Source organism: Thalia democratica, chromosome 4, assembly GCF_965202585.1.
Source record: "Thalia democratica chromosome 4, ktThaDemo2.hap1.1, whole genome shotgun sequence".
NCBI classification, from domain to species: Eukaryota; Metazoa; Chordata; class Thaliacea; order Salpida; family Salpidae; genus Thalia; species Thalia democratica.
The window spans coordinates 54,967,637-55,255,994 of NC_139168.1; the positions used below are offsets into that span (position 1 = coordinate 54,967,637).

The 288,358-nt window shown below is 26.7% G+C and overlaps 6 protein-coding genes across 15 annotated transcripts; 4 read left to right on the forward strand and 2 right to left on the reverse strand.

Annotated features, from left to right (window-relative positions):
- Nucleotides 1-41,605: 41,605 nt before the first annotated feature.
- LOC145834148 (myelin expression factor 2-like) lies at nt 41,606-42,626 on the forward strand. The gene is made up of 2 exons (XM_082941505.1): nt 41,606-41,919; nt 42,200-42,626. Exons 1-2 carry the CDS (start codon nt 41,625-41,627, stop codon nt 42,268-42,270), a joined length of 366 nt encoding a protein of 121 aa, XP_082797631.1. The 5' UTR covers nt 41,606-41,624; the 3' UTR covers nt 42,271-42,626.
- Nucleotides 42,627-46,504: 3,878 nt separating this feature from the next.
- Nucleotides 46,505-69,835, forward strand: LOC145834147 (myelin expression factor 2-like). The gene is made up of 10 exons (XM_082941504.1): nt 46,505-46,574; nt 47,734-47,827; nt 52,222-52,476; nt 53,788-53,941; nt 54,067-54,219; nt 58,140-58,265; nt 64,020-64,082; nt 64,619-64,829; nt 66,498-66,724; nt 69,581-69,835. The coding sequence occupies exons 2-10, from the start codon at nt 47,783-47,785 to the stop codon at nt 69,745-69,747; spliced, it is 1,401 nt and encodes a 466-aa protein (XP_082797630.1). The 5' UTR covers nt 46,505-46,574; nt 47,734-47,782; the 3' UTR covers nt 69,748-69,835.
- Nucleotides 69,836-84,156: 14,321 nt separating this feature from the next.
- Nucleotides 84,157-89,745, forward strand: LOC145833449 (testis-specific serine/threonine-protein kinase 3-like). Its single transcript, XM_082940626.1, has 8 exons — nt 84,157-84,237; nt 85,014-85,178; nt 85,868-86,031; nt 86,164-86,324; nt 87,151-87,329; nt 87,429-87,535; nt 88,046-88,210; nt 89,412-89,745. Exons 1-8 carry the CDS (start codon nt 84,157-84,159, stop codon nt 89,743-89,745), a joined length of 1,356 nt encoding a protein of 451 aa, XP_082796752.1.
- Nucleotides 89,746-98,987: 9,242 nt separating this feature from the next.
- On the forward strand, nt 98,988-188,881 carry LOC145835169 (uncharacterized). 9 transcript variants are annotated; one of them, XM_082942724.1, is made up of 22 exons: nt 98,988-99,021; nt 99,963-100,019; nt 107,363-107,532; nt 121,510-121,672; nt 128,277-128,408; nt 128,710-128,859; nt 133,243-133,362; nt 137,992-138,130; nt 140,724-141,008; nt 141,233-142,303; nt 142,495-142,525; nt 142,756-142,867; nt 143,105-143,168; nt 150,572-150,673; nt 165,437-165,568; nt 168,560-168,612; nt 168,667-168,727; nt 177,547-177,696; nt 178,662-178,764; nt 183,476-183,634; nt 187,725-187,844; nt 188,044-188,880. In XM_082942724.1, exons 2-21 carry the CDS (start codon nt 100,014-100,016, stop codon nt 187,834-187,836), a joined length of 3,315 nt encoding a protein of 1,104 aa, XP_082798850.1. In that variant the 5' UTR covers nt 98,988-99,021; nt 99,963-100,013; the 3' UTR covers nt 187,837-187,844; nt 188,044-188,880. The 9 variants fall into 9 exon arrangements, with proteins under 9 accessions (XP_082798850.1, XP_082798849.1, XP_082798853.1 ...); XM_082942723.1 differs by lacking the exon at nt 98,988-99,021 and adding an exon at nt 99,648-99,727; XM_082942727.1 differs by lacking the exon at nt 98,988-99,021 and having other exon boundaries at nt 99,908-100,019; nt 141,233-142,024; nt 142,091-142,303; nt 188,044-188,881.
- Nucleotides 188,882-212,364: 23,483 nt separating this feature from the next.
- On the reverse strand, nt 212,365-218,198 carry LOC145834195 (uncharacterized). 2 transcript variants are annotated; one of them, XM_082941571.1, is made up of 2 exons: nt 216,809-218,198; nt 212,365-213,226 (listed from the first exon to the last, which is right to left on the reverse strand). In XM_082941571.1, exons 1-2 carry the CDS (start codon nt 217,006-217,008, stop codon nt 213,193-213,195), a joined length of 234 nt encoding a protein of 77 aa, XP_082797697.1. In that variant the 5' UTR covers nt 217,009-218,198; the 3' UTR covers nt 212,365-213,192. The 2 variants fall into 2 exon arrangements, with proteins under 2 accessions (XP_082797697.1, XP_082797696.1); XM_082941570.1 differs by lacking the exon at nt 212,365-213,226 and adding an exon at nt 214,076-214,699.
- Nucleotides 218,199-221,403: 3,205 nt separating this feature from the next.
- On the reverse strand, nt 221,404-253,849 carry LOC145834040 (4-hydroxy-2-oxoglutarate aldolase, mitochondrial-like). Its single transcript, XM_082941365.1, has 6 exons — nt 253,602-253,849; nt 240,540-240,665; nt 234,623-234,750; nt 233,534-233,668; nt 232,199-232,429; nt 221,404-222,095 (listed from the first exon to the last, which is right to left on the reverse strand). The coding sequence occupies exons 1-6, from the start codon at nt 253,804-253,806 to the stop codon at nt 221,946-221,948; spliced, it is 975 nt and encodes a 324-aa protein (XP_082797491.1). The 5' UTR covers nt 253,807-253,849; the 3' UTR covers nt 221,404-221,945.
- Between the last annotated feature and the right edge of the window lie 34,509 nt (nt 253,850-288,358).

Here is a 288,358-nt window from a genome sequence, read left to right on the forward strand (position 1 = left end):
AAAAAAGATGTACTTTCAAAAATCTGGAAGAAATTTTGAATACCTGGAGAAAATTTGCAAAAAACATTTGGCCACCCTGCTTTATGAGAGCATCACTAAGAGTAAAAGACATAAATACGTTACAAATAGAAACCTAACGTATAGTAATAACTTAAATGAATTAAAGTTACTAGCAGAGCTTTTTAATACAATAGTTTAAAGAGGATATTTTAATGGAAGAAAATTTATAAACTAACATGAAAACTTTTTTATCTAATCTTTTAAACACTGTGAATATGTTTCAAGTTATTTTTACTAGAATTAAGGTACTTATAAAAAATAAATTTAAAAAAAGCAACAGTTTATTAGCATGTTTTAAACGTAGAGTAGTGTGCACTGCTAATAAAAATTTTTAGTTAATTTAGAAAACTCCAATTCGTAAACTATTTGCTTGTCTATGTAAGCTAATGCCTTGGCCGTATCCGGTTATAAAATACTCTTAAATTACGTTAAAATATTTAGTTTTTGAGCATTTGAGAGTTGAAATTGCATTTTATAAACTATTCATTTTCGTGATCTAACCCTAAACTTATTTAGTTTTGGAACATTAGTTAGACAGCAAGTTCTTAGTAAACGAATCCTAGGTTTGGCTCATATTGAAACTCATCTTTTAGTTAAAATTAAATAAATTTGCAATGGTCGATATAAAAATAATTATAAAAAGTTATACCTTTTATTACTGTTTACTGACAATTTTAGTGACGTCAGCTATGTCCGATTGCCGTGCAACGTATAATACAAGGGTTTGCAGTGTAACGACTAATTAAACATGCCCTAGTATCTTTTAAAAAAAAGTACAGTCTTAAACTGAAAAGTTGATTTAATAAGAAATAATTAAGTAGAAGTAAAAACTAATTGTTTATTTAAGCACTATTGGTAAATTTTTATTGTTTAAAAAAGATGATTTTGGCTTAAAATTATTGCCGGTCCCAGATAAATGCTTAGCGAACCGAAATTAGCCTTATGGTCGCAGTTTGCCGATGGTGTTTTAGCATATTGTCCACTACCCAGTGAGCTGAATAGGTGATCAAGCGGAAATTTTTTTGATGTCAAAATAAGTGTTGTTCAATATTAAGTAAAACTAAATTTTAAGCAAAAATACAGTGATTCCTCGCTTATCCGGCTGGTTGGGCAATCCAAAGGTCGGATAAGCCTTTGGCCGGGTAAGAACAAAGTATTTTTTTCAAATCTACCTCGTTAATATTATGCTATACATATTGTAAAACGAACACTTAAATGTATATTTATTTAATTTGTTTTATCTTTCTTCAACAAGCCAAAAAATTAAAATTAACAAAACTTTGAAATTAATTTAATGAAAAAAAATTAAATCGTAAACACTTAAATTAAAACTTTATCGAAACTTTTTTTGAAAAATAAAGAATGAAGGTTTGTTCTACATAACTTTCTTGTTTCTTAGCATAAAACTCATGAAATTGGTTAAGTTGTGAAACACTTTCTGGTTTTTTCGTTTCATCTGGCCGATTATGTACTAATGCTAAGGTATGTTTAACAACATTCTTAAATACAACCCGGTTTCGTTCAATTAAAAATTTGGTGTTTAGTGGGCTGGCAAGTGGCCATTGACTATTTTCGCGACTAAACAGTTAAAGCAAGATTTTTATTTAATTGTTTAGAGCGGGGTTTCGTCTTTTAAAAACTGGGTTTATTTCTGTTCTGCTTAAAGTATACTAAAAGTTATGTAAGCTTAAATGTAGCCAAAGTTTGCTTTTTTTAAGTTTAAAAAAGCCTCAAAATATGCTTAAATTTTTGTCAAAATTAAGGTCTACATCTACTGTTAAAAAACACCTTAATAGCTTTTAAACAAATACTTTTTTTTAAGTTTTTTTCATTTCTTTGGTTTAGTGTTAATTGAAAAATTCAAAATTCACTGAAAATTTCAATGTAAAAGTATATTATTTCTCATTTAAAAAATCTTCTATTCTCGTCGAAAATTCATTGATAATTTTCTGGCAATTTAGGGTATTCTTTAGGGCTAATTTTCTCAATTCGCCACCGTACAACCAACATAACTTTTTTTTTATTATTTAGTAAAAATGACAAGGATTTTATATACAAATTTACAGACAAATCTATCACGTGGAATATAACTATTTTTTTTAGGTTTTTACAAGCGATATTTCTCTTAAAAAATTTGATGACATCCCTGGTTTTTCACTATGACAAAAAAGACCATTTTGTATGTTCTAGAAGGTTCTTAATGTGTATAGATTCACTTACTTTTGTTTACAGACCGTTTAAGCTCCAAGAATGATGAGAACAGTTAGTATTGGACAAAACATGGTAGCTTAGAGCATATGTTTTAGTTATTGAAATAGTTTTTTTTTACTATTTTAGCAAATTTAAGGTATTGTAGTACTGAAGTTATTATAGTAACTATTGTAGTATCCTGTTGATCTTTCTCTTGAACAAACAAAACAAATATGTGAAGAGAAATGGCACTTGCTTGAACATCGAAAACCAAATGACTACAAGGTTAGACAGGGAGTAACTAAGGAGCCAATTACAAATGAAGAGCACTTGACTTTACATCCGCTTCACAGTTACCTCAGAGTTTTCGGATGGATCTATAAAATATGTTATCATGCTGTGGCTGGACATTTTAATTGGTCAGAATCGAAGTTTGAAGGAATATATAAAAGTCAAGGTGTAAATAATTTAATTGAGTCAAAAAGAAAAATTCTGAAATGTGTAGAAGAAGAAATTAATGTTGCTCGTGAAAAACCGGATCCCACAGGCCATGGTGGAACTTCTACAACAGGTAACGTAGTCAAAACTTTGCTAAAGACCAATAATAGGACTCTGCTGACGAAGCATATTTCTGATGTTAGTTTAAAAGAAAACATTGACAAAACTATTTTGTATGTTTCCATTATTTTATGCCTCATAAATTTTAACATGAAGATTAATGTAGAGAAATACTCAGTTTTATATCAAAAAACAATGATGCTGGTCATGTTGGTTAAATGGATTCACTTTACACCAACTGCGCATACTGTTCTTGCACATAGTGCTGGACTAATTGACCAAAACAGCGGTAGAAGTTTGCTAAATTACACCGAAAGTGGATTGGAAGCTAATAACAAGTTTCTAAGACAGTAAAGAATGAACTTTTCAAGGAAAACTTCTCAGTATGAAATTTTAACAGATTTTTTAAATCGATTATGGGACAAGAGTGACTACGATGTTAACAACACTTTAGACAGACTGAATTGCACTTATTGTAAAGAAGTTAGACATACTGCGCGAAGTTGTTTCAGCTAGATGAAAAAATTTCATCATATTTCAGAATGGGAAACGTTGTTACATATGCTTTGTGCTACTGAATAGAGTGTTTTATTTATTTTAGAAACTTAATTTCAAAGAAGTTTTAAGAACTGACTGATTGACTTATATTTTCTAGTAAATTTAAAGTACATTTTTTTAATCACAAGCTAAATTATTTTGTTTTTTGCACTGTTTTGCAACGAATAAATGTTTTTATTGTTCAAAATGTTTACGGTTTTTTTCTTTTGATAAACTAGTACAAATGTAACGTTAATAATAATACAAACTTTGATATACACAGAACAGCCTTAAATTAAAAATAAACTGTATTTAGAGTATAGTTTCACCCGGCTTGATATTAAAAATTATATCATGTTTAAACTAAAATGGGAGTAAATGTGACTCTCTTGAGGTAGCCAACTATAGTTTTTTTTTTTTTAAGTTTCTTTCTTAAAAGTTTTTTTAGAAATAAATTTTTAACTATATTTTAAATAAAAACAAACATTATTTATATTGTAACACTAAGTGTAACTTTAAATTGTATTATACTGCTTTTTATGACAGTTTTATGTCAAGGGCCGCTTGAACCCCGTTTTCAGCCCACTGTGCCACAGTTTAATATTCTTTTATTTCTATAGCGCTAAAAATATGAACTATGACGTCAATTTTTTTTAATTATCAAGTTACTATAAACTTCTTGCTTCGTTATTTAAAGTTGTATATGCATTTATTGTGAGTAGTGATGTACCGGACTCACTGTCCGGATCCGGCCGGATATTGCCATTGTTGTCTGATATCCGGATCCGGCCGGATCTTGATATAAAAAAAAAATCCGGTTCCGGCCGGATTCTAATTTGAAAAAAAAAGTCCGGGTCCGGCCGATTCGGATCTAGTTAGTAAAAAAGAGCATACAGAAAAGTATTTTTGTAAAAAACAAACCCTTTGTAAATTAAAAAGAGTTATTTTCCTCAGAAAATACGTTCGAAAATTAAACACCTACCGTGATTGGCTCATTTTGTACATGTGACTAATTTACATTTGTTTATTCAGAAATGCAACTCTTTACCTATGTTGTAAAATTAAAAACTTTACTACCATATTGTCAATCTTCTGGATAGCTGTTCTACTGATTATTAGGTTAAAATAATTTTAGACTCAGGCTAGTTTATACTCACTCTAGCTAGTTTTTTTTTTTTGACTTAAACAGTGGCAACCCTGCTAGTTTGAAAGTTTTTGGGAATTTTTCAAAATCTAAGGCTGCCTCAGGCTAGTTTAGTTTATTATAAAAACTCTGAATAGTTTTAAGATTTTTTGAAAAACTCAGGCTAGTTTTCTTTTAGATCTTGAATGACTTTGAGATGATCCAGTTTTCAATATTTTGTGATTTTCTAGTTATTTTTTTTCTAGAACTTGATTTTAGATTAGTAAGGCTATAGGGGAGTCCACCTTGATTTTTACAAGTTGGTCTTAATAGATTTTAATCTTAGCTACTAGATACTTTTTACAGCTTAAGAAAATTCTAAGTAGTTTTCGAGATACAAGAGATCAAAGCCGGCCAGCTAATAGCTTCCTTATAGAAGGTGCAAACTAAAAATGCGAAAAAAAACCATTTCATTAAAAATCTATCTCCTCCTACAGTTTTTAAGCAATCTTACTCAAATTTTCACAGTTTTCTCTTTACTAAATTTTAAATCATTTGAGTGTTGGATATTTTTTTATTTTGAGAAAAAGTCCTTTTTTTTCAAAAAAAAGTTTTTTTTTTTAATTTTTGACCTTAAATTTGTAAACTTCTATTGTTTGAAAGTACTAAAGATACTAAAGAGTACAACAAAACAAGTAAATTAGAAATTGTAAATTATGATATTTAGAAAGTGTTGAGTCTTAAACATGAAAATTGTATGTACTTGAATTACTAAATAAACTGAAAACTTTAACTTAGGTATTAAACATAAAACTAGTAGATTTAATCAGCTTGGAGTGAATAAATAAACTAAATGACTTACATATTACCATGAACACAGAAATTTGAATTAAATTTATAACTTGATAAACTACTACATTGTATATTGAACGAAAAAAAGAAGTGCTTAAATATTTGGTCCAAGGACCTGGTGTACGAAAAAACCTTTCGGTTATGAAAAATGTGTATCATTCAACTTGACAACATAAACGAAACTTGATCAACTTTAGTGCTTCCTTCATGACTTATACTTTATTATTTTTATTAAAAAAAAATTTAATAATGATGTACTAAGATCAAAGATTCACAAAAAAACTTCTTTGATTTTTTAAGTCGTTTTGAATTTTCCAGAGAGACGTTTTAAAAATTAAATTAAAACTTGATTAAAACGGATTATTCTGCTAGCCAGAATTAAGCAATCTTGGATTAGCGCTTTTTATTATGAGCCTTTATTTTAATTCTCAACATAAATAGTGGCATAAAATTAAATTTAGTTAAAATTAAATCAAAAAAAAAAAAAAGGTTATAATTGGTTTCGAACCAGCGACCTTCTGATTACTATCGACGATAAATACTGATCAATAATCGTAAGATAATTCTTATAGTTTGTTATAGTTATACTTTATTTACATTCCAAATAAATATCTTAAGCTAAAATATAAAGCTAAATAAAATGATAACGCTTATAAAGTAAAATTAAACTTCCTCTGAAGTACGCATTACGAACCCTTACAATAAAAGATATTTAATTACTATTACCAACAATTAATACTGACTTTAATTTCTTGATCTAAGATCTTTTTATTTTAGTTAATTTTTTTGTTACTAATATTTAACATGATACAAGCTTTTTTCTGGTTTGAATGTAAAATTATTATAGAAACTTTTTAACACAAAAATAATAAGAAAAAATAAAAAAACATCAAGTTTTAAAGTTAATAAATAGTTAGCCAAATAAGATTATTTATCGACCATAAATACTGATCAACAATCGTAAGATGATATTTATTATATCCAAAATAAATATATTAAAATAAATTTAAGAGTGTTAAAAGTTATTATTTATTACTAAGGTTAAGTTCTGTATTTATAACAAATTTCTTGTTTAACATTTAGTTTGTATACTTTTATTACTGTAAAAGACTTTTATCAGATAAAAAATGTTATCAGAGTTTGAATAGTTAGATTATCTTTAAACTATACTTTTTAACGTCTATATTCGATGTTTACTATTTATTTCTTTTCTTAGTCGATGTTTATGAACCGCTTTACTTAATGGAACTTTATTTATCAATATCAGAGACGAATTTTGATCAAATTGAAACACATTTGCGGTAATTAAACGTAATTATAGTTTAAAATTAATTAGATCGTTAAGCGACTAGTTGATAACTATTATTTATGAAAAAAAATTTAGAAAGGCTAGATTCAATCGCACTTTATAATACAATGGGTTTGGTTTGAAAAATTATTACGAAAAATTTACTATTTACAAACTATTTTTTCCCTATTTTAGAACTTAAATAATCCTTAATTTCATTTTGTTTAAATCTTATATGCATTAGTTTAGATAATTTTAACTTAAAAGTGTCAGTAACATGTACAATTTAAAAACTCATAATTATTAAAAACTGTTTTTTAGAGAAGAAATTTAGTCATAAATGACCTACTTGAAGTGACACTTGCAAAAGTTTATAATAAATATGCTTGAAAATGACGAAATGGTATTTAAAAAACTTTTTAAGCTATTTTATTTCTCGTTCAAATATTTCAAAACTAAACTACTTAAATAAATGTTGCTTAATATTTTCTATACTTTTAGTTTGACAATAAATAATTGATATAAATGTTTATTACTCTTCTCTTACGAGTTTAGGTTATAGACCTATTTACATCAGATAAATATCTAATATATAAAAAGGACGAATCTAACTCCATGTGAAATTTATTTTTCTTAATTAATTTTATCTGTTTTAAAACTTCCTTTTAATTTTTGATTAGAAAATAAGTTTTTATGTTTAGGTCTGTATGTCAAAAATTTATTTGACTATTATAAGTATCGTGATAAGTATTTTTTTGGTATAAATAGTTTATAAATTAAAATATTTACAAAACAACAAACAAAAATCAACTAATATCAATTTTTTTATTTATAACTTATAGTTTTGTCGGAGTGCTGTTTTACAACTAGATGAAGGTGTTGATCTTCTTAGCATGAAGTTAAAAGTAAACAACTCACAACTTAGTATAAAGAAATTAAGAATTGAGTTGGGCAAACAAGTTGCTTTTGAATATAGTAAGTTAAAATCAAAGTTTAACTTACATTAAATACTTATTGTATGTTCTTTAGTTTTACTTTTAAAACATTGCAGATAAGTCAGAAGAGTATTGTTCTTTTTGTGGGTTCAAAGATTACTACACAAACTGGGTGCAATGTGAAGTTTGTCTACGTTGGTATCATTTTTCAAGTTGTTGCTCGCACAAAGAAGAACATCTATCATTTAGATGCAAGTTGTGTAACTTTAATTAGGTTTTTATTTCTACCTTAGCAGAGATAGAAAACGTTTTTATCCATAATTATCCCTTAAAAATTTAATAAAATCTTTAAACTTTATTTTATTAAAATTTTAAAACACTGTTAACTTATTTTATTAACTTTTACTAAACTTTCAAATTTGACGTCCTGTTTTATTTTTCTTCGTTCTAATTTTTTTTATGTGAAAAAAAGTTCTAAAATAAACTTTCGATCAAACCAGAAAACTGCTTGTATAAGTAGTAGTAGTAAAAAAGATAAAAAATGTATATTTTAAATCAAGGAATAAATAAATAAATGTATTAATTTATACATTAAATCAAGGAACGTAAGTCAATATAAGTCGTTGGTAAAAGTAATTATTAAGCATTTATTTAAAGCAGGGGTCGGCAATCTGCGGCCCGCGGGCCAACTCCGGCCCTCGAAGTGTAAATCTGCGGCCCGCGAGCATATTTTTTATTTAAATGGATTGCGGCCTGCGAAAGAAAAAGCTGCGGCCTGCGAGCACGTAAATATGGCCCGCTGAGCAAAAATATTTTAAATTAATTTTTTTTGGTAATTTAGTTTGATTTGATCGATTTCGTTTTAAGTTCCTGTATAACAATTTGAAACAATTAGGAGACTTTACAGTTTTTGCTTAAAAATATTAAAAAGACAGATTAGCATTAGATCAGTGTTTTTTTTTTTAACTTCATAATAATTTTTGTTTTGAAACTGTAACTTTAGATCTTAAAAAGAATGTAAAAAGTAATTGGACTCAGTTTTTTTTTACAATACCAATTTAGTAAAAACATTTAATGCAAATGTTTTCCATTGTGTACAAAAGTAATGTACACTAATTAATTAAAATTTCATTTGTTTACTGTTTAGGTATTTTGTTTAACATTTAATTTATATCTAAGTTTCCTCTATAGATACTTTATTTTTATATGTTTTGTTTGAGTGTACACAAAAACATTTAAAATAATACAAAACAAAGAATTTTGACAAATTTTTATTGTTTTAGAAGTTTATGTGCACTTTAAGTAAATTCTTTGCACATCCATATGCATAGATGCTCATTTTAAACAATTTTCTCATTTATTAATCAAATTAGATTAAGTTAATTAGTGTAAGCACAATTTTCTAGTTTTCAAAAATAATGTCTAAGTGTGTACAGACATATTTAAAATAATATATATGATTTAATTAAAAATGGTTGTTGTTCTGCATTAATTTTCATTTTTCAAGTAAATATTTTTGGAAAATTAATTAGTTTCTATGCGATGATTACTAATATAAACAGATGCTCCTTTTTGCAACTACTTATATAATAGAAACTAGAACTAGGGATGGTAAATTTGTTTATTCTTTTTATTGCTATTCAAAATAGTTCAAACTTAATCAAATAAACAATTTACAATCGCCACACAGTTGCAAAATAAAATTATGATGTATGTTATGTTCAATTCACATTTTTGGTTTTAATTATAATATATGTAAAATTTTAACAGGTATGCCACTCGATTTTTCAAATTTTTTTTCCAGGTTTTCCAAATTTCTTCCAGGTTTTTAAAAGTACACATTTTTGGGTTTAGTTTTAGGTTAATTTCTATATAAGAAACTGTATTAAATAGTATAAAAACATTGAAAAGATACTGCGAAGTTACTTTAATTGTGTTTTTAATAAAAAAATGTTTTGATGATGACAAAAAAAACTTATTTATATGATAGATATTTTTTGTCAAATCGAAATTTTACTACTGATAATGTTAAAATTATTAAAAATTCCAGGGTTTTCCAGATTTTATGATCAAATTTCCAGGTTTTTTCATGTTTTTTTCAAAATTTCTCAAATTCCAGGTTTTTCCAGGTTATTTTTGCCTAAATTGTCGAATTCCAGGTTTTTCCATGTTTCCAGGTAAAGTGGCAACCCTGTTTTAAGTCTTGTAGGTGCTATAATTTAAAATATATTTATATTGTTGTAAACATGTAAGTGTGCCAATCAGTGTTGCCAAAAAACTCTGAGTTATGAAAAATTTTGAATTTGACAATTTAAGCTAAAAAATATGGAAAACTCTGAAAATTAAGAATTTTTAAGAACCTGGAATTTTTAATAATTTTTACATGTAGAGTAATCAAACTTCGATTTTACACAAAAAATCTATCATATAGTTATTTCTTTATCTTTTTACCATTTTTTAAAACACTTTTAAAGTAGCTTAATAGTATCTTTTTAATGTTGCTATACTATTTTAGACAGTTTTATCTTGTACTTGATCTATTTTAAAATTAGACCCAAAAATTTTTATTTTATAAAACCTGGAAAAAATAAGAAAACCTGAAAAATAGTGGGTTAAAAGTAACACAAATATTTTTTGCTTGACATATACTATGATTATACAACAGAGGAAAAAAAGTGCCTGCAAAATAAATAAAAATGGTGGTTTTAAGTATAATGAACAACTATTTTAATTTTCTTATTTTTAATATCCCTTGTAGGTAAACACATTTTTATAATTTCGCAGTATAACGTTCTTATTTTGTTTGTAGAACCTTAGACAGAAATCATCATAGTCATTATGTTAGTGCACAGTACCTAACTAAACTGTCATCTTTTTACAACTTAGTTTATTTAACATGTATTTTATACCTAAGTTTCTCTTACAGATGTTTTATCTCTATATGTTATATTTGAGTGTACACAAAAACATTTAAAATAACATAATAGTAAGTAATCAGGTTTATTTGATTTTGTTTTTGACACATTTTGATTTATATAAAAATTTATATGCACTTTAAATTAAATCCTATACACACCAATGTGCAGAAGTGCTACTTTAAAAAAAATTTTAAATAATACTTAATATAAAAAAACACCTCTAATAAGTAATCTAAGGTAAACTATATTTGTTGTAGAAGTGGTATCATCTTAAAAAATCGATTAAAGTCTTATTTTTATTTATGCAGCTTTACAATCTTCAGACATTTCTTAAATACCAATTTTTGTTGTCATTGATGAAATAAACAAAATACTTCTACTACCGCCAACAGAAAGTATTTAAAATAGTTTTCAATTCTAAACGGTGTCTCCTTTTTAGTATTTACTTTTGCCACTTTATAACTCGCCTTAATATATTTTTCTGATCTGTCTGTAGTTACTTAAGATAATACTGAAGTTACTGCATGCTTTGTTAAAACGAATTACGCGCATTATTTTATGTTTCCAGCAATAACTCCTAACCAAGTTTTTTCATTCTTATTCGTCTTTTATTTCCCATACTTTGTTATTTAAATGCATTATTTTTTTATTGCAGATAAAGCAATTGATAGCTGCTACAATAAAAAAAACTCTACTTCATCAATTGCTTAATAAATTTTTATACTTTTCAAAAATGTTTTTAAGAAACTTAACTGTCCATTCAAGCTGACTTATAATAATATATTTAAGTAGTATATATTTATTTCACTGCTAATACATTTTGTATTTTTTATTTAAAACAGGGTTTTCAAACAAACAGGCTAGTTTGAAAATTTGAAAAACTTTCACTAGGTTAAACCTGTTTTTGACGTTTTTGAAAACTCAGGTGTGTATATGAAATTTTTATTTCAAATACTTTGAATAAATCTTGTAGTTCTCAGAACAGTTTTTGTGACTGTTGTGTGATTTAAAAATTGATATTTTAACTAGTCTTTTTACATATTACGTACCTTTTTATGATGATGATATTTTATTTAGGTATTTAAGTTTTCGTTTTTTAAAGCAAGTTTTCAGCTTTTTAAACTTTTAATAAACTTAGACTGGTTTGATGTAACTCAGAGATTTTTCTTTCAAAGTTGCAACTATGTTAAAGACTAATTAATTACTAATTAGGAACTTTATAAAAGTATTCAAGCATTACTTTTGATAGAAATTTGGTTTTAGATTTTTAGAATACAAACAGGTATTAATTTCTTATATTTAACTAGTTACTCAATTTTAAAAGAGTAAAATATATCTAAATAGCAAAAACTATTTTCAACAGTTTATTTTATTTTTTTAATAAGAAAAACTGGTAGATAGTATAAAAAAATTATAAAAGTGGCTTGTACATGTTTTTCAAGCTCGGTTTTTATAGAGAGTTAGGTTGTAAGATAAGTAAAAATAATATTAAGGTATACTATTTAACAGTTTAAGATAATACAAAGTTTATGAAGCTTTATGTTTATTACTCTGGGTAAATTTTATTCCAATAAATATTTATAATTTAAATAAGCATTTTATGTGTAGCTAAAAGTCATTTTAACTAATATATTACATTAAAGCTTTTATTAGTGTGAATAAAACTAAAAACAAAAGTTTGTCTAAAAGTCACTAAATCTAAAACTGCATCCCGCAAAGATTTTGAAAATTTAAAATTTGGCCCGCGGGCACCATTTGCCTGCCGACTCCTGATTTAAAGGGTTCATAATGCGTACTTAAAATTAAGTTTGATTTATTAAACTTAATTTAGCTTAACGGTTCTGTGTAGCATTAAAGGAAACAAAATATTTATTTTGAATCCATGTTAATTAATAAGAAATAAACTAAACATGAGTAAAAAGTATTTTCAGCAACTTATACTAATAATCGAAAATTTCTATAATAATTTTACATTCAAACCAGAAATAAGCTTGTATCATGTTAAATATTAGTAACAAAAAGATTAACTAAAATAAAAAAGATCTCTGACCAAGAAATTTAAGTCAGTATTAGTTGTTGGTAATAATAATTAATTGTCTTTTATTGTAAGGGTTCGTAATGCGTACTTCAGAGGAAGTTTAATTTTACTTTATAAGCGTTATCATTTTATTTAGCTTTATATTTTAGCTTAAGATATTTATTTGTAATGTAAATAAAGTATAACTATTAGAAATCATAAATATTATCTTATGATTGTTGATCAGTATTTATCGTCAGTATTTATCGTCTATCTCAGGGGTTCCCAACCAGGGGTGCGAGGCAGCATTCCAGGGGGTGCGAGATGGCTTTTATTTTTTGTATGACAAATAAGGAGATTTTCACTGTCTGATAAAGTTTATAAAGCTAAAAAGTACATTTTGTTAAAAAAAAATTGGCGATAATTTCTGAATAAATTAATTTTATTAGTTTCTAAAATTTAAGCGAATTTCTAAACTAAATTATGCTAACTAATATCATTTAATAGCTGTTAGTTTAGAATTAACATTTCAGTAAAGCTTTCTTAGAGTTTTACACCTGTGAATTTTACTCATCTATTCTTTAAATATTTTATTTTCTTAACTGGCCATTAATTGTTTAAAAAAGCTAATGAGCTAGCATCTATTTCAATTGAAATACTTTGATAAAAATTAGTATCTTCAGCAGATTTTTCATTAGCTGTTAAGAACAGGTTCTTTTAAGTCTATTACATTTATAATGTAATCTTTTATAAAGCTTAGTTGTGCAGAAAGTGGTGCTTAAAGATTTAACATCAATAAATTGAAAGTTCACAGCAACTACTATATTTTATACCATTTAAGAAAACTTATTTTAAGCTTTAGTGAAACCAATTTTTATAGATCAGCAAAAGTATTCAATACATCAACTTTGTTTCTATTTATACCTTTTTTGAACTTAAGCCGTTTACCTTTTTCAATCTACTTTTTTCTATTTATGTTGTAAGCATACAAACTTTTTTGTATTTGCTTTTATACATATCTTTTGACAATTTAAGACTAGTTATCTTTTAAATTTTTAAAATCTTAACTCAAACCTTTATTATTTTAAAACCTCCTAGCTGCTAATAGTTTTGAAAATAAAACATTACATAAGCTTAACTTAGAACAGCTGATTTTTATATTTCAAGAAGTACATATATTCATAACAAAATATAAAAAAAGTTTAGTTTTAAGTTTAAGCCTAATATTTTATACTTTTCTAGTGATTTTTCCTCACTTCTAATGTTTTTTCAAAATCTTAAAAGACTAAATAACGAAGTCATAAGCTGAAGCATTGTTTTAGTATAAATTTTATGAAAAAAAATGTCTTAGTAATTGACTTTTCATTTTTTTACAATACAGTTTATTTAATTAGTACTCAATCATGTCAAAGATTAGGATGTGGAATGAAAGTTATGGTTAGTTTGGTTTTACTTGCACTGAAACAGTTGAAGGCCTGCAAAAATCGCAATGCATGTTACTTAACATTGTATTTTGGAACTCAAATTTGAAGCCATCTAAGTTACAAGAACATTTTAACAAACGACATGGTGGAGCAGATATTTCAGGTCATGATTTTGAGTCATTGAAATCTAAAAGGATCCGCTATGAATCACGAGGGACACTTCCCAAGTTCTGTTTTTTATCTGCTGGCAAACCTCTTTTATTGGCTTCTTACCATGTGGCGTATAACGTAGCTAAATCCAAAAAGCCTCATACAATTGCTGATGAATTGATAGTGTGTTACAAATGACAGAAGATGTTTTGGGAAAATAAGCTTCAAAAAAGCTTAAGTTAGTGCCGCTATCTAATAGTATTATTCAAAGTCGAATTAAAGATTTAAGTTCGGATGTTTTGGATCAAGTCATTGCTGAAATCAAAGCTAGTTCTTTAAAATTTTTCTACAGTTGGACCAATCAACCGATGTTGAAAATTGCAGTCAATTGATTGTACTAGTGAGATATGTGCATGATGGTTCGATAAAAGAAGATTTCTTATTTTGTGAAGATCTGAAGAGAACCACAAAAGCAAAAGACATCTTTCAATGTGTCAAGAATTTCTTCGCGAAATATGACTTAGACATGCAAGTTATTGGTTCTGTATGTACTGACGATGCCCCTGCTATGTTGGGAAATAAATCTTTTTTTTTTTTGCTTGTTTAAAAAGGATATTCCGCATTTGCAGGGTACTGACTGTTTTCTTCATCGAAATGCCTTGGCATCAAAAACATTGCCCTCGAAGTCTAAAAATGTCCTTGATCTTTGTGTGAAGACAATCAAGTGGATTAGAGGTCGTGCTCTTAATCACCGTCTTTTTAAGTCCTTGTATCAAGATAATGGTAGTGAACATTCAGTTTTACTTTTCTATACGGAGGTCCGCTGGCTATCACGTGGAAGAGCTTTAACTCGCTTTTTTGAATTGAGGAAAGAAGTAAAAGCTTTTCTTAAGGAACGTGACTATGACCATTTTAAAGAAATGGAGTCAAAAGAATTTATTCAAATACTAGCTTACTTAAGTGACATTTTTAGTCGCTTGAATGACATGAGTGTTTCCATGCAAGGGAGAAATGTAAATATTTTAAAATGTCGTGAAATAATAAATGCTTTTTAAAGAAAGTTAAATCTCCGGTTCTGGTATCGACGAGTTGAAAAAGACTATTTATCAAACTTTCCATTACTCGAGGAAGTGACTAATGAAAATGAGTGTTTTGTTCCAAGTGTGCGTGAAGAAATTATGAACCATTTGGAAATACTATCCAAGTCTTTATCAAGCATATAGTTTTAGGGGTGCGAGATCAAATTAAGAGATTTTAGGGGTGCGGGGCATCAAAAAGGTTGGGAACCACTGGTCTATCTGAACCTTTTTTTTTTTGATTTAATTTTAACTAAATTTAATTTTATGCAACTATTTTATGTTAAGAATTAAAATAAATGCTCATAATAAAAAGCGCTAATCCAAGATTGCTTAATTCTAGCTAGCAGAATAATCCGTTCTAAACAAGTTTTAGTTTAATTTTTAAAACGTCTCTCTGGAAAATTCAAAACGACTTAAAAGATTAAAGAAGTTTTTTCGTGAATGTTTGATCTTTGTATATCATTATAAAAAAAAATTTATAAAAATAATGAAGTATAACTCATGAAGGAAGCACTAAAGTTGATCAAGTTTCGTTTATGTTGTCAAGTTGAATGATATACATAACATGGAAGTTCAAAATATTTTTTTTTAATTTAATGAAATTTAAATTAAATACAAAATAATATAATATATATAATTTCAGAAAAAAAAAATTAACGATATAGTCTTCAGTTTATTAATACCTCAATCTTTCAGATAAAAAACTTGAAAACAGGCAAAGTGACAAATGTATAAATATTGAAAAAAATATGTCAGGTAGCTAAGATGAAACAAAAAAAAACAAGTATTTAGTCAATTACAGGATAGGACCCCCTTGCTGCTCAAATAAAAAACTTGTATAATTATAAAACAAATTGAAAAAAATATTCTACAAAATTGCAATTAAACTTTTGGGTAAACTAAAAGTTCCCAAAAAAACTAAACTATCAAGTGTACTAAGCTACTGTTTTTAAAATAACTCTTTTTGTAAACAACTTCATAGTATTAACATACATGCTTTACAGTCAAAGTTAATTATGTTGCTAAGTATTAAGCTTTTTTTGAATATAGTTTTTTTTTTTTTTAAAGGTAGAAAAACATCCTTTAAAAAAAAATATTCAATAAAAGCTTAATGTTCTATGTTAAAAAGTTCTATATTTACAGCTTTTGATTAAAATTATATTAATAATAAATGTCAAAGTTGATCCCCTTATGTCTCAACGTTTGTAAAAAAATAACCTTTACCTTGCTAAGCCCTTAACTCTTGATGTTTTTCGTAACTTTTTAGGTTTCCATTGTATTGTGGTTGTAACAGGGGCGTGTCAAGACTTTTTTCAAAGAGGGTTCACAATTTTTTTGTTCTTAATTTCCCGCTTAAATACGCATTTCTTAGGTATGCACTACCAGTTAAGTACGCAATATTTAGCCGAAAAACTCTGTGTTTAAATTTTTTTTTTTGGTTAAAAAAAAAACATATAAGAAGTAATTTTAAAAAAATTTATGTATTTTTATTTATTATACTGTAAAAAAATTTATGTATTTTTATTTATTATACTGTATTAAATTTAGATGAATTAAAACTAAAAGAGCCGGAAAAATTATATTATTTATTTATTATACTGTAAAAAAATTTATGTATTTTTATTTATTATACTGTATTAAATTTAGATGAATTAAAACTAAAAGAGCCGGAAAAATTATATTTATAATAAAAACATTTTTTCAAGTAATTTAATCTATAAAAAATTAAATTTCACTAAAAAAATGAGTAATTACCTAGGATGATGTCACACCAATATCAAGCTGAAATTATATTAAATTCAATTTTGTTTTTAACCATAATTTAGGCTTAAAAAATATATTTTTTAAATACATAAATAAGACTTATTTATCATAAATCAATAAAACTTATATATTTAACTTCTTTTATTTTTAAAATAAAGCAAATTATATAATAACTTATATACATTCCTATACTGTAAAATAAAATCAATTTACTATTTTAGTTTTTAACAAATGAATTTAATTCTAAATATGTATTTAGATAGCTTGTTTAAAACGAAGAATAATTTTAGAATAATCAATATTGATTTTAAGCCTAAAATTATGGTTCAAAAAAATATTAAACACAATATAATTTCAGCTTTATATTGGTGCGACATTATCCTAGGTAATTACCAAATAATGTTTAGACTTTTACAACAAAATTAAAATATCTCTAAATTATAAATAAATGTTTGCCTGATGGTGCAGTAATTCTAATAATGATTTTGTAATCTCTCGGAGTTAAAAATTTCAATAAATCAAGAACCAACTTTGTGGCCAACAGAAATACAAAAATAAAACAACTTAAATAAAAAAATATCAAAATACCATTAAATGATAAAAGAATAAATAGCCAGGTGGTCTAAAGATAATATGAAAACTCTCCTAACTGAACTTTTCAAGGTTTAAATTCCGTTGGTTGACACATAAGCAAAAAATATAAATTTTAAAGTAGAAAAGCTTCACACCCAACTTGGTAAAATAAAACTTTAGTGATTATATTGGACATTTTTTAAGTAAAATTGTACTTACTAGTTCAAAAACAATACTGTATCAAAAGTTATTTATAGTAAGTAACAAGTTGTAGTGGGAATTAAGAGCATCTTAGTAAAAAGTTTCCTAAAAAAATAATGCTACTTTAAAAATTTACCAATTATGACGTCACCATTAAAATTTTATTTAAAATTTATTTCAGCTGGGCAAAAAGGAGCATTTTTTGTTAAGGAAACTTTTTTATCTTTCAGTGTTATAAATTCAACATTCATTGTTCAAAGTTTATCAAATAACCAAAACAAAGTCAATAAACAACGTTTTTAGTGATATTCTAAGAATCTTTTTTCCTTTTTTATGGGGTTCACAGGAAACCAGTCAAAACACGCCCCTGGGTTGTAACTTTTTGATTTGTTGTAAATAGTTTTCTAAATAAATCCAAAAAAAATTCAACGGTCATACAGTTACAAACACACAATCAACAATATTTTGTTTTCGTTTGAAACTCTTTAACTAACAACATAACTAAAACTTCAAACAAAAACCTAATCGAACAAATAAATGCCGAGTCCCAAGAATTAATTACCGACAGAAAATACAAAAACAAAAAATACCCAAGTTCTCAACCTCGGACGCCTTTATAACAGTAGAATCACAAGAAACAATTCCCATTTAATGTTGAGTGCAGACTATTAAACCCAGACAAAAACGAACTTGGAAGGATAAGCAAAAACAGTTTAGAAAGAGCTGTGACGAAAATAAGATACGCGTCAAGATTGGTCCAGTGGAAAAACTCATTTAAAGTAGTCTATTGGTTCAATAACGTCCAAAATAAATCAAAAAAATGCTTTATAAATTTCGATATTGTGAATTTCTACCCCAGCATCACTGAAAATCATTTGACTGACGCTATAAACTTTGCAAAAAAATACACTACAATAGAAGACAGGGACATTAAATTAATTAAGCACACATGCAAAACAATTTTGAGTTTTAACAAAAAAACCTGGATCAAAAAAGACAACAACAACCTATTCGAGGTTCCCATGGGCTCAGTATTCGGCTCCGAGTTATGCGATTTAATCGGACTATATGCATTAAGCAAGCTTGAATCGCTTTACGATATTAAAGAGATCGGCTTGTATAGAGACGACGGTCTTGCAATTATCCAAGAACAACCTCGATTTAGAAAACAAAAAGAAAAAAAAAAGAAAAATATTCAGAGACATTGGTTTTAAAATAACGATAGATACCGGTGCAACTTTATGCAATTTTTTAGACATAACATTAGACCTTTCAAACAACTTACTTAGACCGTACAAAAAAGAAAACACAGAAATTAGATACATTAATAGAAGCTCTAATCATCCTAAAATCATGAAAAAGAACTTACCGACAATAATAGAAAATAAACTGATTAAATTATCTAAAAACAGAAATATTTTTGACTAAAATGCAAACACATACCAAAACACTTTAGACAAATCAAATTTTAAACATAAACTGACTTATAAGGAAGATTTTAACAAACAGAAAAAGAAAAGAAAAATAATTTATTTCAACCCACCATTTTGCGAATTAGCAAAAACAAACATAGGAAAAATGTTTTTTGAATTAATCAGCAAGCATTTCAATCAAAACGACAGTCTAAACAAGTTAATAAACAAAAACAACTGTAAGTTAGCGTATAGTTGTATGAGCAACATAAAAATGTTAGTCCAAGGACACAACAAAAAAACTTTAAATAATGTAGAAAAACTGAAAATACTGACAAAGAAGAGCCACTATGTAATTGTAGAAACAACAGCTTATGCCCGCTAAAAAAAAATAACTAACCAAGAACGTTATCTATAAAGCTACGGTTACGACAAAAAAAGAAATAAAGCAATATATAGGGAGCACAGGAGGAACTTTCAAAACAAGGTGGTATAGCCATAATAGTGATATGAAAGTTTACAAGAAGAACGGAACCGAACTGTCTAAATATATTTGGAAACTCAAACGCAACAGTACTAACTACAACATCAAATGGGAAATTTTACACCACATCGGGCACATAAGGAAACCGCAGAGAATCTGCAGGACCTGCACCAATTAAATAATGGAAATAGCGAACGCTGACGGGGGAACTTCTTTAAATAAAAGGAACGAATTAGTTTGTTCTAGTGTACATTTTAAAAAGGTTTATTTTAAAACTTAAGAGTTTTTTGATAAGCAAATAACTATTTTAATTTGTACAAGCAAATATTTTAACCAATTTATAGTTACGTCACAATACGGTAGTCAAACTTTTTAAACGAGTAAATTTAACATAATGCTTTAGTTGAAAAGTTGTTTTCTTTGTTAGTTATCTACAAATTTCGAAAGACTACTAAATGTTAGTATAGATGTTTTTATTTATTTTTTTTCTTTATCTAATTGTTTAAGTTTAAAGATTATATAATTATTAAGTAACTTACATTTATCTAAATCTAACCTAACAACATAATCTTCATATACTAGTAACTTTAAGCTATAAGTTTTAATTAGATTTTATTCAGTTTTTTTGTTATAATTTTTTTTTTCTTTTGTTTCAAGTTTAGCATAATGTCATCCTACATGTTATTATATAGATTTTTACAGATTTTAAACAATTGAAGATCTCGCTTTCAAACGAGTGAAACATTGTTTTGTTTAATAAAATTTATCATTGATCAATCTCCTTTTATTTAATTAAGTTGAGAACTTTAATTGCCACCTATAAAGTATAAAGTACGCAATTTTGAAAGTTAGTATTTTTAATGCTTTTTTATGCTCAGTGAGCCATAAAAAACAGGTCCGTATTTGCAGAAATAGTACACCTATTTGGCAAGACACCCCTACTAGCTAGCTGGAATTAAATTGAACTAATTTAATAGTGCATTTAAAATTTTTGAATAACATCGCTTCTAACAATATGACTTAACTAATGTATACTTTGAACTAAGTTAATGTTATAATTTAGTTTTTACAGTTTAAAGTTGGAATTTTTAAGTTATTTAAGTAGGACTAAAAATGTTTTGAACTTATAAACGAAAATGAATTTAATTAAATAAAATGACATGCAAAACTAATTATCAAGCGCTTAAGTTTTAAAGTGAGTTTTTTTCTAAATGTGCACAATTAGCAAACAGTTCGTATCTTTTGTTTTAGTTGTTTCTTTTACTGGCTCTGGCTATCTCTAGTTTTTTAGGCTGCATATGCTGTGGATTTTTCTTACCTTCCCGATGTGGTGGATGATACTCCATTTGATGTTATACTTAATATTGTTGTTTTTTTAAAACCAGATGTATTTGGCTAGTTCGGTGTTGTTTTCTTTGTAGGAGTTAAAACTGTGGTTATGATTGTACCATTTGCTTTTATAAAGTATTAGCAGTGCTCCCAATGTATTCTTTTGTTTCCTTCTTTGATGATACGGTGGCTTTGTAATTAACATTTTTTATAAGGCATTTGTTGTTCAAAGGTCAGGAGTTTTTAGATCGGCAATTACAAGTAGAGGTGTTTTTGATTATGATTTTTTCATTATTGGAAATAATAATTATCATTTTCATTATAGCTTTTTTTTATTAGGACTTTGATATTATTCATACAGCTGTAGGAAATTTTGCAATTATTTTTGTTTAAAATTTTGTTGAGTACTTCATTGTTTTTAAAATGTTTTTCGATGAGTTGGAAGAATACTTTCCCTAAGTTTGTTTTAACGGATTGGTAGAAGGGTGGGTTGAAGTAGATGATTTTTCGTGGTCGGTTTCTTTTCTTTTTAGTTTAAGGGTTTTTATTTTCAGAGTATTTTAGTGTGTGTTTAAAATTTGAATCATTTAGAGCATTTTGGTATGTGTGTACACTTTTGGAGAGTTTGTTAATCCTTTTTTCAATCATTTCTGGGAGGTTTTTCTTAATAATTATTGGGTAGTTTGATTTTTTGTTGATATATTTAAGATCTGAGTTTTCCTTACGGTATGGTTTATATTCGTCGTCAGTGAGGTTTAGAGTTGTATCTAGAAAGTTGCATGCGGTTGCGCCGGTACCAATACTTATTTTGAATCCGATTTCCTTAAATAACTCGATTGTCTTCTTTTTGGTATTTTCTAAAGTTTGGTTACTTTTTCGCTCGATGATGGCTAGGACGTCGTCTCTATATAAACCGATTTTATTATTTTTATAGAGGGATTTAAGGTGGTTTAGGGCGTAAAGGCCTATAAGGTCACAGATTTCTGCACCAAAAAATGATCCCATTGGTACATCAAATAATGTGTTGCTGTCTTTTTTGATCCATGTTTTGTTATTAAATGTTAGAATTGTCTTACATGTGTGTTTGATTAAACTTATACCTTTATCTTCTATATTAGTGTATGCTCTTGCAAAGCTTATGGCTTTCATCAAGTGCTCTTCTTTTATACTGAGGTAAAAGCTAAAAATGTCAAAGTTAACGAAGCATTTAGTATTTTAATTTTTTATGTTATTGAACTATGATATAACATCGTGAGAATTCTTCCATTGTATTAGAGAAAATTTGTATCTTATGTCATTTACTAAAATAGTTTTACTAATTCTACCGAGTTCGTTTTTTCCGGGGTTGAGGAATCTACATTCGATGTTAAAAGAAAAGTTTTTCTTGTGATCTTTTATAGTAATGAAATGCTTCTGCTGCTAAAAGCTTAGGAATTTAGTTTTATATTTCTCTCACATATAATTTTTTCAGATTCTAGATTTGTTTTGTTGATTAAGTCTTCATTAGAAATTTTGTATGTTTTAGTTAAGTTGTCGGTTATTAGGTTGTTATAAAGTATTGGGCTTGTCTTGTATAAATTTCTTGTTATACTAATATTCAGTTTAAGAAGTGTTAACGGTGTTTATGTTTTTATTAAAAATAAAAGTTATATTTCATACTTACTAAAAAAATTCTACTTTGTATTTTTATCACAATATTTACTGAGACACTATTAAAACGTCATTAATATATTTTTAAATAAACTTCAGAATATACAGCTGTTTTTAAGTGTTATTTTTATATGATATTCATTTGCCTACAACTTTTATGTTGCAGCTGCTTAAAATACCTTGTTTTGATTACCTTGTGAAGTATTTTTTTACTTAATTTAATGCTTTAAAACGATGTTTAATTTTTCTAAACTTAAACGTTTTAAAAGTGTATTTGTAGATTAATTTGCTTTAAGTTGGTATTTCGTCACTTCTGTACTAAAAAACTCTATTTAAGACATAAAAAAGCGTAACAGTGTAAAAAGTTTTTACTTATTCAAAATTTGTAGTTAACGAGAATGAAATAAGTATAGCACCTTAAACACCGAAAAATCTTAATTGATTGATTTTAGAAATGACCTTTTATTTAAACGCAAAACTTAAACACCATTAAAATGTTTTGATGGTTTTAGTTGCTAAATAAATAATAGTATTAAACTGAGGAAAAATAGTGATAACATGTTTAGAATAAATACTTATAAAAATTCTAGTGGTATAACAAATACTTGTAAAACTTACGTGACATAATTTTCTAGGTACAAAAATTACATGAGAAGTAAAATATAAAAGGTCTTAAGTCAGTGATTCCTAACCTTTTTGATGCCCCCGCACCCCTAAATATTTTAATTTGTTCTCGCACTCCTTGTAAAACATGCAATCATTTTTAAAATAATATTTTTAAATAGAACGATGAAGTCTTGTATATCATTTTTTTTACACAGTGTACTATATTAACAAAAATTAAATATATGAAAACTAAAATACTTTAAGGTAGAAAATATCAAAACTCATTCTCCCCTCTGCAATGATAAACGCTCTATGAAGGTCAAACAAATGAGCTTTGAGCTCATAACTTGTTATTTTACCTGCCCTGTCTTTAAACAAATTATATAAAAATATACCTTTTAGATCAAACGATATATAAAAAAATCTATTTTTAAACAAAAAAACATTTCTTTTTTAACTAACGTAATCAATATAAGAAACTAATCCTATATTTTTAATGAAAAAACCCCTAATGACACGTCGTTCGGCAAACGCTCACAACTCACAAGGTATTTAACAAAAATAAAATTATTTATGCAATATTATTTTGAAAATATTAAGATTTCAATTTTAAATCCACTTTAAATTTAAAGGATATTTTGTTCCCGTTTATTGCACAAGACTTTCTCAAAACGTGGTACTTTGTTGCTGAAAGCATTTCGTATGTCTGCCTGTACATTCAAGCGAATTCTAGATTTTGTTTTGATTAATAAAAGAGTACTAAATCCAGATTCGCACAAGTAAGTAGTTACGAATGGAATGAGCATACTTGATCCTTTTTCAGAAAGTCTTGGAAAAATATTCATTGCACAACACAAATACATATAGTTTTGCTTTCAAACTGCATTTTAAGGAAACAGTTCGTGAACAATTCAATAAGAATATGTTTTGTAACAGTTTATTGAAGGATTAAAAAACACTCAAAAAAAAAATTGGTCCAAGGACCTAGTGTAAGAATAAACTTTTCAGTTATCAAATCATACACTATTTGGATGCAGTTTAACTTCTTGTCCAGAAAATTTTAACAATTCATTATCCGGCATATAATCCAAATTCAAAGAATATGGATTTATTATCCATTCTTCAGACGTTTCCAGTTCTCCTGCTCTAAAATATCCGTCAAATGACTTGGGTAGTACTTCCAAATAATACATAATTTCTTCACGCACACTTGTAATTAAAGACTTATCTTGATCAGTCACTTCTTCGAGTGATGGAAAATTTTATGTATAGCCTCTTTTAACTCGTCGACACATGAAATGTAACTTTTCTTTGAAAGCTTTAACACGTCACAACATTTTAATATGTTTATAATTTTCCCTTGCATAGAAACACTCAGGTTATTCATACGGCTGAAAATGTCACTCAAATAAGCTAGTATTTAAAAAAATTCTTTTGACTCCATTTCTTTGTCATAGTCACGTTCCTTAAGAAAAGCTTTGACTTCTTTTCGCAATTCTTAAAAGCGGGTTTAAACTCTTCAACGGATAGCCAGCGGACCTCCGTATAGAAAAGTAAAACTAAATGTTCACATCCATAGTTTTGACACAACGACTTAAAAAGGCGATGATTACCAGCACAACCTCTAATCCACTTGATGGCCTTCACAGAATTATCAAGGAAATTTTTCAATTTCGGGGGCTGTTTTTTGGTTGTTTTTGATGCTAAAGCATGTCGACGAAGAAAACATTGAGTACCATACAAGTGTGAAATGTTCTGTTTATCAAAGCAAAAAAAAAATATATTTTTTCCAACAGAGCAGGGGCAACGTCAGTAAACACAGAACCAATAACTTGGATGTCTAGGTCATGTTTCGCAAAAAAAAAAATTTATACAATGGAAGATGTCTTTTGCTTTGGTGAATCTCTTCAGATCTTCACAAAATAAGAAATCTTCCATTATGGTACCATCATGCACATATCTCACTAATGCGATCAGTTAGCTGCAATTTTCTACATCGGTTGTTTAGTCCAACTGGAGAGAGAATTTCAAGGGACTAGCTTTGATATCAGTGATAACTTGGTCCAAAATATCCGAACTCAAATCACTAATAGTATTATTTGATAACAGCACTAGTTCAAGCTTTTATGAAGCTTATTGCCCTAGAACAACTTTTTTAATTTGTAATAAACATAGCTTGATAACCTCTTTAGCAATTCTATGAGGCTTCTTGGATTTGGCTACGTTATACGCATTGGTATAAAGCCATTAAAAGTGGTTTGTCAGCAGATACAAAACCCAACTTTGGAAGTGTTCTTCGTGATTTAAAGCAGACTCTTTTTGCATTCAATGACTCAACATCATCATCATGACCTGAAACAGATCCATTATGTCGTTTGTTAAGTAGGTGTATACATGTTTTCATAAAATTAAAATAATTTACTACAAATTTTTATAGGTATTTACTTATATAAGTATTTACTATTTTTCGTTTTTAAAGAATACTTAGAATGAGTAATTTAGTTTAAATTTTCTAAATTATTAAAATATAATAATATTAATAAAAATAAAGCTTTTCAAGCAGTTCTTTTCGTTGAAAAGTTAAAAAAATTTTTTAAATGTAATTTTGTATAAGTGTAAAACGTTAAATCAGGGTTTTAAAAAGTGGGCGATATCGCCCCTTGGGGCGATTTTAGTAAGTCAGGGAGCAATAATTAGTAAAGGAGGGGGGGGAAGTAATTTTAAAATTTTGGGCAGTAATAAAATTTTTACTTTTTAGCTTGCTATTTTACGAATTTTAGCTTGGTATTGAATATTTGACCCTGAGGTAAAACTTAAACAAAAAAAAGTCCATTTTGTTTACGCAAAATATAGAAAAAAAAAAAAGTGTTTAGGACCACTAATTTCAAGTAAAATACATGAGTTTTTATATCTTTTCTCATTTAACAACTACATAGGTTCATAGATAAATGTAATCCCTCTCACCATTGTATAACCTGAGTCAGGGTTGCCACTCGGTCAGGAAAAGTCAGGAAAAATTTAAAAAAATGACAAAAGTCAGGAAAAGTCAGGAAATTTGATAAAATTAAAAAAAAGTCAGTTTAAATTTACAAAATTTATATCTTTTCTCATTTAACAACTACATAGGTTCATAGATAAATGTAATCCCTCTCACCATTGTATAACCTGAGTCAGGGTTGCCACTCGGTCAGGAAAAGTCAGGAAATCAGGAAAAGTCAGGAAAAATTTAACAAAATGACAAAAGTCAGGAAAAAAAGGGGGGTTTTGAAAAAAAGTCAGGAAAAGTCAGGAAATTTGATAAAATTAAAAAAAAGTCAGTTTAAATTTACAAAATTCCTTGTTTTCCAAAGCCTTCAAATGGTAAAAATTAATTAAAAGTCCTTTAAAGTCAGAAAAAAATTACAAAATTTTCCTAGAAATTTACAAAAATATTTATTTTTATTTCCAATGCCTTCACCTGGTATAAATTAGTAAAATATCCTTTATAAAACTGCAAAAATTTTCTATTAACTTATTGAACAAGTACCCTACTTGAACAAGCAGATTTTGTATGCTTTTTAGTATTGATGATCTGTAGCAAGGACATTTCCATAGTGAAACAGTGATATATACACAAAAGTTTATCAAGCATAATTTTAGAATCAAAGTGTTTTTTGTTTAAATAATTGAGTTCTTTATAACTAAGCAGTTAGTTAGTATTTTATGTAACAAGTTAATGTGTATACTTTACCTCTTTATAATTTTTTCAAAGTTATTTAAATTTATAAATTAAGTTATAAGAGAGGTATATGCCAAGATTAAATTTACTTATGTGTATTTTTTGTAGAGTAACTTAAGTTTTTAAAGTAAATAAGAGTATATTTATTTGTTACAAATTTTATACTAAATGATAAGAGGAAATATTTTATACAACAGATATATAGTTTATAGCAAAAGGTGTTTACATGATTTTATCTGCCAATTAATTGCTAATAACAAATTTTTTTTTTCATTTAAACGGTTTATTGAGCAATGCTTTCAAAATTTAACTAATTTCCTTGTCAAAACAAAATAAATACTCACAAAAATTAATTAATCAAACAAAATACGAGTAAACTAAAGAAGCAATCAATATAAAACTAATCAGACTAATCATAAAAACTAAAATAGATAATTAGAACAAAAATGGACTATTTAAAAATGTTAAGAGTAATTCTAGATCCTTTATCAGGACCTAGTTGGTGGTTAAGTTTAGGTTTGATTTTTTTAATCATAATGGCCTTTACTGCAAGTAAAACATTTCTATTTTTAGAAAATTTAATTACCTTAAAGCAATTAAAAATATCATTATGATTCTGACTGATTCTACATTGTTCTATATGTGAAAAAACTGCACAATTTGTAGGTTTTGTATGTTCTCTAATTCTGACGAACAGTTGTCGCTCCGTTTCTCCAATATATTGGGTATCCAGGTCACCTGGACATTGAAACTTATAAACGATGCAATTTCTGTAGAGTTTGTTGATCTTTTCTTTCAATGAAAAATAGTTTTCAACTTTAGATGTTCTGAAAGCTACTTTGATATTAATTCCAATTGTTTCCAAATTTTTTGTTATATTTCTGCTCAATTTTTCTGAAACCTTTTTTATATAAGGAACTGTTAAATACTGTTGTTTAGGAATTTGTGGCTTATCTTCTAATTTTTGAAGTTTTTCTATTTCATTGTTTATGAAATTAATCGGATAACCGTTTCTCAAAAGAAGATTCTTTATTCTATCTTTTTCTAGGTTCTGTAGTTCTTCTGACACTAATCTTTTGTTTCTGATGAACAATTGTCTAATCAAGTTTTTCTTCCTTGATTGCGGGGTACAAGAGTGAAAATTTAATAGAACATCTGTGTTTGATGGTTTCTTGTAAATTGAGGTAGTAAATCTGTTCTCTTCCAGCTTAACACTTATGTCAAAAAAAGGAAGTTTATTTGATGTACTTGTTTCCATTGTGAAAACAAGATCTTGATGTAGAGTACTTAATTTTTGATTGAATTCATTTGCCATTTCTTCATTTGAGAAGATAATAAAAATGTCGTCCACATATCTCGTGTACATTTTAGGTTGAATTTCATTAAGAAGACCTGTTTCTAATTTGCTAACAAATCAATTGGCCAAAAGGGGGACCAATGGCGATTCTATAGATAGTCCATCTATTTGTTTGAATACTGGATTATTAAAACAGAAGATGCTCTGTGAGCAAGTTTTCAGTATGTTCTTGAATACCTTTTTTGTTATTTTTGATTTTGTGAATACTGAAAAATTTTCTTTTGAGTATACATCGTTTGCTACCATGTTTATCGTTTCCTCTAATGGAACACATGTGTATAGACTTTTTATGTCAAAGTAAAATCAACTTTTCTAAATCAGTAAATTCTAAATCAGTATTTTCTAAATCAGTTTTCTAAATCAGTTTCACTTATATAAATTGTTCACTTAGCTTAATAAAATACTACCCAAAATATATAGTTTACTTTTTTATATCTTTTTTTTACAGTTACTTAAGTATATTATTTTTTAATTGATATTTAATTTAAGGATTTAATATTAAATAGTTTGGGTAGTATTTTATTAAACTAAGTGAACACTTATATAAGTAAATCTGATTTAGAAAAGTCAGGAAAATTTTGGTTAAAAGTCAGGAAAAGTCAGGAAATTTTTCTCAGCTTGATGAGTGGCAACCATGCCTGACTATATGCTATTTGGGATCATAAATGGTTTATAAAAATCGATGTAATCTATTCAGGGTTGCCACAAGGTCAGGAAAAGTCAGTAAGAACCAAAAAAAATGACAAAAATCAGGAAAAAAGGGGGTTTTAGAAAAAAAGTCAGAAAATTTGATTAAAGAAAAAAATCAGATTTTGTCATTTTAAATTTACAAAATTCCTCATTTTCCATAGCCTTCAAATGGTAAATTTTTTTTTTTAAGCTAGAAAACATCAGAAAATACTCACTCTCCCCTCTGCAACAATAAAAGTTTTCTGAAGGTCAAGCAAGTGAGTAATTATAAATTAATATAAATTAATTAAAAATTTTAGTCTGACTTTAAAAGATTTATAATTTAATTTACTTATTTTTTAAGTAAGCTTATTTTATTTATTAAGTAAAATTAATTATAAACCTTTTAAAGTCAGACTAAAATTGCAAAGTTTTCCTAGAAATTATCAAAGTTACATAATTTCCAATGCCTTCATTGGTATAAATTTATGAAAAATTCTTTATAAAGCTGCAAAATTTTTCTACAAGCATATTGAGCAACTACCCTACTTGAAAAAGTAGTTTTTGCAAGCTTTTTAGTATTAATAATCTATAGCAAGGACACTTTCTTAGTGAAACTGATACATACAAAAAATTTATCTAGCATGATTTTAGACTCAAAGTGTTTTTTGTTTAAGTAAATAATTGAGGCAGCAAAATTGGAGGTAAAAATAAATGAGTGTAAATAGAAAAGAAATGCAGCCCACAATTTGTGGTTAGGTTTAGAGAAAATATTCTCTTCGACAAGTGTAGAGGCAGCAGATGAAAACAATTTAAATAAAATGAGGCAAATGGTTTCAACTGCCCAAAAAATGAAGCTTGATGCAGACCAGATGAAGGAAACCATATCTTTGTTAGATGAAGAGGTTGAAGTGCTAATAAAGCAACTGAGAAAATAAATTTTAGTACCTATAATTGAAATAAAAACAGTACTTGATTAAGTTCTTTATTCTTCTAAGGTTTTAATTGTAAAAGTTAGTTATTGTTTTAAGGTTGTGTACTTTATACTTTAAAGATGACAATAAAAGTTCTCAACTTAAATACAAGGAGAATGATCAATTATAAATTTTAAATTATTTTAACAATACAATGTTTCACTCGCTTGAAACTAGTCAAACAAGATCTTCAGTTGAATAAAATTTTATTCAAGTAGTAATTGTTTTAAGGTTTTAGTTGTGAAAGTTTCTTATTAGTTTAAGGTTTTAATTATAATAGTTCCTAATATGTTGTATTGTTTATTTAGATACATTTATGTTAAGAAATACTAAAAAATTATGTCTTTTTGCAGATAAGCTGTGTTTGTAAGGTAATAGTACCAGTATTTTTCTGATAGACCTCTTTATTGCAAATACATCAATCATAAACAGATGGTTCAAGTGATATGATGGAAGTTTGATGATTGAATTCAGCAAAAAAACTGTTGTTTCAACCTGTATATAAATTAGATTAAAAGCTTTATATAATTTCAAGTGTTAGATTATGTATTCAGGGTTTGTGCGCGTCAGGCTAAATCAGGCTAAGTCAGGCTAAATCAGTTTTTTTAAAAAGTTGAAAAACGTCAGGCTAAATCAGTATTTTTATTTAAAAATTCGAGAATCTCAGTTTTTCTCAGTTCAAACTCTTGAACATTTTTGATAAAAAAAATTGAGAAATCTTTTCAAGATCAAATTGAGATGTGAATTTAATTGTAAATAAAGATTTAGTTATTAAAGACAAAATCAGTCAGTTTTTGTAAAAATAAAATCTTAAACCTTTTGTTGAATCTCTAATTTTTTTAAAAGAATCTTCATTATCTTGTTTTTTTTATTCAATCACCTTTTTCACAATTTAGTATTATTTTATTGAGTTGTAACTAAGCTATGAGTTGCTTTTTGCAGATTTTTAAAGCTCAAAATATTTTTGAGATAAAGCTGGTTGAAGTTGGAGACTACAATAGTACTAATCAAGACCTCCCAATACCTAAAATGACTTCTAAAGGGGATTTTCCTTACTTTTAAAAATGTCAGGCTATATTGGTCTCAGTCAGGCCAAATGAAAAAAAATTCGCGCCCGAACCCTGTGTATTTTAGAAGAAGTTTAAATTAAGAGTTTGATTAAAGAAGTCAGGAAATTTTCTCAGCTTGATCTGTGGCAACCCTGTCTATTATAAACTATCACCTCATGATACTTTCAATTGTTTTTTGAAAAGTCACTAAGTTTGACTAAAAAATAAAAGTATGTTAAAATCAGTTTTTCAATAGAATAAAACAGTTGTTGTAATTAATTAAGATATAATTTGTAAGTTATGTTTCAAATTTAATATTTAGTTTTTGAGGTTGCACTACTAAATAAAAAAGTAAATTTTAAATATCGTGTACTATCATATTTATTATTTAATGAATTTATTCTTTCAAGAATTCATTTTACAAATTAAGTTTTGATCAAAGACCTCAACAGAGTACTTGCTCCTCCAGTAGTTGAGATCTTTCTATTTGTTTTCTTAAAACCAAAACATACAATATTTACTATTTATTTAAATATGTGAGTACAATAGTAGTTGTCTGGTAACAGAAACAGGATTGAAATGTAACACAGTCATGATACTCAAGATAACTCAGCTAGTTTTAATAAATTTAATCAGGCCAACACAGGCAAGATAGAATTTATTACTTGATCACTCAGGCAAGTTTTTTTGCCTCAAAAAGTGGCAAAACTATCAAACTCAAAGATAATAGTTAAACCGCTAGTATTATCTTTTCCATTTATGGTGTTATAGCAAATAAATTATTTAATTTTACATATGGAATATCAGTTAGGACTCTTATTTATGAATTCATATTTAAGTGAATAATATACAGTTTTTTTTTCTACAACTAAAAAGTTAGTTAGTTTTAGAAATTAGTCCTGATTTATAATAGTAATGCTTATATATGAGAAAGTAATAAACAAGTTTTGCAAATATTTATTTTTGTATTAACATAAAAACATTCCTGTTTTATTATATTAATTTTTTGTATCTATATATATATATATATAAATGAAATTAATGTTTAGATTTCATAAACTTCAGCTATTTGTTGTACATTATTTGACTGATTAAGAACCAGATATAGAAAAACTTGCAAGCAGTCATGAAGCTCATCCTTCACATTAGATTAGAGTTAAAATCAATATTTGTTATGGTTGTTATTACTGTAATTCTAAATGAATATTATTTTGTGCTCAGTGAACCATTGAACCTACAAAAAAAAAAAAAAAAACTGGTGTACATAACAAGGAAAAAAATTCACGTAAAAACTGGTGTATATTTAAAGGAAAAAAGTTCACATTTGACAAGACACCCCAAAAGGACTACTTTTTCTATTGGCTACAGCACCACTCATACTAACCTAATATAAAAAGTACAATAACAGTTCGAAAACTAGATACTTCAAGATAAAAGATGATGTGTAGTATAGAATAATTATATAATTAAGAAAAAAGCTTTTTATTTTGCTGACCCAGCAAATTTTAAGGGAAAAACCCTAGCGTTTTAAAAATCATTCTCATATAATCTTTGAGCATTGTATATAAATTGCCACATTATGGTCCATATATTTGGTGCTCATTTTCATAATTGCCCACTTTAAATTAACTGTTCAATAATTGCCACTAACCCCAGAATGAATATCTTGTGTAAATTAGTTCTTGCTGCCATATTACTTATGGTCCCTCTATTTACTTAAAAGGTTAGCCTAATGTATTTTGTGTCCTAATGATGGATTTGAAAACTTTGGAATCAAATCTAAGATCAAAACCCAGTGCTTGGCATATATACATAAAAAAAATTCAAAAAGGGGCAATATTTACTGCATTTAGGAAACCCTGCTTTTTTCTTCAATAATTTATGTGATGTTATTTGATAAAAAAATTATATTTACTAATTATGCATTTATTTTATTAATAAACACTAAAAAAAGTTATTTTTTAACAAATATGTATTTATAAGTTTAAAAATATTTTTACATTAAATTAAGGGGGGGTAATCACTTTTTCACAGTTTAATCTTATCTAATTAAGTTTTAACTAAGCTACAAGATGATTTTTACAGATTTAAAATATTAAAACCAATTTTTCAGATATAGCAGATCAAAGTTGCCAGCAAAAATAGGTTCCCTGTGGAGAACCTATTGCTGTCTCTTACTTTGACCGGCTATATCTCAAACATTAAATATACTTGAAATTTTAATAGTTACTATCAGGGAAGTAGCTAGCTCAAAAAAGTTACAAATCTGCAAAAATCAAAACATCTCAAATGGCGCATGATAATGTCCTAGCAGAACAAAGTAATTTAAACTACCTCTAATGTTATTGAATTTGATATGAAAATATGCAGTTATGTTATTACTTCAAAAATTGAATGATGAAGCATGGGTGATAATTGTATGCAAGGCAATTTATTTTGCTCCACACCCCCTATGACTCTTTATGTGTTGCCACTTGTGTAAACCCATAAAACTTTCATTGAAAATAAGTATAAGAAAATCACAATTTAACTTAAAACATTTGTATTGTTTTTAAAATCAAACATTTAACAGAGTCAATCAAAACAACATTAAAATATGCAAATTTTTGTAGCATAAAATTGTATGATTTTGATTTTCAAAATAAAAGCTACTGCTTCCATTAGAGTCAATTTCGCAATGCAGCTTTATGAAAAATTAAATAACGCACTAAATGTATACAATTTAGATGCATTTAATTTTTATGACACTAAAAATGCTAAAGATAGGGTTTCCACTTTACCTGGAAATCTGGAAAAACCTGGAATTTGACAATTTAGGCTAAAAAAACCTGGAAAATCCTGGAACTTTTAATAACTTTAACATTTTCAGTTGTAAAATTTCGATTTGACACAAAAAATCTATTATATAATTAAGATTTTTTGTCATCATCAAAACATTTTTTTATTAAAAAACACATTTAAAGTAACTTAACAGTATCTTTTCAATGCTTTTTTCTATTTAACACATTTTTTTTAATAGAAATTAAGTTAAAACTAAAAATAGACCCAAAAATGTGTATTTTTAAAACCCTGGAAGAAATTTGGAAAACCTGGAAAAAAATTTGAAAAAATGAGTGGCAACCCTGTAAAGAGTACTGAGGCAACAATAGGATCCTTATGGGAGACGCAAACTAAAACAGTAAATAACTAGAAATCACCAAAAATCTATCTCCTACGTTTTTTGAGATAACTACCTCAAACTTTCAGGAAATGTTCCTTGCAATATTTAGAAAATTCTGTAGAAACAAAATTTAAAAAAATTTAAAAATAAAAATTTTATGGCAAAAAAACTAAAAAAAAATGTTTTTTTGTTTATTTTTTTAATGTAATTTTTGTTTTTCAATTAAAAAAAAATTCTTTTGAACAGAATTTTCTAAATATATCAAGGAACCTTACCTAAAAGTTTGAGGTAGTTATCTCAAAAAACGTAGGAGATGATAAATTTTTAGTGAAATAATCTATTTTTGCTGTTTTAGTGTGCTCCTCCCATTAGGAACCTATTGTTGCCTCTGACATTGACCGCCTATATCTCAAAAATTATTGTGAATTTAAAGTCTGTAAAAAGCATTTTGTAGCTTAGTAAAAACTAATACAAAATAAGATAAAATTTCAAAAAAAAGCTGTTAACCCCCCATGCCCTTAAATAGTGTCTATTCAATGGTGCTATAATAACTTTTAAGACAGTATTTTTACCTTAAGTTTAATTTTATACTAGAAATGGACTAAAAAACGTTGTTTATAAAACATGGAAAGAATTTACAAATAACATTTGATTACTCTAAAATACACAAACACTCGGATATTATGATTTTTCTCTAAACTCAGGCTGACTCTGGAATTTTTTTATTTTTTCAAACTGCAGATAGTTTTTTAAGACTTTTAGAAATCTCAGGATACATTTTTCTAGATTTTGAATGAGATTTAGCTTATTTAATTTCAATATTTTGTTAATTTATAGCCAATTTTGTTCAAAGCCATCACTTTTATTAATTTTATGAAATTTATTTTTATTAAAAAAAAGATTAAGATTCCACCTAAAAATTAAAAAACTTGAGATGACTCAGGACAATTTAAGGTCACTTTAGATAGTTTTTTTGTCACTCGGGATAGTTTTTTTGACCCAAACAGTGACAACTCTGTCAGGGTTACAACACACTCATGATATTTAAAGTTGCTTTTTTAAATTTAGGCTCATTCAGAATAATTTTGTTTTTTATAAAAAAGTAGGATGGTTTTAAGATCTTTTTAAATTTCATGATAGTTTTTTTGTAGAATTTGAACAAGATTTAGTTGTATTATTATTTTGATATTTTATAACTAATTTTTTGAAGTACTATATTTTTATAAATGTTTAAAATCAAAACAAAAACTATTTTTAAGGTTTAAAAAAACTTTTGATGACTCAGGACAGTTTATAGTCACTCAGGAAAATTTTTCAACTTAAAGAATGCCATCTGAGTGGTCATTTTACCTGGAAATACTTTAAAACAACTTAAGGGTATAGGGGGGTCCACCTTAATTTTTACAAGTTGATCTTATTTTATAGAGTTTTATCTGAGCTATCAGACACAGGGTTCGTGCGCGTCAGGCTAAGTCAGGCTAAATCAGTTTTTTTGAAAAAAGTTGAAAAACGTCAGTTTAAATCAGTTTTTTATTTAAAAAATTGAGAACCTCAGTTTTTCTCAGTTCAAATGCTAGAAAATTTTAGATTAAAAAAATGAGAAATCTTTTGAAGATCAAATTGAAATGTGAATTAATTTCGAAATAGAGATTTAGTTATTAAAGACAAAATCAATCAGTATTTGTAAAAATAAATGCTTAAGACCTTTTGTTGAATCTCTAAAAGTTTTTTAAGAATCTTCATTATTTTGTTTTGAGTAGATTTTTTACGTCATATTTATGAAAATTCATAAAACAAATACAGTTTAAACATTACAGTTTAGTTCAACAACTTAGCTGTTTGTTTGAATTTGTTTACATCAGCTATGTTTTTCAGAGCTTAGTTGGTTGAACTGTTTTATTTTCTAATTTAAAGGCTTTATTCCAAATACTTTTAAGATTAAAACTCTTAGCAGTTTTTTTCATATACTTAACTGTTTGTTTAAAGTTATTAGAGATATTCACAACACTAAAACTTAGCTATAAGATATAAGTACTAAGTTTTGTGGAAGTACAAATTTTAGGTACAATTAATTTTTCTTTACAAGAACAAAACATTAAAGGTATTTTTCTAATTTAAGTGTAAGCTTTTTATTCTGATACGACGTCAACAATCACTGTATTTACTTAGATTTTACGATTTATATTTATGTATCAATTTTAAGTATTAGTCAAAATACTATAATAAACAGTTTTTATTCATTTTAATACTTGTGTAAGCGTATCATTTTTAATTTTAATAAAACATGACAATGCACATTGTTTTATTATAAATCTTATGGTTATAATGTTTTTACTTAGTGCTTAATTAAATTGAACAATTGTGTTTAGTAATATACATTAAATTTTTCCACTAGTAATAGATTAGATAAAACACTTATTTTAAAACTTATCACTGAATTTGTTATGTTAAGAGCATAGGGGGGTCAATCACCTTTTTCACAATTTAGTCTTGTTTTATTGAGTTGTAACTAAGCTATGAGTTGCTTTTTGCATATTTTTAATGCTCAAAGTATTTTTGAGATAAAGCTGGTTGAAGTCGGAGACTACAATAGTATTAATCAAGACCCCCCAATACCTAAAATGACTTCTAAAGGGTATTTTCCTAACTTTGAAAAAATGTCAGAATAATTGGTCCCAGTCAGGCTAAATGAAAAAAATTTCGCGCACAAACCCTTCAGACATTTTTAACTGCTTGAAAAAATTTAAAGTATTTTTTGAGATATGAGCGATCAAAGTCGGAGACATCAATAGGTTCCTAATGGAAGGAGCAAAAAAAGACCATTTCACTAAAAATCTATCTCCTTCATTTTTTCAGCAATCTTGTTCAAATTTTCACAGAAAGTGTATTATAAAATTTTAAAAAGATTGAATGCAGGAATTTTTTTAATTTTGAAAAATAAAAATTTTATTTAAAATTAACCACTTAATTTTTTTTATCTTAAAGTTTTATTTTCTAATATTTTCAAAATTCCAACATTCAAAGTCTTCTAAATTACAAAAGGAACGTTTCCTAAAAGTTTGAGGTCTATAGCTCAAAAAATGAAGGAGAAGATAGATTTTTAGTGATTTTTTAGATTTCCAAGAAAACTGACCTCGAAGAATTTGCGGTCCATACGTTTGTATTGGAAACTTTTTATAAAAATTACAATATCTCAAAAGTTTAATAAGATTTTTTAATTCTATATAAACTAGCTTGTAGCTTGTACTTTAAACTTTCATATAAGATACAATGTTATTTTTAGTAAAAAAAAATGTCAGACCCCCCTATGCCCTTAAATTTAAAAGTTTAGACAGTAAAACTCTAGAAGTTGATACTTTTCAGAAGTACCATAGCTTTGAATAATTTAAAGTAATAAAAAATAAAAGTAATAACTGGTATATGCAATAAAAATAGGTAATATGCAGTGTTTGTAAAAAAACTACTATGAAACTCATTTTAAGTAGTATTACAGTATCAAGGTGACTATCTTTCATGGAAAAATTTTGAATGTACTTAAAATTTAACAAGAAAACTTGTAAGAAGTTTATAAAAAATCAATGGTCACCCTGCATTATCTTTTCAATGGGGTGAAACATTCAGGCTACTCAAGATGGTTTTAACTTTTCTGAAAATTCAAGACAATCTGGGCTAGTTAAAACTTTTTTTTTTCTAATTGAGGCTGACTCATTCTGTTTTGGATATTTTTCCTAAATCTTAGACTAAACTTCTATGACTTTACACAGAGTTCACAACTCCCTAGATTTTTGAAATTTTCTAAAAAATCCTGAAGAATTCCTGATGTAAAACTGAAAAATTCGTCAAATTCCTAGATTTCAATATGTTTTACTTTTTTTTTTCTTAAGGCTGGAAACTTTTGTGATAATGTTATTGATATTGTTTTTGTATATAAATTTTGTTTATATTTTATATAGCTTTAAAATAGTAGTGTAAACAAAATTATATTACTATATAACCGTATAAAGTGAACTATATTAGATGTAAAGTAAAACTTAATTAAATTTAACATGATATAACACGGTATTTTTACTTATATTAGTTAGTTTTCATTTGAATATATTTTAAGGAAATAAAAAAAAAGGTAAATGATTTGATATGTAATAAATAGTAACTTTTAACTCTGTAAACAGCTCCTTATCTTTGAATACTGTTTTTTTAGAAGTTAAAGTATGCTTTAAAGTAAAAAGTAAGTTATTATTTAATTTTTATTTGTTTAAAGTTTAAGATAAGTCTTTTTTAATTTAACTAAATAATTCTATTTTATTTTAAATACTTTAATTATAATAAAATTTTGTTGTATAGTAAATTTTAATTAGTTTAAATTTGTAAGAGTGAAGTTAGATAACAGTTATTATTATTTCTCAGTCTATAGTTAGTTCAGTTTAAGATAGATAACGCTTATAATTTAGTATGTTTACCAATCTTTAGTTTTTGTTTTTGTTTAAAGTTAAAATGTGTAACTGTGCAGGTTTGATAAAAATAAAGTATAGTAAGTGAAAAATAAGTATGACTAAATATAGTATGACATTAAGACTTTTGCCAATTTTTTGTAAGAAAAAAGTCTAGTGTATTTTCTTAGACATTTTTTTTTATTCTTAAAGACATCAGTATTTAATCGATGTTAAATTTTATAATTGCTCTGAGCCAACTGGCATCGGATTTGTCAACAGAATTTAAAAATGTGGTTTGAAGCTCTAAATGCGCTACTAGACCATTGGCGTTCAGACCACCATTTCAAACAAAAAACTATATACTTTTACAATAAGTTACACAAGACACACATTTTTAAAAACACTAAATATATTTGAGCAATTCTATTCAGTAGAGTACAATGCTAACAAATAATAAGATTTTACACACTTATATAATAACCAAGTAATCAAGTAATCATAAATTAATCAAGAGATTAATAAAAGACAAAAGCAATTAGTAAAAGTTAAAACAAATAAGTCCATTTTTGTTATAATTTATCTACAGTAAAACTAAACATAAATAAAATGAAAACAATTCTTATAAAATGTTATGAAAATAAGGAAACAGTATAGTCAAAAACTTTTTGCTTACATAAAACAGGTTTCCTTAACAAAATACAAATGGCTTCTAATTTAATCAAATCAAAAACATTACTACAAATTTTAATGATTTTAAATCTATCTATATTATAATTGTTTGCACAAGTTGGATTATTAACTAAATGTTCTGAAATAGATGAACGTTTAGATGCGTTTAAAACCTTAACCGGTATATCATCTTTCTCATCTGACAGGCAAAAATTCTCTACACATTTTGGTATGTATTCTTTTATTCTCTCCTTAAAGGATTCCTTTACGTTTGTAGACAAAATTAAAGAAATGGAAGCTGGTAATAAGTTTATTGCGTCTTTTGATGTTAAAAGTCTTTTTACTAACGTACAGTTGGAAGAGGTTATTGAAATTTTTGTTAATACATTGTTTAAGTTAAGTAAACCTAAAATTAGCAGAATGAATTTTAAAAAACTTTTAAAACTTGCAATTTCTGGTGTCAAGTTGAGTTTTAATTCCTTAATTTATTAACAACAAGGCGGGATACTCATGGGATCCCTCTTGGGACCAACATTAGCAAATATTTTCATGGGTTATATTGAATTAAAAGTTGTTCCTATATTCAAAAATAATTTATTATATCTAAGGTATGTGGATGATTGTTTTGTTTTACTTAGAATCGAGAAAACTATGGATAAATTCTTAATATTTTGAATAATGCTCATGATTCTACAAACTTCAAAATAGAAAAAGAAAACAATTATGAACTTGCATTTTTAGACGTACAAGTTAAACAAAAATAAAATAGATTTTTAACTTCAGTGTACAGAAAGCAAACTTTTACAGGATGTTATTTAAATTTTCAATCAAACTGCAGCTTAAAGAGAAAAGTAAGTTTAATAAGAACTTTGTGTCATCGGGCACACAAAATTTGTTCCCCAGAGTTGCTACTAAGTGAAATCAAACAAATCAAAACAATATTAAACAAAAACGGTTACCCACAAGAGTTAATTAACAAAACAATTCATTTACATGTGGAAAATTTGGATAGAATAAAGACAATAGGACCGGAAAAATGTGTAGTTACTTTAAAATTCCATTTATTAATAAAAGCTCAGAGATGTTAGAAAATAAAATTGGACAATTAGTAAGAAATACTTATTATGCAGCAAACCCTAGAATTGTTTTTACCTCTAAGCCACTGATAACACTAGGTGGTAAGGATCCAGTATCAAAATTAAATAAAAGTATGGTAATCTACCAGTACAGTTGCTGTTGTACAGCAAGTTATATTGGTTTAACACAGGGTTGCCACTCTACCTGGAAACCTGGAAAAACCTGGAATTTGACAATTTAGGCAAAAATAACCTGAAAAAACCTGGAATTTGAGAAATTAAAAAAAAAACCTGGATTTTGAATAAAAAACCTGGAAAAACCTTTTCAGTAGTAACATTTTCAGTAGTAAAATTTCAGTTTTACACAAAAAATCTATCATATTAATTTGATTTTTTTGTCATCAAAATTTTTTTCTATCAAAAAACACATTTAAAGTAACTTTCTGTATCTTTTCAATGTTTTTATACTATTTAACACAGTTTCCTACATTAAACTTAAGTTAAAACTAAAAAAAGACCCAAAAATGTGTACTTTTAATAAACCTGGAAGAGATTTGGAAAACCTGGAAAAATTTTTGAAAAAACTAGTGGCAACCCTGATTAACAACTAGACATCTAAGGATGAGAATAAAAGAATACATACCAAAATGTGTATAAAATTTTTGCCTGTCAGATGAGAAAGATGATATACCGGTTAAGGTTTTAAACGCGTCTAAACGTTCATCTATTTCAGAACATTTAGTTAATAATCCAACTTGTGCAAACAATTATAATATAGATAGATTTAAAATCATTAAAATTTTTAGTAATGTTTTTGATTTGATTAAATTAGAAGCCATTTGTATTTTGTTAAGGAAACCTGTTTTATGTAAGCAAAAAGTTTTTGACTATACTGTTTCCTTATTTTCATAACATTTTATAAGATTTGTTTTCATTTAATTTATGTTTAGTTTTACTGTAGATAAATTATAACAAAAATGGACTTATTTGGTTTAAACGTTTACTAATTGCTTTTGTCTTTTATTAATCTCTTGATTACTTTTTGATTACTTGATTACTTGGTTATTATATAAATGTGTAAAATCTTATTATTTGTTAGCATTGTACTCTACTGAATAGAATTGCTCGAAATATATTTAGTGTTTTTAAAAATGTGTGTCTTGTGTAACTTAATGTAATTTACTGGTCACTTATGTTCCAATATATACTTTTAGTTACGGGTTCAACATTATTAAAACTTAATCAAAATTATTTTAGTACCAAAAATTACTGTGATAATAAACTTTTAATTCAGTGTAACTACGAATGAGTTAGTTAATGTTTTTGATGGTTCTTATTAATTATAACAGAGACAGTTATTTTAAGTTAAGTGATGGATACTAATGTTGAACATAAAATAGAAACTGTCACTATAACATCAGACAAAAGTATGTTACGTGAAAGGTCAATCACTCCTTCTGAAGAAGCTTCTAGTCCTTCTGGGAAAAAAGTGGAAAGACAAAAATTTAAGCGAGAAAGGCCAACTCCATACAGCAGAAACATTAGCGTAACTGATGGAAGTTATAACAAAAAAGGTATCAGTGCTCGAAGAAACAACAGAGTATTGGTAACCAACATACCATATGAAGTTAAATGGCAAGATTTAAAGGATTTGTTTAGAAGCAAAGGTTTGTTATATATAAAAACGACTTAGTCTTCATAAAAATCATATTGTGTTTGTGTTAATATTTTATTTAAAGTTTGATTATTGAGAATTTGACTTAAGTTGTTTTTTAGTTGTGTTGATAATGCTGTTATTGTTTATTTGGAATTTATTTAAATTTAGTTATGTTGTAAATAGTTTAATAGTTGACCTTGTTTTAGTAAATTATAGCCCAGTTTGTATTAACTAATTTTTTAATACTTCATCTGAAATGTCTTTTTATCATTTGTTGAATTGGTTTTCAGTTGGTGAAGTTACATATGTGGAAATGTTTCTAGATGATCAAGGTCGTTCTAGGGTTAGTAAAGTTATTTAACTTAAATGTAGTTTCAATAATGTGAATTTATAGATCAATAGTCATGAGCAGGGACGTTATTTTCAATATTTTTTTGGCCTAATGTAAGTCTTATGGAAGCAGAGCCATTATAAATGAAGCATTCTTAAGTCTAGCGTTTATAAATCTTACATTTTTTTCACGTAGTTTAACAAGGCCTAGATGTGTACAAACCAATAACTTATAACAGCTAGATTAACACAAACACAAGTTATAGTTACTATGGTCATGAGTAGTTTACAAAACCTTTCTAAACATTTTAATTGTTCTAACCCCCAAAAAAAGCTATTGATGTACTTATGATATTAATTTAACTTAGTATATACTTATGTCTTATATTCGAGTCTTATAAGATTAGTTTCATATCTTTAAGTAGTAATTCAGATTCATAACTGTTTTGAAAGTTTACTTACCATGAAAAAAAATCAAATAAATTAAATACAATAGTGAGTTGTCAGCCGACTATTTAGGCAGATATTTTAAGTGAACATATTATATTGTTACAAATTTATTAGTCATAATAGTTTGTGTTATGGTCTTTTCAGTTACTAATCTATAAAAAAGTAATTAAAATCATAAATGTGTGAAATATATTATAACAGTTCTATTAAAACAATCAATTTTGGCATGTGACAAATAATATTGTAAGCTTTATAAAACTTGTATTTAAAACTTTGTTTTCGTGATCATTACCTTATGTGAAACAAATTGTGAAAAATAAAATTAAGTAGAAATTTGGTTTTTTGTTTTAATTCAAATTTTGCAGGGAAGTTTTTCAATAGTGTACAGTAACAACTTAAAGAATTTAAGGGCATAGGGGGGGTAAACACCCTTTTTTGGTTTTTGATCTTATTTTATATAATTTTTACTAAGCTACAAGATGCTCTTTACAGATTTTAAAAAATCAAAATATTTTTTGAGATAAAGCCGGTCAAAGTCGGAGGCAACAATAGGATTCTTATGGGAGGCGCAAACTAAAACGGCAAATAACTAGAAATCAATAAAAATCTATCTCCTCCTACGTTTTTTGAGATAACTACCTCAAATTTTCAGGAAATGTTCCTTGACATATTTTCCTACAGATAATGTTCCTACAGAATCTTCTAAATATATCAAGAAACATTTCCTGAAAATTTGAGGTAGTTATCTCAAAAAACGTAGGTTGAGATAGATTTTTAGTGATTTCTAGTTACTTGCCGTTTTAGTTTGCGCCTCCCATAAGGATCCTATTGTTGCCTCCGACTTTGACCGGATATATCTCAAAAATTATTTTTAAAATCTGTAAAAAGCATCTAGTAGCTTAGTAAAAATTATACAAGATAAGATCAAAAACCAAAAAAGGGAGTTTGCCCCCCTATGCCCTTAAAAACTGTTGTAAGGAAGTCATATTAGTTTTGTAAAATTTTGACATTCCTAAAGTAGTTATAAACTTATTTGTGTAGATCTTCTCGTATACATTGCTCAATTTATAAATTTTTGTCTAGTTTTAAATTTTAACTAAAAGCTATAAATATTTATCGTTAATCAAATAAATAATATTATTTGTCTTGACTTGAAATAGTTTATTTTAAAACAAAAGCTTTCTTCAAAATGCATTAAGTTGTTGAAATGTTGTATGATCATTCATATAAATGTTTATTATTGTACTACAGCTTAAGCTTATTATATTTTGATAGACTGTTATATATAAACAATAATTTAGTAAAAAAGTAAGAAGTTACGACTGATAAGTAACTTTGATTTTTATGTACTAAGTATTTATCATTGTTGTTTTGATTAGATTTTAGGTTTTTGTCAAAATTATATTGTTATCAGGGTTGCCACTTGGAACCTGGAAACCTGGAAAAACCTTGAAAAACCTGGAATTTGACAATTTAGGCATAAAAAACCTGGAATTTTGAACAAAAATCACTAAAAACCTGGAATTTCAACAATTTTCACATGTTCAGTAGTAAAATTTTGATTTGACTTAAAAAATCTATCATATAAATAAAAAAATGTTGTCATCATCTAAAGTTTTTTCTATAAAAAAACATATTTAAAGTAGTTTCACAGTATATTTTCAATGTTTTTATACTATTTAACACAATTTCTTACCTCAAACTTAACTTCAAACTAATAATAGACCCAAAAATGTGTACTTTTAAAAACCTGGAAGAAATTAGGAAAATCTAGAAATTTTTATAAAAAAATGAGTGGCAACCCTGTGTTTTAAAGAATTTTTATATAATAAGAAAAATAGGACACATAATCAAATAAACTGTATATATATTTTGAGCCATATAGTCAGTAAAAAGTAAATTAACATAAGGTAAATTTTTAAAACTTATATAGTAACAAAGTGATCGAAAAACTAATACAACACTAAAGCAAAAATCAACAATTTAAACTAGTTAAACTTACTTACTAATAATTAACCTACAGTAAAAGAACACATTAAACAATTATTATAACATGATTTAGAAGCATTTAAAAATTTAACTTTAACATTATTTTTATCCTCTAAATTACAAAAATCCACTCTGCTTTTTAGGACATACTCTTATATTTTATATTAGTTATCTTGTCATTAACCTGGTATAGCTCGCTTTTCAAAAGATAAACAGTTAATTGGTAAATTACCATTCTTTTCTTAAAGTTGGATACTGGATCTTTACTACCTGGGTTATTTGTGGTTTTGACGTGAAGATAATCCTTAAGTTGGCTGCATTATAAGTTGTTCTGATTAATTGTTTTACTATCTTCTGTAAATTTTTAGAACTTAAATTATAAAAAGGAGTTTTAAAGTCCCTACACATTTCTCAAGTTTTAAATGTCTTTTCTTTATCAAATTTTTTAAAATGTAACAGGGTTGCCACTTTACCTGGAAACCTGGAAAAACCTGGAATTTGATAATTTAGGCTTAAACAACCTGGAAAAACCTGGAGTTTGAGAAATTTTGAAAAAAACCTGAAATTTTTAATAACTTTAACATTTTCAGTTGTAAAATTTTGATTTGACACAAAAAATCTATCATATAATTGAGACTTTTTGTCATCATCAAAATTTTTTTTTAATAAAAAAAACTTTTAAAGTAACTTTACAGTATCTTTTCAATGCTTTTATTCTATTTAACACAGTTTCTTTAACAGAAATTAACTTAAAACTAAAAATAGACCCAAAAATGTGTACTTTTAAAAACCTGGAAGAAATTTGGAAAACCTGAAAAAAAAATTGAAAAAATGAGTGGCACTGATGTAAATTTGTTGTTTTGTTAACCAACTCTTGTGGATAACCATTTTTCTTAGTAGCAACTTAATTTGAGTTTTTCCACTTATAAAAATTCCTGGAAATAAATTATATGTGCACAGTGACACAAAATTTTTATCAAATTCACTTCTTCTTATAGATATCTTAAACTATAGATAGATTAGAAAGTTAAATAAAAGCCTGTTAAGGTTTTATTTCTGTACACAGTTGTTTAAAATCTAATTCTGTACATCTTAAAAAAGCAAGTTCATTTCCTTTCCATGGTGAAATTGATTGATAATGAGCATTATTTGAAACATTAAAAAACTCATCAAAAATTTTATCGCTTTTGACTAACACAGAACAATCATCAACATACTTCAAGTAAATTAATTAATGTTTAAAAGTAGGAATAACTTTTGATTCAATATAACCCACAAATAAAGATTTTAGCAAGTGTTGGCCCCAAGGGAGTACCAAGGCAATGCTATTTCGTTTAGAATAGATAAGAGTTTTTAAACATATTTAAATAAATGCCACAAGTTGAAAGCTTCAGTAATTAAAAAAAATGTTTTCTTTTTATTGTAGGCTTATCTGTTTTATAAAATGTATCAATACAAATTCCAATAAACTCTTCCAGAGGTACATTAGTTAAAAGATTCATGACTGCAATAAAAGTTATATTTGATTGGTTAATTATCTGTAAGTAAATATAATTCATCTTATTTGTTGCTAATTACTCTTTTGATACTTTGATTACATTCTTACTGTATAAGTTGAAATATTTAATCTCACGTTAGCTATATATTCTACTGATGAAAATAGTTTGAAATATATCTAGCTTATTGAATTGTGTGTTTTCTTTTTCTTGTTATATAGTTATTAGTCAGTAATCCTTGATTAAATCTAAAGGAATTTCTGAAAATTTAATTTTAACTTTATAATGTTTTAACTATTTCTTGGCATGTATTCCCTGTTTGGTGCTCTTTTGATGAACAATTGCGACTCTCTGCTGGAATTTTATTGATTTGTTTTCAACCCAATGTTCAGGGTTACGGGTAAGTTGTTTTCAATTTTACAGGCTATCTAGTTTTCAGTCTAGATAGTGATTATTTATTTGTGTTTGTTTGAATATTTAAGACTTGAATATTATAAGTAAAAGCTAGTTGTTTTTATAAAGTTTGATAAAATTGCAGTTTAACCTGAATAGTTTTTATTGTTGTCATGTATGCAATATTGTCACTCATTAAGGTTAGTTTGAACTTTTTTGAGTGGTGAAAAATACTCTGACTGGTATTTTTATAAATTTAAATGAGATTGAGGTGCTTCAGTTAGTAAACTTTGTATTTTTTTAACCCATCTTCCATTTGATTTTTGTTGTTTTATAGTGTTCATTCATAACACTAGTTTAAAAGTATAATTTTTGTTTATATCAAAACAGATTAGTCTAAAGATTTTACAATAAACTATATTATATGTAAAGAATTTTTTATAATACTTATCAGGCTCCATATGTACATATATAAGTAATCATATCATTTCAACTGTAGCCTTATATTCACCACAACATTACTTTAAATACATATAAACTTTTCTTTACTCTTTGAGTTTTTAGTTTTCTTTTCATTTGGTATAAGTAATGAGACAAAATTAGTTTTAAATTTCATAGACATTTATATAAAAGTTAAAATTTAATTTTTCATCCTTAAACATTTGAGTATTTTTAAAATATAAAATGACATAAACTTTTAGTTTGATAAGTTTAAAGAAAAAGATGGTATATTACTATAGTAATGTCGTAATGAACATATGTATTTTAAGTTTTATCTAACTTTACTTTTGTTATAAGTTAGATTTTACCATTATAAATAATTCATAAATATATATTATCCCAAGTTTCTATAGCTTTAATTACATTAACCTATTGATTAATTTATTAATTCAGTAATTAATGTTTGTATTTTAACTTCTTTTCATACGTTGCAACGTTCAATACACAATATTAAAGGTTAATAAGGCTATTTAGACTTTCGCCAATGTTTTCTGCGATTATATAATATAGAGTCTAGTTTGTATGCTATATTTTTAGACTGTATAATGTATATTGTATATAGTAACAATAAATTTAATTATTGTACAAAGTTCGACGATAAAAAAACGACATAAAAGTAAAGATAAATAAATAAAAAGCAATTATTTAAAGCCTATGTTTTTTAGAGTTGTTGAGTTCAGAGATCAACATAACTCCGAAGAGGCTGTCAATACTATGGACAAGTATGATATAAAAGGGAGAAAACTTGTAGTCAAACGCGTAAGTTTATAAAAATATTTGTTTTTTGTTTTCATTATTTAGATATTGTATTTAAATACATATAATTTTAATTTAAAAGCTGTAAGTTTGTATTAATTAATACAATATTTTATGTGACTAAATTTAGAAGGTTTTAAAAATAATGAGTGTTATATTAGTGTAGTCGCAGTATTTATAAAGTAGATCACATAATTCTTCTTAAAAATTGTTATACAGATTTCTAAATTTTTAATTAATGTTTAAAGTAACTCCAAAATAAGGTTTGTTAGTTAGTTTTGAAGCACTATGTTGTGTTATCTCTAAAATTCTTCTAGAACTATTATAAAAAATAAAATATTTAAGTCCATAGGGAATCAAAGTTTTTATATAAAAAAGTTGATACAGGCTTTTTCACTAAAGCTTAAAAAAAAAACTTAAGTAATTTTAAATAAAACTTATTAAAAAATAGTTTCAATGCAAACTTATAGATTGCAATTTTTTCATTATCAATTTTATTGGAAATTGAAAGATCTACTAATGTTAAATTTTAGAAGAAAATCCTTAAGTAGTTTATATAGATTTTTATTGTTTGAATTTTTTAATTGTTATGAGTTATGAGGTATATTATATCTCGTAATTCTAATGTAAAATTATAGTTTCTTAAAAATAGTGTAAAATCCATAGTAGACACTATATTTGTTTGTTTGTAACTGAATACATAGTTATCTTGAAAGATTTAAAAAAGAATTAAAATGCACATTACAAAATACGACAAAACGACAACAATAATACTACTAAAACACGCTATTTATAAAGTTTTAAACTGTAAGCTCTCTTTGTCTGCAAATTTTTGGCTCGAGAGTTCTAATAAACAAAGATTCTAGAACTGACAGATGGTTGGTGTTTCTAGCTCGGGATAGAATTTCGAACCTACTATCCAGGTAGTTCTCGGCACAAATAGGGTTGTTGAGGAGGTGCTGATGAATAGATGACTGTTCACCTTATTAGCGCCGCGGCGGCAATTTTTCGTCCTTTCGGCCCTTTTTTTTTCCAAATTTAGGCTTCACGCCGTCATTGAAAATAAACCTTTTTAGCTTTTTCTTGACATGCTGCTCTCACCAGACGTGGAAACGTTGAGATGTTCGACCTACGTAGTCATTTCCGCAATGACATTTTATTATGTATACAGTAAACCAGTACCAAAGCCAAATTAAGTTGACTGTTTTGTATACCTACTTAAATGTCATTGCGGAAATGACTACGTAGGTCTAACATCTCAACGTTTCCACGTCAGGCGAGGGCAGCATGTCACGAAAAAGCTAAGAAGGTTTATTTTTAATAACGACGTGAAGCCTAAAGGTGAACAGTCATCTATTCATCAGCACCTCCTCAACAACCCTATTATTTGTGCCGAGAACTACCTGGATAGTAGGTTCGAAATTCTATCCCGAGCTAGAAACACCTACCATCTCTCAGTTCTAGAACCTTCGTTTATTAGAACTCGCGAGTCAAAAGTTTGCAAACAAAGAGATTTTACAAGTTAAAACTTTATATTACAGGGTTGCCACACACTCAGGGAACTCAGGCAATCTCAGGGAATTTTCATACTGTAGAAAATCTCAGGGAATCTCAGGGAAACTCAGGGAATTTTGGCATTTTTCTTTTAACTCAGGGAAACTCAGGGAAGTTTTGATTTTTTCTCTATATTTCAGGGAAGTTTTTGAAAATCTCAGGGAAATTTTTTCTAGATCTAGAGTGAGGTTTGTTAATCCAGTTTCAATATTTTGTTCAAAAGTAGTAATTTTTATTATTTAAGTGGTTATTTTGAATTTTTTTAGCCTTGCGGCTAGTTCTTCAATATTCTTAGTATTAACATTGTAGTTTTTTAAGTTTTAAATTTATATTTACTTAAGTAAAATCAAACAGTTTAGAGAAATGAAAGTTATTGTTAACTATTCATTGAAAAGTTCTAATAAACTTCTAAAATTCTTCTTGCTATAATAAAAAAAATTAAAACAAGAATAACTGTTGGTTTGAACTTTTTAAGAAGGGCTGCTGTTTTAAATCCGGCATGTCTAATTGGAATGGGTAAAGACCGTTGTGTCAGAAACTTTACAAGGTTGGTCCAACAACTTGTCAGCATGAAGATACTAAAAGCAAAAGAGGGTGATGACAGCATTAATCAATACATTGATTTGTTAAGTTCTTCTAACACTCAAATACTTTTTGAAAATTTTCTTGAAAAAAGTCACAGTTTAGACACCTTTTATTTTGACACACTCGATATCCCAAGAAAGTATAAAGATTTAACAAGAGTCCTTGAGGCTGTTTTTGTGCTTCACAATGGCCAGGCAAGTGTTGAACGGGGCTTTAGCTTAAATAAGGAAGTAATATCAACTAATATGGGAGAGATGACAATAAGGTCCCGAAGAATGATCAAAGATCATCTATATGCAAACAGTCTAGAACCAAGCACAGTTGAACTAAGTTCTGAATTGTTAAAATTTGTAAAATCTTCTAGGGCCCAATATTTGGCATATCTTGAGCAACAGCGCTTTGCTAAAAATGTTCCAAATAAAGGTGATGCTTTGAGCAAGTTAGGAGAACAAAAAAGTAAACTTACAAAGCAACTCAAATGTTTGAATGAAGACTATGACAAATATACTGCAGATGCCAACAAACAGTCTGATTTAGAAGCAATGAAAGAATTATTAGCAAGAGGAATAGCTGCTAAGGACAACGCAAATAAACCTGAAAATAAAATTAAAACTATTGATTTAGAAATTGCATACTTAAAAAAACAGTATTAAGATTTTTTTATTAGGTAATGTGAACTTGTTTTAAAATCAAAATTATGTTTTCAGTTATTTAAAATAGATTGTGTATGAACATCTAAAAGACATAAAAAAAAATTTAAATTTAGATTATTTTGTATCAGTTGTTAGGTATTAAGTTGTACTTTGATATGAGATATTTCTTCAGCTATTTCTTTCTTTTTGCAGGTTTTTTTACAATAATGTTAAGCTTTTAAGTTTTATTTACTGCATTCAGAACAGTTGCTAGGAAAGACATACAAGTCATAATGAAGTTATTATGTATGCATTGAAGTGAGTTCTTCATGTGAAATTATTATTATAATATAATTAAATTTTGTCAATTAAAATGTCAAACAAATTAAACTTTATTCTTTTATGTAGAAAGTTAACTAACAAGTTTACACAAAGTTGTGCAAAAATTTAGTTTTTAATTTTTAATTGGTTTAAACCTTTTAAGATTGAGTTTTTGAAAACAGTTTTTTTCATAAATTTAATGCAGAAGCATACACATACAACCTTCCTTTTATTATTAAAGAAGAAAAATGAGAATGAGGTTTTAATAATTTGTGTTAGAAGAGAAATTTTTTTTTTTAAGATTTGAAAAATACTCAGGGAAACTCAGGGAAATTTAAGGTTACTCAAAGAAATTTTTGGTCACTCAGGGAAGATTTTTTGGCTTAAAGAGTGGCAACCCTGTAAATAGCATGTTTTAGTAGTATTATTGTTGTCGTTTTGTCGTATTTTGTAATTTGCTTTTTATTTAATTTAGTTTCAGGTAAAAAAAATCCTACTATCTTAAATTTTTTGTTTTAGCAATTTTGTCTTACAAATTACTTCAAATTAGCTTGGTACAACTCGATTCTAATTTAAACTTTTTAAACAGACTTTTATACTTTATGACGTAACTATTTTTAGCTAGACTTTTCAAATTCATTGTATATAACTAAAATTACACTATAATATCAAAAGTTTTTAGCAATGTTATTCTGAGGATGCGCTTAACAAAATTAATTAATAAATATTTTTTTGAAAATGAGTGACTTACGTTTAAATTTTTTAGTAAACTTAATAAAATTGTAAGATAATGCGTCATAATAGGTAATTAAAATTATATGTACTATGCGATTCTATTATAAAGTTGTTTAACAAAAATTAAAGTATAAAGCTTAAGTACTAAAAATTGAAAGCGTTAATAGCAATTTTAATAAGAGGAAATATACTAGTTAGCGTGATCTATAGGAAACCAATAAAACTCTCAAACTTTGATGTCTTGTATCTCAAAAGTTGTTTTGATTTTTAACAAACGGTAATAAGTAGTTGGTAGCTAGTTATTTGTATAAAAATTAGACTAAAACTAATGAATTTACCCTTTAAACCCTTTATTGTATCATTAATAAAAATAACAAAAAATGGTTTTTGGTTAATATACTATAATACTCCGTTTTTTGAACTGTACTAAATTTTTATATAGCTTTTGTATATTATTTAGTTTTTAAAGAATTATATTTACAAATAGTTAAGAAGTTTTAGTTGTTTTTCAAATAGTATTAGTTGAGTTTACAAAACTCTTAAATTAACTTCTTTTATTCAAAACATTAGGATTTCAACGGTGACTTGATTCACCGCCAGATCAGCAAAGAGAAAATCCCTATAAAGTCTACAAAGACCAAGCAAATTGTTAATGCTTCAAGTGTCGGTATAAACAATATTAGAAATTCTAATTTAAATCCTCCACAAATTTCTTCTATGATGAATGGAATGGCTGGTGGTGATCAAATAAGTTTACAGAAAATATTAATGGGAAATACTGACGCTCACAACAATCCAATAGGAAACACTGTATTTGTTGCTAATGTTTGTTTAGTTTTCTTCTGTTTTTTCTAATGTATTAGTTAATGTTAACTACTATACTATATTACTGGTCAAAATGAGCATAAAGTATAACCTCAAATCAGAACAGACAATGACGCTGAGTTGTCAGCGATATAGTTGCATCATTTTTTTTTGACTGTACTTAAAAACGCTTCAGTACTTATCAGGGTTGCCAAAAATCTTAAAGTTTGACAATATAGGCAAAAAAAAAGGAAAATCCTGGAATTTGAGATATTTTGAAAAAAAACTGTATAAACCTGGAATATTAAACAAAAATCCCTAAGTTTTTTGAAAAATCCCTAAAATCCTCAAAAAATCTGCAATTTTAAACAACTTTTTTATGTACAGTTATGTAATTCTGATTTGATGCAAAAAATCTGTCATTACTAAATTTTCTTTTGTACCTTTTAGAATTTTATTCATTTTATAACATAATCAAATACAGTATCTTTTCAACATTTTTATACTATTTAGGACATATTTTACTTAGCCTTACTTTGAATGAAAATGGACCTAAAAACAAACTAACACTTTCAAAATCTAAAAGAAATTTAGAAAACCTGGAAAAAAACTTTTGCAACCCTGACTAATGTACTTAATCAGGTTGGTTTGGCTAATACAGCAGTTGATCGTGACTACGCTGTTGATGAGTTCTAATGATCATAAAATCAGGTTGCGCAACGTACTGATGTTGATTTAATTTTGGTGCAGTTTAGTGCTTATTTTGATCTAGGTTATTACTTCAACAAAAAATTTTCAACATCAGACTGTTGCTTTTTTATTTTAATATTTAGCTTATGCGATCTTTAGTTCTTTGTACAAAAGTATTTATTAAAGCAACACTAAGTTTAACAATTTTTTAGATGCACTTTATTTATACTTTATCCTAGCCTTGAAATATTATACCCTTTTAAGAACTTAAATTTTTTAAAGCATGTAAGGAGCAGTAAGTTCAAAAGTATAAAAACTTTAATTTAGTACCGATCTGTAAATTTTAGGGTTTAATTTTTGTAATATCATAAATAATAAATATTTCTAAAGTGTTTATCCTATTAAAAAATTATTTATTGTTTTTTTCTAGATCTGTTAGCAAAACTATTTATTAAATAATGTCAATTACAGCAACATATTAATTAATTTAAATAAACTCTGCTGTTAAAAGATATGTAAGTTATGATGAAGTTTAATTTTAAGTAAGGACTAATAATAATGAAAAAGTATAAGGATAATTTTATTATAAAATCTCTAAAAAAATTTTGTGTAAATATAATTCTGTTTTGTATTTTGCACTAGCTGGATTACAGTGTAACAAAATCAAAACTCAAAGAAGTATTTCAACTTGCTGGCAATGTTATTAATCTCGAAGTATTAAATAACAAAGATGGTAAACCCAGAGGAATGTGCACAGTAACTTATGAACAACCGAAGCAAGCCGCTCAAGCTATCTGTTAGCTTATATTTTCATAAATACCTATAAAAAAACAAAAAAAACTTTTGGTTATTCATACAAGTTCAATTTTTAACGTAGTATTAACAAAAATATGTACATTTAAAATGTTTATTTTTTGATAGCAATGCTAAATGGTCAGTCATTGTATGGGCGACCCTTGGTTGTGAAGATGGACAAGGACAACAACGCTAGAGAAAACTCTACTTTTAAGTTACCAGCTGGACTTTCCGGTATTGGTCCATCGTTAGATACTACTCCAGGACAATCAGATTTCAGTTAGTTAAAATATCATTTTCTTGGTATTATTTTCAGTACTCAATTAAACTATCCAGTTTATTTTTAATGATTAAAAGTTAAAAAAAAAAATTGATTTAAATTAAACTTAAACAAAATCTCTACAAATTTTATACCTGCTTACATAAAAGAGATAACTTGGGTTTTAAATAAATTTCGATCAAAAATACTAAAACTTTCACTACTGTTTAAAGTATTTCCATAAAATACATACTGTGTTTTATAAATGTTAACAATCCTACACTGGCTAAGTTCTTAATTTTTTTACATAGATACATTGAGGTAGTCGATATACTTTAGCTTTTATATGAAAGCTTTAAATACAAACTACAAGCCAGTTTTTATAGAATTCAAAAATATCATTTAACTTTTGAGATATTTTATTTTTTTGTAAAAAGTTTCCGATACAAAGGTATGGACCGCAAATTTTTGGGGGTCAATTTTCTCGGAAATTTAAAAAATCACCGAAAATCTATCTTTTATTTTTCAAGCAATCTTCTTCAAATTTTCAGGAAATGTTCCTTATATTAAAAGAAAAAAACATTACTTATGAATTTTAATGATTAAAAAAAAAAAAAATTATGTAAAAAAAAAGTCTTTTTACTTCAAAAGAAAATTTTTACAAAAATTTTTTAAAGTCCGAAGTAACATTTTTTGTTATTGTTTAAAGATTAGACTGTAAAAGTTTGAAGAAGATTGCTTAAAAAATGTAGGAGGAGATAGACTTTAAATAAAATAGTCTTTTGCTGTTTTAGTTTTCCCTTCCCATAGGGAGCCTATTATGCGGCCCGACTTTGACTGGTCATATCTCAAAAAATAATTCGAATATTTTCAAACGATAAAAAGCATCTTGAAGCCTAGAAACAACTCTATAAAATAAGATCAACTTGTAAAAACAGGGTTGCCACTTTACCTGGAAAAACCTAGAATTTTGAACAAAAATCACTAAAAACCTGGAAAATCAACAATTTTCACATGTTCAGTAGTAAAATTTTGATTTGACTTAAAAAATCTATCATATAAATAAAAAAATGTTGTCATCATCTAAAATTTTTTCTATTAAAAAACATATTTAAAGTAGCATCAAAGTATGTTTTCAATATTTTTATACTATTTAACACAATTTCTCACCTCAAACTTAACTTTAAACTAAAAATAGACCCAAAAATGTGTACTTTTAAAAACCTGGAAGAAATTTGAAAAACCTGGAAATTTTTTTGAAAAAACGAGTGGCAACCCTGATTGATGCTAAACAACCTTTAATTTAATAACTATCAAATTATAGTCTACAAACAATACAATTAAACCATGGTATACAGTGGGGTATTGATACCTAATGGATTTAAAAAGATAAAAACTTTTACAGAGTTAAAAGTTATATGGAGTAGTAGATACATATTATTAAGCACACAGTTCTAATAATAAATTAATAATGTAATAATGTTCAAAATAAAACCAGGGAGTAAACAATAAAAATTTTTATGAAAGCATAGTTGTTGTTGTTGTTGTTGTTGTTGTTAACACAGTTATATTATGATGACAAAGAATAAAATGGCTTTTTGTGAAAAATATTAGATAAGCGAAAAATAGAATGAGGGTAAGATTTCAGATGTTAAATTTAAAAAATAAGATAAAAAATTAAATATATTTAGTCGAGAGATAATCAAAGAGAGTATAAACTACTAATAATCCAACTCAAAAAAAATTATACTATTTCTCCAATAATTATGATTTACAACTGGAAATGGGTATATATTAAGGCATGCACAATTTATCTTATATCTTAATGAAATATATTTAACCAATAAACAGACTTGAAAGAGAGAAAAAATAAAAATAAAATAGTTTTAACATTTTAAGACTGAGAATGGGAATAATATTATAATACATGTACAAATAATAAAATATCTTAATAAAAATTATACCTATGTGAGATATAAACTATAAATATTCATTTAAATAATGTGGGCATTGGGTTATCAGTTCGTTTCTCTTGTTTAAGGTTTTTCTTTTGTCTGCTAGGGCTATATGGAGTCTTTCTAGGTTACATAAAGTGCACATGTTAGTATGGTTTGTGTTAGATTTTACTGATTCTACTATTTTCCATTCAATTGAGTATTTTGTATGGTTACTGTATAGATCCCATAGGTGATTTACAAGTTGGGTACAATTTTTGGGTTTGCTTTTAAAAGGTTTGGGGAAAGAGGCTTTGTGTTCATTATATCTAGACTTTAATGTTCTTTTGGTTGAACCAATATAAATTTTGTGGTCATTTACGAATGTGGAAACTTTAGCTTGATATATGACATTACTTAGGCAACACTTGTTATCCACGGGGCAGTTTGTTTTTAATCTACAATTACAAAGTTTTTCGTTTTTATTGAGTTTTTTGTTGTGTGAATTTATAAGGGCCATGACATTTGGTGTGCAGCAGTATGATATTTTTATACAATTTCTGTTGATTATTTTGTGATAGATGCTGTCTTTCTTAAAATGTTTATCTACTAAATCCAGGTAAAGTTTGCCAATTTTAGTCTGTACAGATTTACAAAAGGGGGGATTGTAATAAATACAATTTCTTTTTCTAGTTTTGTTAATGTTTGTACTATTAAATTGTTTGTAGGTTAAAATATATTTAAAATTACTTTTGTTTAATGCATTTTGGTATAAGCCTTTGATGTTATTAAAAACTTCTTCATTTTTAGATAGTTTGCATAATCTTTTTTCAATCATTTTTGGTATATTGTTACGTATATTTTTAGGATGGTTGGAATTGTTGTTGATGTAGCTAGTTTTGGAATTAGGTTTACGGTAGGGACTGTAGGTGTTTAGGGATAGGTCCAGGGAGACGTCAAGAAATTCTGTGCTAGTGTTGCCAATATCAATTGTAATTTCAAAGTCTATTGAATACATTTTTTTTTATAAGGGACTTTTAATTTTTTTCAAGGGTGGTTCCATAGGTTACAACAACAATGCTTTCATAAAAATTTTTAATGTTTACTCCCTGGTTTTACTTTGAATATTATTACATTATTAATTTATTATTAGAACTGTGTGCTTAATAATATGTATCTACTACTCCATATAACTTTTAACTCTGTAAAAGTTTTTATCTTTTTAAATCCATTAGATATCAATACCCCACTGTATACCATGGTTTAATTGTATTGTTTGTAGACTATAGTTTGATAGTTTTTAAATTAAAGGTCGTTTAGCATCAAAATAATTTTAAAATTATTATTTTTTTTTTTTTGTATAAAAACTTAATTCAAACCAATTTTTAATTATTTATCTTTTTTAATATTATTGTTTTACTACAGATTTACAATGTGAAACTGAGTAATTGTTTATTCTCAAAAATAATAAATTATTAATTATTAATCTCCTATTAGTGGATAGATTACTGTGTCCTATTTATTTGTTCTAAACTCTATAGTTAGGTTTCAAATTGTCTTATACTTAACTTTATCACTAGCCTTTGTATTGCTATAATGCATAGGTTATTTACAACAACAATTTGCAAAGTACTCAGTTCATTAAAAGCTAAAGTCATTTATCTAATTAAGTAATGACACAACTCTTGTAGTTTTCATGATGCAGACTATAGTAGTACATACTGTGTTGTTAGTTATAGGTAGAGAAACAACTTAGTTTTCTATAAATTAAGTACTTAGCTGATTGTTGTTGTTTTATTTTAACAATTTTTTTTTGTTCGGTACTTTATTAGAAAGTTTTTTAATTTATGTCAACGTTTAATTAAAATATTACTGATTTACTCGCTTTACAACAATACAACTTTTTTTTAGCTTTTAATGTAATAATAATTATCATATAGTAAATATGGTAATTAGAAAGCTTTGATAAGTTTTTGATTCAATTGAAATAAAAAAAAGTTGTACAGGCAAGATTAATAAGACGATAACTTTAGATTTAAACAACGTCGGAATAAACAGCTCAATGCCATTGAACCAAAACTTTAGTCAGCCTCAATCAAACCTTGCTGTTTTCAACAATAATCCATTTATTGGTGAGTTTATTTGTATATATTGATTTATTAGCACCAAAAATACCTATTTTAAAAATATACAAAACTTAAGTATAATATAAATCATATATTTAAGTTCTAGAGAAAAAAAACATGAAACTAACGTTTGAAAAAAACTACTATTAGTTTAAATGATTTATTCTTAAGACTTTTTAAATGATGTTTTTTAAGTCATAGTTGAACATACTTAATTTTTTTTTTGGTTTGTTTATTTTGAACTTTTTTTTCTTGTAATTGTATATGGCTAAAGATCAAAACAATTCTAGTTTCATATTTACCAATTAAATTATTTATATAGTCATGAGATACAAGACCAGAGTAAATATTTGGTTTTTTTAAGCGTAGAACATCACCCCAAGGGGTTAAAAAGTAATAATTAGTAAAGGGACGAGATGTTATTAAGGAAGATTATAAATTATTTTTAAGTTTGCAATTGTGAAAATAAGTTTAAGAAACCCTTGTTTATACAGATTTATAAGCATTATGACTTTGTATTCGGTTAAAAAAGTATTTTTAAACAATCTATGAACAAGACACCCAATTCAATAAACCAAATATATTATTCTCGTCAGTTGGTACATAGTAATAATAAAAAAATTTGAACTTATATAGTAATAGTAGTAATCGTAAGAAACGAATCTTAATAACATAAAAAGTTAATTACACAAAACTAATCCAAGTGCTAAGTATGATTAAAGTTAATTGAATACAAACATATATTTACCAAAAAAAGGGTTTAGTAAATAAAGCAACACTTTAATCAAATTCCTATTGCCTACCAAGGTATTGTTTCTATTTAAAATGTAAATACTATCCTCTTTATTTAAGTCAAAAATTTTATAACAACTTTTAATTATTTTATAACTATCAAAACTAGAATTTTCTGCACGATTTTGATTATTCGCTAAATGTTCAGCAATTGCAGTGTAATGTTATCTGCGTTTTAACCTTTTTGAGAGAACGTGTTTTGTTTAAAAGCGTAAGCTTCGCTCGAGCTAGGCTGATTTGTAGTTGTCGTTCTAGATTTAACAGCCATGAACTTCTAGTCACTTAACTCGTTACTAGCGTAACGATGTTGTATGTTTTAAGCTAGGCTGTAAAGCCATGGTATTTTGATTAGGTGTGATTTGTTTAGCTAAATATTTATTGTATTTGTTATTATTATGTGTTAGTTTATAGTTACTTTATGCTTAAGCTTATTCATTGTAAAATGCACTTTTTACTCACAGACTCGGTTTCAGTTAAATGATATTATAAGTTAAATAAAAACTTAACAAACCTATTAGGTTAAATAACGAAATCAGTTTAAGGACTATCTCAGGACAGTGCATTATATATACAAGCGCTATAGTCATTTATAACCTGGCCCTTACCAATATATAACAAGCACATACTCTAGTTAGTTTCAGCAGATTAATTTACCGCATTCCTAATTTTAAGAGATTTCTTTTTCAAAAAGTTTGTTTGTAGAAATTTTTTAAACAATTAGAATGTACTACTTTTTTTTCTGCTAAACCCAGAGTATTTTTTTCTCAAGTCCTTAGTTGACATTTAAAAGCAGACACCAGATATCTAAGTTTGGTAAAAGTATTATTCTACACAAATTTAATTGCTATTGTGACAATAGCTAAATCGGTATAACAACAAAGCAGCTTTAAAAAGGGTCAAGGCACATATATCTGCTTGTGTTGATAAGTGTCTGATGTCTTATGAGGAAGAAAAAAAATCTGTTGAAATTATGAATGCGGTAAGAGAATCTGCCATTGCTGGAAATTTATTGAATAACCAAAGTTGTGCGGAAAACTTTTGTTTGTAAAGATACTTAAACATTTTTGTAGCATTTTTGGCCTAATTGAAATGGATACTATGTTTTTTTTAAATAAAAAATCTACCTTTTGTAGGCAATAGAAAGTTCATTATAGTGATGCCTTATTAACTTAATGCTTTTTTATGTTTATATGTTTGTGCTTAATCAACTATAATCATAATTAGTGTTTTGATTAGTTTTGTGTAATTGACTTTGTTTGTTAATAAAATTTTTAAATTATAATTATTACTATTACTACTATATTCCTTCAAATTTGTCCTTTTTTTATTGTTATGTATACACTAACGAGAATAGCTTGAAATATATTTGGTTTATTGCATTGAGAGTCTCTTTTATATGGGTAGGAGTCAAATATGCACGAAGGGACACTTATGCACAAGTACAGTTTTGCACGGGTTGAATTTTTAAAATTAATTTTTATTTATTTATTATATTTTTTATTAATTAATTTTTTTTTATACTATCACTGTTACCCCTAACCCTTACCCTCGGTCAATGACTTTTTTTCTTTTTTTTGATAGTTTGTTTTTGTTAATTTATTATTCTTGTTTTATTTTAATAACTATTTTTATTAGTTATTTTTTTGTCATTATTTTTACTATCACTGTTACCCCTAACCCTCTCGGTCGGTAACTTATTTTTTTTTTTTATAATGTTTATTTAATGTATTTTATAATATTTTTTTTACTATTGTGCAAAAATGACCCTTCGTGCATATTTGACCCGATACCCGATATATACTGTTTAAAAATTAATTGCGCTTCAATTGTCTGCATTATCAAAAAAATAGTTTTAGCTAGTTAAGTTTGTAAAAGCCCTGTACTTTTATTGATGGAGTAATTAAAAAAAAATCAAAATATGTGTGTTAATTAATTAAAAACAAAATTAATAAATTAATCAATTATTTAAACTATTGAAGTCTCAAAAAGATAGTTTTTTTTTACAAACTTGAATAGTTTGACTCTAATAAAATTTGACTTTTTATTTGAGTATAACGTCTTAAAATTTATTAGTTTTTACAAAGGTTTTCATTGTTTAAAACTTCTCTTTTTCACAAGTTTTTTTGATTGTTGAATATTAAACCATAAACGATCGTAAATTAGTGATCAGGGTTGCCACAAGGTCAGGAAAAGTCAGGAAAAATTAAAGAAAATTACAAAAGTCAGGAAATTTGACAAAATTAAAAAAAATTCAGATTTTGTTTGTTTAAATTTACAAAATTCCTTATTTTCTAAAGTCTTCAAATGGTAAAAAAAAATTAAAAATCCTTTAAAGTGAGAAAAAAATTGCAAAATTTTCCTACAAATTTACAAAATTTTTAATTTCAAATGCCTTCATCTGGTATAAATTTATAAAATGTCCTTTATAAAACTGCAACATTTTTCTATTAACATTTTGAACAAGTACCCTACTTGAACAAGCAGTTTTTGTAAGCTTTTTAGCATTGATGATCTGTAGCAAGGACACTTCCATAGTGAAACTGTGATATATACACTAAAGTTTGTATAGCATAATTTTAGAATATTTTTTGTTTAAGTATATAATTGTGTTCTTTAATATTTAAACAGTTAGTTTAGTATTTTATTAAGTTGATGTGTATCCTTTGGGAACGGGTCTAAATTGCACGAGGTTACTAAATTTCACGAGAACAAAATTGCACGAGTGCACAAAATAGCACGAAGCCAAATTTATACGAGGGTGTCGCTATTGGGGTCTTCTACTTATACACAGGGTTGCCACTTTACCTGGAAACCTGGAAAAACTTTGAAAAACCTGGAGTTCGACAATTTAGGCGAAAATAACCTGGAAAAATCTGGAATTTGAGAAATTTTGATCAAAAACCTGGAAAAACCTGGAATTTTTAATAATTTTAACATTTAACATTTTCAGTACTAAAATTTCAATCTGACTCAAAAAATCTATCATATAAATAAGATTATTTTGTCATCATCAAAATTTTTTTTTATTAAAAAACACATTTAAAGTAACTTTAAAGCATCTTTTAAATATTTTTGTACTATTTAACACAGTTTCTTTTATAGAAATTAACATAAACCTAAAAATAGACCCAAAAATGTTTACTTTTAAAAACCTGGAAGAAATTTGGAAAACCTGGAAAAGATTTGGAAAAAACGAGTGGCAACCCTGTATACAGTGTTATGGGCCTGGTTTATAACGCAACGTGCGCTTTTATTTGTATAATAGATGTCCCCAAGATAACGCTTAAATTATAGTTGTTAATAAGACTAATATGACTTACTTACTATTTACTAAAGGTTTAATAAATCAGTTACTTATACTAATTTAAACGTAGTTCGAGTCTGTGATAATGATTATATTTACAATGAAATTGCGAAACGAAAAGATGATAAAATATTGCACAACATAAAACTAATGAATCGAGTTATTAATTCTTTTAAAAGACTAAAATACATGAATCTAAGAAGCTGAAACTAGTTGTTTGTTTAAACTCATAAAGTGTTCTAAAAGCGAATTAAACTCGATAAACAAGATTGAAACCATTAACAACGAAATGCAGCGAAAAGCCGCCATGACTTAAGTTGCTGCTACGCAGCAACAACTAAAAGCCCATTTTACGCGCTTTTTTTTCGATTTATACGCCGCTTGAGAGAAAAGAAGAGACAATTACCGCGTAAGCGGCACAAGGGAACAAAATTGCGCGAAGACGATTTTGCACCAAGGGTCAATTTTGCACGAGTTACATGTTTGTACGAGAGTAAAAAAACAAAAAAAAAAATAAAAAAAAGTTACTGACCGAGGCTAAGGGTTAGGGATAACAGTGGTAGTAAAAAAAAATAACCTAAAAAATTAAAAAAAATAGTATATTTTTTATGCTACCGAACGAGGGTAAGGGTTAGGGGTAACAGTGATAGTAAAAAAAAACTAAATTAAAAAAATTATATTACCCGTACAAAATTGTCCGCTCGTTCAAAAGTGACCCTTCGTGCAAAATTATCTTTGTGCAATTTTATCCCTTCGTGCAAAAGTATTTTCGTGCAATTTAGTAAACTCCTGCAATTTTTTACGCTCGCGCAATTTAGACAGCTACCCGTATCCTTTACCTCATTATAACTTTTTCAAAGTTGTTTAAATTTGTAAAATAAGTTATAAGGTATATGTCATGATGAAGTTTACTTATTTGTATTTTTTGTAGAATATCTTATATTTTCTAAATATTTTTTTTTTGTTACAAATTTTATACTAAATGATAAGTGGAAATATTTTCTACAGCAGATATATAGTTTACTTTTTTATGTATTTTAATTTTTATTTATTTATTAGTCATATTTTAATAGTAAAACTTCGTTATTGTTTTAAGGTTTTAGTTGTAAAAGTTTGTTATTAATTTAAGGTTTTGATTGTAAAAGTTCCTTATATGTCGTTTCGTTTATTTAGATACATTTATGTTAGGAAATGCTAAAAAATTGTATATTTTTTTTAGACAAGTTGTGTTTATAAGTTATAAAATACAAGTATTTTGCTGATAGAACTGTATATTGCAAATACATCAATCATATACAGATTGCACAAGTGATGTAATGGAAGTTGATGATTGAATTCAGCAAAAAAAAACTGTTGTTTTAACCTGTATTAAAATTAGATTGAAAGCTTCATATAGTTTTAAGTGTTATATTATATATTTTAGAATAAGTTTAAATTAAAAGTTTAATATAGAAAAGTCAGGAAAATTTTAGTTGAAAGTCAGGGAAAAGTCAGGAAATTTTTCTCAGCTTGATCTGTGGCAATCCTGAGTGATAGTTTTTTATCTTTTAAACTTTAATAATTAACTTTACTTTATGATTTAAATTTCGAGTATTTTAAGAAAAATTTAAATTCAAGCAATAAATCATATAACCTGTATAAAATTATAAGTTTGTGTTTTAAAGCTGCAGGACTCTCTTCATTTCCCTCAAACTCAATTGATCAAAATCCATCAAATCAGAGTTTTGGTTTGTTTTACAAAACTACAAATATTTTATACCAGGGTTTTCCAAAATAAGCGATTTCGTATATCAGGGTAATAAATAGTAAGGGGTGAAAAAGTAAATGAGTATTTGATTAGTAAAGGCTAAGTATCGAACATAGTAGGCTAATATTTGTTAAATTCCTGCAAAGTCGTTGATTATAAAAATGTGTTTGGAAAACCCTGTTTTAAACAAAATATTAGTAAATCTTTGTACTGGTTAAGAAAAAATTAACGAGTAAATTTTTACAAATTTATCTGATTCACATTTTATACTTTACACAATGTATAACCAACACAAATTTAATGTCGTGTTAAAATAAAAAACTAAACAGATACAAGTTTTGGTTTATTAGATGAATTTGATAATATATGTTTTCACACTTAAGGGATTTTTGCTTTTATTCATTCAGTTTATTAATACTTATTTTAAACCACTTAAAAAGTAAATTTTCAAACATGTACACAAAAGTGATGAAACATCAAAAATACACTTTTATAAATTTTTCTAAATGCTAATAGATCAACATAGCAATAGAGCTTCAAACATTGGAAATTTTTCTGCTTTTGCTGAATTTCAACGTCAACTGGCATCTATGTCTCAACAACCAGCACAGTTTCCGGGTAATAACGACCTAAATTTCAATACACATCTTTTACTAGAGAAACAAGCAAAATTACTCGCACAAGCGCAAGCTAGGGCAAAAGCTGACCTCATAACGTCTAAAGGAAGGTTAGTATGTAATCAACTTAAGTTTGTACACAATAATTTTCAATTTTGAACCAAATTAATAATTTGATTAACATAACTTTTAAATTTTAAAAAGCTTCAAAATTTTAAATTTAAACTTCTATTAAACCAAGTTAACGATAATATAACAAGGTTAATATACGCGTCAGGCTAAATCAGTCAGTTAGCAATGTCGGAGAAAATGATATATTCGTTAATTCAAATGCTCGAAAGTTTGTGAATTTATAAAATAAAATTGAAAACTTTTTTTGTGAGCGAATTGTAATTGCTTTCTAAATTAAAAAATGGTTTTTGTAGTAAAAAGTAATTTTATGAAATTTATAGTAATATTCTTAAAATGTAAGGGTTTATCAATACAAATGCTTCTAAATTTTAGAGATAGTAAAATAAGTTTGATAATCAAATTTTTCAACCAAAATAAAAAAAAATATTAAAAAGAAATTATCAGACGTCAAGTAGAAGCTTACTAAAATTTTTTTGTTTATACTTTTCAATGTTAAAAATCTTAAAACTTAAAAAGTTGCTGTACTTAAAGCTTATAAAAAAATTAGAGATTGAGTGAGCTAGTACTTTTGAAAAAAAAAAAGTTTTTAGCGTTTACGTGACAGGTTAGTTCGACAACGCAAATTCTTATGATATTTTTAATGGACCATACCTAATAAAATATTTCATAATTTGAATACAAAAAATCTCGAAAAATATTTTCTTTTATCTGGCTACGCTGAAACAACTAAACTAATAAGCTATATAATTTCTTTTGATTATAAGCCTATCTTGGCACTGGCAAATAAGGGTTAAGAAAAAAGTCAGTTTAAAATTGAAAAATTTCACGTACGAACTCTGTATAACCAAAATTACAACAAGGCAAAATATTTGTAAAAAAAGCAAACATCATAATATATTAGTCTAAAATATTTAATCTAGTATTTTTTTATATCTCGAAGTTAAAATTTAGCTAAAAAAGTTGAATTTTGTAAAAAGTCTATAAAATAAAGGAAAACCTGTATTTTTAACAATTTTTATATGATAGGTGGTAAAATTTTGATCTGACACGATGAATCTATCATATAGATAAAAATATTTTGTCATCATTGAATTTTTTTTGTAAAAAAACAAATTAAGTAGCTTCACAGTATCTTTTCAACGTTGTTATACTACTTAACACAGTTTTTAACCTTTGACTTAACTTTAAACTAAAAATAGACCCAAAAGCGTATACTTTCAAAAACCTAGAAGAAATTTCTTAAAAACCAGTAGCAGCCCAGCCCTGTCTTTCAGCCAAGCTTTGCCAAATAAACTTATGAAAAAATAAAGAGTATATTTGTTTTCGTTTAACAAAATAGAGACATCTTAATGTTTATTTTAAGTTTGCTTTCAAAGTTTTGCGCTACAAATCTAAATACACTCAAGAATATAATTGAATAAACATCTTTATAATAAATCCCATAAAAAAGTGCAATAATGTTATTTTATCAATGAATAGAATTTAGTTTATAAGCATAAATAGTCTTATTTGGTAGACAATCTTTCTTCAGTTCATATATAAGAAAGTTAAAAAAGTTTGTACATTCAATGATTTGGATTACTTTTTTTTATTAAATAACAAAATTAACTGAAATGTAAATTGATTTTTGAAATTTAAATGAACAGGGACATTGGTTCACTTAACAGCTACCATAACAAAGAAGTTTCAACAACGGATAATTATCTGCTTCGAAACCGCACCAAAGCTAACTCTTTTAATAATGTGTCTTCAAACAACATTAACCTTGGAGGCGGAGGTAATTTTAATGGAAAAAAAGGAGTTACAGTATTTGTGAGGAATATCGCATACAGTATAAATTGGAACCAACTTCGCGAAAGATTTCACAAACTAGGTTTAACATTTTTCTTGTTAATAAATTAAAGTTTTAAGGTTTTTTGGTTGAATATATTTTATGGTACATGCAAAAAATCTTCTTTCAACGGGATAATATTATATATACTTGTCATCAATAACTTAAAAAAAAGTTATTGTTTGTTAAACTTAACCTATAAACTCAAGTTGGTTTGTACTTACCAAACGTTTTTGCTTAAAGGAGAAAACCTTTTTATAGGAATAATTATGCTTGTTTACCAAGTCCAATTCAAATTGTTATGAATTATTTAATCAATTGAAGTCTATGTTTGCTTAAAGTATATGCTTAAGCATTTATAAATTTGTCTTTTTAAATATTAAACCTTAGAATAATTGTATAGAAAAATGTTATTTATCAAAAGTTAAATGTTATGAAAATATTTATTTTACGTTTACCGACATCAAAGTTCAGCAGACTTATGTATGTTATAGAGCAGGTTTATTAAAAAAAGTTTTTAGTTGGCTGCCATTATTTAAAAAAATTATAATAAAAAATAAAAGCATTTCTTTAAAAGCAAAATAGATAATAATAAAAAAATCTAGTTTAAATTAGGTATTTGTACACCAAAAGCAAATATTTTTAAACATCAAAATTTTCATTTGACACATTGAGAGATTATTTGCAAAGAATAGAGAATAAAAAAAAATTACTTATAATGTCTGTAGCAGTTACCTGACCATTCAAGTTCAGACAACTCAAATTCTGTTGGTTTTACCCAGGGGCAATATCTAATTAAGTATTTAAGAATTAAAAAAAATAACCAAAATGTCCTACTACTAAGCTAGGTCGTTGCAACTATTAAGCTATATCGTTTTATATGTTTTTAGACCTAATTGGGTTACGACCAACAAAGGTTAAGCAGGGTTGCCACTCGGTCAGGAAAAGTCAGGAAATCAGGAAAAGTCAGGAAAAATTTAAAAAAATGAAAAAAGTCAGGAAAAATGGGGGGGTTTTGAAAAAAAGTCAGGAAAAGTCGGGAAATTTGATAAAATTAAAAAAAAAAGTCAGATTTGTCAGTTTAAATTTACAAAATTTATTGTTTTCCAAAGCCTTCAAATGGTAAAATAATTAAAAGTCCTTTAAAGTCAGAAAAAAATTCCAAAATTTTCCTAGAAATTAACAAAAATATTAAGTTTTATTTCCAATGCCTTCATCTCGTATAAATTAGTAAAATATCCTTCACAAAACTGCAAAAATTTTCTATTAACATATTGAACAAGTACCCTACTTGAACAAGCAGATTTTGTAAGCTTTTAGTATTGATGATCTGTAGCAAAGGACACTTCCATAGTGAAACTGTAATATATACACAAAAGTTTATCTAGCATAATTTTAGAACCAAATTGTTTTTTGTTTAAGTAAATAATTGAGTTCTTTATAACTAAGAAGTTAGTTTAGTACTTTATGTAACAAGTTAATGTCTATACTTTACCTCTTTATAACTTTTCAAAGTTGTTTAAATTTATAAAATAATTTATAAGAGAGGTTTATGCCAAGATTAAATTTACTTATTATTTGTATTTTTTGTAGAGTAACTTGAGTTTTTAAAGTAAATAAGAGTATATTTATTTGTTACAAATTTTATACTAAATGATAAGAGGAAATATTTTATAAATAAAAGTAAAAATAAATGAGTGCCAAAATAAATGAAGCCCACAAGTTGTGGCTTGATTTAGAGAAAAGATTCTCTTCAACAAGTGTAGGGGCAGCAGATGAGAGCGATTTAAATAAAATGAGGAAAATGATTTTAACTGCCAAGAAAATGAAGCGGAATGCAGTTCAGATGAAGGAAACCATATCTTCATTAGATGAAGAGGTTGAAGTGCTAATAAAAAAAACGGAGAAAATAAATTTTAGTACATACATTTAAAAAAACAGTATTTGATTAAGTTCTTTATTGTTTTAATGTTTTAACTGTAAAAGTTCGTTATTGTTTTAAGGTTTGAGTTGTGAAAGCTCTTTATTGATTTAAGGTTTTAATTATATAAGTTCCTTATATGTCGTTTCGTTTATGTAGATACATTTATTCTAGGAAATTCTAAAAAAATGTGTTCTTTATTGTTTTAAGGTTTCAACTGTAATTTTTTTTTATTGTTTTAAGATTTTAGTTGTGAAAGTTTGTTATTAATTCAAGGTTTAAGTTGTAAAAGTTCCTTATATGTCGTTTGTTTATCTAGATACATTTATGCAAGGAAAAGCTAAAAAATGTGTCTTTTTTCAGACATGCTGTGTTTATAAGGTAATAATACAAGTATTTTGCTGATAGAGCTGTTTAAGACAAACATCAATCATACACAGATGGTTTAAGTGATGTACTGGAAGTTTAACTATAGAATTCAGCAAAAAACTGTTGTTTTTATTCTGTATTAAAATTAGATTGAATGCTTTATATAGTTTTAAGTGTTAGATTATGTATTTCAGAATAAGTTTTATTTAAGAGTATGATTTAGAAAAGTCAGGACAATTTTAGTAAAAAGTCAGGAAACGTCAGGAAATTTTTCTCAGCTTGATCAGTGGCAACCATGGTTAAGAAAAATGTCGGTTTAAATCAGAGCATGTCAGTATAAAACTACAAAATTTTGCGTACAAACGCTGATTATGCTGTTTTTTATTATTATTAATAACTTATGCTTATTATTTATTTTATCAAATTTTTTAGCAATAATAGAAGTTTATTCTTCATAACTACAATTATTTTATTTATTTGCAGCAAGCTGTAGACTAGTTTTTAGGAAAATTAACCCATTACATAAAAGTCTTCCGAACCCTTTGTAAATAAGTTAACTATATTGTTTTGTAAGTATATCAATTTTTTAATATCTTATTTTTATTAAGTTGGAGGTGTGATGTACGCAGACATTAAAGTTGACGAAAGCGGAAAATCTAAAGGTTTTGGATACGTTAGGTTCGAAGAGAAATGGCAAGCAATGCAGGCGATATCCATGTTTAACAATGTGGAGTGGGAGGGAAGAAGACTTCGTGTCGAACTTAAACCAGAATAATTTTTTAATATATAAATACATTTATGTAAACTAACTTAACCAAAAATAGTAATTCTAAAAGTTTTCTTTCCAATAAAGTTTAAACTTATTTGTTTATTTGTTATTCAGTTTGTTTTAACTTCTGATTTTGTCGTAATAATTAATTGTATTTAAAGTTTTGTTATGAGTTTCCAATTATTATTAGGCTAGTAATTTAAAATAAGCTAATAATTTTATGGTCGAGTGAAAAGGTCTATAATATAATTTAAGGATACTTTTACTCGAAGTCTACTAAATTAAAGAATAAGTAGACCTTTTTAAACTTATTTTTAGTGATTGGGTAGCAGGGGCGTAGCGTGGGGAGGGACGCTGGCGCATGCGTGCCACCCAAAAAAAAAAAAGTAAAAAAAAAATACAATATCTTTATTGTTTATTTCTTCTGCTTATTTTGCCTTTTTTCAACTATTTTATAGTATTCAAAAAGTAAAACAAAATTTCGAATACCAATTAGTGACAAGTTAAGGAAATTACCCAGTATACTGATTCGGTGCGTAATTGCAAATGTGCACCGATGTTGATAAAAACTCCATAACGAAAAGTTTTATAACTTCATTAACTTCATAAGAATTTAGTTTCAAACAGTACGCAACTAGTTAGTGCACCGTAGTAGTATAACCTTATGACATATTTTTTTACAAGGACAAATGCTAATATTTTGTTAACAAACCATAAAGCTAAACCTGTTTTATAGTGATAATGATTCAAGAATAATCAAATTGTAGTAAAAATAGCAATAAACAACTGCTAATAAAATTAAAACAAATTGATAATCAGAATAAAAACATTAACAACATAATTAAATAGAAAAATAACAAAAAGCAGAAAAAAATAAATTAAAACAAATAATAAACAAACAGTTCATACTGTGATTACAGTTTTAATCTCACTATACAAAAAGTATTGTTAACTTATCTACACTTAAAATTTTTATTAAAAGCAGTTTTTTTTTTTATTAAAAACAAATCAAACTTTGTTATTCTATCAGCTATAAAGTTTAAAAATTAATCAATTTTTGTAGCAGTTATTATAAAACTTTAGTCATATCATGAATAAATTCATAGCAACTTGTAAAACATAATTTTTACAATCAATTTTTAGTATAAAATACAGAACTGATTAGTTTTAAATTTTTTTTGGTTTTTTATTAAATTTTAAATGGTATTTAAAAAAAAAATTCTCTACCAACTGTTTGTAGTATTTAAAAATGCTATTCCCTAAAGATCTTAGAAAAACTGATTTTAAGATAAGTGAAAAGTTATGTTTCTTGTGAATTTTTGAAAGCATTGAAAAAGTTAACCTTAAAAAATTCATCTTTTAAGCATTTTGTTTTGTGTCAGAAACATTTGATAAAATTTTTCCACACACTCAGGATTTTATGAAGTTTTGGAAAACTTTAGTATGACTGAGTAAAAATCAGGATAACACAGAATGTTTTAAGTATTTTTAAGCTCAGGCTGACTAAGGATATATTTGTTTTTTTTTTAACTCAGTGTAGATTTATTGGTTTTTAAAGCTTTGTTATAAAGCCTAGTTTCTATTAGTGAAATGCAATAAAAAAAATCTTAAAACAAAATTTAAAATGCTTATGATGACATTTTAAAACTAACTCAGGACAGTTATTTTTACTCAAAGAGTGGCAAGGTGGTCCTGATATCTTCAAAGTTAATTGTTTTTTTTTTGTAAAATATGTTTATAATACTAAAGAATAAATGAGCATTTGTTTTTTAATGAATAAAAGAACACTCAAATTTTTTTTTTCATTCCAATATATTTCGTCAAATTCTCTTCAGGGAAACAACAATTGAAACAATAAAATAAAACACAACACGTATATATACGAAATGATATTTTTTACAAACTAATTAACTGGTCAATTAAGTAAACATAAATGTAATCAACAAAGCTTTAAAAATCAACCCAAAATGGTCTTAACTAAATAAGGCTAGGGTGTAATCAAATTCTTTCTTTTTGCATAAATTTGGTTTGTTTAAATGTATTAAAATGGCTTCAAGTCTAATTAATTCCAATGTATTACAAATTATTAGTATTATAAAATTTGTAGTAGTGTCTTTATACTGTAAGCACAAGGGGTTGTTGACGGTTAAGGAAAGGTTGTTGAGCAATATTCTACTCTAAATTGATTCTGTGTGCGTTTGCTTACGATAGTTTATAAAATAATAAATGCTAAAAATGATTTTAATATATATTTTACTACACAAACTAATATCAGAGTTGCTACACACTCAGGCTAACTTGAACTTTTAAATGTTTGGTTAAAACAGATTTAATTCACAGAAATCAATTCAAAAACGAATCGATATATTTCAAAATATTAGTAAGTTTAAGAGTTTGAACTTTTTGAATTTTTTTTTGCATAGTTTATCATTTTACTTAACCTCAAACTAAAGTATTGTTGCTTGATAGTTTTTGTTAAGATTTTGGCTTAGACTAATTATTTGTTGGCTGTTTTTTTGCCTTAAAATGTGGCAACTCTATAGAAAACATCATTAGTACTAAACAATTAAACGGTTATAACAAATCTATACGATGTAAAGCGAATACAGAAATATTTACAAAGGATATATTAATTAGCAGTAATATTGTTCAGTAATAATACTTCAGAATTCTAAAAATTGTTAACGAACTCAAAATATAATTTTTTAAGCTCCGCGATTTTTAAAAGTTAATATCTGTTATGCAAAAATTAAAAAAAAAAACAAATTATATAGTAATTTTCCTTTATTGTACCAAACCAACATATGTTTCTGTGTGTTAACGGATTAATACACTTCAACTGGGTTCTGTAAAAAAATAAATACTGTAATGAAAGAATAGAAGCTGAAGTAGGTCTATACATGTTTTCATTAAAATAAAAGTAGTTTTAGAGGTTAATAATAGGTAAAATACTTAATGTTAGATTATATACTGTTATAAAACTATATAATATTTGATTATTATATATGTATTTTGTTATTACATTATATTCCAGTGAACTTGTTTCACTAGGATCTTTTGTTAACAAACATTTAAATTTATATTTGAATAGTTATCTATTATATATAAATCACAGAAAGTTATTCCTTTCTAGAAAATACACTTATTTATTTCCAAAGTAATTGTAAACTTAAATTCGAGAATATTTTTACAAATAAACTTCTACGCTATTTTCACTTTTTTATACAAATTCAGATTGTGATACTTATGTTATTAAAATGTATGTAACTTGGTTTTAAATTTTAGTTTGTTCTATTGCTTCTGAAATAGATATAGTATATAGAAACCTAAGTGGTCCTTAAACAATTTTGTATCTTATAAAACATTAGAATGTCAACGACATAAATTTTTGAAAGTTTAATAGTACTTACTTTGCAAAGCACTTTGGTAGGGCTTTTTATAGTAATAAAGAACTAACGTATATTAATATTTGATACAAAATTTCGTCAACTATGCTAAACTGTTCTAGATCAATGATTCCAAAACATTTTCCATAAGGATCCCTCCAAGAAGCACAAAAAGCTATCTCTCTCCGACAAGACTTCTCAGATAACTACCCTTAAATAAACCTTTTTAGCTCTAAAGCATCCAATCCAGATAATCAAGTGTAAGTTTTAAACTATGGCCTCATAGCCCCCCCCCCCCCCATGTGGCCCCGTTGCTGCTTATGACCCGCTAAACTTCTGTAATGCTCCTTAAGGGGGCCATATGACCCACTTTGGGAAACCCAGTTCTTCATTCATAATAATTTTCTAAGGTACTCTGTGGTTTATTATTTGTGGCGTCATAAGTTGAAGTACAAAAATGTATTTCTAATGCTCTTACTTATTAGGTGTTGATTTTTTTTTGTAGAAACTGCACTAATTTCTCTGAAGTTTTCTAAAACAATCAATTAGTATACAAATATCATTATATATTTTTTAATACATAAATGTATTAGCTTTGTTTTATATTAAAACTATAGAAGATTATTAGGTTTAACTACAGTTAGGAAAGAAAGAAAATTGTTAATTTTTAGCTTTCTTCAATTTCTTCTAAATGTTAAATATTTTTATAGTAGCCACTAAACAAAAAGAAGATGCTTAAAAGTAATTTGGTCTAAGGGGTGCCAAAATAATCTCTCAGTAATCGAGTTCAACACCACACTTAAATCAAAATTACAAACAGCTAAAACTAATAAATAACTTATAAGTTTAAACTTAAAACTTAAAAGAAACAGAACTCTATAATAAATGAGACAACTAAACATAACAATTTTTAATATTTTTATTAAAAAAAAAAGATATGTATGATAGTAAAACATATTAAAAACTTACTAAAAAATAATGAATATACTTGCAAGGTTACATGACAATAATACATATATTGCTAAGTTATATTTGAATAATTCATGTTAACATTAAGTTTACGTTTGTTACATTTAATTGTCTTACAAAATATCATTACTATCTTGTGTTGAATTGTTCATTTAGCACGCATAAAATTTCAGAATTTAATTTTAAAATTCGTTTTCTTAAACCAATATAATGAATATTTTACCCTTATAAGTTTCTGATATGTACTATGTAATTAACACTTTATTTGTGGCGCTTTCATCTTTTACAATTTTTTTACCAAAATTAATTTTTGTTTAACTGAATAGTCAGTTGTAAAACACGTTTTTTTATGTGATCATATCGGTATTAATTTGTTTGTATCCCAATGCTTACTTTGCTCGCTAATGTTCACTACTCGATCGAATGGTGTTTTAAAATTGTTAAATCGTTCTAAATTTAGATAAGTCTATTCTAGATCACTACAGGAATTTCATATTAGTAGTTTCGTTTATTAAGCACGATACATAAACCAAAGTCCGAAAATATGATCCAAGGACCTTAAAGAATTTTTGGTCATCAAGCTATTCACCATTTAATATATAAATATAGAATAGTTTTAACTGTTGTATATATTGTATTTGATTTCGCTTTTTTGAATGATATAAACTAAGATAGGTAACATTTTTGTTTTATTACTGGATTATACATTTAAATTTTGAGGTTCTTGAAGGCGATATCGCCCACTTTGGGAAATCCTAGTTTAGACCAAAGTTTTATTTGTCCAGAAATTATCTTTATTTGTTTAAATATTTTACCAAGTTATAGATTTTAGAGCTTTTGACTTCAAGAATTTTGAGTGCATCAAACAGGTCTTCTTCTGCACTTTTAAAATTTAAATTCATTAATTACGATTAAGTACTGTTTTAAGTAAATTTTGTTTAATAGTTGCTGGTTTTAGTGGTATCCAAAAAAAAAATTTAGATCTAGAACAGGGGTCGGCAGGCAGTGGGTGGTCGCGGGCCAAATTTCAAATTTCCAAAGTCTTGGCGGGCCGCAGTTTTAGTTTTAGTGACATTTAAATAATCTTTTGGTTTTAATTTTAGTCACACTAGAAAAAAGTTTTACTTTTATTCACCTTATCATTTTAAATGACTTTTAGCTATACATAGAATGCCTAATTAAATTAATATTTATTAGAATAAAATTTACATTGACTAATATACTTAAGTATTAATAAACTTTGCACCTTCATAGGCACTTAATAAGTTAATACTTTTGTAATTTTACTTACAACCTAACTCTCTATAAAAACCAAACTTGAAAGATAATTTATGGGTTACTTTTATACATTTGTTATGTTATCAAACTCTTTTTTAATATTTCTAAGAATATTTACTTCAAAAAAAGTTTTTGCGCGTTAAATAGTTTACATTCATTAAAAAAATTAGTAATTAGTTAACTTATTAAAATTAATACCTGATTGTATTCCAGAAAACTAGAACAAATTCTTTAACATAAATAATTCTCGAATACTTCAATAAAGTGTTTTATTAGTATTTAGTCTTGTACATGGTTGCCACTTAAAAATCAAAAATGTCTGAGTTGTATCAAATAAGCCTAAGTTTATTAAAAGTTTAAAAAGTTAATAAATAGTTGTTAATCAAGCTTAAATACCTAGTAAAAATATCATCATTATCAAAAAGTACACAAAGTTTGAGAAAACAAAAAAAAATTACAAATCAGTCAAAAAAACTATTCTGAGAATTAAAAGATTTCTTTAAAGTGTTTGAAATAATAAAAGTTTCACACATACCTGAGTTTTAAAGCTTTTAAAGTAGCCTGTTTGTGAATCAACCCAGTTAAAATAACATAAAGAAATAACGAAGGCTATTAACATTAAATAAATTACATGCCAAAAATAATATAAGTCAGCTGGAATGGATAATTAAGTTTCTTAAACAAATTTAACAAAAGTATAAAACATTATTGAGTCATTACCGAAGTAGCAAAACTTATTTTTTTATTAAGCATTATAGCAATTCTTTATGTGCAATAAAAATGTTGCATTTGAAAATAAAAAATGTTAAATATAAGTAAAGCTACAAAAGTAAAAAAACGTTAGTTAGGAGTTATTGCAAGAAACGATAAAAAAACAAATCACCAAAGTCAGTTCCAACAAAGCACATGATTATCTTCAGTAACTACAGAATGATCAGAAAAAAATTGTCAAGTCAAGTTATAAAGTAGCAAAATCTATTACTTAAAATGAGATTCCATTTTAATTGAAAACTTTTTTAAAGAATCTATGTTAGTGGTAATGAAACACTTTTGTTTATTTATTCAATGACAACAAGTAGTCGTGTTCAGAAAATGCATTAAGGTTATAAATTTGCATGAATCAAATTAGTACTTTAATCAATCTGTTAACATAAGAGCACTGATAGAAAAACTATTGCTCATCTGAGAATTTTTATTAGATATATTTTTAATAACTTTGACATTTTAGTAGAGTTTCTTGGTTTAGTTCCAACGCGAAGCACAGCCACCGGTGAAAATTTACAAGTAGAGGTGCAATGCACCAGTACAAAGTTTTTGGAAGTGCAATTCCTTCTTTTATTTTTAGTATAAAGCTTAAATGAGGTTTAAAAAAATGTCTTAAAAGATATATCAATAGAAAAAAATACTATTAAGCTACTTTAATATATTTTTTAATAAACAAATGTTTATTTGCTAAATTTTTTGTGTCAAATCGAAATTTATTACTTTATATGTAAAAATTGTTTAAAATTCCAGGTTTTTTCAAAAATTCTCAAATTCAAGTTTTTTCCAGAATTTTTAATCATAAATTTTCAAGTTCAAAGCTTTTCAGGAATTCAAGTTTTTTGGCACACTTATTGTTCACACTTAAATGTACACAATAATATAAATAATATTTTGAATTATATCAGCTACAAGAATTAAAATTTAACATATTTTATAACTCAAACTAAAACTGTGAAATCCACAGTGTGGATTGAGCAAAACATACATCATAAGTTTAATATGCCACTCTTTCAAGCAAAAAATCCAGCCTAAGTCAACAAAAACATTCCTGATATTTTTGTATACAAAAAGCAATTCTAGCCAAAAACTTATAAAATGACTTAGTCGACCTGAGATTTAAAGTCTTCAAATATAGATAATCTGAGTGTGTAGCAATGTTTAGTTGTTCATTTGCTTGAATTTGAACTATTTTGAATAACAACATACAAACTTAATAAACTTATCATCCCTAAATCTAGTTTATATTAAATAGATAGCTCGAAAAAACAGCAATTGTGTGTATTGATATGCAAAAGATAAAAAAAAAATTAGTTTGACAAAAACAATGTTTGAAAAATTAAAGTGTATACCTAACAAAAACTATATTAATTTATGTCATATATGTTGTTTTAAATGTGTCTGTACAAATTTAGATATTACATATAGAAAAAACAATGTTAGAAAATTATGCATAAACTAAACTTAAACTAACTAAAGTATTAGATAAAAAGTGGTTTAAAATATGAGCATCTTTTAAAGTTGGTGTGTATATAAATTAATTTAAATGCAAAGAAAACTTCTAAAAAATTAAAATGCGTCAAAACAAAATTTAAATAAACCTTATTACTATGTTATTTTAAATGCCTTTACACTAAAATATATCATTTACAAACAAAAAATATATAAAAGAAACTTAGGTATAAAAAATATTCAAAAAGAATATCTAAGCTATAAACAAATGACTCTTAAGTTAATTACTGTGCATTACTTTTGTACAAAATGGAAAACATTTACATTTAGTTTATTTAATAAACAGGTATTATTTAACTAACTTATTAAATTTAAGCACTCTTTACACTCTTTTTTCAGAAAACTATTTGCTGTTGTAAAAAAAAAGTTATTATGAAACTGAAAAAAAATATCCTGTTAGAATGCTAATCTGTCTTTTTAAAATTTTTAAACTAAAGCAGTAATTTCTTCTTATTATTTTAAAATGTTATACAGAGATTTCAAACCAAACTGATCAAATTCAATCGAATTACCGAAAAAATTTAATTTAAAATATATTTTTGCTCAGCGGGCCACATTTACATGCTCGCGGGCCACAAAATTTTCTTTCGCGGGCCGCATTTCATTCGAAATAATAACAGTCTCGCGGGCCGCAGATTTATCCTTCGCGGGCCGCAATTGGCCCGCGGGCCGCAGTTTGCCGACCCCTGATCTAGAATCGTAAATCTATTTATTGATAAAAAAGGTAAAAACTTCTACATCAGATCATATAAATATCCCTGAAAATCTTAAAGCTAGTAAATAAAAAATTCTCCAAAACTTTTTTCTTCAAAAAATCCTTAACGAAAGCGTAAATGTAATTTATTATAAATAGCTTTATACATTTATTCTTTTAAAGATTGTAGTTTTTTCTTTTTATAATGCATAAAACGTTGTGTATTTTTGTAAGCTCTAAATTTAAAGTTATACTTTCTTATGTTTTTGCTCCTATTAGTAAATTTATCATTGTATATAAATAACTTTTCATAGTTTATTTTGTCTTCTTCAAAATTGTAAAACATTACGTATTTGAACATTTTAAATGCCTAAAAAAGTTTAAATGTAAGGTTGTATATAAGTCAAAACAAATTATATAGCAGTTTGTAATAAAGTGTTATTTGTGATAAAGTATCTATTGAAACACAATAACCTAATTATTAGTTTAAAAAGTATCTATATGTTAGCTTACAGTTATTACTACCAACTGCATCATGAAGTTAATCGGTTTAATTTTGTCATGCTTAGATTTTTTTAGATAACTTAATTCTTTTCAATATTTTAAGCCTTTATACATAATTTTAATATAATCTTATATAATATTGAAATTGTATCTTATAATATTTTTGAAGTTTAAAGTTTATACTAAAGTATATGTCATAACAATGATAGTTATTAGTTTTTTATCCGTACTTGGTACTTACATACACACACTTATATCTCCTACTTAGGTCTCGCTCAATTTAAACTCACGATCATTTTCCACCTAAATTAATTGTCACTTTTGCAAAGATCTCTGCTTTTGCACATAAACACTACACCTACTTTCAATAAACAATATTGAAGCACGCATTTTAAAAAATAATCGCGAATTTTTTCGGTTCATTTTCCATCGATGGCGTTTTAAAAATTTAAAAATCGAAAAATTTGTTAGTCTAAAAATAAATCGTTGTGAAACTTTGAGTTTCTAATCAAACGCTATTTTTCACCGCTGGAAAATTAAACTAAGATGCTATTGAAACTTTACGGTTAATTAACTTTTAGAACGCAAAGTTAAGACCACCAAAAAGTAATTTGTTCTTATTTAATTATAGCAGCCAACTAGTTTAAGAAGCTTTCTGAACAAAGCTTAGTACGAAATCGAGTCATAAGAAATTAAAGGAGTATGTTTTAAAGTAAAATTTAATTAAAATTTTATGTTGAGCTCTTACTGATACTAAAAAATTGCCTTAATTTGTTAAACTTAATTTCAATTTGTTTTTTAACAACAATTTTTTGTTCAAACTTTGAACTATAATATCTACAGTTGTACCATAATAACCTTAGTAATTGCTGTTAAGAAACTTATTACCTTGTTTTTTGTTGTTATACTTTTCAGTGTACTTATAAAAACACATTTTTAATATGGTCATTCGAGCTATTAAAAATCTTATTTAGTATTTAAACGCTAAACAAACAACTTTGTTTTTAACTTTCCTATAATATTAAAGTTTTTAAAAATTAGTACAAAGTTCAATATATATATTTTTACGAAAACTAGTTTAAACTTTTAAAATGCATGTAATTGCTCGTTTGTCAACTAACTCGTGTTAAATGTGAAATGTTTTTAATACGCTAAATTTTATATAAAAAATAATTCGTTTAAACTGAAGCTATAAATGTTTTTAAGTTTCTTATAAACATACTTGAAAGTACTTGAAAATACTTAAAAAATGTCTTCTCTATATTTTTACTTGTAATTAAATTAATTCAAATAGTTGGTTACACCTTTTTTGAACTTTCGCACGAAAATGGCTCGAAAATCGAAAGCTATCAATAAGTGGGCGAAGGAGACACAGGGATCTGATGTACCATCAGCATGGTTACCGAGGGGAGAACAGATGTGGAGACCAAGCATGTACGAAGAGCGTGTACGGGAAACAACGGAGTACTATCAGCTAAAAATTTCTAAAAACTCTTTCAGTTTTTTTTTATTGTTCAAAATTTTTAACTAATTCCGCACGTCATCTACGGATTTTAAAGCATTCTAAAAGTAAAGTAATATTTTTTACAAATAACAAGATATAATTCGACGACAGCCCACGATCATTTTTCATTTATGCTTCTATATTAGAAGTTTTTTAGTGTTTTTTACAAAATTAAAACTAATTAAAGACAATAATTTCTTAAAGATAAGTGTAAACTCCAAAATGGCGGGTTTAAGTCGAGAGAATGTAACAGTTAGCACTGTTCTTTGCTTTCTTTTCACTCAAAGTTAAAAACGCTTAAATTCAGTAAAGCGCTAGTTTTTTGATGAGTTAGTTTTTGGCTTGGTAGTGAGCGCATTGATTGTATAAGTGTTGTGTTCGCATCGTACTTTTTAAGTACGATGTCAACTGTTTATTTGTATAGTTGCTCTATTTTGTTATTGTGTTAATCGCAGTTTTTATTCATCGTAATACAGCTTTGTATTTCTAAAATCGATTTCTTTATAAACAATTAGTTAACATTCTAACATTATAACTCTTCAATTAGGCTAAGCTTAAATAATAGTCTAAGTTTAACTCACATTTCATTAGGTCGACTTAGCTAAATAACTTAGCTAAGTCATTTCTAAACATTTAAATAACATCACCGATAGTGTTACATCGCACGGAGTCAGATAATAACCAGCTTCGCGTAGTATAAGTAACAATATAAATAAATCGGGATTGTTAAATTTTTATCTAGGTTGATTAAAATTGAACTTAACTTAGTTTTATTCTTTTCAAATAAAGTTTTATTTAAGTTTTACTAACTTAAAAGGTGCAGAACTGTCACCAGTGCAAAAGTGACGACTACTTCAAAAGTAACGACTAGTGCTAAATAGACGTCTGGTTCAAAAGTGACGTCAGGCAAAAGTTGATAATCGTACAAAAGTGACGTATTGTTTAAAAATAAGCCCGTACAACAATAACGCCGTCTAAAAGTGACAATTAACTTGGGTGTAACTGATTCGGTTTGCATTTGATCGGGTCGGTATTTGTTCGAGTTGTATTTGATCGGGTGGGAATTGATTCGGCTGGGAATTTTGGATACCACTCTTTGCAATCAATAGTGATGTAATGTGTAAATCTAAATGCTTTATTCAGATTAAGCACCAGAATTTTTTATTTATTTAGTTATCCAGGTGCAGTGCATAAAATTAAAAGTTATCGTTAAAACGCATCTAAAAAATTAACAATAGGAATTGTGCTGTTAGCTGCAATTACTATTTGGAAAGGGAAACTACCGTTAAGTGAACGTTGTTAACAATGTTATGGTTTCCGTTAAAAATCGCAGTTATAACTAACCTAATCGTGTCAAAATGCACTATATAAAAGCACTATAAAAAATATGTAAAAAGCTTTTTACTAAGATAGCAATTAAGATTAACAAAATGTGTCAAAATGCAATAAAATAAAGCTGTTAGAATCGATAGGGTAGCGCTATCAAGCATGGCGCGAAATCCACCTTAAAAAAGATTTTTTTTTTAATCTAGTTTTTAATAAAATATTAAGTATAACAATTTTTTTTCATGAAAAATTAAACTGTCTTAATATTTGTATGAAGAATACGAGACTTGTTTAAACTTTCTAACCCTTTTATTAAAACCACGTAAATAATTCAAACAATTATACCAAGGATTTTTGGAAGTTTGAATTATTGAGATTAAAAATATGAAAACTAGTTGTTAACTAAAAATAATATATTTAAATTTTTATATGTTGAAAAATTAAAGTTTAACACTTTTTTTAAAACTAAAAAAATTTAGCTAGTGACTCGTTTGTATAACTTTTAAGAATGATGGCATTAAAAAATAACTTTAGTATCAATTTTTTAAACTTTTTATACATTTTCAAACATTATAAGTTTTGATATATAAAAAAAAAATAACAGAGATCTCTACTTCAAGAGGAAGAAAAAAAAAAATTTCTTATTTCAAAATTTTAGTCATTCAACAAAGTTTCGTTCATACCATACATTTAGCCTTAAGATAATAACTTGATTTTGTTTTATTTTAAAATAAAGGTCTTTTTTTTTAGTTTTTAAATTTTGTTTACATAGTAAAGTTTTCCATGACTTTTAAACATATCTTTCCACATCTTAATGTAAGTATTGATGAGCTCATTGAGCGGAACTTTGTTTAGTCATTCACATTTTTAAAGAACAACTTATACATTTTCAAACATTTTAAACAAAATAAAATCGTATGTTTTTTTATTAAGACATTATTAGAAATTATTTTCTCATTCAGCAAAATCCATAGTTTTGAAAGATTATTTCAATTAAAAAAAAATCAGCAACCTTTTAAAAGTATCGGGCCAACTTTTCAAGAAAAAGTTTCTTTCGGGTCGCATCATAAAAAAAAAAGAAAGTCTTTCGCGGGTAGCAGTTTCTAAAATACTTGTAGTTATCAATAAATAACTTTATTTTAAACCAAACTGTAACAAAATATTCAATGTAAGCATGGCTGCTTGTTATGTCTGAGAAAATTAAAGAACAGTTTTACTGTAACGAAACACTATTTAAAGCCGAGCGCGACTAGAAAGGGGCGTTATTGTTGGTATTTTTAAGCAAGTGCACTTTGCACTTGTGCGCGTGTTTTTCGATGTTTTGAAGGAAGCGTATTTTTTATATTTTGTATTTGCAGGCATTTTTAGAGTCTCGTTAAGAAAGAAGCACTTTTTCAGAATCTTCAAAGCAAGTTATTTAGATAGCTTTCTGTTTGTTTAAGTTACTAAAACGACCTAGCTTTCGGTGTCGGTTTTAATTTTTGGTTTTAAGTACCAAAACATCACTTGTTCAGGTGCTGAAGAACTACTGTAGTCCAACCAATGCGGCCGTAAGACGTTTGATACGCTTAAAGTGGCTGTTTGAACTTGTTTCAGTAGAGTTAACAAAAAAAAAAAATCAATTTTAATACATTAAGTTAAAAAGTTTTCTTGTTCAAATAATCTTATAACTCTGACCTTTTAAAAGTGACCTGCACAAGCGTGAGTTTTCTTTTTTTATCGCTACATGTGTTAAGTTGAAAATAAATTTTGAATAATGATAATTGCTCATTGTTTTTTATTAACAGGTGTAACTTAGATAAGTAAAAATCGCATTCTAACATTGTTCCGTAGTTTAATTTTTATAAAGATTACTAAAAATTAAGTTCAAATAATAACTATATAGTTTAACTACTAAAATAGATTTTGCTCTTAGTAAACTATAAGTTCTAATAGTAAAATACCTAAGCCTTTGCCAGCCGCTTGTCTCTCTGAGATGGTGTTATTAGACTAACCAAATTTGATAGCAGGGGATTGTAGCAATATTAACGCACTGGTGATTCTTAATAATTAAATTAAGAGCTGAAGTGTAAGTTTCTAAGTTTATTTTAACAAAAAAAATCATTTTATTATTTTAGAAAATTATGTTTTTAGCTGAAAAGTACGTCGTGGGCTGCAGTTTGTCGAACTCTGAATTAATATCTCAGTAGTTTATAAATTAACTAATTATTAAAAAAAATATTTAAAATAATGTCTTGACTTTAAATAAACAGATGATGTCATAATTAAATTGCTTAATAATTTTTTTAAACAACTTATCAACAAAATTTTACAAATATAGTAATTTTGTTTGCCTGGAGTCGTTTGAAAAAACTTTTTTTTTTCGAATTTCCATGTTCAAGTTATTTTAATACTTTTAAACTTATGTTAAACCTTTTGGCCGTTGTGTCATCAGAAAAAATCTAAGTCTGTGTATATAAATTTGTACTTAAACCAATAGAATGGCAGATGTTTGGGAAAGACTCTTAAAGGAAAGAGGCTATAAAATTCAGCACACTCTCGGAGAAGGAGCTTATTCAAAGGTTGTTTTTAGAGATTTTAGTACTTAATCTAAAGAGAATTCAATGCTTTATAACATTCAACATTACCTACAAGATTTAAAATGTTTCAATTTTTTTAGCTTAAAAACTTATTTGCTTATTGTTTGATCACACTAATTCGGCCATCAGACCACAAGCCTTCGGTATACTGAGACCGGTTTCGTCGGTTTCGGAAGGACGAAACCGTTCTCAGTCTACCGAATGCTTGTGGCTGATCATTGAATTGGTATAATCAAACCTTTATGTTAACTTGAGCTTGTCTCACAGCATATGAAAGTTCAGGCTCAGGCTCTGTAGACTTTCGCCGATGCTTGTTTTGCTCTTTCACTTATTAGTATAAATTCGAATTAAAGTATACTTACTTTTTTAAAAGACAAAACTTTAGCTTATGGAAAGAAAGTATTCATTGTTTCTTAAGTGATAAAACTCTTAAACTAGTATTACTTTTTTATAATTTAAAACCAAACTAATTTAAACTAAGAAACAAAAGAAAAAAACTCAGTAAGTTAAAATTTAATAATTAAGAGTGTTAAGTCAAGGTTATAAACTTAATTTAATTATAAAAAGTTTGAGTAAATGTAAAATTTCTAGACAATTTTTTAGCAACGATGATTTTATGATACACCTGTCAAATATAAAAAAAATTATAAATCGTAATTATTAGGAAAATTATAACCAATCAAACTAACATAAATTTTAATGAAAAACAATGTTTATACCGGAAGTATATATAAATTATTTTAATTAACACTTTTTAGGTAAAATCAGCTTATTCATCTCGCCTCGGTCGTGAAGTAGCTATAAAGTGTATAAATACGCAGCTTGCTCCGACAGACTTTGTTGAAAAATTCCTTCCAAGAGAATTAAAAACCTTGCCTGTACTACGTCATGACAACATTGTGAGGGTTTATGAAATACTAGAAGTGAGTTTTTTGTTAATTCGTTAAGAGTTATACAATGAATATAGTTCTAAGAAAAAAGTAAAATTAAACATCTGATCAATTCAGTTATTAAGTTTATTTCAAACTATTTAAGTGTATAACTTTAATTAAGGTTTTGCTATAAGTTATGTTTTATCGCTGTTAGCTACTATACTAGACTTGTATAAATATCAAAACAAGTTACTTGTATACTTTTAGTTTTTATACTAATTTTTATGATGTTGTACTTAAAGTGAAACAAGTTTTGAATAATTTAAATAAATGTTTATATAAATACTTTATTTAATTGATCTTATATTTAAAGATTTTTATAATAGTATATTCATAACTCTTACTTAGGAAAAAACCATAAGCTGATACTTTTATTTGTTCACACTTTATTGTATAGTTAAGCGTTACTTTCTTTAAACTTTGATAGTTTAAGTATAAATTCAGTTTGCTGACTTCCAGAAAAAATATAATTAGATTAAACTTAACTTATGCAGCAAAAAAAAATTGCACTTAGACTGTTTTTATTTTTGAAAGTAATAGTTTTGTAGGTAAATAATTGCATTTACTAAATATTATTAAAGCTTATAGTTTTCAGAGAAAATTATTTTTTTAAGTTTAATATTCAAAAAAACTTTTCAACAAACTTAATTTTTGTACAGTACAAACCAACGGACACACAGGCGAGTGATGGCTATGTCTACATTGTAATGGAAGCCGCAAGAAATGGTGATATGCTTAGGTACATTCAGCGAAAAGGTGCTCTTCCAGAGCCAGAAATTAGACATTACTTTAATCAGCTTGTTCAAGCCGTAAATTACTGTCATAACCAAAATATTTGCCATAGGTTTGCTTTTATAATACAATTTTGAAATTAGTTTGTTGATCTGCGTTAAAGAGAATCCATTGTTTTAAGTTGTTTATTTAAGAAGCGGTAAAACTACTATCTTTATTTTTATTTTACTAAATTTGTAAACAGAGACCTCAAGTGCGAGAACCTGCTTTTAGATAAGGACTTTAAACTGTTGTTGACTGATTTTGGTTTTAGCAAGTCCATGACATACGACCAAAACAATCGTATTTCTCTTAGTAATACATTTTGCGGGAGTGCAGCTTATGCAGCTCCAGAGATAATACAAGGTTTTTTGATTTAAACTACAAACAAAGTTATTTTAAAACAGAGAGTCAAAAAATTTTTTTTTAAAGAAACAGGCTTTTAAAAGTTCTAGTTATCATATTTTAAATTTTTTTTGCTGTAATTTGGTATACATAAATCTAATTGTAAACAAATGAACCGAAAATATTTTTTAGCTTACTACTTTTTAAGATTGTGTTTTATTAAGTTTATACAATATTCTATTCATCAAAAAAAATTATTTACATATAAATTTATACTTTTTACACATATACATACTTATATGTTAAAAAAGTAAATTATTTTAATTATACTTAAAAAACTAGTGTGAAAGTTTATTGAAAAAAATTAAACAAACGATTGGTTAATACAACCAACATCATAGTTATCAAAAGTGTTAAACATTCTTAATTATTATTTTTATTTAGTTAAACTTTTTTTTTAAATGACTTTAAATGAAAACTTCTTAACTAATATTTTGAGAGCCATAAATAACTTACAATAAAATCAAAATCAAATAACTATTTAGATTTCAAGTTTTTCAATGTTTACGACAATTTTGAAAATACTCAAATTAATACTTTCTTAAGTACTACTGCTCAACTTATAAAAAATCCGCATAACTGTGTAATTAAGTTTACCGTAGAAAAACGTTATAACTTTTCTATAAATAGAACAATTTTAAAATATGTTATTATTATATTCCAACGGACTTGTTTTATTCGGATCTTTAGTTATCAAAAGTTATTAAGAATTGATAGTTTTTAAAAACATTTTTTTTTAATAAACAATTTTTGCGAAGTAAATTGTTTTAATAAAATGTAAAATCAGGTCAATCATACGATCCTCGTATGCACGATATGTGGAGTGTAGGCGTTATTTTATACATTATGGCTTGCGGACACATGCCATTTGATGACTCAAATGTCAAAAAAATGCTTAGAGTTCAACTAAGAAATCATTTGAAATTCCCTCCGAGGGTAACTCATTTGCTTTCAGAAGATCTTAAAGTATGCAATATTCAATTTTATAACTGTATATCATACAGTTTTCATTATTATATTAAATTAATCATTTTAAGTTTTTAAATTCTGATTTTTACATTTCAGCATCTAATAAGGTCATTAATTGAACCGAATGTTTCACAAAGAGCAACGATGGAACAAGTTTTAAGGCATCCGTTTCTAATAGGTGATAAATCTAGTACATCTTCTAGGTGAGTTTGAAACTTGAATATTAAGTGCTAATATATTTGTTTTTCAGTTTATTCTCAACAAAACAAAATTTCACTCCTATATTGGGATATAGGAGATAATCAGTTATTATAAATAAATCTGAAAAAAGTATTTGAGCAAAACAAATATAACAACTGATGATCTCCTATATCCAAATATAACATTGTTTTGTTGATAATAAACTGTAAAAATTAAAAAAAAAATCTCCTTAAAGCTAGTTAAGTCGAGAACTTTGTTTTGTTTGATTTAGAACAAATTACTATATTATATTAAGTGTTAAGCAATATATACTTCGTAAAATTAAAAAAAAAACACATAAACTAAATACTTACCATAGTTTACAACTACGTGCTTACTAAAACTTTGTATCAAACATTCCAACTTTATTTTCATTTAATTTGTGATAGAACTTATTGACAAAACTATCGTATGAAGTTAAACTAAATACCTACATATCTATACTGTTAAAATAACTTTTGTTACCCTTGTAGACCTGCATCTTCTTCATCTGTTGCTAAGCAGATTGTGGAATTTTTTACGGGTGGAGGACAACAAGGAGCAAGTAATGGTCCTGCTGGACAGGAAAAAAGAAGGAAAACTGTTCAAAACAATATAGAAGATCTGCAGCAACAGGCTGGAAGTAGTGGTAATAACAGGTCAGATTTGTAAAAAAAAGAAAGTTATCGTTTTTAAATTATTGCATTGACCATAATGAAAAAAAAAAAATACAAAATAAATATTCCGAAGCATTTAAAAAAAATACCCTACGGTCTAAGCAAGTTAAAAAACTACCTAGTCAGTTTAAAGTTTATTGAACACAAAATTATAATCCTACTAAACAAATATACGCAAAAAGTAAAAACATGAGCTCTCATAAATATGGTCAATGCACCTGGTTTGGAGAAAAAGTTTTGGTCATAAAGCTACACACGAGCTACAACAGCTCATTTAAACTTATTTAAGCTATATTGAGTATTTAAAATAAAAATCTTAATCTAAAAAAAAAAGAAAACAATTAAGAAATGAAATACGAAATTCAATAATAACCTTTCAGAAAAATGTTTCCAATGAATTAGTCGAAAAGTATAAGCTAAGAAAAACTAACTTAATACAATTTCTAAAAAATAAAATCCAAAGTTATTGTATAATCTATATCTATGCTACAACTATGACTGGTTTAATGTTATTTAAATCCAACCAACATAATAGGTAATGACTAGTCTAAAGTAAAAACAATTATAAGTGTTGTTCTAAAGCATACAAAAGTTTATTTCTTATTTATTAGTTTATAGTAAAACTTCCTTCCGTCTAACTTTATTAGTCAAATTATTATAAGCTGTCCTTTTCTAATCTAAAAAATACAGACTATCTGTATACCATTCACCCTGATAAATAGTTACCTTAACAAAAGCAAACTTTTTCTAAGGCAGATAAAAAACGCAAAATTTTGCGCTTTGCAAAACTACATTTGCTTTTTAAATACTTTTTAGTTTTTTATTACGTTGAGCTGTTCATATTTTATGAGCTGTGAAACGCTGTATGTCAATAAAGTATTTGCGTACAAAAAAGTTGTTATAACTTCAGTTAAAAGTCTGTGGTTGCGACTGACGAGTTTCATATATACATATATATACTGGTCTCAGTCTAAATAGAGCTTGTGATATGATCAAAACTTTTGGATATTTATAACTTGCCTTACGGCACATGAAAGTTCTGGCTTTGACTATGACTAATTTTGCCAACGTTTTTTTTGATTGTTTTAACTCTATTATACTGATTAAATAAGTGTTAACTACTCTTGATATATCTGCCTTTATTTATTTTATTTACAAACTGAAAGTTATTAAAATTAAACAGAAATCATCGTCGTAATCGTCCGGAAGTTAATCAGCAACAACAAGCTAATGAGTTTAGACCGCATTCAAGCCGGGGACAATCACGCAACCAACCTCGAAATTCTATGAGGTCTCCTAGCGACACAAATCAGTTTAAAGGAAGAAAGATAGTTGAAAAAATTAACGACTGTTCAGTAACTACCGAAAGCCGGTATAAACTTAGACCGCGGTATAGAAACCATGATCAGAACAGTAATCCTGGTAAGCTGTGTAAGCGTCGCGACGATGTAAACAATTGTGAAATAGCTCAATGCCACCAATTTGTAAAAAAGATAAAACAGGATAATGATGAATAGTTTCATAGATTATAAATCTTATCACCTCTCTTTTGTAACATAGCTAATACCAGAATAAAAATATCTAGGATGAACGAAGTTAGATAATACTTATATTTTTAAAGTCTACTGTTTAAACTTAATCATATTTGAAAAAAAAAAAAAATTAAAGTTTTGAAAAAATATTGAAAAATAGTTTGGTACAAGCGCGGAAAAAGTTTATTTTAATTTTCATGTATATTTTAAGTTGAACCATTTTTGCTAGGCCTGTTAACTATTGTTTGTGAAGTGTAAATAAAACTTTGTTATTTTTGGTCCTATAACACACTTATTATCTTACATCTAGCAAAGATTTCATTTTGAAAATAGAAATATTGAAAAAAATAATCATACATAACCGTTTAAAACTAGGATATAATTTTTAACGTAAACATTTTTATTAGTGATCTACCGGATCCACAAACTTAAGATCAGGCCGGACCAAGATCTTTGATATCATATTTTTACCCGGCAAGGTCAAAATCCGCATATTTTTTATCCGGGTACTTGATTTAAATTTATAAAACACAATTAACGAAAAAAATTTAAATCAAATCAAACGAATAATTTCGATAGTAATCAATCATAAAATTGTCAGTGTTATGCGTCAAAAAAAAAAACTTATTTAAACATAATATAACGAAATGTCGGCTATTGTTCCGAATTTTGAGCAGGATTTAAAAGATTCAGTTAAAGTTTTAGTCACTAATAGGCCCACTATAAATCGAAACTGGCTTTGCGTATCGTGCTTAGTACGCATAGCCGACTTCTTAATTTCCATTAGCCGATCAAAAAACAGTTTTGTACAGATTACACAACAATAGAACCATTTATAAACAAACAAAGTGATGCAAAGTCTATTAGCTAAAATAAACAAAATATACAAATTAAAATAGATAAAAATAAAATAGAGTTCATTTTGATTCTTATTTCTTTGTCTGTTTCAGTTTCTTAAAGTTTTGTTTTTCTCTTTCTTTCAGTCTTTTGAACATAGAATACCGCCATTTGTTGCGGTCAATAGCAAATGCTCCTCCAACTCATCAATTCTGAAATTTAAGCTATATAGATTGTGCTTGCAGCATTATTAAAAATGAGTTTTGACTAATCTTATAGTAAAAAGTCTCATAGTGAAAAATGACTAAAATTTAGTAAGCTTGCCAATTTGGTTGATTTTAATGCAAGGGTCGGATCTGATCATGACTGTTAAGTTCCCTGTCTAGTTTTTTTTGTTTTGAGGAAAATCAATTCAAACGGTCAATACCTTTCAAGACTTTTGACATAAACAAAATCTCTAAGTGACCTATTCATTTTTAAAACCAAATCAGCATAAATTTCTTGAAGACATCCCCGTTCTATAATTTGGCACAAGCTCAAAACTAAACTAAGCGCACTGTATTTAAAAAGTTCTCTGGATCCAGTAAGCTCAAAAAAAAAATTCTGACATTTAAAGCGTCTGGTACGATCCGAACACTATGTAAAATACTTAAGATTTTGTAATTGTTGTAATCGAGCAAATAAAAATACAAAGTGAGATAAGTTGTTTTACTATTGACTCGGCTATATTGAAAATAAATTTTGAAAAAATAAATGGGGTTTACTGGACTACATGAAACTTTTAAAATAAAGTTAATGTAAAATACGTTCATTGTCGACTACTACACATATTGTTCGAATTGAACCAGACGTTTTGAAAACGAAAAAAAGTTTTTAATTTGTTTGAGTTTACTGGACCCAATGAAACTTTATAAATAAAAATTAGAGTATTATACAGTGATTGTCAAACATCAATTTTTGATTAACTTTGGATCGTACTAGACGTTCAGAAAACAAAATAGGTTTAAATTTGTTTGAGTTTTTCTGGACCCAATGATACCTTTAAATTGAAACTTGAGGTACAACACGTTGATTGTAAACTATGAAAATTTACACTTACCTTTGAACCATACGAAACGCTTTGAAAATATTTTTTTTTTACAAGAATACTTTTAAGACTTTTTTTGTTTTGAATTTAAAAAAATTTCTTAAGTAAATTTTGATATTAAAATGTATTGCTTTAGATTATAACTATATATTTTGTCTGTTTAAAATAAATTAAAAACATTTTAAGAAACTTAAATTTTTTAGATTTTGTTTGTGTATTTCAATGGGTTTAAAAAACATTTATTTTTATTTGAAGGAATTTTAGCAATTAAGTCATTGAGAGCTTTGATTCTTTCAAAAGGTAAAGTTTTTGTACTTATAATTTTATCTTTGTTCTTCTGTATAACTAAATTGGTTGGAAATAAAACTTAAAAAGACACAATCTACTTTTCATGTGTTTTTACAATACAACTTTTGATAGAAGTAAAACAATTGTATCTCTTTTAAACCTAGATTTTTAAAAATAAAATAAGTTAAACAATGTTACTATAAATTTTTAATAAAAAAAAAACTTCATTTATTTTTTAATAAAATCGCAATAGCTTAGCATTTTTGTCTGATAAAAGTGACACCTTTAGCAAGAAACCAAAAAAAAAAAAAATTTCAAAAACAAATAACTATAAGTCTAATTAACTTATTAAAAAGACTAAACGATTTGTTGTATTTTTTTTGAAGAAGTTTTAGTAGGTGTACATAAGTAGTAATATGTCGGAGTCTTAGGGGGTGCGGAGTAAAATAAACTGCATTCTTATATAGCGATCTCTCATACTTAAAAATTTCATTAGGTTTTGAAGTTTTGACATACCCACTTACTGCAATATAAGATAAAACAACATTCGAGGTAATTTAACTCGCTCTGTACCAACTATGGCGTCATCAAACGTCGTAACTGATGACTTTTTTTGCGCTTCGTAAATTTTTTGAGCTTGCTACATTCTCTAGTCTGCTGTGAAACATATATATTCTAAATTTCGTGCACAAACAAAGTTTATTGTCTCGAAAAGTGTTATTAGACTTTATAGCGATGCATAAATTTCAATGTAGCAATGCATGATAAGGATAACATTAAGAAATTCTCAGCTTTGATGCAGTATGTCTTTTCATCCTCAGGCAACATCATCTGCTTTTAAGCCCTAGTGTGAATCCAAAAAGTATCTGTAATTTTTTTTTGGATTTTTTGTAAAGAAAAATCATACAAGCAAAGACTAGTTTGAAGAAAACATCAATGCGTGTAAGCATGCTTTATAAACATTAAGCGACAGGCTTATGTTGTTCATAATTTTGGTCAAAGTAGTACGCGATCCTTAAAAGCCTACGTTATGTTAGAAATATCTTTTTAGATTAAAGCAAGGATATGCATTCACGAGTTTTAGTCAAAAGCTAGCGTTTTTATTCAAGCTGATGCTGGCAGAGGCAACATTAAATCAGTTTATAAAGAAATTAGGAAAGCAGCTTAACCAAAAAAAAAACATTACCTTTGTAATCTTAAACTGGATAAGTCTTATACAGTAGAAAAAAAACAGTTATGTAGATGGGTTAGCACTTTTCTCTTACTTGTTCTACTTAGAATATTGTTCCTGACTATGCGCTTAATACCATTTTCTGCCAACCATAAATGACCTGTATGTCGAAGAAGACATGTGTGATGCGAAGATCAAAACGTTGTATAAAACAAGATTTCTAAGTCGGATTGCAACAACTACAGGGAAACTTACTTTATTTAAACTACTAATAAATCTTTTAAATTGTAACTATTCATCGTCAGAAGGTGGCCAAAAGAGTTTATCCTGAGTAACATTGTAGGTTTAGGTCAAAAAATACTACCACTTACACGTTTTTTTAATTTATATGCGACAGTATGAAACTTACAAAAGAAATGTAATGATTAAAACATAGTTTTAATATAGATTTTATTGTCCTTACTAAAGCTTTTCATTTAGTAAGTAGGAAAAAATTGTGTGTTATATTTATGTAGATTGTTTGTCTTCGAAGTGTCTTGAATATTGTTAAGTCTTTCTACACAAACACAAAGACAACCATCTAATATGATAGTAGTTGTTCTGACTCAATTGAAATCAAAAGTGGAGTAAAGCAAGGCTACGTATAACTTTTTTCAAAATCTTCTTTTCAATGCTGTTGAGGCGCGCTTTTGGATTATAAAATTATGAACTAAGCTCCATACAAAAGTATTAATAGTTAACAAAGATAAATATGAGTATTGATTTATCAGATCTACAGCCTTAAAATATAGTTTTCACTAGTAAAACAATTTTCCATGCTTCTAATTCCTCTAGGTAGTTTTTAGAGTCATTGCAATCTTGCAGTACGTATTTATTTAATTCTTATTGGGGGTATACGTACTCGCAAATATTATCAGAAAATATTAATGGTCTTAAAGATATTTTTTCAAAATTGCTAATTTTCGTTTTGTATCCTTTTTTTATTACACTGACATATGTTTCTGTGTGTTAACGGATTAACACAATTAATGTTCATATCGGTAGGAGTTTTTATGGGTACTATTTTATGGGCACTATTTTATGGGTAGAATTGCTGCAATGTAATCTTCCCATAATTTAATGTGATGTCATTAAAATTATGGGTAGTATTAGGATGTTGCTGCAATTAAGTTACTGCAAATAAATGAAAAATAAAACAGTGTCTAGGCCTTATATAAATATTATAGATGGTTTTTTTAGTTAAGATTTTATAAACAAAAAAATAAAAAACAACTTAAATACAAATAAACTAATTGTTTAATTTATATGTACATTTATTTAAATTATATTATGTAAGCTAACAAAAGTAGTAGCAAGACTTATTAAAAGATTAAGGATTTAATAAAGAAAAATAAACAAAAACTTGTATACACTTAAACCAATTGTTTGATTTATATATATTTTTTTAAATTTATATTTAGTAAACTTAAAGAAGTAGTGGCTTGGCCTTATGTGTATTATTTTATGGGCACTATTTTACGTGTAGAATTGCTTTAATCAATTCTGCCCATAATTTGATGTGATTTTATTTAAATTATTGGTAGTATTGAGATGTTTCTGCAATTAAATGAAAAATAAAACAGTGTCTAGGTCTTATATAAATATTATAAATAGTTTATGTAGTTAAAATTTTATAAGGAAAAAAAATACAACTTAAGCTTATTGTTTTGTTTATATGTAAATTTATTTAAATTATACTTTGTAAGCTAATAAAAGTAAAGGCTAGACTTGTTAAAAGATTATGGACAAATTTCTTATTTAAGATTTAATAAAGCAAAAAAAAAAAAAAAACTTGTATACACTTAAACCAATTGTATGATTTGTAAGTTTTTTTTTTTTGTAATTTATATTTTGTACACTAACAAAAGTAATGGCTTGGCATACTATAAATATTTAGGATAGTTTTTGTATTTAAAATTTTATAAACAAAATTAAAAAGTTAAACTTGAACACACATAAACCAATTGTTTGATTTATAATTTTATATATGTAATTTATATTTAGTAAACTTATAGAAGTAGTGGATTGGCTTTGTGTGTAACACTTTATGGGCACTATTTCATAATTTTAACAAAATTTTTATTTATTAAAATTTAACTAAATATAATTTAAATAAATTTAAATATAAACAAAACAATAAGTTTAAGTTGTTTTTTTTTTTTTTGTTTATAAAATCTTAACTACAATAACTATCCATAATATTTATATAAGACCTAGACACTGTTTTATTTTTTATTTAATTGCAGAAACATCTCAATACTACCCATAATTTAAATGAAATCACATCAAATTATGGGCAGAATTGGTTGAAGTAATTCTACACGTAAAATAGTACACATAATGCCAAGCCACTACTTCTATAAGTTTACTAAAAATAAATAAAAAAAAAAACATATAAATCAAACAATTGGCTTAAATGTATACAAGTTTTTGTTTATTTTTCTTTATTAAACCTTAAATAAAAAAATTATCCATAATATTTTAATAAGTCTAGCCACTACTTTTGTTAGCTTACAAAGTACAATTTAAATAAATGTACATACAAATCAATCAATTAGTTTATTTGTATTTAAGTTGTTTTTAATTTTTTTGTTTATAAAATCTTAACTACAAAAACTAGCCATAATATTTATATGAGGCCTAGACACTGTTTTATTTTTCATTTAATTGCAGCAACTTAATTGCAGCAACATCCTAATACTACCCATAATTTTAATGACATCACATCAAATTATGGGCAGATTTCATTGCAGCAATTCTAACCAAAAAATAGTGCCCATAAAAAAGTACCCATAAAAAGACCGACCCCTGTTCATATTACGTGTGTGACGTAATTGTGAGTACTATGTAAAGTAATTATTAAATATATTTTTTCAATGATTAGCAACCAGTAAATAATTTGAATTAGTTCTTCCTTCCAATTCATATAAGCAGTTTGTTTTATGATTTGTTATTTTTTAGTTTATTTTAGTTCATTTTATTTAATTTAGACAAAATAATTACAAATATTATATATTTTTATAACAGAAGGATTTATTATTAAGTATTTTATCTAATATTAACCATTAACCTCTAAAAATCTATAGCAATTATTTTTATTTTAATGAACATTTTACACCTACTTTAGCTTCTATTCTTTTCTGACAGTATTTTTTTTTTACAGAGCTCAGTTGAAGTGTGTTAATCCGTTAACACACAGAAACATATGTCACTGTAATAAAAGAAGGATACTTTAAAATTTGTTATTATTATAAATTCCAGTGAACTTGTTCACTAGGATCGTTTGTTAAAAACACTTAAATTTATAATTTGAATAGTTTTCGTTTTGTTAATGCCAGTTGTTAAATATAGAAGATTATCATCTGTTTATTTTTTATTTATGGTTGGATAAAAAAAAAAGAATTTGTTTCCGTGATTTTCATCAGTATATATCTTTCGTTTTATAACAGTTCTTCAGAGTTGTTAATTAAAGTTTTCTTAGATAGTTTAGTATAATTTTAGTAACTTGTTTTAACAATTTTTCCGTTATTATCAGAGCTCTTTGTGTAAATATTTACATTTTTATATTTTTGAAGTTTTTTAACAATTTTGAAGATTTTATTAAAACTATTTTTGAATTTATTCATACGTTTAACATCATGTTTCAAAAAATATAACAATACACATTTAATTTTTTTGGTAATACAAAAAAAAAATTAAATTTATTTTGTTATATTTTTAAAATAAGTTGTGCACCGTAAAAAAGTTGTTTACATCATGTTTTAAACAATAAAACTTGCTTTTGACGATTTGTGTGTATAAATACTAAATTTTTGCTATTTTACTTTTGTCTCGCCTTTAGTAATTAAGAACGGTTATTTTACTGTTTAAATTACAATTATTTTGATTGATGGTATCGTTTTCATATTTGATCATGTAAAAGTCTATTCATTTCCCTGCTCTCATGTGCTTTAAAATAATTTTTACCTTTTTCGGACTTTTTTTGCTTTCGATTACATGACTATTCAAATCCTTAAAAATATGTTTAATGGCCACATCTCAAAAAGTGATATATAATTGAAAAAAATAAAACTCTCATGTTTTTCTATTAGAAAGATTATTTAAAAACTTAAAAAAAATTATTTACCATAACTCAAAGATAATAAAACTTTAACCGTCAGAATTTGAATATTTGTGCACCCTTTACTTTTCATTAGGTGTAGGTATTAATTGAGTACTATAATATAAAAGTTCTATGATGTAAATGTTTAAAAATAAATCTGAGTTGTTTAACTATTTAAATACTGTTTTTAGCTGCTATTCCATTTAATTTAGTTTTCTTTTTTATTAGATATGTTTTACAGGCCGTTTTACAATTAATACTTTTTACTTAAGGGTAAATTTTCTTTTATATACATGTATAATCTTCTACCTTCTTTTTAATTTAGTAGCAAACTAACTTATTTTTTGAAAAAAAAAATTAAATTTTAAAATAGCTTTCCACAGAAAGTATTTTTAATTGTATAAAAAATATTTAAAACAATATTTTTTGTCGTTCGTTTTCTATTTAATCACTTTTAGCTGCTTATAGAGTTTTCCTTTTTGTTGTATAAATACCTACAAGTACCTCAGAGTCAATACCTTTACTGTTATTAAATGGCGAATAGTATATCTTTGTCATGCATTTCTTAAAAATATATTTTTGTAATAAAAATATTCCTTTAGCTGTTTGACTTTTGAGGAAATAGTATTTTTTACTTTCAGATCTGTCGTGCCAAAAATAGTATTGAAAGCCCGTAACAGCCGAAATAAAAAAAATCCAAAATCTAAATTTCAGGCAGCTTGTACTTAACAATTTACATGTTTAACAAGTTCTGTATGCATGTAATAAAGTGTTTTTTGTAGAATAAAAAAAAACTTGATATATAAACAGAAATTAATGTTGTCTGAAAACATCAGATTCTATATTAATTTACTTTTTGTAGCGAACATTTAAAATACATATAATAGTTTAGTAGTATATAGATTAATGCAATTGAAATCAAATTAAAATTTTTTTAAACAGAGTCGTGATAATTATGAAAATTTTGAATGAATATTTTCTAACTAGCAATTTTAATCTTGCACTTTATACACCATGCTAGACGCGTGACGATCTAAGCGTAAAACAACACATAATTTACAATCGTTATACTTTAGAATATTATTACATGACTGATATATTTGTATAAGAAATATCTGGTTTATTTTATATTAGATGTAATTTGATTGTATTTATTAGCCAGACAAAAAACCTAGTTATAAGTCTTATTTAAGTAAATTAAGTAAAAATTGATGTTAAGTTTTTTAGTTTTATAAAAGTTTATACTAATACTATGTTTTAATTGACAATTTCGGTTTAGATTTGTGGGTTCAAGCAAAAATCGATTTTGGACTTACCACTTCATTATACATTCTTTAAAAAAATTATTAACACCACCAATAAAATTCGGTGTTAGAAAAATGGTAAGTCAATAATATGTTATTGCTAAAATTCACAATTTTAAACTTAATGTCTAATAGAACTGAATACTTGTTTTTTCAAAATATAGAATATAATGTTTTGCTAAAAGAGTTTGTCGATACATAAAGTTTATAGATTACATTAAAGATCTTTTGTCACTGACATGTTGTTTGTGCAACGACTTTTAAGAACTACAGAAGCGATGTAGTATATGAAACAAAAAACGCGCAAAAAAAAAAACAACAATATTTGTCTAATGGTTTATTGAAACGAGAGAAGTTTTTGAAGCTAATGTCTAGATAAAGTTTAGTTAATTGTGAGAACATAAAATTGAAGTTGCGTGTTTGTGTTTTCAAGGTGAACTCTTTAAAAATGATGCTATATTATATTTTATGTCAACTTTTTTATTTTCTCAAAAAAATGTTTTTATGATTTCTTATGTTTTTGAGATAGAATTATAAGTCTGATAACTAGCAGCTGCATTTTTTAAGTTTTCTTTTTTTTGTATTAGCAGTTAGTTAAGACCTATCTTTAAACACAAAGGTTATGAAATAAATCTATTACATACACAAAATTTTGAACAATAAAAAAAAATAATTTTTATATACTAACAAAACTTTTTAAATACTTAAATGCAACAATTATTTATCATAATTTAAATTATTGATAGTATGTGCTAAATTACTTTTTAATAATGTTTTTAATGTTAAAAAAATACAATAAGTTTTTAGTTATCTAATGAAGAAAAGTAATCTAAATTGAAAACTAAAAACATAGTTTACTGTACATAAAATATTTTTAAAACTAATTTTCAAGGAAAGAAACCAATAAGTTTAAAGTATTTTTCTATTTTTAAAAGTTTATCAAAGCTTTTATTTCAATTAAATATATTTAAAATTTCATCATGTGCATTATTACTACAATCTTAAGTTTGGAAAAAGTTAAAAAAATGTACTTTTTAGTAATTCAATTCTCTTTAATACAGATGTTTTTTATAAAAGTTGTAATTAGCTTTAATCACTGATTCAAAAAAAACATTTTTTTACTTTGTTTGAATTAAAAAGTTAGTCAGACTAATTTTTATTTTAAATTAAGTCTATATATAACAAATTACCAATTAATGCTTTTTTTGTTTTCAGAAGAAAAGTAATTATACTTTTTGTAGAATTTTTGCATTATCAACATTTCAAAGTTAATGCTTAAACTATATAAGCTTATGTAACTTTTTTTACTAAAAAAAAACAATTAGGTTTTTAGTATCTATGAGCCATTTTAAAGTAAAAAGTACGAATTTTTAGGTAAACAAAATCTAATTGAAACAAGAGCAAGAAAGACTTATTTGATTAACAATGACTGTGAGTTTATTTATAGATTTAAATTTATATGTGCGTTCAAACTTATTTTAGTATGTCTAGTAAATAAAAAAATTGTTATTGAACAGAAGTTTGACTTATACATCAAACACCTTAATTGCAAAATGTAAGATAATATTTTGTTTCTTTAATTTTTAAATTTAACTAAATGTTTATGGCAAAAGTTAAAAGGTATTTGCAATTAAGAAATAACCATTTTATACTTAAAAAGTAATTTAGGCTTGAAATAAAAATTCAAAACTTAATATCTAAATTTATACTTATTTAAAAGTTTATTAACTAAACCCCTTTATACTTTATTTTAAACTGATAAAAGTTTATTTCAAACTCATTTTATAAAAAAAGTAATTCAAAAAAAAAAGCAAGTTAATTTATTTTAAATTCAAACTTGGAATGAAAAATTACGCAAACTACTTTTTTATTTTTTGTGTTACTAACAAAAGTATAAAACTATTTGAACTAGTTTCAAAAATGAAATAAGCTTATTTAACTATAAATTTGAAAAATAAACAATAGATAGCTTTAAATATTTTATTGGAATGTTAAAGGATTAAAAATAATTAGAACTTGAAAACGTTATTTTAGTTTATTTACTGTTATATATTGTAAATTGGAATCAGTAAAAGATTTTGTAGAAAAAAAATAACAGTACTTAATAATACAAAAGCATAAGTTGTTTATAGAAAAAACTGAGCTAAAGAGGACAACTTCAAAACTTGAACGGTACAGAATAAATTTAAAATACAGATATTTAAGAGTAAAAAACAAACATTAATAGGATATAGCCGATTAAAAATTACGCCTGTTTATATAATCTTTGCTTAAAACTATACATTTTTCAAAGTAATATCAGACCTATTTTTTACTTTATGTTTCTAATACATGAACAAAAAGTTTGTTTCTGTTTTCAAAAAGTTAATAATTAAAAACAGACTAGAGGTATGTTTTTTGAACGTTTTCGAGGTCAACAATTTATAATAAAATAAGTGACTCGAAGCATGTTAAAGCTTGTTAGAATCATAACTAAACGACTATTTTTTTAATATTAGTGTTTTAATAACACTATAAGTTTTTAAAAGTAATGTAGATACTGTAAGCTGGTGTTAAAAACAGTACGGGTCACTTAGAAGAACAGTAGATATCACACATTATAAAAAAATTTGCAAAATGAAAACATGTTTTTCTAAAACTCTGCTTAAATAAGACGAAGAATTCAAAAGGGAACGTTAAAAACTTTTACAGATGCACTGAACGGTTACCAAGGAGTTTCATTTGAAAAAAATTATAAAAAAAATTATACATGTTTTAATCCGTTTAGAAATATCAATATACTAGAGTACCTCAATGCTTTGTATTGTCTGTTTTTTTACTGTTTACATTACGCTCAAGTTTTCATGGCTAATTATGTTCCCTCAATTGTGGAAAGTGGCTCATTACTTCCTGATGGAACCAAAGAAGCAGGAACACGCTCTTCTTCAACTGGTACATGTTCTTCTTCTACTTAATTCATAATCCGTTCACCGGTATTAATTCACGATCACCATTATCATTCAGGCATAGAATTAAAAACTTCATTTTTCTCCGTATAAGTCTCCTTAAGCCAAATATTTAAAATAATAACTGATCGTGCAGTACTACATATATTATTATTCCCTTCCTGTCCAAATTTTGTCGACGAGCACACCTCTGATTCTGCAGTAGACGTTTGCTACCAATATAAAGTAGCCGTAGTTCTCAAACTCTCTGGTTTTTCGTTTCTGCACTCTTTAAAAATTTTGTTTGAGCGTCTTTTCTTTAAGCTTCAATGCTTTCCTCCTCAAGGGTCGAACTTCTGGTTTAATAAATTTATTTAACTTAATTAGAATTGCAAAACTATCCTTAGTTGACCCCTTATATATGATTTCAGCTGGCGGCAAATAACCATTTCTATCAGAAGTAATTCACAACTGAATAATCGTACTTAAAGCCTTATCATTCTTTAGACTTTTTCTGATGCAATAACATTCGATCTAACAACATTTTAGCCTGTTTGACAGCAACTTCTGAACTTTCGTTTGTCTGATAGTAGAAGAAACTTATCTCGAAGGCACTTTATTGACCAACGCAAACCTTCATGAGAGTCTCCGCTTGAGGTTAAGAAAATACTTGCCCATCCTAATAGTCTGAGCCCACTACTACGAAAATATTTACAGCAAACTAGAAAAAATCTATAAACATATTTTCAAAATAGCTTGTAGGTGGATCAGATACTTTAAGGACTAATAATGATTAATAAAATTTGTTGCAGTTACATTGTTGAAACTTGGCCCGAATTAAATCAATTTTTTAAGTAATACTAAGTCAGAAGACAACCTGCTGGGCGGCACGATTATGCAATGGTTGTCACTTAATTTGCGGAATACGAATTGTTGAATACACGAGAAGGTTAATTTACAAAAATCACTAACCTGTCCTTGTTGAGCACAACTCCGTTATTTAAGTATAAGGTATGACCATTTATGAAAAGCGCTGAAAAAGATTCGTTATAATACAAGGTTCGACCTTTTTGCACCTGAACGCTATTGAAAAAAAATTGTAACTAATTATTTCTTTAAAAATTTCTTCCGAAGTAATTGCCATTGCATGGGATACTTTTGTACTCATGAAGCAATTATAAAGGATTGCAGATAACTATTGGACAAATTTAATTCATTGACCAAGGTTTTATAACGTGATGTAGCGTCTGTGGTTTACTAGTTGACGATACAAAACATTATTTTAGAACTTGACAGACAAAGTGATAAAGTTAGTTAGTTGTTTATCACTTTGTCTTAATAAAACTTCATGGTAACTTTTCCATGCATCAGATGTAATCTTTAACATTGCCTTTAAAACTCTCCATAATAATTTAAAATGAGTTTTAGAATTGCACGTATCCTTTTTGTTTAAGATGTAAGAGATCTTCCAGGTGACCCGTCTTGTTGCCTGGTTTATCATATATTGACATTAGCTAAGAGGTTCGCCAAATGAGAAATGTTCCAAGACATCTAATTCTTCATCTCTTTAATCTCTTTTTACCAATTAACTAGAACATGTGCTGTTTTATGGTAAGCATTAGTCTCCAAATATATTTTAAGAGGAGGGCCACTAATTCGCTTGAGTGGTTTATGTGGGCAAACATTAAACGTTAAGCTGCGTACTTTTTTGAAATTCATTTTGTATCATCAAACGATATCTTGCTTGGTCGATCTGACACTTCAGTTCTTGGCGGGCAATTAAAAGTTACATTATAATCATGTTGGTTGGGTTTGAACTCATTATAATTATGAAATTCTGATGTTATAATTGAGATCAGATGGAATAAAAACCATTATTGATTATCAAGGAGCTACCATAGTATCATACAACAAAAAAAACTTACTCACTGAATCATTGACATAAACATTATAATCTGATTTTATCTTTCATTTAAAAATTGCGCTGTAAGTAACTTTCAGAGCTGCAATGATGTTAATGAGAACTTTGTTGGCGGTCCTTATTGTGGTTGTTGAAGGTATCAATTCCATTTTACGAAAATCAGCCACTTGAAAATCCTTTTATCTCCAGAGATTTGACTGCGCGCTAGTATCAGCTAAAGCAATTACCTATAAAGGCTAGTTTGTTGCATTTTTGGTCGATGAACGAGGATGATTAATGGTCGCCTTGACTCTACGCAAGTTGTATTTAGTGAATATAATGATTTTTATCTAACATTTTCGTTGATTATAAGTAAAGTTATACTTTTGTCTTCTACCATAAAAATCAGAAATATCAACTTGTGTCTGAACGGCATTAAACTTTTTGTTAAACTTCGCGAACAAGAAAGATAAAAGTTTTAAGACTAATTTTATTTTGATAACCTTACTTGTTGACAGAATATTACATATCAATATAGTTATTGCAATGGACATGATGGGAATTATCCTCTATATTGATGCATTTATTTTTCTGATGTTGAAAGTAGCAGACTGATAGAGTGCGCAAATTCTCATTTGCATGCAATAATTTCTCTTCTTATGTCATCTTCTTCCACGCCTGCAACCAATATGTCTTTTATTGCTTTCTTTGTGTAGCTCATTCTCCTTATAATATTTACATTTACTTATTGTGTAAAAATGTATGTTTCTGATTCACTTTGTACTCGAGGAGCAAACGTTCTAAAAAATCACGGTGCAAGCCCAAAGCTCTGACTTTACAGTAATAAAAACTTCTGACCGATTTTACCAATCAGCTAGGTAGATTTCAGATTTTGTCATTAATCATGGATCACTAGCTAGGATAATAGCACTTAGCTTCTCCTGCTCATATTTAAATCTCTAAATTCCTGCATTTTCATTATTTTTATTTGACTTTAACTAAAACATTTCCTACTTTCTGATAAACAATAGTAACGTCTCTTGACTGATCCTATGGTCAAAACTTTATCGAATTAACAGTGGTTATTTTGTGACAAGTGAAAGACTAAATGAGTTGGATGGTCGATTATGCACACAGTTGTAAACAAGAAGAGTGCTACTTATAATATCGCTTGGTTAATGCAGTATTAGTAATTAATTACAAATCTGAATCGGACATTCAATGATAACCATGTTTTTCAGTTATTTGAGACTTTTCATGAAGGATAAAACAAATTTATTAAAACAAACTAAAACGAACTGAAATAAGTAAATCCTCAGATACTAAGATGTAACTTTATGTAATAATGGTTTAGCTTTATTATCTTAGGGTTCAAATATGGCAACAGTTTTTAAATCGTTTTTCTTTTATCTTAGTTAGATTAATAAGTATTTTTTTAATTGTTTTTATGACTTACCACACAGTAGAGTTTATACTAGTATAAAATTTTTTTTAGCATTTAAAAAATTTCTAAATTTAAAATATTTCATCATTTGAAAGTAACTACTTCATACAGAGCGTATTATTAGTATTATAACTAAATTTTAAAAAGCAATAATTAAATTTAATCAAAACTTAAAAATATATTCGAATGTTTTATATAAACACTTAATATATTTTCTCAGTATTTCATCAGAAACGTACTGCAAACTAACAAAACTTAAAACTAAAATAATTATACAGCTAATTAGTCGTTAATGACAATAACACAAGTAAAAAAAGGAAATCAAAACAAGCAAGATTGTTAAATTATGTAAAATACCAGAAAAAAGGTCAATCATTTAAACAAATAAAAACACTTTATTATCAAATTCTTTTTATTTACATAGGTCTGGTTGATAAAAAAAGCCTCTAATCTTATGAGGTCAATTAAATTACTGCAATACTTAATTGTAGTCCTAGAGGGCCTGTGGTAGGAACTGCCTTCAATTGGGGGATGTCCCCTTTTTTGTGCTAAACGTTTTGAGCGTTTAGCTCTTAACGCTTTTACTGAATTTACCTTACTCATTAGGTTTAACTTAGTAATTAATAAGTATGTAATATAGTTAAAATAAATAATTTCTTTAATGAAGTGAGTTTATTGAATATGTGATATTAATATGACAACTAAAAAGTTGAATGACAAAGTAGGCAGTTTATCAGTAGAATAAAACTGCGAATACAAACACAACAAGTAAACACCAAATTCTACAAATAAAAATGTTCTTAATAACGTTCTTGAAATTTCTGAATGTTACAATCTTATACACAAAAATAGGTCTTACTAGTAACTGAGAGTCTTAAACTGTTATGTGCTTCTTGCACAATGTTATGGCTGAACTAAGCACATTATAAAACAATAATGCAATAAACACCAAGATTTTATAAAATGAAAATAATAAAAAAAATCTTATAATCAATTAGAGTGCCTCTCGCACGGTCTTATGGCTTAACTGAGCGTAATAACAAACATAATACAAAATAAACATAAATAAAGAACAATAGAATAGAGCTGCGCATAGTACGCGAGCTAAAGGCTAGTGGGCAATTTCTTAAAGTTATCAAGAAATAAGTACACAATCACGGCTGACTATAGTGCCAACTGGCGGAAAAGTTTAAAACAACGAAATCGAGAATCGACTTCGTTACATAATAACTCTTAATCTAGATAGCTTACAGTTATTAGCACAATCAGTTTTGTTAATTAAATAACCTGCTATTGAATATATTTTCACAGCATTGGTAACTGCTTTTGTCTTACTGTTCGTCTTTTTTTTCTTAAAATTTATTACATATTTAGGTATGCGCTTCTAAACTCTTGTGTTAAGATGTCCGGATGTCTGCCCAATAGTTGCTTTTTTTACAGAAGCAATTAAAATTGTATACGATAACGCTTTTATCCAATTAGGAAGTTGGGTCCTTGAGCTTCAATTTTAGAACTGGAATTGAAACAAATACAAGTCTGAGTTATATTTAATTGTAAGTTGGTTGTGTTAGATCTTTTACTTTCTTTCCAAACAAGTGTGACATGTTACCCATATACAGTAACTTAAGAACTGCAATAAACTTCTCTAGATATACAAATTAAGTTTATTACGATTTTCATCATGCGACTTCATGTGAATTATCTTAATAAATTCTAATGGATAGCCACTTTTCACCAAAATCTCTTTAGTTTTTTCTGTATTAGAATAGAGAAACTCGGGAGAACAAATCATACAAGCACGATGGTATAAGGTTTTAATCAAGTCTACTTTTTGTTTTTTAAAATTATTAACCATTGCAGTAACTTAATTGACCTGGTAATATTAATGGCTGTTTTAGTTTATTTGTGAACCAGAATTATGTAAACAAAAAAAATCGATTATAAAATGTTTTTATTTGTTTAATTATTTGAATTTTTTATTAGTTTGTATTAAACTAAGTTTAATAGTTGCTTTTGAGGTAAGTACTTATGTTTTTTACTTGTGTTGTTCTGATTATTGGCTAATTACTTTATTTTTTTTAGTGAAAAACCGTGTTTTAATTTTTTTTATCTAGTCTGTAGTTTGCTTCTGATGAAACGAAGTGAATATATAATAAAACGTTTATTAAAAAACATGGAGTATTTCTTTATATCTTGATTAAGTTACAATAGGCATAGGTTGTATTATTAAAAATTAAAGCTATGTATTGCTGACAGTGCTTGGCTGGGGATTTTGAAAATAATTAAAAATAAAATTATTAATTAATGGTTATCAGCAATAAAGATCAAACAGTTTTAATTGAAAATTTGGGAAGAAGGTGATTAAGAAGTTTTTAGAAAAAAATATCTTAAATTATGATATGACTTTCAACAACAAAACGAAATAAAAGAACAGCATAACGCTTAACTTTAGTTTTTTTTCTAAGTTTTGACTACTATTTATCAATTAACAAAATAATAATTCTAGGAAGAAAATGTTCATCCAATTTTTTTTGAGCTAGATTCTCCACCTAAAGAGGGATTCATAAGAGTTAAGAAACCATCACTTTTGGTGTTTCCTGCGGGTTGCCAAGGAGATTCATCTTTACTATGCATTGATTCGTATAACGCTTTGATTGATGGTGGAAGCTTAGAAAAGTAAGTTTATTAATAGGAAGAGTGAACGATTTTACAGAAGTATAATTAAACTAAAATAGTAGTTTGTAGTTAATTTTAAATAACTTTTAAAAGATTCTTGTTGTAAAAAATGAATAAAGTTATTTTTTGTTATACTACTTTTGATTTATTCTTTTCTTCAGTAAACTGAAAACAATTTCAAACATGTTTTTTTTCTTTAAAATCATTTTAAGTTTATGGAAGCAAAGAGTAACTAAATGCAGTTTAAGTTTTTACTGTACTAAAAACTTTGATGTTTGTTTTTAGTAAGAATCGTTTAATATTGTAGTTTATTTCTAAATAGAACAACAGAGGTATCTATATATAATAGATTAATTTATAATAAAAAAAAACAACTAATTTTCGAATTGTTTACTTAGTTTCAATGCTTTGTGCATATCCTCAGAACAAAATAAAGAACAAAGTAAATTTTTTAAAGAATCACACAAAAAAACACATCGTGACGTTTCAACTAAAATTGAATAATTTTAGTTAGCCTATTTTAAAAACAACCTATGTACATGTCAACTTATTTTTGCGTTGTTTGTTCTTGTTTTTGGATTTATTTTGTTGTTATTTTTTTGTTATCATTTAGTGGTTTTTGTTCTTTTAAAGTACATGTTTTGATTATGGAGGCAGGGTTGCTGTCTTTCTTTTCTTTTATTTAATGAGAGGGAATAGATTAATTCATATACATATAATGAGACAAGTTATTAAGATTTTATACAACGGATTACCTAAACAATACAATGTTTCACTTTAAGTTCTCTAGAGATCGTCAGTTGTTTACTAAATCTAAAAAAAAGTATCTAAACAAATAAACTTATATATTCTAAATTAAAAATGAAAAAAAAAATTAAGATTGAAACGAAAAGTTAGAAATTGTCATTAATGTGGGTAAAAAAAATACTTAAACTGGTTTGTATCTAATCTCTAGTTTTTATAAAATGAAGCTAATATAAACTGAAAATAAACTAAAATATAGCATATACGAACTTTATATACTTTATGCTAAACATAAAAATATACAAAAGTAAGAATTTAAAAGTAGGCTAAAAAACTTACGTGTTATAATTTAATATTTAAAATATCTATGTATCTATAATTTCAAATATAGAGGTAATATAGGTAATGAGCTTAAATTTGAAATAGACTATTAAAATGGCTCCTTACGTCTTTTGATGGTAAATAATAACGCACAATCAGGATTATAAACTGAACTTATTTATTTTTTAAACTATATGAAGTAATTCTTAAACTTAAACTAGACTCTAAAAATAAAAAATCAGTTTAAGTGTATCGAACTTTAGTTGTACTTAAATTAGCTATTGAAATATTTAATTGTTACCACTGTTAAAATTATTAAATTGAACTTATATGAATATTTGTTGCAAGGACGAATTAAAGTTAAATTTCTTTGTCTATTTACAACTTTTGCTTAATGCATTGAAAAGTTAAAAATCGGAAAATTGGAACTTAGGTATTATCATTAATTTACATACCGTCTAAGTTAATACATTTTAGTGTTAAAAGTAAATGTTTTGATTATAATTAAGCGTTGATTTAACTCTATAGATTTCTAGTGTACTGCTTTATTGTAGAAATTTATTATATATCCAATGTTTAAAGACAAAAGCATATTTTTACTACAAAAATAATTTTTAGAGGTATAGTTATAACTATTTACCCTTACAAATGTATTAGGATACAAATTAACAATGTTAATTTAAGTAACGAAGCAATGTTTTATAAAAAAGGGACATTCTAAAAATAATCTATATATCTTTTACATGTTGTGTCTCTTTTTAGCTCTGGCTATCTCTATTTTCTCAAAATTAAAGATACTGAAAATATTATGCATACTTTTAATCTCCCAATTTAGTAAAGAATGCTCCATTTGATGTCGTAGTTAATGTTATTAGTTTCCAAATACCAAGTTTATTTGATAATATAATGCTGTTTTCCATAAAAATTTCCATAATGCTTTTAGATGGTAATATCATCTACTTTTTAAAAATACATCCATTATACCATGTATAACTGTTTTATTTATTTAGATGATATCGAAGTTTTGTAAATAAATTTTTGTATAAAACATTTAATATTTAAGGAGATAAATTCTTAGAACGGCAGGATGAAAGATTAGCGGTTTTTTTCTTCAGTTCTATTGTTTTTGTTTTAAGTTATTGTAACGTTTTTTGTATGATGACTTTGATATTATTCATACAGCTACATGGCAGTTAACAAATAATTATGCTTGTAATTTTTTTTTAGTTCTTGTTTTGCTTGCAGTGTTTAATAATATTTTCAAAAAATGCTTTAAATATACTAGTTTTCACGGATTGGCAGAAGGGGGAATTGAAGTGTATATAAGTTTTCTTAGTTGGCTTATTTATATTTTTGCTTGGACTTTCTTATTTTCTGTGCATATTAGCGTGTTCTTAAAGTTAGCATTGTTTAAAGCCTTTCGGTAGGTGGCTATGGAGTTATTAAATACTCTTTCGCTTTTCAAAAGTTTATTAATTCTACTTTCGATTACTCTTGGGAGGTTTCTTTTAAAAATTTTCCAGCAGATTGATTTGTTGTTTATGCATCTAACTTCGGAGGTTTCTTTACGATATGGTTTATATTCATTGCTAGTCAAGTTTAATGTTGTAGCCAGAAAATTCCATATATTTAGTGTTTGCATCTATTTTTGCAAATATTTTTAATTCTGTTTTTATTAAATAACTCAAATGTTTTCTTTGATGTGCTTTCCAAAATTTAATTGCTTTTTTGCTCTATATTGGCAAGACTGTCATCTCCGTATGAGCAGATCTTGTTGGCGTTATAAATAGATTTAAGACGGTTTAGGGCTTACAGCCTTTTAAGGTAGCAAAGTTCAACGCTGAAGAATGACACCAAAGATTTATCAAAAAGTGTGTTTTCATCGTTTTTAACTAACTTTTACTGTTACAAGTTGAAATGGTTACGCAAGTATGATCAATTAACTTTGATTTTAAAAGACTTACCCACTAATCTTATTAATTAAGCGACAAAATGTTTTCAAATAAATTGTGACTCAATAAGTTTATAATTTACTGTTTCGATACAAGTTGAGAACTTTGATTGTTACTTATAAAACAAACTATAAGTATAATAAGTTCAATAACTTGCCACTTGAGTACGCAGTATGGACATAGCAAAAAAAAGCGTACTAAACCGGGAGTTCGTACTTAAAAAAAATGTTTTATTTATTTACCTACAATAAACCTAATAAAAACATGTAAAAAGCCTCTTTACCTTTAGTTTATAGACAACTTTTACAAAACAATCCAAGAAAACAAAAAAATCACCATAAAAACATAACATTTTTTTGTTGAAGTTATTAGAAGTCTTAAGTGATTGTATCATTTATATTTAAATCATAAAAATTTTTAGTGTAATTTGTATTTCCTTGTACCGAAAAATTTTAGTTAGTGAAACATTTATTATGTTTTTATTATTTGTGTTTTTACCAAAAAGCTAGTTTAGGTAGTACCATTTTACTCCTGCTTATGATTTAGCAGCTTTTTTGCATTTTAACTTGTTGTCTTGGTAGAAAACCAAAAAGAGTCAAAACTTAATGTAATCAAAGTTTACATGCTATCAATATTCTTGTTGCAAAATGCAAAAAGCTGTTGTTAAAAACAACTATGTAAGTCTATAATCGACCTAAAAAAACGTTCAAAATAATTTGAAAACAACTTACAAAAGTGTCCAGTAGACCTAAACAACAAGCTAAACTAACACGCATGTTTTCAAGAGTATCTAGTTTTAAATAAGTTTCATTGCCTTGTTCTTTATTTTTGTTGAATATCTTAACTTATAAAGCATATCTTTTATTTACAAATGTTTCGTTTATGTTTCAAAATGGGGTATGCAATGTCAATTGCACTGTTGGTTATTAAGTTAAATAGATAAACAATAATATTTTTGTGTTATATATTAGATTTACTTTATATGATGAAATCATAAAATTTTTCTGATTTCTTTAGTTTTTGTTTTATTTGTAATTAATACTAGAAAAACTTTTTACAAAGTATAATGTTTTTATATTTCTACTTTCAGCTGGTTTCAAAGTATAAAAAAAATAATTTTGAACTCAGAATTTTTTTCTAACTTATGCGCACTAAAGAAATGCGTTCTCAAGCAACAGGTTACTGTAAAACTTATAAATAAAGTTTAAAATACAATTAAGTTGATTTATTCAAGAACTTGGCTTAAGTTTTTAAGTACTTCATATAGTCTTTACAAAGTAAAGCATTTTTTTTAGTAAAGCCTAATTTTGCTTAATACACAAATAATAACCATTTTTCAGTATGCTTTTAGTCTTAGATTTAACTTACTTAAGCTTTATATTTCAAATATTATAATTTTTAATAATTTAAACATTACATTTTAATTTAGTCCTTAAATTTTAGTTTATTTTTAAATTCTTGTGTTTATATTTTCTATATTTATGTATACTATAGAGTCTATACAACTTATATGTACTATATTTAAATATATTTTCACTTTCTAAAAATTAAAGATTAGATCAAAACAAACTTAAGTAAAATTTAGTTTGTTTTTACCCACATAATTAAGGTTTCTAGCATTATGTTTTATTTTTGTTTATTTTATATTTACAATACCTTCCATTTGTTTGTTTAAATACTATTCTATATACTATATCATTCAATATTATTAACTAACGATATCTTGAGAACCTAGAGTTAAACATTTTTTGTTTAATGATCTGTTGAATAAAATCTTGGTGAAAATATTTTGATTAACTAATAATTTTGTGAAAATTTAAAAAATATATAAAAATATCTGACTGCGTCCTGATTCAATTTTGCACTAATTATAGCTTATTATAGTAATATAATTATACTATGAAGCTTTTTAATGTTTTGATTAAAAACACTTTTAGCTAAAAAGTTAATTTCTGGCATTAACCTTTTGCTTTGAGAGCCATATTTTGCCGACCCCTGGTTTAGTATTGTTTACTTAATCGTGAAAATAAATTTAAAACATATGAATTAAAAATGCTGATAAAGCTATAATTTTAGAATAACCTAAATTGTTAAGTTTGATTTATTAAGAAAGTTTCTTGACAAAACGGTTAATAGAAAAAAATACACTATCAAACTACACCGAAGATTTTTATTACACCTGATACTTCATATGAAAACAGAAAAAAAAAACTTTGCTTTTGCTGCCTGTTTAATTTATTTATTGTTTTATTGACTGTTTTATTTATTTTATGCTAAGCTTATTTTTGCAAATGAGAAACAATACAAATACATTAGTACAGTAATAACATTGGAAGTCGTAACTTTAACCCATTTTACCCAAAAATAAAAAGTCTAAGCACTTTTCCCTAACCCACCATACCCTTTACAAATAATAATAAATACTTTTGACTAATTATTTATGCTAGATATCTAAACATTAATTAAACTCAAAATAAGCTGAAATAACATTAGATAAACAAACTTGAGAAGAACTACTGCAACCAGCAAAGAACATTATATATGTACTTGTTTAATTATGTGTTTTACATAATTGATATTTATCTATTAATTTTTTTTTTAATTCTCTAAAAAATTATATTGTAGTTATTTTAGAGAATATATAGGTAATTTAACTTTCATTTATGTTAGTTTAACTTATCATAATAACTTTTTAATTAATAAGCTTTTAAGATTTCAAATGATGTGTAGGTCGGTGATCGAATGGTTTTTCTTAACACCAGTCCATTAACAATAAATGTGAGCGTTCACATTTTCTATTATTCTTCTAACAATAATTTCTTTTCTTTCAATTTATTACTATTTATATCTTGTACAAAAACATCGGTGAAAGTCTACAGAACCTAAGTCTGAACTTTCGTACGCCGTGAGACAAGCTCAAGTTAACATAAGGTTTGATCATACCAATTCGATCATCAGACCACATCCGACCTATCGAAGGCTTGTGGTCTGATGATTGAATTGGTATGATCATACCTTCTTATATTCATCCCTCAATAAAATTTTACTTAATAAAACAAAAATACTCGTCAACTTAGTGTGTTGTTATTTATTAAAATAGTGTAAAAAAAGAAACAGTATCTATTAAGGTTTTTTAATAGTATTTAGTATAATAAAATTTTTAAACATAAAACAAGTCTTTTTCAACAACACAAATATATTTCAACAATTTTCTTCAGTGTGATTACAATTGTAACAAGGTAAAACAAATTTTAAACTTATATAGCCTTTTTAATTATATGAGAAATTATCAATCAATTAGTAAAAAAAAACCCTAAACTATAACAAAAAATTAAAAACAACAAGGAAAACATAATTAACTGTAACATTTAAAACAAAACAAAACAAAATTAGTCTAATTTAAACAAGGATAATGAGTAATCAAACTCTCTTTGTTTGCATAATTCTGGCTTGTCTAAGTGAATATAAATAGCTTCTATCTTAATTAAATCAAAAATGTTCGTGCAACTTCTTAAAACTTTGAACTTTGTCTCACTGTAATTATTACCACATTTAGGATTTTTTACTAAGTGCTCTGAAATTGATGATCTTTTTGTTGCGTTTAAGGTTGCAATACTCATTTTCTTCGGTTGATTTTTGATATGGTCTTTCACGCACTTAGGTACGTGCTCTTTTATTCTTGTTTCTAAATGCCTAGATGTTTGTCCTATATAGCTGTTTGCGCAACAGCATTTATACGTGTATACCACGCAACTTTTGTGTTTGTAGGATATTAGATCTTTACCTCTAGGATTTAGGATAGCAGCAGATGTAAAAATTACTCTTGGTTTAGAAGCATGGTAAACTTTTTCTGTCATATTCTTGATATCTCTTTCAACTTGTTTTGATTTTTCACCCACATAGGGCAAAATTAATAGAACAGGACATTTCTCTGGTCCATAAGGTTTTGTGTACTTTAGTCTTTTCAATTCAGTTTTGAATACCTTATCAATCAACGGATTAGGGTATCCGTTCTTTATTAGTAATTCTTTTATAACCTTAAGTTCATTCTGAAATACTTCTGGCGAACATATTTTATTTGCTCTATGAAATAGGGTTTTAATCAAACCAATTTTTCTTCTTTTACTGCAATATGATTGAAAATTAAGGTATTGACCAGTAAATGGTTTTCTGAAAATAGACGTTATGAAATTATTATCCTTTCTTTTGATTAAAACATCTAAAAATGATATTTGATCATTTTCTTCATTTTCTTTTGTAAATTTAATAGCACTATGCAAAGAGTTCAACCTCTCAAACAATAAATTACTAACTTTTACACTATCACTGATAACAAAACAATCATCCACGTATCTCATGTACTTACAATTTGAATCGAATTCTGGTAGAACTTTGTATTCAAGATAGCCCATAAATATGTTTGCCAATGTAGGTCCTAATGGGGAACCCATGGCAATACCATCAATTTGTCGGTATAATATATTATTAAAACTGAATTCAACTTCTTCTGTTGCGAGTCTCATTAGTCGAACAAAATTACTTCTTTTCAGAGTCGGATTTTCAAGGTTATATAACATTTCTGCACAAATATCTATCACTTCATTTAAAGGTACACTTGTAAAAAGACTTTTTACATCAAAAGAACAAAGAAACGTGTCTTTAGCTCCCTGGAGTTTTAAGTCATCTACAAACTTGAAAGAGTCTTTTACAATATATCTAGAAAAATACTTCAACACAGGATCCAAAAGACTATTTAAGTATCTTGCCAATTCATGTTGTGGAGATCTTATCATAGAAAGTATAGGCCTCAGAGGTATATCCACTTTGTGTAGTTTTGGTAAACCATATAAACGAGGTCTTATGGAACCTACCGGTCTAATTAAATTATAATGTTCTTGAGAAAGTTCATTTTTATCCACCAAATCTTTTAATATTTGAATAATTTTCTTTTCCAACTTAACTATAGTTAGCTTATCTCCTACAGGACCTATTTTCAAAAACTTCTTCTCATCATTAATTATGTTCAACATTTTAGAATTATAGTCCTCTTTATTAAGAATTACGATTCCTGAACCTTTGTCAGGTTTGGTAATGACAATATGTTCATTACTTTTAATCTTAGTCAGGCTACTTATGATTTCTTTTGAATTAATTACAGAACTATGTTCTGGCTTAAGTTTGCAAAAGTTGTGTGCAACTGAGACTAAGTTTGCTTTCAAAGCAACTTCATCCTGTTTTGAACTTGGCTGGAGTTTTAAAAGTTGATTTAAATATTTCTCAAATCCTAAATAAGTAGCAACTTGATCAACCTTTTTTGCTGGGAGTGAAAAATTCATTCCATAGCTTAACGCAGTCAAGTCTTTTTCATCAAATTTTTGAGAAGATAAGTTTTTGACACTTTGCTTGGTGAAGTTTCCAAATTTAAGTTCTACCAGTCTGTTTAGGTTCTTTTTGTTTTTTGCCAAATACTTCTCTTGCTGCTTTTTAGTAATATTTTCAGAATAACTAATAAGTTCATTAAAATGTTCTTCTTTTAACTTTATTTTTAAACTATTTTTAATACTAACTGCAGAGTCTTTTAAGTTAATTAACCTCTCTTCAATCTTTTTGATTTCCAACTTTAGAAAAATCTTTTCAACTTTGTAGCTGTATTTTAATCTACTTTTGTAGATTCTAGCAATAATCCACTTAGGACAAACCAATTTATTCAAACATTCCTTTAGAAAATTATTTAACAGTTCATTTCTTTTCACTTTACATTCTGTTGATATAAGCTTATTACCCAGCTTAACAGTTGTCAGACAATAACTACTTTTTAAAATTTTAAACATATGTCTGCTAATTTTAATTTTTATACATAAAACAAGTCTTTTTCAACAACACATGAATGTTTCAAACATGAATGTTTGAATAAATTGGTTTGTCCTAAGTGGATTATTGCTAGAATCTACAAAAGTAGATTAAAATACAGCTACAAAGTTGAAAAGATTTTTCTAAAGTTGGAAATCAAAAAGATTGAAGAGAGGTTAATTAACTTAAAAGACTCTGCAGTTAGTATTAAAAATAGTTTAAAAATAAAGTTAAAAGAAGAACATTTTAATGAATTTATTAGTTATTCTGAAAAGAATGTTTGAATAAATTGGTTTGTCCTAAGTGGATTATTGCTAGAATCTACAAAAGTAGATTAAAATACAGCTACAAAGTTGAAAAGATTTTTCTAAAGTTGGAAATCAAAAAGATTGAAGAGAGGTTAATTAACTTAAAAGACTCTGCAGTTAGTATTAAAAATAGTTTAAAAATAAAGTTAAAAGAAGAACATTTTAATGAATTTATTAGTTATTCTGAAAAAAAGCAGCAAGAGAAGTATTTGGCAAAAAACAAAAAGAACCTAAACAGACTGGTAGAACTTAAATTTGGAAACTTCACCAAGCAAAGTGTCAAAAACTTATCTTCTCAAAAATTTGATGAAAAAGACTTGACTGCGTTAAGCTATGGAATGAATTTTTCACTCCCAGCAAAAAAGGTTGATCAAGTTGCTACTTATTTAGGATTTGAGAAATATTTAAATCAACTTTTAAAACTCCAGCCAAGTTCAAAACAGGATGAAGTTGCTTTGAAAGCAAACTTAGTCTCAGTTGCACACAACTTTTGCAAACTTAAGCCAGAACATAGTTCTGTAATTAATTCAAAAGAAATCATAAGTAGCCTGACTAAGATTAAAAGTAATGAACATATTGTCATTACCAAACCTGACAAAGGTTCAGGAATCGTAATTCTTAATAAAGAGGACTATAATTCTAAAATGTTGAACATAATTAATGATGAGAAGAAGTTTTTGAAAATAGGTCCTGTAGGAGATAAGCTAACTATAGTTAAGTTGGAAAAGAAAATTATTCAAATATTAAAAGATTTGGTGGATAAAAATGAACTTTCTCAAGAACATTATAATTTAATTAGACCGGTAGGTTCCATAAGACCTCGTTTATATGGTTTACCAAAACTACACAAAGTGGATATACCTCTGAGGCCTATACTTTCTATGATAAGATCTCCACAACATGAATTGGCAAGATACTTAAATAGTCTTTTGGATCCTGTGTTGAAGTATTTTTCTAGATATATTGTAAAAGACTCTTTCAAGTTTGTAGATGACTTAAAACTCCAGGGAGCTAAAGACACGTTTCTTTGTTCTTTTGATGTAAAAAGTCTTTTTACAAGTGTACCTTTAAATGAAGTGATAGATATTTGTGCAGAAATGTTATATAACCTTGAAAATCCGACTCTGAAAAGAAGTAATTTTGTTCGACTAATGAGACTCGCAACAGAAGAAGTTGAATTCAGTTTTAATAATATATTATACCGACAAATTGATGGTATTGCCATGGGTTCCCCATTAGGACCTACATTGGCAAACATATTTATGGGCTATCTTGAATACAAAGTTCTACCAGAATTCGATTCAAATTGTAAGTACATGAGATACGTGGATGATTGTTTTGTTATCAGTGATAGTGTAAAAGTTAGTAATTTATTGTTTGAGAGGTTGAACTCTTTGCATAGTGCTATTAAATTTACAAAAGAAAATGAAGAAAATGATCAAATATCATTTTTAGATGTTTTAATCAAAAGAAAGGATAATAATTTCATAACGTCTATTTTCAGAAAACCATTTACTGGTCAATACCTTAATTTTCAATCATATTGCAGTAAAAGAAGAAAAATTGGTTTGATTAAAACCCTATTTCATAGAGCAAATAAAATATGTTCGCCAGAAGTATTTCAGAATGAACTTAAGGTTATAAAAGAATTACTAATAAAGAACGGATACCCTAATCCGTTGATTGATAAGGTATTCAAAACTGAATTGAAAAGACTAAAGTACACAAAACCTTATGGACCAGAGAAATGTCCTGTTCTATTAATTTTGCCCTATGTGGGTGAAAAATCAAAACAAGTTGAAAGAGATATCAAGAATATGACAGAAAAAGTTTACCATGCTTCTAAACCAAGAGTAATTTTTACATCTGCTGCTATCCTAAATCCTAGAGGTAAAGATCTAATATCCTACAAACACAAAAGTTGCGTGGTATACACGTATAAATGCTGTTGCGCAAACAGCTATATAGGACAAACATCTAGGCATTTAGAAACAAGAATAAAAGAGCACGTACCTAAGTGCGTGAAAGACCATATCAAAAATCAACCGAAGAAAATGAGTATTGCAACCTTAAACGCAACAAAAAGATCATCAATTTCAGAGCACTTAGTAAAAAATCCTAAATGTGGTAATAATTACAGTGAGACAAAGTTCAAAGTTTTAAGAAGTTGCACGAACATTTTTGATTTAATTAAGATAGAAGCTATTTATATTCACTTAGACAAGCCAGAATTATGCAAACAAAGAGAGTTTGATTACTCATTATCCTTGTTTAAATTAGACTAATTTTGTTTTGTTTTGTTTTAAATGTTACAGTTAATTATGTTTTCCTTGTTGTTTTTAATTTTTTGTTATAGTTTAGGGTTTTTTTTTTACTAATTGATTGATAATTTCTCATATAATTAAAAAGGCTATATAAGTTTAAAATTTGTTTTACCTTGTTACAATTGTAATCACACTGAAGAAAATTGTTGAAATATATTTGTGTTGTTGAAAAAGACTTGTTTTATGTATAAAAATTAAAATTAGCAGACATATGTTTAAAATTTTAAAAAATTTTTAAAGACATCAGTATATTGTTAAAAAATTAGAAGCTATAACATTAATATACGGTAACTAGTTAATGGTGTGAAGAATGAATATTTTAGTAATGACAATGAGATAAATATAATATAACTGAATTTATCAGAAAATTATTAAAACATTTATTTTAGTTGAATATAGCTACAACCAATTTATTTTTCAAAAAAAAACTTGAATAAAAACTCATAAAAAAGCCATCAGAAAACACGCAAAATGTACTGATTAAACAAAATAAACTCTTAATAATATGTACCTTATAAATAAAAGAGTACTGTAGACAGGGGATAAAATTAAACAAATAAACAATATAAGCCAAAAACAGTAGTTAACTTTTACTTTTAGAAAATTTAATATGTAATCTATTATAATATTAATGAGTACAACTTATCGAATAAAATAAAAAAATATTTCAAGAAGTTTTTTAGTTTACTACTTGTAAAAGGCAAATAAAAATGGTATAAAATTCTTAACTATCAGTTTTAATTTAGCAATACATTTTTGAATTTAAATCTTTTATGAGTAAATCAGAAGAATATACATTGTGTTTGATAACGCATACTTTAACTTTCCAAAATTTGTATACTTTAAATTCAAAAAACTAGAATGGTTGCCTTATAAGCAGAAGAAAATATTTTAAATTACCCAAAATCTGTCTACATTTAATTCTGTTCTACATTGTCTAAAGCAGTTGTCGGCACGCTACTTCAAATCCGTGAACCCTAAATCACAAAATTAAAATTTTGTGCACCCCAATTTGCATTCTTTAGCGCCGCTAGTGTTTAAGTATATGTAAACACTTTTAATCATATTTTTTTACTAATAATTCGGTAACACCCAGTTAATTTTTACACGCTAACTTTAAATTTATCAGTTTACCCTATCCATTTCATTAAACTTTTAATATCGAAGATCTAATTTTTACAACAATATTTTACTTGTATGACCCAGGTCTAAAATACTAACTAGATTCATTTAATACATTGCCACTACCCCAATTAACAATCAGTAGTCTTGGTACTTTTTATTGAATGATAAATTTAAATATTTAGTTAAGTTAACTTAATATTTTTTATTAAGCAATTACTATCTGTGTTTAAGAAAGTATTGCCACGAACAAATAACGAAATAAAAAAAAAACAACAAAAAGTAACGAAAAAATGACATGAAAAATTACCACAGCTAAATCCGTCTGTTGATCTAAAACTGTGTTGATCTGGAACTGTCTGAGTGGGTCTTGTTGCTAGCACGATACTGATCAAGTCTAAAACGGCTAAGGGTTGAAGAATTTTTACATAATGTAACAGAATAGAACTAGGAGAGTACAAAAATAGCTGTTTTATTAACAGCAAAATGGTCAGCTGGGTTTCAAGGTTGAATATGTCTTAAATGTAGAAAGATTAAAAAAAAAAATTTTAATTAGTTTCTGCGCGAAAAAAAAAATCATGTACCCCAAAATAAGTTTCATGCACCCCAAAAGTCTCGTGAACCCTAAAATAAATCCATGTATACTAGTGTGTACCAGTGTACACCGTGCCGGCCACTAGTCTAAAGTATAGCTATAAGTAAAAATGAGTGCTTCTATTATAAATCTTAAGTATATAAATGTTAAGTTTCAGTGAACATTCATTGTAGTAATTTAGTGTAGTTAAAGTAGAAAATTACTAAATTTCTTGAATTATAGTTTTATGTAAATAGTGCAGGTAAAATTTTAATTAATTGTTAAACGTAAAATTGCCTTTTTTTCATTATTTTTGTGAAAGAACAAAAAAATCTGCGATTTAAAACCTTTTACTAATCATAGACTTTGTAAATAGTTTTATGTCTGACTTAAATAAGTATTGCTAAAATCAATTTTGTTAAGAACTATCATATAACTTTCTTCAATTAATAATTTTTGAGTAGGAAGTCCAAGTGGCCGTTAAATCATCATTTAGGGCTCTTTCATGAATAACTAAGGTTTTTTTAAATAAATAAAAACATGTAAAAAAAATTGCTTCATATGTTACTTATATTAGTCTGTTCTTTTTTGTTTTTGGGATTTCTTATAAGGCATTAGTAGAAAAACTAATACATTGTAAAAATTCTTTATTTTTAAATACTTGTTCTAATGTTTTAAAAACTTTGTAATTAAACAACAAACAACAATAATCAGTTTTTAATATATTTTTGTCTACTTCGATGCAAAAGCTATAAATTTAATAACTTTAAATATTTTGATAGACCAACGTTTTGGAGATTGATACGTCATCATTTGTCTCTAGATTGTGTAATATCAACGACAGCAACATCTGGATCTTTAGTTGGAATCAACAAGTTTTTGGAAAGGAAACTTCAAGAAAGAGATCTTAAGTTACCTGTCGATTGCAATAGCGAAAAATATAAAGTAATTGTTTATATTTCTAACATTTTTTTTGTACGAGTAGCTATTAAAGTCTGTTTGAGCTTAGTTTATTTGTTACTTAAGATTTAACAATAATAAGAAGTTCAGATACCAAATTCAGTACTTCCCTCAGTTTCATTGCTTTATAGCAGATCTTCAGGTACAGTAATAAAACGACGTTCTAAAGCACTTTATATATATATATGTATATATATATAAAGCCATTTATATAGCTTGGAAAAGTACAAAATCGAAAAAATTAAAAAATATTTATCATTAAATAAACAAAAAAGAAAGGCAGCAACCCTACCTCCACAATCAAAACATGTACTTTAAAAGAAAAAAAAAACACTAAATGATAACAAAAAAATAACAACAAAATAATTCCAAAAACAAAAACAAACAACGCAAAAATAAGTTGACTTGTACATAGGTTGTTTTTAAAATAGGCTAACTAAAATTATTCAGTTTTAGTTGAAACGTCACGATGTGTTTTTTTGTGTGATTCTTTAAAAATTTACTTTGTTCTTTATTTCGTTCTGAGGATATGCACAAAGCATTGAAACTAAGTAAACGATTCTAAAATTAGTTGTTTTTTTATATTATAAATTATGATAATAATATATATAGAATAAAAAATAAGCTGATCAACTTAACAAATTAAATCTTTCACACGGAGCCCACTTTAACGGTTTTTTTAATAAAAAGGTTTATTTCAAGATGTAAAAGTTGAAGAACTCGAGTTACGTGCCTATGCACTCATCAACTTTAAAACAAGTTCAAAATGAAGCGCAAAACAAAACACACAAATGAAAGTTAAAAAAATTAAGCATAAATAGATTATGAAGTAACTTTGAAAATGAATTTTTGCCAGTTTATTGACGATTTGTAAATTAATTTTTGCACAAGCCGTTTCGCATGATTTTTTATAGTTTCAAAATTACGTCATAATCTATTTATGCTTAATTTTTAAAGTTTCATTTGTGTGTTTTGTTTTGTGCTTCATTTTGAACTTGTTTTGAAGTTGATGAGTGCATAGGCACGAAACTCCAATTCTTCCAGTTTTACATCTTGAAATAAACCTTTGTATATATGTATTTATAAAAAACATAACACTAAAAGTGTCCTATTCCTTGCATGCCAAACATGAAAAAACTTATAACGGTACACAATCGAAAGATGTTAGACCCGCAGGACAAAGAGAGTCGAATGTGTGACTGCAAAAGCAAGAATGCCCGGTAAATAGAAGCTGCTTAATGGAAAGTATTAAATATAAAGCGACAGTCATAACTGAAAACCAGACCATGTTTTATGTTAGCTCTACTGGACTATCGTTCAAAAATCGCTACAAAAAGCACAAGTACAGCTTCAAAAACGAAAAATATAAAAATACGACAATTTTAATTTTGTATAATTTTATTGCTGTACTTACAAGTTTGCTTTTCATTGAATATAACTTGGCTGAAGACGCGTATTAAACGCAGAAACAGCTGTCCCAAGCAAAAGTTTATTTTGTGTATTTTAGTTCTATTTATATATATATATATATATAAAATGTAACGTTAAAATGCGTTAAATCCTGCAGATCCTGATAAGCTAAGCTTATCGGAATATATACCACAGATGTTCTTGTGTTAAAAACTTTATTTCAACTAACGGCGTTTTACTGTTCTCAAATAAATTTAAGAACAGATCTACGGAGTCTATAAAATATTAACACACATTAGAAAAAAAGCAGAAAAGTATGTACAATTATGTATATTGTTTATGTAGGTAGCAACTATAAATGAACTTAATGGTTTAAAAACAAAGTTTGATACAAAAAGAGCAGTAATTGCAGCAGAAGATAAAGACCTACTTCTGAATAAGCGGCAAGATTTATCGAATATTTGTCCCCACAACCGACTATTCTACTTTAAATAACTCTGTCTACTTATGTACTAATTTATTTCACAACACTCACATTACAATCACAAACACTTGCAAGTTTAATACTTTATGTTTTTAAGCTGTATAAATTATTGACCAATTTGTTAAATTTATTATGACGTAATATTTCTGCACAACTCAATTTAATTTTCATTTTAAAAACTTGCCTATTCTTAGAGCTTTATGAGGTTAGTGCCTACTTTTATTTAAATTTGTATTTTTTGTAGACAACTTTATATTTTTATGTTTTTATCCCAAACTTTGTTTTTAAACCATAAAGTTCGTTTATAGTTACTACCTACATAAAAAATATACATAACTATACATACTTTTTCTGCTTTTTTTCTAATGTGTGTTAATATTTTATAGACTCCGTAGATCTGTTCTTAAATTTATTTGGGAGCAGTGAAACGCCGTTAGTTAAAATTAAGTTTTAAACACAAAAACATCTGTGATATATATATATATAAAGCAACAGTAACATCAAATAAAACAACAAATCAGTGTATAAGTTCCACAGGAAATACTTTTAAACAAAGATACAGAAACCTCAAATCATCATTCAACAATATTAACAAAAGACACACAACAGAACTAGCGAACTACATATGTAATTTAAAAGATAACAATACAGACTACAAAATAAATTAGAAATATTAAATAAATGGGGAACAAATGTACATATATATATTAAAGGTTTTATAAAAAGTTCTAATCGATAATGCTCGACAAATTAAATTGAAGCTAAATATTTATCTAATTATATAAAAATTTTAAAATCGAAATTTCTGTTCACTATTATAATAACCTGTAACTTACTGACGATCACATGAAATTTTACATTTCAATGTGTGAAACAGCTGTTTAAGTTATAGTTTTTATATAAATAGATAAATAAATAAACATATATATATATACAAAGTTTATTAGAAAATTACGAATTTAAAAATACTAGTACATATGTTTCATAAAATAACATGTACTAGTACTTTCTAAATCGTATTTTTCTAAAAAACTATATAAAAGCCCTTCAAGTGAGCTCTATAGAAGGTGTTCAAGTTTGAATAATAACCTTATTATATATATATATATAGATATAAAATAAAAATACACAAAGTAAACTTTTGCTTGGGACAGCTGTTTCTGCGTTTAATACGCGTCTTCAGCCAAGTTTTATTCAATGAAAAGCAAACTTGTAAGTACAGCTATATAATTATACAAAATTAGGTATTACGTAATAATAGATAGTTGATTTTAGACAAAATTATTAACATAGTTTTTAGATAAATTGTTTACGATAATGTATGCAGCCAGTTTGTAATTCGTTTCTTTTGTTTAGAGATTCCGATTTATTAACTTTTAAATTTCGATTTTTCCGCATTACACAATTTACATTCGTTTTTTAAACTATACGTGTTTTTCGTTCTTGTTAATATTTCCCACTGAATTTTAAAATTAACTTCGTTATTTTTTAGTTTCCAAATGTACTGCAATAAAGTTGTCGTATTTTCATGTTTTTCGTGTTTGAAGCTGTACTTGTGCTTTGTGTAGCGATTCTTGAACGATAGTCTAGTCGAGCCAACATAAAACTTGGTCTGGTTTTCAGTTATGACTGTAGCTTTATATATATTATTTTCCATTAAGCAACTTCCATTTACCGGGCATTCTTGTTTTTTGCAGTCACACATTCGCCTCTCTTTGTCCTGCGTGTCTAACATCTTTCGATTGTGTGCCATTATAAGTTGTTTCATGTTTGGCATGCAGGAGTAGGACACTTTTAGTGTCTTCCTGTTAAAAACTTTACAATATGGATGGTTTTCAATAAAGTTATTGTCCACAATCTCTAGGAAGCGCTTCCCAACCCGTGTTGCCACACTTTTGCAGAATTGAGCGTTTAAATGTAGAATATTTCTTCTCCTTCTTTTCTTGTTCTTACCCTTCTCGCTTTTGTGGCTATAGGCTAACTCGTGATCGTACCCACTTTCTCTTATAGTTTCCTGGTATTGTTGGGTTGTTTCCTTAAAAATGCTTTGACTGCTAGAAATCTTCTGGAGGCGGTTGTTCACTGCCACCGGTATGTGTTTTAACACATGCTCTGGATGGTTTGACTTGCTTTTCACATAAACCGTATGCGCATTTGGTTTTCTATACGGCTTATGACTTTCATTTTGAAGATCTAAAGTAACATCTAAGAAGTCTGTTACAAACAGATTGGCTTCGATGGTAACATCAAAACCAACGTTTTTAAAGACTTTTCTTAGATGTTTGACTTTTCTCTCCATATCTGGTCCCGATAGAATGTCCACCACTACTAAACCATAGTCACGGTATATACCAAAGTTACTATCATTAAAAATCTTTTCCTTCTTCAACATATCTAAAATATATAGGCCAACCAGTTCGCAAATTTCTGCTCCATGAAAGCTTCCCATTGGTACATCAAAGCTGTTCTTGTTATGCTTTTTCGACCATGGTTCACCCTCGTGGAACAGTACTGATTTACAGCAATGTCTGATTAGCTCTTTTTCATTTTCCGTTATTTTAGTTAGGCCTGCAGCAAATTTGAAGGAGTTTTCCAAAATTGTTGCTGAGACTGCTGGATAAAAGCTCACTATATCAAATTTGATAAATCTTGAAGTTGATTTATTGCTTAAGTTATTGAACCAGTTCAATACCTCATAAGTATTTTTCCATTGTGTTAAATTATTTTTTGTTCTTATAAAATTGTTGATTTTATCTAAACTTGTTTTTGCAGGTTTGCCAATAAAAGTTTTTGCCGGATTAATTATTCTAAAACTTAGTTTAGTTGGGAAGTTTGGTTTATGATCTTTTAAAGTAATGTAACATTGTTGTTGAGAAAGTTTGGGAATTTTACATTTTATTTTGTTTTTGAGACTTTTTTCCGATTTTTTGTATGTAGATGTGATGTTTTCTGTAATTAGTTTCTTATACTTATCCGAACTAATTTTGTATAGGCTGTGAGATTTATCTGCAAAAACAAAAACTTTTTTGGTGGACCTTATTTCCTTTAAGTCTTTGTTAAGTTTGCGGGTAAAAGAGTTTTGGTATTTTCGGAATTTTAAATTATTTATTAACTCGTAAAGGTCGTTTTCAAAGTTTGTTAAAAGTTTATCCTCGGCAGCTCGTTTTTTTGTTAAAAATAAGCTGTCATAATCTGAAACTTTAGCTTCTGTGTTTTCATCCCTTAAATGGAATGCTTTCCATCTCATTTTATTTATCAGTTTATCTACTTTTTTGTACATTTCAATTTTGAACTCTTTATTACTACTACTTATTGGTATGCTCTTTAATGAATAATTGAAGTTTATAGGTCTTAAGTCGTGTATACTTTTAATCATCTTTAAAACTTTAGAGACTCAGCTTAATTAAACAAGCGAGAAACATCTTACTTGTTTTTTGAAGTCTGGTGATGGTGAGAGAGGCTCTCAACTTTTCGTAGGTGCCAAATATAAAATAAAAATACATATATCATATATAGATATGTGTATATATATGAAGTGCTTTAGACCGTCGTTTTATTATTGTACCTGAAGATCTGCTATCAAGCAGTGAAACTGTAAAAGTACTAAATAAACGTCTGGTATCTGAACGTCTTATTATTATAATCGCTCATGTTTGTGTTTGAGCATTTTATTATTATCCAGCTAAAGACTTTTATAGTCTATTATTTTACTTAAGATTTAGTAGATTTTGTGTTAGATAAATAACTATGTTATTTTTTATATTTTTAGAGGCAACGTCTATACTATATGCTAACAAAGAACAGCAATTTATACTCTTTAATATTTAGAAGAATATTTTAATTGCTTTACATATAGTAGACAGTAATATTTTTCTATTTTTTTTCTTTAAGTTTTAATTATAAAAACTTTTGTTTTGTGAATTTTAAAAAGTCATTACATTAACCGCTATATAGTTTTATTAAAATAATTTTTATTCAAATTTTTTTTTGTTATTTTAAACATTAGATTTTTGGAGTATAAAGCGTTTGTTTGTTTTTATAGCTTGTTTGCATTATAAAGATTGAAATCCTATGTATATTTTTATATACATATTTTAAGTATTTTAATTGTTTTTGATCAGAACATTGGTCAACAGACTTATAATATTTAATCAAAGAGTCTTCTTAGGACACCGTTATTAAAAAAAATAATATAGAAAATGCTTATAGAAATTAATATTTAATAAAATAATCATTAAATAAAAATTTTGAAAAGATCAAAATTGTAAGTATTTGTTATGTAAAAGCTTACCTTCGCTAGTTTTGCACCAGTTTTATTTTTCAAGCTAAGATCATGTTGCGGGCCTGATTTGGTTAGTAAGACGTAGTTTTCCAAATTTAGGTTGAAATCATTTCATGTTATGTTATTAGTTAAACGTTTAGATCAGGGTTTCCCAAAGAGGGCCAAGTGGCCCCCTTTAGGGGCATGAGGTCTTAATTTGAAACTTACACTAGATATTCGGGAGTTAATGATAAAACCAAATAAAAAAGGTCTAAGGTTTTTTTCAAGGGTAGTTTTTTGAGTAATCTTGTTGGAGATGGACATAGCTTTTTTTGAAAAAAGTTAGGGAAATCCTGGTTTAGATATTAAAGTTTTGACAAAATTCTTATTCATATTGAAGAAAACTTGACATTTATATTTATATTATAAAACAGAAACTTCTTCAACATTTGATATCCCCAGATTTAGGAGCTTACTTTACTAATTATCAACTAAGTATTGCAAGTGAAAATACAAAAAAAGATGAAGATTTATGCGCAATCAAGGAAAACATTAGATTAACTGAGGTATGTTTTTTATACAGTTAATCAGATTAATTATAATAGTTCGGTAATATTAATATGTCATACATTTTTCCATAAAATAAGTTTTAAATTTAGGATTTTAAAAGTTATGAAGTACTTTATTTTTTTCAAATATCTTAAAACAAAATAACATTTTTTACTGAGCTAAACTGTTTTCTTTACTTAAAAAATAATTACTAGGATTTTTCCTAATGTAGTTGTATTTTTACTGTTAATCGGTAAAATGTTGTTTTATAAAAACAGCTAGTAAAAGAATTATTAAAGTAGAGTTTAATAATAACAGGAGCTGAATTTAAAAGTCCGTTCTTTAGCGTTTTTAGATCCTATAACCCTTTTTATGAAGTTTGATGTGGGTAAACTGGTTATGTACCCTTTACTGCCAGTAAAATTAGAAACTCGAAATAGTTTAAGTAAACTGAAAACCAACAAAGAAGTTTGTTTTTGTTGTTGTTGTTATTGTAACAGAATGTATTTCTATTTATTTTATTTCGAAACGATAAAAAAAGCTTTAAATGTTGATTGTATTATGCTATCGTCAAAAACTTAATATATAACATATAAATTATGTTGTAGCTTTATCAATTACAATAAATTCATGATAACAAAAAAAAGCTGGGGTTCTTGATTATATGTAATTTTTATTACATTTTTTAAGTTTTCTTGAACTTCAAATTTCCGCCTACATTAGACTTTCTTAAAATCGTCTAAGTTGTGCACAGTGTGTTTTGTAATAATTGCCACATTTAAAAAAAGTTTACCGCTAAAAACTACAAAGTACAATTTTATCGGTTTTATATTATGTTTTCAGAAAACCAAATGAAGCCAAAACGAAAATTTCTTCAGATCAACTAAAATTTTGCACAGGGTATTTTTGTGGTATTTGCTAAATGGAAAAAAAAAGCTGAAAACTCAAGGGTTGCCGTATATTATTATAGTTTATTGAGCGACAAAAAAAGACGATCAAAATATTTGGTCCTAGGACCTGGTGCACAAAGAACCTTTCGATTATCGAGTCGCACACAACGAGTACCTTTTAACGTCTTGTCCAGGACTATTTATAAGCACCCTAATTTATTTAGTTAAATAACAAACAAAATTCTTATACAGTCGTTTCGTAGATGAAAGAAATATCACATGTATTCCTCAGTAAAGCTAAAGTTTATTAAACATGTTTTACAGAAATTTAGTATTCAAATTATTTTAGTATTTTAGTAATTTTGAAGGTTTTTGTGCAGTAAGCAATATTTGAACAATACGCTGGTTTTAATTTCTTTACTGGTTTAAGAATTTAAAAAAGTTTTAGTGATTGCTAAAAAAACTTTTTGTAAAGCATGGAAAGGAAAGATTGTATTAGAAAAATGTTTTAAACTGCTCATGTGCGCAGCTTAATTTTACTTTGGTTTAATATTTATTTAGGTTTAATTTTTCTAAAATGAGAATTTTTTGTAAAGAATGCATATAATTTGTATTTCAATTTTCTTGTTTAGTGTTTTGTTCTTTAGTTGTTTGATTTATTAATTTCGATTTTTTCTCAGTTGCAAAGTTCTCAGTTGCAGTAAGTTTCTCAGTTGCAGCCAAATTTAGTCTTAAATTTAGATTTTGTTCTGTTTACTATTTCCCGTTTATTTTTATAGTCTGTGTTGTTATCTTTTTAGTTAGTCTTATGTTGGCTCAATAGGACTGTCATTCAAAGACTTCTACACAAAATATAATTTCAGTTTTAAACATTAAAAACATAGTTGTGATTTATTGATGAGTCCTAATAAGGACAAAACCGGTATCAGTCTACCGAAGATTTTTGGTCTGATGATTGAATTGGTATGATAAAACCTTATGTTAAACTTGAGCTTGTCACACGGCATACAAAAGTTCAGGCTTAGGCTCTGTAGTATTCACCGATGTTTTCAATAAAATTTATACAGTTTAGATACTGAAAACTCAAACTCTTACAATTCAAAACGTGACAATAAAAATTGCAAAAAGTGACACAAAAATTAGTGATTATTTAGAAAGTATTGACAAATATTTCTGAACAACTTTGACATAAAAAATAAGTTGTCATATCAGTTTATACTTGTATAAAAAAAATTAGTAATAAAACTTTGAGGATATCTAATACAATTTTCAACCTTTTTAGCGTTGACTTGATTTACGCATGTACATAAAATTTTATGCGCGTGAACTTTTATGATAGTTTTTGTTGCTTACTTAAAAGATTAAGGATTGAATTGCAACTATTTAACACAAGAGTTTTTACAAAATACAACTTTTTAATGTTAAGTATAAAAACAACTTTTTGATCGCCTTTCTTTTATCGCTCAATAAATAATATACTAAACCTGATTTACAATACCTGCCATTTAGTTGTTATAACACTTTTTTTAAGATGTGTATAACAATTGAAGATCTTATACAGTTTTCTGTCGGAAAAAAACATTTTATTACTTTTTAAAATAGGCAAAATAACGATGTGCAAACTAAATATTCTGTTTACAACCAGATTTCGGTGACAAAAAAATTGCGACCTTTTCAACTAGAATAAAATAGTGAATTGCACATAACAATGTTGCTTATCTATAAAGTTACTTATAAACTTATTTTCATGCATGAAAATATAAACAAAAAACTTAAATACTACATATTTGAAAATTCAAGCTTATTAGTGTATAATTAAATAAAATGAGTTATAATTTTAAAACGAATTGAATTTAATTAATATAATGAGTCAAAAAAAAAACTAACTAAATTATAAGCTTTAAAAAAGTAGTTTAAGATATTAATACCTAGAAACTTATCTAAATGGAATTAAAAACTATCTAAAACTGAATAGTTATAGATAAGCATCATTCTTATATGCAGGTCACTATTTTATTTTACTTGAAAAGGTAGCAAATTTTTTCTCACCGAAACCTGGTTGTAAATAAAATATTAAATTTGCATATCTTTATTTAAATAAGCTCTTTACGTTTAAGTAAATTTAACAATCTTTATTAGTTAAGACAAATAACTGTCAAAATAGGCAAAATAAAATATATAACGTTATATTAAAATTAACATTAAATACTTTATATTGACTACGACTACTCATTAATTTATACTTTAAGGTTAAAAGGATTATATAAACTTTTATATAGATCTTTAAAGAATTTTTCTTAAGTTCTATATCTCGTACGTCCTAACGCTAAAGCATGTATCTTTTAGTCTGAGCATAAAGAAAGGACAGAATAAATATTCCGAAATCAAATAAGCATGTTGTATTTTAAAATTTAAATAAATTTAAACATACATCGCTAAAAAAATGAAAAACATGATGATGGTTTACTATAAAAACTAAATTTTATTTATAATTATTAACTAAACATAATTTCACTCCTTAAAACTTTTAAATTTATTTTTAAATTAAAATTTGTTCGTTTAGCTAATAAAAAAAACTAAAGCTTTCAAAACTTTAATGGCTTTTGTTTGCTATAAAAAACTTCAAGTAGTTGGAAAATATTTATCGGATTTTAAATTGTGGGAGTTTGACTTATCGAAGTTTGAACTGTCCGAACTCGAATCATTGAAATTTAGATTGTCAGAACTTAAATTGTCGGAATTGAATCGTCCGAGTTTAAACTATCAGAATTTGAACTTTTAGAATTTGAGTTGTCGTAATTTGAGTTGTCCGAATTTGAATTGTCCGAATTTGAGTTGTCGTATTTAAGTCGTCGGAACTTGAATTGTCGTAATTTGATATCTCGGAATTCGAGTTGACCGAATTTGAATAGTCATGTAACCGGCCCGATAATTTTTTCAAAATTTAAGTAGACTCCCAACCTAAAAAGCTTTAAATCCGGCCCGCCAGCGAATAAATCTAGCCCGCAATTTCGAAACTTACACTATGATTTCGAAAATAAAAATGAAAGGCCAAAAAATTTAATGTCTAAAGTATAATTTACAGGACATTGATTTTACACTATATATATACTACAAATGTCATATAGAACTAGTATATTTCAAAATGAAGTGGATAATTGGTTAGTTTTCGTAAATTAAATGAAATTGAATTCTTCCGGCCCGCCAACAACTAAATTTTTCCACATCTAGCCTGCTAACTGAAAACGTTACCCACCCCTAACTTATACTATTGTTAATTAATATCTAACTCTATATATTTTTTTATGATACTCTAAAGATTGCTTTTTATTTAATATAACACCTTGCTGAAATAGGTATTTAGCGCTGATACAGCAGTCTAAAACAAAAAACTATTTTGTTATACTAAATTAATAATTGGCACCTACGTAAAAAGGAGAGCCTCTTGTACCATCCACGCACTTCAAAAAACAAGTATATATATGTATAGTTTTATAGGTTATACAAATACTCAAACACGCTTAAATATTATACTGTTTCAAAATTCTTTACTTTAAAACAGACAACAGTTAATGAATCTAAAGAAATTAATAAATAAACAATAAATGATAAATTTTTTATGTTTGTTAGCTAAAATCAACTTTATTAGAAATAAAAAGTCACAATTTATTATAGACTGCATTGGTGTTTTATTTTAGTTATTAAGGAGTGATCTATATATTTAAGCTAATTATGTAATAGTATGCAAAAAGTTTTTACTTTTAAAGAATATACAAAACTTAACAAATTAGTCAGAATCTAGTTTTAAAAATGTTAGTTTTGTAGTTAATATAGCATTTTTAAACCTAATTTTATTGTTTTATAAATTTTTCAAAAAATTTTAAATACAATATAAAAAAAAATTACTATTTATGTCATTTTTAATTCAATATATTAAACTAACTTTGTTAAATTTATATAGGTAAAACCAGAAAAACAAACAAATAAAGCCAATAGATCAGTAGGCTGCCTTCTTGTTTGGTTTCCTGCTAACCCTAAGGAAAATATAGTTAGAATTTTGTTTCCAGGTAATTCTTCACAAGTTAGTTCATTTTATACTCACTTAATCTGTTTTTCCCAATATATGGCTATTAGTTTTATAGCATTACAATTGAAAGCCTTGATTCAAAATTATATATGGCAACGGTACAGAATAGCTACTTTATTAGAACTTAATATATTACTTAGTATTACCTTTATTGGTTCCCCAGAATCGACAAACTGCAGTCAACGGGCCGATTTAGGCTACCAAAGCAAAAATATGAAGCCCGCGATGTACTTTTCAACTGAAAGTATAAGTTTTTTTAAATAAAAAAGCTTTAACTCTTAAAGAAATTTTATTCGATAGTTTACTACGACCACTAAATTAAATTAACTATAGTATTACTTTTATTGTTTGTTTTAAACTAATATTTGTGATGAGTTTAATTTTTAAAGTAAAAGTAGTTTTATATGACCTTTAAATTCTTTATTTTGCATAATTAAACTGAATTTTTTGTTATTTTGAAAATTTCTATGTGTTTACTTTTATCAAAAACAATTTTCAGAGTATCAAAAACACTATTGTTTAAAAAATAAAAATGATTTAACAATTTTTTAGTAATTGAGATAAACAGAGTTAATATTCATTAAAGTTTATTGCAAACAAAATACAAAATAGAAGTACTTTTCGGACACGCTCTTCAGTATTTATCGTGTCAAAACAAGCTGAAATAATGATTTACTGATAAAAACTAATAAAACTAAGTATTTAAGAAAACAAATTAAATTTAACACAATAGTAATAATTAACAAATTAAGGCAATCGTTTAATCAGAAATAATATAAATGTAACACAACTTTACTAATCAACTAATTTAAGTTCAACGAATTAAACAAAATGGTCGAATAAACAAATTTCTTTTGTTTACAGAGATCTGGCTTTAAGCTTAAAATGTATATAGCTTCTAAAGTTTTTAGGTGAAATTCATTACGAGCAACTGATATTATTTTGAAGTTATCCACTTTATAGTTTTCGACACACTTAGGATTAGTAATCAGGTGTTGGCCAATCGCTGAACTACTATTTAGTTTTTTCAAATCATCAAATTTCTTTTCCTCGTTACATGACTTTATCTTGTTTAAAAGGTTTTTTGGTATGTGTTGGTTAATTCTTGCAATCAAATTGTTACTCGTTCTACCCACGTAAGTTTTTTTACATAAACATACAAATTTATAAATTACATTGCTGGTGTTTAGGGTGGGTAATTTATCTTTGTTTTTAATCTGAAACAGTTTATTGGTTGAGTATACTATTCGTAAATTAACAGATCTATAGCCATTTTCTACTATTTTCTTCAAATTATTATGCAAAACTGTATTGTGATTGTATGGCAACTTAAGGTATACCGGACACTTTTTTGGACCAAATTTTATTGACTCAAACCTTGTCTTTGTTTTTTGTATTGTGTTCTTTATTATGTCTAGAGGGTAACCTAAAGTCGCAAAGATTCTTTCCACATTTGATAATTCTGTTTCTAAATATTTTTCAGAACAAATTTTCATTGCTCTATATGTAAGGCAACTGATTAGATTTAGTTTTTGTCTCATTGGACTGTATGAGTTATAAGGGACATAGTCTCCACTGAAGGTACTTTTTCTAAAAATGTTCGTATAGAACATTTGATTCTCCCTATTGACCATAACATCTAAGAATGCTAAATTGTTTTCAGTTGCTGTTTCCATAGTAAATTCGAGGTTTGCATGCATGCTATTCAGTTTTAATAGAAATTCATCTCTGTCTTTATCGTCTGTAAAGATGGCAAACGTGTCATCTACATAACGTTTGTAATAAATGGGAGAGATATCTTTTATGAGTTGTTGTTCATGGAAACCAACAAAAATGTTTGAGAGAATAGGACCAAGTGGCGACCCCATTGATATACCGTCAATTTGCTTATACATATGATTATTAAAGCTAAATTCTACTCCACAACATGCTAATATTAATAATTCTTTGAAGACTTCTGGTTTTAGGTATTTTGGAGCTAATCTGTATTTAAATAGTTCATTCACAACTAAATTAATGCACTCCTTAATCGGTAAGCTGGTAAAAAGAGACTTGATATCGAAGGAACACAAACTAATGTTTTCCTGACTGATTTTTAACTGTCTAATATCATCAGCAAAACTGAATGAGTCTTTAATACAATAGATCGAGTATACTGATTCTAATGGTTTCAACATTTCCACACACCATTTAGCAATCTTATGTTGCGGTGAATTAATCATTGAAAGGACTGGTCTCAGAGGTACTTTTGCTTTGTGTGTTTTTGGCAACCCATACAGTCTGGGTCTGCATGACCCGGATGGGCGTATAGCGTCATAAACGCTTGCAGTGATTTTATTATTATATTTCAAAGATAGTAATCTTCGTTGAGTTGCACTTTCTATTTTTTGGGTATTATCACAATTATTCGCTGGACCCAATTTTACAAATTTATTGGTGTCCAGTAGGATATCATTCATAGTAGTTCAGCGATTGGCCAACACCTGATTACTAATCCTAAGTGTGTCGAAAACTATAAAGTGGATAACTTCAAAATAATATCAGTTGCTCGTAATGAATTTAACCTAAAAACTTTAGAAGCTATATACATTTTAAGCTTAAAGCCAGATCTCTGTAAACAAAAGAAATTTGTTTATTCGACCATTTTGTTTAATTCGTTGAACTTAAATTAGTTGATTAGTAAAGTTGTGTTACATTTATATTATTTCTGATTAAACGATTGCCTTAATTTGTTAATTATTACTATTGTGTTAAATTTAATTTGTTTTTTTAAATACTTAGTTTTATTAGTTTTTATCAGTAAATCATTATTTCAGCTTGTTTTGACACGATAAATACTGAAGAGCGTGTCCGAAAAGTACTTCTATTTTGTATTTTGTTTGCAATAAACTTTAATGTATAAAAATTGTGATTTTTATAATGGAAAAACCATTATTTCAAGAGTTAATATTGTTGAAACGGAAAATAATATTTGAAATTATTACTTATAACTACAATATTTTTAACAGGGTTATACAGCTTTGATTAATTTTCTAAAAACTTAAACTAAAAAACGATATCTGTTTTTAGCTATAAAAACTTTAATTAGACTACATAAAGTGTACAATAGTTTGTTTAAAGAAAAAAAGCGCTCAAAATCTTTGGTCCTAGAACCTGGTTCACAAAAAACCTTTTAGTTATTCAGTAGCAAACCAGGGATACCTTCTAAAGTCTTGTTACGGAGAATACTAATATCTTATCTATTTATAAAGTATTTAGGCCTTTTAACCCAAAAGTTTAAATACGTATTTTGAATGTGTTTAGTTTTGTGATTGAAATGTATTAAAAAAGTTAAGACTGGTCTTAAAAATTAATTTAGTCTTCGAACTATCGAACCTATGCAGGTATGTTTAGAAAACTGTCAAAAAAGTCTTAATTTATGATAATGATTGAGAAGCTCTTGTAAGAATTTGTGTTAAATATTTAAAGGAAAAATTTTATTTGACTATTAAGATGATTTTCAAAAAACATAAAACTTTATAAACAGTAAAAGAAACCTGATAATGAGAATTAAAAAAAAAGCATATAAATCCACCTAAGAAAAAATAGCTGAAAACAACTATCTTAAGGCCAATACTTATTTAGTTTCTATTAAGATCAAGTAGAATAAAAACAATATTTAGTTTTTCGATACATTGTAATTTAATTTGTTACGGTAATTAAAAATTCTAGATAAAACAACGCAAAACTAAAGTGGCTTATAACAATAAAATAATGTGGTGGTCTTAAACTTATTTAAACACTTTTTTTTAGTTTAACTATTTTTATTTTTTTATGGAGTATATTTATTTAAAAAATTAAATACTTAGAAAAACAATAGAAAATATATTAGTTAAAAATGTTTAGCTAAAAGTTTTAACTAAACATGTTAACTTAAAATAAACTTCTTCTGAATATTTTGTGTAAGAAAACTGTAAAAGCATATCTTATCAATAAACAGAAAATCTTACCTGTGTTTAAAAATAAATACTATTTTAGGTAAGAAATTTAAAGATCGTTAAATTATTCATAAAGTACGTTAAGTTTTTCAACAAGTAAAATTTAAACTTAAATTTAAATGCTGTTATATTATCTGTTCTATATAAAAATATTTTGAATTAAAGTTGTTTTAAATTATTCATTAAGTACGTTAAGTTTTTTAACAAGTAAATCATTAACAATAAACTTAAATCAAAACTTCGTTATATTTTCTATTCTTTAAAAAGTAGAGAAAATAAAAGCTCTAATTATGGCTGCTAATGTAATTGTATTCTCTGAAAAATATGTTCAACTAAAGTTTATAAAAAGTTGAAAATAACAAGACCAAATTGTGACAAAGTTTTTGTAATTAACAAATTCTATTTTTGTTTCAAATTTATCTTAATTTGTAATTGGTTAAAAATATACTTTTATAATTTATAGGAGTTAAATGTTTTACATATACTTTAAAGCTTAAAGAAAAAATATATCTTACTACGTTAAAAAATATTCATTTGATAAGTGTTTAAAACAGATTATTAATTAAAAATTATTTCTAATTACAACAAAAGTGTATTTTATGAATTCACAAATCACAGCTTTCCTTTAAAAGTTATAACTTTGCAGGAAAATGTTCTGAAAACTTTGAGTGAATTAGAGAATGTTGAATTTATTCGACACTCAGAAATAACACAAGAAAAGCTTGAGCAAAAAGAAAAAAAGAACAAGGTAAAAATTGATGATTTGAATAAAAAACCAAAGAAAAGTACGTTTATTTTAAATTTTTTGTGCTCAAATTAAACTAAACTAAGTTATAATTTTATTTTTTATTTTTGTGACTAGTTTAAGTACTTAAGTATAATTGGTTTGACTCAAACAATAGTTCTCTGGACTTTGTCTGCATAACTATTTCTAATGAGGACAAAATTAGGTCGCAGAATGTTGCATGGATTGTTGTTAATGGTAGGCAGTTAAGTTTAGTGCTAATTATTGTATTTTATTTTGTATATAATGTCAGGATTGTGGTACACTTAATTTATTGGTACTACTGGTCATAATTAAATCTTACCTTATTTTATTACTATCTAATAAATACTAGATTCTTTTTGAGACTATTTTATATAAATTAGACAAGACAGTTAGGCTGATGTATTTATTCTACAAAACAACCACACAACAATATTACAAAATCTCTACTTCAGAAATAACTGTTCAAAACATAGATTTAATCGTTTGCTAACAGAAGGTCCTAGTGAAACAAGTTCACTGGAATAAAAATAAAAACAAATTATACAGTAATCTTCCTTCATTGTACCAACATATGTTTCTGTGTGTTAACGAATCAACACACTTCAACTTAACTTTCTCTTCATTAAAAACCCAGTTGAAGTGTGTTGATTCGTTAAAACACAGAAACATATGTTGGTACAATAAAGGAAGGTTACTGTATAATTTGTTTTTACTTAGAAGTATAAACTACTTTAAAGTTTTTTTATAAATAACTTGGCAAAAGTGCTAACTTAATAATAAACCAAGCTTGGTGTAGTAAACTATAAAAGAAGTAAAAAACTGGAAAATATTAAAATCTATTTCAAAAGACTTAAAACAATCAACTAAAAATTAAACAAAAACTTTTAGTGAGCAATAAACTATAAAAGGCTTAATAAATTATTAAAAATGTTAATTTAGCTCAAATATCTAAGTAATTAAACACAAGCTTGAATATTATTAAAATACTTACAATTATTCACTAAAATGTTCAAATAGGCTATTTCAGTAGTTCAAATTTCAGTAGTTCCTTCCCTCAGCTACACAAAAACACACTCTGCAAACATCAAAATTTATTTGTTAAGTTTTAATAAAATGTTCATCAGTTTCTCATTGGCTCGTTTGGGTGCTTTAAGAGTTCGCTTCCATACATGGTCAATCTTGTATAGCTGCAAACAACCGCAGCAAGCTCTAAATATTTTTTTTTGATATTCCGAGTTTAAACGATGAATAATGCAAGTAACTGCTGCAATTAATTACAAGTATACTATAAGCAGCTTAGAATTAGTTTTATATAGATTGATGTTTTTTGACGAAAATGTTTTGTAAAACGAGTCAAATTTAGGAGTGTAATTATTAAATTTAATTATTATACTCTTATGAATGCAATTTTGCATATTTTATATTACGGGATAAAATTTAGACCTACATATTTTACATAAAAGTATTTTTAACGAAGGTTACAATTTAACATTTACAGATATACTTTTGTTTTGATTTATTTTTGTAAATTTGTAATGCTTATATCATTATGTATAAATATTTCATTACTAGTACACTTTAAAAAATAATTTGAATTAATAATTTATTAAGTTTAGACTTTTGATAGTTTATTTAACTTTGGTATAATTTAGTTGCTGTTTGATAATTTTTTTATTTACCCTTTATATTTGTACACCAAATCCTTAGACTAAACTTTCGTAGCGCTTTTTTTATAGTTCAATAGACAATATATAAATGCAGCAAAAAATAAGCCTGTCTTTTTAAATATTGTATATAGTTTGAAACATTTTTAAACAAAAATAATAAGTTAAATATATTTTTGAGTTATAATCTATAATATTTTTAAATTACATCTGTTATCATTGTATAAAACATTCTTATTCATGATTGACTTTAGTTATTAGTATCTAAATACTGTTTGTAATTTATTAAATTTATCGTTATAATTGTCTAGTCAAATAATCTTCATATCTTTATTACAGGGTTTTATTGCTTGATAATACTGCAAAGTTGAAACACTGTAGTTGAAATAAACTCTTTGAGTATTTTATTTTGATTATAACTATCAAGTATAAAAAAAAGAAGTGGGTAAAAATAAAACTTAATGTTACTCATTGAATAAAAAACTTAAAAGTTTAATTATAGTATTCTGTTAATTATCGTCCTAATTTTAACTTAATAATAACAAACTAAACAGTATTCTTTCTTTATTAAACTTATATTAATTCAAAGTTATTTAGCTTACGAAAGATTTAAAACTAAGAATATATATATTAAATTAAAAATCTTAAACAGCATTTACCTTTTAAATGTTTTCTAAACGTACTAAGTTACGGTTCAGTGTTCACTTTTTTTTTTAAATTAAACCTTTTGATTTTATCGTTAATGTAATTTTAAGGTTGTTATTTTTAATGCAAACTAAATAAGTTTAAGTACTATACTGTTTTTAAAGGAAAAGTTTTGTTGATTATAAATTAAGTATTAGAACATGCATTAAATAACTTTTCCTTTAAAAAGTTTAGTTTAACTACATGAAAAGTATATTAAAGTTTAAATGACTTAAAAGTAAAATTTTATTGAAAATACAGCTGCACAAACAAAGCCTCAAGCATCATCAGTTAGAAAAACAGCAGTAGTTAATGTAAATAAGAACAATACAATTTCTTCAATAAGATCAAGTAGACAAGATAAAAGGCATGTAGCGGGCTCAACTGTTATTAATTCTGGTTTAGCAACTACAAGAACCAAGAATCCTACGGCTAAAGAAAGTACTAAATCATCTTTAGAAAAAAACACTAAAATATTTGGTGGAGCTAATAAAACCAAGCCTACTTTTTTTGCAGCTAGGAGACCAAATAGTGCAATTGTTACAAGTTTGTAACTTTTTAAGTCAAAAGTGCTTTTTTGTAGTGTTTAAAACTACGGCTAAACTTAAAACTAATGATCTTATCTGATATCGCATACATATTTTTTTATAAATAATTTTTAGTAGAGATGTAATTAATTTGTTATTTGAATTTGTTAAAAAAATAAACTCAAAAAATGTTGGTACATTTTATTGAGGAATTAATTTTTACTTTAAGGTAATTTTTTTCAGAAAAACCAACTAAAAACCCAACTTTGACCAATCGTCCATCGTCAGCAAGAACTTCAGCAACAAAAACCATTAAAAAAAATCAATTAAGGTCTTTAGGAGCAACAAGGTCACTTAGTGACAGTAAAACTTCGGTAAAAAAAAGTATTCAGCCATCAAATTTAATTTTTAAAAATAAGATGTCAAGCAATAAGAAACTAAATTTAGCAGCTTCAAAAACTACCTCTACGGTATCGATCCACAATAATAAAAAAAGTCAAAAGGAAAAAACAACTACTACTAAAACAGTCGAAGTAAAATTTAATAAAGGGAATGAAGATAAAAAAGCTGATATTAAATCCAAAGTAAATGTATTAGATAATAAAGAAAAAACAGAAACTAAAAGTACCGAACACAATGAAAAAACTAGTAATACTTTTATTAGAACGTCCTCTGAATTAGAGAAAACTAAGAGAGGTAGTTTTGACGAAACTAGAGTTAAGTCCATGAACATAAATGTCAAAAATTATCAAGACTGTATAGAAAAAATTGGTAAAGAGGAAACTAAAAAATTGAAAAAATTTGAAGAAAATCATAAAAACGAAGTTGAAAAAAAAAAATCAAATATTTCAGAAAGTAATCAGTCCGCAGTTGAAAGGCAGATAAATTCAAAAGATTCAAATCTTCAAACAAACGATGTTTTTCAAAGTGATTCAGACTGTCTCAAAAAAAAAGAAAAAGAAAATGAAGTTTCTCTTAACCCATTTTCTGAACCCTTTGTACCTTCTCAAGTAGAATCGAAAGAGGAGAAAATTAGTTCAGTTACTGAAAGTTCAGAAAATGTTAAAGTTCAAACACATGAGCAACTAACTTTTAAAACAGGTACAAGTAGTGACAAATATTTTAAAAAGCATATAACACAACAGCAATCACTAAGAGACAGTATTAATGACAATTCAGAAAATATAGTGCAAACGGAAAATCATAAAAATGTACCTGATGTTACAAGTGCCGCTGAAAGTTGTTCACAAGTATTAGAAGATGGAAACCAACAAAAAACTCTTGACGAAATCAGTCTGTGCAAACTTGTTGCAGGTATACTATAAAAAAACATTTCTTTTGGTTTAGAACTATTTACATTAATTAAAGACTAAGCACTTTGTAAAATTTTAGTATATATTCAATTGGAGTTTATAAAGTCTTTAATTAAAGCGGTCAATATAAGAACTTAAAGAAGAGTAAACTCTAAGTTTGACCATAGTAACTCGGCGTTTTATATTTTACAGATCAACCTGAAGATAGTTTATCAAAAAAAAAGTATGTTGTATTATATGTACTAATATAAACTAGCACTGATTATTTTATTTTATTATCTTTTAATTACTCATCATTAAAAATCATTTAAAAAAAAAGTCTGCTGAGATATGTAAAAACAGTTTGATGAATTTGTATAGTGATGTAAATAATTAAAACTGAAATAACAGCTCCATTAAAAAAAATTATTATGATTATATTGTAAATTTTTAAGTTGATGGTATATTATTAAGAACTCATGCAGTGTCATTTAGTGTTACATCTTGCCCAGAACAAAAAATAAAAACTGATTTGAAAAACTTACAAAATCAAACACAATCCAATCAGCAGTTACATCAACAAAGTGTAAGTTATAAAACAGAGTTGTATTTTTAAACTTCACAGTTGAATTTGAAAAACTAAGAAAAAAATACAAAAAAGTTAAACAGTTTGATTTTGAATATAAAACTTTTGTTATATTATATTTGTAATATTAAATAAAAAATACAAATTTTTAGAATGCTTAAAAACTAGCTTAAAAAGAAGCGAAAAACATAGAGTGACTATAATTTTAAACACATAAATACTATTATTTTTTTACAGGAAGTATTTGATCGGGAAAAAGTAGATTTCCAAAATGTTGAAGACTTTGTTTTTGGAACACAAAGTATGTTTCACTTTAACTTTTTGAATAATTTTTTTAAAGCAAAATCAAATAATATTTTTGAAAATAGTTTCAATTTAAGTAGTTAATTTCATACTTAAAAAAGATAATTCACTACAAGTTGTTGCTATAAGTAAAGTTTAAAAAAACCTTGTTGTTGAAAAAAATCTAACGTTAAAAGTTTAGTTTGCAATTAGTTATTAAAAAAAGATCCTGAATAGATTCGAGTGTTTTTGATAAGGATTAGATCGGAAATGTATAATTTATCTACACGTTTGTATATTACTTTATAGTTTATAAATTTGCTACTATGAAATCAAAAACTAAAAATAATAACTGTTGAAAAATGAAACTCACATATATATTACAAGAAAATTGTTGTATTTATTTTTTAACTTTACATTAATAAAAGGTAATTGAATTTTATTATACACGAGATAACGCAAAAAAACTAACAGAGATATAATTATAAAAACTATAGACTCGCTATCAGCCAAATTCATAAAATCTGCATGAAAAAATAGTTTTGTTCAGAATACAAAACATTAGAAAAATAAAAAAACACAGTGATGCAAGATATGTTAAATTAAACTAATAGCAAACATAACTAAAAATGTGTTTATTAGTAAGATACCATTTGCAAAAAAAAAAATACAAGCAGAAATTTTACATATTCTTTTAATTTTCAATTTTTGTTTTAGACAAACGTTTTCGACAGAAAAAAGTATATGCCCTTATCAAGTGATAAAATGTATCTAAAATGAAATAGTAAATAAACTTGAAAAGTAAGTTTATTATATCATGAATTTTTTCAAAACAAACTTTTAAGTTTCATTGTTAATACAATATTTTCAATCTTTTTTAGTTCTTACTACACAATTTTATAAAAGATTAAGATGAGAATTTTGTTTTCATTTTTAATTAAAAAAAAAATACCTTTATTACTCAGTGAATTTAGATTTTCATAAAAAAACTATTTTTTGAATTTGTTTTATATAAAAAACAAAGACACTAACGAATAAAATTAACTCACTGATGAATATTTTTTAAATTAGTTAAATGTATGTATTTTTCGAGATATGTTCCTAGGAATATAAAAAGTCAAAATATTCAACTTTTTCTATGGGCTCTAGCATCAACTATAAACTTAAACTCGAAAAAAAAAGCATATTTTATTTTTGATGTACAATTTAGCTACAAATTTTGTAAAATATATATTTTTAAATAAAGAACAAATAAAGATGTGTGAATTAAATATATAACTCGCACATCTTTATTTAAATAAGCTCTTTACATTTCAGTAAATTGAGCAATCTTTTATAGTCAAGACAAATAACTAAATAACGAACAAAGAAATTATTGTTTTTTGAAACTTTTGAGTCAAGAGAAATGACTCAAATTTCCCCTTATTTTAAAATGATTGTCGTGAATCTTACAGTAAAAAGTTTCTTTTAAAAAAATTACTCAAAGGTGACCAGCTTTTCATTCTGGGTTTTTTTCAATGCAAGAGTCGGATCTGATGATGTCTTAAAGCCGTAACAGAATTGTATTATAATTTAATGTCTTCAATAACAAAAAAGGACATAATCATCCGGTTCAGTTATCGTTTAAGAAAAACAATCTTGATTAACTTGATTATAAGTTTAAAACTGGGTTTTTCTAGATGCAATCTCGCCCATTGAAGTGATTTTGGCTATTAGGGGGTAAAAACTAGTACGGGGGAGAATCTTACAAAAGGCAGCGATTAATTTTCGAATTGCCAAGAAGGCTATTATGAAATTCATTTTATTTAGGAGACCTAGGTTTAAAGCTTCGACTTAAAATTAAAATAAAACATTTTACTATATATATTTTTCAAAACTGTTTTAATTAAAGAAATAGTATTATTTACTATAAAAAATTCAATACGAGATTTTTAAAAATTAAATATTTTAATACAACTAAATTTCGTTACTACTAGTCAGGCACGTAGCTTGATACGTTTTCGCTAATTTGCATCATCGTATATATTTCGCAAAAAATAACGTACATTTTTTAAAATTCTTTAGTTTAAAAATTACCTTTTATTATTCATTTACAGTTAGTTTTGTACTCTTAAGAGATAACTTAGACTAATAAAAAACTCTTTAGTACTTTTAGAGGCTCAAAAATTTTACAAAGAAGTATATTTAAATATATACATTTAACTCAATTTAGACTAGGTCATCAAAATCCAATGTATTGTAAAAAATGTCTGAAGAAAGCTATAGCTTCTTAAATGTGAGAGAGAAAAAAAAAGTGCAAAGTCAGAAAGGTTGTTATACTATTAAAGAAAAACTCACTCCTAATGTATACTTTTTGCAACTTAAAACCATCTTTGTGTCATCAAAGAGTAAACAAAGACAAAAGCAATATGTTTAACAACTTGACTTTTGAAGTAAATCTAATAAAAACCATCAGCTTCTGATTTAAGTCAAATAAACTTTCTAAACTAAATGTTTAAAAAATGAAGCCCTGTGATTGACACACATACAAAAAAGAAAACATTACAAACTGTGATGATTTCATTTTTTAAAGTTTTATCACGAAAACTTTAATAAATAAACCCTTATTTGAACATATTATACCATAAAAATAAATAACAAAATAAATTGCTTGCAATATGAAAGACAAAATGAAAAATTTAATAGTTTGAACTTTTTTGAAATAAGATTTATAAACTTTAGTTTTTTTTATATGGTATTTCAGAATTTTATTTTTTATTATAAATTTGTATTAGAAATTTTATACTTGCTTATATACAGTTTTTAAATGCGTTGTTAATTTAGTTGAAACGTTTATAATGTACCTAAACATATTTAAACCCTCCGAGCTAATTTAAGAGTATTAGATCTAGTTTTAGTTGGCTTAGGTAAAAGTTAAAATTAAAGTGACACTTAAAGGTCAAAAAGGGGTAAATCACTTTTTTACAAAATTGTATAACTTAAAATGTGTTACAACTTGTATTCAAATATAATTGTATTTTTATTCTTTAATTTTTACAAAAAAAATTTTAACTAAGAAAACTGTTTTGTTTTATATTTTATAAATATTCTAAGGATATATATTTTCTCAGTTGTTTCATATTAGTTTTTAGTGGTTTACAAAACTTATAAAAGCTTTAACACATTTTTTGTTACTAAAATATATGTTTCCATGTTTAAAAATTGAATGTTTAATTTTTTTTTATAATGATAATTTAGTATGTTATTTTTCACTCAAAAATTTAAAAAATTTAAGATGTTAGTTATTATAATTAGTTTATTGAACGACAAAAAACGACACTCAAAATATTTGGTCCTAGAACCTGGTGCACGAAGAATCTTTCGGTTATCGAGTTGCACACCTCTTGGATACCTTTTAACGTCTCGTCCAGGACTAAGTGTTAAACAAATAAGTTATAAATTTTGTATTAAGATATATGAGTACATTTTTTTGATTAATCTTTTTCAGGTTATGTTGAAAACTTTAAAAGATTTTTATTTCAAACAAAAACTAAAAATATATAGTTTTTCAAACAAAAACAAGTGCATACTTTTATATTAAATGATAACAAGTTTGATTAAATTTTTTTAAGTATATTATTTTATCTAGCGAAAACAACAATGTTTGCAAATAACATCTGAATTGTGAACAATATTGTCAAAATTGAAAATTTTAAGTCCGTTTAACTTGTGTTTAGAATTAAAATGTGATTTTCTTATATTTATTTTGAATGAAAATTGTTATGGTTTTACACAAGTGGCAACACATAGGGAACCATAGGGGGTGTGAAGCAACATAGATTTTTTTGTTTAGAGTTATTACTCATAGTTAACCATTTCATTTATTTTTGAAGATTTAAAATCACTGCATACTTTTATATAAAATACAATAACGTTAGAAGTAGTTTAAATTATGAATAAGCATTTAATGATAGTTTTTCTAAAATCTTTTAAACTTGTAACACTTCAACAGTGTTTTTCGCCGTCGAAAGTGGCTTTCTTTCTTTTCTCTCAAATTTATTTAACTTAAATTCAGTTATGCGCTTGTTTTGGTGAGTTAGTTTTTAGTGTCTTAGTTGATAACACGTCTATTTCTTGCAAGTGTTGTGTTCCCGTCGGACACTTGTACGACGGCGATTGTTTTTTTTTATGAAATTTTGAATTACAGTAGTTATTTGTACAGTTTGCTATATTTTGTTTAGTCGTTTCTAAACATTAATACACCTTATTGCTCAGAGACTCGATTTCTTTATATAAGTATCTATGCATTCTAACAATCTTATTACTTAATTAGGTTAAGCTTAAATGATAGTCTAAGGGTAATTCGCGTTTCACAAATCGACTTAGCTAAATAACTTAGCTAAGTCAATTCTAAACATTTAAGTAACCGTGACCGATATTGTTATAACGCGTTAAGTCAGTTAATATCCAGGTTCGCGTAACTAAGTATCAACTATATATCGGTAGATCGGTAAAAACTATAAAACAAAAACAGGCTTAATATAAATTAGTGTTTTGTGTCTATTTTGATTTTCACTCGTACTTCTAAAATGACTATAGAATAAAATTTATAAATTTTGCTGTTTGTTGTTAAGTTATAACTTAAGCTACTTAAACAAAACACTAGTAATATAAAGAAACAAAAGAAATAGTTTTCAAAACTCTATTAAATTCAATAAATAAATACTTAAAGTAAAATAAAAACCAAATACAACAAAACTAATATAATTGTGAAATATAGTTATTATTGAAAATTTTAGTGTCTAATTGAAATATTTAAGTCATCTCTAAAATTTAATTTTAAAAACATTAAAGTAATGTTGAAGCTTTTTTTAAACTTTATAACGCTTTTAAAACAAAAATAGTTTAAAAAACAAATTGGTTGTTATAAATAGAACAATACTTTAAGCACTTTGTTGGCATATTTGTAATTAAATATAATGAACTTTTAAGATTTTTAATTTTTGTTAAAAATCGTAATAACATCAGCGAAAGTCATCAGAGCCAAAACCTGGAATTTCATAACTTAAGGAAAGTCATAAGTCAAGCTCAAAACTTGTTGTTAACGAATTTAAAATTGTCTCACGTCACATGAAATTTTATGCTTTGGCTCTAATGACTTTCGCCAAAATTTCATTACGATTTTATTACAAGCAAACGTGTCAACTGACTTATTAGCCAACAATTTATTTCACGTTGCACGGCAATTAAACAACCTGACAAAACTGATCATACCAACAAACAGTAGCTTTGTAGAAAAACATAGTATCTTTTTGTAGATTTACGACTACAGTTTTTATCGGTTACGAATAGTTAACGAGTTTCAAGGGGATCTAAACCAGGTCTTGGTCTATCGAAAGCTTTGGTATGATTATTAAAGTGATATAATCAAAACTTTTTCTTAATATTTAAATGCTTACTGAGTCTAGGGTCTGGTCCGGCCGGATCTTAATCTTAAAAATGGATTCGGTTCGGCCGTATCCGCATCTAGTTAGTTGAAATTTGCAATATTCATTTTTTTTAACACAAAATTTTGTACAAAACATTTTCTGAAAAGACAAGTAAATCATTAAGCATAATTAAACTCAGAGTATTAGTACTTATACAAAAAGTAATTGATGTACATTGTATGTTTGCATATATTTATAAGTCTACTAACATAATTAAAAAAATACAAAAGTTTTTAATGTAAAATGCTAATGTAAACTTTCTTTTGCTTTTTATTGAGATATGTGACCTTGATTGGTTAAATACAAGCATGTTGTTTGATTCATAGTTATTTTGCTTTCTTCTTTTTATGAAAAGCCAATACTTTTTTATGTAGTTTTTCAAAATTTAATGTTTTTTTTTCTAACTCAATTAGTACTTAAAAGTTTTCTTATTTTACTACAGTTTTAAGCAATTTTTCTAGTCGGTAGGTCAATTGTGGTAGTATTTTGTACAAAATAGGCCATACTTGTTCGACATAGACTTTTCTGAAATTTATAGTTTTTGTTAAACTACTTACTTTATAAAGTTTTTTGTGTATACACAGAAAAATTTTCTAAAGTTATCCAGAATATGACAAAGTATAGCTTTACTTTTAGATTTTTTAACAGTTTAGTTTTTCACGCATAAGGCAATGTTTAAAAGTAAATGACTCTACTAAAATAGTGGGGTAAAAACTATTTATATGATAATAAAAAAAAAGTAATGATGTAAATATATGCAAAGAATTTTTTGTTAGTGATCAATTTTCAATAAATGACACAAAATAAACTTGTTCCTGTTTTATTTAATTACCTGGTTTTGATGGCTTAAACTGACTTTTTGAAATAATAATAAATAGTAGATAGCACTTAAACAATTAGGTATATATAAATTCTAAAGTTATTTATGCATATACAAAGCTAATTTTAGATATGATTGATTCCTCTAATTTGTAAAAAAACAATCGAAAATATACAAACTTGTAAAACTTATCTAAAACTTTAAATCTATACTATTGTTTATTAAACGATGAAAAAAGCGCTCAAAAAGTTTGGTCTAAGGACCTAATGTACGAAAAAACCTTTCGGTTATCGAGTCGTACACCGGTATAGTTAGGTAAATAATTAATAAATAAATGTATATTTAACCTAATTAAAGTTAAAGCTACTTAAAAAATATAGGAAATTATAATAGTATAACAAATAAAATTAAAAATACAACAAAGCACAAAAAATAAGAACCAAATGAATTAAAAATTAAATCTACAGCCAAACAAACTTCATATCAATACTTAACACTTAAAAAGGTTTTGACTTCTTACCAGTTTGTTAGTGCTAAACAGAACGACTATCAACTTAAAAGTTATCCATGCGGCTATCAACTTAAAAGTTATCCATGCGGTTCAGATTAGTTCTAATTGTGATGGCGGAAAAACATCTTAAATTTTCCGACCTTATCCAAAACCATTACTAACTAGTTAGTATCAGTTTGTTTGTAGAAACTTATTTTTATTTATTCATAAACTAATTTGTTTACTTTTTTTTCATATTGTTTATTGGTTGACAAAAAAGCGCTCAAAAAAGCTGGTCAAAAGACCCGGTGTACGAAAAAACCTTTTGGTTATCGAGTTCCGCATCATTTGGTTATCTTTTAACGTCTTTTCCACGACAGCCAAGTCCAAGGAAATTAATTTGATATTTACTATCCTTAGAAAACTAACATAAGAATGATTTACTAACGATTAAAAAAGTTTACCATCTCTAGTAAAGGTAATACACGAACAAAGAAAAATTGTTTCGAAGTGCTAATGTTTTGACGAATTTAAATTAACTAAATATGAGTCCTGCAGATAATCCGATATACTACTTTAAGTAATTTAGATTTAGATTAACTAACGTATAGATTAAAAACTAAAAAATACTAATCATTTTGTAGGAGTTACAATCACAGGCAATGAATATTTTACATGTGTTGATGACAATCAAAACTCAGTTAAAGAAAGTCAACTTTTAGCTAATACTGAGGGCGAAAAAAACAGTAAGAGAATTCTAAATCTAAAAAAGAAATCTAAAAATCTAAAAAGAAAATTCTCTGTTAGAGTTATAAGAAGTATATATCTAATTTTAAAAAAATCTAAATTAAATTTTTATACTACTTCTTAGTAGCTTTTTAAAATAATCAATAACGACTCTGTTTGTAACTATATTTTTTAAATTTCTTACAAAACTTTTGAAAAGTTGATTATGTTTAACAATTTCCGGATTATCAAAATGAATACTAAATAGCAGTGTGGTTTTTAAATAGAAAACAACAAAAGTAGATTTAATAAGTTCTAAAACTATTTCCTAAATAATTGTTTAATGTCTGAATTTGTTTTATAAAGTTATTTTTTTCCAGTTTCTAACAAGTCTAAGGATATTGTTTATAAACTAACACAGTTTAAACATGATAAAATAAGTTTAATAGCAATATTTTATATAATAAAACTTTATGCATGCATACATCATTTCTTCATTAATTTACAGTGCACAGCGTTTAAGATTTAAAAGAATCACTTATCTAAACTAAGGTAATTTGATTCCAATTATAATGTGGTATGCTATTTCTTCCGTATTTATAAAAGCAGGTAATAAATTTTTGGAGATAATTTGTCTAGTTTTACCTAAAAACAGTCTTATTTGAGACTCTCATGATATATTTGCTTTTCTAAAACGTTTGTTTAGGAAACATCCAAAAAGTCCCGCTCCTTAATAATTTTTTATTTTTTACTTTACAAAACACTTTAAAGGATTTTTATACGTTGTATTGTTAAGAACTTCAAATTAAAAGTCTGTACTTGTATTTTTGACTAATGCATTGCTTAATTTACTTGAGGTTATTGTTAGTAATGGATTTTATTTGGTTACCTGCTTACTAGTTCACATGCGCATAATTGCATGGATGCTTTATTTGAGGTTTAACGGTTTCATCCTTTTGTCATCACTTTTTTATAGTAGAAAATAAAATAGTCATGTATGGTATTAAAAAATAGTTGTAGATACTTTACTTGTGAACATTTTCTTCATATTTGTCTAGCATAGGGGGCGGGTAACGTTTTTAATCGGTGGATCGGATTCGGAAAAAATTAGTTCTTGACGGGCCGAAGCATTAAGAATTAGTGATCTACTGGATCCAGTATCCGAATCCGACCGAATAATGTCTTTTGAAACCCGGATCCGGCCGAATCCTAACTTGAAAACATTATTCGGATCCGGCCGGATACTAATTTTAAAATCAGATCCGGATCCGGCTGGGTCCTAGTTATAAAATAATAATTGTATCCAGCCAGGTAGTAAAATTTATGGATCCGATCGATCACTATTTAAAATTCATTTAACTTACAAAAACTTCTCAAGTATGACATTTTAAGTGTTTAATAATTTATTATTTTTGAGAATAAACAATTACTCAGTTTCACCGCAGAGCAGATTTTCAAATTGTAAATCTGTGGTTAAATAATAATGGTAGAAATGATAAATAATTAAAAATTGGTTTGAGTAAAGTTTTTATACAAAAAAAATAAATTAATTAAAAATTATATTGATGCTAAACAACATTTATTTTAAAAACTCTTTGATTATAGTCTATAAACAAATACAATTAAAACATTGTACACAGTGGGGTATTGATTTCTAATGGATTTAAAAAGATAAAATCTTTACTGAGTTAGAAGTTATGGAGTAGTAGATACATATTATTACGTACAAAGTTCTAATAATAAGTTAATAATGTAATATTGTTTAAAATAAAACCAGGGAGTATTTATTAAAAAGATTTATGAAAGCATTGTTGTTGTTGTTGTTAACACAGTTATATTATGATGAAAAAAATAAAATTGCTTTTTGTGGAAAACATTGTTAGTGAAAAATTAGTGAAAAAAAAGTGAAAAATTGAATGAGGGTAAGATTTCAGATATTGAATTTAAAAATTAAGACAAAAATAAAATATATTTAGTTGAGAGATAATCAAAGAGAGTATAATATACTAACAAACCAACTCAAAAAATTATACTAATTCAACTTAAAAAAAACCATAATAATAATTTACAACTGGAAATGGGTATGTTATAAAGCATGCACAATTTATTTGATATCTTAATGAAATATACTTTACTAATAAACAGACTTGAAACGAGAAAACATAAAAAAGCTTTAACAATTTAAGACTGAGAATGGGAATACTATTATAATGCATGTACAAGTAATAAAATATCTTAATAAAGTTTATACCTATGTGAGATATAAACTATAAGTATTCATTTAAGTAATGTGGGCATTGGGTTATCAGTTCGTTTCTCTTGTTTAAGGTTTTTCTTTTGTCTGCTAGGGCTATATGGAGTCTTTCTAGGTTACATAAAGTGCACATGTTAGTATGGTTTGTGTTAAATTTTACTGGTTCTACTATTTTCCATTCAATTGAGTATTTTATATGGTTACTGTATAGATCCCATAGGTGATTTGCAAGTTTAGTACAATTTTGGTTTGCTTTTAAAAGGTTTTGGGAATAAGGTTTTGTGTTCATTATATCTAGACTTAAATGTTCTTTTGCTTGAACCAATATAAATTTTATGGTCATTTACGGATGTGGAAACTTTAGCTTGATATATGGCGTTATTTAGGCAACACTTGTTATCTACGGGGAAGTTTGTTTTTGATCTACAATTACAAAGTTTTTCGTTTTTATCTGATTTTTTCATGAGTTTTTTGTTGTGTGAATTGATAAGGGCCATGACATTTGGTGTGCAGCAGTATGATATTTTTATACAATTTCTGTTAATTATTTTGTGGTAGATGCTGTGTTTGTTAAAATGTTTATCTACTAAACCCAAGAAAAGTTCGCCAATCTTAGTCTATACAGATTTACAAAAGAGGGGATTGTAATAAATGCAACTTCTTTTTCTAATTTTGTTAATGTTTGTGCTACTAAATTGTTTGTAGGTTAAATTATATTTAACATTACTCTTGTTTAATGCATTTTGGTATAAGCTTTTGATGTTATTAAAAACTTCTTCATTTTTAGATAGTTTGCATAATCTTTTTTCAAACATTTTTGGTATATTGTTACGTATATTTTTAGGGTGGTTGGAATTGTTGTTGATGTAGTTAGTTTTGGAATTAGGTTTACGGTAGAGACTGTAGGTGTTTAGGGATAGGTCCAGGGAGACGTCAAGAAATTCTGTGCTAGTGTTGCCAATATCAATTGTAATTTCAAAACCTATTGAAGACACTTTTTTTATAAGTGATTTTTAAATTTTTTCAAGGGTGGTTCCAGAGGATTGTTTTATAATTGCAAGACCATCATCTCTATATAAGCCTATATTTGATGGACCTGTGATTTGGGATATTTCGCTTATAATTTATAATCCTATTAAGTCGCAGACCTCGGCGTCCTGGAATGAACCCATAGCTATATCAAAGTTATTATTATTTGTTTTTTTGGTCCAGATTCTGTTGCCATAAAAACATAATGGTTTGGCAAGTGTGCATAACGGTGTCTATTTTTTGTTTGTTGAAAGTTGTGTATTTTTCTGCAAATTTAATAGCTTTGGTGAGGTGTTTTTTTTTTCTGTTGAAGGGTAAAGATTTTTTAAATCAAAATTAATGAAGCATTATTATAATTTATAAGCATCAATTGCTTCATTTTAAGTGTTTATTAAGTATTTATAATTCTATATCTTTTATAACCCTGGACCGAATAAATACTTTTTTTATAAATACAACAATTTGTTTACTAAAAATTACTAGAGTGTAAATACTTAAGCTTGAACATACAAATATTTTATCAAGTATTTGAAATTATCTGTTTTTGGCAACCCTGGGCTGAAGTATCACATTATTAATACCAAATTTACTAGAACAAATTTTGTAATATTGATCATGTCGGGCCGGATTTTATTGAATTGTTAAAAACTTCAATTAAATCAAAAACGGCGGACCCGGCCCGCGGGCCGTGCATTGCCCACCCATTAGTATGTTTTTAGCTGAAAAGTATATCGCAGACCTAATATTTTTCTTTGCTGGCCGCAGATTGCCGACCCCTGGTCTAGCACAACAACTTTGTTTATTCGCTTCGCTTTGTTCGTTTTTATTTTACTTATATCATATTTAAGCTCTACCTTGTATTGTTTGTCTTGATCATGAGGTACTCTTTTAAACTCGCCTTTTCTTGTATGTACACTTTAATTTCAAGTGTTTACTAACGATTATATTTTGCACTAAAATTATTTTTTATATAGTTTGAATAATAGTTTGTGAAACTTTTCTTCTTCTTTTTTCGATGCAAGATACCATTAAATTAAGTATATCTTCAATTATTTATGCGTTTCTACATTCAAACGGGTTACATGACAATTCAAATTCGGACAATTCAAATTCCGACAACTCAAATTCTTAAAAAAATAATTAGAAGACTATATCTCAAAAAATAATTGAAATTTGAGAAAAATAAAAAATGCTTATGTAGACCTTATTAATATCTACAAGCCACTTTTTATTTTTTGCAAAATCTTAAATACTTTTTAAGATATTTTAAAACTACTAAAAATAACTATGTTTTTTACTTTATTTAAACCATATACCAAAAAGTATTCAATGTTTTGCAAAAAGAAAAAAATTGCTTGAAGATATTAATAGGACTTACATATGTACTTTTTATATTTGACAAATATACATTACTTTTTTAGTTGTGGCCCTTTCAATTTTTTTTTAAGAATTTGAATTGTCGGAATTTGAATTGTCGGAATTTGAATAGTCGTGCACCCATTCAAACGGGATCTAAAAGTACAGTTAATGTTGGTATTGATTGTATATCAAAAGCTAAAACAATACCCTCTCCTTTAGCGCGCATGTTATCTGTATGTCATAGTTCCGTAGACTCTGCTTGTGTGTAGTAAAACGCGGTAGGAGTCTAAAATGCACGAAGAGACACTTTTGCAAGAAGGGTCAAACATGCACGAATTTACTTTTGCACAAATGGTCACCTTTTACACGAAGGGATATTTTTGCACGGCGTCAATTTTGCACGATCGGTCACTTTTGCGCGAGTTGAAAATTCTTTTAATTATTTTTTTCTTATTAACTTAATTAATCATTAATTTGTTTTTACAATCACTATTACCCCTAACCCTCAGTTAGTTGTTTTTTTTGTTTTTTTATAATTACTTTTATATTGTTATATATTGTTTTTTTTATTAATAATAATAACTTTTTTTTTCTATCACTGTTACCCTTAACTCTTACCCTCAGTCAGTAATTTTATTTTAATTTTTTATTTATTTTTTGTTGTTTTTTTTTACCATCACTTTTTCCCTAACCCTTACCCTCGGTCGGTATTTTGTTTTTTACCTTTTTTGTTTTTTTTATAGTTTATCTTTTTGTTTTTTTAATTTAATTTTTTATTTAATTTCTACTTTCGTGCAACAGTCACCCTCCGTGCAAAAGTGACCCCTCGTGCAAAAGTGACTCTTCATGCAAAAGTATCTTCATGCAAATATATCCCTTTGTGCAAAAAAGTGTCCGTGCATATTTAACCCGTTCCCAGTAAAACGATATCTGATTCAAGGCTGTTTACAATGTATTGTATTTAAATTCACCATACTTCAATGCTTGATCGTATGTCCTTTTGTATTTGTCCAAGATATTCTAATTTTTAGAAGGTGATATGAGTCCATGCTAAATAAAATAATATAATTTATGTTTAATAGTTTTCCTTATAAAATACGCTAAAGAAATCGAACTTTAAAATGTGGTGAAAAGGCCGTAAGTATAAAAATTAAAGTAGATACAAGAAAATCGAAATTTTGATTTTATATATTTTTTGGATGGATGATATTTATTGTTCTGCAAACCAATTTACTAGCAATTAAATTAATTAAAAAAATATTTCTACCTATAATTTCATTTTGAAGTTCTGCTTAGAGAAAGAATCTTATAGACAATTTTGAGCTTTCTAATCATTATGTCTGAAAACGTTTTAATGTGTTTAAAGTGTAGTTTTATTTTCAATTTTTTCACTGGTTTATTTTAGTTTTATTTTAATCTAACGAGTTTTATTATTACATACAACAAAGTTTTACAGTATAAGCATTTAGTTAGTTTTTGCATTCGATTATTACGTCATTTTATATTTTAAAACTTTAAACTACAGTATGTTCTTATTTCAATTTCAATTCAGTATAATTTAGTAAAATATAAGTTTTGATAAGACTTACTACGAAAGATCTCAAATAAATTTAAGGAAAAAAATGAAATGTGTTTTGTTATATATTTTAAATAAGTTATGAATGGGAAAAAAGCTGTTCGAAAATTTTTTAGTGATTAAAAATCTTTTAAAATTAAGATCCGGCCGGAATCAGATATTAATGAGGAAAAGACCGAACCGGATCTCACTTTCAAATCAATAAAAAATAACTACCTACAAGTTATAAAAGATAAATTATCATTACTAAGTTTATGTTTTTTAAATTAATTATGTTATCAAAAGTATTTTTATAAGTTAAATAGCTTTTTCATGTGTACATTATATAGTTTTTTAATTTAAATAGTTCTTAAAACAGTATGTGCTCTAATAAAATGTTAGTGTAAAATAGAGCTTCGTTATTTTTCGGATCCTTTTAGAAGATATTTCTCTGGGTATAACTTACTTATAAAGTAATCCCTCGCGAAAATATCTATGTCGAATAAATCTCGCCTGTTATGTACAAACGCTTCGATATTGGGTCCAGCGACTAATTAAGTTGCCTAACCTTATTTTAAACATTAAAAAGTATACTAGTATTAATTGATTTAGGATTAAAATAAGATCATTAAAATCTAAAACACTACATAATAAGAATTATTGATTTGTCATGTTAGGAAACAAAACTGTTATGAATCAATCAATGTTTTGCTGATATATCTATGCTTTGGTATGCTAATAAAGAGCAAAGAAATAGTTTACCTATTTTGTTATCAAACATTTATGTTTGATAGCAACGAGAAAACACAAATAAGTATTTGAAAACCTACCTATACATCAAATATAATTATCAAAAATACTGGTACTGTGAACTTTTTTTTGCTTGATAGTTTACTTGTGTCTTTTTATGGAACATTTTTTTTAGTTTAGTGTAGTTGTTTCTTCGTTTAACGATATTTTTCAATAATAAAAAGACTGTTGTTATTTTTACGTAATTGGTTACCGAACTAATTTTGAACAACACATGCCGAAAGTAGGATCCGGCTAGATCCAGATAGTAGTGGAAAAATGCAATATCTGGCCGGATACGCATAGTAGATCTGGTAGGTCACTACTGTCCATATTGGTTGAATAAACAGTTTTTTGTACGTATATGTCTTATGTATATTGCATTGTGAGTTTATCTTGATATATAAATCAAATCTACTACCTCGCAGTCCCGCAAGAACTACTATCAGTATAACTATCGTATAATATAACTATTTTCATACATGAAAGTTCAGGTAAAATCTCCTGCCTCGAGGTCAACAAAAACTGTTTTATATCGTTATAGAGTTCACTGCTTTGTCTTCAAACATCTACGTGAACTGTTTCGTATTCTTCAAAAGTCACGTCTCTGGCCTCAAAATTTAACAAAAACTATATTTATATCGTTCCTTGAGTTCAAGACTTTGCCATTAAGTCTCACGAGAACTGATGCAACTACTCCTTCTGTAGTCCTCCAGGGCCTGAGGTAGGAACTACCTTTAATTGGGGGAAGACCCCTTTTTTGTGCTAAACGCTTAGCGCGTTTAGCTCTTAAGGTTTTTACTGAATTTACCTTACTCATTAGGTTTAACTTAGTAATTAATAAGTATGTAATAAACTTAATATAAATAATTTCTTTAATAAAGTGAGTTTATTGAAAACGTGATGTTAATGTGAAAATTAGGAAGTAGAAATGATGAAGCAGCCAATCTATCAGTAGAATAAAACTGCGAATATAAACACAACAAGTAAACACCAAGTTCTTCAAGTCAAAATGTCTTAATAAAGTTCTTAAAGTGCCTGAATGTCACAAATCTTAAATACAAAATAGGTCTTACTAATAATACTACTAATAATACAGAGTCTTAATATATGTCGTGCTTCCTGTACAACGATGGTTAAACTAAGCACAATATAATATAATAATGCAAACAAACATCAAGATCTTATAAAATGAAAATAACAAAAAAGTTCTTATAATCAATTAGTGTGCCTCTCGCACGGTCTTATGGCTTAAGTGAGCGAAATAACAAATAATGCTAAAGTTTTATTGTGTGTTGATTTGATAAACAATCGTCTAACGCCCCCTGGTGGTCATTTAAAAACAACAAATATACATTTTGTTACATTTTCCCCACCTTATAGTCCTCGATTGAAGTCTTTTGGTGGGGTCTTGCAACATTTTTAAGTGTTTCTCATAAACATAAATGCATAAACTTTGAATATTAATTTCAAAATGTACAAAATCGTTAGACAAGCTCAAATTTAACAAAAGGGTTGATCATGCCAATTCGATCATCAGACCACAAGTTTCGGTAGACTGAGACCGGTTTCGTCCTTATTAGGACTCATCAGTCAGTCACAACCGAAAAACTTGTAGTCGTCAATCTACAATCGGTTTATCATGCTTTCGCATGAAGCAACCATTTGCTGGCAATGATTAGTGACGTCAGCATTGTCTTTGCCGTGCAACGTTTAAAACATTGTCCACTAGGCAAGACATCTGGTACGCTCGTTTTAGTACAATCAACAAAATCGGCGAAAGTCTGCAGAACAAGTCCGGACTTTCGTTTGCAATGGCATGATCAACCCTTTTGTTAAATTTGAGCTTGTCTCACGGCAAACGAAAGTCCGGACTTGTTCTGCAGACTTTCGCCGATTTTGTTTATTGTACTAAAACGAGCGTACCAGATGTCTTGCCTAGTGGACAATGTTTTAAACGTTGCACGGCAAAGACAATGCTGACGTCACTAATCATTGCCAGCAAATGGTTGCTTCATGCGAAAGCATGATAAACCGATTGTAGATTGACGACTACAAGTTTTTCGGTTGTGACTGACTGATGAGTCCTAATAAGGACGAAACCGGTCTCAGTCTACCGAAACTTGTGGTCTGATGATCGAATTGGCATGATCAACCCTTTTGTTAAATTTGAGCTTGTCTCACGGCAAACGAAAGTCCGGACTTGTTCTGCAGACTTTCGCCGATTTTGTTGAAAATCGTTAGACAGTATCTTTTTTATGTTCAAAATGGTTCTTATAAGTGTTTATACAATAGTGAAAAGTATATAATACTGTCTCTCAGAATTTTTTATAAGTCTTAACTCCATCGGCGGCCGTCAGCTGCTGCTTTTTCTGCCTGCCTCTCCAATCTGACCACTTTTAGGCGCTAAGCCTGTCTGTCCGTTGAATACCTCTCTTCAGCTTGGTTCGATCTGTTTGTAACATCAGCTGTGGTGTGTAACAGCTACAAATGACTTCATACTTCAGAAACATTGCTTTGCGTCTCTTTAACTATCTGATGACGTTTTTAGTGTTTTTTCCGTTAGGCTGTGCACAAGAGCAAGTATTTGCGCCTTGCGTATATAAACTTTTTTGCTTACTAGCATCGTTATGAGACGGTTTGTAAATTTTTAATCAATTTTTTTGATTAATATATAACATGATCATGTTTATCAAACAGTTTTTCTTGCTCAACTTTTAATTACAAAAAATCAAATACTAAAGTCTTTTTATATATACACAAGGCAAGCAATAAAAGAACATTAATAGCGATATCGATAAAAAGGTTAGCTTTTAATATTTTAAAACTGTTTGGAGTTAATTTGGAAAAAAAAGTGTTAATATATTTTTAATTTCTAATAGTTAACAGCTTTGCTCAAAAACAACGTTATTAAAATTTTAATTGTCAAAAAAATAAAGTTATAAAATTAATTATTAGAACATAATACAGTAAACCTCTTAAGTTATTGCTTAAAATAAACGAATTAATAAAAAACAAGTTTTAAAAACAATGTTTGAAAGCAATTCCAATTCCCTTTGTTGCAAAGTAAATAATTTTAATCTCCATGCTTATTGCAATAAAAAAACTTTTATTTTTTCATATATCGCAAATTTTTTCATGCTTTCCGTATAATTTTGCTACTAGTAGAGTTTAATTACCCGAGTTTAATATACGTGATTAGTCAACTGTAAAACTTTTACGTCTTCCCAGTTTACTAAGCGAAAAATCAATGAGCTTTAAAAACTTTTAAAGTAACACTTTACGAAACAATTTTAAGCAAGTTATAGCAACAAAGTTTGAATACTGTATTAAATCATTTTAAGTTTTATAGGTCAAAAGATATTGGTTTAAGAGAGCAAGTTAATTTAGTTATTAATATAATTTTACACATGTTTTTTATTAAAAGCTGTAAAAATTGACTTAAAAATTAAAAGGCCAAAGTTTAATTAGGTAAAAGATGTATTTTTTTAAGAAAAACACACTATTGAACTTAATTTGGTTCTTTAAATAGCTTGAAAAAGCTTTTCATTTATGGTCGTAAAATTTGACCTATCTTACACTTAAAACACATTTTAACAAGCCGTTTTACTTTTCTAACCGAGTTGCAATTTTTTTAAATCTTAGTGGAAAACTTTTTGAAAACTTTTTATCAGCTGCCATTATTACTCGCACTTTAAGCAATGATAAACTTTTTAGTTACAACAAAATTTAAAACTGACTTCACATACTGTTTTTTTCACGTTCTTTTCAAAAATAAACTTGATCAAATACATACATAATTCAAAATTAAAAATTCTTTAAAACCTCTCACCACAAGAAATTATAAAACTTATAACCATAAAAAATTAAAATGTTTAACAAAAAAATCTACATTGAATCTTAAAAATATATTAAATTAAAAAACAATTTAACATATCTTAATTTTATTTTAATTTGATTATGTTTTACTTAATAAGGTTGTTTTAAGATAAAATACTTAAAATATTCAAAACTGATTACTCAAAATAATAAACAATTTCGAATTTGTTGTTTGAAAGCTTTTTACATTTAGTCACATTGAACTTATAAAGGTTGCGTAAATTTATTTTTAAGCTACAGAAATTTTACAGTTTACAGTTAAATTGACTAATGTCAAAAAACATTTAAATTATCAAGTTTAATTATTTAAGCTTTTTGTTCAAACAAGACTAAAGCTTTAAAGCAACAGAAGTTATTAATTTAAATAAATCTTTGAAAAATTATTTAATACAACATGTGTCACAACCAACAAATTTGCTGCTATATCACTTGTTTAAATTTATATAGAATATTGTTTAATTGATTTAAATGAAATTCAGTCAAACGTTCTAATGAGTGTTTTTCGAAATTTTTATCCTGTTTTTCTAAAAATTTTATAATAGATTTAAAAAGATTTTAAAGTTGCTTGCCTGATTAAAGACATTATTTACAATATTTAAGCTTTTGAGACTAATAGTGTTTGGAATCTATACTTTCTGCATAAACTTTCTGGTATTTGGTAAAATAAATTGTTGGTATCTGATTCATATCCAGATTCACTGTTTTCAGAAGGTTCGTAGCAGCCGGAGTTTTGTTCGTACATTTCATAATAATTATTTGTTACTCTAGGATTATGCTCGTATGTGTATCTTCTTCTGTAGTTGCTTGGTCTCCTCCTATACTGATGATGGTTTCTTAGTGTACAATAACCATTAATTATATAATTGTTTTGTTGAGGCCTTTGCTGACTATAGCTTGGCCATCTGTTTGGGGCATACTTGAACCCTCGGACAGGTTTGCCGTTCGGATCTGATACGTTTGAGGCCTCAGGCATGTTCTTATTACCCATAACAATATCGAACTGGACAACTTCGCCTTGTGCGACTGATCTTAATAATTTATTTGGGTTGTTTTTGGTAATGGAAGTTTGATGGACAAAAATATCAGTGTTTTGATCGTCACGATGAATAAATCCGTAGCCTTTGCGTACATTAAACAACACCACTCGTCCAGTAATTCCAGATTCTAAAGTCTTTTTAGATCTTGTTTTTTTTTAAGTCTAGCTGTTTTAAACGTTCTAATCGTTCTAACTAAAGGAGCTTTTCTTGTAGCGGACGAACAGTGTTTTAAAATTTTGTCATTATCTTTATGTACAGAAATGCTTTGGTTTTGAGTGTAGGTATTTATAGGATGGTTGTTATTTTCAATTATGCTGTTGTATTCATTATTTGGACTAATATTTCTTTGGTTGTTAACATAGTAATTTGATTTAGATCGTTCTTTACTAAATCTGTTAAAACTATAGCTTACATTTTTTCCTTCATCCCTTGTTTGCCTAAAATCCATATCACAAATGTGCATCACATACCTTTTGAAATCTTCTAATCCTAGTGAAAGGCTACTGGACACCCTTTTTTTCAAATGGTTTGGTAATAGGTGCAAGTATAAAATTCTTTGCAATACCTCTTCGTTTTTCAAGTCGAGTAAACACCTACTTACTTCAGTGTTCAGGTCGTACCCACTAACAGACTTAAATTCTTTCTTTGGCAGTAAAATATGTGGCAAAACTCCATCTTTTTCCAGGAGATATTTACGTAAACTTCCAAAGTTTCTATCTTTAGGCGCTGTACACAAGTTATAGTCTGACATGTCTTTGTTTGGCAAAAATTCACGAATCACCCAGTATTTTTCAGCATTTTCAATGATGCCATGGTCAACTAGGCGTTCTTCGAAATAAATAAATTGTGCCTTTGAATCATCAATATCAAATTTAAATGACTTCAGCCATTTAAGTCTACTGTCTCCACAATCAATTGATTTTGAGTATGAGTTATAACCAATGTTGTAATTTTCCGTTTGAAACATTCTGTGTTGCAAGGTGTTGTGGTCTTTTTGACTGGTTGCACACTTTAGCGTTTCTGTGTAACGAGATGGTTTTCTAGAAGGAATATGTTGTGGTGGTATTTGGTCAGCCATCATGATAATATTTGCATTTCTTAAATTTAAAGAACTTAGTATATCTACCTCAGCAGCATCAGAAGGTTGCAAACTCGTATTAAACACAGGGTCACCATTTTTAGTCCTCCAGGGTCTGAGGTAGGAACTACCTTTAATTGGGGGAAGTCCCCTTTTTTGTGCTAAACGCTTAGCGCGTTTAGCTCTTAAGGTTTTTACTGAATTTACCTTACTCATTAGGTTTAACTTAGTAATTAATAAGTATGTAATAAACTTAATATATATAATTTCTTTAATGAAGTGAGTTTATTGAAAACGTGATGTTAATGTGAAAATTAGGAAGTAGAAATGATGAAGCAGCCAATCTATCAGTAGAATAAAACTGCGAATATAAACACAACAAGTAAACACCAAGTTCTTCAAGTCAAAATGTCTTAATAAAGTTCTTAAAGTGCCTGAATGTCACAAATCTTAAATACAAAATAGGTCTTACTAATAATACTACTAATAATACAGAGTCTTAATATATGTCGTGCTTCCTGTACAACGATGGTTAAACTAAGCACAATATAATATAATAATGCAAACAAACATCAAGATTTTATAAAATGAATATAATAAAAAAGTTCTTATAATCAATAAGTGTGCTTCTCGCACGGTCTTATGGCTTAACTGAGCGAAATAACAAATAATGCTAAAGTTTTATTGTGTGTTGATTTGATAAACAATCGTCTAACGCCCCCTGGCGGTCATTTAAAAACAACAAAATATACATTTTGTTACACTTCGAGCTTCTACGTTGGTAGATTCGTGCGTTATTGTCATAAAAGGAAGTTTAATTTCTTGATTTGTTTTTTATCTGATCATTCTTTTCGTATATGAAACACTACTTAACTATTTAGTAAAATTGAGTTGTAGAATTGTTATATTTTAATATACTAAAGCACAAGCTTCTTAGTGCTGCTAGCGTTTAAAAGTTTTCTTCTACGGTTGTCTTTGCTATTTTCCTTACCCGTTAACAGCTTTGCTCAACTTTAAAAATAGTGTTTTGTAGATTTTATACATAAAACTGGAAACTATCAAGTTTGCGACCTATAGTCACATCAAGTAGATCTTCATCTGCAATGTTTTCAAATGAATGACTGATTTTAATGCTTTTGTTAGCAAAATTAACATACTGTATATACTAAAACATCTTTAATAATATTGCTTTAAAATTAGATCGATAGCTAACTAGTCTTTAGTGATTAAATGTTCCAAAATATTAAGTTTTTAAAACTTTTTAAACTTTTATATCATTGCGAATATTTAGTATATTAGTAAACTTTCAAGTTCTTTACACTTACTTCCAAAAAAAATTATTATAAGTTATGAATAAACTACGGTCAAGAATTTATTTTTGTACTAAGCTTAATAACACTTTTGTTTTAATTAGTAATCCTGTTAACATAAACAATTTTGTTTGTTCTGTTTTTTAGTATCTATTATTCGTGAAAACTGCCTTGTGCATGAACACTACGTACCTTTTTGGTAAACTTTAAGTGTGAAAAAAAAAAAAAAAATAGACAAAAACAAAAAAATTGTAAAATTAAAGAAAAAAATTAGGGTGGGAGTTGTGAGTATACCAGTTTAAACAGTAATTAGATTTAGCTAACAGCTACAAGTTAATGCAATTAATAAACATTTTCAATAAGAGTTAAGTTTATGCTTTCGAAAAAAACATGTAAAGCAAAATTAATCAAAAACTTGTAAGTTAGTTTTGATTTATAACAGTGATTTCAGATCATGAATTATAAGCAATTTTCTAAAACTACCAAACTACAGGTGGTAGAAACTCACCAATGTATGCAAGTATAGGAAATTCTAGCGGAAAGCTAGATTTTGACATTCAACCAATATTGAAATTTGATGAAAATATGCTATGTAGCACTTACTTGCCCACAAGTAACGTACATTGTAAGTAGTAGTTAAACAGGGTATTTGTATAAAATTTTACTTGTAGCTTAAGAAAAAAAAGTTTATCTAAAAAAGTTTGTGACTTTTAAATACATTTTAACTTGTATTATGGAAGTTAAATCTTCTTTACATACAAAAAGTACTTTAACTACTCTATATTACTTTTGTTTTATTTTAAGTTTAATTTTAGTTTTAAAGTGTTTAGTAATAAGCCATGTACACATGTTGGCCTACAAGGTTTATTGGTCTTAATAAATCCTAATTTTACTACATGAATAATTGAAGAAGTTCAATGTCAGATTATATTGAATTGTACTTTTTCAACAGCAATCTTCACCTAAGTCAGGGGTCAGAAAACAGTGGCCTGCGTGAATTTTTTTAATAATAAATAAGATCCAGCCCACGAGTATGTAAATCTGGCCAAAATAAGAATTCTTTGAATTTTACACTATATATTATGGAATTCGTAATAAAGAATAAAAAAAAGGTCTTAGGTGAATCGACGCCTGATTTAAAACTCACACTAGATATTCTGTGTTCTGTTATAAAGATAAAAAAAGCTTAAGTTGTAGCTACACACAACTGCAGCCAGCAAATATTTTTATTTTCGAAATTTTCTCCACGACAACCTGCTTGACCCCTGACTTAAGTAGAAATACTTTAGAAAGTGTTAAGTATTAACAGATCTCTTTACAGGACATTTAAAAAAATTAACACTAATAAGATTGTGATGTGCTATGAATTAAAATTTATTTTCAGTATATTTAAAGGCTTCTTTTTTATAAAATATAAAATTCTTACCTTTTTTTGAAAACAAACTATGTGTAAACTATTAAAATAATTAAACTTTTTTGCACAATTTTAAATAATTATTTCGGTAGGGAACGGGTCAGAGTAACACTGCGTCAATTTAGCACACAGTGTCACTTTAGCATATATTGTCATTATAGCACGGCGTCATCATGCACGACTATTTTATTATGCTTATACAACATGTTTACAACAACTTTCAAGAAATAAAAAGAAAACTATGTAAATTGTTAATCTAAAGGTTTACAAGATTTTTAGGTGTTACTAGTTTAAGCTTAAACTAAACCTTCGTGTTTTAAATGTACTACTAGTTATTGTTTAACAAACCTAAACTTTTTGTTAGTAAGATAAAAATAAGTTTATAGTTGAACTGCTGAGTATATTATTATTTTATGTTATTTATTTCTTGTCTGTCTGGTTTAAGTGGCTCAGGTTTTGATGCCTGACATCAACAATAAACAATAAATATTAATCTAATAATATAAGAATTTTCAGTTCATTTTTATTTGAAATTTTTAAAGAAGATACTTTGCTACTATACTTTAATCTTTTCATTATAAAACTTTTTGAATTCTTTAATAGTATATACGAGGTAGTTATTCTTTCCCTTGAATTCACACTTTGAAGTGCCTAAAGTGCGAACTCAGTAGAATGGTTACTGCATTAAGTTCAATTATAAAAATTTTACTCTGTACAAACTTAATTATTTTAAATTTTTTTAACAAAAAGTATTGATCTTGCTTGAGTGAAGCTAGATGCATAACTTACACTCTGTGCTAAAGTATATGCAAAATTTTCACTCCTTGCTAAAGTGACACCGTGCTAAAGTATCGTTCGCTACAAAAGTGACGCTCTGGGCTAGAGTGACGCCGTGCGAAAGTGTCACTTTGCGATTCTGACACATACTTATATTGGCACGTTTATAATTTCTACGCTTGTTAACACTTAAATACATTTGTATAATTGAAGAAAACGGATCACTTTTGCACGGAGACACTTTAGCACGAAGGGTCACTTTTGCACGGCGTCAATTTTGCACGCAGGGTCACTTTCATACGAGTGGACAATTTTGCACGGCATCACTTTTGCACGGAGGGTTACTTTTGCACTAAGGGTCATTTTTGCACGATAGGACATTTTCGCACGTGAGAAAAAAAATTATGAAGTAAAAACAAAAATAAATTTTAAAAGAAAAAACAACAAAAAACTTAAAAGTTTAATTAATAAAAAAAAATTACCGACCGAGGGTAAGGGTTAGTGGTAACAGTGATGGTAAAAACAAATTATGAAAAGTTACAAGATTATATAAAGATAAAAAACTAGAAAAATAAAATGAATAAATTAATTAAAAAACAAAAATTTAAAAAAAAAGTTATCGACTGAGGGTAAGGGTTAGGGGTAACACTGAAAGAAAAAAATATATATACCTAGTAAATATTATTAATAAAAATTAAAATAAAATGAAAAGAAATTATAAAAAATACGTTTAAAAAGAAAAAAAATTACAAATGAAAAATTTACCGACCGAGGGGTAAGAGTAATAGTGTGAGCAAAAATTTTTTTTCAACCTTTGCAAAATTGTCTTCATGCAAGAGTGACCCTCTGTGCAAAAGTGACGCCGTGCAAAAGTGTTCTATCGTGCTAAATTGACGCTCGTGCATAAGAGTCGCCGTGCAAAAGTGTACTTTCGTACAAAATTGACGCCGTGCAAAAGTGCCCTCGTGCAAAAGTGTCACCTCGTGCAAAAGTGTCACCTCGTGCAAAAGTGTCCCCTCGTGCAAAAGTGAGACCCAGCCATAATTAAGATGTATGTCGGAAAAGTCATTCTAAACAAAGTATTAAATAACATTTTGAATTTTGTTAAACTCTGATCTATTAACCAGATTAATGGTTTCATTACAACTAAATTACCAAAAATAACAAACTGCATGATAAAAGTTGCATTGCATCGTTTTGATTCTAATTACTTGCTTAGTAAATTGAGGTAGGTAGCTTGCAAATTTTGTGAAAAAATTTTTGTCGTTACAAAAGTATATCTTCATCTATTCGTATTATTTGAACTTTAATAGGACCGTTTTCAACGCTGTTTTATACGTCCTTATCAAAAAAATACTTAGTTTGGAAACTATATTAAAATAATTTTACTTTATTAAATTTAAACTAAGAAGTTACTTACAACAGATAACTGTCAAGATATGAACGAACTTGAAGCGAACATACTACATGATGAACAAGTAAAACCAGTTTATTTAAATCATTTTGCTGCTAAAAAAACAAAAATTTAACAGAGTACGAGCGAGTTAGATACAACAAGCATTATGACAAAAGACGAAACCGAATTTGTTGAAGGTTTTTGTAGTTAGAAAATTAGAAATTAATTTTTGCTAAGATAGTTTTTTAAATGCATGGAAGAAGTAAATATAAATTTTAAATTGAACTATTAGTTGTTTACAAATTTTAGAATTTTTATTTTATTTTTATTGATCAGTATGTAGCAAGTTTTATTTCTATAAAACTTAAATAATATACTACTTTTGTTATCTTTCTACATGTTTCCTACTGCATAAATTGTTAAATGTGATATTTCAGAAGTAAAAAAAGGTCAAAAGAAAGTTCTAAAGAGTGTAGGACTAGAACACAGCATTGCTTGTCTTATTTACAAGCTTTGACACATTGTTACTATGTATTAAGTTTATTGCTAGTCTGAGTTTCATTTTTAAATCGAAATAGTAAACACAAAAGTATATTTTGCTCTCTGGTTTTTCCTGCAATTGACAAGCTAAAAAATACATTCTTTTTTTACATCTACCTGTACGAAATTCATGTTTACAGTTATGATTAGTTTTCGTCCAACATGTGCGATAAACTTTTCCATAACGCTTATAGTACAATTACCAATAGCTCTGCAGGAACTATACTCTTTTATGTTTTTGTATAAGGTTATTATTTTGCCACTATAAAAATTTTGTCGTACATTTTTAATTACATTTTTATTAAATAGCTTCTCATACATACAAACTATTTTTATTACTTTTTTCATTGTGCTAGATTGTTTGTACCTGAGAGAATAAAAAACTCGAAATGTTGTTGTAATAAACTCTGGTGTTTATCAAAACTCAGTCTCCTATTTTGTTAAAAACTCTCTAGATGTCAAATAAACTAAATTTACTGCAATCTTTCTTTTATAGAGAATTTTTTAATTCTTTTATCATATTCCACCTAATAATAAGTAATATGTGACGTAATAATAGCTTAATGATTTAAGCTAGTCATTTAAAGCGGGCGGTAGCTGCAGATCCAAAATGTATTCTCACACCGATAGAAACGACTACTTACACTAGGTTTACTTCAATGATACATTGTGACTTGTATCATTTCCCTAGCTTTTTTAACGTCAAGAAGACATAAAAAGTATTTACTTTATAACAAATGTTACGTTTCATTTCTAATACGAATAAACTGCTCATTTATTTTACCGTTTTTATAAACCGGTGTCCAAAACTGGTGTGTACTAATTTTTTAGACAGGAAACAATAATTTTAGTAAGATTTAATTAAAAAATAACTCGAATTAATTGTCTCTTAAATGAAAACAATAACACGCCTATTTCACAAGTACTTCATAGATTAACAGCTGCTTAAGTGTGTGTTTATAAAATACATTTTTAAACTACATTTGTTTTGACACCCTTGAACATTTTGTCAGTTATAATTTTACTGTCTTTGAACTTGTGAAGTAGGAGGAGAATTATTTTTCATATTTAAAAAACAAGGAAATTTAATTGTTGCTTAGATTGAATACTTTGACATCCATACAAGCAACATTAACAATTTACTTGTATTTTTGTTTTGCAAAATAAATAAATCATCGATTTTAATGAAAGTTTAAAGCAGAAAACAAAACACAAACAAAGTTAAAACATTTTACGTTTAACTTGAGAGCTAGTTTTTATTGTGACCATAAACAAGTTAGAACATACACTTTTGCATGTGTTCATACTTATAAAACAAAGTGCAATTGAAAATAGTATGCAGCCGTAATAAAATTGAAATATAATACCTAGTATAGGCCTAAAAAAGTATAGGAATTACAATTGTATTAAAAAGTTTTAATTTCCACTTAGGATTACATTTTTACCATTACGAAAAAGAAATATAAATTAACCTTAGCAACTGTTTAAAAATATAAAACGAACTACAATTGCAAAAGATATCTTTTTTATACTACAAAAGACTAATCTTGTTTTTTTTAAATTGAGGTGGAGAAATAAAATTTTTCGCCGGTATTTGGAAGCAATCAATTACGATTTTCCTCGTACAAATTACCTTATAATCTTTCAGAATACACAAAAGATACTTCCTTGCAAAGCTGGCAGGACGTGGGTATTTTGTCTTGTTCAAGTTCTACCAGTTTAAGACTTTATCCTCTTCAGTTTCTGCATTCAAATTCTCTGTAGGAAAAAGCCCTTATTTCTGCTTCAATTTCTTTATCAATAGAATCCTGTTGCTCGTACTCCTGTGCAGCTGTGTTTGATTCTATTTTAAACAAATAAAAGTAAGTTGAAAGCTTCTTTAGATCAAATTTACAGAGGGTTGTGTTTCTGGTTTCTCTGGTGGCAATATAGGACAATCACCACTTTGATCAGCCTCGAAAGAAATACAATTTTTAAAATTAAATATTAGCTGCTTTTTGACATTAATTTTTAAATAAGAAGGGAAAGGTGAAAGTCAAAATCTTGGATCAACAGCTGTTGTGACTAGTATAATTTGTTGTCATTCATGTTTAAGTTGTTGTTATTTGTATAGAATAGGGATGGGCAATGTACGGCTCCCGACCATTTTTGAATTACAATGGAATTCGGCCCGTAGATGAAAATGACCAGCCCGCGATAGAAGTGTCCGGCCTGAAAAGTTCAATATTACAGAAAATTTAAAGAACTTTGTATCATATTTTTACAAAACAAAACTGTAATGGCTTTTTAAATTATTGTCAACTGATAAAAAACTATATTGTTATTATATTTTGTGCTGTTCTAACTTAGTTGGAATATCTTTTTGTCTGATACTTTACATACCAACTATTGTCAACTACCATGTCAACTCTATTTGTAGACATTACATAAACATCCTAAGTTGTCACGTTTGAGATTTTTTTTTTAACTAGAAGGATTCAGAATAGTGATCAACCGTATCTATAAAATTAGATTCCGGTTAAATCTGACACTTTTGTTTAAGTTAGAATCGGACCATACCCGGATGTCTAATCAAAGTTAGTATCCAATCAGATCCAGATAATATTTTAAAATTAGGATCAGGCCTGATACGGATTTAAAAAGGCATTATCCGGATACTGGATCTGGTAAATCACTAATTTGAAATGCTCCGACCTGCCAAAAGCAAAAATTTTCAGGATCCGGCCCGATTAAAAACGTTGCCCACCCCTAGTTTGGCACTTTCTTTAGCAAGCCTCTTCTATAGTTATGGCTAAAGTTAGCGAACAATTGATAGTTCTTCTGAATTTTCTTTATTGTTAACAAACTTCGTTTGTGATCTTGCATGCGGGATCACGCTTGAGAGCAATGCATTGTTTTTACTACACTCCTTTGTTACATAAAAAAAACTCGAGTAGTACAATAATATGTTTAACCAGTTGCCATTCTTTAGCTGTAATAATCGAATCATGATCGTTTTTATAGTTAGCCACATAGTACCGGACACCTGATTTTAGCTTTTTCAGTCACTTTAGCATATTATATGTTGAGTTCCATCTTGTATCCACATCTTGAACAAGTAGCAAGGCTTTTTTGTTTTGTTTGTGCTTTTTAACATTCTGTTGCATTGTCTCGCAAAAAAAAAAAACGTTAACATGATCCAGGGTAATATTCCAATTACTAAGCGTATCCTCAATGTAATTACAATTTTTTTTTGCTAGTGTGCTCACCCTTCATTTCCCGGCAATACCAAACACGATGTTTGCACTCATTATTTTCATTCAACCAATCCGCGGTTAAAGAAACATATGATTTAAAGATAAATAACAATAAAAGGTCTCCACTTATTGCTAAAGAAAATGATATAACTTCAATTAATTTAATATTTTGTTTTCATAACAGTCTTTCACTCCGAAAAATAGAACATCAAATGAATTAAAAATTTGTAAAAAATTAACAAAGATATTATTATTAATTGTTTTTTTTTTCTTTAGAACATTGTTTTGAAAATAAAATATTAAAAAGTTTGAAGTTATACATATGTGTCAAAAATTAAAATAATCAATTAATGTATATATAAAAATATTAACATAAAAGTATTTAGCTAAAAGTTAGGAAGTATCTATTTTAATGTTACATATATATTTATTCTTTTTAAAAGATTTTATTCATTTATTCTTTCAAAAATTTACTTTACAAACTAAGTTTCGGTCAAAGACCTCGTCAGTGCTTAAATAAATCTTATTCAAATAGAAAATTAATTAATTAATGTTACATATTTTAGTAGGATTTTTTCTTTGCATAAATAATTTACCTTAAAGTGAAAAATCTAAAAAAAACAACCTTATTATAACTGAGATTTTTTATTTTAATTAATATGCTCTCCAAAAAAGACACAATAACATAATATTTTTTTTTTAATTAAGAAAAAAGTAAAATAAAATATATAAGTTCTTCAATCCTTCTCACAATTCATTTATGACACAATTAAATATCTAATAACATCTAAATGGAGATTTAAAATATATTAACCTAACAAAAGATACTTTGAATAATTACAATGTCTTTGTAAACTAGACCTCCCTACTAAAAAGTCCATAAATTTATCCATGAAATATATGTCATAAGTTTTCAAGATAACCTTAAGAGAGATGTTTATAAAAAAAAATGCTGGTAAGGCCTGAGCTATGCAGATAAAATTTCACTGAACTGAGGTGACCTGAGGAAAACCTTACTAAAATGAAATAAATTAAATTATCTCCAAGTTTATCATTTTTTTATACTCTCGTAGAATAGAAAAGAAAGTAGAAGAAAAAAGCCAAAATGTTATTTGAACCGAAATATTTGAACGAGCAAACATATAAAACAAAATAAACAAAACAAAACATATGATGAATTATTAAGAGCGGTTATCCAAAAAGCTGATATTAAACACTTTAACTATGAACATAATTTTACTTGATAGTCTAACAAAAATAACTTATCATAGTTTTAAGTGTGAAAAAACACTGTTTTATCAACTTAAGCATGAAATCATTTATTAGTATTACATTTCATTTAACTTTTGACAAATAATTAAGTAAAATTCAAAAAAATAAAAGTGGTCTACCAGATCCGAAACTTCGGACTTAACCGAATCCGAATCTCATTTTGAAATTAGGATTCGGCCGGATCCGAATCCGAATCTCATTTTGAACATTGGGTTCGGCCAGATCCGAGTGCAAATCTTGGATTTGGTAGATCAGTACTTAAAAGATTGTGTAAACCAGACAGAAAATGTAGTAAAAACGTAAGAAATGAGAATATTTAAAAATATTCTACCATAATAACAATTACTCATATGGGTTAACATTGAGATAAATGGTAAGCCCATACTTTAGAACAAGACTATAAAAAATATTGTTACACAGTTGTAGTATGCTAAGTCGCTTTAAGGTCATCGTAAAAGGCTGTAAAAAGGAAGTTTGATTCTACAACAGTATAGTTTAAGTAAAATGAACATAAACTAAAATAAAATATAGAAAAATGTCAAGTCTGAATTCAAGCTTTGCAGTTACAAATGTAGAAGAAGTCTGTTTTAGTATAAACATAATTGCATTTATCCTTGACCAATAATCAACAAACAAGAAGGTTTAAAAATACTAGTTTCTGGAAGTTTCCATATTCTTAAGTGAGATACATTTTGACTCTAAGGAGAACTAAAATGTAGTTGTAAGTAATTATACTTTATTTTTTGACACATTACTAAAATAAACTGTTATAAATATGATTCAATGAAAATAGTACTTAGTTATGATTATAAATAGCATATTTGTGTTTGAAATTGTGACTAATTATACTGAATTTATTCTCAAAGTAATCAAATAAAGTATTATAAACACGATTTGGTTACTATTGAGGTTTGATGAATTTTTTATTGATTACGCGAAAAAATTTTAGTCCAAGGACCTGGTATACAAAAAAAACCTTTCGGTTATCGAGTCGCAAACCAGAACAGTTTAACGTCATTGTCAAGGACTATCCTTTTATATACTTCTTATAATTTTCTTATGTGATACCTATATAAATTTTATAATAAATATATAATATTATAATATATATAATAATATTATATCATAAATAAACACTACTTTACAAAAAATTGTTTCAACGACCTTTAAAAGTAGCCTATATCTTAATTCAGATTTAAAACAAAACATAATCAAAAACATACACTCTTAAAATAGAAATTTGTAAGCACTTTTCCGTCACAAATTTATTTTGTACTAAGAAATCATACTATTTTTTAAACGTTAAATATTATATCTGCTTTTAAACGTTTAACCCAATAAATCAACCTATTGCTTACAAATTTATTGTATTCAAAACAAAATGATGTTTGTGTATATTTTGTTACGTAAACTAAGTAAAATAATGAAATTTAAAGTTATTAGGGGATAATTAATAAAAACATATATAAAGAGCTTTCTACCATATGTTGACAGTAAAATTATCTTCGTAAAACTACACAAAAAATTTTCAAAACTAGAAGTCAACAGACTACGGCCAGCGGTCCAGATCCCGTCCAAAAGATATTTTTAAGCTTCAAAAATAAACTGCGTAAAACAACAAAAGTTGAACTACTTTATAATAAGCAAATGATCTTAGTTTTATTTAGATTGTTAAATAGCTCTTATGAAATGATCATTCAAAACAATTTTTTTTAATGAGTTGAAATTTCCTTCTTTACTATAGCTTTTCAAAATTTCGCGACAACGAATCTTTTTTTTTAATCAGGCTCATTACCCATAAAACGTTGTCAATCTAGATGCAAAAAATATTCTAAATTAACTTTAAATGGTGATATTTTCTGATAAACTTGCTTACACTTAAGTTTAAGTTAAATAATTACCTACTGGGAAAAAAAACTAGAATCCACCCGGAAGCGCATCTACTTTAAAATTGAGATCTGGCCAGATCCGAATTTGGTTTTTAAATTTGAATCCAGGTCTAACTTGTTTTAAAAACAATTAAACTTTAAGTGTTAATTACTTTTAAAAACTAACTTTTTTTTTGTGTACATATATAGAGGTATGAAACTTTTCTAGTTGATTGGCCAGGTTTGCCAGAAAAGCCTTTTCTGGGCTAGGCTTATAAAAAAATAAATCTCGTTGAGTTGCAAATTTTTAAAAGTTAAAAAAAAGTTCTTTAATCTAAAAACGCAAATATGAAATAAAAAATGATTTTTACGTACTACTTTTTACAAATAGTTATTAATAATCATTGAATAATTTGTTAGCTTATCTAAATTAGTAGATCAGTAAAAGCAAATGCAAACAAAGTGATGCAACAAATAATAAATAAAATAAATCGATAATAATATTTAAAGAAAAATCAACTTAATTTTTGTATCTTTGTCAGTTTTGGTTTCTAAAAGTATTGCTTTCTAATTTTTCTCAGCATTTTGTATATAGTAGATCGCCATTAATCGCGGTGATTTGCAAGCTCATCCAACTCATCAGTGCTTATATTCAAGTTCTTTAGATATCGGTTGCAAAGATTCTAAAAGTAGTGTTGAAAGACTGCGGTGGCATTTTGCCAAGGACCAACTCACTATACAAAAGAGACTTTTGGATTGCCTCTTCACTTATTATTTGAACATTATAACAAGTAGTAGCTTCTACTTGTTTCAAAAGCTAGAACGAGAAAAAACTTCAAATATTTTAGCATTCAGAAGAAAAAAAAAACAAATCAATTAAGTAAGGTAGGAAGGGTAGTATAACAGGTAGTAGTTTACAACTTGTTTCTAGAAGTACAATGAAGGAGTTAAAGATAAGTTAAGTGGAAAATTACAGAAAGACTTTTGCGCGTGACGTAGTAAGTAGAGAAGAGAGTAAAAAAAATAAATAAGTTTTTCTTAGTGTGTTAAAAGGATGTTTGGGTTGTTGTGCGGGTTGTTGTTGACGGATCGGGCAAAGGGAATAGAAGTACTGCAAAGGATAGTAGAATCGCTCGAGTTTTGTAAATCGTAACCAGCGTACAGTCACTAAGCTAAAGAAAACCTCGAGTCAGTTGTGGTAGAACTTCATCACGTTACTTTATCACATTGTCGTGTTTTGTTTTTAAATGTACATAAAATCACCATTCACTTAAAGTTGTTTTCTAAACACTAGATCATTAGTAAGCTCAATACATTAAAGTTATCGATCGTTTCATTGGAACGTTTCTATAATATTATTTATATATATAATTCAACTAAGATTTCATGTCGTCCAAACGCTTATCGATGGACGACATAAAACGCATGACGCGGTCACAAACTAAGGCGAAAAGCCAGAATAAGCAATTACCTAACCTAACTACGACCGAGCCATCGGTCAGTGGTTATAACATGACTAGGCTAGCTAAGCTAACTTCTGGCTGAGGGTAAATTACTAAGTGGTGAGACCAGTACGTCTCAAACTTACTTGATGGTGATCTTTTGTTGTCATCCGATTCTAAGAATACGACGGACATCTCAATGATTTATGTATAAGTAACATTAACAACTAACTTTAAAATAATTACATTTACATCCTTTAGATATAAATGTCTTTAACTTTAAAAAAACAACTTTCTATAAAAAACAAAGTAATCACAGGAATTAAATTATTATTAAAAATATTTACGGCAAAACTTTCTACTATTATAAAACTAATGTTCAACTTTTTTTTTTTTAAGCTTTGTTTTGATACTTATTTTTATAAAAAAGTTTATATACAAGTTACTCATTTTAAAAGTTTGAAAGACATATTTATCAATTTCTTTTAGCTCCCCTTGGAATTAAATTTTTTTAAACTAACAATAGTACAGCAAAATATTAGCATAGTACAAATATTTTTGACTATTTAGCTAAATATAGTCATTTTCTTAATAAAATGTATTGTTTTTTTTTCGGAACATTATGTAAAAATAAGATATATTTATTATATAATATCAGATTTAGTTTTGGAAGTTAATTCTGACAACCCAGAAGAGAAATTTACTTTAGAGCCTAACTCAGAAGACCCAATGATGCCAGCTGATTTAAAGACGTTTATAAAGAACAGCAATAACAACAAAGAAATAAGTAATAAAAAACGAAGTAATGGTTAGTCGCATAAATTGGAAAAAAGGTTGTGTAAAAATTATTTTAGTTTGTATTTATAACTAAATGTTTCAGCTGTTTAAGCGTTCAATAAATGATTACACAACTTCAACTTTATATAGTTGATGCGTAGTTTTTAAAAATATGTTGTAAACTATAACCGAGATTCATTTAAAAAAAATGAACGAACTTAATTAATTTAATGTTGTTTTAAACATTATCAAACTTAATATATTTTGATTAAAAAAAACATCGGCAAAAGTCTGCAGAGCAAAAGCCTTGACTTACGTATGCCGTGAGACAAGCTTAAGTTTAAAAAAAGAGTTGATCATGCTAATTTAATCATCAGACTACAATCCCTCGGTAGACTTAGACCGGTTTCGTCCTTATTGGAACTCATTAGTAAGTCACAACCGAAAAGCCTACAGTCATCATTCTACAAACGGTTTATAATGCTATTACATGAAGCAATCGTTTGCTGGCATTGATCAGTTACGTCAGCATTGTCTTTTTCCGTGCAACGTTTGATACATTGTCCACTATGAAAGTCAGATGGTACGCTCATATTAAATACAACCAAGAAAAACATCAGCAAAGTCTGCAGAGCAGAAGCCGGGACTTTCGTATGCCGTAAGACAAACTCAAGTTTAACAAAAGGGTTGATCATACCATTTCGATAATAAGACCACAAGCCCTCGGTTGGCTGAGACTGGTTTCGTCCTTATTTCGACTCATCAGTCGGTATTGATCAGTGACGTCAGCATTGTCTTTTGCCGTGCAACGAGCGTACCAGCTGTCTTGCTTAGTGAACAATATATTTTAATTACTGACAGGATTATAAAAAATTTTAATAAATATTGTTACAACTTTAACTTTTTTTTTAAGTTTAAAGTATTTATCATTAAATTTTTACATATGTAATAAATTATACTTTAAAAAGCCATTAAGAAAACGTATATACTTTCCAGATACTAAAATGGCTAAACCAATTTATGTTGATGTTACATATCTTCCTCACCATGGAAACCCTGAATACGTTGACGAACTGTTTTTTAAGCACGTTAGATCTAAGTTAGTATTTATATATACAATAAAATTACTTAAAATATTTAATTTGAATAACCTAGAACTTAAAAATTTAGGATTTTAAAACTAAACGCATATTAAAACATTTTGCTTAAAAATTTAAAATAATGTTTCTTGACTGCAATTTGCCAAAAAGATTTATAAACAGTTATATAATTATGCTTCTTATGAAAAAACGTATATTTAATCATTGAAATCAAAAACTATTTGAAACAAACGACTAAAAAATAAAGTTCCAATTAGTCAAATCTTAAAGAAAAAAGTTTTACAGAAATTTCTAGTTTTTTTTTTTCTTGCTAAAACTAATGCAAATATAAACTTTCTTTCGTTATTTGAATTTTACTGAAATATTAAATAAAAAGTTAAAACATCTTTTTGCATTATACAACAAGCACTTGTCTAAACTCATGTTAGTTTTAATGGTTAATAAACAAAAATATGTTTAATTTAGACACACAAATAAGTCTTTTAAATATGTATATTTAATTCTTTAAAAAGTGTATCACCTTGTTTTTTTTATTCTTTGATTATCTTAATTATTATTACTTAAGTATTTCTTATACTAAAGATTATTTTTTAAATTAAACAACAAACAATTTTCACCTTATATACAGAATACTGGCTAAAAATATACAGAGTAGGTGATAGAATATCGAGATTTTATTCAACAGTTTATCAAAAACTATACAGTGTTTCACTCCAGGTGTTCTAAAGAATTTACATTGCTAATTAAATCCGAAAAATAAGTTTAAAAAAATAAATGGGAGATATTATAAACAAAAATTTAAGAAAAAAAAATATATATAAAAACAAATTATATATTATTTAAATTATTTTTTATCTACTATCTTTTTTTTTTATATACGATCAGGATAATATAAACTGAAAATGTACTTGAAAATAGTGTATACGAATTGTATACATATACTTTATAATGTGAATAAATCTAGAAAACACAAAAAACAAAAATTTAAAGATATGATAAAAAAGTTATGAATTAAAATCTATAGTTTAAAATATTTAAGAAAAAAGGAATTTAAATATTAATTAAAGTTTTATATTAAAATTATATGTACTGATAAATCGCTATTATTGTTTTATTGATTGTTAATACAAAATATCAACGCATAATTAGGCTTTACAAAAACTAAAATTTATAAAATTAAAATTAGATTAGATTTAAAAAAAAGTAATTAAAACAGTTGAATTTTAATGAAATTAGTACAATTATGTCTTGAACAATAGTTGCAAGTTGTACTAAATTGAATGCATTAACAAGTTAAAAATAAGAATATTGCAACTCAGCTTTTATTGTTATGACGTAATTATCTTGTTGTATGGTTAGTATAATTTAGTATCAAAGGGAGTGGTATTAGTTATAACTTAGTGCTGTTGTAAATTTTTAAGTTTTTGTTGAATTTCCTTATTGTTGAAGACTTTTATATTCAAAGTTTTAAGATGAAAGTATATTTTTACGACAAAACTAGTTTTTAGAAGTACAGTTAACATTTTACAATTACAAATATACTAATATAATACACAAATTAACCAATGATCATTTAAGTATTGAAGCAATTTATTTTGAAAAGGGGACAAATTGCAAATAATTCATACATCTCATACAAGAAAACAACTTTATTAAGCATAAACTTTAATTTGAAATTTTCTTTGCAGTTGTTTGGCATATGAATTCAAATTTTTTATGCTAACTATTACACGTATACAATTAAAAAATCTTTACACCAATTTAAGTACAGCTTTTAAATAAAGTTAATATGATATACTCTTTAACTTAGGTTTTTTTTAATTTCATTTAATTTTAGTTTTCTGATTTTTAGTTTTTATACAGCCTAATTGTGCATTAATATCTTATATTATGCATCAGGCACGTAGCTTGGTTAGAAATAGTAGGTTAGAAATGTGTACTTTTGTGCAAAAAAACTTGCTTTTAATACAATTTTTAGCTTAAAATGCCCTGCTTTCTTAGCTTTTAGTAATCATTTATAAAAAGTTTTGCACTACTAAAAGATAATTTTGTCATACATGTACTCTTTAGCACTTTTAGTGTCGTGAAAATTAAACGAATTAAGTACATCTAAATTGTATATACTTATCTCATATTAGATTTTATATCAAAAAGCTATGCATTGCAAAATAGATTCTAACAAAATGTGTAGCTTTTATTTCAAAAATCAAAATCATACAACTTTATGTTACAAAAACTTGAATGATCTAAAATTTTATAAAATAAACAACATTGTTAAATTTGTTGTACTTAATTTTTGTATATCTCTTTTGTTCTTTAATAAAGTTCTGATATTACAAAACTTTTATCTACTAACAGCAATAAATTTTGCAAATAACTTCAGAACTGTGAAAATTGTTATCATAACTATAAATTTTAGGCCTATTAAACTTATTTTTGAGTTAAATTGTGATTTTTTTAACTTATTTTGAATGAAAATTATTATTGGTTTACACAAGTGGCAACACATCATAGGGGGTGTGGATCAACATAAATTAACTTGTATACAGTTATTACTCAATACTCATACTTCAACATTCCATTTACTTTTGAAGTTTTAACAGAACTGCATATTTTGACATAAAATACAATGAAGATTAGAGGTAGTTTAAATTGCTCTGTTCCCGATATTACGTCATCACGCGGCATTCTTGATGTTTTAAATTTTTGCAGATTCGTAACTTTTTAAAGCTAGCTACGTCCCTAGTAAACATTAATACGACAGTAAAAGCCATTTTTTCAGTTTACTTTAATTCTAAAACTTTAATTTATATACCAAATACTAGATTTTTAAATATTTTAAACAATAGATTTTCATTTACAATCTTTTGATCCTATTTTTCAGGTCTTGTTTGTACCTTCTATATATGCTAATAACTTTTAAACGTATTTAAATTAAGGTGTTAACTAAAACTTTATGTTTAAATTGTAGTAATAGTTATTTTAATACAAATCGTAACTTTGTACTAATAAGATAAAAGTAAATCTACAAACTTTATCAACTCGATTTACTATAAAATTTTAAGGGAGATACTTTTATGCTTTAAATTTAATACTTTTAACATAAAACTGTTTTTATAAACATATTTATACATACGAGCTTAAGCTTTCTTAAAACTTATTTAATACGCCTAAATTTATTTTGGTAAGGTTAAATTTTAAGCTCATATTTTAAATAAAAGTTGTGAAGCATAAATATTAAGAATTATCGATAAATAAACCTTTGCTTTTATAAAAGCTCTGATAACTAATAAACTTTCAAATATTTCTTTAATAATATTTTTTAAGCTTCTTTAGCTTTATATATTGTATTATAAAAAATGATAAGTCCTCTCACTTTACATGCTTGCGTCTCGCAAATTTTTTAATATAGTGTTATAAAATTTTTATGTAGACTACTACTTAATTAAACAATTTTTCTTTTTGTCTAGCTTTTTTTATATTTATATTGTTTTAAAACTTTAAGAAATAGCTTAGTTTAAAGTCCTACTAGCAAAAGTTTATCAGGAATCTTTTTAAGACGACACTTTCAAAAGTGTTAAAACTAATTTTGGATTTTTTTAGTTTTTTAAGCTTAATATTTTCTAAGTAATTAAACATCATAAACTGTACATTTTGAATGATCTAATATTAATAAGAACCAAAATTTTAAATACTTTAATACTTAAAACAATTGCTAAACAGAAAAGATAAATAAACAAACTTATATTGAATAAGTTTATTTATTTTAACCTTACCAGCCTAGTTTTAAATAATTTGGAAATAAACTATTAGTAGTTTTTTTGTTATTTTAATTACTACAATATAAAATTTAAGAATTTTTAATTATGTATTCAACAATTCAATTATCATTTAATTTACAAACTTCTGCTTTATAGTATTTATTTATATTATTTAGTATAGTTCTTCTATAAAACTAGAGCCTAAAAAGGTTGTTTTTTAATTTATTGCTACATGCGAGTGATTTCTCTTAGTATAACTGATAATTTACTTTACTAGGCTGCAGAACTTTGTTTTAACATTTTCTCACTTCTTAATTATATTTTAAATGAAAATAACTTTGGTAAGTATCCTTTCTTTTGAATTAACACTTTGAAGTGCCTAAAATGCGTACTCAACAGGATGCTGACTGTATTAAGTTCAGTTTTAAACATTTTACTCATTATACTTAAACTGTTATTTAATTTATTAAATTAAAAATGTCGATCATGACTTAGTGAAGCTACATGCAAAAGTTACACTTCGTGCAAAAGTGACGCCGCGCTAAAGTGTCGCTCCGTGCCAAAATGACGCTGTGCTTTTCTAACAATTACCCGCCCTTGGTAAAAAGTTTTTTAGTAAAAGTTTTAACATAGTTTTCTAGAAAACGTTTTTTTCAGTCTACAACTTAAGTTTTTACTAAATTAAAGCTATATGTGCATTTATTAAAATCTAGTTTAGTTAAAAAGTATAATAAAAACAAATAACGTTGCTTGTGTTAAAGGTAGTCATAAAATATCTTTTTAGACCAAATTGATTAATATTTGTTAGTAATTTTAATTTAAGTTGTTGATTTTGATTTTGCTTAAGAAACAAGCACATCTTATACAACAAAATAATTCTGCAAAAATTATATTATACTTCTTTAAACTAATATCTTTATGAAAACATTCCAAACTAAATAAATTTTAGATACTACGTTTTGGGTGGTGTTTCAGACGATGAAGGAAACTCCCATACATTAAATGGTCTTTTACAAGGAATTAAGAGCTGGAATGATCCTAGTTATAAAAAAGATATTACGAATGTTACTGTTATCCCTACAAGAGACTCGTCTATTCTTAGAAGCTGGTTAGTTTACATTTAGTATTTATACATACATTTAAGAATTAAATTTTAACATTTATATACGGAGCATCATTTTTACACACAGCGTCACTTGTGCACGAGTGTTGTTTTTGTACAAACGGTCATTTTTGCTTAAGCTTTGAAAAATAATTCAAAATAAGTTTGAAGCCTATAAAATTATAAGTAAAACTATATCAAGCAAATAAAATAATTCAATCGTGAAACAATAAAGACGTACCTTGAATACAAGCAAAAAATCGTACTTTACTAAAACTGTGCCTTAAAGCTTTAAGGAAAAATGTTTTTTGATACTGAATAATAGCTAATAGTCGCGAGAAGTCGCTATTTTACTCTAGCCAAGTACTTTAGTACTGAAGCACCTGTTTGTAGATACCGTCAAAAATATTAACTTATTATGATGTGCGCAACTCAACGTCTAAGATACTGTCAGTTTCAATGTTAGATTAAAGTTTACGCTTTATTGTTATTATATTAATTTATTTTTATGACGATACATTTAAGACAGCGGTCTCTACGCCCATGTCTACCTGATGAGTCCTAATAACCGGACGTAACCGGTCGTACGTTGTCTCGGTTTTTTTTTTGTAGAGTTAGCGCGGTGTTTAATAATGTCGAAAACATCTTAGGTTTGCTGAAGATAGCTTAAACATTGCTACTTGTATTTTTTTAACAAAAGTAAACTATAATCTCACTTTGAAACTTACAATGTCTTAGTTGTTGAGTTATAAACAACTTGGTTGCGTCAGATTTTAAACGGAACTCACAAACAGATACTTCAGTGCTAATGTAGTTAATCCTGCTTTATAACAAAAGCTACTTTCTAATTTTTAGAACTGAATAATCCTTTAGAGTTTAGAGCAGGGTTTCCCAAACTTTTTTGCAAATGGTCCCCTTTAAAGAGTTTGAAAAAGTAATGGCCCCCTTCAACATATAGATTACTCATAAACTACAATAAAATACACATAAGACTTTTTTATTTTTTTTTTTTTTTTGCTCTTCATCTGAAACTTGAGAATATCTAGTGTAAGTTTCTAAACTGCCATAAAATACACATAAGACCTTTTTTTTTTTTTTTTGCTCTTCATCTGAAACTTGAGAATATCTAGTGTAAGTTTCTAAACTGCCATAAAATACACATAAGACCTTTTTTTTTTTTTTTTGCTCTTCATCTGAAACTCAAGAATGTCTAGTGTAAGTTTCAAGTTATGGTCTCATGGCCCCCCCTGTGGCTCCTTTACTGCTCATGGCCCCCCCTCTTCCCCCTTTGCTGCTCTTGGGCCCATGAGTATCTGTCATGGCCCCCTAGGGGGCCACTTGGCCCACTTTGGGAAACCCTAGTTTAGAGGAAGTTATAAGATATATATGTCATGGAGTTAAAAAACTCAAGAAATGAGATTAAAAAAAAGCCTAGGCTATTACAGATTAACCAGTCAGGTTAGTATTTAGTATGTCACCAGTCACGTTAGGTTCAGCTTCATTTATGAGGTTTAACGCCAAGCAAATAGAATAGTAATGAGCCACCAATTGGCCCCAATTCTTGCAAGCATCTCATGGGCTTTTTGGAAAAAACTATCGCAAATTTATTAAAGCAGACAACTTACTTAATTCACACGATGACTTTCAAGTTATTTAAAATAGTAGACAAGTTAATGATGCATTATAAATAAGCTCAACAGTTTACACAAATCGATAATCTTTTAAAAAGAGCAAAAATATTAAGACATTTTATTATTAAAAAATCAAAATTATTTAACAAAAACATAAGTTTTTGATTTCAGTGTACAGAAAAGCTTTCGTACCAAGCAAAATTTTTGTTTTCAGTCGTTTGGCAGCAAGAAACGGAAGGTTTTTTATTTAAAGCTCTATACTGCTAAGAAAATCTAATTTATTCCCTTCCTTTTTTTAACAACAGATTAACTACATAAAACAACTATCTTTGGTAAAAACGTATATCCAGTGTTTCTTGTTTATAGAATGATTAACCTTCACAAAACAACTTGACTGAAAATAAAATAGAAATTTTAGGCAGAAAAAACTTCATGCAGTTTTTAAGTTACCATACCTTGGCAATAAGTTTTTCTTAATATAAAATCAAACAAAATGAGTTACACAGTTATTTTACTAAGGAAAAAAAGTTGTATATAAAGTTGCTTTTAATCTTGACATGAATGATCCTAGATTGCGCCATGAAAATATATGTATAGTTTACAAATTAAATGATCTCCGTGCAGGACCTATATTGGATTAAATACACATCATTCAAAGACAGGAATTATAAAGCCCATCTCTAGATATTTTAACAATTTAATAGCAGGTGGAAAAGTAAACGTAACAAAGTCAGTGATAAAAAATGCTAAAAGAACCAGCAGTTTGTGAGCATCTGATAAACAGCGTTAATTGCGCAAATAAGTATAAAATTTCGATAATTCAAACTATTCATTAGTGTTCAAAAACATTTAGCTAGATTTAAATTGGGACTATGGCTTTCTATTTGAAATAATTCAGTAAGAAAAAACGAATTTAAATGTATAATAGCTGCAATAACTCAAAGTATAAATTTTTAAAAGCTACTTTTGTTCTATCTGATTTGATTTTGTTTTTTAATTACAAACGTTTCCTTTTTTTTTAATTTATGTTTTAGTGAGTCTAAATCTATCCTACGTTTTATGTGTGCCCCATTAAATAATCTTGAACATGTATTTTAAAGGTGAGGTACTAATTTTTTAATCATTATTCTGTTAGTTTATTCATGAAATTAAGTTAATAAATAGAATGAATTTAATATTACTTTAAAAGATAATTAGATGGTATGTTGTTTTTAAAGTATTAAGGGCTAATTATAAAACTGTAAAAATGTTTATGTATTTAAAGAAACTAATAAATACAATTTACTCCTAAGATTAAACTACATCTACAACTTAACTTTTAAAATTCATTTACTTTAAATTTTTTTTCAATAAAAGTACCACAAGTTCAAAGTAGTTTTAATAATATTAAACTTTAAAACAAATATAATTTTGTTGTCATCAGATAAGCTAATAGTTTAAACATATACTTAATTTTTGTGTTTATTAACCGTTAACTAAAAATTTTAAACGTAACTCACTCATTTTCGAAAAAAGTTTATTAATTAGTTTCGTTTAGCGCATCCTCAGAATAATATTGCTAAAAACTATTAATATTATAGTGTAATTTTAGTTATATACAATGATTTGAAAAGTCTAGCTAAAAATAGTTACGTCATAAAGTATTAAAGTCTGTTTAGAAAAAGTTTGAAAAATAGAATTGAGTTGTACTAAGCTAATTTGAAGTAATTTATAAGAAAAAATTACTAAAACAAAAACATTTAAAATAGTAGAAATTTTTACTTGAAACTAAATTTAATAAAAAGCACTAAATAGTATTTAACCAAACTATTCATTAACCGTTTAATAATTCTGTTTTCTTTTACTAGTGCTATATATGTTGTCACTAAATAGGCGTTTAATAAAAAAAAAACAGCAACTTGTTGTCAGAGTATTGTGCTTTTTGTTACACAAAACAACAAAATAAGGTTATTTATAAAAATATAAACTTATTTTTTTAATATATCAGTAAAATCTTAGTAAATTTTCAAACAAATAATAGTATCATAATTTTTTTAAATCTACTTCAATGAATATAATATTTTTGAAAAAAAAACTCTGCTACCCCACTAAAAACGTCTAGACACGCCCCTACTAGGTTTAATTTAAAAAGTAGATTAATTTTCAGAAAAAAAACCTGAGAATTTATTAGTTTTAATTATAAGTGGTTTAAAACAAAACGCTTTAAGCTCTTGCAAAATTTACCAATTGTGTAAAAATTGCACACGTGAGAAACTCTCATCTGCGAAAAGTGACGATACGTGTAAAACTCCGAGCGAAAGTGATGCCATGCATATTTGACTTGTTCCGATAAATTTAGGTACAAATATTCCAAAAAGTGCATATAAAGTCAAAGCAAAATTGTACCATTATAGCAATGATAATAAAAAAGCATTTTATGGTTTTAATAACTCTATTTGTATCAAAAGAGACCTATATATCTACAGGTTTAATTCTAACTACAACGAATTAGAAAACATTAATGTACATATGGTGTCGTCAACTTGTAAAATTTTTATGCACAACGAAACGGTCGAAGCTTGTAAGATTGAATTCTAGTTAAAAAGGTTTTTTTGTTCCTTATCAATTTTTCCTTTAATACATTTTTTTTTACTTTTAAAAATACGTATCTTTAATACTTAAGTTTTAGTATTGAACTTTAGTTGGTTTAAATTAAATAGTATTAACTACTTTTAAATTGTTTATGCATTTTGATTTATTTATTTATTAGATAAATAAATTTTTACTTGATATATTTATACACAGGTTCAATTTGTTCTCAAGAAAAATACTGTGGATGTTGTAGGTGTTTTTTTCCAGATTTTTTATTAGTTAAACTAACATCTTCTTAATAAAATAAATCATTAAAAATGTAAATTTAATAAACTTAAACTTACATATTTTTCTAAAGCTGCACAGTTTACAAACTTTTCGCAAACCTATTTACTAACTAAATGCTTAAGTTTTATTTTAGTTCTGATCTTATTTATTAAGTAAGTAAACTTGTTATCATTATCAATTTTTTGCATGTCTAACTATGCTGTTTACATAGCTTTCAGTATCCTATTTTTAGTTTTTTTAGTCTTTGTAAGTTTCGTATTCAATAAATTACTTGAATCGTTGTAAGCTATACTAGTATAACAAATATATGGGACACGCTCAGTTTTAACCCGTGATCATTTGTCAGCCGAGTCAATTTCCACCAAATATACATACTTCTAGAAATGGTTTCTAATAAGTGCGCGATTTCGAAAAATAAACGTATTTTGTACAGAAGCCAGAGGATAGTTCTTCTTCTTACGTAAGAACTTGTTTATCATTTTAACAAAAACTTATTTCCGTTTCTGAACTTTAAATTTTTTTACTTGCATAGACAATGTATTTAAACGTTGCACGGTAATTAGAAAAAGCTAACGTCTCTTATCACACCAGCAAACATTAGCTTTATAGTAACTATAGTATAATGGATATCTTACGTTTTAGAAAAATATCTAGTTTTGTAAAGTTTATTAGTCTCATTTTTCATAAAATTTTCGTTTTAGCTTTTGAAATTTGACTGTAAAGTTTTTTTTTTACTTTTTTTAAGTTTTAGCTCATTATAATTTTCATTAAGATGGGTATGCAACTCGATGCCCGAAATGTCTTTTTGTGTGTTCAGGTCTTTGAACCAAAAAATTTAAAGCAGTTTTTCGTATTTGTTCAATAAACCACTAGTAAAGTGTGATAAACCGTTTGTAAATTGACTACTGCAAGTTTTACGGTTTTAACTGAAAGACAAGTTTCTATAATTACAAAACCAAGGTCTCAGGCCAACTGTAAGGTTGTGGCCTGATGATCAAAGTGGTGTAATCAAACAATTATGTTAACTTGAGCTTATCTCACGGCACACAAAAATCGAGTTTTAGGCTTGTTAGACTTTTGTTGACATTTTCTTTGATTGCATAGACAAAACACGTTATTTTTGCTACCGTCTTTTATAAAAATATTTATACTACTACATATTTATGCTTTTTTTTTGGAATTTTAAACTGTTACAATTAACTCGTTTTATATAACGAGAAAAGAAAAATTATAATTTTGTATGTTTTTAATACTTCGATAAAAATGATATTCATAAGAATAAGTTTTATTTCAGATTTTTAAGAAAAATAATGTTGTACTTTTTTATTTTATGGAATAGAAATTAAGCTTAGTTTAATTTATGAACACTATTTTACTATTTAAAGCAAGGTATTTAGTAATCTGGGGGACAATAACTAGTAAAGGTGGAAAAGATGGGCAGTCGTAGAGTTTTTGCTTTTTAGCTTTCTGTTCGATATTTGACCCTGAGGCAAGATTTAAACAAAAATAACCATTTTGCTTAAGTAAAATATACAATAAAATTTAAGCTTTTTGATAAAATTTTTGAATAAATTAAATGATTTTAACGTATGTCTTCTCTGATTTATACACCTTCTGATAGATAAAATTACTGTTATCATACAATTAATCCATTGTTTCCCAAGTGGGCGCTATTTTTCCTTTAGGATGATTTCAGCTTTCAGAAGGTAATAACTAGTAAGGGGGCAAAAAAAGATAATTAACTAGTTATGGAGCAAGATTTAAAGGAGCAATTATTCTTATTTAATCTGCTTAGTAGGCAAATACAAAAATGAGTTTTTGTAATCCTTATTTATAGTTAAATTACAAAATAAACTACAAAACAGAGCTTCTTAAACAATAAAAATTTTATACATTTGTTAGTGGAAGGTTATATCTCATAATACATTCACTTAAAGTGGTATATTTTTAACTTTATTATTATTTTGATTTGTTATGCAGTTTTGTATTTAGCAATTAAAACCCAAGCCACCTAAACAGAAGACACATGGAAAGTACAAATAAGACAATTGTTAAATATAAAAAAACGTAATTATATAAATATAAAGTATAAAGCAAAAGACTCAAAAAAAAAGCTAATCGACACATTTGAAATGAAACAAAAACATAGTATAAAAAACCGACTTAAAATTAAATGGCAAAGAACTATATGAAAAAATTTATAATTTAATTTTAAGAACTTTAGTTTTAATTTACCGACAAAAAATTTTTAAAGAACTTTTTTAGAATTTATTCTTTCAAGAATTTATTTTACAAACTAAGTTTCGGTCAAAAACCTCGTCAGTGCTTAAATAAATCTAAAAAAGATATGTGACTTTTATACATTACTTTATGTAACTTTATAAAAGATACATAACTAAGATAAGTACTTTTTTAGATTATAAAAGTGATAATTCGATTGATTTTAAGCTGCAAGTAGCTTTTAATAAAATTTCGACATGAAATTTCTTGTATAGATTAGATTTAGTGTAAATTTACTTTAATAAAGTATATATTTATTCTTTCAAAAATTTATTTTACAAACTAAGTTTCGGTCAAAGACCTCTTCAGTGCTTAAATAAATCTTATTCAAATAGAATCTATTAATAATTAATCTATTAATAAAGTATTATTATTTAAATTATTTTGTTAAAAATTGACAAAATTTAAGTTTATTTTTAACACAGAAAAATAAGTTATATTAAGAGAACATTAAGAATAGGTTAACAATTTACAGAAAGGTAGATGTTTGAGTTATAAACAGAACATATATTAACTCTATATACAAACACTGCAAAGAAATATCGGTGAAAGTCTCAAATATCCTAAGCTCGGACTTACACATGCCTTGAGACGAGCTCAGGTTAACATAAAGGTTTGATTGTACCACTTCAGTCATCAGACCTCAAGCCTTCGGTAGACTGCGTCCTGGGTTTTGTTTTTATTTAAACTTGTCAGATAGTCACAACCGAAAAATTTGTATACTAAAACTACAGTGACTCATAGATACTTTAATTTCCCATTCTATCAAACGTCTTAACCAAATTAGGCAAAAAATTATTGTACATAGTAAATAAGTTTAACGAGAACAATTATCAATAAAAGAATATTTCAAACTCCAACACAAAAAAATATCAGACAGCTACACCACCAATTTTAGAAAAAGAACGATAGCACATATAAACAAAAATTAAAAAAACAATAACAGTGTAATAAAAAAAATATGCAGCTGCTGAAAATAAATATTCTCACTAAAAAAATATCTTCAATCAAGCTTAATTACACAGCAATTGCAAAAAACAAAAAACTTTTATAGGATCAACAGGAAAAATTTCAGAGAAAGATACTGGAATCGTAACTCATTCAAACACAAAACCAAAACTCACGCAACAAAGCTATCTAATGGCAAATAGAAATCAAAAGAATTTATATAAAATACTAAACAAAATTGTATAAAATAAGCGAAACCAAATGTCCTGGACAAGAGGTGTACGACTCGATAACCGAAATGTTTTTTGTACACTAGGTCATGGGAACAACTAATTTGATCAAGTACAATGCAATTATAAACTAGTGTTTGTTAAATATATAAATATGTATATAGAATTAAGTTATTTAACTTGATAAATTAAATCTTTCACACTGAGCCCACCTTAAGGGCTTTATTAATAAAATAGTTTATTTCAAGATGGAAAACTCAAAGTACTCGAGTTTTACATCTTGAAATAAACTGTATTATATATATATATATATATATATATTATAAAGTTATAAAAAGAGCACAGCCTATAGCTGACAGCAATAGCCCAATATGTAGGCTGTGTCTCAAAGAAACAACAGCCGTTGTATATGCACTGAAATACAAGAGATGCCTAAATAAAAGAAACGAGTTTGTATCGTCTTGTATACATATAAAAAAATCGCTTTTAAAATTTAACAATTTTTAATTTCATCTTATAATAATTTAAGTTTCAATTTTATTTAACTTTTATCTTATTTTTTTTATCTCTTTCAATCATCTATCCAAATATATAGTTACTCACTGAAGTTTTATGAATTTTTGCCAGTTCATTGTAGATTGGTAAATTAATTTTTGCACAAGTCGTTTTGCATGATTTTTGATAGTTTCAAAATTACGTCATAATCTATTTATGCTTAATTTTTTAATTTTTAATTGTGTGTTTTGTTTTGTGCTTTATTTTGAACTTGTTTTGAAGTTGATAAGTGCATAAGCACGAAACTTGAGTCCTTCAAGTTTACATCTTGAAATGAACCTTTTTATTATAAAAGCCCTTAAGGTCGGCTCTGTGTGAAAGATTTAATTTATTAAGTTAAATAACTTATTTCTATATATATTTTATATAAAGTTTAAACCTACAAGTGGGCTCAGTAGAAGGTGTTTAAGTTTGAATATTAACCTTATTTTATACATATATACATATATATATTATAAAGTTATATATATATATATATATACTTTTTCAAGAATTTATATATATACTTGTTTTTTAAAGTCTGTTGATGGTGAGAGAGGCTCTCCACTTTTCGTAGATGCCAATTATAGAAATAAAATACACAAAATAAACTTTTGCTTGGGACTGCTGTTTCTGCGTTATATTAAACGCAGAAACAGCTGTCCCAAGCAAAAGTTTATTTTGTGTATTTTATTTCTATATATATATATATATATATATATATTTATTTATTTAATTATATAAAAACTATAATTCAAACAGCTGTTTCACACATTGAAATGTAAAATTTCATGTGATCTTCAGTGAGTTGTAGTTTATTATAATAGTAAACAGAAATTTCGATTTTAGAATTTTTTATGGTAATTATGACGTAGTAATAGTACAGTTTATTGTACGATTAGTTGAATTTGAAATACGCTGTAAATGTTATTCTATGCTTTTTAGGAAAGTTTAAAAAGGTTATTTTGGAAAAAATGTTTTAAGCTATTAGAAAAATTTTTTAGGCTGTTGGGAAAAATGTTATAAAATGCTATAAAATACTCGTGTTTGCCGCTTCGATTTTATTTTGTTTTAATATTTAGTTGGTTTTAATTTTGTTAAAAAAGTATTTTTGATAATGGATGCATATGTTTTGTCTTTCGCTTTTCTTGTTTAGTGTTACGTTCTTATCTGATTTTTCGATTTCTATTTTTTCTAAGTTACAAAGTTTGCAGCCGAATTTAGTATTGAATTTTAATTTTGTCCTGTTTAATATTTCCCATTTAATTTTGTAGTCTGTATTGTTGTCTTTTAAGTTCCATATGTAATTCGCTAGTTCTGTTGTGTGTCTTTTGTTAATATTGTTGAATGATGATTTGTGGTTTCTGTATCTTTGTTTAAAGGTATTTCCTGTCGACCCTATATACTGCTTTGTTGTTTTATTTGATGTTACTGTTGCTTTATAAATTATATTTGACACTAGGCATTCGTTATTTAAAGGGCAAGGTTCTTTACGGCAATTACAAAGTTTATCTTTTATGGTGCTTTTATCGTCTATATTGCTTTTGTTTAATATTTTGTTGTTGTGAGCTATTATTTTACTTCTGAAATTATTTGTGCAACTGTAAGATATTTTGATTGTGTTTCGGTTGAATATTTTATGGAATGGGTGGTTTTCGTCAAATGATGTAGTAATCAGGTTTAAGAATTGTTTGCTGTTTGAAACAGCTGTTTGAATTATAGTTTTTATATAATTAAATAAATAAATATTAAGCTCCAATTTGATTTGTCGAGCACTATCGATCAGAACTTTGTATAAAACCTTTAATATATATATATATATATATAGAATTAAGTTATTTAACTTAATAAATTAAATTTTTCACACTGAGCCCACCTTGAGGGCTTTGTTAATAAAAAGGTTTATTCAAAGATGCAAAACTCGAAGAACTCAAGTTTCGTGATTACTCACTCATCAGCTTCAAAACAAGTTTAAAATAAAGCACAAAACAAAACAAAATCACTAATGAAGGTAAAAATTTTTTTTCATAAATAGATTATGACGTAATTTTGAAACTATCAAAAATCGTGCAAAACGGCTTGTGCAAAGACTAATCTACCAACAGACAATAAACTAGCGAAAATTCATATAACTTCAGTGAGTAACTACATATTAGGACAGATAATTGGAAGAGATAAAGATAAAATTAAGATGCAAATTGAAATTTAGGTTATTTTAAGATGAAATTAAAACTTGTTAAACTTTAAAAGCGACTTTTTTATATGTCTACAAGACGATACAAACTCATCGTGTACATTTCTTTATACACACAGATGTTCTTTTTTGGAATCACCTATTTAAGACAAACTATATTTAGGGATAATGAATTTGTTGAGTCTGTTTATTATCAATCAAAATTGTTTAAACTTAATCGAATAAACAACTTAACATTGCCATACACTCAGACTAAGTCAGACAAGTTCGTATTTTTTCAAATATCAGGCCAGTTTAGGCATTTTTCAGTTTTTGACTTAAATTACTTTTTTATTCTAAAATGTAAGGGTATTTTTTTGATCACCCAGGCAGTATTTTTTGCTTTGAAGAGTGGCAAAGTAATTTTATGATGCATGTTTTGTTCATTTCAAAGTTTTGGTTTTAATTATAATATATGTTAAGTTTTAAGTCTTACAGCTGCTATAATTAGCTATATTATTTTTATTATTATTTATATATAAATGTGAACGGTCATTGTTGTCAAAAAAACCTTGAATTTTGAAAAAAAAACTTGAAAATTGACAATTTAGGCTAAAAAAAATCTGGAATTTGAGAATTTTTGAAAACACCTCGAGTTTTAAACAATTTTTTTCGAGTAAAGTATGAACTTTGACTTTACACAAAAGATTTCTCAACAATTTATTTTATTAAAAAACACATTTAAAATCGCCAAACAGTATCTCTTTAATGTTGCTATACTATTTTAGACAGTTTTTTCTTACTTTAAACTTAATTTCATACTAAAATTAGACTAAAAATTTGCACTTTTTAAAAGATGGAAGAAGTTCAGAAAACCTGAAAAGATTTCTAAAAACCTTGGGCAACCCTGAAAGATTTTACATTCTTTCTAAGAGTTAAAAATAGCACAAATATTTTTTGCTTGACATATGTTATGTATATAAAACATAAGAAAACTTTTATTTTTACAAAATATGTAATAATAGTAATTTTAAGTATAATGACCAACTGTTTCAATTTTCTGATCTTTAACAGTTTTAAAAGGTAACCAGATTCGTATGATTTCGCAGTATAATGTTCTTAACCTTCTTATAAATATTTGAAAACCTTATTTAAACCATTTTGTTTGACATGTAGTTTATACCTAAGTTTCTCTTATAAATGTTTTTTTCACTACATGTTATATTTGAGTGTACACAAAAATATTTAAAATAACACAATAGAAATAAATAGTGTTTATTTCATTTTGGTTTTGACACGTTTAGATTTTTTAGAATTTTTCTTTGTATTATAAATTCAAAATAAGTTAATTAAGATAACTTGAGTTAGTAAAAACACCTCAAATAAATTTTCTCAGATGAGCAGCAATTGTTGATGCTTTCATCTTAATTTTTCACTACATGTTATATTTGAGTGTACACAAAAATATTTAAAATAACACAATAGAAAGAAATAGTGTTTATTTCATTTTGGTTTTGACACGTTTAGATTTTTTAGAATTTTTCTTTGTATTATAAATTCAATTCTACGCACACCGTTGTACAGAGATGCTTATTTTTAAACCATAATTTTAAATAATACTTGAGTTAATTAAGATAACTTGAGTTAGTAAAAACACCTCAAATAAATTTTCTCAGATGAGCAGCAATTGTTGATGCTTTCATCTTAAAAGATCGATTAAAGTCCCAATTTGATTTATTTGACTTTGAAATATCAGAAATTGCGTAAAAGCGATTTTTTTTGTCACAGTAGAAATTAACAAAATACTTTTACTACCCTCAACACAAATTGTTTAAAAAAAATTCAAATCTAAACGGTAACTCCTTTTAAATATTTACTTTTGCTACTTTATAACTTACCTTGACAAACTTTTCTGTTTAGTATGTAGTTATTGAAGATAATCATGTGCTTTATTAAAACTGACTTAAGCGATTTGTTTTTTTCTTTTCTCGCAGCAACTACTAATTAACGTATTGTGACTCTTATAAATCGTCTTATATTTTTTATTTACTCTTTTTTGTAAGCAATACTTTCATAGCAGATAAAGCAATAAATAATTTCTACAATTGCTAATAATAAATTAGTTTTTCTACTTTATTTATGACTTTATAAATTTTTATACTTTCGTCAACAATATTTAATAAGCCTAGCTGTCCATTTAAGCTGACTTAGAATAATATTTTTTTCCTGTATATATCTATTTCGTGAGTTATATTTAAAACAGGGTTACCAAACAAATAAACTACTTGAAAAACTCACACTTGGTTAACCTATTCAAGAAATTTAAGAAAACTTAGGTGTAAGTGTGAAATTTTTATTTCAAATGAATATATCTTAAATTCTCAGAACAATTTTTATGACTGTAGTGCAGTTAATTAACTATAATTTTCTACTTGTCGTTTTGAATATTTTGTACTTTTGTATGATGATACTTTAGTTAAGTATTAAAGCTTTCGTTTTTTTAATTTTAATAAACTCAGGCTTGTTTTATGTAATTCAGACGTTTTGATTTTAAAGTGGCAACCATGTAAAAAACTAGTTAATTTTTAATCAGGTATCTTATTAAAGTATGTAAGCATTAGTTAAGTTAAATTTTTTTCAATAATTTGTTACATAACATATAGATATTAAATATATTAAGTTAGTTAGTTACTGAATTTTTTAAAAAGTGCAAAATTATTTAAAATGCAAAAACAATTTTTAACAGTTTGAATTTTTTTAAGTATGAAAAAATGGTTAATTATAAACAATATAAAGAGTTACTCATAGATGGTTTTCAAGCTTTGTTTTTATAGAGAGTTAGGTTGTAAGTAAAATAAAAAACATATTAAGTTAATCTTATTAATTTTAAAAGATACTACATAGTTTGTTAAGTCTTGAGTATATTAGTCTATAAGAATTTTATTCCATTATATGTGTAAAATTTAAATAGGTATTCTATGTGTAGCTAAAAGTCATTAAAAACAATAAACTGAATAAAAACAAAAATTTTTTATTAGTGTCACTAAAACTAAAACTGCGGCCCGCGAAGATTTTGGAAACTTGAAATTTGGCCCGCGAGCACCAACTGCCTGCCGACCCCTGAGTTAGAAGGTAGATCGATTTTTGTACTGAATATTTGTAATGTACAATATTACGTCATACTGTTTTTTGTTTTTTTGCATAACTTTTGTATCTTTGTTTAGTACAGTGCTTTTTATTTTGAATTTAACTGGCTGATGATTAAAGCTTTATGAAAAATTAAAGCTTTATGAAACATATGTTCCAGAATTTTTAAAATCGCCATTTCAATAAATTATTTAAAAGCCCTTCAAGTGGGCTCAGTTGAAAGTGTTTAAATTTAAACATTAACCTTATTTTATATATATATATATATATAATTTATTAGTAAAATGCTATTTTCAAAATTCCAGAACATCTGTTTTATTAAGACAAAAAAATATTGTCTGTAATCTTCAGCTGGTTCAGTTTAAAATAAAAAGCACTTTCTAAAAATATATAACAGAGTGCATTTCATTTTGTTTAAATTTATTTAAGTACTTTCAAATAGGACTCGTCAGAAATTGTTTCCTACTGGATTGCAATGAATACAAATTGAAATAAAATTATACTACAGTTTAAAGTTTTAAGATATAAAATGACGTAATAATCAAAAGTTTAAAATTTAATAAGTTCTAATGCTAAACAAATTTGGTATACTAATAAAACTCGGTAGAATTAAAACAATCTAAATAAAGACGCGATAAAAAAAATTTAAATTAAAACTATGCTTAAAATAAAGTTTAACAAGAAACTAATTACTTTAAAATTACTAATATAACGATTTAAAAAGTCTAGTTTGGTAAACGAACTTTTTCTGTTTACATAAACTGGGCCTTAAAGATTGAATACATAAGGCTTCCAGAATATGCAATTGAAAAGAGTTCTCCGCTCTTACTTAGACTGAAAAATTGTCCTTTTTATAATTTTTAACACACTCAGGATTGTCCAACAAATGTTGCCCAATCGCCGAGAAGTATTTTTTTTTTAGTTGGTTTCTCAGAACGGCCATCAAACCACTTTTTCAAGACTTTCGGAACATGTTGATCGATTCTTACATGGAACCTTTGAGATGTTTTTCCCACGTAGTCACTACCACAGTGACAACTAAATTTATAGATGATGTTACTTTTTTCATGGGTGGGAGAAACATCTTTGTAAATTCCATTTAGAGGTCGATCAGTATACAAAACTGTTCTTAAATGAACAGAGCTGAAAACTTGGCTTATTTCCTCTGAAAATTTCTTAGAAAACCTCTCAGAAGTATTTCCAAGGTAAGGAAGTTTTAAGTATACTGGACACTTCTGAGGGCCAATCATTTTTAAAGCTGTTGAACTTCTAGCTCTTGTTATAACTTTCGAAACTAAGTTACCTGGATAACCAAGCGAAAGGAAAGTGTTTTGAAGTGTTTTCAACTCGCCCTCAAGAAAGCAAGGAGAACAAAGTCTGGTGAAACGCTTCACCATACCCGTTAAAACTCCTAACTTCTGTTTGACTGGACCAAAAGATGCCCACGGAACATATAATGCTTCTGAATTTAATTTACGATGAATTTTATTTAAAAATTCCCCCTCAACTGATCGTTGGACACAAACATCTAAAAAGTTTAACGAATTGTTGTGTTCTTCTTCTTTTGTAAAACTAAGATTTTTGTGAAGATTATTAAGATCATTAAGAAAACTGGAGCTCTCTTGTCTATTTTCAAACATAACAAAAGTGTCATCTACGTATCGAAGATACATGAGAGGACTTTTACAGTTCAAAAATAACTTACTTTCTAGGTAACCAACAAAAATAGGTTCCAAAGTCAAAAGTAGCTATATGATTTCATATGATATCAAAAGCTTGTTCACTAATATTCCAGTAGTGGAGGTTATTGAAATTTGCTTAAAGGTATTGTATCATTCCGATTTAAAACACCCTCAGATGCCGGAATTTGTGTGCAAAGAAATGTTACACATGGCTGTGTTAGGTGTTGATTTTAGTTTTGATGGTAAAATGTATAAACAAATAGATGGGGTTGCAATGGGTTCACCTTTAGGTCCTATCTTGGCTAATATTTTTGTTGGTTACCTAGAAAGTAAGTTATTTTTGAACTGTAAAAGTCCTCTCATGTATCTTCGATACGTAGATGACACTTTTGTTATGTTTGAAAATAGACAAGAGAGCTCCAGTTTTCTTAATGATCTTAATAATCTTCACAAAAATCTTAGTTTTACAAAAGAAGAAGAACACAACAATTCGTTAAACTTTTTAGATGTTTGTGTCCAACGATCAGTTGAGGGGGAACTTTTAAATAAAATTCATCGTAAATTAAATTCAGAAGCATTATATGTTCCGTGGGCATCTTTTGGTCCAGTCAAACAGAAGTTAGGAGTTTTAACGGGTATGGTGAAGCGTTTCACCAGACTTTGTTCTCCTTGCTTTCTTGAGGGCGAGTTGAAAACACTTCAAAACACTTTCCTTTCGCTTGGTTATCCAGGTAACTTAGTTTCGAAAGTTATAACAAGAGCTAGAAGTTCAACAGCTTTAAAAATGATTGGCCCTCAGAAGTGTCCAGTATACTTAAAACTTCCTTACCTTGGAAATACTTCTGAGAGGTTTTCTAAGAAATTTTCAGAGGAAATAAGCCAAGTTTTCAGCTCTGTTCATTTAAGAACAGTTTTGTATACTGATCGACCTCTAAATGGAATTTACAAAGATGTTTCTCCCACCCATGAAAAAAGTAACATCATCTATAAATTTAGTTGTCACTGTGGTAGTGACTACGTGGGAAAAACATCTCAAAGGTTCCATGTAAGAATCGATCAACATGTTCCGAAAGTCTTGAAAAAGTGGTTTGATGGCCGTTCTGAGAAACCAACTAAAAAAAAAATACTTCTCGGCGATTGGGCAACATTTGTTGGACAATCCTGAGTGTGTTAAAAATTATAAAAAGGACAATTTTTCAGTCTAAGTAAGAGCGGAGAACTCTTTTCAATTGCATATTCTGGAAGCCTTATGTATTCAATCTTTAAGGCCCAGTTTATGTAAACAGAAAAAGTTCGTTTACCAAACTAGACTTTTTAAATCGTTATATTAGTAATTTTAAAGTAATTAGTTTCTTGTTAAACTTTATTTTAAGCATAGTTTTAATTTAAATTTTTTTTATCGCGTCTTTATTTAGATTGTTTTAATTCTACCGAGTTTTATTAGTATACCAAATTTGTTTAGCATTAGAACTTATTAAATTTTAAACTTTTGATTATTACGTCATTTTATATCTTAAAACTTTAAACTGTAGTATAATTTTATTTCAATTTGTATTCATTGCAATCCAGTAGGAAACAATTTCTGACGAGTCCTATTTGAAAGTACTTAAATAAATTTAAACAAAATGAAATGCACTCTGTTATATATTTTTAGTAAGTTATGCACCGGAAAAAAGCTGTTTATAAAGCACTTTAGTAAACAGAGATGCAAAAGTTATACAAAAAAAAAAATATGATTTTGCCTATTGACTTTATATATTTTTAAGCATTAATAAAATGCTTTTAGCATTTTATTTAACTTGAAGAGGTCAAAAAATTTGTCACTGAAACCGGTTGTGAAAAGAATATTTAATTCGCACATCTTTATTTAAATAAACTCTTTATATTTCAGTAAATTGAGCAATCTTTTTTAGTTAAGACAAATACCTTTATAAACATATGTTAAAAATAAATATTTATTATAAAACATACGTTTACCGTAAATCAACATTCTTTGTTTGTTTTATCTCTTAACGTTCTTTTTCTTCAAAAGGTAAATTTGATTTCGATTTAAGTATTTCGTACCTTAAATGTTTATTAAATGTAAAGAAAACAGTTAGATAACATCAGAAAGATTTTTGATACGTTAAGCTATTCGTTCTAAGTAGATGATTAAATTATAAGTAAAACCCTTTTTTTTTTATTGACAAGCTAAAACTATATGAACTGGAAATGCTAATAGTATACTTTCACCTCCCTTTTGTAGGTATTGTCGCTAGTTTTTTTAAAGACAAACTAAAAGAAATGGTGGAAAACATTTAAGTTATAGTTAATCTAAGAGTAGTAAACTTCACCAAAAAACTTATATATGGTAAAAATAGTATCTTCAAATGTAATAAAATGTATCTTTATCCTTATTCTCAAAATATTAACTTGTTTGCGCTAGAGAATTAAAATAAATTAACAAAAAATCACTTTATAAAAGTTTAAACAATGTTTAAAAACTAGCGCACATCAATTTAAAGTATCAGTTACTGTGCTCTGTACGTTGACTATGTTTTTAGTATTTCAGTTTACCTTTTAGTTTCACGATGCAATGGTATTCTGCCTTCTAGCTCTAAATAGAACGTAGTAATAATTTCAGTTTGTCGCTGTAATAACAGGAACATTGCACAACAGGTTAAAACTACAATATTCAGTCTTTCCAAAAGATACATTCCATAATGAATTACGGCATTATCTAAGACGATGAAAAATACTATGTAGTATGTACTACGAGGATTCTGGCCTAATAGTGACATGAGCGCTTTCTTATTTTACCTAGAGCCTAATTACAAAAATTTTAAATTATTGAGATTATACTTATTAACAAAGAATGGGATTTTGCTTCGAGTTATGCATAATAAATTTGCTGTATTATTTTGTTATTGCAGTGGGTATTCGTTATGTTATTAAAGTAAAGTTGCTTCGAAATTTACTTAACTGATAAGGCTATTAAGTTTTTTTAAATCAATAGTCAGCTATTTTTCTTCATTATAAAACAAGCAAAGTCTATTTTTTCAACACAAATATATTGCAATTAGAAATGTTATCAACAAAACAATGTTTCACTCGCTTGAACCAAATCAGACAAGATTATCAGTTGAATAAAATCTGTAAAACATTTTACATAAATATGCAAGAAGACATTAGGCTAAACTTGAAATAAAACTGGTACTTATGTGTAAAAAATCAAAACACAACAACAAAATAAAACTTATTGTTTAAAGCTATCAATTTAGAAAAATCATAATTTTACCAGGTTAATTTATGTTTAGATTTAAAAAATGTAAGCTACATAATAAAATTAATTTTTAAACTTGAATAATTAAATAAATTAATAGACTTACATTTAGCAGGCTTGTAAAATTTGTGAACAACAAAAAAAGAAAACAACTCTTATAATTAAAGCAAATAAATGGTTAGGAACTATTAAAAAACCACTGTCTCAGTTTTTTACAAAACACTAATTGAAAAGAAATTGGTGTTTTGTAAAAGATTGAGACAGTGGTTTTTTAATGGTTCCTAACCATTTTTTATTTTTAATTCGTCAAATTTTCAAAAACTATTCAGTTTTTAAAATCAAAAGAGGTAGACTACTTTCATTCCAACATATTAATTTATAACTAAAGCATTAGACTGAATAATGTACTTATTGTTTAAAAAAATTCAACCGTCAAAAATTCAAATTAATTAAAACATTAGGACTATAAAATCTAATGGCGCTATCTGTTTGAAACTTTGAAATTGTTTGTTGGTTTTAATATTTGCTTGTACAAGCTAAAATAGTGATGTATTTATCAAAATTTGTTAAGTTTCAAAACAAAGCTTTTAAAATGAACACATGAACATATTAGTTCGTTCCTTTTATTTAAAAAAGTTCCCCGTCAGCGTTCGCTATTTCTATCTTCTCATAGGCACAGGTCATACAGACTCTCTGTGGATTCCTCATTAGCCCGATGTAAAAATTTTCAGTTAATGTTGTAAACAGTGTTATTGTTTTTTTAATTTCCAAATAATTTCGACAGTTCGGTTTCGTTTTCCTTGTGTACTTTAAAATCTCTTAAATGGCCGGCCATACCACCTTGTTTTAAAAGGTACTTAAGTGCTTCCCGAATTAATATATTCATGTGTTCATTTTAAAAAGGTTTATTTTAAAACTCAAGAAAGTTTTATAAATACATTTCTTTTTAAGTATTATTAAAACCAACAAACAATTTCAAAGTTTCAAACTGATAGCACCATTAGATTGATAGACCATATGTTATAATTACGTTACAATCCAATAGTTGAATTTTTTAAACAATAAATACAGTCATTCAGTTTAACGCTTTAGTTATAAAAGTTGTTTTCTTTTTTTATTGTTCACAAATTTTACAAGCCTGCTAAATGTTAGTATATTTATTTGTTTTAGTTTTAAAATTTTAGTATTATTAAGTAGCTCACATTTTTAAACCTTAACATAAATTAACTTGGTAACATTATTATTTTTATAAATTATAGCTTTGAACTATAAGTTTTATTTTGTTTTTTATTTTGATTATTTACACATAAGTACCAGTTTTATTTCAAGTTTAGCCTAATGTCTTCTTGCATGTTTATGTAAAAAATTTTACAGATTTTGTTCAACCTATGATCTCGTTTTGCGAGTGAAACATTGTTTTGTAAATAAAATTTTTAATTGATCATTCTCCTCACCATTAAGTCGAGAACTTTTATTGCGTTGTTTAAAGTAAAAAGTATACAGATATATTTCAACAACTTTCCATTATTGTGATACAGTTGTAACAAAATAAAGAAAGTTTTAAACTTATATAGCCCTATAATTACCTCAAAAATTAGTAAATCAAGCAAAATCAAAAACGTAATTGAAAACTCTTAAAAAAAAAATTAAACTAAAACAAAATAATAACTAATTTAAAACCAAAAGTATTTTAACTAAACAAGGATAATGAATAATTAAGATCCTTCTGCTTACATAACTTTCGTTTGTTAGAATGAATGTAGATGGTTTCAATTTTGATTAGGTTGAAAATAATGTTAAAGCTTCTTAATATTATCTCATTTTATTATTGAAATTTTACTAAAAGCTCTTATATTGATGCTCTATTCATAGCATTTGAAGTTGCAGTACTAATTATATTCGACTGACTTTTAATATGTTCTCTTACATACTTTAAAACGAACTCTTTTATTCTAGTTTCGAAAAATAAAAAATAAAAATTGTCTGGAAGTTTGAGCAATGTATGTATTTTTGGTTTTGAATTAGTTACTCTCATCTTGTAGTTATTTATGATTTTTTTTAATTTTTATTTACCTTTTTACCAAATTTTAAAAATCTAAAGAAATTGTAAAACTATGAAAAACAATGCAAAACTACTGTATCCATTTTATAAGATTTTTTTCGATATTTAATTTGTACTTTGATATGGTAGACATAAGTGGCGTTGCGTGGTATTTTTCTTAGTTGGTGCAGAAAATTGTTAAAGAAATTGCCGAGTTGCCCGTGCTCAAGTTGCCGGTGTCGAGTTGCCTCTGCTCGAGTTGTTACTGCTCGAGTCGCTTCAGCTCGAGTTGCCGGTGCTCAAGTTTCCTGTGCTCGAGACGCCCAGCTTGAGTTGCCTCTGCTTAGCTTTGTTTTAACTTTTTGTTTACAATAGCTTGTTGAACGATACTTAAGCCTGTACTGTTTTAGGGAATTTTTAAGTTAGCTTACTTACCGCAAAATATTGATTTACGAGCGTGAACTTGGCTTGTATGGTTTTTTTTGTAATTTTTTTCTAACCAAACTTTAAAACCAGTTATTTTCAAATTTTTTTATGCTAACTTAGAAATTTTTTTTATTCTAAAGAACATTCTTTGATTTGCTTTTCATAATAGTTTCCATCGAGTTGGGGATTGACTTTTGTAGTGGGACCCCTTTAAAAATTTGAGTTTTTTTTCAATGTTTTTAGTTTTACAAGTTTTTCTCTAATTTTTTTTTTTTTTTTAATTAACATACTTATTAAACTTAGTTTAAACTTGTAATTACTTTTTTTTTTCTAATTTATTCTTTTTTATACCATAAGCCTAAATATTTTTTTTCAGAAAAATTCCAATTTTGCACGATTTTCAATATTAGGTTTACAGACTTTTATGCAAAAATATTTTTTTTATAATTTTAATTTTTAACAGACTTAATAGCTAGGTTTCAAGATGAAATTATATTTTTTCCCATTTAATTATTGTTTTTAAATATATGACCTATACAAGTTTTACCTAAATTCTTAGTAAAGCTATATGAGGGATTTCTTGCTCAAGTGCTAAAAGTTTAGGTAAAACTTGTATGGGTCATGTATTCTAAAAACAATAATTAGTTGGGAAAAATATATAATTGCATCATGAAACTTAATTATACAAGTCTATAAAAATAAAAATTATTGAAAAAAAAAAAATTTGCATAAAAGTCTGTAAACCTAAAAATCGAAAATCGTACAAAATTGAAATTTTTCAGAAAAATTTATTTAGGCTTATGGTATAAAAAATAACAAATTGGAAAAAAAAATTAATACAAGTTTAAACTTAATTTAATAAGTAGGTTGAATATAAAAAACTATTATTTTTGGAGAAAAACTTGTAAAACCAAAAACATAAAAAAGAAATCAAAATTTTTAAAGGGGTCTTACTACAAAAGTCAATCCCCAACTCGATGGAAATTATTTTGAAAAGCAAAGAACGTTCTTAAGAATAAAAAAAAATGTTCAAGTTAGCATAAAAGAATTAAAAAATAACTGGTTTTAAAGTTTGGTTTTAAAAAATTACAAAAAAAGCTATTCAAGCCAAGTTGACGCTCGTTATTGATTTTGCCGTAATTCTTGAAGAAGTTTTGCTTTTTTGAGTTCATTTGCGGTAGGCAGCTAAGAGTTTGCAGCAGTGTAGTGAGCAAAATAATCGTTTTCTAAATTGAATTTTTTAAGAGATTTTATTCTAAAAAATAAATAAAATTTTATAGATACTTTATTTTTTCTTACAAAGTTTTAAGGTGGTGCAACTTCGGCAGTGCACACCCCACGCGACGCCCCTGGTAGACATGTAATAGACTAATTAAATTAAAACTTCAAATTTTATTTGTAGAACTTATTAAACTTTTATTTCTATTATAAAAATTAAAACAATGAAATTTATTTTTACTAAAATTTTTAGATTATAGTGCAAAAGTTTTAATACATATATTTGATCTTTTCTGATTCTTTAAAAACTAAAAAAGTAATTGTTCATCACATGGCGGTCCAAGTTTATAATTTCAGAAGTGAAACATTTATTTGTAAATTTTTATTAAGTGAATTAAGTTTAAAGTTTAACAATAAATATTTTACATGTTACAACAAACAATAATTATTTTGTCGTTAAAGGTTTACATTAGCTTGTAGAATGGTACTCAAAGTTAGTTTTTTATATGGTAAGCTAAAAAGTAAGTTTTACGTTCCTGCGTAGATTCTTATAAAAACTTTGCATTGATATGTTTTTAATACAAAAATGCGTCAGGTTTTTGATTAAAGTTTTAATAATCGCAATTCGAAAGTCAAGTTTTATACGAAGGTTGCTTTAAAACACTACTTAAATTAATATTACTGTTATTAAAACTATTACAATTACAACTGTTATTGATTTTTTTTATAATTTTGAAGTCAAACATTAAAACCTGAGCTACTTAAATAGAAGACACACGAACAGTAAAAGTAGACTAATATTAAATATCGACAAAAGTAAAAGACCACAAATGTTTAAGTAGACGGCCAAATATATAATTTATTAATACAGTCAAAATATTTAAATAAATTTAAAAGTTCAATAATTTTACAAAAAAGAGCAAAACAGTTAATCGTAACAAAAAGGTTTAAAAAGTTGTAATAAAAAATTCACTAAGTAAAAGCAAACTTCAAGGTCAACTAGTAAAATTATCTAAAGGATAAAGAAGCTTTAGAGTTCAAATCAATAAGTATTTATAAAATTGATAATACGATTAGATACTTTTATGGGAGAGGCGCAGGAATGCATTTAATCAATAGTAAGTTTTTATTAGTAGTACCTAGGTCGAAAAAAGTTAAAAAAAATATTTAGAGTACTTTATTATTGTTAAAATAGATTTATTTTGAAGTTTTAAACGAAGTGTTCAACTTTTTTGGTCTAAACTACATTCTTCGATAATTTATTTCACAACATCATTTTTTTAGAAAAACTAGTTTAGCCACTTAATATTTTTAAATCATGTTTGCAAGTTATTTTATTACTGTTTCATTTTTGAAAACAAAATTTAAGAATAATAGTCCCTTGTGTGTGCCATTTACAGTTTTTAATTTGTGCATATACTCAAATTTCTTAAATAAATCAGATTTTATACAAAAATAAATTTACGTAAGATGCTAATGAACAAAAAATAAATTAAGTAATATTTTTAAATCCATCTATCTCTAAATAAAACATAGAAAGAATATTTCTAAAATTAATGATCAAAATTTTTAAATAACACATCACTCTAAACAAATTAATAAGTAAAATAGTTGTAAGTTATCCGATGGTTGCATAAGTAACATAAAAATGATAATGCAAAGACACAAAAAAATGTTTAACATTACCGAAAAGACTGAATTAGAAAAACTAAAGACCAATATCCCAAGAGAAGTTGGACGGTTGTAAAGAAAAACTTATATAGCTAATCACATTGTTTTACTAGTATAAAATGTAAGTCTTCTGATTTTAGAATGTCTAAAGACTGAAATGAAGCCTATAAGTCTCTCAAATCTAATCCTGATTTGCAATCCTAAAAGCTGATAAGGGCTCATGTTTTGTTTTGCAAAATAAAAAAGATTATTTTCAGAAAATGAATGATATTCTAGTAGTTAAAGATAAATTTATTAAACAAGGTCCTTTTGATTCAACTGTTAAAATTGAGCGAGCTTTTCAACTTAAACTTAGAAATTGGTATGCCAAAGGTCAAATCTCTAAAGAACTGTATGATTCTGTTAGACACTCTGGTTCTCAATGTCCTAAATTGTACGATCTAACTAAAACTCACAAAACTGGTATTCCAACTAGACCCATTTTGGACATGAGTTATTCTGAACAACTTAAAATTTTAAAGCCACTGATTAAAATACTTAAACCACTTTCTATTGCATTTTCTATTTTTTGCATAAAAGACTCTTTATCATTTGTTGAAGTCATAAGAAAAAATATGAGTTATTTTGACATAAAAAGCCTCTTTACTAATGTACCAGTAGAGTAGACGAATCTATCAACAAATGTTAAAATGAACTCTATAATTCTGATCTTACAGCTACTTTAATTCCAATACTTGTTTGTCTAAGTCTTTTAAAAATGGCAGTAAAAAATGTTGAATTCAGTTTTAATTCTTATATCTATAAACAGATAGGTGAAGTAGCAAAGGGTAGTCTACTTGGCCCTACATTAGCCAACATTATTGTAGGATACTTTGAACCAATGCTTTTTTACAAGTTTAAAAAATTAATTAATTGTATTAGATATGACGATGACATTTTGTATCTTACATTGATAATTAGTAAGTTGATGAATTATTTAGAAAAATTTATAATTTACACCCAAATTTAAAAATTTTCTATTGAAAAAGAAATAGATAATTGCTTACCTTTCTTGGATGTTCATTTATTGATTTTATTCTACTGAGATACTTACTACCGTTTATAGAAAACCAACTTTTGCTGGCCAATTTATTTCTTTTCAGTCGTTTTGTCCTTTATCCCAAAAAGTTGGCTTAATTTCTTGTTTGGTACTTTGAGCACGCAAGAATTGTTTAAAGAAGTTGTTTAAGGAAGAATTAATAAAATTAAAAATATTTTTGGAGCTCTTGGTTATCCGTCACATATCATCAGTGAAACAATAAATAATACGATCTTTAAATAAGAAAAACAATTAAACAAGGACTAAGAAAGTGCCCTTTAAATTTAAGACTGCCATATTTAGGTAAATAAGCAACAGTTCTTGAAAAGTAAATCAAAAAAAATGTTAACTCTCATCTTTAGATCTGTACAACTAAGAACTAGTCATCTTACAAGAAAACCTTTGAATGGAATTTTATAAGGATGTCACTGCCGAAAACAATGATATGTCATTTATAAGATCAAATGCCACTGTTATAGTGTGTATATAGGCAGAACGTCCTAGAGATTTCATATTAGAAGAGATCAACATATTTCACAATCCTTTAGAAGTTGGATGGACACGGGTTTGAATAAACCATCTAACAGGTCATCAGCGATTTCCAAACACTTATTAAACAATTATGATTGTCAAAGAATTATAGTAAAACTTATTTTTCAATTATAAGTAAAGCACGTAATAATTATCTTCTAAGTGGTTTAGAATCTTTGTTTATAAAAACGCTTAAACCTAATTTATGCAAGCAACAGTACGTTTATAAATCTAATCTTTATAAGTTGTCATGATTGTTGTTTGTCGCTTATTTTGTTTTATTTTTGTATTTATGAGTTTCTTGTCTTAATTAAATTACTAATTAATTTAATTATGTAATTATAAACTGATAATCTATCTCTAACTAGTTTTGCTTAATTGTGCTAACTTGTATTAATTGAATATTTTCTGATGAAACCTCTAACTGTTTACTTACTCAAATTTAATTTTAAAATTAGTTGCTGACAGAAGTCATTGATAAGTTTTAGCTGAAATCGATTTTGCTTGTTTGCTTAATGATATGTTTTTAAATGAACCATGTCTCAGATTTTTTAAAATATATGTAGTACAAAAAAGTTATATATAAACTAAAAGTAATTATGCAATTGATGAACCTATTATTCATGTTCCCATCATAACAAATACCTTTTCTGAAATGTTGTTTGTTATAGTAGTAAACAGTAATAAAATTATTTATCAAAAATAACAAAAAAACTATATTTGCAGCAAATAGGGACTTTTAAAACTATATGGTTCGGTTAGAGCAGGGGTCGGCAGGTCAAAAAGGAACATTTTTTTATCTGCTTTAAAAAACATATTTAAAGACAATTTTTTTGAACAAATAAAATTTAGGCGATAAATTATCCTTTAAATAAAACATTAAAATTTTATTATAATGTTTTCGAGAATATTAGTATATTAAACTAGTTGAATAAAAATTTTAATGTGACCCGCGGGCCGCAGTTTTCCGACCCCTGGGTTAGAGTAACAACATAAAACTTATAGGGAAATTGGCACAAATTTTTATAACTATGTATGAAAACAAAAAGTATTGGTAGTTATGATATCAAGTTTAACATTCTATATTACAATTTCATACTAAAAAACAAACAGAAAATTTGCAACACCTATATTTGTGGGAAAATTAAGACGACGATGGCTAATAAGAGGACCACCTTAAGTAAAAGAAATTAATCATTACGTTCTAGTCTCTCTTTCTTCTTTTTTAAATTAGTATTTTGTTATATACTAAAATTAATCGGTCATAAATAGAAGCTTTTTTTATTAAATTTATATAGTTTCTATATGACTACACTTGAAAATCTAAAACAACTTTAAAATTCAATACAATTTTTTAAATTGCAACATTCACTTCAATGTAACAGTAAAAGATTTCACTTATAATTGCTTTTATCAATGCAGGTTAATGTAATACAACATAGTAATAAAACTATTTTTATTAAACAAAAATCGTTTACTAAGTATCCTGTCAGCATAATGATATTAGCATTCCTAGGATAAAGTATACTAGCGAGAAGAGCTTGAGCATATAGCCACACAATAACTTGAGCTTAACAAAACAAGTTATAAGTTTATCTACATTTTTTTATATAGGAACTCATTAAACCTATTACTTATTTTTTTAATCTCTATTTTAGAAACGTAAAATTTCAAAAAGCAATTCGATTTAAACACATGGCAATTTATTTATTTTCTTTTATTGTTGATAAACTTGAAACTTAACTTATAGGTTTAAACGACGTTAAAAGACTCTTGGTCAAGTCGTTAAAAGGTATCCGAGTGGTGTGCGAGTCGAAAAACTGAAAGGTTTTTTCGTGCACCAGGTCTTAGGACTAAATATTTTGAGCACTTTTGTCTATCGTTCAATAAAAAATGTATACAAGTTTTTATCAACCCTTATAGTTGTATATTTTTATCTTAGCAATTATTTACACAGCTTCGTTTTTTTCTAATACAGAGTAAATTTCTACACTAATACTGATTTTATACTCCTTAATTTATTACTCATAGTTTAAATATAAGATGCTTTTGTGATTTTTTTCGTCTTATTTATTTTTTGATGTATCAAAAAAAAAGTTTTTCTATTTCCAAATATACGTTTTTTTTTTGTTCTTTTCTTTAATTAATGCACTAGGCTTAGTCTTAGTTTTTTAATTTATTATCATTTATAAACTTATTTCGTTAATTAGTACTTTAAAATTTGCAGCAAAAATATGCAGCTAAATAAAAATGAAAGCAAGAACTAAAAGAAAATTTATAAAGTATTAATAACAACTCATAATTAACTTATACTACAAAGTTAAGATTTATTAAAGCTGCTATAGACACATAGTGAATAAAACATTGGAGCGGACATTTTGATTTGGCTCTGCTATTATCTTCTCTTAACTTTGTCTTGCTATTATTTTCTCTTAATCTAAACTCTATAAAGTTGCATCACCAGAGTTAGAATGTTGTTTACTGACTTTATATAAAATTTAAAACAATAGAAATCCAAGTAAAAAAGTAGTTTTTTTAATTAAAGTAACAATACAAATAATAAATTTTCCATCACTATTAAAAACTTGTAGAGTACTTATTTTTAAATCTAAAATGATAAATTTACAATTATAAAAAAAAAAAAATTAGAAAATTTAGGTTTATTTACGATTTTAGTACTGAATTCCAGGTTTTTTTTTATTTACTAAATTCTAGTTTTTTTTGCCTAAATGTCCAGGTTTTGTGGCCATCCTGTTAATACCCTAAAGGTATCACATTATCTCTATTTTTTCATCTTAGTGTTTACAAGTTTTAATGTGATTAATTAAAATTTTATATACTTTTTATTCATTTACATACATTTTTATATTTAGAATGCTTTTGATTCTAAAAGTTAATTAAATCTTGCTGTTTAACAGAATTTTATAAAAATTAAAGGTGTTCAACAACTTAGCTTTTTTAGAATTTTGCAAAAATACATTCAAGTAAAATTTTTCAATTAATGTTTTTTAGGTTTGGTTAAGGGCTGTAAGACATAATTACAATTTAAAATTTTATTTCATTCAGTAAGCTCTAAGAAAATAATTTTTAACCAAAGCTGTATACTTTTATTTTTGATTAATAACAAAATTTGCAGGATTTATTTTAAATACTTCATTAGTTTTAATACTTTTAGTTTTAAACAAAAGATTAATATGATAAACTTTAAACGTTTTTTTTGTTAAAGTAAAACATTTTTATTTCCAATTTTTAGTCAATTGTATAAGCTTAATTAAATTTTCTAAACAAGTAGAATTTCCTAGCTAATTTAGCAAACAAATCAGTTGTAAATATTTTCTTTAAGTTTACAAAGCGAAAAAAAAAGACACTTAAAACATATTTCTCCAAAAGTTTCAATCTTGTGTTTATTTCCTAAGGACATACTATGGCTCTTCAATGTGTTTAAAGATTTTGAGTTTTAATTATTAATAGGATTTTTAATGTTTATCAAATTTATATTTTATAAAATTGTTAAATTTTTGATTCACTTGTGATTTTATTTTATTTGTATAAATACAAACTAGGTTTTATTGGTTTGAAGTTCTTGACTAACTTTTTGTTAAGTATTTGTAAAACCTGTTATATAAAATTTGTTTTCAAACAACTTTTTTTTTAGTTTAATATTGTTAAAGAATAGTTTTTATATTTACTCTTAAGAAAATTTTATAAATACATCGCATTTCAACTTGTACAAGCAAATATTAAAACCGACAAAAGTAAGCAATTTCAATTTTATAGCACTATTAGATTTTTTGAGCCAAACTATAATTACGTCACAATAAGGTATTTTGAACAGTAAAATCAGTAATTCAGTCTAGTGTTTCTTTTTGTTCACAAACTTTACGAGCCTGGTAATTGTAAGTTTGTTTAAGTTTTAAAATGTATAATATTATTAAGTAACTTACATATTTTAACCTTAACATGAACTAACCTGGTGATATTATGATTTTCCTAAATTGATAGCTATAAACTATAATTCTATTTTGTATTTTTACGCATAAATGCCAGATTTATTTCAAGTTTAGCCTTCCGTATACTTGCAAGTTTATATCAAAAAATATATAATATAATTCAACTAATGATCTCGTTTGATTTAGTTCAAACGAGTAAAACATTGTTTTGTTAATAAAAGTTAAAAATTTGAATGAATTTTTTAAAAACTAGTTTAGGTTTTTTCACAGCTAAATATTTCATAATTAATTTTTTGTTCTTTTACTTAACCAACGTAGCTAAAAACGAAGTTTAATAAGATACCAATGCTTTTCATGTTTTTTACAACAAAGTTTTTATAAATGTAAAATAATTGTTCTTTTTTAAAATCAATTTTTGCTGAATACGTCTAAATTTAAATAGATTTTTTTACTTTATAAGCCAACTACTATTTTTCAAATGCCATTAAACAAAATCAAATTTTATTTAAACTTTTATTTTAATTTTACTAAAATACTAAAACTTTAATTTTTATTTGATATTAACAACAAATGTTACAAAAAAAATTACATACGTTTAGAACGATAGTTTATAATGTGTATATTTTGATTATTATTATATAAAATTATGAGTTTTTTGTGTTTATGTTAAGTGCAAGTTTAGTTTAGTGTACAACAGTGGCTGTGCGTGACGATGTTTACATAGCAACGAAAATTGCCTTGGATACAGCTATCTCTGATGTTCAAACACTTCACTTATTTTTGTAGTAACTTTTTAAACTTTGTAATATATAGTACAATGGTAGGACAATTAGAAAAGAATATACTTACGTAACTGCAAAAAATACATAAAAAGTTAACTATTTATAATATAAAAGACAACTAATTTTCGAATCGTTTACTTAGTTTCAATGTTTAGCACATATATTCAGAACGAAATAAAATACTAAGCAAAATTTTTAAAGAATCACACAAAAAACATATTGTGACGTTTCAAATAAAATTGAATAATTTTAGTTAGCCTTTTCTAATAACAATTTATGTACAAGTCAACTTATTTCTTGTTTTTTGTTTTCTTTTATTGTTATGTTTTTGTTATTAATTAGTGTTTTTTTTTATACATGTTTTGATAATGGAGACAGGGTTGCTGCCTTTCTTTTCTTTTATTTAATTTTATGATAAATATCTTTTTTAAATTTTTCAATTTCCTACTCTTCCAAGCAACATAAATGGCATGTTTTGTTGTTTTTCGGATTTGTTTTGGTTCTGCAAAGTATTTCCCATTTTTAATTATAGTCTTTGTTTGCGTCTTTTAACTCCCAAATATAGTTCGATAATTCGGTAATGTGCCTTTTTAATTTGTTAATAAAGCTTGCTTTATGGTTGCTATATCTGTTTTTAAATATTGTACTAGTGGAACTCACGTAAAATTCTGTTATATCGTCTGTTTTTATAGTAGCTCGGTAGATTATATTTTTTGATAGGCAGTTATTGTTTAAAGGCATTTTTCTATCCTGCAGCTGCAGGTTTTTTCTTGTTGTTTGAAATTTAGGTTGTTTAATATTTTGTTATTGTGTTTAAGAATTTTTGTTTTAAAATTTTCCATACAGCTATAGGAAATTTTGAGTGTGTTTCTCTTAAAAATGTTGTGGTATGGGTGGTTTGTGTCAAAGTGTTTATTTCAACTATAGAGTTTAGAACAAATAAATAGGACACAGTAATCTATCCACTAATAGGAGATTGGTAATTCATAATTTATTATTTTTGAGAATAAACAATTACTCAGTTTCACCGCAGAGCGGATTTTCAAATTGTAAATCTGTAGTTAAATAATAATGTTAAAAATGACAAATAATTTAAAATTGGTTTGAGCTAAGTTTTTTGTAAAAGTTTTTATCTTTTTAAATACATTAGATATCAATACCCCACTGTATACTATGGTTTAATTGTATTGTTTGTATTGTGTTTGATAGTTTTTAAATTAAAGGTTGTTTTGCATCAATATAATTTTTAATTTATTTATTAATTTTTTTTGTATATAAACTTAACTCAAACCAATTTTTAATTATTTGTTATTTTTAACATTATTATTTTACTACAGATTTACAATTTGAAAATCCGCTCTGCGGTGAAACTGAGTAATTGTTTATTCTCAAAAATAATAAATTATTAAAGTGTTTATTCACCATGTTTAAGAATTCTTTGCCTATTTTAGTTGCTACAGTTAGGGAAAAAGGTGGGTTGAAATAATTTTTTTTTTCTTTGCTTTTTTGTTGTTTTTCATTTGCCTTTTGGTATGTTAGGTTGAATTTGTAGTTGGCGGATTTTAGTGCCGATTGATAATTATGTTTTATACGGTTAAATGATTCTTAGTTACTTGATAAATTGTATAGTCTTTCGTTAATAGTTATAGGTAAATGTTTTAATATTTGATTAGAGTGGTTAGATTTATTGCTCACATAAAGGATATCCGAATTTGGTTTACTAAAAGAGATGTATGTTTTGTTGGGTAAGTTTAATTCGATATCTAAAAAGACTGTTTTGATTAGTCCTGCATCAACTGTTATTTTAAAACCCCATTTAAAAAAAAAAAATTGTAATCATTTTGTTGTGTTTTCTGTGGTTCTCGCCGATTTAGATTGGATGACAGCAAGGCCATCGTCTCTATATATACCGAATTCTTCTTTATTAAATATATTAGTTTATTTAATTTTGCTTAGCATGAAAAGTCCTACCATGTCGCACTTTTCGGCTCCATTGTAGGATCCCATGCTAACGTTAAAGAGGTCAGAGGTGTTTATTTTTTCCCATGTTTTATTTTCGTGAAAGATTGTAAACTTGCAGAATGTAGTATTAACTTTTGATCGTTGTCTGTGATTGGTGTGCATTTTTTAGAAAATTTTAATGAGTTAATTAAAGTTGTTTTTGTTATGGATGGGTAAAATTTAGTAATACCGAATTTTATGAATTGGGTTTTAGGGGTTATTTTTAGTTTATTGAACCAGTTTATAACGCTGTCGGTGTTTTTCCATTGATTTAGTTTTGAGCCTATTATAGTTCTTTTATTTATTGTGTCTAGTTTAGCTTTTGTGAATTTGTTGAAAGGGGATTTGGAGGGGTTCAAAACTCTACAGTTTAGTTTGTTTGGAAAATCTTTTTTGTGGTCTTTGATAGTAATGAATGCAGGTTTTTGTTCTATTTTTTAATTTTGCCTTTTTCATTAGATTTGTTGATGAATTTATAGGTTTCTTCATTTAGTTTTTCGATTATTCCTGGGTCTGATTTTTTGTAGTCTGATGTGATATTTTCTTTCAAAAGTTTATTGTAAGTGTTTTTGTCTATTTAGTAAATGTTAATTGATTTGTCAGAAAAATAAAAAAAATTGTCAGAGGATGTTATATTTTTGGTATCTTTTATCATGGTGTTTAATAAATTGTTGTTGTATTTTTTAAATTTAATGTTACTTATTAACTTGTACAAATCGTTTTCAAGTCAGCTAACCTTGCGTCCGGTGGTGGTGTGTTTCTTGTGGATAAAACATTTCTTTGATGGTTTTTGTCTTCCTCTCGGTGCTTCTTTTCTTCGGTTTTCTGGATCTTAAAGAAACTCGCGCGCCATCTCAGTCTTTCTACGAAGTTGTATACTTGGTTGTACATCTTGGACACATACTGTCTCTCGTTGCACAGTGGTATATTCTTCATAGAGTAGTTGGGTCGAAGTTCATCGTTTATTTTGATAATGATCAATTAAAGAGGCTCTACTTTGTTGTAAAGGAGCTAGTGTTTGAAACTTTTTTTTAGTTGACAAATGTCAAAGTTCTCAATGCGAAAGCAGAGATTAATATTTATAATATAAAAAAAACAACTAATTTTCGAATCGTTTACTTAGTTTCAATGTTTAGCACATATCTTCAGAATGAAATAAGGTACAAAGCAAAATTTTTAAAGAATCGCACAAAAAACACATTGTGACGTTTCAAATAAAATTGAATAATTTTATTTAGCTTTTTCTAAAAACAATTTATGTACAAGTCATCTTATTTTTTGTTTTGTTTGTTCTTGTTTTTGGGTTTCTTTTATTGTTACTTTTTGTTATTAATTAGTGGTTTTTGTTCTTTTAAAATACATGTTTTGATTATGGAGGCAGGGTTGCTGGCTGTTATATAACCGTAACAAACATTTGCTTGCCGTAAAAAGTAAACTATATATCTCTTATAACTGTTCAAAAATATAGGTTTAATCGTTTTAAAAGATTCTAGTAAAATAACTTCACTGGAATATAAATAAAAACAAATTGTACAGTAATCTTCCTTTATTGTCTTCATGTGACCAAATGACATGTTAAGTTTTATTAAATTTTATTGATTCACTAATTAATGGTTGATATTTTATTTTCTGTGTAAAATAGATTACAAACATAAAAACTAAATAAACAAACTTTGCAATACAAATTAAATAGTTGAAATAACCTCATTTATATCGTGACGTAATTATTAGATGCAATGAATGCATTTTGTTCATTCATTGACAACAGTAAAATTTGAATCAGTTATTCTTTCCATTAACGTGAGTGGTTTGTTTATATTATTATTTGTTGTTTTGTTGTGTATTTTAGTTTCCTTTACGTATTTTAGACTTAATAATTACAAATATTATATAGTTTTATAACAGTCGGATTTCATATTAAGTATTTCACCTATTATTAACTATTATCTGTAGAATTTTTTTTATTTCAATGAAAACATGTATACACCTACTTTATTCTATGCTTCTATTCTTTCATTACAGTAATTATTTTTTTACAGAACCCAGTTGAAGTGTGTTGATTCGTTAACACACAGAAACATATGTTGGTACAATAAAGGAAGATTACTGTACAATTTGTTTTTATTTATATCTCTTATATAAAATATTTCCTCGTATCATTTTGTATAAAATTTAAAACAAATAAATTTACTCATATCTATTTTAAAAACTTAAGTTATTCTACAAAAAATTGAAAAATAAGTTAAATTACAATAAAATATACATCTCTTATAACTTATCATACAAGTTTAAACAACGTAAAAAAATTATAAATAGGTATAGTATACACATAAACTTGTAACATAAAATACTAAACTTAGTGCTTAATTATAAAGAGCTTAATTATTTACTTAAACAAAAAACACTCTAATTCTTAAATTCTGCATTATAAACTTTTGTGTATATTTCACAGTTTCACTATGGAAGTTTCCTTGCCATAGACAGGGTTACCAAATGTTTATGTTAAATTTTCTCCAGGTTTTTAAAATTACATGTTTTAGGGTCTATATTTATTTTAAAATTAAATTTAAGCTAATAACTGTTTCAAATAGTATAACGACATGGAAAAGATATCTTAAAGACACTTCAAATGTGTTTAAAAAAAAAATTGATGATGACAAAAAAATATATCTATATGATACCACAGATGTTCTTGTGCTAAAACTTTATTTCAACTAACGGCGTTTCACTGCTCTCAAATAAATTTAAGAACAGATCTACGGAGTCTCAAAAAGCTCTAAGAATAGGTAAGTATCTATATGATAGATCTTTGAGTCAAATAAAAAATTTACTACTAAACACATGTTAAAATTGTTAAAAACTCCAGGTTTTTCGGCAACCCTGCACAGATAATCAATACCAAAAAAAAACATTTAAAAACTGATTGTTCAAGTAGAAAAGTTGTTCAATACATTTATATAGAAAAATTTTGCAGTTTTATAAAGTATATTTTATTAATTTGTACCAGATAAAGGCATTGGAAATTGAGTAATTTTGTTAACTTTTAGGAAAATTTTGCAATTTTAGAATTTTAAATTGTTTTTTACTATTTGAAGGCTTTGGAAAATAACGAATTTTGTAAATTTGAACTGCCAATATGTAACTTTTTCTTAAATTTTGTTAAATTTCCCGACTTTTTTACAAAAACCCCTAATTTTTCCTGACTTTTCCTGATTTCCTGACCTTGTGGCAACCCTGCTGTACTATTATTAACATCTCGTTAGATTTAGTGTTGTTTGCTAGTTTTTTCTTTTTGATTTTTGCTAGCTTTTTTTTTAGTTTATAACTCTGTAAAGAACTTCAAAGGTAAAATTTTTTTTATTTGTATCTTCTCCAATTAAATCAACTAACTCTGTTTTAGTTCAACTTGTACTTGACAAACTTAATTAAGTAAATAAATTTCTATTATTAGTTCGTTATAACACTCATAACTTATATACTAAACTTTTCTTTTTTTTTTAATGATTGCTAAAAGTCAAAATTGAAATAGTAATAAAACAGTGTTTGTTTTTTAACGTCAACGATATTAAGCTTTAGTTTATAACTAAAGTATCGAGCACCTTTAACCAATTTAAACTCTAAATAATAATCTCTATAACATATATACTCTGGGTTCCTACTAAAATTTAAAAAAAATTATAGGGAAATCCATAAAATATAGTTAACTTATAAGGAAATTATCAAAGAATAAATTTTAAACGGCTACGTTCATAATTTTAAGGTACATAAATTAAAATATGTTATTAATTGTTTATAAGCACAGTCTTATTAAGAAGTTTACGAAAGTTCGATGGTTTTGATCTCTAATTTTAGTTGAATAAGCAAACTTTAGATAAAGTGTATTTAAGATAAAAATAAAAATTATATACGCTAGGTGGTACCACAGAGCTATAGTTTTATACTGATATTGCAAAGATTTTGACTTTTTTATACTTATCAAATTTTTTACGTGTTTTTTCACCACGCAGTATCCCTGTTTTGGTTACATGACAATTCAAATTCGGACAACTTAAATTCGGACAATTCAAATTTTTAAATAAAATTTAAAAGACTATTTCTCAAAAAGTAATATATATTTTTTTTTTTTAAGTATATGTATATCTTATTAAAATCTACAAGCTACTTTTTCATTTTTGAAAAATCTTAAATACTTTTAAAGCTATTATAGAATTACTAAAATAACCAAGTTTTTTCTTTATTTAAGCCATATCTCAAAGAACATTTAATATTTTGCATAAAAAAAATGGCTAGTAGATATTAATAGGAACTACACATATATTTTTTATATTTGACAAATGTATATTACTATTTTAATTGTGGCCCTTTCAACTTTTTTTACGAATTTGAATCGTCCGAATTTGAATAGTCGTGCACCCCCCTGTTTTGGCTTTTGATTTTTAATCACCAAGCAAAAAACGTAATTTATAGAAATTTCTAAGGATTTTCACATATTTTTCAATTTTTTATAATGGTTTTTCAGAATATTGCAAATTTATAGGGATTTAAAGAGAATTATATGGATTTATAGATAATTATAGGGATTTATAGGGAAGTGGGAACCCTGTATACTACTTACTTTATTTGTGTAGCTGTCTAAATTGCACTAGCGTACAAAATTGCCCGAGTGCACAAAATTGCACAAAGATACTTTTACACGAGGGGATAAAATTGCACGAAGATACTTTTGCACGAAGGTTCAGTTTTACACGAAGACACTTTTGCACGAGCAGACAACTTTGCACGTAGACAATTTTGCACAGGTTAATTATTCTTTTTTTTAATTTTTTTATTAATTTTATTATTATCTCGGTTGATAGGCTTTTTTTTTGTTTTTTTTTTGTTTTTTTATACTATCACTGTTACCCCTAACTCTGTAGCTTTTTTTTTCTAATGTTTTTTTTAGTTTATTTTTCTGTTTAGCTTTTATATTTTTTCTGTATTTTTTTACTCTCGTGCAAAATTTATCCTTGGTGCAAAATCGTCTTCGTGCAATTTTGTTCCCTCGTGCAATTTTGTTCTAGTGCAATTTAGTCCCCTCGTGCAATTTAGTAACCTCGTGCAATTTTATCTTTAAGAAATTTAGACCCGTTCCCCTTTATTTATATTGTACAACTTTTTCAAATGATTTTCTGATGTACACTACAAGCTTTACATACTCCGCAGAGCAGTTAATATTTTATCGGCGAACCATATTAATTGAGTTAATATTTGTGTACAAAAACAGGTTTTTATTTAAAAACATAACTGTAATCTTTAAATATATTATTGAAACTAGAAATTTTTATTTAAAATGTTTAATTTTATGTGTTATGAACAGACTGAAAACATTAAAAGCAATACCATCAAGAACAAAAATAACCATATTTTACAAATCGTTGCTTAACTTAAATTATCATAAAATATTTTGCTTGGAAAAATCTTTTAAAATAATTATGTAGAACTAAACAGTTTATTACAAAGCATTTAAAAACATTGCATAATATTTGTTTCTTAAAAGTTAAATCTAACCAATAGTCTATTTTATTAAATAAGTAAAGTTTATTTCAAAAAATATATATAAGCTAAAACTAACTATATCCAAAAATCACAAGCATAAAAGCTAATGTATATTTCAAAAAAACACAGCTCTTTCACATATATAAAAAAACTTAAAATTTCATAAAAACTAAAAAAAACTATATGAAGCGATAAATTATTATTTGAAAATACAAACTGAATCATTTAAGAATTAAACTTAAATTACAAATGTTTGATACAATATTGAACTTTCTAAACTTTAAATCTAAATAATCATAACTGGGTGACTAAGAAACTTTGCAGTTTTATATAGCTTTCTACAACCAACCTTGTTTAATAAAAACTTCTTTTACTTGCTTAATTTCGTTAGAACTAAGCGGTTGTAGCGGCAACCTCGGATTTTCCCCATACAAACCGAATAAATTGTGAGCGGCCTTCAGTCCAGCAGGACCATATTTTGATGTAATCTAAAGTTAATGCAGTTTTTTATTTTTCAGTACATTACTCTATTGATGTAAATATTTTGTTCAAAAGAGGATATTCTTAAAATTGCTTCAAGTAGGCAAGAAATATTAAATTTGTTTAAGTTAACAAACTAGATTTAATATTTTGAGATAAAGAAAGAATCTAAGAAGCTCATTTGCTTCTATAATAGACAAATTTGTTTATCTTACTTTAGTATACACTAGATAACAAATTACTTTCACTTAGCTTTAATCAAAAAGTAAACTAGGTAAGTTATCACTCTTTCAAGAAAAGTAGCATAAGTGAATAAAAATAACCACAGTACATTCAAATACCTTTTAAAAGATTCGCCTCGCTTCAAAATAACTATTATTTTAGATCATTAAGTGCACAACTACTGTATGTACTTATATCATCTAAACTAGTGTTAAATCTAAATTTACATTTTTATATTATTTTTTTTCAATTCATCATAACTTTCAGTTACATGACATTTCAAATTACAGCAATTCAAATTTTAACAATTCAAACTTTTATAGACAATTTCAAGGGGCCACATGTGAAAATATAACTTAAATTTAAAATAAATTCATGTAGGTATAATTATTGAGATTATGATGGCAAAAATATTCAAAAGAAATTTAGAAAATTGATAAATACTAAAAATAGCCACAGGTTAGTGAGTTTGAAAACTTCTTTTAGCTTTATCTCATTTTTTTTTCTTTTGTAACTTACGGGGGGATGGCCCGGAGTAGAGGACACATTAGTGGCCATGCTAAATCGTGGGAAAGGTTTTCTAGAGGGTAGCTTTGCTACATCTAGACTAGAGAGAGTTTTATAATAAGGGTCCATGTTAGGTATACTTATAAGTCCATTAATAAATAAAATCAAGACAAAGCAATGTATAATATTGATTTTATTACACTATAAAATCAATAAAAATAAATACAAATTTAGAAAAATGGCAAATTAGTCGAATATAAAAACTGATTAGTGAATAGTTTAGATTAGTATCAGTCCTAATTGAATTGTATAAATCAGCAAATTATTCAAATATAAAAACTTAGCAGTGAATAGTTTAAATTAGAATCAGCGCTAATACAATTGTTGAAATTAGCAGTTAAAAATGTTATTTTATTTTGAACTAGAAACTAACTGCTAAGTTCCAATTTAACTGTTTAAACCCAAATACAGAGCTTGTGTCCAAACAAGCAACAAGTTCAAATCAAATAAGCTATAAGTGAACTGACTCAACCACTCAAATCCAAATACAGAACTTGAGTTCAAACAGGCAACAAGTACAAATCAAATAAGCTATAAGTGGACTGATTCCACCACTCAAAACCCAAATACAGGATTTGTAGACTGACAACACTGAAGTGACTGCAAGCCAGTTAATAAGAAAATGAATTAGTTTATCCTTATTTTATTGCATCATGACAATAATGTTTTATATTTAATTATTAGTGATTTGCAATTAGCAATGTGCTGATTATGATTGGCTGTACAGTTTCATTTTGATATTCAAGACTTAAAATCAGGGATGCATTACCAATGCATTACACTTTAATCAAAATATGTTCATATATGTTTAATTGATAAGATTACAATACTGTAAAAAAAAATGTTAAAAATCTTTAATAAAAATTAAAAAAAATCACAATAACCTAAAATTTTTATAATTTAAACCGTAGGAATTCAAAGTGTCAAAATTTGAATTGTCGTGCAATTATATATCTGAATTTCGGTATCAAATTTAAAACAAAATCTTTAAGTAAAGCTAGCTGTAGGGTAAACAATTACTTAATAATTTGTTTTAAATATTGTAGAAATATTTTTTTAGCTTTCATATACCTTTTGAAGCATAAAATATATTAGCAGAAAAAACTCAATTATCTTTTAATTTTCAATTCTTATTTCAAAGAAATTTTATTGTCGTATTCAAGTGATAAAATTAATTAAAAATTAATTACTAAGTAAAGTATTTGAAAATAAGTTTTAGATACGTAGTATGACGTACACAAATAAGATTTAAAATAAAAAATTAAACTTGGTTTTTAGTGAACAAAAGTTAAGAAAAAAAGTAATTTTTGAGATAAGAGCGATCAAAGTCGGTGACCTCAATAGGTTCTTAATGGAAGGCGCAAACTAAAATCGCGAAAAAAGAACATTTAATAAAAATCTATCTTCTCCTTTTATTTTTAACCAATCTTCTTCAAATTTTCACAGTAAGTCTGTTATAAAGTTTTAAAAAGATTTAATGCAGGAATTATTTCAATTTTGAAAAATAATTGTCCTTTTGTTTTTTTTTATCTAAAATTTTTGTTTTTTAATATTTTTTAAATCGCAACATTCAAAGTCATTTAAACTATAAAAGGAAAAATTCCTGAAAGTTTGAGGTCTCTAGTTCAAAAAATGAATGAGAAGATAGAACTTAAGTAATTATTTAAATTTCCGAGAAAATTGGCCTAAAAAAACTTGCGGTGTATACGTTTGTACTGGAACCTTTTTAAAAAAATTACAATATCTTTAAAGTTAAACATAACTTTTCTATTCTATAAAAACTGGCTTGTAGTTTGTACTTGAAATTTTCATATAAGATCCATAGTTGTGCTTAATAAAAAAAATGTCGGACCCTCCCCCTATGCCTTTAATAACTTGCTTAGAACAGGAAGGGAAGGACTTTTTATGGGGGCATTTTTATAGTGCATCTTTATTGGTTTTTTTTATATGTATATATGCAGAAACTTTGCAAAAAAAAGTCTTTAATCTTATGATGATGTCATTCCTTATTTTGGGTAAAAGTAAACACAAAAAAATACCAAAATAAGTCACGTTAACAAGAAAATTGAACAATTTTACATTAAAAACTTCGATAATAAATGGTTACATTAAAATTCTTACTACAAAATTTTGGAGCTTTATTTTTGTAAACATACAAGTAAAAGCGCCTCGGCCTATAAGAAGTGTACTTTGTTTGTGAATTTATTTGTAAGCACATGTATAAAATCTAAAAAATAATTTCACTGTTTTACTAAGTTTTAATAAAAGGTAATGAACACAACTAAAAAAGTGAGTCATTTTAAGAATATGTAATTCTATTAAAATTATTGAAACTTTTATATATTTTTTACTTATAAGTTATAATTACAGAAGAAAACAAACTTAACTGGTATTTACTTATAGTTTTAAAAATTATATTTTGAAAATTTATCTGAAATTATACTTAAACACTTCTTCTATGTTATGATTATCTTTTGTAAATATGATTTCCTGGTTAAAAACGCATTTGATAAATTAACAACATTATTAAAGGGATGTGTTTAGATTAGCTAAAATAAGGAAAAAATAACTAATTTAGTTTAAACTTAATTTTAATAGATTACTTGCTTTGTGTTTAGAAATAAAAACCTAGTAAACTTTTAAATAAACTTTTCAACTTTTTAATAAATTGTAAGCTGTTTATTACATTCATTTAATCAAAACTTTTAAGTACCCATCAAAAAGTTTAAAACTGAGTTCTTACCAAAAATTATACTTGCTCTTTTTTAAAGCTATATAAAAACTGTAAAGTATTTTTTTTAGATTTGCCCATATTGCGTGTAGTGCAATGGCGTTAAACATACGCATAAATAGATTTTACCTTTATGTAAATGGTTTTGAAAATACAACAGCTAAGTTATTAAAAACAACTTTTAATTGTGAAGCTGGTGGTAAAAAATCAGTATTGTTATTAAAAAAATTAATAAATCTGAACTACATTTGTTATTAATAAATATTAGGAGCAAAATCATTTTGCTAGTTTAGTAAGTAAGGTTAAACAAGATAGTAATTTTAAATACTCAGGAGTTGTAACAGTTGACAGCGATGATTTTTCAAATTATTTGTATAGTAAAATAATATAAATAGTGTTAATGTTGATCCACCTTTAAGTGTGCATATTTTTAAACTATCAATAGTAAAAAACAAAACAATACTAGTAAGGCTTAACAATCTTATTCAATAGATAATAAAGACGATTGTTAAGTTAGAAAATTATAGAGATAGCTTTTTTTAATGCATAAATAAAGGTTTTTCTAAATATATTTGGTTTATTTTATACACTCATTTTAAACACTATTTTATTTCTAGTTTTATGATAAAAAATGAGTCTTATGTATTTAGCTAAATAAAACGAAGTTAATATTTTTAGTGCAGGTGAATAGATTTACCTGATTTCGTATAAAAAACTTAGAAAGATACGATTTTTTTTTCTTTGTTTGTAATTAAATAAGACTAAATTAACGAATACCCTAAGTTTTGTACAGAAAATTTGAATTTATCTTTACTGGCATAAAAAAATATTAATAAGTAAATAATGTTACAGTTTTTACTTAAGCTTTCAATTAAAAGCAAGTATAAATTTTTGTAAAATTTAAATTTTAGAACCCTTATGGCTAGTTTTAAGTTTAAATTTAAAAAATATAGTAAACGTTTATAGGTCAAATACGCACAAAGGGTCCCTGGGACACTTTCAAACGAAGGGTCAGTTTTACACAGAATACTTTTGCACGGCATCACTTTTGCATGAAATGTCTTTTTGCACAAAGACATTTTTGCACGAGTTGAAAAATAATCTTTTTTTTTACTATCACTGTTACCCCTTACCCTTGGTCTGTAATTTTTTTTTCTTCTTTTTTATTATTACTTAATTTTATTTTTAACTATCACACTGCTACCCCTAAGCCTTATTCTTGGTCAGTAGCTTTGTATATATTTTTTTTGTATCTATTTATTCTATAGATACCTTTTTTTTTTGGTTATAAACTAAAACTGTTACATCTAACCCTAACCCTTGGTCGGTTTTTTTATTATTAAATTTTATTTTATTTACTATCTTTTATTTTTTCTACTTTTGTACACATTTGACCCGTCCCCATAATAAACAGCTTACTACGATTTAATTTTTTTTTGAAATACGATGAAAGTAATCTCTTTATATTTAGTTTAAAGTTTAAGTTTTTACTTATTGTAGCTTACCTAAACACATATCTTTTATAATTTTGTTAATTTATCAAATGTGATTTTAATTAAAAATCATATGTACAAAACAAAGATAATCATAATATAGAAGAAGTCTTATGGTATCTTTATAAATAAATACTAAATATACTGTTTTCAAAACCATTAGTAAATAAAAGTTATTTTTTCTGTAGTTAAAACTTATAAATAAAAAGTTAATAAAAGTACCCATAAAATAAATTAAATTCTTTTTCTTGTGCGTTTACAAAAATGAAGCTCCGAAACCTAGCAGTAGGGCTTTTAATGGAGCCATTTATAATAGAGCTTTTTAATGTAAAGATGTGCAATTTTCTTTTTAGCGTGACTCAACTTAATAATCTTTTTGTGTAACTTTAACCAAATAAGGTATGACGTCATCGAAAGTTTGAAGCCTTTTTTCCAACATTTCTGCAAATATACACATAAAAAAGTACCCAATAAAGATGCACCGTAAAAAAGCTTCCATAAAAAGTCCTACCGCAATAGGAAAATAACTGTAACATTTAAGCATTTAGTATTTGTTGCTGTGACAACAACTTCGTTTTGCTATGATTGAAAAAGTTTCTTAACTATGTGGATGAGTCACCATGACTATAATTGAATAATTTTTGCAGACGAGGTAAACCATTATAAGGGGTTGGTGTCAGAAAAGTCCATATCACTTTAGCAATAAATGATATTTAAGCAACTTGTCACTTTAGCACGGAGTGATACTTTAGCATGGCGTCACTTTTGCACTGAGTGACACTTTAGCACAGAGTGCCACTTCTGCACGGATTGAAAATTTAGCACGAAGTGAATTTTTGCATGTAGCTTCACTTAAGCACGATGGATACTTTTGAATTAAAAAGTTAAATAATAATTAAGATAATATTGTATAAAATGTTTAAAATTGAATTCAATACAGTTAGCATCTTGTCGTTGAGTACGCATTTTAGGGACTCCAAAAAGTTAATTCAAGAGAAATAATACTTACCAAGGTCATTTTAATTTGAAATTTTATTTAAGTAATGAGGAAATTGTAAGACAAAGCTCGGTAACCCACTAAAGTAAATTACCATTAATACTACGCGCAGACAGCAATAAGATAGGAAAAATCCTCTGTAGGATCTACTTTTAGAGAAAAATTGTACTTAATAATAAAAATAAGTTCTATAAAGAAAGAATTTGGTAAATTAAATAGTAATTGAATGTTCTTATTAAATAGTTACTTAGATGTTCAAAAGCTTAATTTTATTTCAATTCATTTAGAAACAAATCACTTATATCTAACTTACAGCTTAATTAAACATTTAACTAGGTTGATAAGATCAGAATTAGTACTTTATTTAAGTAAAACTGTAATGTGTGCTTCATTTGAAATTTTGCGAGACGCGTGTATGTAGAAATTAGAAGTACTTAACATTTTTCAGTATTACGATTAGTGATGTACCGGATCCACTATTTCGGATCCGGATGTTTTTTTATTAAGATGCGGCCCGATCGTAAATGTAAGTTTTATGTAGTTTCAATAGAGTACAAACTTAGAATATTTAATTATTATAATACCATTAATTAATAAAAGTTGTTTAAAATAAATACTTTGTTAATAAAAACATAATGTTATTGTCTAAATATTATATTTGAACACTAGGAAAAAGAACGTTGTAGAAAAAATCAAAACCGATACGATACGAAATATCAGTTTAAACGACTAAACGTGAACTTGGTACCTTGTATGACGTAGTTGAAAAATAATAAATAATGACCTTCACCACACGACCAACAACAGCATCCGAGACAACTTACGAATTAGGACCATTCAGGCAGACATGGTTGCGAGAAACCGCTTTAGAGTTCTTACCAAGCGGGATTAAATACAAAGTACTAAAGCGAACGTTTATGGGTAAAATTTAAAAATAAATTAAATGTTACAATGCTTTAAAAAATAAAGAACTTTATTGCTTTCAATGATAAACATTACATTATACTTTTATATTTTGATTATAAGATGAACAATAACTTCTTTAGCAACTGTTTACATATATAAAAGTAAGTAAATAACATGTTACTCATATCAACGCCAATAAGCTACAAAGAACCTATTCTTGTTTTTTCAGGTTATGATGAAGAAATATAAAAAATTTGCCAGTTTTTGGAAGCAATCGATTTCGCTTTTGTTCGTACAAGTTACCTTCTGAAAATAACATTCCAGAATAAACAGAAGACGGCTGTGCCGAAAGATAACTTCTTGCAAAGCTGGCAAGATGTGTGTATGTATTCTTGTTTGAGTTCCACCGAGACAAGACTTCAGCTTTTTAAGCAGATAAATTTTCTTCAGCCAAAAATATCCTTAATTTTTGCCTCAATCCCTTGATCAACTGAATCTTTTTGCTCACTTTCGTAAGTGTTTACACTTGTTTCCAATTTATATGTAGAAAAGAACTACAAAAAATTTTGGGAAAATCATTTTTTAGGTAGTCGAGCTTTAGGTTTATTAGGCGGTACTAGAAGAACTTGACCAGTTTGACCAGTCTCACGACAACTATATTTTTTTTAATTCTGAACTCAGTAGCCTTACAACCTTCTGTTTGAGACTAGCAAGGAAAAAGTCAAGTCGATACCGTGGATCAACAGCTGTTGTGAGTAAAAACAAGTTGTTATCATAAAGGTTTATTCGTGTGATATTATAAATAGTGAAAAACCTTCTTTCAAAAGCTTCTTTTTCACACAGCAGCCTATACACTACTGCGTTACTATGTAAAAAGGTTCGAGCAGCTCATTAAGGAGCTAAAACGTTTCCATTCATCAGCTGTAAGAATATTTGCGAATTAAAATTTGTTGCTAGCCACGTAATTCTGGACACTTGTTTTAAACTTTTCTAGTCTTTTCAGCAAAAGGTAGGTTGAGTTTCATTTTGTTTCAACATCTTGCAAAGTAGCAAGGCTTTTTGCATTGACACTGATGAACCTTTAGTAACCTAGATTTTTTTAGTTTCTCATTTAAGTGTTGTTATCTAAGTGGATTTAAGTGGCCAACAGTTTGATAGGCCTTGGCTATTAACACACTTATGATATTTTCTGAAAACAGTGAACCTTTAATAATCAGTTGAAACGTTTGAATGAAACAGGGTAATGAAGAGGATTATAACAACTTACCAGTCTTTATGTTAAATGTATTATCGCGCAGAAAAATATGAATGCGATTCATATTAATACACCAATTTCCCCTAATACCCCAAAGTCTTTCCAAACTAACTGGGTCCGGATCCGGAACTTTTTTCAAATTTAGGATCCGGTCAGATCCGGATCTTTTTTTTTTTATTAGAATCCGGATCTTGGATCCGGTAGATCACTAATTACGATACTAAAAATTGTGTCTATTAAAAAAATTAATATAGTAATCTTTAATAGTCTGTCAAATTATCAGAGCTTTTAAAAAATAAAGGTAAATTATAAAGTAACTTATGTGCTAAAGTGTCACTCCGTGCGAAAAGTGTCATTCTGTGCTTAAGTGACGCCGTGTTTTTCTGACCCGTTTCCAGAACAGGATACTCATAAAAAGACTTACCGTAAGAGGTAAGTAACCTGAAGCCACCGATGTACTTTTCGGGTAGGTGTCAAATACGCATGAAGGGATACTTTTGCACGAAGACACTTTTGCACGGTTAAAATTTTTTATACTATATATATTTTTCACTAATTTTCTTTTTTTACTACCCTCGGTCGGTAACTTATTTTTTCTTTTTTTTTTTTGATTTATACTTTTTTTTTGTTATTTCAATTTCATTAATAATTCCTGTTTGATTTTTTTTACTACCACTGTTACCCCTTAACCTTTACCCTTTTATTTCTATTAACATTCAGTAACTTATTTTCTATTTTTTTCTAGTTTTTTTTTATAATTTTATTTTATATAAACGTTTTTACTCTCGTGCAAAAATGACCCTTCGTGCAAAAGTGAACACTCGTGCAAAAGTGACCCTTCGTGCAAAAGTCTCCCTTCGTGCATATTTGACCCGTCCCCGTACTTTTCAGCTAAATATATTTTTATAAAACAACAAAATAAACAATTTCACCAATTTAAAACATAGTAGTACTAAGGATGTCAAGATTTGTATGGTATATAACATAAACCTAACATCATTATTAAATTACAACTGAATAAATTTAAATTCCTTTATTTCACAATATTCATTTTATTTCTATTTAAGAATTAAATGAAAACATAGTTATCAAAAAATATTGTGATACTTTTAACATCAACTAGTATAATTAAGAAACAAAAAAATAACTGCTTTCTCTTCTTAATTTATGTGAATATTGTATCTTTTTATGTTTCTCAGAAAAAAAAGATACCTGTTTGTTTTGAAAGGATATATATTTAATTTACGAAGTGCTACTACAAAAGCACTTTTTTGAAAGTACTTTGTTATTAAAAAAATGAGACAAAGATCTATAAGTTGTGTTTTAAAATTTATTGTAGACTTTAAACTTTTTTTACTATAATATTTTAGGTATTTTAAATTGTTTTGGAGTTTTAATACTACTTAATAAATATCATAACTTTTTAATCAAAATTTTAGAACTTATATGAACAAAGAACTTAAATTTATATTAGCTTCAAAACAATTAAATGATTTAAGCGTAAAAATAATTCTACCGGTCCCAAACGCCGTATATCACCAGATCTGGCAATAATTTGACAATATCTCAATCAAACCAAAGTTTTATTAGAAAAAAATATTTTTACCCGGTCCGGGCTGGATCTATGTTTGATATAGTGATCGTATTTGGTTCCGATAAGACGTAAATTAAGATTAAAATTCGAGATTTGTAAAAGTTTTGCCAGATAAAAATATTTTCCGGATCTGGCATTTTAATCTGAGTTTACGCCTAATCGGAAGCATATAGGACCATTTTATCAAATATAGACCAAGTCCGGACCGAATATAATTTTTTTTATTTTCTAAAATAATTTTGGTTTGATTAAGATCCTGGCAAGCTATGGCTAGATTCGGCAGTACCCGGCGTTCGGATCCGGTAGAACACTCTTATCCATAATCAAATTCAATGAACAAACAAACCGTAGTATTGGGCAGAACAAGCTTTTTCTGTAATTCAATTGCTTGTTGCCAATTTTCATCTAAACATAACTTGAATAAATCACAACACTGAGTAGGTAAAATATTGGCTAACGCTCCAATACACCCATGACAACCCAAAATCATACTTGGTAGTATTAAAGCTGCACTTCCTACTAAGACTGTGAAATCATAAGACGCAGTGAGTTGCGATATTGTTGCCATTCGTGTGATCTACACGTGTATATGCATTATATTTCTTAGGTTGCGTAAATAAGAGAACTCTAACTGTATTTAGAAAAATACATTTAGTCAGCTTATATATATTTAAATATATTATATTTATTTGCAAAAAGCATTTAAGTTCTTAGAAAAAATAACTTACTAATTTTGATTTAATGTTGGGTTTACAAATTTAATCAATTTACATTTTTAATCTTAAAAGCTTCATTTTTGTAGATAAAAAGGCTTAGCTGATAAAATATAATTGGATAACAGAGTTTTATTTGTTAATACTAATGATCTTTCACTAGGATCTGTTATGTTTTGCTAAAATCCGGATCCGATCAGGTATTTCACTAGTATTTACCGTAAAAAAAATTCAATATTAAAAAGCACTAATAAAACTTTTAAAATTATTATTTAGGTAAAAGTAGCAGCAGTAGTTTAACTTATCTGTTGGTTAAGCTTCAATGCCATGAAAGTAATAAAAACTAAATTAGCTCTATTTAATCCGGGTAGCTGTAAAATTTGCACAAGGGGACAAAATTGCACGAAAATATTTTTCCACTAAGGGTCAATTTTGCACGAAGACATTTTTGCACGAGCAGACAAAAAAAAAATTATCAATTTTAATTTATTTTTTATTTAGATTTTTTTATCACTGTTACCCCTAACCCTTACCCTCGGTCAGTATTTTTTTTTTCTTTGTATTTTTTATGTTTTTTTAATCTCGTGCAAATATGTTACTCATGCAAAATTTACCCTTGGTGCAAAATTGTCTTCGTGCAATTTTTTCTGGTGCAATTTAGTCTCCTCGTGCAATTTAGTAATCTCGTGCAATTTTGACCCCTTCCCATTTAATCCCATACTATAACATAGTTTCAAGATAATATTCAGCCAAAATCATCAAAAATATGTTTCTATTTAGTATAAAACAAAGAAAACTAATATAAAGGTGATATAAGAAAAAAGTATTGTAAAATTAAGTTTTTGTCAAAGTTTTTGTCAATAAGTGTGGACTAACAGAAAAGCTGTAGAAATAAAAAGTTACACACTACTCACTTACAACTATTTTATTTCAAAAAATCAATAATATAACTTAAAGTAAAGACTAACATCGCCACCGCTATCTTTGATCCCAATACAGTTTGGATGTTGTGCCATCAACTCAATAACTTTCAACGGTATGTTTATGCCAGTGTTTCCAGGCATGTTATACAATATAATTGGCTGATAGCTTGAGTCTGCTATCTAGTGATAAATAGAAAAAACTTTATTTAATTGAGAACAAATAAACTAATTTAAATTGTTTTAATTAGAGTGTTTATTAAAACACTAAAATTAAAAAGGATAAGACTTAATTTATTGATTTTTATAAAAAAATTTAATAAAACTTAACTTTGTCAAAGACTTTAAGGATCTTAAAAAACTATAAAGTAAAAACAGTATTTTTTAAAACTTCAGTCACATCTCGCAAATATACGCCTCGTTTAGTTATGCACTCGCGTTCAGTTACGCATTTTTGAATAAACTACTCAAAAATTGTAGCAGAAGATAAATTTATAAATTACAGTTTCCATAAGTAAGCTATGTAACTTTTGAATCTTTATCAGATATAATTCAAAAACTACTTTGAATCTTTAAAAAAGGTAAAAGGCAACTGGTAGCTTAGTTACTAATGCAAACAACATAATTAAAAAACGTCTTTTACCTCCGTATATAGCCCTAAACGAGCACTGAACAAACACCTAAAGTTTAAATCAAGTTAAAACCTTCTTCTATAACATGCAAGAGCTTCTATGAATTAAAAATACTGTCTAAATCTCGAGCTAAAGCAGGGCAACATATATTTAAAATGTAAATATCATTAACTTTTACACAAATACAATTTTATAACTTTTTAAATGATTTTATGTACTCTATGGTCTTATAATATCATAATTTTAACTAATTGTTTAACAATCACAATAGTTAGTTGAATAAGTAGGATTCATTTTCAACAAAGCTTATTTATTCCTTAATTTTAGATGTAAGTATTTTAAATCGATGTATAAGGATACTCATAACAATTTTGTTTACAAACTTTACCTTAGTTTCGGATCTTATGAAAATTATTTTTAGATATAAGCAATATTAACGTACTCATGAAAAAAAAACTTGCTTATAGCTTTTCTAACAAAATACCAAGTTTGAAATATGACAAACCTTTTCAAAGTGGTTAAGTATGACCTTTTCATTCATTTGAGTTTTAAAATAGAAAGGATTAATAACTAGTAAACAATCAGCTCCACTATCAGCCATCTTGTTAGACATATCTATTGTGGCTTGTGTTGCTAAAAAACAAACAGTTATTGTATAAATAAGTTAAAACGACTAATTGAGAAGCCACATAAAATAATATACTCATATAAAAACAATAAATAAGCAAAAGGTAAAAAATAAAACGTGTTTATACACAATCAAAAAAAAAATAACTAAAAGTTATTAAATTTAAAACTAGCAATTTTAAAACCGTAAACCATAAATTTTGTAAACCGTAAATTGAAGAATTTTTTCCATTACTTTATTAATATTATTTTTTATCTTTCTTCTTATATAAATCAACCCGGCAAGTTCATTACTTTTTAATACTCTTTCAAAACTATTTATTAAGTACTCAACTTTTTTTCTACTAAAATTTAAATTTAAATTACTTTTTTCTAAACTTTCTTTAGCTTTCGGCTTTAATACAAATAATACACATCACTTGTATAACTCAAAGCAAGGCATTTATTTTATTTATTCTAAAGTTTTGATTACAGTCACAAAAAATTACTGAAAAATGCTTCAATGCACAGCTAGTTGTTATTTTCAAGTTTTTTGAACTACTAATAGGTAATTTTTTTTTTTATCTAGGGTTGAAAAAATACAGGGTAGTGGCTTTCTTCTAGTTCACTTAATTACTGTGGGTTACCACTTAAATATATAAAAAAAATTGGGTTTAAATAACCAGGGTAAGATTTTTGAATTATTTTTTCATTACAAGACCGAAATTTTTATAACTTAATTTTTCATGAGGATTTTTTTTTAATAACTTTTAACTAGGAGGTTTTAAAAAGTGCATAATGGGGGTCCACCTTGTTTTTTACAAGTTAATCTTATTTTGTAGAGTTTATCAGAGCTATCAGATATTTCTAACCACTTAAAAAAATATAAAATAACTTTTAAAATTTAAGCAATCAAAGTCGATGACCTTAATAGGTTCCTTGTGAAAGGTAAAAATTTAAAACGTAAAAAAACAACTTTTTACTAGAAATATACCTTCTCCGTTACTTTTTCTTCAAATTTTCACAGAAAATCCATTACTAATATTAAAATTCGATATATTGCAGATTATTTTTAACCAATATTTATTTTAACAGTTTATTACTAACAAAACAATGTTTCACTCCTATACTTGCATATAGGAGATCCTCAGTTGTTGTAAACAAATCTTATTAAAATAGATTCTATTTGAATAAGATTTGTTTACAACAACTGAGGATCTCTTATATGCAAGTATAGGAGTGAAACATTGCTTTGTTAGTAATAAACTGTTAAAATAAATATTGGATAAAAATCTCCTTAAAGACATTTAAGTCGAGAACTTTAAATTGTTTAATTTAAAACAAGTTACAATACTATTTTATTTTTAATTTTAAAAAAATTGATAAAAAAATAAAACACTTATATTTTTATCTAAAATTTTTGTTTCAAAAATTTCTTAATTGCAACATTAAAAGTCTTTTAAACCATAAAAGAAACGTTTTAAGAAAATTTGAGGTCTCTAGCTCAAAAAATGAAGCAGAAGATAAATCTTTTGTGATTTTCTTTAATTTCCAAGAAAATTGACATTGAACATTGCGGTCCATACGTTTGTATAGGAATTTATTTCACAAAAACATCTATATCTCAAAAAGTTATTAATTTTTTCATATTCTATAAAAACTGACTTAAAGTTTATATTTAGCATTAATATAAGAATAAAAGCTAAATTTAGTAAAAAAAAATACTGGACCCCCCCCCCTCCATGCTCTTAACTTAGGAAGTAGGAATTATACTTTTTATTTAAATTGTATTTTGCAATGGTGTATTTTTATTTTAGTTATCTAATATGGAAGTATTTTTAAGAGCTAGAGAATGACTGATTTATGCTATGTTCATCTTTATTTATCACTAATTAACAGCAGTTTATTATTTGATGTTATTGTACTTTCTTCATAAGAGATTGTAATTTTACTTTTTAATGAATAAGGTTGCTTTCTAGAAATTTTTGTGGATATTTTATATAATTTTTGTTTTCTATAGCTACATAACTTAAATTAATTGCTATAAATAGAGTTAACATAATTAATAGTGGTATTATAGTGTATAAATATAAAGTGATAAAATATCATCAGCCTTCTCAGGGTGGCCACGTGTTTTTGGCAAATTTTCTCAAAGTTTAAAAAATTCTTCTTCCATGTTTTTCAGAATTTCTTCCAGGTTTTTGAAAGTTTTGGCCATTTTTAGTAGTAAATTAATTTTAAGATCTTTACTACTTAAATATTACATTATTACTATTGTTTAATCTTTTTTTAATTCTATTGCAGGTTGAACTATTTTTAGAGTCAATTTCTTCAAAGTTCTTCTCATATTATTTTTTAAAAGCCCTTATTTTGATATATATATATATATAACATAAATAGCCATACAATCTGGTAAAATTTGTTGTTAGCTATAAATTGTTAATTTTTTATTAATATTTATCAACCTATTTAAGGGCATAAGGAGAGGGTCCAAAATTTTTTTAACAAAAAATAACATTGGGAAAGCTTCTAAAAACCACAAGCCTTTTTTCATAGAACTTAAAAATCATTTTTAACTTTTGAGGTATTGTAGTTTTTTTTTTAAGTTTGTGATATAAACGAACGCAAATTTTTCAGGAACAATTTTCTCAGAAATTTTTAAAATTACTAAAAATATATCTTTTCCTTCGCTAGAGACCTCAAACTTTCAGGAAACGTTTCTTTTATAGTTTAAAAGACTTTTAATATTGCGTTTTAAAAAAATATTAAAATCTATATTAAAATATATAAATTTTAGATTAAAAAAAAATTGAATAAAATTTTAATTTTTTTAAATTTAAAAAATTCCTGTTCTAGGTCTATTTAAAATTTAGTGATTGATTTTCTGTGAAAATTTGAAGAAGATTGGTAAAAAATAAAGGAGAAGATTGACTTTTAATAAATAGTCTTTTTTTGCGTTTTTGGTTCGTGCTTTCTATTAGGAACCTATTGAGCATGCGAACTTTGATCTCTCCTATGTCAAAAATTACTTTGAATTTTCTTTAAGCAGTTAAAAATGTCTGATAGCTTAGATAAAATAATAATAAAAAATAAGATCAACTTGTAAAAATCAAGGTGGCCCCCCTATGCCCTTAATTAAATAATAATTTTTAATTTGCAAAAGCAACCGCGATCATTTCCCACCCGCGCACAATTTCCACATGATCAAATTCTAAAACCACTAACTGACCACTAACTTGTAAGGGGTAACAATGATAGTAAAATAAACAAAGAAAGAAAATAAAAAATATTTTTGGGTGGGAGTTGTGCGCGGATGGAAATTGTTAGTACACCAACTTATTAACAGGTTTAGATAATTGGTATTCTTTAAACTTTACTTACTTTATAGAGACTTAATACTAATTAGTTAGTATATATATATAGTTGCTTCTTCAGTTAATGAGTTTAATAACTATTCAAAATAATCAAATGAAATGCTCTCTACAATCAACTATATTGTATAACAGAAGCGCAAACTAAACTGAATGGATTTTTTAAGATTTAAAAACCTTATTAATTGTGTATCTATTTTTATTATTAAGGGCATAGGGGAGTTCACCTAGTTTTTACAAGTTGATCTTATTTGGTAGTCTTATTTGAGCTATCAGACATTTTTAAGTCTTAAAAATACTCAAGTAACTTTTGAGATTAAAGAGATCAAAATCTGTGTGGTTAATAACTTCCTAATGGACGGCGCAAATCAAAAACGTGAAAAATAATACTTCAATAAAAATATTTTTTCTCCTTCATTTTAAACTAATCATCTTCAAATTTTCAAAGAGAGTCTATTACTAACTTTTAAATCAGTTGGATGCAGTTTTATTTTACTTAAAAAATACACTTATTTTTTGTGAATTTTTTATCTGTAAATTTTTTATTTTGTAATTAATATTTTTTTAAACTTAAGAGTCAAAGTCTTTTAAACTATAAAAGAAATGTTTCCTAAAACTTTGAGGTCTCAAGCACAAAAACTGAAGGAGAAGATAGATTTTTTGTTATTTTTTAAATTTCCAAGAAAATTTATAATGAACAAATCGCAGTCCATACGCAGGGTTTGTGCGCAGATTTTCTTTTTATTTAGCCTGATTTTGACCGATTTAGTCTGATATTTTTTCAAAGTTAAGAAAATACCCTTTAGAAGCCATTTTAAGTATGGGGTATATTCGAGAGCATGATTTTTTATTTGCAACATCAGTTGCAATAGAAAGAAAATTCATTGTTGTTGCATTTTTTTATCCAAAAGAATACTCTTTATTTATCAACCAACTACCATTATTCAACAAAAACATCGGCAAAAGTCTGCAGAGCAGAAGCCTGGACTCTCGTATGCCGTGAGACAAAGCTCAAGTTTAACAAAAGGGTTGATCATACCAATTCGATCATCAGACCACAGGCCCTCGGTAGACTGAGACCGGTTTTGTTCTGATTAGGACTCATCAGTCAGCCTCAACCAAAGAACTTTTGTTATATATAACTTTTTGTTTGATATAACTATCATTATTATAAGTTTTTTCCATAACTTTTGACATATTGCTATTACTTACTAATTATAGTGATTCAACTAAATCTGAAAAATACCAACTGTTGAAAAGAAGTTTATTGTATACTTTTTATTTAAAATACATGCTTTTATCACTTATATTTTGAAATTCTAAAATTTAAAACTAAATTTTAAAATAAGCTTCATTTTGCTAATTAAAATTGTCGAAGTGTTATAATGAACCAAAATATTTATAAGAATGTATATTAATAATAATAGTTAATATCAACTCAATAACTTGTAAAATATAATTCTACTACGAATATATGGATAGAAACTTATTTCTTAAAGCTAAGTTTTAATCTTGTGAATACCTCTAATAACTTTAGATAAACAAACAGTAAAATATATAAATAAACTGCTAAGAGTTTTAATCTGAAAAGTATTTGGTACAAAGCTTCTAAATTAGAAATTAAAACAGTTAAACCAACTAAGCTTTGAAAAACATAGCTGATGTAAAAAAATTCAAACAAACAGCTAAGTTGTTGATTTAAAGTGTAATGTTTAAACTGTTTTTTTATATGAATTTTCATAATCGTGACGTATATAATCTACTCAAAACAAAATGATAAAGATTCTTATGATTCTTTTAGAGATTAAGAAAAGGTTTTAAGCATTTGTTTTTACAAATACTGACTGTTTTTGCCTTTAATAACTTAATTATATTTAGCAATATTTTCACACCTTAATAAGATTTACTCAAGAAAAACAAAAACTATTCTCAATATTTTTTTAGAAGTTTTCAAGCTTTTTAAATGACATAAACTTAATTCTAAACTTTTCAAAAAAATAATTTAGCCTGATTTGGTCTGATGCGTACGAACCCTGATACTTTAAAATAGGATTTTTTTTACAAAAACATCTATATCTCAAAAACTATTAAAAAATATATAATCTTTAAAAACTTACTTATAGTTTATACTTAAAGCTTTAATATAACTATAAGAACTAGTACTAAACTTAACTAGAAAAATGTTGGACCTCTCCCTATGCCCTTAATTTAAAAATCTGAGCATTAACTAACATACCCTTAAACAATTTTTCAAATTGTATTAAACTTGCATGTAGTTTATATTTAAAGCTACTTAAGCCACTTAAAAAAAATGTTGGACTCCCCTATGGCCTTAATATCAATCCTAATATCCATAAAAAATTAACTAAATTACAGAAAAAGCGCAAAACACATTGATGAAGAAATATTTTGATAATAAAATTTATAAAAACTAAATTAACTTACATTCACAACCAGAGCCAGCAATGAGCAACTTTTTTGGTAAGAACCTCCTCATTGCTTTGATTAAACTAACTCTTTCTTCTGGATCAAGAAAAGGATACTCTCCATTTGATCCCTGTGCCAAAAATCCTGGAAAGAAATACTAAATTGAAATAAATACATTTAATAATATTTATTGTAATCGAAAAACTTTATGGAGTTAATTATTAAAATATAGGAACTTATTTTATACCTCAAATACCATGACTTAGTCAAATCAGTATCTAAACTTAGCAGTACTTAAATAAACTGACCTAACCTAGTTTTTTTTTATTCTACAAAAAAATTAAATATTATGATATTCTATATTTAACAATCAATTACTGAAATTTGTGTACTTTAGACCAAATTTCAACAAATACACAGTGGGCTGAAAACGGGGTTCAAGCGGCCATTGACATAAAACTGTCAAAAAATGCAGTACAATACAATTTAAAGTTACACTTAGTGTTACAATATGACTAATGTTTGTTTTTATTTAAAAAATAGTTAAAATTTTAATTTCTAATAAAACTTTAAAGAAAGAAATTTAAAAAAAAAGAAAATAATAAATGGCTACCTCAAGAGAGTCACATTTACTCTCATTTTAGTTTAAATATGAATGAATTTTCAATATCAAGCCGGGTAAAACTATACTCTAAATACAGTTTATTTTTAATTTAAGGCTGTTCTGTGTATATCAAAGTTTGTATTATTAACGTTACATTTGTACTAGTTTATCAAAAGAAAAAAACCGTAAACATTTTGAACAATAAAAACTTTTATTCGTTGCAAAACAGTGCAAAAAAAAATAATTTAGCCTGTGATTAAAAAAAAAGCACTTTAAATTTACTAGAAAATATAAGTCAAACAGTAAGTTCTTAAAACTTCTTTGAAATTAAGTTTCTCAAATAAATAAAACACTCTATTCAGTAATATGTAGCACAAAGCATATGTAACAACGTTTCCCATTCTGAACTACATGATGAAATTTTTTCATCTAGCTGCAAACAACTTCGCGCAGTATGTCCAACTTTTTTACAATAAGTGCAATTCAGTGTCTAAAGTGTTGTTAACATCGTAGTCACTCTTGTCCCATAATCGATTTAAACAATCTGTTAAATTTTCATAGTGAGAAGTTTTCCTTGAAAAGTTCATTCTGTATTGTCTTAGAAACTTGTTGTTAGCTTCCAAACCACTTTCGGTGTAATTTAGCAAACTTCTACCGTTGTTTTGGTCAATTAGTCCAGCACTATGTGCAAGAACAGTATGCGCAGTTGGTGTAAAGTGAATCCATTTAACCAACATGACCAGCATCATTGTTTTTTGATATAAAACTGAGTATTTCTCTACATTAATCTTTATGTTAAAATTTATGAGGCATAAAATAATGGAAACATACAAAATAGTTTTGTCAATGTTTTCTTTTAAACTAACATCAGAAATATGCTTCGTCAGCAGAGTCCTATTATTGGTGTTTAGCAAAGTTTTGACTACGTTACCTGTTGTAGAAGTTCCACCATGGCCTGTGGGATCCGGTTTTTCACGAGCAACATTAATTTCTTCTTCTACACATTTCTGAATTTTTCTTTTTGACTCAATTATATTATTTACACCTTGACTTTTAGATATTCCTTCAAACTTCCATTCTGACCAATTAAAATGTCCAGCCACAGCATGATAACATAATTTATAAATCCATCCGAAAACTCTGAGGTAACTGTGAAGCGGATGTAAAGTCAAGTGCTCTTCATTTGTAATTGGCTCCTTAGTTACTCCCTGTCTAACCTTATAGTCATTTGGTTTTCGATTTTCAAGCAAGTGCCATTTCTCTTCACATATTTGTTTTGTTTGTTCAAGAGAACGATCAACAGGAAATCCTGCTTTAATATAATCTAAAGTATTACATTGTTCCTTGCTATAACTACAAAGGCAACAGAAGGCACCTCCTAGACCAGTGAGCAATGCTATGTAATTTTTTATTGGTTTTTTGGATAGTTTTGTATTCATTGAATAGCTTATCAAGATCTTCTTTAACTTTAGATTTGCTAGATTTTGAAAGTTCAAGCTTGTCTATCACTTCATCAGCAACAGCGTCAAAGTAAGGCTTAGTTTGAAATTGTGGTTTGTGGTTTTTGAACAGTTCGTATATTTCGATGTTAGTTAAACTATCTATATTACTGCTAGGTTTAAATAAGTTTAAGTAACAAATCTACAAAAAATATGTTAGTTTTAATCAGATGCAATACTCTGGCTATCTTGTATCATAAATAAAAACACTACTTTTACAAAAACTACTATAATAACTTCAGTACTACAAAATCTTAAATTTGCTAAAATAGTAAAAAAAAACTATTTCAATAACTAAAACATATGCTAAGCTACCATGTTTTGACCAATACTAACTGTTCTCATCATTCTTGGAGCTTAAATGATCTGTAAACAAAAGTAAGTGAATTTATACACATTAAGAACCTTCTAGAACATACAAAATGGTCTTTTTTGTCATAGTGAAAAACCAGGGATAGAATATTATATCAAATTTTTTAACAGAAATATCGCTTGTAAAAACCTAAAAAATAGTTATATTCAACATGATAGATTTGTCTGTAAATTTTTTTATAGAATCCTTGTCATTTTTACTAAATTATAAAAAAAAAATTATGTTGGTTGTACGGTGGCGAATTGAGAAAAATAACCCTAAAGAATACCCTAAATTGCCAGAGAATCATCAATGATTTTTCAACGAGAATAGAAGATTTTTCAAATGAGAAATAATATACTTTTACATTTAAATATTCAAAGAATTTTGACTTTTTTCAATTAACACCAAACCAAAGAAATGAAAAAACTTAAAAAAAAGTATTTGTATAAAAGCGTTTAAGGTGTTTTTAAACAGTAGATGTAGACCTTAGTTTTGACAAAAGTTTAAGCATTTTTCGAGGCTTTTTTAAACTTAAAAAAAGCAAACTTTGGCTACATAAAGCTTACATAACTTTTAGTATACTTTAAGCAGAACAGAAATAAACCAAGTTTTTAAAAGACGAAACCCCACTCTAAACAATTAAATAAAAACCTTGCTTTAACTGTTTAGTCGCAAAAATAGTCAATGGCCACTTGCCAGCCCACTGTGAAATAGGCAATATTTATGACGAATTAAGTTTTTTTAATAACACCAGCACTTGACTGGTTTAATACTTGTGAAATCTAAGCAGATTACTATGATCATGTAAATGTTGTCCAAATGATATATAATGTGAAAAATGAAAAAATTCTACAAAACTAAATCAAGAATTTGTTTTAACTATTTCTGATTTTTAAGTAATTAACTTTAGAAATTAAAACTAAGGGAATAGGGGGTAAACTATTTTTCAAATTGAGTCTTATTTATTACATAATTAGATAAGCTATTTGTTACTTTTTACTGCTTGTTTAAATTTAAATTAACTTTTAAGATGTAAGTGATCAAAGTTAGAGCTTTCCATAGATTCTTTATGGGCAACGCAAACTAATAGGGCAAAAATAGACTATTTCACTAAAAATCTATCTCCTCCTTCAGATTTTGAGCAATTGTTTTTAAAAAAATTCAGAATTATCTTTCATAAATTTTAAACAAGTTGGAGAAAACAGATTTTTGAATTAAAAAAAAAACTATAAAAACTAAACAATTTTTTTTAACTTGTTGCTAACCGGGCGTTCTACTTATACAATGTTAGGGGCCTGGTTTATAACGCAACGTGCGCTTTAACTTGTATAATAGATGTCCCAAGATAACGCTTAAATTATAGTTGACTTAAATAAACTAATATGACTTACTTACTATTAACTAAAGGTTTAATAAATATGTTATTTATACTAATTTAAACGTAGTTCGAGTCTGTGATAAATGATGCAAAACGAAAAGATGATAAAATACTGCACAACATAAAACTAATAAATCGAATTATCAATTCTTTTAAAAGACGACAATACATGAAACAAAGAAGCTGAAAACTAAACGTTCGTTTAAACTAAATCCATAAAGGTTAGGAAGCGAATCAAACTCGCTTAAACAAGATTGAAACCATTCATAAAGTAAGTGCAGCAAAAAACCGCACTGACTTAAAGTTGCTGCTACGCAGCCACAACTAAAAGCCGATTTTTCGCGCTATTTTTCAATTTATACTCCACTTGAGAGAAAAGAAGAAAATAAATAAGAGACAATTTCGGCTAGAGCGGCACAAACTTTAATCATAAAAATTTTATTTGACTTTTTTTTTCCGCTTCTGACAAGTAGTTTGTTCTATTGAGAACTACAATTCCTGGAAATTTTTTATTAAATTACTAAAAAAATGAAGAATGAGATAGATTTTTAGTAAATTTTTCAAAACTTGCAAGATAATCAGCCTTGAAAATTTTTGATTTCATATGGTTGTATCGGAATTTTTTTACAAATTTTGTTGTATCTCAAAAGTTAATTGAAATATTTCTGTTCTATAAAAAGTATTTATAGTATATACTCTTAAGCTTTGAAATAAGTGCTAATGTTAGTTTTTGTAAAAAAAATACTGCACATCTAAATCCAACCAGTATATGTTAATTTTTCAACATTACCAAAAAGATGTGCTGTATTCTTTACCCCTAAATAACTATTTTCTATAGATAAAAATATATTTAAAATAGGACTTTATTGTGGGCATAGGTAGGTGATTCCTTTTTTTTACAGCTTGTTTTAATTTTTTTTTTGAGTTTTAACTAAATTACAAGTTGCTTTTTACAGATTAAAAACTTCAAAACAACTTCTAAGTATAGGTTGTTAAAAAGGGGTAGGTGTCAAATATGCACAAGGGTGAACTTTGCACAAAGACACTTTTGCACAGGTTGGATTTTTTTTAAACATAATTTACTATCACTGTTATCCCTAACCCTTACCCGTTGGTAATTTATTTTTTCTTTTGTTTTGTTTTTTTTTACTAATTTATTTTTGTGTTTTTTTATTTATTTATTTATCTATTTATTTTATCTTGTGGAAAATTTACCTTTAGTGCAAAAATGTCTTTGTGCAATAATGTCTTTGTACAAAGACGTCCCTTCGTGCAAAATTGTTCCTTTGTGCATATTTTTTTGAGTTAAATTTCTTTAATTTTCAGAAAATTTTGCTTGCAATTTGCCACTCTTTGAGTCAAAAAAAACTGCTCTGAGTCACCGGAGTACTTTCAAATTCTTGAAAAATATTTGCCTCTGGCACCAACTACTTAAACCTCATGTTCATTTTTCTTCTTATGAATTAAAAGAAAGGATGAATGTGTATGCTTCTGCATTGGATGTCAACTAAACTTATAAGAAATTCTGTTTTCAAAGATTAGACAACACTAGTTTTATACTCATTTTATATTTTTATAATGAAAACAAGTATTTATAAGTTAGAACAGACAACTTTTTTTTTTGAATTAAGAAAGTATAATACAATATAATTTTACTTCATAAGTAACTAAAGTTATAATGTATATTAAAAATTTTGGATATGCTTAACTTTATGTGTGCACGCTTTGGTTCAATCTACAGGAATTTTTTAGCTTTATTTTAATTTATTTTCTAATTTATATTGAAAATAAGTGTAACTTATAATACTGAATGTTATTTTAGCTGGCAACTTAGGTATCTCTTTAACTGTATATAATAGTGTATTCAACTGTATTCAACAACTCGACTTATGAAAAAGAAATCTTTTAGTTTTATGGATTATGTATGTTACATATTGGTTACATATTGTTACATAAACTTAGTATAAAAATTAACTTGTTTTGTTAGGCTTTATTTAACTATAATAGGGGTCCGCAAACTGCGGTCCGCGGGCCAAATGCGGCTTGCAAATAGTAAATCTGCGGCCTGCGAGCACATTATTTTATTGAATGGAATGCGGCCCGCAAAAGAAAATTTTGCGGCCCGCGAGCATGTAAATGTGACCCGCAGAGCAGAAATATATTTTAAGTTAAATTTGTTTGTTTAATTTAGTTTTAAGTCCCTGTATAACATTTTAAAACAATTAAAAGACCTTACTGATTTAGCTTAAATATGTGAAAAAGACAGGTTAGCATTCCACAAGATTTTTTTCTCAATTTCATAGTTACTTTCTTCTTACAACAGCAAATTATTTTCTGAAAAAATATTGCAAAAAGTGAATTACTAAAATAGTTATATACAGTAACCTCTCGCATCTTTACGCACTCGTGACGTTACGCACTCTCGTTTAGTTACGCATTTTAGCATTCTAAAAAATTCTAGCAATTAAAATTTTAGTTTTCTTTAATATTGCAAAAATTAAGTTTTTTGTTTATTCTTAATGTAAAATATGTTTTTAAATACTAACTCACCTCTCTATATCTTTATAATACTTTGTAAACTTATGTTCCTTGACTAATTGATAAACATTTAGTTATACCACAGTATATCAGAAATTTTGTTAGCAATAAGAGATTAATTTAAAATTCTGAAAGAAATATGACTGCGTTAAATAATGAAAGTATAATGAAATAATGAGAGTTTGTAACACAAATAAATAACACAATACTCTTGTCCTATATATGAATAAACATCTAAAAAAGAAATTTAATGAAACTTCCTAGCAAAAAGTAGCAGATATACTTAATAAATATAGAGCTCACACTTTAAACAAATCTCAATGGTTTTTTATAGTAAACATATCACTAATTTTCATTTGACGCTTTTTTTTTAGTTTAAGTTCTTCTTCTGCAACACTTGCTTTGCACAGCAATTTGCTAAGTAGAATAGAATATAAATGTTAAGTATCAAATAAGTCATATATAAGTAGAGATAAAATCTACTTATTATTGAAATTAGTATAATTTTTTACAAGTGTTATTATTTAATATAAAATTAAATCCTTTTTTTTTATATGTATAGTTTTATCTTTTGTTTTCATATTTATAAATCAAGTAAACAAGTTGTTAAAAGTGGGAAAGTCCTCAGTCTACTTTTAACTAGAAGCAATATCAAAAAACAGCCATTATAGTAGGTGTATTTGGTATTTCTTGTATCTTTACGATCTCTCGTATCTTTACGCATTTTTTCTGTGTACACAATGTGCGTAAATAGGCGAGAGGTTACTGTAATACCTATTTAGTAAATTAACTAAATGCAAATGTTTTCCGTTTTGTACAAAAGTAATGCACAGTAATTAACTAAAATGTCATTTCTTTACACGTTTTTTATACCTAAGTTTCTATAACAGATGTTTTATTACTATATGTTATGTTTTAGTGTGCACAAAAACATTTAAAACAACATAATAATAAAAAAAAAAAGGTTAGTTTTATTTTGGTTTTGACACTTTTAATTTTTTAGAAGTTTTCTTTGCATTTTAAATTAATTCCGATTCACACCAATGAACAAAGATGCTCATATTTTAAACCACTTTTTATTTAATACTTAACGAGATAAAAATTAGTTTATGCATAATTTTCTAACATTATTGTTTCTACATTTAATGTCTTAGTGTATACAGACACATTTAAAACAATATATATGACATAAGTTAAAAAAAATTTGTGAGGTATACTTTTTTTATTTATCAAACAATGCTTTTTGGCAAAATAAGTTAATTTTTATGCGTTGCATACTAATATAAATAGTTGCTGTTCTTTAAAACAACCTACTTAATACAAATTAGATTGAGAAATGGTTATTTATTAAATATGAAAAATTGCTACACACTCAGACTATGATTTTTTGAAGACTTCAAATCTCAGGCCAATTTAGTCATTTTTTAGTTTTTGGCTTGAATTGCTTTTTGTATGCTAAAATATCAGGCTAGTTTTGGTTACTCGGACTGACTTTTTTGCTTTAAAAGGTGGTAAAAGTTTCGTTCAATGTTTCGTTCAATGCACAGTATTGGTTTGAATTGAAATATAGTTTTAATTTTTAGTCTTGTAGCTGATATAATTTGAATTATTATTTATACTAATTGTAAACATTTAAATGTGAGCAACTAGTATTGCCAAAAAGTCCCGAGAAAGCTTGGAATTTGACATTTTTTGCTAAAAAAATATGAAAAAGCCTTGAATTTGAGAGTTTTCAAAAAAACCTAGAATTTTAAACAATTTTTACATGTTAAGTAATGAAATTTCGATTTGACACAAAAATTCTACCATAAAAATACTTTTTATTAAAAAACACATTTAAAAAAGCTTAACAGTACCTTTTAAATTTTTCTATATTATTTAAGACATCTTTTTACCTTAAACTTAATTTTATACTAAAAATAAAAGCAAAAAGTTGTACTTTTAAAATCTTTAAATTGGTGCACTGCACCTTTGCTTTTAAAATGTCTTTACCTATTGTTGTGCTTTGTATTGCAACTAAACCTAAAAATTCTTCTAAATTTTCAAAATTAGTAAAAACACCTGTAATAAAAATCCTAAAATTAGCAATATCTGTTGTATCAGTTCTCTCATCTTAAAAGATTGATTCAAGTCCTAATTTGGTTTATGCGGCTTAATAATCTTCAGACATTTCCTATATACACGACTCCTTGTTGATGTTGAAGAAATAAACAAAAATATTTTATTAGTACCAACACAAATTATTTAAATAAGTTTACAACTCTTAACAGTATCTTTTTTTAGTAATTACTTTTGCTACTTTATAACTTTCCTCAACAGTTTTGTCTGATCAGTCTGTAGTTACTGAAAATAATCATGTGCCTTGTTGAAACTGACTTATACGATTTGTTTTTTGTTTTTTTCGTTTCTTGCCTTAACTCCAAACTAACGTATTATAGTTTTTATAGCTCATCTTATAATTCACATTTGCTCTTTATAAATGCAATATTTTTATTGCAGATAAGGAATTCCTATAATGCTCAATAAAAAATATGGTTTTCTAATTCTTAATAGCTTAATAAATTTTCATACATTTGTTAAAAATGTTTAAAAACTTAATTGTCCATTCATGCTAGCTGAGTTATAATAGTTTTTTAGTTATATAATTAATTCACTGTTAATAAACTTCAATATTTTTTATTTTGTTAAGTTTATTTTAAACAGGGTTGCCAAACAAACAGGTGAGTTTAAAAAAAAAAAAGTTAGACTAGCTTAAGCTGTTTAAGAAATTGTTATAAAAATCAGGTGTATCTGAAACTTTTATTTAAAACAATTTGGTTATATCTTCAAATTCTCAGAACAGTTTTTATGACTGTAGTGTAGTTTAATAATTGTATATTTTTGTATATTTACATTTTGTGCTTTTATATAATAATGATATTTTAGTAATGTATTTAAGCTTGATTAACAGAAAATTTTTAGCTATTTTAACTTTTAGTAAACTTTTAATATAATTGAGACATTATTTCTTTTAAAGTGGCAACCGTGTAAAATGTTAGTAAATTACTAATAAGGTATTTTATTCAAGTATTAGATCATAAATTATGTTAAAAAATTTGATTTAGCTTATCTACAGTATAAATAGGTATTAATTTTATTAAATTAACTAATTACTGAATTTTCTAAACAGTGGTACAAACTATTTAAGACGCAAAAACTAATTCTAAAAGTTAACATTTTATAAAATATGAAAAGGTGGTTCATAATATGAAAAATGACCCATACATGTTTTTCAAGCTCGGTTTTTATAGAGAGTTAGGTTGTAAGTAAAAAAAAATAAATAACTTATTAAGTTTTAACTCATAAAGTGTTTAAGAAAATACATATTTCATTGAGACTTAAGCATAATAAACAATGTAAATTCTATTCCCTTAGATATTTATATATTAAGCAGGCATTCTATGTGTAGCTAAAAGTCTTTTACCTAATAAAGTGAATAAAAGTAAAACTATCTCTGGTGTGACCAAAATTAAAGCCAAAAAAATATTCAAATATCTTTAAAACTAAAACTGTGGCCCGCGAGCACACCAACTGCCTGCCGACCCCTGAACTATAACAATAGTTTCATTTCAACTTAGTGTCATTCCAAATTATATTTGACGTTATTATATAAATTAATTGTTTCTGTTCTTTTAAAAAATATTAATATCAAAAAGTTAAAGACAATACTTATGAAGGACAGTGTCATTTCAACAATGAAACAAGATGTAACTTGGTGTCATTTGAAATTTTCTGAGAATTTTGCTTGATTTGTATTTTTTTATGAAAAAAAAAATTTAATATATCTAATAAAACTTTTATTGTTTTTCTTTTATTCATTGATTATTTCAAACAAAACCTTAAACAGTATTATAGTATCTTTAAGTTATAGTGAAAAAAGATTTTATATAGAATAATGTAAATAGTTTAAAAATTCTTTTGCTGTATGTTTTATAAATATATTGCAAAAAAAGTACTTGAAATTGAACTTTAGAACCAAAACTTAAAAAATTTGTGGATTTTTATAACATATAATTTATTTTCTAACATATTGCCAGCAAAGATTTCAAAAATATTTAAAAGTCAGTATAAATAACTAAATTATTAATTTAAAGCGTAAATTGTTTGACTTTTACATGTTCAATAATTATTTTGTTAAATAGTTGTCATTTAAGGGCATGGGGGTTTCCGACATTTTTTTACTAAAAATAACATTGGATCTTATATGAAAGCTTGAAGTACATACTATAAAATTGAAAAATCTTATTTAAATTTTGAGATATTGTAATTTTTTAAAAATTTGCAGATACAAATGTATGGATGCAAGTTTTTTGAGGTCAATTTTCTAGGAAATTTTAAAAATCACTAAAAATCTATAATTAATTCTTATAACTAATAACTAATATAAAAATTCCTGCATTCAATCTTTTTAAAATTTAATAATACAGTTTCTGTAAAAATTTGAAGAAGATTGCTTAAAAAATAAAGGAGGAGATAGATTTTAAGTGAAATGGTCTTTTTTTGCGTTTTTAGTTTGCTCCTTTCATTAGGAACCTATGGAGGTCACCGACTTTGATCTCTTATATCTCAAAAATTACTATGAACTTTTTCAAGCAGTTTAAAATGTCTGATAGCTCAGATAAAAGTCTTTAAAATAAGATCAACTTGTAAAAATCAAGATGGACCCCCCCTATGACCTTAAATGTTATCCAACAATATTTTGCCGTGTTTAAAAACTTCATCTTCTTTTTTTTAATTATTTAACTAATTTCTTTATATACAATTTTTATTAAACTGTTTTGATATACAATAACTTAACTTAAAATTTATATGCTAGTATTTAGTTATATGTACAAAACCAAAATAGTTACAAGGAGTTTTAATTATTAAACAATATTAAAATTAAACTATTACATTTTTGACATAGGAAAAAAATACGGAATGCTTATAAATTGTTTAAAAAACTATATAAGTTTTACTTTACTTTATATAAAACATATCAACTCTAACACTTGTACCTTAATTGCATAGAAATAATTATTACTTGGTTTTGAAAAAACATAAACAAAATATTAAACAAACAAAATATACTTTTTATTATGAAAATTTTACTAATAAACATAAAGCTCTGGACAAAAAACTAGCTTTTATTTATTGGTTATAAAATCTTTAATTAATCAAAATAAATCAAACAAATTCTTAATTTAAATATATTGTTCTAAGTTTTTATTATATACTTCTAAAACTGCAAAAATGTAAGAGGAGTTTTAAAATCTTTGAAGGTAGTATGTTGTAAATATATATATATAGTATTTATATAAAAAAAAATATTTTTAAAGTTTATTTGTTGGAAATGGATAAAATTGATCTTGTTCTTAGTAAAATAAATTCTAATAAACTTTTAAACATTTTAATATAAATACAACAGAAGTCAAGCAATTTACTTTTTTTTTGAATATACATACTGGTTTTAAATATTTCTAAATTCTATGCTGGTAGTATGTAAAGAAAATAAATTATTTTATTAATAAACAAAAAACTCACAAAACTTTTAAACTTCTGGTTATGGGAATGGATTTTGTTGTATTGAAATATTATTTGCAACTAAATATAACTATATAACAATAATTAAGAAAACGATCACTATTAAGGCCATAGAGGGGTCCAACATTTTTCTTTATAAAAATTAACTTTGGCTTTTATATGAAAGCTTTAAACACAAACTACAAGCCTGTTTTTAGAGAATTCAAAAATATCATTTAACTTTTGAGAAATTTAACTTTTTGTAAATCGCTTCCTATACAAACGCATAGACCGCAAATTTTTCAGGGTCAATTTTCTCAGAAACTTTAAAATTACTAAACATCTATCTCCTCCTTCATTTTTCAAGAATTTTTTTTCAAATGTTCAGGAAATGTTCCTTATATTAAATAGAAAAAACATTACTTATGAATTTTAATAGTTAAAAAAAAATTATCACAAAAATTAAAAAAAAAGTGTTTTTTTTCATAAAAATAATATTTTTACATATATTTTATTTTAATTTTAAAGTAACTTTTTTTTGTTATTGTATATAGATTAGAGTGTGAAAGTTTGAAAAATATTGCTTGAAAAATGTAGGAGGAGATAAGATTTTAAATAAATAGTCTTTTTTTGCTGTTTTAGTTTTCCCTTGCCATAGGGAACCTTTTATGCAACCCGTTTTTGACTGGTCATATCTCAAAAAGTATTTTAAATTTTTTAAGACGATAAAAAGCATCTTGTAGCTTAGAAAAAACTCTATAAAATAAGATCAACTTGTAAAAAACATGGCTTAAATCAATGTTTTATTCCAAATATGTACAATCTATATAGAGACTCTGGTTTAAACAGGCTATATAAATACATTGTAGAAATAAATTTATTTACTATAAACTAAAATCTTCAATCAATTTTATTTTACAATATTGTACCCAATTATAAAATATGGCATTGATTTAATTGCGTTTTAATGTAAAATAAAAGCTATTAAATATTTAAGTTTTATTAATTTACAATGAATATGATTAATTCTATTTATGTATTTAGAAAATATAAAATTTTAGCCTAAAATTATTGTTAAAAAAGACATAAATTATAATATATTTTCAACTTAATATTAGTGCAACATCATCCTAGGTTATTACCTAAAATAAACTATGAAACTTACCATTTAATGGAGTTTTAAAAAGATGGCTTAAATTCTTTTCTAAAGATACATAACATATATTTCCATTTTTATCAAAAGGAGTTGAAACTGGAGGGAATATTCCACGAATTGATTTGCTATTCACTTTTTGTTTGTTTACAACTCCAGTCGAATAACTTCTGATGAGAAGATGTCTATTCAGTTTCGTAATTTGATAGATACTCATTTTTCAAAGGAATTGCATTGTATAGACTCCTTCATTTATAAAAATAAATTGATTATTGTCACGAATCTGGGTAAACATTATTTAACATTATTTGCAGGATCTTTTTTGAATTTTATATGATATTCAATAAATACTTTTAACCAGGTCCAAATTTATACAATTTTATAAAAGTAAAGACATCGGTAAGGTACGAACTTTAAGAGGTACACAGTACGCACCCGCGTAAGGTACGCCTTACTTTTTTAAGTTTTTCAAACAATTTTATACTGTTTTAAGGAAATTTATTTAAAAATAAATATTTACAAACTTTTACAGGAGTTATCAGAGATGAAGACAAGCTCTTTAAAGCATATACATAAAATTATGACTTCTAGTGACATTTCAACTACGTTTGACATTTTAACTATATCAAAACTTTACCGTCACATAATAAAACTATTATTTTTATGAAAATACGTATTCGACTAAAACCCAATAATAAGAAAAAAAGTAATTAAGTTTATAATAAGTTTTGTTAAACCAAAGTTTGACTAAACTTGTACTAGAACTGTCCATAGATTATTGCCATTAAAAAGTTATTAATAGTAAAATTTTTGTCAATCTATCCAACCGTTGGGTTCATACCCAAACGGTAAAAAGGTTTTGGGGAGACTTTAAGGACCACATAAGTGGTCGTGGTAAAGGGATGAAAATCGAACAAAATGTAATAAGATTTTTGTTTTTTAAAATGCATAAAACAAACAAGTTTCATCCTTTGTTGATTGAGTGCGGGAATTCATTCCCGTTCGAAGAAGAAGACTATTTTTTAGCTAACTAAACGTAATATGATTATACTACTAAACTAGTTTTCGTTTACAGTTCGTTATTTAGTTAAATTGCTAGTTGAGTGTAGGGGGCCATTCCTGTACAAACAGAAAGATTTTTTTAACTGTTAATTAAAGTAATTAGTTAAAATTATTAAAAATAAATTTTATTGGTAATTTTATAGTGGGTTATTTCTTTTTAGTTTATTTATTAATAGTTTTTTTTTTTTCGTTTTAGTAATAAAAAGCGTTGCTACAAAAGCAAGTAATTAGTTGTGTATTTTAGTTATGATTAAACAATGATTAATCAGATTTCTAAATAAAAATTCATGCAGTAGTTTGTGTTGTGTCGCATTTTTTAAGTATACTAGATTAAATACTATCTTTTTTTTATAGTCAAGTCGGTCATACAATGTAATAGTTACACCTAATAACGATTATTAATTACACTTTTATAATGTTGTGATTTTTTTTCAGTTTATTATCGCTTTTAAAATTTATGCACGAAATCCCTTAAATAGCGTTGCTAAGAGTTTAGGTAAAACTTGTATGGGTTATGTATTTTAAAAGCAATAATAAACTGGGAAAAAAAATCACAACGTCATAAAACATAAGTATACAAATCAGTTAAGAATAAAAATTACTAAAAAAAAGTTTTATTTTTGCATAAAAAATTGTATATCTGAAAAACAAAAATCGTGCAAAATAAGAATTTTTCTGAAAACTTTATTCAGGCTTATGGTATAAAAAAAATAATAAAAAAAATATAAAAAATATTTACAACATAATTTAACTCATTTTTATAAGTATGTTTAAAAAAAAATAAAATAATAAATATTTTTGGAGAAAAGGTTGTATGAACAAAAAAAATAGAAAAAAACACAAAATTTTTAAATGGGCCCCACTCAAAAAATCAAACCCCATTCAATGGTTTTTTTTTTCTAATTAAAGACAAAGGACCGTTTTTTAGAATTAAAAAAAATGTTTTTAATTAGCTATTAATATAAGGAAAATAATTTGGTCTTAAGTTTGGACATTTTTATTAAATTCCTAAAAACGCTCTCAAGCTAAGTTAACGCTCGTTCAAAAAGTTTGGTCTAAATACTTGGTGTACGAAACATTCTTTATGTTATCGAGTCGTACACCACATGTTTTTACCACCTATTACGATTTAATAAAAAAAAACTTTATTTAATCTCTAACAAATAAAACAAACAAAAATTAAAACGAAAATTCTGAGAAGTTTATTTACATAGAAAAATGTACACAAAAACTTTTCTAACAACATTTAAACTAAAAAAAGTTACAAAAAACAGTCGTGCTTAAATAGGTGTATAAATTGTTTGCTTTAATTACAATTTAGTATAAGTGCCCCGACTTGAATCTTGATACAGATGTGCAGTTAAATAGGTTTAAGCTTATTCTTTACTGGTTTAGAACATATATTTGAACTAGTTGTTAAGTTAAACTCCTTACCTAATAGTATGTTAACCTCTTTATTTAATCTAAATATATACTATACGAGTTTAATTGTACACTTTTTAAACATTTTTAGCGCAGTTACATACTTAAAAAAACTTTTTTACACTTATATTATATTAGTTGGGCTTAATCTTGGTCTAAAGATTGAAATAGTATAATCAAAACTTTATGTTAACTAAAGCTAGTCTCTCAGCTCACAAAAATCAAGACATCGGCATTGCTAGATAATTTTTGCTTATATTTTCTTTGATTTACATTGTTAACATTTAAAAGAATAGAGGAAAAATATTTCTAAAGAATTTATGTTATGTACTATTGTTATTATCAATTGATTTTGCTTTTTTATGATTCAGTTGTTGAATTGGTAAAACCTTAATTGTGTAAAATACTTAAAACAGTAATTATACTCATTTTGAGTAATTTCAAATATACTTTTGTTAATTAAACTTGTGTATAATTATTTGATAAGTTTTTACAATTAATTTGTCTCGTTAAACCTTGTACCGTTACGATTAGGTTTTCCCTGACAAAAATTTATGAATCAAATTTGAAAATTAAATTTGAGTTGTTTATTTATTTATTAAAAATAAAAAGGTCTGTGGTTTAAACTTAAAAAAATGTTTTATATAGTATAATTTTGATAAATTTTAGAGTTTTATTTCTCTTAAATAGTAAAATGCTTATTTTTATCTACTGATAAAAAAATTATTTATTATTTAAATAGTTTTAGTATAAGTTTAATTAAACTTAGGTTTTTCAAAACTTATTTTAAACTTAACTATTTTTTTGTTATTATTTAGCTTTAGTCAAATACTAGTTTTCATAAAAAGAACAATTTTTGTTTATTTGACGACCAAGTTATGATATAGTTACAATGTCAAACTTAGTTGAAATGTCACTAGTAGTTACAGCTTTCTACCTTTGCTCTAAAAAGCTAGTCTTCGTCTCTGATAACACCTATAAAAATTCTTTACTGGTTTAGAAAATTTTTAAAACTATTAGTTAACTTAAAATTATTACCTAATAGTAGATTAATCTGTTTATTTCAACTTAATATATTCTTTACTCGTTTACTATTACACTTATTAATCATTTATAGTGCAATTTTATATTTAAAAAACTAACTTATTCTTATACTGCATTAGTTGGGCTTAATCTTGGTCTAAAGATTAAAATGGTATAATTAAAACTTTCTCTTAACTTGAGCTTGTCTCTCAGATCACAAAAATCTAAAATTCGGCATTATAAGATAATTTTCGCTGATACTTTCTTTGATTTACAGTGTTAAGATTTAAAAGAATGAAACGAATAGTTTCTTAAGAGTTTATGCTATATATTATTGTTATTATTAATATATTTGAGATATTTTATGATTTAGTGGTTAAATTGGTAAAACCCTAGTTGTGTAAAAACGAAAAACAATAGTTAAACTCATTTTATATTAATTAAAATTAAATTTTGTTAATTAAACTTGTGTTTAATTATTTGATTAGTTTTTGTAGGACACGTTCAAATCCACCCAGTCAAATTCGAAAACCGCTTACCGATCGAGAGTAAGGGTTAGGGGTAAAGATGGTAACAACCGTCGCAAAGTAAATACATCACTCTCAAAAAATCCCCGACAGTAGGATTTTTTGATCTCAAATGTACAAATGTAAATAAACATTTACGAAAAACTTTTAACTATTATTATTTTTTCTTAAGATTGATTTTATCATTATGAAGATATCAGAATAAATTAAACAAAATAACTTTTAGTTTCATCATCAAAATTGTTGTATATTACAGCCACAAATCTATACTATGTAGTTATTTCTTATGAAAAATTCGGTCTATAATTTACAACTCTCATTTGTAGACAAAGCATGCACAAAACAATTCTTATTTTTATCTACTACAAATAAGACATTAAACTGTTTGTCTAAGAATGTTTTTTCTATCTTTTATTAACTAATAAAGATATTAAAATATTTAAGTCTGTTTTGTAACTTGAAGAACTTATGTAATCAACTTTAAAAAAAAGTTTAACAAAAAAATTATGTTGAATAAAAGATATGTTACAAACGAATATTATTTTTTACTTTAAAAGTTGTTTTATACTTTTTATAAAGCTATAGGCTAAAAATAACTTAAGAAGAACTTCTTCTTTTCTGAAAAAGAAAAAATCAAAATATAATTATAAACGTTCTAAATTTTACATTAAAAGTTTTGAAATAATTAGATACATTGTAAATTAAGACTTATGTAGGTTAGAACATTATATTAAATATATTAGCACAAAAGTAATAAAGATTAAGTTATTAAATTTAAGCCAATATAAAATATGAGTAAAATTTAGTTAACTGTTCAAAATATAAGTTTAATCGTTTGCTAACAAAAAATCCTAGTGATATAACTTCACTGGAATATAAATAAAACAAATTGTACAGTAATCTTCCTTTATTGTACCAACATATGTTTCTGTGTGTTAACGAATCAACACACTTCAACTGGGTTGTTAAATTGGAAGGATAACTCATGGGAGTAAAGTAGAACAGATTTATTTTTTATTTTATTCATAAATATTATTTTTTTAAATTTTAAGTTAAATAATTATTTGTTTTTAAATCCTTACTAATTTTAATATCCAGCCTGTTTAAAATAGTAAAACTCATTTTTTTTTTAAATAATGATTTTAACTTTAGTTGAGCTTTGATCAAAGATTTACTTTGTATCTCATACCATATTTGTTAAAATTGAGATGTTAGGTATGTTAATTATTGATTTTAGGAAAAGGTTATTATGTTATTTAACAGTTGATAAGGTTATCAGTTTAAGTATTGATGAGATTAAGTGTTAAATTTATATAGATGTTAAAAATATAAATTTACAGATTTTAAAAGCTTTAAACTGAAGTCTAAGCCTGGCACTAATTCTGGTTGTCCTAAACCGACCCTATCAATTGACCGTAAACATAAACCTGATTTTTTTTTTCTTTTGAAGAAATTCCAAGTAATGTTACAACTATAGAAAATAAATAAGAGTTGTGGTAATTTTTTTTAAGGTTCCTATATTTTTAACATAAACTAGCTTTAATTTTTTTGAGTTTTAGTGTGACAATTTTTTATTCTGATTAAATTTGAGTATTTTTTAAAAACTATTAATTTTTGTTTATTTCTTTTTTTTTTCAAAAATGCAGCTGATTATAAAAATAGTTCGGAGGAATTATTAGAATAATCAGATTGTTTGTAATTATTTACTTTCTGTGTCAGTAAAAAGTTTCTTTGGGATTTGGGCTTAATGATTTTCACACACTTCGTTGATTTTAATTTGAAATTTTAACCAAGAGATTAATTACAGAATAAAGTTCCCACCATGGGGTTTTTATTCAACTTTTTTGGATAAGTTTACTTCAATTTTTTACAGGTTTATACAAATTAAATGTAGTATAATACAAATGGACATGATTAAAACACCAGAGCAACTAATGGAATACAGAGTACAGACAGCATTTGCCATCACAATTTTGCAGGGAGCCTATAGAAGCAGATCTTTGACCATCTCTAATGGTTGTTCCTCCTTGTAGCAACTAAACAACTAAAATACAACAGATTAAAGAAGGATGATGAGCTTTGGAACATGCCCAATCAGTACTTGCTAACTGCAGATGGTCGAAACATACAGAGGATCAAAAATAATTTTATTCATAATTTTATATGTTATCAGCAGAAATAATTTTTTATGTAAATTTTTATTTGAAAACTTTATACATCTTAACAATAGTAACTGACAATGGTACAAAAATATTAAATATATAGTATTTATTTAAATTTTTAGTTTTACTTATTTATTAATGGTATAAAAAGTTATTTTCTAAAAAAGTGTAAGATAATGATGAATGATAGATTAGATTTTATTTCATATTGTTTAGCATCAAAAGTTTAAGTTTCATAGATTTGTTTATTTATGTTTTATTTTGAAAAGTTTACTGAGTTGCGTTTTTACTTTATATTGTATGTTTCAATACTTTAAAGATTCAATTTAAGTGTTCTCTTTTAGAAGTTAAGTTGATGTTATGTACAATTTCATCAAATATTTTTCAAAGTTTTTCTGACGGAAATATGTTCATTAAACTATTTTTTTTTATAAAATTTTTTTAAGTTTTTTTTATGAACAAATGAACAGTTGAGATTACATAACAAAAATATTTCATTCATTTTGTAAATATGATTTTATTTTAACATAATTTTACTCAAAACAATGGCCTTGACTAGTTTTTTTTTCAATCAGAAACTTATATTTATTTGAAAATGCTATGCTTGTTAGTTATTTTATAGAAAGTTTTCTCGTATACTTGATTAATAACTTATAATGTTTAATAAAAATGTTTGTCCTTATTTTTAAATTTGTAAAGCAATCTTTTTTCATGGTCATAGAGAAGTTAAATATTTTTTAAAATATAAAAATAATATTGGTTATAATATGCAAACTTTAACCATAAACTACAACGCATATTTATTTCAGTAAGACTATTTTCTTTATTTTATTAATATAAATTACTTTTTTTCAAGTTTTTATGTTTGTAATTTTTGTTATATTTTATTCTTGAATTGGAGTACCACATTTTTTCCTTAATTTAAAGTTTTATAAGGTATGGTATGAACTCAATTAGAACCTATTGAGTTCATGAAATTTGATCGCTCATATTTCAAAAGTTTCTTTGAATTTTCTAAAGCTTTAAAAAAGTTCTGGTACCTAAGTTAAAACTCTTAAAATTTGATAAATCATAGGTGGATCCCCAACCCCTATTGTTTTAATTTATAAAATAAGATTCACATTTTTAATGGTTACATTTCAACCTTGTTAAATTTTTGTGTAAAACAAAACCGAATTGTTTAATAGACTCATAGAACTAAAAAATAAAATCAAATATTTTATAAATACTCCAATAAACTAATTTAAGGGCATAGGGGAACTAAAACATGAGGACTAAAAATGAGAAATGCAGATATTCCGATGTACCCAAGACAAGCTAAATGATCCAAAACTTGCAATTTTAACACATTTTTTATTGTGAATGAATTAAAATTTTAAGTACAAACCAAAAGAATTTAATTGCACTCTTTTTTTTTGTTTCAACATATACTTATGTAATAATTTATGACTTTTTTTTATAGCCATATTATCCTTATATTTTGGTTCAGAAAATTTAAAGATTAATTGTGTTTCTTGTGTAAACTTTCAGTAAAAATTTACAATTTACGATGATAAAGTAGTTTTTCAAATAGTTGTCATTCAATAGCTTCCTTAAAGGATGCGCAAACTAAAAGAGCAAAAATAGACTTTTTCACTAAAATTTGCAATTGCTTTAAAAAAATATTCAGAGTAATGGTTTATAAATTTTAAACAACTTGATAGAAACAAATTTCTTTCTTTTTTTAAATAAAAAACAAACAGTTTTTTTTAAACAATTTCTATCATAAAATTTTTAAATGCCTTTTTGTTTTAACCAAATTTTTTTTCTAAATTACATTTCCTGATATTTTAAATTAAATTGCTTTTAAAATAAAGGACGAGATAGGTTTTTAATGAATGATAATGAAATTTTATTTAAGTTTACAATAAAATTTTCAATTCTATATGGTTGTATCCGAATTATTTTACAAATTTTTTTATATCTCAATAGTTATTAATTTTGTAAAAACTAACTTATAGTATATGATCTAAGCTTTAAAATAAAAGGCTTATTTATTTAAAATTTTAGTACCCCCTATGCCCTTAACATTTAAAATGTTTAGTAAGTTATATTTGCTAGTTACTTCTTTCAAAATAAATGTTATAACTTTTTCATATCTACGAAAAACTAGTTTAGAAAAAAGGAATACAAAAATTTTACCTTTTACAATGAAAATCGTTCGATGACCATTGATCTTGGCGTCAAAATTCCAAAAAAAAAAACCGTTTAAGACTATTTAAAAATTAAATGCTTTTTTGTCTATCAAGCTGCAATCTATAAATTTAAAATTTTAATCGTTATAGAATTATTACGACCAAAATGAAACATAAATTTTTCTTTTATTAATTTATTGAAATCAACTTTATATAAAGTTGTTTATGTAAAAGATGGAAAGTATAATGTAAAAAGTGTAAATGTTAAGTATAATTCAAATAATATAATGATTTAAAAAATACTTAAAACAAATTTAACAAAATCTTTAAAAAAATACTGAATATTTGTAGTCTTACGATAATTTATATGTTAAATAGTTAGCTTAGCTTGTATCTTATATGCTTAAGTGGACTAGGCTATCTATTTCATAAACTATACAGTTTTAGTTATAGTAAATGTGTAAAGATTTATAAAATAATAATAATAAAAGTCTTATTTTTAATAAATTTTAGAATGTATATTAAATTTTAAGATTTTTGTTTAATTTACTAAAAAGTTTATTTAGTTAGCTTTATAATTAATGTTGATCTTATTTTTATTGCTTAGAATTTATTGATGAAAATCGATTTTATAACGTAAATACCAATAATTGTCTTTAAATTTTTGTACTATAATCGAAATTTTAATTTTTAAACTTCAGTTTTTTTTTTTAATAAAAAAGTTAAGTTTATGTCATATCATTTACTTAAAAAAATTATCGTTGATTTAAAATTGGTTTGACAATTGCAATTTTGCTTTTAAACTAAAAAATAATTTTTACTCATCTTTAATAACTGATTAAACAATTAATTTTAAATTTTGTTTAGTTATATTTTTACTTTTATTAATTTTAAATTAAACTTAAAAAAAAATTTAACACTAAAAAAGTTGTAAATATTTTTGTATCATAATATGAATTTGATATAGGTGAAATATACAAACAGAGAGTTAGCATCGGTTTGTATATTTCACCTATCGAATTCACAACATCCCCGAAAAATAACACCACACATAATCAATAAATTTTTGTTAGTTATTATTTTTTTTCTTCTTTTTAACCCTCGATAAGCGGTTTTCAGATTAGATTTTGCGATATGATGATAAATGTTACAAAAGATAATAATTTTTTCTTTTGCCTCTGATTTTGCAGTTATAATTTACTATTTAAACATTTGAAGTTTAACTTGTTTTGTCCTGATATTATTATTTTAATTTACTAACTATAGTAGGGGATTACCGTAATATCAACAAAATGACTCCTCTTTAGTGAATACAAAAAGGTCTATAGTTTAAACTTTTAAAAAATGTTTTACATAATTTAGGTTTGATAAATTTTAGAGTTGCATTTTTTATTATAGTTGCATTCTTTTTTTTATCTACTGATAAAAAGAAATCTTTTATTTCAAACAGTTCTACTACAAATTGAGTTAGTATTTGGTTTAACAAAACTTATTTTATACTTATTACTTTTTTTTATTATTATTTAGTTTTGTCAAATACAAATCTTCATAAAAAGAATAGTTTTTAATTAAGTGAAGATAAAGTTTTGATATAGTTAAAATGCAAAACGTAGTTGAAATGTCACTAGAAGTTACAATTTTATATATATGCTTTAAAGAGCTTGTCTTCCTCTCTTATCATCTCTAATAACGGGAACGGGTCAAAATTGCACGAAGACAAAATTGCACAAAGACATAATTGCACGAGGGCACAAAATTTCATGAAGATACTTTTGAACGTAGACAAATTCGCACGAGGGGACAAAATTGCACGAAAACAAATTTGCATCAAGGTTTAATTTTGCACGGAAGGTCATTTTTGCACGAGAGTAAAAAAAAACATTAAAAAAAACAGAAAACAAATAAAAGATAAATTAATAAAAGAAAAAAAAAAGCTAGTGACCGAGGGTTAGGGTTAAGAGAGATAGTAAAAATAAAAATGAAAAAATAACTAATAAAAATTTTTATAATTTTTTTTTTAAAGGTAACAAAACATACAAAGGTAAAATCTCCCCTCTGCAACAATAAACGTTTTCTGAAGGAAAAAAATAATTAAAAAGAAAAAAAGCCACCGACCGAGGGCAAGGGTTAGGGCCTTAGGGGTAACAGTCAAAGTAAAAAATAATTAAAATTAAAAAAATTTACCGACCGAGAGTAAGGGCTAGGGGTAACAGTGATAGTAAAAAAAAAAATTCAACCCGTGCAAAAATGTATTCGTTCAAAATTGTCTGCTCGTGCAAAACTATCTTCGTACAGTTTTGTGCCCTCGTGCAATTTTGTACACTTGTGCAAATTCTATAGCTACCCCTAATAACACCTGTAAAAATTTATAAATATTTAGTTTTTAATAAATTTCCTTAAAACAGTTATAATAAGTAGTAGTTTACAACTTGTTTCTAGAAGTACAATGAAGGAGTCAAAGACAATTTTAAGTGGAAAATTACATTTTCCTCTCTTCTTAATTGGTTATTTCTTAATGAATAATTTGATTCTTGTCGTTAGTATGTGGACCTGGAAGGTGGCGTTCTTTGATTGTTCCACCGATATTAGTCTTTCCGATCCTTTTCTATTATTCTTCTGTTATCTGTTCTATTAAAATATCTTCTGTCTTCAGAATCGTAGTGGTCTCTTCTGCGGTCATAAGCCTTTTTGGTTGTGTTGTTTCTGGTTGTTTCGTCTAACAAACTCTCTGTTTCGCTAACCATCAAAGATACTGCGTCTTCGGATTTGTTCGCGCTGTGACAACTCATTTTTATTTAAACAAAATACTGTTAAGAAGAATAATTATTATCCATAACTTTTATTACTTATTCAACCGATTTCATGTCGTTATTAGATTATATATTATTAGTAGTTGATTTAATGAGTTTTTATTACTTAATTTTACTCTATTATTTTAATGCATTACCTTATTTCTTGTTTATGAAACAAATCATTTGCTAAAAAGTGATGTGATAAAATGTGATGTGATAAAAAATGATGTGACTATTATATCTACTAAGTTATACCTAACCTTGCTGATAATGAAGGAAGAGAGAAAAAAAATAAATAAGTAAAAAACAATATATACATAATTAGTAAGTTTCCACGCTATTTCTCACTTTTGAGTCCCTCTTTTTTGTCTTTTCCCGCACATTTTTCCCTTAGCGTTTGGATAATAACTACAATAATCAAGATTGTTGCTGAAATAGTGTAAAAGTGTCCTAAGTGTTCCAAAATATTTTTAGTCTTCTTCCAATTCGAATATTTGATTTTTTCCAGCATGGCCCTCACATTGTTGTAGTCCATAGTATGCGTTTCTGCCAGTAACTCTTCTATGTTGATGCCATCACTTATATATTCTTGTTTAGTAATTAATAATAAATTTTTTGGTTGTCGTTGTGTAACATCTTCTTCAGGCCAGAAAGCTTCTTGTAGGTCTTCGTTTAGATTTTCCTCTAAAATGTCGAAACTTTTTTCCTCTAATTCCACATTTTTTATTGTAATCTTTTTTAATGCTGGTATTTGGTCTAACAGGATATTATTTTTATATATTATCAAGCTGTTATTGAAGCTAAATGTTTTTCGTTTAGTAGGTGTAATTGTAAACTAATTTTTTCTGAGAGAAACCTCCCCTGTCTCAAGGAAGTAAGCTTTACTACCGTGCTGGTATAGGCAATAAATAATGGCCTGTCTGACACATGGCCTTTATAATATAAATCGGGCTCCAAAACTGCCTTGACTTTTGAGCACCTCAGTTCTTTTAAAGTCCCTCCTGAGAAAATAGCCTGTACCTCTCATTCGAGAAGGTAAGACAGGGCTTGAGATGGATTAGACTTTGGCTCCCCATAAGGGCTACTACATTTGCCCTTGTTACTTCACAGGTTATTAATTTAAAATAGTTACTAAAATTATCGCTGTTCAAAAACGCACAATGTGCAATGGATATCATCGTGGCTTGAATATTTCGTAGTGATGCCGGTATGTTATCATCTGCAGTTCCAATTGGCTCAATGTTGCTTTCCTCAGGAATTTCCAGCACGTGAGTTGTCATCGTACAAAAAAAAATCGATTTATTATTTTGTTTTAGGCAGGCTATTGATTTTGGCGAGAATTTCATTAAGTTTGAGACAATTAAATTTGCTTCATCCACTTCGTACATATTACCTTTTGAAGTTTTGTGAATGGTTAGTGTCATTTTTACTTCTCGGTATAGTTTCACATAATTTTTTTCCCTAGGTTCCGCATAATTGATTCTCCAATTTCCTCCTGTGCAAGTTTTGAACTTTTTACTGCAAAACAACTTGCCCAACGATATGTGATGTAGTTCTTCTGTTACTACATTTTTAGTAATTGTTAGATAGTTCAATTCAACATTTTTTACTTCTATTAAGTTTCTGTACCACCCATAATCCGGTTCCAAAATGTTTCTAGTAGTCATGGATTCATCTGCATTCGGTAAAAGTCTTCTAACCGAGGTAAAGTGCCTTTGTTCCCATAATTCACACTCCTTCTTTGTTATTAACTGGTGTTCCGTTCTTACTAAGTTGCAGACATTACTTCCGAAAAGGTAATGTATGCATTTATGAGTTTTAAATGTCTTTCTGCATGCTTTGGCTCCTAAGTTATACATTTGATTGAAAGATTTAAACACCCTCACTGGGTATATTTTAGTAGAGTTTCCTTTACTGATGCACTTCCCGGGAGATGTAATTTTGAACTGTTGTACAACTTCATTTGTACAGAGGTCTATAGAGACCTTTTTTATTACATCCGAATAGACCACAGCTAAGTAAAATGTTGTTATCAATAATGTTAACATGATCAGCTTCATTATACTAACTACCTTCCAGCTCAAACTTTCTATTCGTAGCCAAAGACGAAAACGAGAGAGATGGAGAGAAAAAAAAGTCCGCCCAGTCCATTTAGTTTTTTTTTTTATTCAATGATCGCGCAATATACATAGTATTGAGAGTGAAAAAACAAACGTCGTAAATACAATAATGTGCCACTAAAAGGTTTAATTTCCATATTAATTATATATTTTATATATTTACACGGTAATACTGCTTGACAACTTCAAAGCAGTCCGAGGTTAGAATGAAAACTAAGATGAAAGAAAAACAAAATATTTGTTTAAGGAATTTCTCAAAAAAAACCATATACTTGATATATATATACAAAATTAATAGCGATGACTTAATTGTTTCCTCCCACCATTCCAAAATACGGTTGGCTATAAATGATAAAATACCTCAATTTCATCCACAAATTGAAAAGTGAAATATCTTGAAAGTTTATCTTGTGAGCAATTCCTACAAAACCTATTGCGTACGAGCATTTTTCTCTTACTTCGTTTTCAAAAAGGAAATTAAAGTGGGTAAAGAAATTTTTAATCTTGTTACCATTCGAACATTCATATAAATGAAAATTTTTATGAAAGAAGTCTTTAAAGTTCTTGTTTGAATTTACATAGTTTTTTAAGCCTTCTCCATATACTGAGTTTATCATAAGAATAATCATAACAATTTTATCTAAAACAGTTACCATTTTTAGGGTGCTTTTTAATCAATATGAATACAAAAAAAAAAATTTTGCTAAATTAGCTTAATTAAATTGAAATGTAAATAAAAAATTAGTGAGTAATGGAATAAAAACACGGCAAAAAAATACAAACCAAAACAAAGCATTTTCTTGAGTAAATTAATTAAAACTATTCATTATAACCACTGACCGATGGCTCGGTCGTAGTTAGGTTAGGTAATTGCTTGTTCTGGCTCTTCGCCTTTGTTTGTGACCACGTCATGCATTTTATGTTGTCCATCGGTAAGCGTTTGGACGACATGAAATATTATTTAATTTATATATATAATATTATAAAACGTTCTAATTGAACGCTCGTTAACTTAAATGTAATGAACTTACTACTAAGCTAATATTAAGAAAACAACTATTTGTGAATAGTAACTTGTATACATCAGAAAACAAAAACGATAACGTGATAAAGTAACGTGATGCAGTTTTACCACAACTGACTCGAGGTTTACTTAAGCTTAGTGGCTGTTTGCTTGCTATGACTTACAAAACTCGAACGATTTTTCTATCTCTGCAATACTTTTATTCCCGTTGCCCGTTCTGTCAACAACCACTCGCACAACAACCCAAACATCCTTTTAACATACTAAGAGAATCTTATTGATTTTTTTACTCTATTCTCTACTTACTTACGTCACGCGCAACAGCCTTGATGTAATTTTCCACTTAAACTTATGTTAAGTCCTTTGTTGTAATATTCCACTTAAACTTATGTTGACTTCTTTGATATAATTTTCCATTTAAACTTATATTTGGTTCCTTCTTTGTACTTCTAGAAATAAGTAGTAAACTACTACTTGTTATACTACCCTTTCTACCTTACTTAATTGTTTTGTTTTATTTCTGAATACAAATATCTTTGAAAGTTTTGCCTCGTTCTAGCTTTTGAAACAAGTAGAAGCTACTACATGTTATACTACCCTTCCCTAACTTTATTTTTTCTTTTAATTATTTAACATAAGTGTTTGTAGTTTGTACTTACTATTGCTAGACTAAATCTCTACCCAACTTCAAGCGCTGCAATCAAAAAAAACCTCATTACAGTCGTTAGTAAAACTAAGAAAAAGTTAAAATTTTATTTTTAACGGAAAATTGTAAACTCTAATTAAAAAAACATGAATTGTTCGAGATTCAAAATTATTTAAATATTTTTTAAATTAGACAAACACAAAATACACGAAAAAAACAATGCTAGTATTTTAATATTACTTGAAGTATCTCTACCTCTTAATAATTTCAAACAATGTTAATTTAGTTATAAGCATGAACAGCAAAACAAAAAAAAAAGCATTTTCATTGAAATCAATAATAATGTTCTTAAATGATACAATAGTTTTAATTAAATTGTTTGAAAACCTTAAAAAAAGTTAAGCGTACCTTACTGATGTCTTTACTTTTTTAAATTGTAGAAGTTTGGACCTGGTAGTAAAAATGTATTAAATGTCATATATGAACTTTACAAATCAACAACAACAGCAGTGTCCTATTTAATAGGTAAAGTACAGTTATTATTGATGGCGCGAAACATCTCAACTCTGTTGATGATGGCCGTAATAGCCACTGGTTAAAACTGATCAAACGAGCGCAGACTATAATCTCACAATAAGCTGACAATGTCTGAGACGTTGGGCTGTGAATGATTTAGCTGCGTCTATTTTTTTTAACTTTACTCATAAACAGTCGCTTCAGTACTTTGTACTTTAGCTCGCTTGGTTGAGATCAAACAGCGGTTTCTCATTACTATTCCTGCCTGATGAGTCCTAATTAGGACGAAGCCGATCGTAGGATTGTCTCGGATGCTGTTGTTGTTTATCTTGCTGTAAAGTTAATTAATTATCAAATATCATATGAAAGTTGAAAAAGTTCCTGCGAATAATGTGTGCCCCTATTCGTGTGAACAACCAATAAATTTTAAAACAATTATTTCCTAAACCAAGGTGTCCATGCAGGTTTTATGATTCCCTTATAGATTTTTAAAGTTCTATTTTTGTTTACTTTATGCAGCTGTTGTTAAACAAAATTTTGAACTTTTCACAGGTACTTTTTGGTTTTGTGTTCTTCTATACCAGGGATAAAAAGTATTTTTTCTGTTTGTTTGTTGTTGCTTGAATTGTTTATTGAACCTCAAAAAAAGCGCTCAAAAATTTACTTCAAGGACTTTATGTACCGAAAAAGATTTACGACCATAGATAATCAGAATACCTCAAATTTCATCTTTTTCATTTTAGCCTCACTTTCTCATAGCATATCTTTCTTATTATTTATTTTAAAACCAATGTTTTTAAAGTTTAGTTGAACGTTTCTTTGACTTTCAAACAAAGTAAAAAAAAAAATTTATTGGGGCTTATATTTCAAGCGGCGGCCCTTTGAAAAAATGGTCATTTTAGCATTATTTTTCCCTTTGTTGAAGAAATACCAAAATAATTTTTTTTTTTTTTTTAAATTAAAGTTCTTTATACTATCTCAATGTTATTTATATATATTATTTTAATTTCAACTTAAAATAAAAGATCTGGGCAAAAATATGTTTTTGTATTTTAGCAGCACTTACGAAAAAACTATTTGTTTGCCATATTGTGACAAAAATATAAAAGATTTTCCCTTTTTTTTATATTATTGCTAATTAAGGTTTAATTAATATGTTATTGTTTTATATTTTTCTTAACTTGTTGTACTTTGTTTAGTACGACCCCTAAAAGTTGGCAACTAAAGGGTACCCGCAGTCTGTTTTTAGTTTTAGTCAGTAATACACTGAGCTTTCAGTTGAAAAAATGCAAGATAGAGAAAGGTGCTCAAAATTCAAATAATTAGAAATTAACAAAAAAACAGAAACAAGAAATAAATAGCTACACACAAGAGTTTTAAATATTGTGTTTAGTTTTTACTAATTTTTTATCTGTTATGGTGATGTTTACTATTACTAATATTATAGTAATATTACTAAAAGTCATATGTAAGTGTTCTAAATTATCACTTACATACACAAAATTGTTTCAAATTCGAAATAAGATACAACTAATTAAAGTTTGGTAATTACCAAGAATGATGTTTCACCAATATCAATCTGAAATTGTATTGTATTCAATGTGTTTTTTAAGCATGATTTTAGGCAAAGTAATAAACAAAATTAAACATATTCATCTTAAACTAATAAAACTTAAATGTTTAATCGCTTTTAATTTACAGTATTAAATGATTATTTCAATACAAGAATTTATGTAGACTATCAAAATCAAGCTGAAATTATAATACATTTGATGTCTTATATAATCATAATTTTTGGATAAAAATTTATCTTTTGTAACTACATGAATAATATCAATCTAAATATCATGAACTAAAGTATTTAATTGCTTTTATTTTCCAATTTATTATAACTAATTATTACAATTAATTTATATCAATTCAATAATTTATATTGATTATGATACTGTAAAATATAATTGATTTAATATTTTAGTTTATTATATATTAGTCAAGTTCTTTCTATTTATTTATATAGCTCGTTTAAAACAAAGTATTGTTTTTTTAGCCTAAAACTATGGTTAAATAACACACCAAATGGATTGTATTTTCAGTTTGATATTGGTGCTGACCTGAAGAGCATTACCAACTGCTATATACATTTTTTATTGATATTATTTGAAAATCACTTTTGTTCTCTGAATAGATGAGATACTACAAATTTTTTTATTGTATATGTGTCAACCCATAGGTTTCAATCTTCCACTTCAACTCAGAGAGTTTTAAAGTGGTCATTAGGGCCCCTATGCCATCAGACCACACATTAATAATAATTTTCACAGAAACTTTTGTAACACTGTTGCAGGTCAGAGAAACTATTTTCAAAGTGTTTTATTACAGATCAATTTTTTAGGAAATTTTCCAGTATTTATCTACGTTTCTATAGTTAGCTTAATATTTGCATCCTTATATTCATATTTATATCCTAGGGCACCAAACCTTAAATTAAGGTTGTATAGTTTTAATACTTTATATATGCGTTCTTGTGAGTCGTCTGAACCTTAACTTGAATTTAAAGATAAAAAAAAACATTTCTGACGTCATAATCGACACTTAAAGACGAAAAACCCGTAAAAACCGTATAGTTACGTATACCCTAGGGCACCAAACCTTAAATTAAGGTTGTATAATTTTAATACTTTATATATGTGTTCTTGTGAGTCGTCTGAACCTTAACTTGAAATTAAAAATAATAAAAAAACATTTCTGACGTCATAATCGACACTTAAAGACGAAAAACCCGTAAAAACCGTCTAGTTACGTATACACTAGGGCACCAAACCTTAAATTAAGGTTGTATAGTTTTAATACTTTATATATGTGTTCTTGTGAGTCGTCTGAACCTTAACTTGAAATTAAAAATAATAAAAAAACATTTCTGACGTCATAATCGACACTTAAAGACGAAAAACCCGTAAAAACCGTCTTGTTACGTATACCCTAGGGCACCAAACCTTAAATTAAGGTTGTATAGTTTTAATACTTTATATATGTGTTCTTGTGAGTCGTCTGAACCTTAACTTGAATTTAAAAATTAAAAAAAAAAACATTTCTGACGTCATAATCGACACTTGAAGACGAAAAACCCGTATTGACCGTCTAGTTACGTACGGCGAACCTTTTGGTTATCGTGTCGCATATCACGGTCTTTTCAATGAGTTTAATCAACTTTATACTAATTTTTACTAAACATTGGTGTTTTTATCATTGCACATATGCGTAACCAACTTTTAACATTGTTAAGTCGTGGTTATTATAAACATAAAAAACCTTAGTTTTAAGTCTCTCCTCAAAGTTTTTAAATACATGAATGTTACTTTGTATTAGAGTTGCATGTTTTTATCTTAAATTTATTTATACTACAATAAAACTTCTATTTCAGCATTTATATGGTGTGATTGTTGGTGTTTAAATAGAAATAAAAAATATACTGTACATTTATATATAAAAAGCGCTGAATAACGTATACAAACATTTAAAATGGTGTTGATGTTTTATATTAGATTATACCTAAATAAGTAAAATGTAGATAATACTCAGCCTGATTTGCTGAGTCAAGAATTATTTTTATAGGTTCAGTTATTTTTTTACTCATTTTTATCCTTATTCCTAATCTACGTAACTGAAACAAACTTTGAAAAGTTTGTAGATAACATTAAGTTAGTACATTATTAGCCATAATTATAGAATGGTTTTTTTTTTCAAAACTTAATTTCATTTCGTTACGTTAATATATATTTTTTTTAAGTATGAGTAACACTGTTTTTTACAATTTAGGCAACAGGTAAAAAGAAATAGTGATTTGTTAAAAAAAGTTACAGTTAAAAGTTATAAGAATAACCCACAACTGACAAAAAGATCATAATAGCTGCGGACTACATGTCATCGAGGTAAAAAATAAATTTTATTTTAGTGTATAAAAATAATAAAAACTATAGGTATCCTATTTCATTAAATTGTTCATATTAGTATTACTTTTCAGGCTGCAGAGCAAATACTATCGAAGTATCCAGTTTTCCCAAAAAAAATAAAGATAATAACAGATTGTCAGGAAAATCATTTGAAAAGATTAAATATAGCGATGAGTTTGATTAGGGATGGAGGTAAAACTGATTTTTACAAAGTTTTCTAATATTTATTGACACAGAGATAAATTAAGAAAGTATTAAGATATTATGTTTAAACTATTGAGTAAATATTTCAATAAAATACTCTACAGTTGTAAACGTGAATGCATGTAACATTTGCCAATGGTACCAACCAATTAAGCTTCAAAGACAGAACCTAGATGAGAATGAAAAAATAAAATAGGTTAGATTTTTGTTTATATCAAATGTTTGTAAATTTAATAAAAACTTTCAAGTAGTTACGATTTTAAATATATTTGAACTAAACAGTATACCACTTTATTACAGTTAGGCTGCGACAACTGTAATAAATGGTACCATAAAAGCTGCCTGAAGATGACGGACAAGACTTACAATGTTCTAAAATCTCAAAAATACTATTGCTGTTATTGCAAATATATAGCTACCAATGATCAATTAAATTAAATTGTTAAATGTTGTAAAAATTGTTAAATATTATATTGTTAAATAAATTATAACATCATTAGTATCTTTTGTTATTCTACTACAAAAACTAGTATTATTATTTTTGAACAGTAAAATAATAGTTTAATCTATTTTAATGACGTCAAAAATGTTTTTTTTTAAATTTTAATTTCAAGTTAAGGTTCAGATGACGTACAAGAACACATATATGAAGTATTAAAACTATACAACCTTAATTTAAAGTTTGGTGCCCTAGGGTATACGTAACTAGACGGTTTTTACGGGTTTTTCGTCTTTAAGTGTCGATTATGACGTCAAAAATGTTTTTTTTTTAATTTTAATTTCAAGTTAAGGTTCAGATGACGTACAAGAACACATATATAAAGTATTAAAATTATACAACCTTAATTTAAGGTTTGGTGCCCTAGGGTATACGTAACTAGACGGTTAATACGGGTTTTTCGTCTTCAAGTGTCGATTATGACGTCAGAAATGTCTTTGTTTTAATTTTTAATTTCAAGTTAACGTTCAGACGACTTACAAGAACACATATATAAAGTATTAAAACTAAACAACCTCAATTAAAGGTTTGGTGCCCTAGGATATAAATATGAATATAAGGATGCAAATATGAAGCTAACTATAGAAACGTTATTTATCTAGCCTATTACTATGTTGCACCAATATTAAACTGAAATTCAATAATAATCAATATCTTTTTTTATCATAATTTCAAGCTAAAAATCAAAAATTTTAGACTTAAGTGTTTAATATAAAAAGGTACTTTGTTTTAAACAAGCTATATAAATACATAGGAAGAATTAAGGTTATGGTTAACTTTAGATGAGCACCAATATCAAGCTGAAGTTATAATACATTTGATGTCTTATTTAGTCACAATTTTAGGCTAAAAATTAATCTTTTAGAAATACATGAATAAAATTAAACTATATATCATAAACTAATAAACTTAAATATTTAATTGCTTATTTTTTACAATATAAAATGATTATATCAATACATAATTTATATTGATTATGATATTGTAAAATAAAATTGGTAAAATATTCAAGTCTATAATATTTTATTTTAGTTTTTTTTCTATGTAATTATATAAATTGTTTGAAACAAAGTATCATTATTTTAGCCATAAGTTATGGTTCAATTAGACATTGAATGTATTATATTTTCAATTTTGCATTGGTGCTCACCTAAAGTTAACCATAACCAGAATTAATTTTATTGAATATAAACTATAATATTAGTAATTACCTAGGATGATGTTGAACTAATATCAAGCTGAAATTATATTGTTTTTTTTTCAATCATAATTAAACTGTATAAAAATTTATATTTTGTAATTACAACAATAAAATTAATCCTAAGGAATTTTTAGTACTAGCATGAAGTTTTCGTGATATTCGATATTAAAACAATTAGATATTCTATAAAACCTAACACAAAACATTCAATTCTAAATAAAAAACAAGTCGATACTTATACTTGTCTGACAACATTGAAACTTTGTATTTAAGTTTTTAAAGGTATTATTTAAAAGGCACTTTTTTTTAATTTTTGCTATTTGGCCGTTTTTTATCAGCAGTGACATTTTTAATACAGTGATTTTTCATTGTACGTTAAATTGTTTATACACAGCTTCATACATTAAATTTAAATAAAGTCGATACTTATACTTTTCTAACATTGAAACTTTGTATTTAAGTTCTTAAAGGTATTATTTAAAAGGCACTTTTTTTTAATTTTTGCTCTTTGGCCGTTTTTTATCAGCAGTGACATTTTTAATACAGTGATTTTTCATTGTACGTTAAATTGTTTATACTCAGCTTCATACATTAAACTTAAAACAAGTCGACACTTATACTTGTCTGACAACTGTGAAACTTTGTATTTAAGTTCTTAAAGGTATTATTTAAAAGGCACTTTTTTTAATTTTTGCTATTTGGCTGTTTTTTATCAGCAGTGACATTTTTAATACAATGATTTTTCATTGTACGTTAAATTGTTTATACACAGCTTCATACATTAAACTTAAAACAAGTCGATACTTATACTTGTCTGACAACTGTGAAACTTTGTATTTAAGTTCTTAAAGGTATTATTTAAAAGGCACTATTTTTTAATTTTTGCTATTTGGCCGTTTTTTATCAGCAGTGACATTTTTAATACAGTGATTTTTCATTGTACGTTAAAATGTTTATACATAGCTTCATACATTAAACTTAAAACAAGTCTATACTTATACTTTTCTGACAACACTGAAACTTTGTATTTAAGTTCTTAAAGGTATTATTTAAAAGGCACTATTTTTTATTTTTGCTATTTGGTCGTTTTTTATCAGCAGTGACATTTTTAATACAGTGATTTTTCATTGTACGTTAAATTGTTTATACACAGCTTCATACATTAAATTTAAAACAAGTCGATACTTATACTTTTCTGACAACATTGAAACTTTGTTTTTAAGTTCTAAAAGGTATTATTTAAAAGGCACTTTTTTTAATTTTTTCTATTTGACCGTTTTTTATCAGCAGTGACATTTTTAATACAGTGATTTTTCATTGTACGTTAAATTGTTTATACACAGCTTCATACATTAAATTTAAAACAAGTCGACACTTATACTTGTCTGACAACACTGAAACTTTGTATTTAAGTTCTTAAAGGTATTATTTAAAAGGCACTTTTTTTTAATTTTTGCTATTTGGCCGTTTTTTATCAGCAGTGACATTTTTAATACAGTGATTTTTCATTGTACGTTAAATTGTTTATACACAGCTTCATACATTAAATTTAAAACAAGTCGATACTTATACTTGTCTGACAACTTTGAAACTTTGTATTTAAGTTCTAAAAGGTATTATTTAAAAGGCACTATTTTTTAATTTTTGCTATTTGGCCGTTTTTTATCAGCAGTGACATTTTTAATACAGTGATTTTTCATTGTACGTTAAATTGTTTATACACAGCTTCATACATTAAATTTAAATAAAGTCGATACTTATACTTTTCTAACATTGAAACTTTGTATTTAAGTTCTTAAAGGTATTATTTAAAAGGCACTTTTTTTAAATTTTTGCTATTTGGCTGTTTTTTATCAGCAGTGACATTTTAAATACACTGATTTTTCATTGACGTTAAAATGTTTATACACAGCTTCATACATTAAAATTTAAACAAGTCGATACTTATACTTTTCTGACAACATTGAAACTTTGTATTTAAGTTTTTAAAGGTATTATTTAATTTCTTAATTTTTGTTATTTGACTGATATTTATGAGCAGTGATATTTCTAATACAATATTTTTTAACTAAAACTTTCTTCGTTGGATGAAAACATTTTATTTTAATATACTAAGTTCGACACGTTTTTAGCTAATTTTTTGCCGTTTAGATGTAATAATTTAATGAAACTACTTAAATTACATCTACTATAATATTTATTCTTAAGAAAATTAGAAGGCCTAATTAAGCGATTTAACTTTTTAAAGCAGTTTATGTTGCTTTGCACTGCATACTGCACCCCGTGACTTCACTGATAACATATATCAAAATTTATACTAAATATAAGTAAACTAGGTTTAAAAAACATTGTTGTTAAACTTTAACAATGTTTTTATATTCTACCATACAAAAGATACAAGTATTTTACTATTTTATTGCTAAATTAAAAAAAAAAAAAATAATAATAAAATTTGAAAACATTTGGTTAATAAAATTGAATCAGTTTTTAAATTTCTTAAACTAGAAAGACTTATTCATTAGTCTGAGTGTGAGGCAACCTTTCTCAAAGTTTCAAACATAAATACAAACATAAACATCTCTTGTATTTTCTTTTAAAATTTTATAACTATTTTGCAAAATTTTAATAGATAGCTAAATTTTATTACAAACATGATCAAATAAGTTTGCTAAACCAATCATACTTGGAGATAAAGTATTGATTTAAAGCATTTATCAAATGGTCATTAATTAACTTTACCATACAATTATTAAACATATCCTTAAAAAAATAATCAATAGCAAAAAAAGTGTAAACTGTAGTATCAACTTGAAATATTTTAGGTTGGAACTAATTTCAATTATTTTTTTAAATTAGTTGAAATTATTTTAACTAATTTTAACACTTATAATAACAACTCACTACTTATCTCGAAAAGACACGAATACTGTTTATAAAAACCATTTTGGTAAGTAAGATCATCAAAATTAGTTAAGCAAACGAATTGTTTTTGGATAACTTAGCAAAGGAATATTCCAATTGACTTGAAACAAAACTACAACAAAAGGGTGTTTAATAAATACACAAAAATATAAAGCCGTTTTTAAAAACGTTTTTAGAGTTAAAGTTTTGTTAGAAAGTTGTGAAGAGTTTTAAGCTTTGTTTAAAAAAATCATCATATTTTTTCATTATTTATTGTTTTAATTTCTATGAAAAGTTTTTATGAACAAGTCTTTTTTTTTTTGATTTTTTTATTTATTTTAAAGATGTGTACAACCAAAGTTGCTATAAACATAATTTTAATTACTTTATATGCTTTTCGTTTGTTTAAAGATAAAATTTTGAATTAGGTAAAACTTTTTATTTTTCCAATAAACTTTAGTTTTGCCGAACATATCGTGAATTACAAAATTCATTTTTATTAACCAAATATTTTCAAATTTTATTATTGATTTTTTCTTTTTTTTCTTTAATTTAGCAATAGAATAGTAAAATACTTGTATCTTTTGTATGGTAAAATATAAGAACTTTGTTAAAGTTTAACAACAATGTTTTTTAAACCTAGTTTACTTATATTTAGTCTAAATTTTGATATATGTTATCAGTGAAGTCACGGGGTGCAGTTGCAGTATGCAGTGCAAAGCAACATAAACTGCTTAAAAAAGTTAAATCGCTTAATTAGGCCTTCTAATTTTCTTAAGAATAAATATTATAGTAGATGTAATTTAAGTAGTTTCATTAAATTATTACATCTAAACGGCAAAAAATTAGCTAAAAACGTGTCGAACTTAGTATACTAAAATAAAAAGTTTTAATCCAACGAAGAAAGTTTTAGTTAAAATGTATTGTATTAGAAATATCACTGCTCATAAATATCAGTCAAGTAACAAAAATTAAGAAATTAAATAATCTTTTGAGAACTTAAATACAAAGTTTCAATGTTGTCAGACAAGTATAAGTGTCGACTTGTTTTAAATTTAATGTATGAAGCTGTGTATAAACAATTTAACGTACAATGAAAAATCACTGTATTAAAAATTTCACTGCTGATAAAAAACGGCCAAATAGCAAAAATTAAAAAAAAGTGCCTTTTAAATAATACCTTTAAAAACTTAAATACAAAGTTTCAATGTTGTCAGACAAGTATAAGTATCGACTTGTTTTAAATTTAATGTATGAAGCTATGTATAAACATTTTAACGTACAATAAAAAATTACTGTATTAAAAATGTCACTGCTGATAAAAAACGGCCAAATAGCAAAAATTAAAAAATAGTGCCTTTTAAATAATAACTTTAAGAACTTAAATACAAAGTTTCAAAGTTGTCAGACAAGTATAAGTATCGACTTGTTTTAAATTTAATGTATGAAGCTATGTATAAACATTTTAACGTACAATGAAAAATCACTGTATTAAAAATGTCACTGCTGATAAAAAACGGCCAAATAGCAAAAATTAAAAAAATGTGCCTTTTTAATAATACCTTTAAGAACTTAAGTACAAAGTTTCAATGTTGTCAGAAAAGTATAAGTATCGACTTGTTTTTTATTTGGAATTGAATGTTTTGTGTTAGGTTTTATAGAATATCTAATTGTTTTAATATCGAATATCACGAAAACTTCATGCTAGTATTTTTAGTTAGATTACCATTACACTATTACATGATAATTCAGGCTGCATTGTGTTCATAACTTATTTCTTGTGTAAAATATTTTTTGAATACAAGCACTCTGTTTTGTCACATCATCACATGTGGGAAGTAAACTATTAATTTAGCGTATTAAAAACAATTTTGTTACATTAAATTTAAAATATTGGTTATATTTACTGAATTATTAATGATTTTGACTAATATCAAGCTGAAATTAGCCTTCTCCCCACCCCTATCTTATAGCCATCTTAAGAGAAAAAATTTCAATATCAAAACTTTTTCAAAGGAGAATTTCTAGTTACATATTATATTTTAATATTGATATTTAATTTTTCAAATTTATATTCAAATTATTTATAAACCAATCATAAATTTAAAATTAAAATTTACATACTAGTATAATATATTTTATATTACATTAACATGTAAAAGAATATACAATTTAAAGTTCTTATATTAATAATTAAATTGCCCGTATTTTTTAAAACATATTTCAATTCTGTCACTTTAAATAGAACGAAAGTTAAGTTTTTTTATCTAAATAAATATACTAAAATGTCGAATTTAAACAAAATATACTAATAACATAATAATTATATACAAAATAAATATACAATTTTATGTAACTAATAAATATTTAACTGCAAATGTTATAAAACCGTATTGCTATTAACATATTGCAATAAAACTAAATATTGCACTTTAAGTTAATACGAAACGAACAATATAATACTATTATACAACGCATATTAAACATACATTTTAAATTTGATAAGCAAAAAACGTAAATAAGTTTACGGCAAATTTTTATTTTGAAAACATTTTTTTATATCAATAGTGACTTATAATGATAAACATAAATTTAATTCAATTTTTTAAATTTTCTTGACTAGATATTTTAGCATATGTTTTATGATATGTTGCAATTAAAAAATATTTATACAGGGTTGCCACTTTACCTGGTAAAACCTGGAATTCGACAATTTAGGCAAAAATAACCTAGAAAAACCTGGAATTTTTATCAAAAAACCTGGAATTTTTAATAATTTTAATAACTTCAGTAGCAAAAATTCGGTTTGACACGAAAAATCTATCATATAAATATGATTTTTTGTCATCATCAAAATAAAATTTTATTAAAAAACACATTTAAAGTAACTTCACAATATATTTTCAATATTTTTATACTATTTAACACAGATTCTTATATAGAAATTGACTTTAAACTAAAAATAGACCCAACAATGTGTACTTTTAAAAGCCTGGAGGAAATTTGGAAAACCTGGAATTTTTTTTTAAATTGAGTGGCAACCCTGTTTATATAAAGCAGTTTAAATGAGTATATTTTATAAAATATATAAATAATATTATCTTTCGCACGTTGCTTGTGGTTGGTCTGATGGACCAGGTTGGCTACGGCGCGAAGAGTGTGGGTCAACACCCCTTTTGTTGATCCCTCTGTCAATGTTACGTTGGCTACAGCGAGTTTCGGGGTTGTTGACCTTCTCTAAAGTATGATGTATGTTCTCTTTAGAGAACATACTATCCTTTTTGGGGGGCTTGGATCTATTACTCATTATGCTATACCAAGAGTTAGGTGTGGCCCACTAGTTTATTTTAAATTGATTAAAGTTGATTTGTAAATTTCAGAGATTATTAAGAGCACTAAAAGCAGCTTGCTTCTTAATTAATTATCCACAACAAAGCTTATTTATTCAATTTTATGTAACCAAATTACAGATAATTTCAATATAATTAACTATCAACACCAAAGTTTATTTATTTAAATTTATGTAAAATCAAAATACAGATAATTTCAATATAATGAAGTATTAACACCAAAGTTTATTTATTTAAATTTATGCAAAACCAAAAGTACAATTAACTTCAATTTAACTTTATTAGAAATTTCAATTTAAGAGACAGAACTAAAAAATAAGAGATTAATAACAATACTCACAATTTAGCACATAGGAAGTTTAGCTTGAGCTGCCACAAATCTAATAAAATCACAATTTAGCACATAGAAAGTTCAGCTTGAGCTGCCACATATCTAATAAATCAATCTAAGGCGGCAATTTAGAAAGTTAACAAATTAATAAAAAACCCCTAATTAGAGAAAACTCTTTTGCTGAATTTAATTTATAGCCAGAGGCGTTACATTTTCCCCTCTTATTAAATATTTTTAGAATTTTAACTTAGGTTTTTTAGATAAACATTAGTTTTAAGGTGTTAAACGTTTGTTAAACTGAAAAAAACTTTAAATATAGTCAAGGTGAAAACCATTATACACTAGAGCACTCAACTTAGAGATATATAAGCATGCAACATAAGTTTATAACTTTCTTTTTGTAATTTACATGTAATAATCAGAAATAATATTTTAAGAGATACTTATGATCATCAACTTTATGTGCTAAAAGGTACTTGCATATAACAACATTTTTGAGCTAATTCAAAATCTGGATTTAAACACTCTACTAGCTATTTTTAAAGTAAAATTAAAACTATAAGTATTTAAATGTAGTAAATGCTTAAGACACTTTTTAAGTGTGGTAAAAATGCTTTTTTTAACAAAATAAAAAAGAAATTCTAAAGAAATTGTAAAGAAAAGACTTTTTTTTAAATATAAATTTACAAATTCCTAATTACAATCATGAGTCAAAAGTTTGTTTAAAAGTCAATGTTTACCGTTCATGATGATGGTTCCTTACTCTTACACTGGAGGTTGAGGCTCGGCCTCTTCTTACTCGCCTTCTCCTCCTCTTCTCTGGTTGCTCCAGCTGCGGCCGCTCTTCTTGTAGTGGTTCTCCCGGAACTCTGGCGGGAAGTTTGGCTCCACTGACGTCCTTCTCCGCGAATTAATCGCTGGCGACCTGGCGTTGTTCACCATCGTCATCAACGATAACGGATTCGAGGGTCTGCTTGACATCATCAGCAGACGGGTTGGCATTGCCCCCATGGCATCCGAAGGTGTGCTGCCATGTATGCATTTCCAGACGAATCGACATCGTCACTACAATTCTGCTGTACGTAGTGGCAGCTTGTTCTTATTAGAATGGTTCATTCTGAGGTCTCTGGGGTGTGGCAGCTCGACTTACCCCACCAAACTAGATGAGTGAAAGTTATTGAGCCATGATTTTTACAATTTGCTGGCAAGCTTTCCCAGTGCTAAACAGGAGACAACCAAAACTCAATGCAATATAGAAAATTTTAGATTTTTATATAAAATATCACACAGTACCTATTTTAGCTAAGATAATTACAAAAAAAAAAAATACATGTCTATAAGATACCAATTTTTAATGGTTGTACAAATAAATATAAAATCAAAAACCCCATTAATTTTCAAATTAAAAAATTAAAAAGTTAAGTCATTTAACAGTAATATAAAAAATGCAAGCAGCTTCTAGGTGTTGTACAAAATAATCAGTGAAAATCAACTGTTGCTTATTTGAATAAGCCCTTAAGTAGTATTCATCTAAAAAGTACCAAATATCTTTCTATGCTTGTACAAAAAAACACCAGGTCTCCTGGCTTTGACCATGGCAGGCTTGTAATTATCCAATATTATCTCGAGCTCGTAGTTGTGTTTTGGCTTTGCGTGGTAGGTTGGCTTCCTGGTAATTTCAGGGAAGTCCATTAATAGTCTTTTGCATTTTTCTTCTAACGGAGTCGTATTCTTACCACCCAGATTGATGTGGTTGACTGAAGCGACTATAGGGGTGGGCAACTCAGCAGGTGCGAACAGTCTAGCTGATTCGTTTGACCCCATCTTGCATAGTTGAGAGGTAGATGGCAGGATCGCTAGTTTGTTCTTTCTTAACAGGTCCATGCCAATAATGCCAAAGTGGCGTGATTCTTGAATAACCCAGAACGAGTGGTTGATGGGTTCTAAATTCCCCAATTGAAGTTCGACATCCGCGCTACCAATAGGGTGGGTTGTTTTGTTACCAAACCCTTGGATGGTTCTACTTTGTTTAGGAAAATATTTGTCTATACCGTTAGTCAATTCCTTCGGCAGGATTGAAATTTCGGACCCGCTGTCAACCAAAAAGATAACATTTGTGTTTGAATCCGCTAAAAATAGTAGGCCCTGAGGGAGGTTCTTCGGTTTGGGTGCAGGGAATTTATTCAGTTGAAATGTCCATTTTTCTACACTTTTATCTTTGTTGTGATTGGTAGTGTCGAGAGATTTTTGTTGTGGCTCTGGCTGCGGTTGCGCTGACCGTTGGGACTGCCCGTTGTGGTGCTGGCTAAGGTAGCTCGGATCGTTGGCGCTGGTCGTGGAGGTGCTGGCTTTGGTGGCGCTGACCATTAACGCTGGCCCTGGTGATGCTGGCTGTGTTTGCGCTGACCGTTGGGACTGCCCGTTGTGGTGCTGGCTAAGGTAGCTCGGATCGTTGGCGCTTGTCGTGGAGGTGCTGGCTAAGGTGGCGCTGACCGTTGACGCTGGCCCTGGTGATGCTGGCTGTGTTTGCGCTGACCGTTGGGACTGCCCGTTGTGGTGCTGGCTAAGGTAGCTCGGATCGTTGGCGCTTGTCGTGGAGGTGCTGGCTAAGGTGGCGCTGACCGTTGACGCTGGCCCTGGTGATGCTGGCTGTGTTTGCGCTGACCGTTGGGACTGCCCGTTGTGGTGCTGGCTAAGGTAGCTCGGATCGTTGGCGCTTGTCGTGGAGGTGCTGGCTTCGGCGGCGCTGACCGTTGACGCTGGCCCTGGTGATGCTGGCTGTGTTTGCGCAGACCGTTGGGACTGCCCGTTGTGGTGCTGGCTAAGGTAGCTCGGATCGTTGACGCTGGTCGTGGAGGTGCTGGCTTTGGTGGCGCTGACCGTTGACGCTGGCCCTGTTGATGCTGGCTGCGGTTGCTCAGAACTTTGGTTCTCATCAGGTGTTTCTGCTGCACTACGTGAGGCTGTTTGCTTTATATGAAAAGTCATCTTTGGTTTGTTTGAAGGTGTGGACACTTCATTTCCTGGATGACTTATAGTGCAGTTTGAGGCATTTCTGGTTGATCTCGGTTGAGATGGGGGTTGCTGTCGAGGGGCGGTTTTATTTACAAACTGGACAGCTTGGGTGTGAGATAGTGTAGCCCCAATCACTCTCCCTCTCACTGCGGAGAGTTTTGGAGCTCGTTTTTTGCATGAGGCGGAGATATCACCTGGCTCCTTGGTAGGTCTTGAGCCTTTGAGGTGTGTGAAACCTGGTGGGGAACCTGGATTTGAGGATCCATGTATGTATTCTGTCTAACCTGAGTTGAGATGTCGTGATTTGTCCTTGTGGATGGATTTAGACTTCTCAATTCATGTAATTCTTCTTGTAATTTTCGAAATTCCTCTAGAAGTTTAGCCCGTCGAATTTGTTCCTTCAAATCTTTGATCCCCTGTACTAACTCCTCGGCACCCAGTTCTTGTGGTGGCACTTGAATAGGGGGTCTCCTGTTGTTTTGGAGGGAATAGTCCATGTTTAAGTGGTTAGGTTGGAGTTATTGTTGGAATGGCAAAGGTGAAGTTCTTGCTGGAGGAATGGAGCTGTTGCTAGGTGGTCCTGTCACCCTTGGTGGAGGCACATAGTTGCTAGGTGTAGAATTTTGTTGGGGTGGGTAGCTTTGTCTTGGCAGACCACTTGGATTAGGCTGGTCTCTAGGTTGTTGATAACTGCCCATTGCTGCCTGGGGTTCTTCCTCCTTTTGGTTATTTCCTGACTGATCCCCCCCTACGTTCATGTCAATCTCGGCACTGATTTCTATACCCTGTGTATCAATTAAAGCGTGTTCACTCACGTCGTGGTCACCATATCTTTCGCACGTTGCTTGTGGTTGGTCTGATGGACCAGGTTGGCTACGGCGCGAAGAGTGTGGGTCAACACCCCTTTTGTTGATCCCTCTGTCAATGTTACGTTGGCTACAGCGAGTTTCGGGGTTGTTGACCTTGTCTAAAGTATGATGTATGTTCTCTTTAGAGAACATACTATCCTTTTTGGGGGGCTTGGATCTATTACTCATTATGCTATACCAAGAGTTAGGTGTGGCCCACTAGTTTATTTTAAATTGATTAAAGTTGATTTGTAAATTTCAGAGATTATTAAGAGCACCAAAAGCAGCTTGCTTCTTAATTAATTATCCACAACAAAGCTTATTTATTCAATTTTATGTAACCAAATTACAGATATTTTCAATATAATTAACTATCAACACCAAAGTTTATTTATTTAAATTTATGTAAAATCAAATTACAGATAATTTCAATATAATGAAGTATTAACACCAAAGTTTATTTATTTAAATTTATGCAAAACCAAAAGTACAATTAACTTCAATTTAATTTTATCAACAGCAGAGTTTATTTATTCAAATTTATGCAAACCAAAAGTACAATTAACTTCAATTTAATTTTATCAACAGCAGAGTTTATTTATTCAAATTTATGCAAACCACAGTTAAATTAACTTCAATTTAACTTTATTAGAAATTTCAATTTAAGAGACAGAACTAAAAAATAAGAGATTAATAACAATACTCACAATTTAGCACATAGGAAGTTTAGCTTGAGCTGCCACAAATCTAATAAAATCACAATTTAGCACATAGAAAGTTCAGCTTGAGCTGCCACATATCTAATAAATCAATCTAAGGCGGCAATTTAGAAAGTTAACAAATTAATAAAAAAACCCTAATTAGAGAAAACTCTTTTGCTGAATTTAATTTATAGCCAGAGGCGTTACAATATAAGTTAGTTTATATTTATTATCCTTTTGTGAACAATTTTTAAAATCAATAATGCCTTATTTTAATTAATAATTATGAATTCGGTTAAAAACTTAAAGTTTAAATAAAACTTTAAAAGATAAAACTTTTATAAAAAATTTGAAATCTTTTTGTTTTACTTAGTTTATGAGTAGTGATAACATTAAAAAACACTGAAATTATCTGAAACATCAACAACAAAAATTTTGATAATATTAACTGTTTTTATAAATGTAGTCATATTTAAAAAACTTGAACAAAATATAGTTTGGTTAAGACATAGTGTACTTAAAGTTAAAAATTTATGTGAATTAAATTGTATAATACGTAAATATATATTCATCGTAAATGTACCAGATTGAATCATACATTTAATAATGTTGTTTAAGTTTCATTCAAGTAATCTTTTTACATGTGAAGACTTTTATGAACTTAATTTTTAAAAACATAATTAAGCTTTATTTTTTAGATAATATTAATTGTACTTGTATATGTTATCCCTTTTAATATACTTCAATAAAATATAGTTTGTTAAAGTATATTGTACTAAAGGTTGACGGTTTATATTTTATATGAATAGTTTAGCCTAATGCCTTCTTGCATGTTTATATTAAAAAAAATACAGAACTTTTTCAACTGATGATTTCGTTTGATTGAGTTCAAACGTGAAAAACTTTGTTTTCTTAATAAAATTAGAAAATTTGAGTAAAATTTATGTATATTAATAAAAATAAGTAATTATTGATTTCAAAAGTTGTTTTCAAAATGATACTTTAACGTAGATTAATGTCTATACTAACACTTAATTTCTATACTATAACTTTATTGTTTCTATACTAAATTAAAATTTCTATATTTAGTTTTATTGCAATATGAATATAAAACATACACAATTAAATATTTATTAAAGTTACTTAAAATTGTATAGTTGTTTTATATGATGATATTATGTCATACTATTAGTAAATTAAGTTTGAGTTGCATTATTCTAATTTAGGTTAACGTCTTAATGTTTTTTGCTGCTAACGTTTTAATATAGCTAATTAAATTTATATATGCAATTTTCGTTATTCTAAAGTGATTAAATGCAATATGTTGTAAAAAATACATACAATTTAATATTAAATATAAAAAACTAAAGTTGTCTATTTATTTTCATATTTTTATGATATAAATTAATTGTAGCTATTTAATAATGATTATATATTATAAACGGTATTCGTGGTGTATGACTCAATAACCGAAAGGTTCTTCGTATCGTACACCAGGTCTTTTGACTAAAAATTTTGAGCGTTTTTTTTGTCGTTGAGAAACTGTATTGTTATAAGTTTTTATTTTAGATTTAGGCCCTGGTGATAAAACAATTTGAATATAAGTTTGAAAACTTGGATATAATTTTACCAAAATTATCTAAACAATAAAAACAGGGAATTTTACCTAACCTGAAACCCACTGCGCTTCGAGTTTACTTTCCGCCGCCATCTTGGAAAAGCTAGCTGATCTTTGGAAAAACCTTCTCTTGGCGCTCTGAACATAAGTCGCCATCTTGGAAAACCTAGATGACATCCGAGAAAAACTTCTTATTCAACAACGTCGACGGGGCGAACAACTCGATTTGAGTTGTTAACGTTCTTTACTCATAAGCCTAGGCATACTGTAGCAGACAACTTCTTTGGATCAATTTGAACACTGAATTCCACGATTGAGTCCACAGCGTTCAAGGAAACAAACTTGAACATTCATCTTATCGAATAAGCCTACACAGACTGTGGCGTCAACCTTAGCTACACTTCTACGAATAAGTTGTTTTCGTACTTTTAATTAATTCTGTCGTAATAATTATACATATTTATATTATCGTATCTCCTTACTATTGTACTTGTATTGTAATATTTATATAGATTTATATCATCGTGCCTATTTAATATTGTATTTTATCGCCACGCTCCGATTACGGAAAGGAACCGAAAGAAGACCAAGCAAACGTTCATCAAGATTCTGTACACGAGACGAACCAACGTCGAGTGCCAGAAACTGAGCGACCGGAGACCAGTGACACGTCAAGGAGGAAA

Bases quoted from the DNA above. Each gene is read 5' to 3' on its own strand.
- LOC145835169 (XM_082942724.1), top strand. The intron at 128,860-133,242 runs GTTTGTTTTTGT...AAATTTATATAG, and splicing joins AACTGAAAACCAACAAAGAA to GTAAAACCAGAAAAACAAAC. The intron at 142,526-142,755 runs GTATGTTGTATT...TATATTATTAAG, and splicing joins GATAGTTTATCAAAAAAAAA to AACTCATGCAGTGTCATTTA.
- LOC145834040 (XM_082941365.1), bottom strand. From the start codon at position 253,806: ATGAGTATCTATCAAATTACGAAACTGAATAGACATCTTCTCATCAGA. The intron at 240,666-253,601 runs GTAAGTTTCATA...ATTTCTTTCCAG, and splicing joins TTTTAAAACTCCATTAAATG to GATTTTTGGCACAGGGATCA. The intron at 234,751-240,539 runs GTAAGTTAATTT...TTTGTTTTTTAG, and splicing joins TGCTGGCTCTGGTTGTGAAT to CAACACAAGCCACAATAGAT.
- LOC145834147 (XM_082941504.1), top strand. From the start codon at position 47,783: ATGGACAAGTATGATATAAAAGGGAGAAAACTTGTAGTCAAACGC. The intron at 54,220-58,139 runs GTTAGTTAAAAT...AAAGTTGTACAG, and splicing joins TCCAGGACAATCAGATTTCA to GCAAGATTAATAAGACGATA. The intron at 64,083-64,618 runs GTTTGTTTTACA...AAATGCTAATAG, and splicing joins TCCATCAAATCAGAGTTTTG to ATCAACATAGCAATAGAGCT.
- LOC145834148 (XM_082941505.1), top strand. From the start codon at position 41,625: ATGGATACTAATGTTGAACATAAAATAGAAACTGTCACTATAACATCA. The intron at 41,920-42,199 runs GTTTGTTATATA...ATTGGTTTTCAG, and splicing joins GGATTTGTTTAGAAGCAAAG to TTGGTGAAGTTACATATGTG.
- LOC145833449 (XM_082940626.1), top strand. From the start codon at position 84,157: ATGGCAGATGTTTGGGAAAGACTCTTAAAGGAAAGAGGCTATAAAATT. The intron at 85,179-85,867 runs GTGAGTTTTTTG...ACGGACACACAG, and splicing joins GGGTTTATGAAATACTAGAA to GCGAGTGATGGCTATGTCTA. The intron at 87,330-87,428 runs GTATGCAATATT...TTTACATTTCAG, and splicing joins TGCTTTCAGAAGATCTTAAA to CATCTAATAAGGTCATTAAT.
- LOC145834195 (XM_082941570.1), bottom strand. From the start codon at position 217,008: ATGAAGAATATACCACTGTGCAACGAGAGACAGTATGTGTCCAAGATG. The intron at 214,700-216,808 runs GTTAGCTGACTT...ATTTAAAAACAG, and splicing joins ACACCACCACCGGACGCAAG to ATATAGCAACCATAAAGCAA.